Source organism: Hyla sarda, chromosome 3 (genome assembly GCF_029499605.1).
Source record: "Hyla sarda isolate aHylSar1 chromosome 3, aHylSar1.hap1, whole genome shotgun sequence".
Taxonomy (NCBI): domain Eukaryota; kingdom Metazoa; phylum Chordata; class Amphibia; order Anura; family Hylidae; genus Hyla; species Hyla sarda.
Genome location: NC_079191.1, coordinates 351860458 through 352148815, shown reverse-complemented (window position 1 = coordinate 352148815; position 288358 = coordinate 351860458). Strand labels below are relative to the sequence as shown.

General features: G+C 45.1%; 4 protein-coding genes and 2 long non-coding RNA genes across 14 annotated transcripts in view; 3 read left to right on the top strand and 3 right to left on the bottom strand.

Moving 5' to 3' along the window:
• Window positions 1–32892: 32892 nt before the first annotated feature.
• On the bottom strand, window positions 32893–36125 carry LOC130360813 (uncharacterized). Its single transcript, XR_008890806.1, has 2 exons — window positions 35919–36125; window positions 32893–33014 (listed from the first exon to the last, which is right to left on the bottom strand). It is a non-coding gene; the product is annotated as an uncharacterized LOC130360813 (long non-coding RNA).
• Window positions 36126–67738: 31613 nt separating this feature from the next.
• Window positions 67739–72422, bottom strand: LOC130362682 (uncharacterized). Its single transcript, XR_008891521.1, has 3 exons — window positions 72286–72422; window positions 68768–68927; window positions 67739–67876 (listed from the first exon to the last, which is right to left on the bottom strand). It is a non-coding gene; the product is annotated as an uncharacterized LOC130362682 (long non-coding RNA).
• On the top strand, window positions 72291–159171 carry LOC130362681 (two pore calcium channel protein 1-like). Of its 3 annotated transcripts, none has more exons than XM_056567575.1 (19): window positions 72291–72509; window positions 106408–106490; window positions 128240–128354; window positions 128647–128775; window positions 129431–129547; window positions 130961–131079; window positions 132259–132360; window positions 132876–133002; window positions 134410–134611; window positions 137135–137279; window positions 137361–137546; window positions 138567–138631; window positions 147599–147686; window positions 148681–148750; window positions 148956–149175; window positions 151012–151102; window positions 156827–156940; window positions 157847–157959; window positions 158701–159171. In XM_056567575.1, the coding sequence occupies exons 1-19, from the start codon at window positions 72411–72413 to the stop codon at window positions 158844–158846; spliced, it is 2331 nt and encodes a 776-aa protein (XP_056423550.1). In that variant the 5' UTR covers window positions 72291–72410; the 3' UTR covers window positions 158847–159171. The 3 variants fall into 3 exon arrangements, 2 of the variants coding, with proteins under 2 accessions (XP_056423550.1, XP_056423547.1); XM_056567572.1 differs by lacking the exon at window positions 72291–72509 and adding an exon at window positions 93590–93865; XR_008891520.1 differs by lacking the exons at window positions 72291–72509; window positions 157847–157959; window positions 158701–159171 and adding an exon at window positions 93590–93865 and having other exon boundaries at window positions 151022–151102.
• A 3697-nt stretch (window positions 159172–162868) lies between these two features.
• On the bottom strand, window positions 162869–191612 carry NANP (N-acetylneuraminic acid phosphatase). Of its 5 annotated transcripts, XM_056567570.1 has the most exons (6): window positions 191312–191612; window positions 190280–190313; window positions 179171–179278; window positions 178422–178505; window positions 165714–165812; window positions 162869–164552 (listed from the first exon to the last, which is right to left on the bottom strand). In XM_056567570.1, the coding sequence occupies exons 5-6, from the start codon at window positions 165801–165803 to the stop codon at window positions 163917–163919; spliced, it is 726 nt and encodes a 241-aa protein (XP_056423545.1). In that variant the 5' UTR covers window positions 165804–165812; window positions 178422–178505; window positions 179171–179278; window positions 190280–190313; window positions 191312–191612; the 3' UTR covers window positions 162869–163916. The 5 variants fall into 5 exon arrangements, with proteins under 5 accessions (XP_056423545.1, XP_056423544.1, XP_056423546.1 ...); XM_056567569.1 differs by lacking the exon at window positions 190280–190313; XM_056567571.1 differs by lacking the exons at window positions 178422–178505; window positions 179171–179278; window positions 190280–190313; window positions 191312–191612 and adding an exon at window positions 167969–168106.
• POLR1B (RNA polymerase I subunit B) lies at window positions 168079–205106 on the top strand. Its single transcript, XM_056567562.1, has 15 exons — window positions 168079–168398; window positions 169213–169380; window positions 171872–172018; window positions 175816–175948; window positions 178363–178499; window positions 180142–180365; window positions 183999–184170; window positions 190242–190413; window positions 190539–190820; window positions 192127–192260; window positions 194299–194469; window positions 194733–194889; window positions 197180–197376; window positions 203228–203481; window positions 203817–205106. The coding sequence occupies exons 1-15, from the start codon at window positions 168222–168224 to the stop codon at window positions 204697–204699; spliced, it is 3408 nt and encodes a 1135-aa protein (XP_056423537.1). The 5' UTR covers window positions 168079–168221; the 3' UTR covers window positions 204700–205106.
• Window positions 205107–286294: 81188 nt separating this feature from the next.
• Window positions 286295–288358, top strand: part of ATL2 (atlastin GTPase 2) — a 64806-nt gene continuing 62742 nt past the window's right edge. For 2 of the 3 annotated variants that reach the window (XM_056567565.1, XM_056567563.1), the window contains exon 1: window positions 286296–286556. In XM_056567565.1, the coding sequence (XP_056423540.1) occupies window positions 286475–286556 (82 nt within the window). In that variant the 5' untranslated portion in view covers window positions 286296–286474. Of the gene's footprint in view, window positions 286557–288358 lie in introns of all 3 variants that reach the window. The other variant, XM_056567564.1, reaches the window with a different exon arrangement.

Below are 288358 nucleotides of genomic sequence, written 5' to 3'. Positions count from 1 at the left end.
GTTATTTTCAGGGGTACAGTAGACAGTGGTGGTATTTTTAATGGGTACAGTATGCGGCTGTATTTTTAGCGAGTCTGACAGTATTACTTTCAGGGGTACAGTATGCAACAGTGTTATTTTTAGGGGTACACTAAGCAGCTGTATTTTTAGGGTTACAGTATGCGGCAGTGTTATTTTCAGGGGTACAGTAGGCAGCAGTATTATTTTTAGGGGTACAGTATGTAGCAGTATTCAGAAAATACAGGAAACAGTACATTTACATCCTCCAGAGTTCAGTCATTTTACCTATATCCTTCATGGCCCTGCGGCCACTAGGTGTAAACCAGGCTTCAGCGCTTAGCTTGGACCTTTACCAGTGACAGACCTGGATGAGCGGACCCTCACTAAAAATAGTTGAGTACCCCTGTGCTATTGTATGCTCTATGGGGGAGATTTATCAAAACCTGTCTAAAGGAAAAGTTGCTGAGTTGCCCATAGCAACCAATCAGATCACTTCTTTCATTCTTCAGAGGCCTTTTTAAAAATGAAAGAAGCCATCTGATTGGTTGCTATGGGCAACTCAGCAACTTTTCCTCTGGACAGGTTTTGATAAATCTCCCCCTATATGTTTACGCAAACAAATATAAACCATCCTACAGAAAAAAGTTCCATGGAGTTAAAAATGCAAACAAATTGAAAACTTTTATTGTTAAAATAAAAAAAATTTGGTGCCAACCTAATCATACCGACCCAGAGAATAAAGTCATGTTATTTAAATTGCCAATTGAGACTCCAAAATTTTCAAAATTTTAAGACCAAAAAGAAGAAAATGCTAAATTGCTGTCTTTTTTTTCTTCCAAAAAATGTAATAAAAGTGAATTAATAAATGATAATTACCTAAAATAACAACCTAATATATATATATATATATATATATATATATATATATATATATATATATATATAACCTTGTATGGAGAAAGGGGAATATGTGACACTGCCACTTGGTGATGTCTCAGGCCGGTGACACAGTGTCTATTATGACATCACTGAGTTTCATACAAGGAATCATTGGTCAGGAGCTGTAGATCTCTTTGAGAGAGAAGTGATAGGAGAGAGAGCATTGCTCAATTATTTATCGTGTGTTTTGTGCATTTTGGAAATGATTTTCCAATTCTTTTTCATTGTGTGTTGGATGTGTGCTGTCAGTAGCCGTCCTCTGCCTCCAGTTGAGGAAAATACCATCATCCCTCATTCTGGACATGATGTGCCCACAGACAGTGCCAAGGACCAGGGATTCGTGAGTAAGTATCCTCCTCTATGTGTATAGTAGGAAATAAGAGAAATACCTGTTTTAATAACATGATTTTGTGTTTTTTAGGAATCCGGAGATCATTATCTTCACAAATTCAAGACCTAAGTGATCGCTTCCAGTATATACCACGAAGCGTTATTATCGGCACTCCGTTCTTGATGCTGTTCCTGGCCCTGCTTTGCTGCTATAGGTATGTAATATTTCACATGAAATAAATACAGTTCACTCCCTCTCTCTATATCTAGTATAATAATAACATTGTGTTTTTTACAGCATCTGCCTGGATCCTCCAGAGACCTGAGGAACCATCCACCTCCTGAATGATCCCCCAGATATGACCTCGGCTAAGTTTTATTGACTATGATTCCCACCCGACTATGATTTGGCTTCATTCTGACTGATCTCCCGGTGACGACCCCTGGCTATGTTCCTGAATTCTTTTAATAAAGAATTTTTGAGACCAATCAAATGTTTGTATTGATGTTTCTGGCTATTATGGCCGTCCTCAGAAAGTTCTATAACATATGTAGTAAAAATAAAGATGAACGCACCTCTTCCATCCACACTGAATAATGTCACACACAGATTTGCGTATGGTCTCAACCTATTAGGCCTCTCCCTATGAGCCAGAAAGAAAGAAAGAAGAGTCCTTCACAAAGTCCTTATTCTGGTAGACTCAGGCTATCCACGTGTTTAGAGATGAAGGAATAAATATTCGTAATTACGAATATATAGTGCTATATTGCATATTCGCGAATAAAATTCGTATTGCGAATATTCGCGAGCAACACTAGTTGCCACCCCTCCTATCCCTGCTATTGGTGGTCTAGACGCGACCAACAATAGCAGATCGGGGGCGGGGGGGTTTACTTTCGTTTTCCCCGTCCTGCCCTCCCACAATAGGCGGGGCAAGACGGGGAAACGACGGGGACCGGCGCCGAAGATCCACTTACCGATCCGGGCGGACGACGGAGGCTGCGGGTGACGGAGATCGGCGGGCGGCGATGACGTGCGGCTGGATCCGACGGAAGCCGGTGAGTTGCTGAAGGTTTTCCAACTGAAGGTTTTCCAACCAGTGTGTCTCCAGCTGTTGCAAAAGTACAACTCCCAGCATGCACGGTCTGACAGTACATGCTGGGAGTTGTAGTTTTGAAACAGCTGGAGGTTTGCCCCCCCAGGTGAACGTACAGGGTACATTCACACGGGCAGGCTTACAGTAAGTTTCCTGCTTCAAGTTTGGGCTGCGGCAAATTTTTCGCCGCAGCTCAAACTCATAGCGAGAAGCTCACCGTAACACGTCAGTGCGAATGTACCCTAAAAACACTACACTACACTAACACATAATAAAGAGTAAAACACTACATATACACCCCTTACACTGCCCCCCCCCCAATAAAAATGAAAAACGTATTGTATGGCAGTGTTTCCAAAACGGAGCCTCCAGCTGTTGCAAAACAACAACTCCCAGCATTTCCGGACAGCCACTGACTGTCCAGGCATGCTGGGAATTTAGCATCAGCTGGAGGCACCCTGTTTGGGAATCACTGGTGTAGAATACCCCTATGTCCACCCCTATGCGATCCCTAATTTAGTCCTCAAATGCGCATGGCGCTCTCTCACTTCGGAGCCCTGTCGTATTTCAAGGAAACGGTTTAGGGCCACATATGGGGTATCTCCGTACTCGGGAGAAATTGCACTACAAATTTTGGGGGGCTTTTTCTCCTTTTACCCCTTATGAAAAGGAAAAGTTGGGGCTACACCAGCTTGTTAGTGTAAAAAAATAAAAAAATTTACACTAACATGCTGGTGTTGCCCTTTACTTTTTATTTTCACAAGCATTAAAAGGAAAAAAAGACCCCCAAAATTTGTAACGCAATTTCTCCTGAGTACAGAAATACCCCATATGTGGGCGGAAAATGCTCTGCGGGCGCACAACAAGGCTCAGGAGTGAGAGCGCACCATGTACATTTGAGGCCTAAATTGGTGATTTGCACAGGGGTGGCTGATTTTACAGCGGTTCTGACATAAATGCAAAAAAATAAATACCCACATGTGATCCCATTTTGGAAACTACACCCCTCACGTAATGTAATAAGGGGTACAGTGAGCATTTACGCCCCACAGGTGTCTGACAGATTTTTAGAACAGTGGTCCGTGAAAATGAAAAATTTTATTTTTCATTTGCACAGCCCACTGTTCCAAAGATCTGTCAAACGCCAGTGGGGTGTAAATACTCACTGCACCCCTTATTAAATTCTGTGAGGGGTGTAGTTTCCAAAATAGGGTCACATGTGGGGGGTTCCACTGTTCTGGCACCACGTGGGGCTTTGTAAACGCACATGGCCCCTGACTTCCATTCCAAACAATTTTTTTCCCAAAAGCTCAATAGCGCTCCTTCTCTTCTGAGCATTGTAGTGCGCCAGCAGAGCACTTGACGTCCACACATGGGGTATTTCCATACTCAGAAGAGATGGGGTTACAAATTTTGGGGGGTCTTTTCTGCTATTAACACTTGCAAAAATGTGAAATTTGGGGGGAAACACACATTTTAGTGAAAATAAATTATTTTTTTTTACATATGCAAAAGTCGTGAAACCCCTGTGGGGTATTAAGGCTCGCTTTATTCCTTGTTACGTTCCTCAAGGGGTCTAGTTTCCAAAATGGTATGCCATGTGTTTGTTTTTTTTGCTGTTCTGGCACCATAGGGGCTTCCTAAATGCGACATGCCCCCCGAGCAAAATTTGCTCTCAAAAAGCCAAATATGACTCCTTCTCTTCTGAGCATTGTAGATCGCCCGTAGTGCACTTCAGGTCAACTTATGGGGTACCTCCATACTCAGAAGAGATGGGGTTACAAATTTTGGGGGGTCTTTTCTGCTATTAACCCTTGCAAAAATGTAAAATGTTGGGGGAAACACATTTTAGTGAAAAAAAATTTTTTTTTTACATATGCAAAAGTTGTGAAACACCTGTGGGGTATTAAGGCTCACTTAATTCCTTGTTACGTTCCTCAAGGGGTCTAGTTCCCAAAACGGTATGGCATGTGGTTTTTTTGCTGCTGTTCTGGCACCATAGGGGCTTCCTAAATGCAACATGCCCCCCAAAAACCATTTCAGAAAAACGTACTCTCCAAAATCCCCTTGTCGCTCCTTCGCTTCTGAGCCCTCTACTGCGCCCGCCGAACACTTTACATAGACATATGAGGTATGTGCTTACTCGAGAGAAATTGGGCTACAAATATAAGTATACATTTTCTCCTTTTACTCCTTGTAAAAATTCAAAAATTGGGTTTACAAGAACATGCGAGTGTAAAAAATGAAGATTGTGAATTTTCTCCTTCACTTTGCTGCTGTTCCTGTGAAACACCTAAAGGGTTAAAATGCTGACTGAATGTAATTTTGAATACTTTGGGGGTGCAGTTTTTATAATGAGGTCATTTGAGGGGTATTTCTAATATTAAGACCCTTCAAATCTACTTCAAACCTGAACTGGTCCCTGAAAAATTGTGAGTTTGAAAATTTTGTGAAAAATTGGAAAACTGCTGCTGAACTTTGAAGCTCTCTGGTGTCTTCCAAAAGTAAAAACTCATCAATTTTATGATGCAAACATAAAGTAGACATATTGTATATGTGAATCAAAAATTTTTTTATTTGGAATATCCATTTTCCTTACAAGCAGAGAGCTTCAAAGTTAGAAAAATGCAAAATTTTCAAATTTTTCATCAAATTTTGGGATTTTTCACCAAGAAAAGATGCAAGTTACCACAAAAATTTACGACTATGTTAAAGTAGAATATGTCACGAAAAAAGAATCCCGAAATCAGAATGATAACTAAAAGCATTCCAGAGTTATTAATGTTTAAAGTGACAGTGGTCAGATGTGCAAAAAACGCTCTGGTCCTAAGGTGTAAAATGGCCTGGTCCTTAAGGGGTTAAGGACCCGGCCATTTTTTGAACATCTGACCACTGTCACTTTAAGCATTAATAACTCTGGGATGCTTTTACCTTTCATTCTGATTCCGAGATTGTTTTTTTTGTGTGACATATTCTCCTTTATGGTAGTGGTAAATTTTCACCGGTACTTGAATAATTTCTTTGTGAAAAATTCCAAAATTTGATGAAAAAAATTGAACATTTTGCATTTTTCTAACTTTGAAGCTCTCTGCTTGTAAGGAAAACACACATTCCACATAAATTATATTTTGATTCACATATGCAATACGTATACTTTATATTTTCATCATAAAGTTGACATGTTTTTACTTTTGGACGACATCAGAGGGCTTAAAAGTTCAGCAGCAATTTTCCAATTTTTCACAAAATTTTCAAAATCAGAGTTTTTCAGGGACCAGTTCAGTTTTGAAGTGGATTTGACGGGCTTTCTTATAAAAAAAAAAATACCCCATAAATGACCCAATTATAAAAACTGCACCCCTCAAAGTATTCAAAATGACATTTAGAAAGTTTGTTAACCCCTTAGGTGTTTCACAGGAATAGCAGCAAAGTGAAGGAGAAAATTCAAAATCTTCATTTTTTACACTCGCATGTTCTTGTAGACCCAGTTTTTGAATTTTTACAAGGGAAGAAAAAGCCCCCCAAAATTTGTAACCCAATTTCTCTCAAGTAAGGAAATACCTCATATGTGGATGTCAAGTGTTCGGCGGGCGCAGTAGAGGACTCAGAAGGGAAGGAGCGACAATGGGATTTTGGAGAGTGAATTTTGCTGAAATGGTTTTTGGGGGGCATGTCACATTTAGGAAGCCCCTATGTGCCAGAACAGCAGAAAACCCCCACATGGCATACCATTTTGGAAAGGGGTCCAGTGAGCCTTAACACCCCACCGGTGTTTCACGACTTTTCATTAAAGTCGTATGTGTAAATGAAATTTTAAAAAAATTTCACTAAATTGCAGTTTTTGCCCAAAATTTATCATTTTTACAAAGGGTAATGGGAGAAAATGCCCCCAAAAATAATTGTAACCCCATCTTTTCTGAGTATATAAATACCGCATGTTAGGACGTAAAATGCTGTGCGGGCGAACTACAATGCTCAGAAGAGAAGGAGTCACATTTAGCTTTTGGAAAGAAAATTTAGCTGAAATGGTTTTTGGGGGGCATGTCCCCAATGGTGCCATAATTGCGGATGAACTACAATGCTCAGAAGAGAAGGAGCTCCATTGGGATTTTGAAGAGAAAATTTGTTCCGAATTGAAGGCCACTTGTGTTTACAAAGCCCCCATAGCGCCAGAACAATGCCCTCCCCCCCCCACATGTGACCCCATTTTGGAAACTACACCCCTCACAGAATGTAATAAGGGGTACAGTGAGTATTTACACCCCACTGGCATTTGACAGATCTTTGGAACAGTGGGCTGTGCAAATTAAAAATGAAATTTTTCATTTTCACGGATCACTGTTCCAAAAATCTGTCAGACACCTGTGGGGCGTAAATACTCATTGTACCCCTTATTACATTCTGTGAGGGGTGTAGTTTCCAAAATGGGGTCACATGTGGGGGGTTCTGGCGCTATGGGGGCTTTGTAAACACACGTGGCCTTCAATTCCGGACAAATTTTCTCTTCAAAATCCCAATGGCGCTCCTTCCCTTCTGAGCATTGTAGTTCATCCGCAGAGCACTTTACATCCACATATGGGGTATTTTCTTACTCAGGAGAAATGGGGTTACAAATTTTGGGGGGGATTTTTTCCTATTTTCCCTTGTGAAAATGAAAAACTTAGGGTAACACCAGCATTTTATTGAAAAACATTTTTTTTCCATTTTCCCATCCAACTTTAATGAAAATTTGTCAAATACCTGTGGGGTGTTAAAGCTCACTATACCCCTTGTTACGTTCCGTGAGGGGTGTAGTTTCCAAAATGGGATCACATGTGGGTATTTATTTGTTTGCGTTTATGTCAGAACCCAGGGGCGTAGCTAGAAATCACAGGGCCCTGATGCGAAAAGTTGTCCTGGGCCCCCCTTCCCTTCGACGACACGCTTCCCCAATCCCTGACGAACTCCTTACCTAGCCTCGACAACACAAATATAATAATGAATGACAGGCAGGGCCATACTGGGGCCAAAAATAAGCCCAGGCATTTTAAAATAAGCAGCCCATTTTTCTGGTGGGGGTCCGACTGCTTAGACCCCCACCAATCACCTTGGTTCAAGTGTCTCTCCAGCTGTTATAAAGCTACAACTCCCATCGTGTCTGGAGATCCTCAAGCATTATGGAAGTTGTTGTTTTGCAACAGCTGGAGAGCCACAGATTGGATCAGACAGAACACACAGTGATATCAGTGACCTGAGTGACATCTTCTCTGTTGTCTTCTCTTTCTCCTCTTGTCCGGGCACCAGGTCTTCATCATTGATTCCTCAGCTTGTAAGCAGATCCTCATTCTCTATATAAAGACATTAATCATTATAACCCTGCCAAATACTGGGTCCCCTGAATATAATACTGCCACCCCCTGTACCCCCTGAATATAATACTGCCACCACTGTACCCTCTAAATATATTATTGCTACACACTGTACCCCCTGAATATAATACTGCCACCACTGTACCCTCTAAATATATTATTGCTACACACTGTACCCCCTGAATATAATATTGACACCCGCTGTACCCTCTAAATATATTATTGCTACACACTGTACCCCCTGAATATAATACTGCCACCACTGTACCATCTAAATATATTATTGCTACACACTGTACCCCTGAATATAATACTGCCACCACTGTACCCTCTAAATATATTATTGCTACCCCCTGTACCCCCTGAATAAAATACTGCCACCACTGTACCCTCTAAATATATTATTGCTACCCCCTGTACCCCCTGAATATAATATTGACACCCACTATACCCTCTAAATATATTATTGCTACACACTGTACCCCCTGAATATAATACTGCCACCACTGTACCCTCTAAATATATTATTGCTACACACTGTACCCCTGAATATAATATTGACACCCACTGTACCCTCTAAATATATTATTGCTACACACTGTACCCCCTGAATATACTGCCACCCACTGTACTCTCTAAATATATTATTGCTACACACTGTACCCCCTGAATATAATACTGCACCCACTGTTCCCATAATAATACTGTCACACAGTGTTTCTTCTTAGTACGGCTGAATCCCACCCCTGCACTGTCCTCCTCCAGGCTTCTCAGCTCCCTAAGTCTTTACCTAAGTCATTACCGCATACACCGCCACCCAGCCCCCCCCCCGTTCCCCATCCTCAGTCTCCTCATCACCACCACTCAGCCCCCCCCCCCGTTCCCCATCCTCAGTCTCCTCATCACCTCATACATCACCACCCAGCCCACCCCATACCCCATCCTCAGTCTCCTCATCACCTCATACACCACCACCCAGGCCCCTCCTGCACCCCATCCTCAGTCTCCTCATCACCTCATACACCACCACCCAGCCCCCCCGTACCCCATCCTCAGTCTCCTCATACACCACCACCCAGCCCCCCCGGACCCCATCCTCAGTCTCCTCTTCACCTCATACACCACCACCCAGCCCCCCCGGACCCCATCCTCAGTCTCCTCATCACCTCATACACCACCACCCAGCCCCCCCTACCCCATCCTAAGTCTCTTCATACACCACCACCCAGCCTCCCCCCGTACCCCATCCTCAGTCTCCTCATCACCTCATACATCACCACCCAGCCCACCCCATACCCCATCCTCAGTCTCCTCATCACCTCATACACCACCACCCAGGCCCCTCCTGCACCCCATCCTCAGTCTCCTCATCACCTCATACACCACCACCCAGTCCCCCCGTACCCCATCCTCAGTCTCCTCATACACCACCGCCCAGCCCCCCGGACCCCATCCTCAGTCTCCTCATCACCTCATACACCACCACCCAGCCCCCCCGGACCCCATCCTCAGTCTCCTCATCACCTCATACACCACCACCCAGCCCCCCCTACCCCATCCTAAGTCTCCTCATACACCACCACCCAGCCTCCCCCCGTACCCCATCCTCAGTCTCCTCATCACCTCATACACCACCACCCAGGCCCCTCCTGCACCCCATCCTCAGTCTCCTCATACACCACCACCGAGCCCCCCCCCCCCGTAACCCATCCTCAGTCTCCTCATACACCACCATCCAGCCCCCCCTGGACCCCATCCTCAGTCTCCTCATACACCACCACCCAGCCCCCCCGGACCCCATCCTCAGTCTCCTCATCACCTCATACATCACCACCCAGCCCCCCCGGACCCCATCCTCAGTCTCCTCATCACCTCATACACCACCACCCAGGCCCCTCCTGCACCCCATCCCCAGTCTCCTCATCACCACCACCCAGCCCCCCCTCATACCCCATCCTCAGTCTCCTCATCACCTCATACATCACCACCCAGCCCCCCCAGTACCCCATCCTCAGTCTCCTCATCACCTCATACACCACCACCCAGCCCCCCCCCATACCTCATCCTCAGTCTCCTCATCACCTCATACACTGCCACCCAGCCCCCCCCCCCCCATACCCCTTCCTCAGTCTCCTCATCACCTCATACACCACCACCCAGCCCCCCCCCCCCGTACCCCATCCTCAGACTCCTCATCACCACCACCCAGGCCACCCCCCCATACCCCATCCTCAGTTTCCTCATCACCTCATACATCACCACCCAGCCCCCCCCCATACCCCATCCTCAGTCTCCCCATCACCTCATATACCACCACCCAGCCCCCCCAGTACCCCATCCTCAGTCTCCTCATCACCTCATACACCACCACCCAGCCCCCCCCCATACCCCATCCTCAGTCTCCTCATCACCTCATACACCACCACCCAGGCCCCCCCCCCGTACCCCATCCTCAGTCTCCTCATCACCTCATACACCACCACCCAGCCCCCCACCCCCGTACCCCATCCTCAGTCTCCTCATCACCTCATACACCACCACCCAGGCCCCTCCTGCACCCCATCCCCAGTCTCCTCATCACCACCACCCAGGCCCCCCGTACCCCATCCTCAGTCTCCTCATCACCTCATACACCACCACCCAGCCCCCCCATACCCCCTCCTCAGTCTCCTCATCACCTCATACACCACCACCCAGCCCCCCACCCCCGTACCCCATCCTCAGTCTCCTCATCACCTCATACACCACCACCCAGCCCCCACCCATACCCCATCCTCAGTCTCCTCATCACCTCAACCCCAACATCATCAATGAATAACCCCCACACCCTCAGTCTCCTCATCAGTCAGTCAATCAATAAGCCCCCCCCCCCGCCCTCCCTCTTTTCATCACTCACCCCATCCTCAGACTCCTCATCAATGAATAAAACACACACACAATGTCCTCATGAATTTATCACCCCCAGCACCCCCCTCCGGCTGCCCATCCCATGTCTCCTCACCTTCTCACTGCAGCGATGTGGGGCAGGCGTGCGGGCGAGCAGCTGCACCTGCCTCTGCCTGGTATCGATAACACAGGGTCAGAGGCAGGGATGCGTCAGGGGCTTTGAGCTGATGAGCTGACGTGCGTGCGTGCCTGCGCGGAGCACGTCTTCTCCCATAAGCCCCTGAACCTGCGCTGAGTTTTAAAGGGCCGGCGCTCAGGTAATTGAAAAAAAATAAATAAATAAAGATTGCTGGCAGCGACGGGCCCGGGCGGCGGACCCCTGCGACCTCTATAGCTACGCCACTGTCAGAACCACTGTAAAATCAGCCACCCCTTTGCAAATCACCAATTTAGGCGTCAAATGTACATAGTGCTCTCTCACTCCTGAACATTTTTGTGCGTCAGCAGAACCATTTACGCCCACATATGGGGTATTTACGTACTCAGGAGAAATTGCGTTACAAATTTTGGGGTCTTTTTTTTTGTTGTTACCGCTTGTCGCTTGTGAAAATAAAAAGTATGGGGCAACACCAGCATGTTAGTGTAAATTTTTTACGTTTTTTTACACTAACAAGCTGGTGTAACCCCCAATTTTTCCTTTTCATAAGGTGTAGAAGGAAAAAAAGCCCCCCAAAATTTGAAGTGCAATTTCTCCCGAGTATGGAAATACCCGTATGTGACTCTAAACTGTTTACTTGAAATACGGCAGGGCTCCGAAGTGAGAGAGCGCCATGCTCATTTGAGGACTACATAGGGATTGCATAGGGCTGGGCATAGGGGTATTCTATGCCAGTGATTCCCAAACAGGGTGCCTCCAGCTGTTGCTAAACTCCCAGCATGCCCAGATAGTCAGTGGCTGTCCGTAAATGCTGGGAGTTGTTGTTTTGCAACATCTGGAGGCTCTGTTTTGGAAACACTACCGTGCGATAAATTTTTCATTTTTATTGGGGGGGGAGACAGTGTAAGGGGGTGTATATGTAGTGTTTTACCCTTTATTATGTGTTAGTGTAGTGTAGTGTAGTGTTTTTAGGGTACATTCACACTGGCGGGCATTTAAGTTGAGTTTCCAGCTCGGAGTTTGCGAAAAATTTACCGCAGCCCAAACTTGAAGCAGAAAACTTACTGTAAACCTGCCTGTGTGAATGTACCCTGTACATTCACATGGGGGGGGGGGGGGCAAACCTCCAGCTGTTTCAAAACTACAACTCCCAGCATTACTGACAGACCGTGCATGCTGGGAGTTGTACTTTCGCAACAGCTGAGGCACACTGGTTGGAAAACCTTCAGTTATCTAACTCAGTATTTTCCAACCAGTGTGCCTCCAGCTGTTGCAAAACTTCAACTCCCAACATGTACTGATCGCCGAAGGGCATGTTGGGAGATGTAGTTATGCAACAGCTGGAGGAACGCAACTACAACTCCCAGCATGCCGAGACAGCTGTTTGCTGTTTGGGCATGCTGGGATTTGCAGTTTTGTAACATCTGGAGGGCTACAGTTAGAGACCTTTGCCCAGTGATCTCCAAACTGCAGCCCTCCAGCTGTTGCAAAACTGAAAATCCCAGCATGCCCACACAGCAAATAGCTGTCTGGACATGCTGGGAGTTGTAGTTTTGCAACATCTGGAGGGCTACAGTATAGAGACCACTGTATAGTGGTCTCAGACTGTAGCCCTCCAGATGTTGCTAGGCAACTCACCGTCTTCCGTAGGATCCAGGGAGTCACATCGCCATCCTCTTCTCCCACCGATCCCCGTCCCGATTGCAGCCTGCAGCCGTCGCCGATGGGTAAGTGGACTTCGGCGCCTGGTCCTTATCGGTTTCCCCATTATGCCTCGCCTATTGTGGGTGGGTAGAACAGGGAAAACTAAAGTAAACCCCCCACCCCCGATCTGCTATTGGTCGTCGCGTCTTGACGACCAATAGCAAGGATAGGAGGGGTGGCACCCCTGCCCCCTCACTCCTATCCCTTCCGGGGGATCGTAGGTGTCTTGGACAACCGCGATCCCCCTTATATTCCGGGTCTACGGGGCACCATAGACCCGTATGACCCGGAATAGGCGCAAATCGCAAGTGTAAATTGGCTTGCAAATCGTGACCGGTGTGCACCCGCAGAGCTGTTTTCATCCAAATATGAGGTATGTCCTTACTTAGAAATGTATTTACAAATTGTGGGGGGCATTTTGTCCTGTTACAACTTGTGAAAATTAAAAATGTGGGGTAACCCCAACATTTTAGTGTAAAAAATCTAATTTTTCCTTTTCACATCCCACTTTAATGAACATTTATCAAACACCTGTGGGGTGTTAAGGCTCACTGTACGCCTTGTTACGTTCCTTGAGGGGTGTAGTTTCCAAAGTAGTATGCCATGTGTTTTATTTATTTTTTGCTGTTCTGGCACCATAGGGACTTCCTAAATGTGACATGAACCCCCCCCCCCATTTCAGCAAAATTTGCAAATATGACTCCTTCTCTTCTGAGCATTGTAATGCGCCGGCAGTGCACTTGACGTCCACACATGGGGTATTTCCATACTGAGAAGAGGTGGGGTTACAAATTTTGGTGGGCATTTTCTCCTATTACCCCTTAAATGTCACGCACTTAATAGTGGGCTGTCACGGAGCTGATAGTGGATCCTCTACCTGTGTGGCTGATGACATGGACCGTATCGGGGAGTGGAGTCTAAGGTGCTGCTGGTCTTGACCAAAGCAAGATGGATTTGCTGTGGCAGGCAACAGCCAGGTCGCTACCCCCAACACGGCTCGACCACACAGGTAACTGGGCAAGGCAAGGTACAGGAGGATGAGACAGAGGCATAGTCAACGTAGCAGAAGGTCAAGGCAGGCAGCAAAGGTTCAGAGTCAATAAACGTAGCAGGAGGGTCTGGAAACACGGGTAGGCAAAATTTGCAAATATGACTCCTTCTCTTCTGAGCATTGTAATGCGCCGGCAGTGCACTTGACGTCCACACATGGGGTATTTCCATACTGAGAAGAGGTGGGGTTACAAATTTTGGTGGGCATTTTCTCCTATTACCCCTTAAATGTCACGCACTTAATAGTGGGCTGTCACGGAGCTGATAGTGGATCCTCTACCTGTGTGGCTGATGACATGGACCGTATCGGGGAGTGGAGTCTAAGGTGCTGCTGGTCTTGACCAAAGCAAGATGGATTTGCTGTGGCAGGCAACAGCCAGGTCGCTACCCCCGACACGGCTCGACCACACAGGTAACTGGGCAAGGCAAGGTACAGGAGGATGAGACAGAGGCATAGTCAACGTAGCAGAAGGTCAAGGCAGGCAGCAAAGGTTCAGAGTCAATAAACGTAGCAGGAGGGTCTGGAAACATGGGTAGGCAAAACAGGCTATGAGAAGGCCTTCTCTTAGGCAATGAGTACTGAAGATCCGGCAGGGGGGTGTGGGAGGTGCAACAACTTTATAATGTGCTGTTCAGGTGCATTACTAATTATGGGCGTACTGGCCCTTTAAATCTCAGAGCACCTAGGAGACGGGGACACGCGCGCTGGAGCTGAGACACAGTGGAGGATGCAGCAGAGGAACGAGGTAAGTGACGGTCTGGGACTCGCATGCGGTCAAGAATCCTGGCCCCGCCGGCAGCAGGGACAGTGCGCTCGCGGCCGACATGTGCAGCCGGAGCACAGGTTGTAACAGTACCCTCCCCCCCTTTTGGTCTCCCCCTCCTTAAGCGGCTAAGGAATTTCTTGAGCAGGTATTTGTCCAGAATATTGTCCTGCGGCTCCCAAGACCTCTCCTTCGGACCAAAACCTTCCCAATCAACCCGAAAAAAGCATTTTCCTCTGACGAACTTAGAGTCCAAGATTTCCTTTACAACATACACATCTGAGGTACAAGAGATGGGAGCAGGAGAGATGTTCGTTTGGAGAAAAACGGTTGAAGATGGCTGGTTTCAGGAGAGAAACATGGAAGGAGTTCGAGATCTGGAGAGAGGAGGGAAGATGAAGGGAATAAGCCACAGGATTGAGCCGTTTCTTGACTTTATAGGGACCCAAATAACGAGGACCAAGTTTATAACTGGGTATCTTGAAACGGATATATTTAGTGGATAGCCAGACTTTGTCACCAGGAGAATATTCAGGAGAAGGACGTCTCTTCTTTTCTGCCTGAACTTTCATGCAAGAAGTAGCCTGTAGAAGTGAAAGACGTGTCTTTTGCCAGATGGAAGAAAAATTCAGTACTTGTTCATCAACGGCAGGAACTCCAGAGGAAGATGACAAAGGATGAGGAGGACAAGGGTGAAGTCCATAGACCACAAAGAAGGGAGAAGCACCTGAGGAATCGGAATCTCTGTGGTTGTAGGAAAATTCAGCCCATGGTAGCAGATCGACCCAATCATCTTGACGCACAGAAATAAAATGGCGTAGATAGTTTCCCAACACCTGATTCACCCTCTCGACCTGTCCATTGGATTGAGGGTGGTAAGCAGATGAGAAATTCAACTTGATTTGTAGACGTGAACACAGTGCCCGCCAGAATTTAGAGACAAACTGAACCCCTCGGTCGGAGACAATATGGGAAGGAAGTCCATGCAAATGAAAGATATGATGGAGAAAAAGCTTGGCAAGTTGTGGTGCTGATGGGAGACCAGGTAGCGGTACAAAATGAGCCATTTTAGAAAAACGATCTACTACCACCCATATAACAGTATTACCTTGGGAAGAAGGAAGATCTGTAATGAAATCCATGGCAATGTCAGACCAAGGTAGATCAGGAACTGGCAAGGGTTGGTGCAGACCTGCTGGCTTGGAACGGGGAGTCTTGTCCCGGGCACAGACTGGGCAGGACCGAACAAAATCAACGACAACCTTTTTCAAAGTTGACCACCAGTAATGTCTTGAAATGAGCTGTAGGCTCTTACAAATACCAGGATGGCCAGCCAGAAGAGACGAATGTCCCCATTTCAAGACTCAGAGTTTCATACGAGGTGATATGTAAGTTTTTCCAGGAGGCAGGTGTTGGAGACTTGCTGGTGCTGTAGAAATGAGACGCTCCGGCGGGATAATATGCTGTGGAAGAGATTCATTGTCGTGCACATCTGAAGACCTAGAGAGAGCGTCAGCACGGACATTCTTTTCTGCAGGGCGGAAGTGGAATCTGGAGAAAAATAAAGACCATCGGGCCTGTTGTGGGTTGAGACGTTGGGCTGACTGAAGATAAAGCAGATTCTTGTGGTCTGAATAAATTGTGTCAGGAAGTACCGAACCTTCCAAGAGGTGATGCCACTCTTCTATGGCCAGTTTGATGGCTAGTGTTACGCCGAGCGCTCCGGGTCCCCGCTCCTCCCCGGAGCGCTCGCTACACTTCCCTCACTGCAGCGCCCCGGTCGGTTCCACGGACCCGGGGCGCTGCGTTACCACCTCCGGCCGGGATGCGATTCGCGATGCGGGTAGCGCCCGCTCGCGATGCGCACCCCGGCTCCCGTACCTGACTCGCTCCCCGTCAGTTCTGTCCCGGCGCGCGCGGCCCCGCTCCCTAGGGCGCGCGCGCGCCGGGTCTTTGCGATTTAAAGGGCCACTGCACCGCTGATTGGTGCAGTGGTTCCAATTAGTGTTTACACCTGTGCACTTCCCTATATCACCTCACTTCCCCTTCACTCCCTCGCCGGATCTTGTTGCCCTAGTGCCAGTGAAAGCGTTCCTTGTGTGTTCCTTGCCTGTGATTCCAGACCTTCTGCCGTTGCCCCTGACTACGATCCTTGCTGCCTGCCCCGACCTTCTGCTACGTCCGACCTTGCTTCTGTCTACTCCCTTGTACCGCGCCTATCTTCAGCAGCCAGAGAGGTTGAGCCGTTGCTAGGGGATACGACCTGGTCACTACCGCCGCAGCAAGACCATCCCGCTTTGCGGCGGGCTCTGGTGAAAACCAGTAGTGACTTAGAACCGATCCTCTAGCACGGTCCACGCCAATCCCTCTCTGGCACAGAGGATCCACTACCTGCCAGCCGGCATCGTGACAGTAGATCCGGCCATGGATCCCGCTGAAGTTCCTCTGCCAGTTGTCGCTGACCTCACCACGGTGGTCGCCCAGCAGTCACAACAGATTGCGCAACAAGGCCAACAGCTGTCTCAACTGACTGTTATGCTACAACAGTTACTACCACAGCTCCAGCAATCATCTCCTCCGCCAGCTCCTGTACCTCCTCCGCAGCGAGTGGCCGCTTCTGGAATACGACTATCCTTGCCGGATAAATTTGATGGGGACTCTAAGTTTTGCCGTGGCTTTCTTTCCCAATGTTCATTACACTTGGAGATGATGTCGGACCAGTTCCCCACTGAAAGGTCTAAGGTGGCTTTCGTAGTCAGCCTGCTGTCTGGAAAAGCCCTGGCTTGGGCCACACCGCTCTGGGACCGCAATGACCCCGTCACTGCCTCTGTACACTCCTTCTTCTCGGAAATTCGAAGTGTCTTTGAGGAACCTGCCCGAGCCTCTTCTGCTGAGACTGCCCTGTTGAACCTGGTCCAGGGTAATTCTTCCGTTGGCGAGTATGCCGTACAGTTCCGTACCCTTGCTTCAGAATTATCCTGGAATAATGAGGCACTCTGCGCGACCTTTAAAAAAGGCCTATCCAGCAACATTAAAGATGTTCTGGCCGCACGAGAAATCCCTGCTAACCTACATGAACTCATCCATCTTGCCACTCGCATTGACATGCGTTTTTCCGAACGGCGTCAGGAGCTCCGCCAGGATATGGACTCTGTTCGCACGAGGCGTTTCTTCTCCCCGGCTCCTCTCTCCTCTGGTCCCCTGCAATCTGTTCCTGTGCCTCCCGCCGTGGAGGCTGTGCAGGTCGACCGGTCTCGCCTGACACCCCAAGAGAGGACACGACGCCGCATGGAGAATCTCTGCCTGTACTGTGCTAGTACCGAACACTTCCTGAAGGATTGTCCTATCCGTCCTCCCCGCCTGGAAAGACGTCCGCTGACTCCGCACAAAGGTGAGACAGTCCTTGATGTCTACTCTGCTTCTCCACGTCTTACTGTGCCTGTGCGGATGTCTGCCTCTGCCTTCTCCTTCTCTGCTGTGGCCTTCTTGGACTCTGGATCTGCAGGAAATTTCATCTTAGCCTCTCTCGTCAACAAGTTCAACATCCCGGTGACCAGTCTCGCCAGACCCCTCTACATCAATTGTGTAAACAATGAAAGATTGGACTGTACTATACGTTTCCGCACGGAGCCCCTTCTAATGTGCATCGGATCTCATCACGAGAGGATTGAACTGTTGGTCCTCCCCAATTGCACTTCTGAAATCCTTCTTGGACTTCCCTGGCTTCAACTCCATTCCCCAATCCTGGATTGGTCCACTGGGGAGATCAAGAGTTGGGGGCCCTCTTGTTCCAAGGACTGCTTAAAACCGGTTCCCAGTAAACCTTGCCGTGTCCCTGTGCTTCCTCATGTAACCGGTCTCCCTAAGGCCTATATGGACTTTGCGGACGTTTTTTGCAAAAAACAAGCTGAGACTCTACCTCCTCACAGGCCTTATGATTGTCCCATTGACCTCCTCCCGGGCACTACTCCACCCCGGGGCAGAATCTATCCTCTGTCCGTCCCAGAGACTCTTGCCATGTCTGAATACGTCCAAGAAAATTTAAAAAAGGGCTTTATCCGTAAATCCTCCTCTCCTGCCGGAGCCGGATTTTTCTTTGTGTCCAAAAAAGATGGCTCTCTACGTCCTTGCATTGACTACCGCGGTCTTAATAAAATCACGGTTAAGAACCGCTACCCCCTACCCCTCATCTCTGAACTCTTTGATCGTCTCCAAGGTGCCCATATTTTTACCAAACTGGACTTAAGAGGTGCTTATAATCTCATCCGCATCAGAGAGGGGGATGAATGGAAAACGGCATTTAACACCAGAGATGGACACTTTGAGTATCTGGTCATGCCCTTTGGTCTATGCAACGCCCCTGCCGTCTTCCAAGACTTTGTTAATGAAATTTTTCGTGATCTACTATACTCCTGTGTTGTTGTATATCTGGACGATATCCTGATTTTTTCTGCCAATCTAGAAGAACACCGCCAGCATGTCCGTATGGTTCTTCAGAGACTTCGTGATAATCAACTCTATGCCAAAATAGAGAAATGTCTGTTTGAATGCCAATCTCTTCCTTTTCTAGGATACTTGGTCTCTGGCCAGGGACTACAAATGGACCCAGATAAACTCTCTGCCGTCTTAGATTGGCCACGCCCCTCCGGACTCCGTGCCATCCAACGTTTTTTGGGGTTCGCCAATTATTACAGGCAATTTATTCCACATTTTTCTACCATTGTGGCTCCTATTGTGGCTTTAACAAAAAAAAATGCCGATCCCAAGTCCTGGCCTCCTCAAGCGGAAGACGCCTTTAAACGACTCAAGTCTGCCTTTTCTTCGGCTCCCGTGCTCTCCAGACCTGACCCATCTAAACCCTTCCTATTGGAGGTTGATGCCTCCTCAGTGGGAGCTGGAGCTGTCCTTCTACAAAAAAACTCTTCCGGGCATGCTGTTACTTGTGGTTTTTTTTCCAGGACCTTCTCTCCGGCGGAGAGGAACTACTCCATCGGGGATCGAGAGCTTCTAGCCATTAAATTAGCACTTGAGGAATGGAGGCATCTGCTGGAGGGATCAAGATTTCCAGTTATTATTTACACCGATCACAAGAACCTCTCCTACCTCCAGTCTGCCCAACGGCTGAATCCTCGTCAGGCCAGGTGGTCTCTGTTCTTTGCCCGATTTAATTTTGAAATTCACTTTCGGCCTGCTGATAAAAACATTAGGGCCGATGCTCTCTCTCGTTCCTCAGATGCCTCTGAAATTGAACTCTCTCCTCAACACATCATTCCTCCTGACTGCCTGATTTCCACTTCTCCAGCCTCCATCAGGCAAACTCCTCCAGGAAAGACCTTTGTTTCTCCACGCCAACGCCTTGGGATCCTCAAATGGGGTCACTCCTCCCATCTCGCAGGTCATGCGGGCATCAAGAAATCTGTGCAACTCATCTCTCGCTTCTATTGGTGGCCGACTCTAGAGACTGATGTGGTGGACTTTGTGCGAGCCTGCACTATCTGTGCCCGGGATAAGACTCCTCGCCAGAAGCCCGCTGGTTTTCTTCATCCTCTACCTGTCCCCGAACAACCTTGGTCTCTGATTGGTATGGATTTTATTACTGACTTACCCCCATCCCATGGCAACACTGTTATTTGGGTGGTCGTTGATCGATTCTCCAAAATGGCACATTTCATCCCTCTTCCTGGCCTTCCTTCAGCGCCTCAGTTGGCTAAACAATTTTTTGTACACATTTTTCGTCTTCACGGGTTGCCTACACAGATCGTCTCGGATAGAGGCGTCCAATTTGTGTCTAAATTCTGGAGGGCTCTCTGTAAACAACTCAAGATTAAATTAAATTTTTCTTCTGCATACCATCCTCAATCCAATGGACAAGTAGAGAGAATTAACCAGATCTTGGGTGACTATTTACGACATTTTGTTTCCTCCCGCCAGGATGACTGGGCAGATCTTCTACCTTGGGCCGAATTCTCGTATAATTTCAGAATCTCTGAATCTTCCTCCAAATCTCCGTTTTTCGTGGTGTACGGCCGTCACCCTCTTCCCCCCCTCCCTACCCCCTTGCCCTCTGGTCTGCCCGCTGTGGATGAAATTTCTCGTGATCTTTCCACCATATGGAAAGAGACCCAAAATTCTCTCTTACAGGCTTCTTCTCGCATGAAGAGATTCGCAGATAAGAAAAGAAGAGCTCCTCCCATTTTTTCCCCTGGAGACAAGGTATGGCTCTCCGCTAAATATGTCCGTTTCCGTGTCCCGAGCTATAAGTTGGGACCACGCTATCTTGGTCCTTTTAAAGTTTTGTGTCAAATTAATCCTGTCTCTTACAAACTTCTTCTTCCTCCTTCTCTTCGTATCCCTAATGCCTTTCACGTCTCTCTTCTTAAACCTCTCATCCTCAACCGTTTTTCTCCTAAATCTGTTCCTCCCACTCCTGTTTCCGGCTCCTCGGACATCTTCTCTGTCAAAGAGATTTTGGCCTCTAAAAAGGTCAGGGGAAGAACTTTTTTTTTAGTGGATTGGGAGGGTTGTGGTCCAGAAGAGAGGTCCTGGGAACCTGAGGACAATATCCTGGACAAAAGTCTGATCCTCAGGTTCTCAGGCCCCAAGAAGAGGGGGAGACCCAAGGGGGGGGGTACTGTTACGCCGAGCGCTCCGGGTCCCCGCTCCTCCCCGGAGCGCTCGCTACACTTCCCTCACTGCAGCGCCCCGGTCGGTTCCACGGACCCGGGGCGCTGCGTTACCACCTCCGGCCGGGATGCGATTCGCGATGCGGGTAGCGCCCGCTCGCGATGCGCACCCCGGCTCCCGTACCTGACTCGCTCCCCGTCAGTTCTGTCCCGGCGCGCGCGGCCCCGCTCCCTAGGGCGCGCGCGCGCCGGGTCTTTGCGATTTAAAGGGCCACTGCACCGCTGATTGGTGCAGTGGTTCCAATTAGTGTTTACACCTGTGCACTTCCCTATATCACCTCACTTCCCCTTCACTCCCTCGCCGGATCTTGTTGCCCTAGTGCCAGTGAAAGCGTTCCTTGTGTGTTCCTTGCCTGTGATTCCAGACCTTCTGCCGTTGCCCCTGACTACGATCCTTGCTGCCTGCCCCGACCTTCTGCTACGTCCGACCTTGCTTCTGTCTACTCCCTTGTACCGCGCCTATCTTCAGCAGCCAGAGAGGTTGAGCCGTTGCTAGGGGATACGACCTGGTCACTACCGCCGCAGCAAGACCATCCCGCTTTGCGGCGGGCTCTGGTGAAAACCAGTAGTGACTTAGAACCGATCCTCTAGCACGGTCCACGCCAATCCCTCTCTGGCACAGAGGATCCACTACCTGCCAGCCGGCATCGTGACAGCTAGGAGCTCGCGATCTCCGATAGTATAGTTTCTCTCTGCAGGGGTGAAGGTTTTAGAGAAAAAGCCGCAGGGTAAAGTTCTCCCTTTAGCAGACTTTTGTGTTAAAACTGGCCCTGCTCCTACTGAGGAAGCATCCACTTCCAAGAAGAATGACTTGTTAGGATCAGATCTGAATAAAACAGGAGCAGAAGCAAAGGCGGACTTCAACTGTTTGAAAGCTTCTTCAGCCTCTGGTGTCCACACCCTTGGATTAGCTGTCTTTTTGGTTAGGGAGACGATGGAAGCTACCAGAGTAGAGTAATGTGGTATAAATTGTCGATACTAGTTGGCAAAATCAAGGAAGAGCTGGGTCGCTTTAAAACCAGAAGGTTGAGGCCAGTCTAGAACAGCGGACAACTTGTTGGGATCCATCTGGAGACCTTCACTTGTAACAATATAGCCCAAGAACGGGAGACTGTTTTTTTCAAAAGTGCATTTCTCCAGTTTGGCATAGAGACGATTTTCCTGGAGACGCTGTAAGACTTGGCGGGGATGAGAGCGATGAGATTGAGGATTGGACGAATAGATGAGTATGTCGTCCAAATAGACTACGACACAGGTGTATAGAAGATCTCAAAAAATATCGTTGACGAACTCCTGAAGACTGCTGGAGCATTACAGAGTCCAAATGGCATGACAAGATACTCGAAATGTCCATCACGGGTATTAAACGCGGTCTTCCATTCGTCCCCTTTACGAATGCAAATCAAATTATATGCCCCACGCAGATCAAGTTTTGAGAAGATTTTGGCACCTCTCAGGCGATCAAATAATTCTGAGATTAGAGCTAGTGGATAGCGGTTCTTTACAGTAATTTTATTTATCCCACGGTAGTCAATACAAAAGTCGCAAAGAACCGTCTTTTTTCTCAACGAAGAAGAACCCTGCCCCAGCAGGAGAAGAGGACTTCCTGATAAACCCCTTCCGAAGATTTTCTTGGATGTGGTCTGCCATGGCCTGGGTTTCTGGAACAGACAAGGGGTAAATTCTGCCTCTGGGAGGAGTGGTGCCGGGCAGTAAATCTATAGGGCAATCGTAGCGACGGTGTGGAGGCAATACTTCAGCTTGCTTTTTGCTGAAAATTTTCGCAAAGTCCTGGAGGAAAGTAAGCAGACCAGGCAGAGGTCTAGAAGTTGGTTTCAATTTAGTAACACGTACATGGATACAGTGACTGTTACAATGTGGACCCCAGCGTAGGACTTCTCCAGTTTTCCAATCAAGCTGTGGGGCATGAAGCTGTAACCAAGGTAGACCAAGCTGGAGAGGAGAAGTACAGTGTGGGAGTATGTAGAAGGACAAGTTCTCCTTATGAGAGACTCCAACCGTAGAGATGTACAGGGTTTCAGAAGGCGGGACACAGGCAGACGATACTTATGCACAAGGGAGGCATCAATAAAGTTTCCCACAGAGCCTGAGTCCAGGAAGGCCAGAACGGGGATGATCTCTTTGGAGGGAAGAAAGAGCTAGACTGTCAAATTGAAATGTGGAGAGGAGGAATTCACACTTAGGGAGGCTTCTCCTACAAACCCTAGGTGCGAGCGTTTCCCTGTGGCTGAGGGGGCGCAGAGGACACTCTTTAAGGAAGTAGTCTGCACTGGCGCAGTAGTCTGTCGGCGAGTCTTTTCCTGCAGGGTCAAGCGAGACCGATCCACCTGCATGGCCTCCACTGTGGGAGGTAACGTAGAAAGTTGCGGTGGTTGCTGGAAGGCTGGCACCAGACGAGGAAAGCGTCGAGGTTGTGCAGATTCTCTTTCTAGATGTTCTTCCTCATGTCTCTCAGAGAAACGGATATCAATCCGGGATGCCAATTGTATCAGTTCGTTCAAGGTAGATGGCAATTCCCGGGCTGCGAGGACATCCTTAATTTGGCTAGATAATCCTCTCTTGAAAGTTGCACAGAGAGCTTCATTATTCCAGGACAATTCCGACGCCAGGGTTCGGAACTGGATGGCATACTCGCCAACAGTGGAGTTGCCCTGAGAAAGATTCAGCAGAGCTGTCTCAGCGGAGGAAGCATGAGCAGGTTCCTCGAAGACAGAGGGAAATTCCGTCAGGAATGCCTGGAGATTGGTAGTGACGACATCACTGCGATCCCACAGTGGGGTTGCCCAGGCCAAAGCCATTCCGGACAGGAGACTAATGACGAAGGCCACCTTTGCACGTTCAGAGGAGAACTTTTCTGCCATGAGCTCAATGTGCATGGAGCACTGGGTCACAAAACCACGACAGGACTTGGGATCCCCCTCATACTTTTCTGGAAGCGACAAACGGAGTTTGGTTCCGGAGGAGACTGCAGCAGCGGAAGGCTGTACTGGAGCTGGAGGAGGAGGCTGAGGCTGTGGCTGTTGCTGCTGAACAGAAAGCAATTGCTGCATCATGGCGGTTGGCTGGTTAAGCTGCTGTGCCTGCTGGGCCAACTGCTGGGACTGAAGCGCCACGATAGGTGCAAGATCTGAGTTGTCAGGCAGAGGAACCCCAGTTGGATCCATGGCCGGATCTTGCTGTCACGCACCTGATAGCGGGCTGTCACAGAGCTGGTAGTGGATCCTCTACCTATGTGGCTGATGACTCGGACCGTATCGAGTAGCGGAGTCTAAGGTGCCGCTGGTCTTCACCAGAGCCCGCCACAAAGCAGGATGGATTTGCTGTGGCAGGCGACAACCAAGTCGCTACCCCCGACACGGCTCGACCACACAGGTAACTGGGCAAGGCGAGGTACAGGAGTATGAGACAGAGGCATAGTCAACGTAGCAGAAGGTCAAGGCAGGCGGCAAAGGTTCAGAGTCAATAAACGTAGCAGGAGGGTCTGAAAACACGGGTAGGCAAAACAGGCTATGGGAATGCCTTCTCTTAGGCAATGAGCACTGAAGCTCCGGCAGGGGTTGTGGGAGGTGCAACAACTTTATAATGTGCTGTTCAGGTGCATTACTAATTATGGGTGTACTGGCCCTTTAAATCTCAGAGCACCCGCGCGCACCCTACGAGACGGGGACACGCGCAATGGAGCTGAGACACAGTGTAGGAGGCAGCAGAGGAACGAGGTAAGTGACGGGCCGGGACTCGCATTCGGGTGCGTCCCGCAATGCGAATCCCGGCCCGCCGGGACAATGTGCTGGCAGCCGATATGTGCGGCCGGAGCCCAGGTTGTAACAGTAAAAATGTTAAATTTGGGGAAAAAACTGCGTTTTAGTGAAAAAAAAATTCATTTACACATCTAAAGTCGTCAAACACCTGTGGGGTGTTAAGGCTCACTGTACCCCTTGTTACGTTCCTTGAGGGGTGTAGTTTCCAAAAAAGTATGCCATGTGTTTTGTTTTTTTTGTTTTTTGCTGTTCTGGCACCATAGGGGCTTCCTAAATGCAACACGCCCCTCAAAAACCATTTCAGCAAAATTTGCTTTCCAAAAGCCAAATGTGACTTCTTCTCTTCTGAGCATTGTAGTGCACCCGCAGTGCACTCAACATCCACACATGGGGTATTTCACATGGGGGTTACAAATTTTGGTGGGCATTTTCTCATATTATCCCTTATAAAAATTAAAAATTTGGGGAAAAACCAGCATTTTAGTGAAAAAAATATATATAATTTTAACGGAAAGTCATCAAACACTTGTGGGGTGTTAAGGCTCACTGTATGCCTTGTTACGTTCCTTGAGGGGTGTAGTTTCCAAAATAGTATGCCATGTGTTTTTTTTGTTTTTTTTTGCTGTTCTTGCACCATAGGGGCTTCCTAAATGTGACATGCCCCCCAAAAACCATTTCAGAAAAACTCACTCTCCAAAATCCCATTGTTTCTTCTTCCCTTCTGAGCCCTCTAGTGCACCCACAGAGCACTTTACATACATATATGAAGTATTTCCTTACTTGAGAGAAATTGGGTTACAAATTTTGGGGGGGATTTCTCTCCTTTTACCCCTTGTAAAAATTCTAAAACTTGGTCTACAAGAACATGCGAGTGTAAAAAATAAAAATTTTGAATTTTCTCCTTCAATTTGCTGCTATTCCTGTGAAACACCTAAAGGGTTAACAAACTTTCTGAATGTCATTTTGAATATTTTGAGGGGTGCAGTTTTTATAATAGGATAATTTATGGGGTATTTCTAATTTCTAATATGAAGGCCCTTCAAATCCACTTCAAAACTGAACTGGTCCCTAAAAAATTCAGATTTTGAAAATTTTCTGGAAAATTGCTGCTGAACTTTGAAGCCCTCTGATATCTTCCAAAAGTAAAAACATGTCAACTTTATGATGCAAACATAAAGTAGACATATTGTATATGTGAATCAATAAATAATTTATTTGGTATGTCTATTTTCATTACAGGCAGAGAGCTTCAAAGTTAGAAAAATGCAAAATTTTCAAATTTTTCATGAAATTATGGAATTTTTCACCAAGAAATTATGCAAATATCGTCGAAAATTTACCACTATGTTAAAGTAGAATATGTAGTAGAAAATGCTCTGGTCCTTAAGGTGAAAATGAGCTTGGTCCTAAAGGGGTTAAGGACCAGGCTAATTTTAATTTGCATTTGCGTTTTTTCCTCCTCGCCTTCTAAAAAATCAGAACACCTTGATATTTTCATTCACATTGCTATATGAGGGCTTTTTTTTTTGCGTGACCAATTTTAATTTGACATCACTCATTTTACCATAAAATGTACAGCGCAACCCAAAAAAATATTACGGTATTTATGTCTGCAAATTTTAATGAAAACAGCAATTTAGCACATTTTGGAAGGTTTTGTTTTCTCGCTGCCCAATTTACATAAAAATTACATGTTTTCTTTATATTGTGGGTCAGTTTAAATAAAATAATACCCATGTGTTGATGTAAACACCCTCCACAGCCGGCAGCCCCCTGCTGATTTCAGTAGCTATGGGCCGCTGACATGCAGAACAGTATTATCCTTTTAGACCCTATTGTCAAAGCGGCCATTTTACCTTTCATTGTTTTTGCACTGGTATGGATCACCTTCCTGTAGCTCGATTGTCCCAGCAGCTAAATGCCTTTGCTAGGCTCAACTATACTAAACATGGTATAGTATTTGTTGGGGGGGAAAAACCCTGTGCTTTGATTTATAGATGTGACTTTTTGATCACTTTTTATTCCATTTTTCTTTAGGATGTGATGTGAGAAAAATAAGCAATTTGTGAGCTTGGAATCTTTTTTGCATGTACGGTAGATACAAAGGCCCAATAATCAGCACCCAGCCATTAAACTTCCCACTATACCACCAATTATATAAATGCTCTTTAGATCTTAAAGGGGTACTCCGGTGAAAAACTTTTTTTTTTTTTAAATCAACTGGTTCCAGAAAGTTAAACAGATTTGTAAATTACTTCTATTAAAAAATCTTAATCCTGTACTTATTAGCTGCTGAAAACTACAGAGGAAATTCTTTTCTTTTTGAAACACAGAACTGTCTGCTGACATCACGAGCACAGTGCTCTCTGCTGACATCTCTGTCCATTTTAGGAACTGTTCAGAACAGCATATGTTTGCTATGGAGATTTCCTTTTACCCTGCACAGTTCCTAAAAATGGACAGAGATGTCAGCAGAGAGCACTGTGCTCATGATTCAGCAGAGAGCTCCGTGTTTCAAATGGAAAAGAGTTTCCACTGTAGTATTCAGCAGCTAATAAGGACAGGAAGGATTAAGATTTTTTACTAGAAATAATTTACAAATCTGTTTCTTTCTGGCACCAGTTGATTTAAAAAAAAAAAGTTTTTCACCGGAGTACCCCTTTAAGATCACTATGTATGTATTGCAGCAGTTACACAGTTGTATAACTGGCACTGGAGTGATCTCCAATGTCAGTCATTACTGGTGGGTGTCAGCTGCAGATAGCGCAGGCCCAGCTCACAAGCCCTCACCATGCTCCCTTACCAGTGCCATACCATAACTGTACATCATGGGTTGGAGTTAATATTAAAAAATTTTAGTATTGATAGAAAAAAAATTTTTTTTGTCCATAGCTAGATGAGGGCTTGCGTTGTGAGATAGGTGCTTATTTTGTAGTAACATTGTAGGTTAGCCCATGTTTACATGGTGAAAATTTTGCTTAATATCGGCCGGAAAATAGGGGATGCTGGCACCAGGAACACTCGGAAATGCGTGTCTCCATAGACATATGCTAACCTGTTCCTTGGGGCTTGGGAAAGGGACCTCTTCTTGTCAGATCATGCGGACGTCGCCTTGGACTGGGCCATTTTTTGGGCATTAACATCTACAACACCATGCATTTTCTGAATCAAAACTCAATATCAAGGTGACATATAACTTTGATTATCACTGTGTTGATTTTCTGGATATATCCCTTTACAGGGATCTGAATGGATGGTTTTAAACGGATGTCTTCCATAAAAAAACAGCAGTAAACTCTTATCTTCACGCATCCTCATCACATCCTCCATCAAGCATTAACGCCATTCCCACCAGACAATTTCTTCGGATGAAACGCAAGTTATTTTGAAAAGCAAGCTGAGATACTTACCACTTGTTTCCAGGACAGGGGATATAGCAATTGCTTCATCAAAAAGACATATAGATGTGCAAAAGGTACTGATCGATCTACACTACTTCAACCAAGTATGAGGAAAGCAGATGATTCCAAGGTAAGAATGATCACCAATTATCATTCCAGATGGAATAAAATGAAGCAGGTTATCAATAAATATTGGTTAATACTCACTGTTGAGCCCGTACTTGATAGGTACCTGATTCCTACAGCATGTATTACAGCAAGGAGATCAGAGAATTTAAAGGATTTTCTAGTCCAGAGCGAATGCTAAGGTGAACCGCCAGGTTAGGTTTTTGGATCTCGTGCCCCCAAGTGGGGTTGTTTCCCTTGTGGGAAGTGTATAGCCTGCCCTTTTGTGGAAAAAACTGACTCGTTTCAGGACAGTTCTGGCCAAAAAAAACCCATACAAAATTACACAGCATATTACCTGTTCGACCCGGGCCGTCATATTATGCTGTTTGCCCTTGTAATAAAATCTACGTTGGATTGACCTCCTGGGAATTTAAAGTATGGATTCGGGAGCATCTTAGAGATATTTGCCTGGCCAAAGAAGACACTCAGGTATCTTACTCAAACCGATTGCTCGACATTTTTATTACATCATGATGGCAATCCCAGTCTATTGAAAATCCGTGGCATTGATCGGATCCATGTTGAATTAAGGGGTGGTAACATAAACAAAAAATTTGCACAGTGTGAGACAAAGTGGATATATAAAATGTGCACCATGACTTCTCATGGCCTTAAAGGACAACTGCAGTGCAATATACACTTATTCCCTATCTACAAGATAGGGGATAAGTGTTTGAACACGGGGGGTCCGACCACTGGGACCCCGCCATCTCCCTAACGGGGTGCCGCCATTAGCGCTCATAGTGAGTGCTAAGGCATGTAGCGTCGACCTAGAGGTTGCCGGTGATACCCCGTCTCTTCCCCGTCCCAATGCAGTTCTACTGGGGGAGGCGGGGAAGCACGAACGCTGCCTCCCCACCTCTCCCATAGAGATGTATGGAGGAGGCGTGCCGGCTGCAACGTCATGCTGCGGCTTGCACGCCCCCTGCACGGGACAGCCGCGGCCCCGTACAGGAGATCACAGGGGGTCCTAGCAGTATCCTGTGGATAAGGGAAAAAGTTTTAATCATGCTGCAGATGTCCTTTAATTAAACACTTAGTTTTGCGGCATTTCTTTGATATGTCTATTTTCACATCTCAATTGTTCTTTGCTAATGGGTCATTCCTATCTTAGCTCAAGGATTCCATAGTTGGGCCTTTTAATTTGTTGTTATGCACAATTTTATTAATTTGTTCGTTGTTTCATGTTTTTTTAGACACCTGCCTGCGTTGATGACCCTTTTGGATGTATTCTAAATCTTCGTTACTTGCTTTTCTGTAGTTAGCATGTGATTAATTCACCACTGTTTTCTGCACATTTTATGTGCACACACATATATATATTTTTTTTTATATGTTCATATATAATTCACATTCACCTATTACACAGCACTTTTTATTAGTATTGTTTTCACATTTGCTATATACATTATATACAATAATTTTGTTCTTATTTTCTTCATTTATATTCTCATGTACACTGCTCAAAAAAATTGTGCATAATTAAACAACAAAATGTAACTCCAAGTCAATCACACTTCTGTGAAATCACACTGTCCACTCAGGAAGCAACACTGATTGACAATCAATTTCACTTGCTGTTGTGCAAATGGAACAGAGAACACCTAGATTGGCAAATTCGCCGCTGGTGCCCTGTGCTCTTCACAGATGAAAGCAGGTTCCCACTGAGCATGTGTCAGACGTGACAGTCTGGAGACGCAGTGGAGAACGTTCTGCTGCCTGCAACATCCTCCAGCATAACCGGTTTGGTGGTGGGTCAGTAATGGTGAGGGGTGGAATTTCTTTGGGGGGGCCGCACAGGCCTCCATGTGCTTGCCAGAGGTAGCCTGACTGCCATTAGGTACTGAGATGAGATCCTCAGACCCCTTGTGAGACCATATGCTGGTGCGGTTGCCCCTGGGTTCCTCCTAATGCAAGACAATGCTAGACCTCATGTGGCTGGAGTGTCAGCAGTTCCTGCAAGAGGAAGGCATTGATGCTATGGACTGGCCCGTCTGTTCCCCAGACCTGAATTCGATTGAGCACATCTGGGACATCATGTCTCGCTCCATCCACCAACGCCACGTTGCACCACAGACTATCCAGGAGTTGGCGGATGCTTTAGTCCAGGTCTGGGAGGACATCTCTCAGGAGACCATCCGCCTCCTCATCAGGAGCATGCCCAGGCGTTGTAGGGAGGTCATACGGGCACGTGGAGGCCACACACACACACTACTGAGCCTCATTTTGACTTGTTTTAAGGACATTACATCAAAGGTGGATCAGCTTGTAGTGTGGTTTTCCACTTTGATTTTGAGTGTGACTCCATATCCAGACCTCCATGGGTTGATAAATTTGATTTCCATTGATAATTTTTGTGTGATTTTGTTGTCAGCACATTCAACTATGTAAAGACGAAAGTATTTCATACGATTAGTTCATTCATTCACATCTAAGATGTGTTATCTTAGTGTTACCTTTATCTTTTTGAGTGTATTTTTTCCATCACATTTTTGAGCAACATTGCTTTCTTGCACATTATAGATGTATATTTTTTATTTACATGAAGCTGCAATGAGTTGCAGACACTAATACATATTTATCATCTTTATCTTATTATTGTGCATTGTTCATCTCATATTGTCCCATTTTTGTCTCTTATTCTTGCTCTCATCACACACATCTTTCACATTGCACGATGTTTCTTCTCTCTTTTCCTTCCCTCACATGCTTCTATTTCTTATTTTTTCTTTGCCGGCAGTTTAATTCACCATCACTAGATGGTGTTAGTATGGTATTCTCCAATATGAAGTGCGCAGGTCCTGGGCGCCGGCCTGGAACCACCTTCTTTGTGATATCTCTGTGTTTCAGCGTCGCCGCTCCAGAGGGCGACACAGGAACACACATAGACACCACCATCCTCCCCCCCCCCAGAAGAAGGAAGTGACCCAGAAACGGCTGTAGGGGTGGGTGGTAACTGTGCCTGGCATTGTTTGCTGCTACATGTGGGTATCTTGCCCTCCATCTGCTGCTATTTCCATTGCTTATGTTTGCACATGTTAGTTATAGTTGTATTACTTGCTGCTGATGGGCTTTTACCCTACATTATATATTTAGACCATTTATGGTCAATAATTGCACTTTATACATGACCTTTTTAGCACAATTTCTTCGCCATGCCTGTGCCACCCCATGTTTCATGTGTCATTTGTCTGTTTTTTTTTTTTTTACATTATCATGTCAACTGTTTTTTAATTTGATACAATAAAGAATATCATTTTTATATGGTCATCTGCCGCAATGTGTGTGTTATTTATAGGCTTATATGTCTCCATAGACAGCAAAGCATCCCCGAGTAGATTCCGCCAAAAGAATTGACATGTCATATCAGAGGACCCATTGTGCACCAACATTCTCTTTACTAAGATCACCTCCTCCACCCTGAGCCATGAAACTTGATAGGGAGCACTTATCAATTCATACTGCTTGCTCCAAAATTCTGATCCCCCATTCGCATGTTGCACCAGAAATCTGGATTCATCTGACCACAAAATGTTATTTTACTGCTCAGATAATCCTTCACATTCTCCTCCAAACTCTTATCGACAAATTGTTTAAAGGGGTTATCTAGGAAAGAACTTTTTTTTTTTTTTTTTTTATCTCGCGCTCTCTCTCTCGCGCTCTCTGGCTCTCTGGCTCTCGAAAGTTAAACAGATTTGTAAATTTCTTTTATTAAAAAATCTTAATCCTTTCAGTACTTATGAGCTTCTGAAGTTAAGGTTGTTCTTTTCTGTCTAAGTGCTCTCTGATGACATGTCTCTGGAACCGCCCAGTTTAGAAGCAAATCCCCATAGCAAACCTCTTCTAAACTGGGCGGTTATCGAGACACGTGTCATCAGAGAGCACTTACACAGAAAACAACCTTAACTTCAGAAGCTCATAAGTACTGAAAGGATTAAGATTTTTTAATAGAAGTAATTTACACATCTGTTTAACTTTCTGGAGCCAGTGGAGATATATAAAAAAAAAGTTTTTTCCTGGATAACCCCTTTAAGTGCACCAGATCCCCTTTAAGGTATGTTCACGCGGCAGTATTTCAGCAAATCCTCAAATTCTGTTCAGTAAAAATTGCTGAATGATGGAGTACTCCTTTCGATCTCATCACTAATTTTCCTACTTCCCTAATGTTATTTTACACCAAAAATTGATCCACAGAAAACTTGATTTTATGTAGCGTTCTGGGAGTTTATACACAGGAAAACTCATAAAAGGACAGGGGTCTCTAATAAAGTGGCCATTTAGTTGGGGAATTTACCAATACTATCAGATTTGCTGTTGGTGGTGTTTCAGAGACAGAATATGTACTTTTTGACACATGCATTACGTTGGTCCATGCGCCTGTCAGGTCGTGCACCAGAATTTGTCCTCTCATGTGCCAAGCTTTGTCCACAATTTTCTCACTACAAACCTGCCTATTTTTACACCATTTCACTTTTAGGCTGAACTTTTCACATAGGTTACACCTATACGTAAACCATACAATGACCTTCTAATCTAGTAAACAGAAGCATTTCAGCAGCCTGCACAAAAACGAAAAGGAAAAATGACACAGGAGGCGAATTTACTTATAAAGATCACATTCTTGTTATTTACAAAAGTCCAATGATAAACAGGGGTTTTGTCACAATAAAAGAAAATCCAAGCCGTTTTTCCATTATCTCTTCAAGATCTAAAAAAAACAAAAAAAAATTAAAAAAAATAAAAAAAAAAAGTAGCAATAAGTTATTCCATGTGTTACATAGCATTTTATAATTGTACACTAAAGGGACAGTATAACATCAACCCATTACAAGCCCCACTTGATAGTACAGTCATGGCCATAAATGTTGGCACCCCTGAAATTTTTCAAGAAAATTAAGTATTTCTCACAGAAAAGGATTGCAGTAACACATGTTTTGCTATACACTTGTTTATTCCCTTCGTGTGTATTGGAACAAAATCAAAAAAAGGAGGAAAAAAAGTAAATTGGACATAATGTCACCAAACTCCAAAAATGGTCTGGACAAAATTATTGGCACCCTTTCAAAATTGTAGAAAAATAAGATTGTTTAAAGCATGTGATGCTCCTTTAAACTCACCTGGGGCAAGTAACAGGTGTGGGCAATATAAAAATAAATCACACCTGAAAGCAGATAAAAAGGAGAGAGGTTCACTTAGTCTTTGCATTGTGTGTCTGTGAGTGCCACACCAAGCATGGACAACAGAAAGAGGAGAAGAGAACTGTCTGAGGACTTGGGAACCAAAATTGTGGAAAAATATCAACAATCTCAAGGTTACAAGTCCATCCAGAGATCTAGATTTGCCTTTGTCCACAGTGTTCAACATTATCAAGAAGTTTTCAACCCATGGCACTGTAGCTAATCTCCCTGGGCGCGGACGGAAGAGAAAAATTGTTAAAAGGTGTCAACACAGGATAGTTCGGATGGTGGATAAGCAGCCCCAGACAAATTCCAAAGATATTCAAGCTGTCCTGCAGGCTCAGGGAGCATCAGTGTCAGCGCAAACTATCCGTCGACATTTAGGACCCCACTGCTGACACAGAGACATAAAAAAGCAAGACTACATTTTGTCAAAATGAACTTGAGTAAGCCAAAATCCTTCTGGGAAAACATCTTGTGGACAGATGAGACCAAGATGGAGCTTTTTGGTAAAGCACATCATTCTACTGTTTACCGAAAACAGAATGAGGCCTACAAAGGAAAGAACACAGTACCTACAGTGAAATATGGTGGAGGTTCAATGATGTTTTGGGGTTGTTTTGCTGCCTCTGGCACTGGGGGCCTTGAATGTGTACAAGGCATCATGAAATCTGAGGATTACCAACGGATTTTGAGTCGCGCTGTACAGCCCAGTGTCCGTAACCTGTGTTTGCGTCCAAGATCTTGGGTCTTCCAGCAGGACAATGACCCCAAACATACATCAAGAAGCACTTGGAAATGGATGGCAACAAAGTGCTGGAGAGTTCTGAAGTGGCCAACAATGAGTCCAGATCTAAATTCCATTGAACACCTGTGGAGAGATCTTAAAATTGCTGTTGGGAAAAGGCGCCTTCCAATAAGAGAGACCTGGAGCAGTTTGCAAAGGAAGAGGGGTCCAACATTCCGGCTGAGAGGTGTAAGAAGCTTATTGATGGTTATAGGAAGCGACTTTTCCAAAGGGTGTGCAACCAAATATTAAGTTAAGGGTGCCAATAATTTTGTCAAGACCATATTTGCTGTGACATTATGTCCAATTTGCTTTTTTCCCTTCCTTTTTTGGTTTAGTTCCAATACACACAAAGGGAGTAAACATGAGTATAGCAAAACATGTGTTACTGCAATCCTTTTCTGTGAGAAATACTATTTCCTAGAAAGATTTCAGGGGCTCCAACATTTTCGGCCATGACTGTATGTGTCATATAAAGGCAACCCATTTTCATATGAACGATTATGGCTTATGGACATCATAGACAATCTGTCCAACCCCCTAAGACCCACGTGATATTACATTTCCCATGCGCAGCCCTCATAGCTGGCTGAATCTTCCCTCCAGTAATATCTGCTATTTGTTGTGTGAAGCTGTGGACACCAGAGTGTGGCCCCTATTTACTAAGAGTGGAGTGTAGGTTTCTTTGTGGGTTTTAATTCCTCAGTTCAAATCCACACACATTTTCTGTGGAAACCTTAGTAAATATGTTGGGTTTCTGTGAAAATGGCAGGAACACGCCCCCTTTTCTGTGATCACGCCGCCAACAGCTATGCTTTTTTGGGTTTTCTCAGTAAAATGGAGGGTCGGTCGGGTTTTTCATTTCTGGCGCAGACAGAATTCTGCCGCCATGAGACAGAATCTGTCGCACAACCCGACAATACATGTCAGGTTTACAATAGTAAGTCAGGGCCTGTGTGTCAAAGTAAGGGAGTTCAGAGTATTCCCTCTCTATTAGGCCCCATTCACAAAAGGTAGATTGACATATAGCAGGGTTCACCCACTGACTTTAGTAGACCATGCATAGTCTAATAGTGACTTCCTTCAGTCTGTTTACTACAGATTTTAAAGTCTAGAGGCTCAGTCAGACGAGCGGTTCCACATCGTATTTTACGCTGCGTATGCGCCACTGAAAGACATGGTGCCTTTAGGATGTGCCTGCTTAGAGGGGCAATACACCGGTACAAGCAGACACACTGCTGTTAAGTGCGAGTCGCCACACATGCGTAGTATACTCGCACATTGCGGCTGCTTTCCGCCTATCCCAGGGAGCAGGGGGAGGGGCCGCGATGTGTGCGAGTACACACCTCACATGTGCGGTGATCCGCACTTCACTGAAGCGCGTCTACTAGTAGCGGCATATTGCCCCTCCAAGCAGGCACATCTAAAGGCACCATGTAGCAGTCCTTTACTGGCGCATCCGCAGCGTAAAATATGCTGTGGATCCGCTCGTCTGAACGAGCCCTTATACACGCGCTGTGGAAAAATCTGCATTAAAATCAGAGCAGAAATTGACCTGCGGTGCAGATTTTAAATACTGCAGAAACACTGGATTTAAAGGGAATCTGTCAAATGAAATATGCATATAAAAATAAAGACACTAACATACTCTTGTGAGGACATGAATGATATCTAAGAATCCTGTGGGCCTTATTCCCCCCCAATAAATGCATATTTAGGTCTTTTTAGTCTTGTGCGCCCAGGGCTGCAGCGCCTCTGCTGTAAATCTCCACCCTTCCGCCCCAAAACAGAGCCTTGCTGTACTTTTACACTGTGGCACAGACATAGGGGGAGATTTATCAAAACCTGTGTAGAGGAAAAGCTGCCCAGTTGCCCATAGCAACCAATCAGATTACTTTCATTTTCATGAAGGCCTGTGAAAAATGAAAGTAGTAATCTAATTGGTTGCTATGGGCAACTGGGCAGCTTTTCCTCTACACAGGTTTTGATAAATCTCCCCCATAGTGAGGGTTATTGAAGGTGATCCAGGAATCTAAAAAACAGGCCTTTTTTCTTTCAAAGACAGCGCCCTCCTTGTCTCCAGGTTGGGTGTGGTCCTGCAGCTCAGTTCCATTGAAGTAAATGGAGCCAAGTTGTAATACCACATCCAAAGTGGAGACAAGGAGGGCGCTGTGTTTGAAAGAAAAAAAAAAGCCTGTTTTTTGATTCCTGGATAACCCCTTTAATTTGTCACATACACTGCGACGCCAGAGATACTGGCTCCGATCTCTTTCCCCGCTGTCATTCTGTCAGCGCAGGTGCAGAACTTCAGCAAGGCTCTGCGGTGTAGGCCAAGCATGGCCTGGAGGGCAGGGGTATACAGCACAGAGCAGTGTTTCCCAACCAGGGTGCCTCCAGCTGTTGCAAAACTACAACTACCAGCATGCCCAGACAGCTGTCTGGGTATGGTGGGAGTTGTAGTTTTGCAACAGCTGGAGGCACCCTGGTTGGGAAGCACTAGCAAAGAGCCTCTCTGACTGTGCAATAGGCCATAAAAATGTTCTCACAATATTCACAGTTATCATTTGTATCCTTCATAATGTGCGGTGCGGGCATGCTGGGAGCTGTAGTTTTACAACTGAGCGCACACTGTTTGGGAAGCACTGCCTCAGGATACATTCACACGTAAATGTTTTGCTGTAGATTTTCTACAGCAGATTTTTTTGATACCTATTTGTCTAGCATAATCAGCTGCAGAAAATCTGCTGCAAAATAGTAGTAAACTATGTTAAAGGGGTATTCCTCCTCGTGACATCACACCACACCCCCTCCATTCATGTCTATGGCAGGGGGGCGCGACAGCTGTCACACTCACTCCCATAGACATGAATGGAGGGGGAATGGTGCTACCTGTGGCCCCCTGTGTATGTAGCGTGGGCACTTCTACCTGTGACCCGTGTATGTAGTACGGGCACCTCTACCTGTGCCCCCTGTGTATGTAGTACGGGCACCTCTACCTGTGCCCCCTGTGTATGTAGTACGGGCACCTCTACCTGTGCCCCCTGTGTATGTAGTACGGGCACCTCTACTTGTGCCCCCTGTGTATGTAGTATAGTCTGCTCTCCCTGTGCCCCCTGTGTATGTAGTATAGTCTGCTCTCCCTGTGCCCCCTGTGTATGTAGTATAGTCTGCTCTCCCTGTGCCCCCTGTGTATGTAGTATAGTCTGCTCTCCCTGTGCCCCCTGTGTATGTAGTATAGTCTGCTCTCCCTGTGCCCCCTGTGTGTGTAGTATAGTCTGCTCTCCCTGTGCCCCCTGTGTATGTAGTATAGTCTGCTCTCCCTGTGCCCCCTGTGTATGTAGTATAGTCTGCTCTCCCTGTGCCCCCTGTGTATGTAGTATAGTCTGCTCTCCCTGTGCCCCCTGTGTATGTAATATAGGCTGCTCTCCCTGTGCCCCCTGTGTATGTAGTATAGGCTGCTCTACCTGTGCCCCCTGTGTATGTAGTATAGGCTGCTCTCCCTGTGCCCCCTGTGTATGTAGTATAGTCTGCTCTCCCTGTGCCCCCTGTGTGTGTAGTATAGGCTGCTCTCCCTGTGCCCCCTGTGTGTGTAGTATAGTCTGCTCTCCCTGTGCCCCCTGTGTGTGTAGTATAGTCTGCTCTCCCTGTGCCCCCTGTGTGTGTAGTATAGTCTGCTCTCCCTGTGCCCCCTGTGTATGTAGTATAGTCTGCTCTCCCTGTGCCCCCTGTGTATGTAGTACAGTCTGCTCTCCCTGTGCCCCCTGTGTATGTAGTACAGGCTGCTCTCCCTGTGCCCCCTGTGTATGTAGTATAGACTGCTCTCCCTGTGCCACTTGTGTATGTAGTATAGTCTGCTCTCCCTGTGCCCCCTGTGTATGTAGTATAGTCTGCTCTCCCTGTGCCCCCTGTGTGTGTAGTATAGTCTGCTCTCCCTGTGCCCCCTGTGTATGTAGTATAGTCTGCTCTCCCTGTGCCCCCTGTGTATGTAGTATAGTCTGCTCTCCCTGTGCCCCCTGTGTGTGTGGTATAGTCTGCTCTCCCTGTGCACCCTGTGTATGTAGTATAGTCTGCTCTCCCTGTGCACCCTGTGTATGTAGTATAGTCTGCTCTCCCTGTGCACCCTGTGTATGTAGTATAGTCTGCTCTCCCTGTGCCCCCTGTGTATGTAGTATAGTCTGCTCTCCCTGTGCCCCCTGTGTGTGTAGTATAGTCTGCTCTCCCTGTGCACCCTGTGTATGTAGTATAGTCTGCTCTCCCTGTGCCCCCTGTGTATGTAGTATAGTCTGCTCTACCTGTGCACCCTGTGTATGTAGTATAGTCTGCTCTCCCTGTGCCCCCTGTGTATGTAGTTTAGTCTGCTCTCCCTGTGCCCCCTGTGTGTGTAGTATAGTCTGCTCTCCCTGTGCACCCTGTGTATGTAGTATAGTCTGCTCTCCCTGTGCCCCCTGTGTATGTAGTATAGTCTGCTCTCCCTGTGCCCCCTGTGTGTGTAGTATAGTCTGCTCTCCCTGTGCACCCTGTGTATGTAGTATAGTCTGCTCTCCCTGTGCCCCCTGTGTATGTAGTATAGTCTGCTCTCCCTGTGCCCCCTGTGTATGTAGTATAGTCTGCTCTCCCTGTGCCCCCTGTGTATGTAGTATAGTCTGCTCTCCCTGTGCCCCTGTGTATGTAGTATAGTCTGCCCTCCCTGTGCCCCCTGTGTATGTAGTATAGTCTGCTCTCCCTGTGCCCCCTGTGTATGTAGTTTAGTCTGCTCTCCCTGTGCCCCCTGTGTATGTAGTATAGTCTGCTCTCCCTGTGCCCCCTGTGTGTGTAGTATAGTCTGCTCTCCCTGTGCCCCCTGTGTATGTAGTATAGTCTGCTCTCTCTGTGCCCCCTGTGTGTGCAGACTTTACCTGTAGGTCAGTGTAGTATAGACATGTAGCAGGGGCAGCAGCGATTGCACAGTACAGGCTCCAGCACTAGGCCAGGTCCAGCTTCTTCTGGGTCTCCACCAGCTTGTCCTGTAGCCGCTTCTTCTTCCAGTCCAGGTACTTCCTGCGCTGCCGGCTTGCCTGCCAACCTACCAGGACTCCGGCTGCAAAGCTGATCAGCGCCGCCACGTACAGACTGCGCTCAGACACCTCCGCCATGTCGTGCCCGCTCGTTCAGGTCCCTGGTGCCCCCGGACTCACATGTACTCATCCAAGGTCGCGGACGCAACTCTCAGATGTCTGCGATGTCTCTTCCTAGAGGGCGCGCTGTCACCTGCCTCTGCTAAGGCCGCCATTTTGTTGTAGACTTTCTATTCGTTCTATGGTATTATAATCAAAGTTGACGCTGCCGCTCTCCACCTGTTCTAAATTACCACTATTTCCATCATGGCCGGACAGACGAAAGCAAAGCACGATAGAAATAGGCCGGGCCGTCTGTTATACGGCCGGGAGGCGTGCAGAGGAGCCTAGAGAGGGCTTAGTTATGGGTTTAGTCTTTAAGAGTAGGGAAAAGAAGGGTCTGGAGGAGGACAGAGGGGTTTGGTGAAGAAGGGGTATGATGGCTCTGTATTAGGAGGACAGAGGGGTCTGGAGCAGGAAAATGGAGTAGGAAAGAGGGGTCTAGAGGAGAATTATAGGGGAGGACATAGGGGTCTGCAGAAGGGGGATGGAGGAGGACAGAGGGGCTGGAGAAGGGGGATAAAGGAGGACAGGGGTCTGGAGAAGGGGGATAAAGGAGGACAGAGGGGCTGGGGAAGGGGGATAAAGGAGGACAGGGGTCTGGAGAAGGGGGATAAAGGAGGACAGAGGGGCTGGGGAAGGGGGATAAAGGAGGACAGAGGGGCTGGGGAAGGGGGATAAAGGAGGACAGAGGGGCTGGGGAAGGGGGATAGAGGAGGACAGAGGGGCTGGGGAAGGGGGATAGAGGAGGACAGAGGGGTTGGAGAAGGAATATAAAGGAGGACAGAGAGTCTGGAGAAGGGGGATAAAGGAGTTCAGGGGTCTGGAGAAGGGGGATAAAGGAGGACAGAGGGGCTGGAGAAGGGGGATAAAGGAGGACAGAGGGGCTGGAGAAGGGGGATAAAGGAGGACAGAGGTGCTGGGGAAGGGGGATAAAGGAGGACAGAGGGGTCTGGAGAAGGGGGATAAAGGAGGACAGAGGGGCTGGAGAAGGGATATAAAGGAGGACAGAGGGTCTGGAGAAGGGGGATAAAGGAGGACAGAGGGGCTGGAGAAGGGATATGAAGGAGGACAGAGGTGCTGGGGAAGGGGGATAAAGGAGGACAGAGGGGTCTGGAGAAGGGGGATAAAGGAGGACAGAGGGGCTGGAGAAGGGATATAAAGGAGGACAGAGGGTCTGGAGAAGGGGGATAAAGGATGACAGGGGTCTGGAGAAGGGGGATAAAGGAGGACAGAGGGGTTGGAGAATGGGCATAAAGGAGGACAGAGGGGCTGGGGAAGGGGGATAAAGGAGGACAGAGGGGCTGGAGAAGGGATATAAAGGAGGACAGAGGGTCTGGAGAAGGGGGATAAAGGAGGACAGGGGTCTGGAGAAGGGGGATAAAGGAGGACCGAGGGGCTGGGGAAGGGGGATAAAGGAGGACAGAGGGGTCTGGAGAAGGGGGATAAAGGAGGAAAGAGGGGCTGGAGAAGGGATATAAAGAGGACAGAGGGTCTGGAGAAGGGGGGATAAAGGAGGACGGAGGGTCTGGAGAAGGGGGATAAAGGAGGACAGGGGTCTGGAGAAGGGGGATAATTGAGGACAGAGGGTCTGGAGAAGGGGGATAAAGGAGGACAGAGGGTCTGGAGAAGGGGGATAAAGGAGGACAGAGGGGTCTGGAGAAGGGGGATAAAGGAGGACAGAGGGGTCTGGAGAAGGGGGATAATTGAGGACAGAGGGTCTGGAGAAGGGGGATAGAGGAGGACAGAGGGGTATGGAGGAGGTGGATGGAGGAGTACAGATGATTCTAGAGAAGGGGGATGGAGGAGGACAGAGGGGTCTGCAGATGGGGGAGGACAGAGGAGTCTGGAGAATGGGGATAAAGGAGGACAGAGGGGCTGAAGAAGGGGGATAAAGGAGGACAGAGGGGCTGGAGAATGGGGATAAAGGAGGACAGAGGGGCTGGAGAAGGAGGATAAAGGAGGACAGAGGGGCTGGAGAAGGGGGATAAAGGAGGACAGAGGGGCTGGAGAAGGAGGATAAAGGAGGACAGAGGGGCTGGAGAAGGGGGATAAAGGAGGACAGAGGGGCTGGAGAAGGAGGATAAAGGAGGACAGAGGAGCTGGAGAAGGGGGATAAAGGAGGACAGAAGGGCTGGAGAAGGAGGATAAAGGAGGACAGAGGGGCTGGAGAAGGAGGATAAAGGAGGACAGAGGGGCTGGAGAAGGAGGATAAAGGAGGACAGAGGGGCTGGAGAAGGGGGATAAAGGATGGGGGAGGAAAAGGATGGAGGAGGACAGAGGGGTCTGAAGGAGGAGGAGGACAGAGGGGCTGGAAAAGGAGGATGGAAGAGGACAGTGCAGTGGTGGAATTCAGAGAAGAAACATTGAGTCGCAGTGTTCATATTAGGGGAACAGTGTTTGGCAGTATTGATATTACATGTACAGTGTGTGGCCATATTATAATGGGTACAATGTGTGTCAGGGTTATAATCAGGGGGCACCATGTTTGTCAGTGTTTTATGAACCATTTTCACTAGAGATGAGGGAATCGAAGCTGACTAACCCGAATTCGTTACGAATTTCATGACATGTTTGATTCGCAACGAATGCGAATATCGCCATGATTCTATCACGCGAATCGCTTCATTAAACTGCATTTTACACATGTGAGTACATTGGGCAGGGGATTATGGGAGGGTGGGAGAATACGGCGGGGAGGGAGGTAGGCGGGATGACCCTAAATCACATGCGAGATGCAGCCTATCAGCATTCATTGACAGCCCTATATAATCGGCAGCCATGTTGTGGCTGCTCATTTTATGCCATATATGCTGCATACATAGGACATACTCTGTGTCTGTGCGCTGAAGCCACAGCGTTCCACTGCCAACTGCTATTTCCATCAGCCTTGTGGACAGAGAGAAGTGAATTGCATTGCTTGTTCTGACTGAGAGGGATTTTTACGCCATACCTCACGGTCACGTTCTTAAGCATTTTATCAGGTGCAGATAGCCAGATAGCTTTTCGTTGCCTCTTACATATCAACAAGCTTCCTCAACTTCATGAACGTTATATCACAGGAGGCAGGAAAGATTTTTCAGCGCAATTCTATTTTTTCCACAAAAAATCATCTGCTGCTTATACTAATCTGTAGACGGTATAAAAACCAGTTCACACCATTCTTAATAGTCTGTGACAGAGTGCATTCTAGGGTTTAATCCCTGTTTTTGTATTTTTATTTTTTATTTTTTTGTGGTGCTGCACTGTTGTGTCCTGCTGCTGTGCAAAAATAAGTTTTTTCAGCGGACTGTACTGCATTTGTCAGCCTTCATACGTGCGTACCACATACCTACATCAAAGCAGTCTACTATTTTGTATCTGTAACAAGTCTAGATACAGGGAAATTCCTGGCAAAAGTTTTCTGGTGTATTGTTGCACATTTTTTTGCCCTCATACGTGCATACCGCATACGTACATCTAATAAGTGTACCATTTTGGACCTGTTAATCTGTCAAGGGCCTACATACTGTGAAAGTCCAAACAATAGTACTCACCGGCTGGTGTTTTACAAAAATTACAGAGTTTTTAGGCTCATTGTTGTGCATTTTTCTGCTCTCATCAGTGCATACAGCATACGTACATCTAATTAGTGTACCATTTTGTACCTGTTAATCTGTGAAAGGCCTACATACTGTGAAAGTCCAAGCAACAGTACTCACAGGCTGGTGTTTTACAAAAATACTTTTGGAGTATTGTTGCACATTTTTCTGCCCTCATCAGTGCATACCACATACCTACATCTAAGTAGTGTACTATTTGTTATCTGTTAATCTGTCAAGAGCCTACATACTGTGAAAGTCCAAGCAAAATTACTCATGGGCTGGGTTTAGGCTCATTGTAGTGCATTTTTCTGCCCTCATAAGTGCATACCACATACCTACATCAAAGCAGTCTACTATTTTGTATCTGTAAATCTGTAACAAGGCAAAAGTATTCACCGGCTGGTGTTTTACAAAAATACATTATCCAAGTGTACTGTAGCACATTTTTTTCCCCTCATACGTGCATACGACATACATACATCTAAGTAGTGTGCCATTTTGTACCTGTTAATCTGTCAAGGGCCTATATACTGTGAAAGGACAGCCAAAAGTAATCACCTGCTGCTGTTCTAGACAAATACTGTTTAAAGAGTAGTGAAGTGTATTGTAATACCCTCATATACGCACTAAGTATGTCAGGCAGAGAAGTGCCAGGACGTGCACAGAGGAGTAGCAGAGGCCTTAATACTTCAGGCAGAGGTCGCAGCAGACTAGGGGCGAGTGGCTGCAGGAGTTGCAGCGAGAGGCCTGAGCTCACGTTATCAGCTAGCGGTCGTGTCTCCACCAGAAGTACCTTATGCTGTGGGTTCAGCTTCACTATTCACTGAGGACGATCTAATAGAGGACAGTCAGCAGCTACTGCCCAGCCAAGAAGGGGAAGAGACATGCGCCGCATGCTCCGCTAGGCAGCCAAGTAGTGATGAGGAGAGTGACGTGGGAGGCGGTGTTGCCAGAGTTCAGGGTCCTGAAGCAGACACTGTTGGGGAACCTGAGGAGGACATCAGTGACAAGCAGACACTTGATGATGATGAAGCTGATCACAATTGAGAGCCGGGTGCAGAAGGGGCTTCATCATCATCAGGAGAAGAGAGTTGCAGGTTGCCCTTGAGGCAGCAGCTAAGCCAGCAAGGCGGTAGCATGGTTGGCAGTGAGCATGGTGGCAGAAGTGGAAATTCTATAGCCAAACGTGCCCGGGGAGACCATCTGCTTCGCGGCAGACTACCTTTCCGGGAGGTAGTGGAACAGGGGTTCCTGGAGACGGAGCCAGTAGCAGTCAATTAGTGCGGACTGTAGGTGGGAAAATCAGCTACTCGGTGGTGTGGTAGTTTTTCATCAGGCATCCGGAGGAGGTTCACGTAGCCACATGCAAGATATGTCGGCAGAAGGTGAAGCGTGGTCAGGGTCCCAATGTCGGCACCACGGTCCTGTATCAACACATGCTTCGCCACCATAAAGCGGCCTGGGAGAACCGTGGCTCCATTGTAGTGGTCCAGCCTGCTGCATCACCCATAGAAACATAGAATGTGTCGGCAGATAAGAACCATTTGGCCCATCTAGTCTGCCCAATAATCTGAATACTATGAATAGTCCCTGGCTATTTTATATGAAGGATAGCCTTATGCTTATCCCATGTATATTTAAACTCCTTCACTGTATTTGCAGCGACCACTTCTGCAGGAAGGCTATTCCATGCATCCACTAATCTCTCAGTAAAGTAATACTTCTTGATATTACTTTTAAACCTTTGCCCCTCTAATTTAAAACTATGTCCTCTTGTGGTAGTTTTTCTTCTTTTAAATATGCTCTCCTCCTTTACCGTGTTGATTCCCTTTATGTATTTAAAAGTCTCTATCATATCCCCTCTGTCTCTTCTTTCTTCCAAGCTATACATGTTAAGGTCCTTTAACCTTTACTGGTAAGTTTTATCCTGCAATCCATGTACTAGTTTAATAGCTCTTCTTTGAGCTCTCTCTAGAGTATCTATATCCTTCTGGAGATACGGCCTCCAGTACTGCGCACAATACTCCAAATGAGGTCTCACCAGTGTTCTGTACAGCGGCATGAGCACTTCTCTCTACTGCTTATACCTCTCCCTATACATCCAAGCATTCTGCTAGCGTTTCCTTCTGCTCTAATACATTGTCTTCCTACCTTTAAGTCTTCTGAAATAATTACTCCTAAATCCCTCTCCTCAGATACTGAGGTCAGGACTGTGTCAAATATTCTATATTCTGCCTGAGGGTTTTTACGCCCCAGGTGCATTATCTTGCACTTAACTACATTACATTTCAGTTGCCAGAGTTCTGACCATTCTTCTAGTTTGCCTAAATCCTTTTCCATTTGGCGTATCCCTCCAGGAACATCAACCCTGTTACATATCTTTGTGTCATCAACAAAAAGACATACCTTACCATTGAGACCTTCTGTAATATCACTAATGAAGATATTAAACAATATTGGTCCCAGTACAGATCCCTGAGGTATCCGACTGGTGACAAGACCGTGCTCTGAATATTCTCCATTGACTACAACCCTCTGTTGTCTGTTACTCAGCCACTGCCTAATCCTCTCAACAATATTGGAGTCCAAGCTCAATGACTGTAGTTTATTGATAAGTCTCCTCCTTCAGCCGCTCCCTCCTTCAGCCAGCCAAGGCTCCAGCACCTCAGCCGAAGGGAGCTGTGTGTCAAACCCTCCTTCTGTCGCTCCAGATGTTCCTGCTTCTCCCACTTTTAGTCAGCCATTCCGCCAACAATCCATCGGCGAAGCCATTTCCAAGAGATAACAGTATGCGCCCACTCATCCAACAGCGCAGAAGTTGAATGTGCTCCTGTCTAAGTTGCTGGTGCTGCAGTCACTCCCTTTTTAAATGGTGGACTCTGCACCTTTTAGAGAATTGCTGGCTTCTGCCGAGCCGAGGTGGAGAGTCCCAAGCCGTCATTTCTTTGCGAAGAAGGCAGTACCAGTCCTGCATAATTTTGTACAAGAAAAGGTGTGCCAGTCCTTGAGCCTGCAGGTGCAGACAAAATCCAAACTAAAGAGGCAAACAGTGGCACCGATACCTAAGACCCTCAACCACGAGATGGATATACTCACACCAGGCAGAAGACCAGACAAACCTTACTCGGCGGTACTAGGACAATGCAAACGGTAGTCAACAAAATGAACAATACAAGAGGAAACAGGCATCCTGCACTCACCGTGTAAGAACTGGTCAAACGACCATCTCGGGTGATTCCTCCGGAGGGATCCTTAAGACTGCGGGGGGCTGCTCAGAGGCGACTGCCGGCGGTTTCACACAATGAATGTGCTTTGTCCGGCCTACGAAGCACATTCATTGTGTGAAACCACCAGCAGTCGCCTCTGAGCGCCCCGCACAGTCTTTAGGATCCCTCCAGAGGAATCACCCGAGATGGGAGTCGTTCGACCAGTTCTTACACGGTGAGGGCAGGACGCCTGTTTCCTCTTGTATTGTTCAGTCCTTGAGCCTGTGGGTGTGTTCAAAAGTGCATGGCAGCGCCGACGTGTGGAGCTGTAGCTACAGGCAGGGACAATACATGTCTTTTACGGCCCAATGGGTAAATGTGGTTCCTGCCCAGCCACAACAGCAACTTGGACAGGTCACACCGCTTCCTCCTCCAGGCAGTTGGTCCTGTGACAGTGTGAGACTCCGCCTCCTCATCCTCCACCGTGTCCTCGGCCTCCACTGCACGTACAAATCTCAGTGGCCCTTCATCGTACGATGTGTGTAGGGCACGGTGATGTCACACTGTTCTTCACATGGTTTGCCTTGGTGAACGGAGTCACACAGGAGAGGAACTGCTAAAATTCAATTGTCAAGAAATCGGAGTATGGCTTACTCCGCGAAATCTGGAAATGGGAACCATGGTGACCGACAACGGGAAGAACATCGTGTCCGCACTGCGACAAGGAAGTGTGAAACATGCGCCCTGCATGGCACACGTGTTCAATCTGGTTGTCAAGCACTTCCTGAAGTCTTCACCCCATTTGCAAGACATCCTAACAACGGGAAGGAAACTGTGCATGCACTTCAGCCACTCATACACCGCAAAGCACACCCTCCTTTAACTGCAGCGTCAGAATGGTATCCCACAACATAGTCTTATTTGTGACGTTGACACGCGTTGGAATTCCACCCTCCATATGTTGGACAGACTATACGAACAAAGAAAAGCCATCACCGATTTCTTGATCCAAGCAGATAGGAGTACTCCCCTGTGTAACTTCAATGTGAACCAGTGGCAGCTCATATGTGACACCTGCCGTTTGCCTAGGCCCTTTGAGGAAGCCACATTATTTGTAAGTCGCCTGGATTACGGGATGAACGACGTAATTCCACTCCTACATTGCCTACAACAAATGATTGAAACGATGGCTGGTCACAGCAATGGAGACATTGTGCCTTCATCTCACGGCTACATGAGTCCTGTGGGGGCTGAACTGGAGGAGGAGGATGAGGGGCAGAGTGGAGCACAGTTTAGGTTGGATGAGATGGGCTGCGTTTCTAGTCATCGGACAGGAGAGGAGGAGCATGATCAGCTAGAGGAGCTAGAGGGTTCTTATGAGGAAGGCGAGACAGAGGATCCAGACACACCGTGGCAGTATGCAGTGGAGATGGAGGCAAGGAGTCCCTCCGAATCACTGGCACAAATGGCACGATGCATGCTCAGTTGCTTGCGTAGTGACCCCCGAATTGTCAAAATTCATCAGTGGGATGACTTCTGGCTTTCCACCTTATTGGACCTTCGCTAGCATCACAGAATGGGGGCCTTTTTTACACCCACTGAGAGGGAGGACAAACTGAACTACTACAGAGAGATCCTACATAGTTAGTTGGCCGATGCCCATCGGCGACATGGTCCATCCACTCGCAGGTCTGACTCGGGGGTCCCTCTGCGCTCACCTTCCACTGCCATGGCTGCTGGGGAGGGGAGGGGTGGCAGGAGCAGTAGCAGCTCCATTATCAACAGCCTAAGTCTACAGTCGGTGTTGAGTAGCTTTCTTCACCCGCATAGTGAAGCAACTCATCAGCAGCAGGTAGACAGGGAGCAAGACCTGAACCAACAGGTGATGCCATACCTTGATATGGCCATGCCAACAAACCTTGAAGATCCGCTGGACTTTTGGGCAGCCAAACTTGATTTATGGCCACAACTAGTAGAGTTTGCCCTGGAAAAGCTCTTCTGCCTGGCCAGTAGTGTGCCATCAGAGCTGGTGTTTAGTGCGGCCGGGGCCATAGTCACCCCAAGGCGAACTCGTCTGTCCACGAAGTGGAGAGACTGACCTTTGTGAAGATGAATCAGGCATGGATCACCCAGGATTTCCACCCACCAATGCCAGATGCCTCAGAGTAGATTGACCATGCTGCTACACCAATACTTCACAATTATGGTTATGAAACCCTCTGGGGTTATCAATTAGGGTTGTGAAACCCTCTTGGGTACTGCGAATGCCTGTTCCTGACTGATCCTGTGTCTTTCAGGAACCACTTGCCTCACTGATGCTTCTGGCCTTGGGCCTTTCATTTTTGGATGTTTAGCAGTAGCTAAATGCATGCTTAATGCAAATTTCAACATTGATCTTTAAATGTAAGGGGTTATGAAACCCTCTTGGGTACTGCGAATGCCTGTTCCTAACTGATCCTGTGTCTTTCAGCAACTACTTGCCTCACTGATGCTTCTGGCCTTGGGCCTTTAATTTTTGGATGTTTGCACTAGCTACATACATACATAATTGAAATTTCAAAATTGATCGTGCAATGTAAGGGGTTATGAAAGCCTCTTGGGTACTGCTGATGCCTGCTCCTGACTGTGTGTTTCAGGAACTACTTGGCTTATTGATGCTTGGATGTTTAGCACGAGCTAAAAACATGCTTGATAGAAATTTCAACATTGATATTTCAATGTAAGGGGTTATGAAACCCTCTTGGGTACTTCTGATGCCTGCTCCTGACTGCTCCTGTGTCTTTCAGGAACTACTTGGCTTACTGATGCTTTAGGGCTTGGGCCTTAAATTTATGGATGTTTTGCACTAGCTTACATACATGCTTAATTGAGATTTCAACATTGATCTTTCAAGCTTAGGGATTATGAAATCCTCTTGTGTTCTGCTGATGCCTTTTCCTGACTGTGTTTTTCTGGAACTACTTGGCTTACTGATGCTTCTGGGCTTGGGCCTTACATTTTTGGATGGTAGCACTACCTAACATGCATCTTCAATAGAGATTTCAACATTCACCTTTTACTTTTAGGGGTTGTGAACCCCTCTTGTGTACTCATGCTGCTTCCTGCTCCACTCTGTCAGCCCATTGGTCCTGTGACAGTGTTCGACTCCACCTCCTCATCCTCCACCATGTCCTCAGCCTCCACTGCCAGGACAAGTCTCAGGATCTCATTGGCCCTTCAGCATACCATGTGTACAGGGCATGGAGGTGTCATGCTGTTCTTCACATGGTTTGCCTTGGCAAAAAGTGTTGGAAACAATGGCTGGTCAGGGCAATGGAGACATTGGGGGAGATTTATCAAAGGATTTAGACTGGTTTTTCCTGTCTAAATTTGTCGCACAGAAAGTTGCAGTCTAAATATGTGCGACTTTTCTGCGACTTTTGCTGTAGATGATTTTTAGAACATGATGCATGCAAGTCTATTTTAGATGGAAATGCATTAGAAAATGCATTGGTGCTGAATTTATCAAGTGCGACTTTTGTGCGACAAGTCGCATCTGCCCAAAATACGCTGAAATGTCAGACCATGTTGGAGCAGGTCTAAATGCAGTTTAAGCTGTAGACCCTGAAGTCTGAGCACAGAATTTATCAAGGGCTGTGAGACCTTTCATAAATTAGGAGCATAATAGACAGGAGACTACCACATACGCTGGTCTATAAGCATACCCAGAATAGACTAGATTAGTAAATGTCCCCCATTGTGCCTACATCTCACGGCCTGTGGGGTCTTGTTAGATTTGGCCCTTTGTACCTACACACCGGGGTCTGGGACACTAAAATTTGAAAGTTAAAAGCTAAATTTCAAAATCATTAAATTACATTTCAAATTCTTAAATTTAAATAAAGAATCATAGATTTCAATGGTCTCCTCATGCTTCAGCCAAATTCTTCATTTTAAATTTCAACAAATCTTGTGTTTTTTCTTGGGGATTGTGAAATCCTGGGGTCTCCTCATGCTTCAGCTAACTCCAGCCTGTGTCATTCAGGCAATATATGGTTTACTGATACCGCTGCTGGGCCTGGGTCTGGGAATAAAAATGTTGTTTTGGTAGGTAGCACTAGCTATCCAAAATCTTCGGTTTAAATTTCTGAATTCATATTTTAATCTTAATGATTGTGAAGGCCTAGTGTCTACTCATGCTGATGCCAACTCCTGGCTATGCCGTTCTGCCACAATGTGGTCTCCTCATGCTGCCAACACCTCCACGCTGTGTCATTTAGCCACTATATGGTCTCCTCATGCTGCCAACACCTCCATGCTGTGTCATTCAGCCACTATATGGTCTCCTCATGCTGCCAACATCTCCACGCTGTGCCATTCAGCCACTATATGGTCTCCTCATGCTGCCCACACCTCCACGCTGTGTCATTCAGCCACTATATGGTCTCCTCATGCTTCAGCCTCATCCATGCTGTGTCATTCAGCCACTATATGGTCTCCTCATGCTGCCAATAACACATCTTTTCTCTTTGAATTTTCTTTCTGTCTGACCACAGTGCTCTCTGCTGACACCTCTTTACATGTCAGGAACTGTCCAGAGCAGGATAGGTTTTCTATGGGGACTTCCTCCTGCTCTGGACATTTCCTGACATGGACAGAGGTGTCAGCAGAAAGCACAGTGGTCAGGCAGAAAATAAATTAAAATGAAAAGAACTTCCTCTGTAGCAAACCGCAGCTGATAAGTACTGGAAGGATTAATTTTTTTAAATGGAAGTTATTTACAAATCTGTTTAATTTTCTGGCACCAGATAATTAAAAAAACATTTTTTTCCACCAGAGTACTCCTTTAAGGACAAAGGGGGAGCTTTACCCCCTGAGGTTTTCCGATCACTATCGCACTATTGGCAGTGATTGGAACAGGATGACTGCTGTAATCACACAAACGAACAAGGGGTCAATTCTGACCAGAGAATCACGGCTTTTCCAAGAATTGATGAGCTAGAAATAGTGTGCATGGTGCTGTCAGCAGCGGGAGTTAGGTAGGTGTTGCATAAATACAAATCCCAGCATGCACAGAAAGCCAAAGGACATGCTGGGAGTTGTAGTTGTGTGCCTCCAACTGTTGCATAACTAAAAATATCACCATGCCCTTAGGCTGTTTGTGCATGCTAGAAGTTGTAGTTATGCAACAGCTAAAGGAACACTTATTTATAGAAAAAAAGTGCCTCCAGCTGTTTTATAACTACAACTCAGCATGCACAGACAGTCAAAAGGCATGCAGGGCACTGTAGTTATGCAGCAGCTAAAGACACATAACTACAACTCCCAGCATGCCTTTGGCTGTCTTTGCATGTTGGGAGTTGTAGTTATGTAACAGCTAGTGGCACTTTTTTTCTATCAAAAATTGTGCCTCTAGCTGTTGAATAAATACAACTCCTAGCATGCACAAACAGCTAAAGGGCATGCTAGGAGTTGTAAGTATGTAACAGCTGGAGGCACACTTTTTCATAGAAAAAAGTGCCTCTAGGTGTTGCATAACTACAACTCCCAGCATGCAAGGACAATCAAAAGGCATTATGGACTTTGTAGTCATGCAACAGTTGGAGGCACAAAACTAAAACACCCAGCATGCCCTTTTGCTGTCCATGCATGATGAGAGTTGTAGTAATGTAACAGCTAGTGGCACTTTTTTTTTGTTCAAAAATTTTTGCCTCTAGCTGTTGAACTTTAGTATTTTCATACTCTGGAGGAATAGGGTTACAATTTTTGTAAGGCCTTTTCTCCTTTTACCCTTTGTAAAAATGAAAAATTTGTGGCTACACCAGCATTGTAGTGTAAAAATGTAAACTTTTTATTTTCACGGCCCACTATTCCAAAATTGTGTCAAACACCTGTGGGGTATAAATGCTCACTACACCTCTTACCAAAATTGTGTCACATGACCAGGTTTTCTGCTGTCCAGGCACTATAGGGGTAACATCGCCCCCTAAAACTATTCCAGCCAAATTATCTCTCCCAATGTCAAATGTTGCCCCTTCTCTTCTGAGCCCTGTTGTGCACCTTTGTCAGCATATGGAGTATGTTGGTATTCAGGATAAATAGGATTACACATTTTGAGGGGGTGTTTCCCCTTTTACCCCTTGTAAAAAAAAATATAAAATGTGGGGCTAGAACAACATGTAAAAACTGGAGATTTTGATGTCAGGATCGGCAGGCTGGAGGTGGATCCTCTGTGTCAAAGAGGGATTGGCATGGACCGTGTCGGTGGACCGGTTCTAAGTTGCTACTGGTTTTCACCAGACCCCGCCGCAAAGCGGGATGGTCTTGCAGCGGCGGTAGCAACCAGGTCGTATCCACCGGCAACGGCTCAACCTCTCTGACTGCTGAGATAGGCGCGGTACAAGGGATTAGACAAGAGCAAGGTCGGACGTAGCAGAAGGTCAGGGCAGGCAGCAAGGATTGTAGTCAGGGGCAACGACAAGAGGTCTGGAACATTGGCTTGGGATACACAAGGAACGCTTTCACTGGCACAATGGCAACAAGATCCGGCAAGGAAGTGAAGGGGAAGTGAGGTAATATAGGGAAGTGCACAGGTGAACACACTAATTAAAACCCATGCGCCAATCAGTGGCGCACCGGCCCTTTAAATCGCAAAGAACCGGCGCGCGCGCACCCTAGGGAGCGGGGCCGCGCGCGCCGGGACAGCACAGACGGGGAGCGAGTCTGGTAAGCGGGTCGGGATGCGCACCGCGAGCGGGCGCGTCCCGCATCGCGAATCGCATCCCGGCTAGGGACATTATCGCAGCGCACCCGGTCAGCGGGTCTGTCGGGGGCGCTGCGAACAGGAGAACACTGCGAGCGCTCCGGGGAGGAGCGGGGACCCGGAGCGCTCGGCGTAACATTTGACTTATCACCTCCACTTTGCTGGTATTCCTGTGAAACACCCAAAGGGTTAAACTTTCTGAATGTACTTTTCAATAATTTGAGAGTTTTTTTTATTTTTATAATGGGGTCATTTATTAGGGATTTCTAAAAGAAAGTCCCCTCAAATCCACTTTAAAATGAACTGGTCCCTGAAAAACTCAGATTTTTTTTTCCAGAACAATTCTGAATTTTTTGTGAAAAATTGGAAAATTTATGCTAAACTTTAAAGCCCTCTAATGTCTTGAAAAAGTTAAAACATGTCTAATTTATGATACAAAGTGAAAGTACGAATATAGAATAGAGTTAGTGCAGCTCAATCAATATTCTAACCCGAGGTTAACTGGTATGGTCTAAGAACCCCAAAAGACCAAATGGTAGGCAGAGAAAAATTATATAATAATAAAATATTATATAACCAGTCCTCAAGGGGTAGTGGGAAAAAGGGAAGAGGAATGGGAGAAAAGGGGGTGACAATAAACAATATACAGTAGTAGTGATAATGAAAATAAAAATGGTAATAAAAAGCCTGAAAGGGTAAAATAAATTCTAAAAAATTATGCAAAAAATTGCCAGCCATCTCAAAAAAGAAAAAATTGTCTATAGTAGCAAAGAATTGACAGCAAAAACTTGACAGATTCCACAAGTTTAAATGTGTGAATTGAGGTAATCTTAAATGTCATTCATCAATGTGTTGAGAGGAGAAGTTTGTAAGATGCCGGTAATTGTATTCAAAATGTAACAAGATTGTGATAGAATGCTGATACAGTTAATGATAGGAATTGAAGCGATACTTTACCGCTGAGTAGGCAGAGCTTGAAGGCAGCCGAGTGTCCCTGAAAACGGCAGATTCCCAGACAAGCATGTGAAGGCAGATGCACTCTCCCGTTCCTTTGATCCAGAGAACAATATCGAGGAACCACAACACATCGTGGATCCTTCTCGTCTGGTCTCTGTGGCTCCTGTCCAGCTAAAGGATATTCCTCCAGAAGAGATCTTTGTTCCGCTTGCCAAGAGGAAAGTACTTTCTTGGAGACATTGTTCCAAATTTGCTGGTCATCCTGGGGTGTGTACTAGTATGGTGGCACTCCAGGCAAGTCCACTGGTACCCTCTACCGGGGAACCTTTCTGGACTACCCCAGAGAATTTGAGCCCGTGATTCCTGGGTTTGTTGGCAACCCAGGAATCCAAATTGACATTGCCGGTTTCACTGAACTAGACTTTTTTAGTCATTATTTCAGTGACGACTTTGTCAACATGATGGTGACACAGACAAACCTGTACACCCAACAGTTTGTCACTGCTCACCGGGCTCGATTTTGGCTAGGCCCAACGGCTGGTCCCCAGTCGATGCAGCCAAAATGAGGTCCTTTTGGGGCCATGTGCTGCATACGGGCCTGGTCAAAAAGCCCAGTGTCAGGCAGTACTGGAGCGGGGATGTCCTCTACCAGACCCCGCTCTACAGTATGGCCATGGCAGGGGAACGTTTTGAGGCCATAAGGAAATGTTTGCATTTCAATGACAATGCAGCATGTCCCCCCCCCAAGGTGATTGTGCCTATCTTTGCCTATGACTGCAATTTTCATTTTTCAAAAAACTACCCTTCATCCATTCCTGGAAAATAAATTACAGCAGAATTCTCTCTCCTACAGCCAAACAGAGCTCCTTCTCTTCTGAGACCTGTAGTGCACTCGCTGAGCAATTTACATCCACATATGAGGTATTTACTTATTCATGAGAAATTGGGCTACAAATTTTGGGCGGATTTTTGTTCAATTACACCTTGTTAAAATGAAAAATTTGGGTTAACACAAGAATTTTAGTGTTAAAAATCTAATTTTTCACTTTTACAACCCACTGTTCAATAAACCTGTGAGGTATAAGTTCTTACTGTAATGCTTATTATGTTCCTTGAGGGGTGTATTTTCCAAAATAGTATGCAAAGTGTTTTTTTTTTTGCTGTTCTGGCACCATGGGGGCTTCCAAAATGCAACATGCCCCACAAAAACCATTTCAGCAAAATTCTCTTTCAAAAAGCCAAATTTTGCTCCTTGTCTTCTGAGCATTGTAGTGCGCCAGTAGAGAACTTAACGTCCACATATGGGGTGTTTTCTTAATCGGGAGAAATTGGGCTTTAAATTTTGGGGTCCATTTTCTCCTATTACTCCTTGTGAAAAAGAAAAATATAGGGTAACACTATCATTTTAGTGTTAAAAATCAAATTTTCCATTTTCACATCCAACTTCAACGCAAAGTCATCAAACACCCGTGAGGTGTTAAGGCCCACTATACCCCTTGTTATGTTCCTTGAGGGGTGTAGTTTTCAAAATAGTATGCCATGTGTTTTTTTTTCTTTTTTTTTTGCTTTTCTGTCACCATGGGGGCTTCCTAAATGCAACATGCCCCCCAAAAACCATTTCAACCCCCCAAAAACCATTTCAGCATTCCAGCAAAAAGCCAAAATTTGCTCCTTGTCTTCTGAGCATTGTAGTGCGCCAGCAGGGCACTTAATGTCCACATATGGGGTATTTTCTGAATCAGGAGAAATTGGGCTTTACATTTTGGGGTCCATTTTCTATTATTACCCCTTGAGAAAAACAAAAATTTGAGGTAACACCATCATTTTAGTGTTAAAAAATCAAATTTTCCATTTCACATCCAACTTCAACGCAAAGTCGTCAAACACCTGTGAAGTGTTAAGGCTCGCTATACCCCTTGTTACGTTCCATGAGGGGTGTAGTTTCCCAAATAGTATGCCATGTGTTTTTTTTTTTTTTTTTGCTGTTCTAGCACCATGGGGCTACCTTAACCCCTTAACAACGAAGGACGTATATTTATGTCCTCCGCCGGCTCCCGCGATATGCCGCTGGGTCACGCAGTGACCCCGCGTCATATCAGGTCGGTCCCGGCGGCTATCAACGGCCGGGACCCGCAGCTAATACAGGACATCACCGATCGCGGTGATGCCCTGTATTAACCCTTCAGACGCCGTGATCAAAGCTGACCGCCGCGTCTGAAGTGAAAGTATCCCGGCTGCTCAGTCAGGCTTTTCGGGACAGCCGCTGTGAAATCGCGGTGTACTGAACAGCTTACAGGACACCAGGAGGGCCCTTACCCGCCTCCTCGGTGTCCGATCGGTGAATGACTGCTCCTTTCCTGAGATCCAGGCAGGAGCAGTCAAGCGCCGATAACACTGATCACAGGCGTGTTAATACACGCCAGTGATCTGTGTAAAAGATCAGTGTGTGCAGTGTTATAGGTCCCTATGGGAGCTATAACACTGCAAAAAAAAATGTAAAAAGTAAATAAAAGTTTAAATCACCCCCCTTTTCCCATAAAAAAAATAAAACAGTGTAAATAAAAATAAACATATGTGGTATCGCCGCATGCGTAAATGTCCGAACTATAAAAATATATCATTAATTAAACCGCACGTAAAAAAAAGCGTATTTTTGGTCTCTTTTTATACGATTAAAAAATGAATAAAAAGTGATCAAAAAGTCAGATCAAAACAAAAATGGTACCGATAAAAACTTCAGATCACGGCGCAAAAAAATAGCCCTCAAAACACCCTGTACGTGGAAAAAATAAAAAAGTTATAGGGGTTAGAAGAGGACATTTTTAAACGTATAAATTTTCCTGCATGTAGTTATGATTTTTTCCAGAAGTACGAAAAAATGAAACCTATATAAGTAGGGTACCATTTTAACCGTATGGACCTACAGAATAATGATAAGGTGTCATTTTTACCGAAATATGCACTGCGTAGAAACAGAAGCCCCCAAAAGTTACAAAATGGCGTTTTTTTCTTTGACAATTATTTTTTTTCTGTTTTGCCGTGAATTTTTGGATAAATTAATAATGTCACTGCAAAGTAGAATTGGTGATGCAAACAATAAGCCATAATATGGATTTTTAGGTGGAAAATTGAAAGGGTTATGATTTTTAAAAGGTAAGGAGGAAAAAACGAAAGTGCAAAAACTGAAAAACCCTGCGTCCTTAAGGGGTTAATGCGACATGCCCCCTCAAAACCATTCCAACAAAATTCTCTCTCCAAAATTACAAAGCTGCTCCTTCCCTTCTGAGCCATGTTGTGTGTACTTAACATCCACATATGAGGTATTTCCATACTCGAGAGAAATTGGGCTACACATTTTAGGAGTCTTTTTATACTTTTACTCCTTGTAAAAAGTCTAAAAATGGGGCTACAAGAACATGTTAGTGTAAAAAAAATTTTTTCCTCCACTTTGCTGCTATTCCTGTGAAACTCCTAAAGTGTTAACAAAGTTTCTGAATGTCATTTTGAATACTTTGAGGGGTGCACTTTTCATAATGGGGGGTTTCTTACAGAAAGGCCCCTCAAATCAACTTGAAACCTAACTGGACCCTGAAAAAATCATAATTTGAATTTTTCATGAAAATTTGGAAAATTGCTGCTTTACTTTGAAGCCCTCTAATGTCTTCAAAAAGTAAAAACATATCAAGTTTCTGTTTCCAACAAGACATATTTTATATGTGAATAAAGATACTATTTATTTGGAATGTCTATTTTCAAAATTTTCATGAAATTTTTACATTTTTCACCAAGAAATGATGCAAGTAATGCTGAAAATTTACTCCTAACATAAAGTAGAATATGTCATGAAAAAACTATCTCGGAATCAGAATGAAAAGTAAAAGCATCCCAAAGTTATTAATGCTTAAAGTGACAGTGGTCAGATTTGCAAAAAGTGCTCCCGTCCTTAGGGTCAAAATGGGCTCCATCCCCAAGGGGTTAAAAGGTGAAAAAGAAAAAAACCTCAAAAACCAAGGCATATATGTATACTCTGGAGCTAGAAGCAAGAGCAGTGCACATTCATAAAATTTGAGTGACATCTACTATCAGCAGCCATGCACTCACAGTCATTGGCTGACATCAGCGATCAAGTGGATCATATGGGAACTTAAAAAGCGATAAGATAAGTTATTAAAATATATGTTCGAAATATTTTCCAAAACATTTTTCAAATAAAAAAACAACATATTTTGTATTGCCATCTGCAGAATAGTCTGAACTAATAAAATGTTTATGATCCCGCGCAGTAAGTGGCGTAAACGTAAAAATATACCAGTTGCCAAAATTGATGATTTTTGGTCACATCATATATCAGAAAAAAAATCAATAAAATGGTGATCAAAAAGTCTCGTAGACTAAACAGCCCCATAGACTAAATTTTTTTTTTTTAAGTAATAGTGGTTGGAATAGAGGTGATTATAAGCATACTTATTAGTAAAAAAAAAGTTTTACAATTACACAAAAAACTATGTAAATGTGGGTATCATATTATTAGTATTGGCCAACAGAATAAAGAAAGTGGGTTTTTGTTTCTGAAGGGTATCTTTCCATGGTACTTACTATCTTGTATTTGGGGATTTTCCCTAAGTTTTGTAGGTGTAGTTTTTTTTGGAGACTCTCCCTTTTCCACGCCCTTCTGTATTTTTTTTTTAGTAAAGTGGACAGTTAGTAGGGTCAGGGACGGCTATGTTTACAGGCAAAATAGGCAGCCGCAGCCGTCTAGAGTGGCCTCTCGAGGGGGACGCAGCTCTGCCCGCCGCAAAACAAACTTGATCAGCCAGCGCAGCCTTGATAGTGCCCCCCATCCTCATTATGCTAGCTGGTTGCTGCAGCAAACAATAATTCGCCCGCCACACCCTTTCCCCCCTCCCGGTCATACTTGTGCAAGCTATCTATAAAAGAAACCTACTTCCAGGTGGCACCTACCTACTCATGGCACCGCCATAATGGGGGAAACCATGTGAGGGGACCTGTCACCTATTGGAGTGACCTACCTACTCTTCCCCAGCCAATTATCTACCCAAAAAGAGGTTATTATTACTGTATGGAGCGCTATAGGTGCTAAAAAAGTGCGGAGCGTTAAATGTTTGTCTGGCAGGTTCCTTGGAGATGAGTTGTGGCTGGAAGAAATCATCATGACGGTCTGGGCCGGAAAATACATCACATGCAAGTCAGCTGTGACTGTATGTAATCACTTATATGGTCTTCAGAGCCTGTGTAGAGATGGTACCTACTACTATATGGTGACTATATGAGGGGAATATTTCCTCCTTGTATACTGGTATTATGGGTAATATTGGTCTCAGTATACAGGATTTGGTCAGTAACAGTATGGTGGTAATATTTCTGGTGATAATATTCCTCCCTGTATACTGGTTTTATTGGTAATATATGTCTCAGTATACAGGATTTGGTCAGTAACGGTATAATGTTAATATGTATGGTGATATTTCCTCCTGTATACTGGTATTATGGGTAATATCGGTCTCAGTATTTTGGATTTGGTCAGTAACAGTATGATGGTAATATCTATGGTGATAATATTCCTTCCTGTATACTGGTTTTATTGGTAACATTGGTCTCAGTATACAGGATTTGGTTAGTCACAGTATAATGGTAATATGTATGGTGACAATATTCAGTGACGGCGCTCCTGAGCGATCATGTCTGCCTTGGAGGAGTACTGCTTTCAGAGGCAGCGCCGTGCTCCTCCGAGGCAGACCGACATGATTGCTCAGGTCCTGAGGCTCCTGTCTCATGACATCACAACTCCGTCACCGCCCCTCAACCACCAGTGTGTTACCCCAGTAGTATGCTAATTACATGAGGAGGGGGCTTGTTACAGTGTGTCACCCCAGTAGTAAGGTGGGATGTGTCAAAGGTCAGGCCAATGGGCGGAGTCAAGGGGGCGGCAAAATTACTTTTTGCCTAGGGTGGCAAAAATTCTTGCACCAGCCCTTCGTAGTTTTTTAAAAATCTTTTCTCGGAAATTCTGGTGCACGACACATGCGACAAAAAAAACCTACAAAATCTACTCTGAAAAGCCTTAGTAAATGAGGCCCACTCTGTCAGTTGACTGCATAAAAATTAACCACCCCAAATTTTTCTTTTCAGTTTCTCAAGTAAATATTTTTTGGGTTGCAACATATATTTTATGATAAAATAAAAATTGTCATTACAAAGAAAAGAGTTACGTCTCTTAACCCTTTAACCCCTTAAGGACCAGGCCATTTTACACCTTAAGGACCAGAGCATTTTATGCAATTCTGACCACTGTCACTTTAACTCTGAAATGCTTTTACTTATCATTCTGATTCTGAAATTGTTTTTTCGTGACATATTCTACTTTAACATAGTGGTAAATTTTTGTGATACCTTGCATCCTTTCTTGGTGAAAAATCCCCAAATTTGATGAAATAAATGAAAATTTTGCATTTTTCTAACTTTGAAGCTCTCTGCTTGTAAGGAAAATGGATATTCCAAATAATTTTTTTTGGTTCACATATACAATATGTCTACTTTATGTTTGCATCATAAAGTTGACATGTTTTTACTTTTGGAAGACACCAGAGGGCTTCAAAGTTCAGCAGCAATTTTTACATTTTTCACAAAATTTTCAAACTCACTATTTTTCAGTGACCAGTTCAGTTTTGAAGTGGATTTGAAGGGTCTTCATATTAGAAATACCCCACAAATTACCCCATTATAAAAACTGCACCCCCCAAAGTATTCAAAATGACATTCAGTAAGTGTTTTAACCCTTTAGGTGTTTCACAGGAATAGCAGTGAAGGAGAAAATTCTAAATCTTCATTTTTTACACTCGCATGTTTTTGTAGACCCAATTTTTGAATTTTTACAAGGGGTAAAAAGGAGAAAATTTTTACTTGTATTTGAAACCCAATTTCTCTCGAGTAAGGACATACCTCATATGTCTATGTAAGGTGTTCGGCAGGCGCAGTAGAGGGCTCAGAAGGGAAGGAGCGACAAATGGTTTTTGGGGGGCATGTCACCTTTAGGAAGCCCCTATTGTGCCAGAACAGCAAAAAAAAAAAAAAAAACACGTCATACCATTTTGGAAACTAGATCCCTCGGGGAACATAACAAGGGGTAAAGTGAACCTTAATACCCCACAGGTGATTCACGACTTTTGCATATGTAAAAAAAAAAAAAAAAATCTTTGCTTGGTTTCCCAAAAATTTTACATTTTTAAAAAGGGTAATAGCAGAAAATACCCCCCAAAATTTGAATCCCAATTTCTCCCGATTCAGAAAACACCCAATATGGGGGTGAAAAGTGCTCTTCTGGCACACTACAGGTCTCAGAAGAGAAGGAGTCACATTTGGCTTTTTGAAAGCAAATTTTGCTCTGGGGGCATGCCGCATTTAGGAAGCCCCTATGGTGCCAGAACCGCAAAAAAAAAAACCACATGGCACACTATTTTGGAAACTAGACCCCTTGGGGAACGTAACAAGGGGTAATGTGAACATTTATACCCCACAGGTGTTTCACGACTTTTACATATGTAAAAAAAAAACATTTTACATTTTTAAAAAGGGTAATAGCAGAAAATACCCCCCAAAATTTGTAACACAATTTCTCCCGAGTACGGCGATACCCCATATGTGACCCTAAACTGTTGCCTTGAAATACGACAGGGCTCCAAAGCGAAAGAGCGCCATGCGCATTTGAGGCCTAAATTAGGGACTTGCATAGGGGTGGACATAGGGGTATTCTACGCCAGTGATTCCCAAACAGGGTGCCTCCAGCTGTTGTAAAACTCCCAGCATGCCTGGACAGTCAGTGGCTATCTGGCAATACTGGGAGTAGTTGTTTTGCAACAGCTGGAGGCTCCATTTTGGAAACAGTGGCGTACCAGACGTTTGTCATTTTTATTGGGGAGGGGAGGGGGCTGTGTAGGGGGTATGTGTATATGTAGTGTTTTTTACTTTTTATTTTATTGTGTGTTAGTGTAGTGTTTTTAGGGTACAGTCACACGGGCGGGGGTTCACAGTAGTTTCTCGCTGGAAGTTTGAGCTGCGGCAGAAACTTTGCCGCAGCTCAAACTTGCAGCCGGATACTTACTGTAAACCTCTGCCCATGTGAGTGTACCCTGTACATTCACATTGGGGGGGGGGACATCCAGCTGTTGCAAAACTACAACTCCCAGCATGTACGGTCTATCAGTGGATGCTGGGAGTTGTAGTTTTGCAACAGCTGGAGGCACACTGGTTGTGAAACACCGAGTTTGGTAACAAACTCAGTGTTTTGCAACCAGTGTGCCTTCAGCTGTTGCAAAAGCTACAACCACCAGCATGTACAGACAGTGGATGGGCATGCTGGGACTTGTAGTTATGCAACAGCTAGAGGCATACTACTTTGGCTGGGGATTGTAGTTATGCAACAGCTGGAAACACACTGGTTTGCTACTTAACTCAGTGTTTCACAACCAGTGTGCCTACAGCTGTTGCAAAACTACAACTCTCAGCAGTCACCGACAGCCAACGGGCCTGCTGGGAGTTGTAGTTATGCAACCAGCAGATGCACCACTACAATTCCCAGCAGGCCCTTTAGCTGATTGTGCAAGCTGGGAGTTGTAGTTATACAACAGCTGAAGGTACACTTTTCCATAGAAAAAAATGTGCCTCCAGCTGTTGCAAAACTATAAGTCCCAGCATGCCCATAAGGGAATGCTGGGAGTTGTGGTGGTCTGGCTCCTGCTGTTGCATAACTACAGCTCCCAGCATACCCTTTTTGCATGCTGGGAGCTGTTGCTAAGCAACAGCAGGAGGCTGTCACTCACCCAACTGCTGATCCACGTTGCAGGTCAGTCCCTCGCCGCCGCTCCTGGGGCCCCGATCCCAACAGGGATGCCGGGGATCGGGGTCCCCAGCTGCCGGGGTCCTCTTCCCGCACCCGATCACGTCCTCCGGAAGAGGGGCGGATCGGGTTGCGGGAGTGACACCCGCAGCAGGTGCCCTGATTGGTCGGCCGGTAAACCGGCCAACAAATCAGGGCGATCGTGAGGTGGCAGCAGTGCCACCTCACCCCTGCTGGCTATGGCTGTTCGGGGCCGTCAGAGATCTGCTGCCATCGCCGACATGGGGGGTCATCATGACCCCCCTGGGCGATATGCCGCTATGCCTGCTGATCGATATCAGCAGGCATCGGGCACCGGCTCCCCTCCGGCTAGCGGCGGGGGGCCGGGAATGGACAGGACGTACTCCTACGTCATCGGTCCTTAAGGACTCGGAAATGGGGGCGAAGGAGGACGTCCATTGTCCTTAAGGGGTTAAGGACATCTAACATTGTTGGTAAAATTATATTTTGATATCTATGTTCCTTGTATTATATATCAATATATTGTCTAACTAAAGATGGCGTTGGCTGAATTTTATTCCTAGCTTCAGTTAACTTTCATCTTAGTTCTGGCCAGCGCCCAGTGATGTTTGAAGAATAGAATTGTAGAATAATGGGATGTACCTACTTTTATTCGTTTTAAGTTTCTATTTTCTCACTGCGTAGTTATAAATCACAATATGGAGCTTGCTTCTTGTGACACGCCCTATTAAAATCGAAACTAACTAGTGGCCTTGAAGGTACTGAAGCCTGAATGTACTGGTTTGCTGAGCAGACAATAAAGTTCTTGACCAATGATCTGACAGCATTACCCACTTATCGGTTATGATGTAACTGCTTACGTGCTAAAAGCTGTTGAATGTCTTAGCTCGGGGGATTCTTTACCTGACTTTCTCTATGTAAGGATCACCTATACATCGATGTATGTAATAAACCTATTACCTTGACGATATCGGGAGTTGACTGATCCCTGGAGAAGAGTTTTCCTGACAGACATAAATGTATATCCTGATGCCCTGATATTTAAGGATGTACATGTATGTTCTGAGCGTTTCTCTGAAGTAAGTGCCAGGACCTCACCACTAATGGCATATATCACTGACCACGCTGATGCTTGCCATAAACCCTTGTGTGAAGAATTGGTTCTGGTGTGTCCTCGGCCGGACTGGAGAAAATAGCATGTAAAAATGCTCTTGATTATTAGATTGCGAAAGAGGTCAACAAATACATGATCTGTACCGACTGTCATGTGGCTGTCCGGAAAATGCTACGTGAGGTGCTGGCACTTACTTCAGAGAAACGCTCAGAACATACATGTACATCCTAGTGTGTTAAATATCAGGGCATCAGGATATACATTTATGTCTGTCAGGAAAACTCTTCTCCAGGGATCAGTCAACTCCCGATATCGTCAAGGGACTGGATGGAGGGTGCGTCCAGCAGCGCACCCTCCATCCAGGGACTAGGACCCGTCTGACGACCAGCGCTATCTACATAAGGTACTCACTCTGACTATAGATACAAGCTTTCTACATCATAATATCGGCGCATATAGGAGACGGAATTGTCTCAAGCGGTGAGCCCTCTACATAGAGGATCGGAACTTATTGTAACTAACGCTGTTTTTCATTCATTTGTCGTATTGCCGCTGCACAATTAGGAGACAGCAGTGTCTCCAGCTGTGGGCCCTCTGCCTAGAGGATTGAAATCTGCTACAAAAGTATACAATAAATGATACAATTGCCATTCATCTTTGCTGTATTCTATTCAAGACTTTAACCACTTTCCTTTTCTAACTGGATACAAATATTTGTGAAAATAGCAACTCAAACTGTTATCACTGCTATTCACAAATCACCAATTTCAATTATTTCTATAGATATGTGGACACTTATTTATTGTTTTTAATATATTATTGTTTTTAATATTGTAACATTATATATATATATATTATTAAATTGCCAAGGGTTATAAATATTAAATATTTATACATTTTACTGTGGGATCACAAGGGCCCTGTGATCCGCAGTACATTATACCTATATGTAAAATTTTATATAATATATTTAATAAAAGTTTTAATTGAAATCCTATACTCAAGACTATGAGCCCCAATTTCTATATTTTGTAACATGGAGAAATCGATTGGAAAGAAACTCCTAGCAGCCAGTAAGCGAAAAAAATTTAATGACTTGGCAGAATGGATTGCACCAGTAAAAAATCATATATGGTGGAGCTCAAACACTTGTAATAAAAATCCTGAAGAACTCCTGGTAAGATTGAATTCAGTCCTGTACCATGTGAGGGACATCCATTCATGGGAGGATGAGAATTCACAATATACAACTTGCCAGCATGCTGATCTTGATGCAGAGGTTGAGGTAAAATAAAAAGTGCGAGTTTTGAGGCACTAAAAAAAATTATAATGGACTATCGCCTACAAAAGGACTTATGGCAAATAAACCATTTTTGTCACACTGGTGACTTGGAAGTATTCCACAGCACACTTACCAAGTACAGACCCAAAAGACTGCATTTTAGTGCTAAAGGAATGAATGTAAGTGTCAGGATCCGGACTGGTATACGGGGAGGACACTGGTAGTGGATCCTCTGTGCCAGACAGGCGATGGCCGTACCAGGGGAACGGAATCTAAGGGATTACTGGTATTCACCAGAGCCCGCCGCAAAGTGGGATGGACTTGCTGCGGTAGGTACACCCCAGGTCATTCCACCCGGTAGCGACTCAACCCCTCTGGCAGCTGAGACTGGCGTGGGACACAAGGACAAGGCAAAGGCAAGGTCAGACATAGCAGAAAGACAGGGCAGGTGGCAACGGTTCGTAGTCAGGGGCAACAGCAAGGGTCTGGATACACAGGCAGTTGCTCACAAAAACGCTTTCACTGGCACAAGGGCAACAAGATCCGGCGAGGACAGGAAGCGGAAGTGGGTTTATATGTGTTGGGGATGATTGGCAACTGATTAGAACTGATTAAGCCAGCCACCAATTAATGGTGCCCTGGCCCTTTAAATCTGAGCGACCCAGCGCGCGTGCGCCCTAGAGAGCGGGACCGCGCGTGCCGGGCCTGAGCAGATGGAGGACGGGGCAGGTGAGAAGAACGGGATGCGACCCGCGGACGGGCACGTCCCGCCATGCGGATCGCATCCCCGTCGGGGGAATCAGAGCAGCGCTCCCGGTCAGAGAGTCTGACCGGGGAGCTGCGGACAGGAGAAGAACGCCGCAAGCGCTCTGGGGGAGGAGAGGGACCCGGGGCGCTCTGCGTTACAGCAAGGACACAGCATGCAGCTCTAGACCACAATTTTAATGTTGAAAGGGCCCAACCTGTGGTCAAAAAACAAAGTGAGAGTAGTGGACCTATTGGCATTTCTCGATATAACCTTGCCAACTAAAAAGCAAGAAAGGAATGGTTCATCCGTTCAATTAACAAGCTGTCAACACAAGATTTCATTTTCGGCATAATGAAAAATGTTGTGGACTTTGCAGCTGGGAACTTTTCTTTAGAATGGAGTGACATAAGATCCTCCTTGCCCTCTAATCCAGCACAAGTCCCAAAACCTGACAAGAAAGAGATGATTGCCAAGCACCGTTCTAGATTTTAGAACAGTTACATTTTTTAATATAAAAAGTAACGTTGAAGTTGTATTATCTTTGTTCCATATATTATATCTTTTAATTTACTGAAAAAAGATACCTAAACATTTTTGGGAAAATTCTTATGTTTGTTTTTCTTATTTTTATAGTTTAGTAATTCGTGCTGTTGCAAAACTACAACTCTCAGCATTACCACACAAACAAAGGCTGTCCGAGCCTACTCAGAGTGGTAAAACAGCTGGAGATCCCCTGCTTGTGATACACTGCTGGAGGTCAGTGTTTACCAACCAGCTTTCCTCCACATTTTGTCAAATGCTGTCCTAGTATGCTGGGAGTTATAGTTAGCCCTTTGGCTGTCCTGGAATACAGGGAGTTGTAATTTTTCAACAGCTGGAGGCACCATGTTTGTGAAAGAAAAAAGTCTAGTAGTCTTTGCCATCCATAATACCTTTAACTGTTGAAAAATTAGAAATGTCAGCATGCCTTGACAGCCGAAGGTTACCCACCTACAAAAAGAATTATCTCCCTACCTTTCTAGTGAACACACTACCTGTCTACCTACCTATTTACCTATAAAACTTACTGTCTCCCTGCCTTAAAAAAATAGAAAAATTACTAGCTGTCTACTCAGAAAACCAACATACTTTAGAAAATTAATAACTGCCTAGCAAGCGTAATACCTACATCTGACAAAATTTTGACAAGTGTGCTCTATCTACCAATATTCATACAGGGGCATGGTCCTACCTACAGGGAACAAGCTACCTAACGGAGGGTCCTACATACAGGGAACAAGCTACCTAACAGAGGGTCCTACATACAGGGAACAAGCTACCTAACAGAGGGTCCTACATACAGGGAACAAGCTACCTAACAGAGGGTCCTACATACAGGGAACAAGCTACCTAACAGAGGGTCCAATACAGGGAACAAGCTACCTGACAAAGGGTCCTACATGCAGGGAACAAGCTACCTAACAGAGGGTCCTACATACAGGGAACAAGCTACCTAACAGAGGGTCATACATACAGGGAACAAGCTACCTAACAGAGGGTCCGACATACAGGGAACAAGCTACCTAACAGAGGGTCCTAGATACAGGGAACAAGCTACTAACAGAGGGTCCTACATACATGGTACCAGCTACCTACAGGATGGTCCTACATTCCGGTCCAAAATACATGATAACAAAAGTAGAGCCAATTAGCCTATTAAGATAAATAACTATAAATAATATTGTAACATAAATAACCGGGGAAAACATAAATAAAACATTATAAAAAAACAACATAGATTTTTATTTTAAATAAAAAATGTTAAACATCGGACGCCATGTCAAAGGCTGCATATTCCCCAGCCCCATGAAAACCAATATCATGTCCATCTGGGTCTGGAAACCGGTTTCTAATGTAGTTCACCACTTAAGATGGTATTGGTTTCCTTCTTCGTGGTCCCAGAATACTATGAGCAAAACAAGAAAATGAATGGTATGCTGTTTTTCTTATGACCCTAAAAAAAAATTATACATATTTATAAAAAAAAAAAAAAGGTAATAAATACATAAATTCTACTTTTTGAAAAAAAAATTCAAACTGGAAACATAGTCAAGTGATCTTTTAGGAACTAATAATATAATATAATGGTAATAAAGAACATAAATATTGGTTATCAATAAAGACATTGAAGAGCATCAGCCCTTCTGGAGTCTAAGAAAGTTACCTGCCTGTCATCAGCTTACTCTGACCTCTGAAAGGCAGTGAAGAGCATACACCCTTCAGTAGTCTGAGAAGGTTGGATGTAATACCATACCTGCATGTCATCCAAGTGTGTATTCCAGCTTAATCTGACTTTTGAAAGGCAGTGAAGAGCATACACCCTTCAGGAGTCTGAGAAAGTTGGATGAAACAACATAACTGTATGTCATCCAGCTTACTCTGGCTTCAGAAAGGCAGTGAAGAGCATCCGCCCTTCTGGAGTCTGAGAAAGTTGAATGTAATACCATACCTGCATGTCATCCAAGTGTGTAATCCAGTTTACTCTGACTTCTGAAAGACAGTGAAGAGCTTCCACCCTTCTGGAGTCTGAGAAAGTTTCATTTCTATCAGGCATTATGTAAATTATTAACAGATAATTTTATTATCTGTTGCGATTTGCTAGCATTTCCCTTGGGCTTATTAGTTCCGCAAATTCGGCCATTATTTGAAGAATTTTCTCACTCTGTCGCAGATTGACCAATTCCTCATGATGTAAAATACAGGAGAGGCCTTTATCTAACTGGGGATTGAGCGTCTCCATCCTGACAACATTTGCTTTCATCCCGAGTCTTCATAGGTTTACAATTCTGGCACTTACACCAATTGGTGTTACCGATCCTTGGATGTGGTCTAGAATTACTTTCCTGCGGGATACCTTGCAGGCTGGGCCATTCTGGGTCGTTCTGAAAGCAGTGCTCTTGAAGCTCTCCATGCTGCTCTGCTTTGAGCCATAATCCCTCCATGAGAGCTTTTACTTCCTAATTAGAATAATGAAAACATTAGCACAGAACTCAAATTCCTTGCTGTGATCTTTGAATGGTAACATGTGCAAAACAATGGCAACTCCCCTTTGGTAATTATGAAGGTACAGTGCATAGAAGTGGATATTTCGCAGGGAGACAGCCAGAGAGTGTAGTGAGTGTGGAGTGAAGCGGAATATGACGCACGCTTGTCAAGGTTATAAATGCAGATGACAGCGGGTCGCTAACGTGTCAACAGGTGCCATGTCTCACTCAGTACCTGGACTAAAACTCCTTTCCCTGACAGAATCTGTCTCATGATAGGAGTAGTAATACTAGATAAGAAGCGCTGAAAAAGGGACCTGAACATCCCCAGTGGAGTCCCTGGGGGCTGGTCTGTGAAGTAACAACAACATTACAAAATTGTGCTCAAAACCAAGGTAAGCACAAAATTATTTTAGTAAGTGAAACATATATATACAAATTACAATATATATACAATACAAATTTGTGAGCTAAGTGCCTCACTATTTCATAGTTTCACATTTGCATCTATTACACCATAGCTGTATAGCTCTCCATGTTTTAACTGCATTTTCATGTTTCAACTATATCTTTGTGCTGGCAGTGTGCTGCTGTATTCTTCTGTTGCTGTATATCTAGCCTCGTATTATATGCACCTGTAGGCCAGGTCCATATAATAGTTTGGTATCAACTAAAGTGCTGGCTGACTTATTCTTTCTCTGTATTGAACATACGGGGGAGTGGCTACCTCCATGTTGGCCTTGTACCCCACCCACCTCTATCAGGTGTGTATATAAGGTGTCTTGGATGTTCCAGATCCTGACATGCTTACTGAATTGTTCACACAGAGGCATATTCACAGTGTAGGGTCCGTCCCAATGAGGCCACCTTATCGCGGTGGGACGGTCCAAGCTATTTGACTGCCGGCGGAGACAAATTTGTGAGCTAAGTGCCTCACTATTTCATAGTTTCACATTTGCATCTATTACACCATAGCTGTATAGCTCTCCATGTTTTATCTGCATTTTTATGTTTCACCTATATCTTTGTGCTGGCAGTGTGCTGCTGCGTGCTTCTGTTGCTGTATATATATATATATATATATATCTAAATGAAAAGTAAAAAACTTTCACAATCTTTTACATGTTGTAGTGTACTTTTTTTTGGGGAGGTAAATGTATACATTTTCTATACAGTTATTATTAACGCTCAATATCTGGTATTGAGTCGGCATAAGAACGTTCTAAAACTGATATTGAGCCAGCTTTCTCTGCATGTGATATAATAAGCAAACAGTGTACCTCCACCTGTTGATAAACTACAACTACCAGCATGCCCATAAAACATTTGTCTATCTGGCAATGCTAGGAGTTGTATTTTTTATGCAGTTGGAGGGTCCGTTTGGGAAACAGTGCCGTACCAGACATTTAGAATTTTTATTCGGGGGGGATGAAGGGTGTGTGTGTATATGTAGTGTTTTACTCTATATTTTGTGTAGTATAGTGTTTTTAGGGTACAATCATGCAGGGGGGGTTTACAGCAACTTTCCCGCTGGGAGTTTGAGCTGCATTGTAAAATTTGGCACGGCTCAAACTTGAAATGGGAAACTTGATGTAAACCCGACCGTGTGAATGTACCCTGTACATTTGCATGGGAAGGGGGGGGGGGGGGGGAGGGGTTTGGGACTAACCTAAGGCTATTAGAAAGCTACAACTCAAATCATGCAATAAGATACCGGGCATGTTGGGAGTTGTAGTTTAGCAACAGCTGGAGGTACAATGTTTGAGAAAAACTGAGGTCTTATTATCATTATCAGCATGCCTGGAAAGCCAAAAGTTTTAGGGGCATGCTGGGAGTTGTAGTTTTGCAGCAGCTGGAGACACACTGATAATTTGAACTCAGTGTTTCTCAAACATGCGTCTGCAGCTGTTGCTAAAATACAACTCCAAGTATGCCTGGACAAACACTTTACAGGCACACTGGGATTTGTAGTTTTGCAACAGCTGTAGGCACACTGTTTGAGAAACACTGAGTTCTAATCATCAGTGTGCCTCCAGCTGTTGCTAAAATACAATGGGACATACTGAGGCATAATGGGCCACGCTATTGGGTTTTTCAATATTTGTTGTTTATTTTATTTTTTTTTGGGGGGGGGGGGGGAATAAAATACTAACCAATTTGGTATTCTTTATCGGTCCCAGGTCTCGGCAGTAAACTATTGCATGGCAGGTCGGTGATGCTCCTATACTCCTCCTTTCTGGATAGAACATGCAATGATAAACAGGCAGGAGGAGTCCCCGGAGCAGCCTGCCGTGCTATTGGCCGCTCATCTATGCTCGCTTCCGACGGGGAGCACAGCATAGATGAGGTAAAGGCGGAAGAAGGCCCCCAGCAGGCTTCAGTGACATCATGCCTGCTGGGGAAATCTGTGGAAATTCCACATTCTGCAAAATTTAAAGACTGGTCTTAAAATTTTGCTGAATTGCGGGCAGAATCCCATTGAACTCACCAGAGCTTTCATTTTGGCAGAATTCTGTCATTAAATAACACAGAAATTCTGTTAGAATTCCGCAATCCCGTTTAGCAAGCTTTCCTGAATGAAATTTGTTTGGAATTGCAGAATTCTGCCATGTGAACATAGCCATACAGTGATATTTATACCCAGGCTGCTCGGCCTCTAGCTAACCCAACACTGGAACAAACATACTAGGGCTGATGTGTGTGACCAGGGCGGACATATTAATGAATCACTATGGGGGAGGTTTATCAAAACATATGCAAAACATATGATTTGTTTCCAATAGCAACCAATCAGATCTGTCATTTTTAAAAAGGCCTGTGAAAAATAAAAAAAGCGATCTGATTGGTTGCTATGGGCAACTGGTAAACTTTTCCTCTGCACATGTTTTGATATACACAGGTTGCCCATAGCAACCAATCACAGCTTAAAGAACTCTATAAAAAATGAAAACTGTCCTGTGCTTGGTTGCTATGGGCAACACGGGGAGATTTATCAAAACATGTGCAGAGGAAAAGTTAACTGCGAATAGCAACCAATCAGATCACTTCTTTCATTATTAAAAAGGCCTGTGAAAAATAAAATAAACTATCTGATTGTTGCTATGAGCAACTGGTCATGTTTTCCTGTGCACATGTTTTGATAAATCTTCCCCCATAAGAAATGAAAACTGTGCTGTGATTGGTTGCTATGAGCAACATAGACACAGTTGTAGGAACCTCCTCCAATATGTAGGGCATTTGCTCATAAGCTTGGATCTGATTGGATGACAAGTAACAGTACACACAAATATCAGTGACACAAGAACATTATACAAATTATAGAGCAGTGTACCTGTATGATGGTGAAGATGGTCTAATGTCTTTATGTGAGCAGAGAAGAGCGCTCTGATCATACTCCGCCATTGGGCGCCCAATCCGGGTGAACGAAGGAGAACCCCGGGATGTGTTGGTTCATAGATGAGCTGGTGGGTTCTTCTGGAGGGTGAAGGAAGGACAGGTCTACGGTCTGGGATGAGACATCAGACTTCACCTCATCTAACTTTGGCAGGAAAGGAGGTTTGTTGGATTTATTTTCTATTTCCTGCCAATCAATCTCTCTATAAAATGGGTGTGGGTGCACCTTTCCATGCCAACCCAGACGCCCATGCCAGTCCTTGTCCAGAAACTTCTGTATGATGTCTATAGCCTCCGTTGTAAAGTCCTCAGGGTAGGTGAGCTCAGTGTTAAAGAATAACTGTAAGTTCATCCGGTGTTTCTACTCCATCGAATGGAAATTTATGGGTCATGAGGCGAGAAATTATTATTCCCAATGCCCACCAATCTACGGCCGAGCCATAGGGGTCTTTTTGTAGCATCTCGGATGCCATATAGTAACCTGTCCCACAGAATCCAAAAATGGTTTCGATACCAAAACATTTTCAACAGCAAATCCAAAATCACTAATTCTTATATGTCCCTGGAGGTCAATGATTGATATTACCTGTTTTAGGTCTCTATGGATGACTCCCAGTTGGTGTAAATGTTGAATACCACATAAAATTTCGGCAGTGCAGAGAGCTGTTTTTGGTACATCTATTGGTCCCTGAGCATATAACATTTGTTCCAGGTCACCACCAGGGAGATGTTCCATCACAATAAATCCATGTGTCATTCTGTGTCATTCTGCAAACAGGCAAAGGCCTGGCAGATGTAGGGGTTTCCAGATGTCTTGAGAAGGGCTGTTTTCTACCTCAGTAAAGTCTTTTTTCTTTTGGGAATGGCTTTTACAGCCACCATCTTGTTTTGTCTTTTCAGAGATTCCAAAATAACTGTTCCAAACCCCCCTCGGCCAAGTTCCTAATGGAATTGAAACTGTGATAGTCCAAGGGGGGTGATGGCTGCAGATGATGTGGATGCTTCAGTATCATCACACTTACTTCTCTTTGTATCTACCTTCTCCACCTCCTCTTCATTTTTCTTTTCTGTCCAGTTCTTTCAGGACGCTCAAGGTCTTGCTTTTGTTGACACTTTTTGAAGCTCTTTTGATGTTCATCGCTCCTCTTCCTGCTTATCTTTAATGATGGTTCTTTATCATTCTCCTCACTCTTTCTCTTGTTGTCATCTTTGTCGCTTCCCTTGCTTTCTGCAGGGTTAGATGTTTCTGTGGCCTGGCCAAATGTTCTGCCGCCATCACTCCCTTTCCTCTTTTTCCTCTCTACAGGGTTAGATGCAGGGCTCGAGTCCTGCAGGAACGCACAGGAATGGCTTTCCTTTGCTTTTTCCAGAGGAGGAACTCCATCCCTATTACATAAGTCCTGCAGGACCGACCTCTGAAATATTCTTACCCTCCCCCATCCCCCCCTGCTGCTAAATGTTGGATGTGTAGGACCTTTGATGATGTCACCATCACATGTTGGGGGCGTAGTTCAGCTGTAGAGGAGAGATGGTGGCTGAAGGACCTGTGTGATGCTGTGGAGGAGGTGGGGCTGAGCAAGAGGAGAGGTCACATGTCACTCCAGTAGTGAGGAGATTACATGAAGAGGAGGTTTGTTACAGTGTGTCACCCCAGTTGTAAGGAGATTACATAAGGAGGAGGTTTGTTACAGTGTGTCACCCCAGTAGTAAGGAGATTACATGATGAGGGGGTTTGTTACAGTGTGTCACCCCAGTAGTAAGGAGATTACATGAGGAGGAGGTTTATTACATTTTGTCACCCCAGTAGTAAGGAGATTACATGAGGAGGAGATTTGTTACAGTGTGTCACCTCAGTAGTAAGGAGATTACATGAGGAGGGGGTTTGTTACAGTGTGTCACTCCAGTAGTAAGGAGATTACATGAGGAGGAGGATTGTTACAGTGTGTCATCCCAGTAGTAAGGAGATTACATGAGGAGGGGTTTTGTTACAGTGTGTCACCCCAGTAGTAAGGAGATTACATGAGGAGGAGGTTTATTACATTTTGTCACCCCAGTAGTAAGGAGATTACATGAGGAGGGGGTTTGTTACAGTGTGTCACCCCAGTAGTAAGGAGATTACATGAGGAGGAGGTCTGTTACAGTGTGTCATCCCAGTAGTAAGGAGATTACATGAGGGGTTTTGTTACAGTCTGTCACCCCAGTAGTAATAAGATTACATGAGGAGGGGGTTTGTTACAGTGTGTCACCCCAGTAGTAAGGAGATTACATGAGGAGGAGGTTTGTTACAGTGTGTCACCCCAGTTGTAAGAAGATTACATGAGGAGGGGGTTTGTTACAGTGTGTATCCCCAGTAGTAAGGTGATTACATGAGGAGGAGGTTTGTTACAGTGTGCCACCCCAGTAGTAAGGAGACTACATGACGAGGAGGTTTGTTACAGCGTGTCACCCCAGTAGTAAGGAGATTACATGACGAGGAGGTTTGTTACAGTGTGTCAGCCCAGTAGTAAGGAGATTACATGAGGAGGAGGTTTGTTACAGTGTGTCACCCCAGTAATAAGCAAATTACATCAGGAGGTTTTTTTACATTGTGTTATCATCATAATAGGGACATAAGGAGGTTTTTGTTGTATTATCAGAATGATAACCCCTTAACCCCTTAAGGACTGAGCCCTTTTTCACCTTAAGGACTCAGCCATTTTTTGCAATTCTGACCACTGTCACTTTAAACATTAATAACTCTGGAATGCTTTTAGTTATCATTCTGATTCCGAGACTGTTTTTTCGTGACATATTCTACTTTAACTTAGTGGTAAAATTTGTGGTAACTTGCATCCTTTCTTGGTGAAAAATCCCAAAATTTGATGAAAAATTAGAAAATTTAGCATTTTTCTAACTTTGAAGCTCTCTGCTTGTAAGGAAAATGGATATTCCAAATAATTTTTTTTAAATTCACATATACAATATGTCTACTTCATGTTTGCATCATAAAATTTACGTGTTTTTACTTTTGGAAGACATCAGAGGGCTTCAAAGTTCAGCAGCAATTTTCCAATTTTTCACAAAATTTTGAAACTCGCTTTTTTTCAGGGACCAGTTTAGGTTTGAAGTGGATTTGAAGGGTCTTCATATTAGAAATACCCCATAAATGACCCCATTATAAAAACTGCTCCCCCTAAAGTATTCAAAATGACATTCAGTCAGCGCTTTAACCCTTTAGGTGTTTCACAGGAATAGCAGCAAAGTGAAGGAGAAAATTCACAATCTTCATTTTCTACACTCGCATGTTTTTGTAGACCCAATTTTTGCAAGGGGTAAAATGGAGAAAATTTTTACTTGTATTTGAAACCCAATTTTTCTCGAGTAAGGAAATACCTCATATGTCTATGTTAATTGTTCGGCGGGCGCAGTAGAGGGCTTAGAAGGGAAGGAGCGACAAATGGTTTTTGGGGGGCATGTCACATTTAGGAAGCCCCTATGGTGGCAGAACAGCAAAAAACCCCACATGGCATACCATTTTGGAAACTAGACCCCTCGGGGAACATAACAAGGGGTAAAGTAAACCTTAATACCCCACAGGTGATTAACGACTTTTGCATATGTAAAAAAAATTAAAATAATTTTCCCTAAAATGCTTGGTTTCCCAAAAGTTTTACATTTTTAAAAAGGGTAATAGCAAAAAATACCCCCCAAAATTTGAAGCCCAATTTCTTCCGATTCAGAAAACACCCCATATGGGGGTGAAAAGCGCTCTGCTGGCGCACTACAGGTCTCAGAAGAGAAGGAGTCACATTTGGCTTTTTTGAAGGAAATTTTGCTCTGGGGGCATGCCGCATTTAGGAAGCCCCTATGGTGCCAGGACAGCAAAAAAAAACCCATGGCATACCATTTTGGAAACTAGACCCCTTGGGGAACGTAAAAAGGGGTAAAGTGAACCTTAATACCCCACAGGGGTTTCACAACTTTTGCATATGTAAAAAAAAAAAAAAAATTTACCTAAAATGCTTGGTTTCCCAAAAAATTTACATTTTTACAAAGGGTTAAAGCAGAAAATACCCTGTAAAATTTGAAGCCCAATTTCTCCCGATTCAGAAAACACCCCATATGGGGATGAAAAGTGCTCTGCTGGCGCACTACAGGTCTCAGAAGAGAAGGAGTCACATTTGGCTTTTTTGAAAGAAATTTTGCTCTGGGGGCATGCCGCATTTAGGAAGCCCCTATGGTGCCAGGATAGCAAAAAAAAAAACACATGGCATACCATTTTGGAAACTAGACCCCTTGGGGAACGTAACAAGGGGTAAAGTGAACCTTAATACCCCACAGGGGTTTCACAACTTTTGCATATGTTAAAAAAAAATGAAAACATTTTTTTTCCCTAAAATGCTTTTTCCCAAAAAATTTACATTTATACAAAGGGTTAAAGCAGAAAATACCCCGCAAAATTTGAAGCCCAATTTCTCCCGATTCAGAAAACACCCCATATGGGGATGAAAAGTGCTCTGCTGGCGCACTACAGGTCTCAGAAGAGAAGGAGTCACATTTGGCTTTTTGAAAGCAAATTTTGCTCTGGGGGCATGCCGCATTTAGGAAGCCCCTATGGTGCCAGAACAGCAAAAAAAGAAAAAAAAAACACATGGCATACCATTTTGGAAACTAGACCCCTCGGGGAACGTAACTAGGAATTAAGTGAACCTTAATACCCCACAGGTGTTTCACGACTTTTGCATATGTAAAAAAAAATTTTTTTTTTTACCTAAAATGCCTCTTTTCCCAAAAATTTTACATTTTTAAAAAGGGTAAAAGCAGAAAATACCCCCCAAAATTTGTAACACAATTTCTCCCAAGTACGGCGATACCCCATATGTGGCCCTAAACTGTTGCCTTGAAATACGAAAGGGCTCCAAAGTGAGAGCGCCATGTGCATTTGAGGCATAAATTAGGGACTTGCATAGGGGTATTCTACGCCAGTGATTCCCAAACAGGGTGCCTCCAGCTGTTGTAAAACTCCCAGCATGCCTGGACAGTCAGTGGCTATCTGGCAATACTGGGAGTAGTTGTTTTGCAACAGCTGGAGGCTCCGTTCTGGAAACAGTGGCGTACCAGACATTTTTCATTTTTATTGGGGAGGGGAGGGGGGCTGTGTAGGGGTATGTGTATACGTAGTGTTTTTTACATTTTATTGTGTGTTAGTGTAGTGTAGTGTTTTTAGGGTACAGTCGCACGGGCGGGGGTTCACAGTAGTTTCTCGCTGGCAGTTTGAGCTGCGGCAGAAAATTTGCCGCAGCTCAAACTTGCAGCCGGATACTTACTGTAATCCTCCGCCCATGTGAGTGTACCCTGTACATTCACATTGGGGGGGGGGGGGGGGGGGGTTGAAACATCCAGCTGTTGCAAAACTACAACTCCCAGCATGTACGGTCTATCAGTGCATGCTGGGAGTTGTAGTTTTGCAACAGCTGGAGGCACACTGGTTGTGAAACACCGAGTTTGGTAACAAACTCAGTGTTTTGCAACCAGTGTGCCTTCAGCTGTTGCAAAAGCTACAACCCCCAGCATGTACGGACAGCGGAAGGGCATGCTGGGTCTTGTAGTTATGCAACAGCTGGAGGCATACTACTTTGGCTGGGGATGCTGGGGACTGTAGTTATGCAACAGCTGGAGACACACTGGTTTGCTACATAACTCAGTGTGCCTTCAGCTGTTGCAAAACTACAACTCCCAGCAGTCACCGACAGCCAACGGGCATGCTGGGAGTTGTAGTTATGCAACCAGCAGATGCACTACTACAACTCCCAGCATGCACTTTAGCTGTTTGTGCAAGCTGGCAGTTGTAGTTACACAACAGCTGAAGGTACACTTTTCCATAGAAAAAATGTGCCTCCAGCTGTTGCAAAACTACAAGTCCCAGCATGCCCATAAGGGCATGCTGGGAGTTGTGGTGGTCTGCCTCCTGCTGTTGCATAACTACAGCTCCCAGCATGCCCTTTTTGCATGCTGGGAGCTGTTGCTAAGCAACAGCAGGAGGCCGTCACTCACCTCCAACGATCCAGCCGCATCACATCAGTCCCTCGTCGTCTTCGCCGCTGCTCCTGGGGCCCCGATCCCAACATTGATGCCGGGGATCGGGGTCCCCAGCACCCGGGGTGCACGTCCCGCACCCGCTCACGTCCTCCGGAAGAGAGGCGGAGCGGGAGTGACGTCCTCCGGAAGAGAGGCGAAGCGGGAGTTCCCGGCCGACGAATCAGGGCGATCGTGAGGTGGCACCAGTGCCACCTTACCCCTGCAGGCTCTGGCTGTTCGGGGCCGTCTCCGACGGCCCCGAACAGCCTGTAATTCCGGGTCACTGGAGACCCGATTGACCCGGAATCTGCCGCAGATCGCTGGACTGAATTGTCCAGCGATCTGCGGCCATCGCCGACATGGGGGGGCATAATGACCCCCCTGGGCGATATGCCCCGATGCCTGCTGAACGATTTCAGCAGGCATCGGGCACCGGCTCCCCTCCAGCTAGCGGCGGGGGGCCGGGATTTGACAGGACGTACTCAAACGTCCTGAGTCCTTAAGGACTCGGAAAAGGGGCCGTTTGAGTACGTCCTGCGTTTTTAAGGGGTTAAGGATATTGGGGGAGATATATAAAGACCTATGCAGAGGAAAAGTGGAGCAGTTACCCATAGCAACCAATCAGATCGCTTTTTTCATTTTTCAGAAGTTTTTTTAACCCCTTAAGGACTGTTTTTCTGTTTTTGCACTTTTGCTTATTCCTCCATACATTTTAAAAATCATAACCCTTTTAATTTTACACCTAAAAATCCATATGATGGCTTATTTTTTGTGCCACCAATTCTAATATGTAATTACATCAGTCAGTTTACCAAAAAATCTATGGCAATAACAAAAAAAAAGTTATTGTGCGACAAAATTGAAAAAAAAAAACGCCATTTTGGTATTTTGGGGGCTTCCGTTTCTACACAGTGCATTTTTCGATAAAATGACACCTTATCTTTATTCTGTAGGTCCATACAATTAAAATGATCCCCTACTTATATAGGTTTGATTTTGTCGTACTTCTGGAAAAAATCATAACTACCGTATATACTCGAGTATAGGCCGAGTTTTTCAGCACGATTTTTCGTGCTGAAAACACCCCCCTCGGCTTATACTCGAGTGAACTCCCCCACCCGCAGTGGTCTTCAACCTGCGGACCTCCAGAGGTTTCAAAACTACAACTCCCAGCAAGCCCGGGCAGCCATCGGCTGTCCGGGCTTGCTGGGAGTTGTAGTTTTGAAACCTCCGGAGGTCCGCAGGTTGAAGACCACTGCGGCCTTCAACATCATCCAGCCCCCTCTCACCCCCTTTAGTTCTGAGTACTCACCTCCGCTCGGCGCTGGTCCGGTCCTGCAGGGCTGTCCGGTGAGGAGGTGGTCCGGGCTGCTATCTTCACCGGGGAGGCCTCTTCTAAGCGCTTCGGGCCCGGCCTCAGAATAGTCACGTTGCCTTGACAACGACGCAGATACGTCGCTGTCAAGGCAACGGCTCTATTCCGGGCCGGAAGCGCGGAGAAGAGGCGCCCCCGGTGAAGATAGCAGCCCGGACCACCTCCTCACCGGACCACCTCCTTACCGGACAGCCCTGCAGGACCGGACCAGCGCCGAGCGGAGGTGAGTACTCAGAACTAAAGGGGGTGAGAGGGGGCTGGATGATGTTGAAGGCCGCAGTGGTCTTCAACCTGCGGACCTCCGGAGGTTTCAAAACTACAACTCCCAGCAAGCCCGGACAGCCGATGGCTGCCCGGGCTTGCTGGGAGTTGTAGTTTTGAAACCTCTGGAGGTCCGCATGTTGAAGGCCGCAGTGGTCTTCAACCTGCGGACCTCCGGAGGTTTCAAAACTACAACTCCCAGCAAGCCCGGACAGCCGATGGCTGCCCGGGCTTGCTGGGAGTTGTAGTTTTGAAACCTCTGGAGGTCCGCAGGTTGAAGGCCGCAGTGGTCTTCAACCTGCGGACCTCCGGAGGTTTCAAAACTACAACTCCCAGCAAGCCCGGACAGCCGATGGCTGCCCGGGCTTGCTGGGAGTTGTAGTTTTGAAACCTCTGGAGGTCCGCAGGTTGAAGACCACTGAGGGCGAATGATGAGAAGAGGATAATGAAGGGGGGGGGTGTGGGGATGATGAAGGGGGGTGGGGATGATGAAGGGGGGGGGGTGTGGGATGATTACAAGGGGATGATGAAGGGGGGATGTGTGGGATGATAAGGGGATGTGTGGGATGATGACAAGGGGATGATGAAGGGGGGATGTGTGGGATGATGACAAGGGGATGATGAAGGGGGGATGTGTGGGATAAGGGGATGTGTGGGATGATGACAAGGGGATGATGAAGGGGGGATGTGTGGGATAAGGGGATGTGTGGGATGATGACAAGGGGATGATGAAGGGGGGATGTGTGGGATGATGACAAGGGGATGATGAAGGGGGGATGTGTGGGATGATAAGGGGATGTGTGGGATGATGACAAGGGGATGATGAAGGGGGGATGTGTGGGATGATGACAAGGGGATGATGAGGATGTTAATGACGGGTCTGGATGATGACAGGGGGGGATGAGGTATTTCCCACCCTAGGCTTATACTCGAGTCAATAACTTTTCCTGGGATTTTGGGTTGAAATTAGGGGTCTCGGCTTATACTCGGGTCGGCTTATACTCGAGTATATACGGTACATGGACAAAAATGAATAAGTTTAAAATTGTCATCTTCTGACCCCTATAACTTTTTTATTTTTCTGAGTATGAGGTGGTATGAGGGCTCATTTTTTGCACCGGGATCTGAAGTTTTTATCGGTACCATTTTTGTTTTGATCAGACTTTTTGATCGCTTTTTATCCATTTTTCTAATGTATACAAAGTGACCAAAAATACGCTATTTTGGACTTTGTAATTTTTTTTACGCATATACCATTGACCATGCGGTTTCATTAAAAATGTTTTTTTATAGTTTGGACTTTTTTTATGCACGCGGCAATACCACATATGTTTATTTTTATTTACACAGTTTTTTGTTTTGTTTTTTAAATGGGAAAAGGGGGGGATTCAAACTTTTATTCAGGAAGGGGTTAAATCATATTTGTTTACTTTTAGTTTTTTACTATTTTTACTCTTTCCCCCTCCCCCCCATAGGGGACTATTACATGCAATCATTCGATTGCATACACTGAACAATGCTATGCCATTGTAATCTGTGCTTGATTGTCAAGCCTGGATCTCAGGCTTGGAGCAATCAAACGCTGATCGGACAAGGAGGAGCAGGGTAAGGCGCCTCCTGCTGTCCTCTCAGCTGTTTGGGATGCCACGATTTCACAGGGGCGGTCCCGAACATCTCTGCTGAGCTAGACGACATGGATTTCTCCCGTTTGAGATGCCGCAATCAACTTTGATTGCGGCGTCTAAAGGGTTAATACCGGACATCAGCCTGATCAGCGATGTCCGGCATTCACTGCGGGTCCCGGTTGCTGATAGCAACCGGGACCCAGCAGATACGAAGCGCGTTCAGCTTCTGAGCGCGCTTCACAGATCGGGAGATGGCCACAGATGTAAATATTCGCCTGTGGTCGTTAAGGGGTTAAAAAACTAAAGAAGCAATCTGATTGGTTGCTATGGGAAACTGGTCAACTTATCCTCTGCCCAGGTTTTACTAAATCTCCCCCATTGAACATAAATATACGTTTTGGTGCCCTGGTACCAACAGGAAGTACATTTACACCCTGAGCAGTATACCAAGAATGAAGAGAGTGCAGCTGTCAGCAGCCAAGCACTTACAGTCAGTGACAGAGAACGGCATTCTTGCTGTTCTCCTTCGCTAACCCCTTAAGTGCCATAATCATGACTCTTAAGCTGCGCAATCACTGTCCCCCTAAACTGATTGGCTACCCCACAGCATGTATAATAAAAAAAATGTCGTTTATTCTTTTTTTTTTAAATACACATAAGCCCCTCCCATAATAAAGATTGAAATATTCCCTTTTCCTATTTTTAAATAAAAATAAATAATAAAAAAAACCTGCATATTTGGTATTACTGCGTGTGAAAATGTCTGAACTACAGTCATGGCCGTAAATGTTGGCACCCCTGAAATTTTTCAAGAAAATTAAGTATTTCTCACAGAAAAGGATTGCAGTAACACATGTTTTGCTATACACGTGTTTTTTCCCTTTGTGTGTATTGGAACTAAACCAAAAAAGGGAGTAACAAAGGCAAAATTGGACATAATGTCACACCAAACTCAAAAAATGGGCTGGACAAAATTATTAGCACCCTTTCAAAATTGTGGATAAATAAGATTGTTTCAAGCATGTGATGCTACTTTAAACTCACCTGGGGCAAGTAACAGGTGTGGGCAATATAAAAATCACACCTGAAAGCAGATAAAAAGGAGAGAAGTTCACTTAGTCTTTGCATTGTGTGTCTGTGTGCCACACTAAGCATGGACAACAGAAAGAGAAGAAAAGAACTGTCTAAGGACTTGAGATTAAGAACGGATTTTGGGTCGCACTGTACAGCCCAGTGTCAGAAAGCTGGGTTTGTGTCTGAGATCTTGGGTCTTCCAGCAGGACAACGACCCCAAACATATGTGAAAAAGCACCAGAAATGGATGGCAACAAAGTGCTGGAGAGTTCTGAAGTGGCCAGCAATGAGTCCAGATCTAAATCCCATTGAACACCTGTGGAGAGATCTTAAAATTGCTGTTGGGAAAAGGCGCCTTCCAATAAGAGAGGCCTGGAGCAGTTTGCAAAGGAAGAGTGTTCCAACATTCCGGCTGAGAGGTGTAAGAAGCTTATTGATGGTTATTGGAAGCCATTGATTTCAGTTACTTTTTCCAAAGGGTGTGCAACCAAATATTAAGTTAAGGGTGCCAATATTTTTGTCCAGCCCATTTTGGGAGTTTGGTGTGACATTATGTCCAATTTGCTTTTTTCCTCGTTTTTTGGTTTAGTTCCAATACACACATAAACATGTGTATAGCAAAACATGTGTTACTGCAATCCTTTTCTGTGAGAAATACTTCATTTTCTTAAAACATTTCAGGGGTGCCAACATTTACGGCCATGACTGTATTAAAATATAATGTTGATGATCCCATACAGTGAATGGCCTAAATGTAAAATAATGGTCATAATTGCTCATTTTTGGCCACATCACAACCCAGAATAAATTGAATATACAAGTGATCAAAAAGTATTTTATGTGCAAAAGTGGTGCCGATAAACACTACAGATCATGGTGCAAAAAATTATCCCTCATACAGCCCTGTATAGGAAAATGTATTTTTTTTTTTTTAAAGCAATACAATAAGGTCCCCAGCGGCGGGACTCCTGCGATCAGGCATCTTATCCCCTATCATTTGGATAGGGGATAAGATGTGTAAGCACCGGAGTACCCCTTTAAAGGGTAGCTCCCACCATCCTATTTTTATTTTTTTTGCTAAGTCTGATATCATTGGTTACTTTGTTAGCAGAGAGAGCTATCAAGAGAAAGAGAATAATAGGATTTTTAAAAAAAATGAGAAAAATTAGCCTATCAGATGTATCAAGAAAAAGAGGTACAACAAGGGGAAGAGAAGAGATTATAAATGAAAATATCAAGAAAATAGAGATAACTTATATAAATAAGACCCAATTTAGAGAAATATATAACACCTCATGAGCATATAGAGCAACAGAAAATGGATTGATAAGATGAAGAGTCATCTCTATAAGAACATGGATAATACAGATAAAGACTGCCTTAATACACAATTACAATACTGTAACTAATAGGAAAACTGGGTCAGAGTTATATAATGAAACAGGGACCTATAAACAATGTATAATATGTACCCTTGATGTATAATATGTACCCTTGATGCAATATCAATAAGTTTCCTGCGCATCCTGTGAGATCCACATTCTCCAGAGTCTGGACTCTGGTGGGAACCTAGATGAGAAGGTTGTCCAGGAAAGGGAACATTGAGACTCCTCGACCGCAACAGGGCTATTACTGGCGCAAGGATCTTGTAAAGACTTGAGGAGCCGAGGCCAGATCAAAAGGGAGGGATGTCACGATCAGTTATGACAGTAGAATCCCTGCCATACAGGTATGGCTGTAATTTTTGCAAAGCCCAGAACACAGCTAGACATTCCTTCTCTATGACCGCATAGGCCACTCCCAAATGTCCTGCCAGGGGGGTCTCATGGGCTAACCTTAGCAGCTCTTACCTGTACTGCCTAGGAACCACTAACGGCCTTTCTCCCTCCTGGGCCCCTAGCATGCCTTTGGAAAGAGACTCCCAGTACAAGATATCATTTTCCCAATATACCCGATGCCCATCTGTGTCAACACCTGTATGTTCAGCACGTTGTCTCAGCCCTTCAAGGGAAGGGTCACTGCGCAGAGCTTCCCGGAAATGCCCATTTCCCTCCCCCATCTTGTGGTATCAGGGAGCACATTTCCCCCAGGTGAACTAGCATCTCCACTTTCCTCTCCTTCAGTTCCAGACATAACAATGTTACAGGCATCATACACAGGGCTATCACTCCTTCCCTCCTCCTTAGGCTCACAGGATTGGGACATATCACTCACTGCTGGTCCCTCATCCTTAAATGTCACCAGTGGCACACCAACCCCTCCCCCTAGCCCATCTCCACTAGGTTTTGGCATTGGCAATGCATTGTCACCACATTTTACAATACACCCCATTCCACTTTTGGAAAACATTACTGGTTCAGTCATAGGTAAACAATTATCAATCCCCTGCACCCCCTCCCAGTTACCACATTCCACAGTATCTCCCAAAGTCTTGCACAGTACCTCAGAATAAACAGGGCTCTCTCCTAGCCCTGCCAGTGTGCAGGTAGTGTCCTCTGGAGCATAATGACAGAGCATCCGACCCAAATCATTCCCCAGCAGAACATCAACAGGGATGTCCTCAGAGACCCCCACCTCCCGCAAACCTTTGCCTGTACCCCAATCCAGGTACACACGGGCCATGGGCACAGCAGGCCGCACACCTCCAATTCCTTTTAAAGCCATGGTTCTTCCAGGGATGATGTCCTCTGTATCCACCACTTCAGGCCGCACCAAGGTAAAGAAGGCTCCAGAATCCCGCAAACCCACTGTCACCCGGTCACCCACAGTTACACTCTGCAGGTTATCCGCTCTTTTCTTCACTGCTCCAGTCCAGACACCAGAAGAACAGCTGTGTGTCCTCCAGCTACTGGTGGAGAATTCTTTTTGTTGGGGCAAGTGGCACTCAGGTGCCCAATATTGTTGTATCTGTAACATCGGCGGGTGTCCCCCTGACCCAATGTGGCTCCTGTTGCTTTTGGTAAGGATGGCAAGAATTTCCCGGCTGACCTGGTGGTGCTTTGTGGTTGTGTGGCTCCCCTCCAGGTACTTGCTCCAGCTTGTGCATATCCACGCTTTGCTGCTGGTGCCCGGTTGTTGGCAAAGTCATCTCCTAGTTCTGCTGCTTCCATGGCTGTCTTGGCCTTGCGGTCCAAAATCCACTCTCTGGCTTCAAAGCTCCGTGTTTGGAGAAACTGATCCAGGACCATCAAGTCCTCCAGGGCCTCATAGGTAGTAACTTGTAGGCCCCCAGTCCATAGCCTGAATGCAGTCCTTAGGTGACCTGCATGTTAAGTGCAGCTTTCTGTGGCACTTTGTTGCAAAGTCCAAAAGTTTTTCCGATAAGTCTCTGGAGTCAGATTAAAACTTTTGAGCAGGGCAGATTTTATTGCCTCATAGTCCTGGTCACTCTCAGAGGAAAGAGAAGCAAACACATCCAGAGCTTTTCCTCGCAACCGTGGGGTTAGATATCGTCCCCACTGTTCCTTAGGTAGATGGAACTGCCGGCAAACATCTTCAAATCCCCTCAGGAACACATCCAGATCACCATCTTTCTCCAACATGGGGAAATGTTCCAAGCGGGGTTTGTGGTCTCCTTGATCCTGCACATCACTCCGTGCAGATGAAGCATCCCCTCTAAGCCTCAGATCCTCCATTTTATGCCTTCGCTGGGCCTCTCTTTCTGCGGCTTGTGCCTCTCTCTCTGCCGCTCGTGCCTGGGCCTCTCTTTCTGCGGCTTGTGCCTCTCTCTCTGCCGCTCGTGCCTGAGCCTCTCTCTCTCTGCAGTTTGGTACTGGAGAAGCAGTTGGAGTTTCATATTGGCATCCACATTCCCAAGGTTTTGTAAGGCAGTCCGCATATAAGAGTCCAAGGCCTCATGTGGAGTACTGTCCTGATGGGGAGTAATATTGTATTCCCCAGGAGATATCAGTCCTTGGATGGCAGTTCCAGCTGTAGGACTTTGTCTCATGTCACTCAGCTCTTCTGCACGGGCATCATACTCCACAAGATAAGCAATAAGTTGTTCCTTGTTCTTTCCTGCAGTAGGGATGTCTTGTTCTTGGCACATTAGCTCCAGTGCAGGCTTGGACTGCTTGCGATATGCCTCCATACTTCCGAGATGAGACAGAGGAGGTAAAACAGGAGATGGGGAGGACAGAACTGTCTTGCACTCTTTTTGTATGTTTTTTAAACCAGCACTGAGCTCTGTCTTTGGAATTTACACACAATAATATGTATGCAATTTCTTTTTAGTGCTAAGATTTCCTTACAGGTAAAATCCAGCAAGCACTAAAAATATCTAAATATATCCCGACGCTGCCACCAGTTGTCACGATCACACCCTATCGGTCCAGCCAAGACATTAGAGAGAGTGTGATGGTGCAAGGGTTAAAGCCGCCAGACCTCTGGGTATCGACTACAAGTCCCAGTAAGTCACCAAATTAACCCTTAGATAAACGTGTTTTACCAGAGCTGCCTTCAAAAAGGTGAGCTCATATATTTAGAGATCAAAGACCAGAGCTGATTAATGAAACATCTCATCTGATAAAATGTATCACAGTGCTGACTATATAAAAATATAGAAACAAATGACATACAGTTACAAAAATATATAAAAGAGTTTAGAAAGGCAAGTTCAGAAAACAAAAGATGAAGTTCTTACAGCATGATGATATCAGTCCATGAGTTCCAGCTGTTCTTAGGATGGTCTTGTCAGCTTGTTGCCCAGCATTTAACACCCAACTTTGAGTCTAGCATTGTTTTAAAATAGCATATCTGCTTTCTTGGGAGAGAGACTCCATTCCCCCCTCCCCTCTGGTCCCACCAGGTGGGGCATCTCTCTTCCTGGTCCATTATCTGTTTGATTATATGATGGGACCAGAGTGCATGACTTCAAATAAGCCTTTGACTTCAAAGGAGAAGTAAACAAGCAGTCAGACCCCCCAATAAAATGCAATACACAAAACACAGTCTGAATGAACTCTCACCCCTGGCTTGGATAATACATCACACAGTTATAATTTTAATACACATATAGGATTTTAATAATCAGGCCTTGGGCCTGACAAGGGCTATGAATTGAAAATGCCCCTCCGGAACCGCAAAGCGGAGGTACCGCTGATGGCCGGGAAATATTGGAACATGGAGATAGGCATCCTTAATGACCAACGAAGAAAGAAACTCCCCTTGTTCCATGGATGCCACTACCGAACGGAGAGATTCCATTCAGAAGTGGCGGAGAAGATGACGGTGAGACGCTTGAGGTCCAGAATCGATCGCACAGAACCGCCTTCCTTGGGGACCACAAAAAAATTGGAATAAAAAACCCCGAAAACATTCCCCTGGAGAAACTGGGACAATGATTCCCTGGGCAGGGACTTCCTGAATGTGTGTGGTCCAGCTGTCTCGAAAAAGTAAGAGACGACCTCCCACCCGAGAAAAACCTGCGGGTGGTGGCTTCACTCCATGCGGAAGTGTGATTGCGTTTACCTGATTTGGCCGCAAAACGGCCGGAACGGTTGGTGTCCGACTTCCAAGACGGACGCGCCTGGAAAGAGGGAGACCTCTTGTCCCGCGAAGGCACCTGCCCAGACCCCTTATTGTGGCCAAAGGTCCGAAAGGAAGAGGACCTCCCCTTGGAAGAAAAGCAAGCCTTATTTTGAGGCAACAAGTAACTCTTACCCCCCGTCGCCTCAGAGATAATCTCGTCAAGGCGCCCGTCAAAAGGACGGGTACCAGTAAAAGGAAACTCGGTAAGAGACCTTTTGGAGGCAGCATCCGCATCCCCCGCCCTAAGTCACATGGAGCGGCGGAGGGCCGCTAGGAGACCCACAGCAAGGCAGCACAACGGACTGACTGCATGGTAGCTGAGCACAGAAAGCCCCCAGCTTTAGAGCATTGGAGAACCAAAGCAAAATAGATCCTCTGGGGGGAATCCCGCCTGACTGAGTTTTGAGCACCACATCGAAAGGGCCTTGGAGCCCCATGCAGAGGCGAAGGTGGGAAACAGAGAAGAGCCTGCTGCTTCAGAGGCAAACTTCGCTAAGGACTCCACCTACTTTTCTGTCGAGTCCTTGAAGGCAGCCGCCGCTAGCGACAGTGTAGTAGCCTAGAGAGGCGGGAAATTGGTGGATCCACCGAGAGAGGGGAAACCACCTTAGAGGCAAGGTCCTTGGCGAATGGGTAACGCACTTGAACCCTCTTCCTTCCCGAGAACCTCTTGTCCGGATGTTTCCATGCAGATTCCAGAAGGATGTGAAATTCAGCGTGAGAGCAGAATCCTTGAGGTGCTGGTTGAACACGATGAAAGGATACTTCAGGAGTCACGTCCGAAGATCCTGGGTCCTCTAAGTGAAAGGTGTCTCTTATGGCCGCAACCAATGAGTTCACCGTTTCAACTGTATCCGAGCGGTCCTCTGAGTCAGATGCCGATTCGGAAGCCTCATCCGCCAGTTCACCAGGAGAATGTGAATGAGTGGAGGCAGCCCAGGAGGGGGGCGACCCTGACCGGGTACGCGGCTCTGGCGAGGCAGAGCGGCAATTCCGGGAACGTCCTCTGGAGGAGCGACGTCTGTGATCAGATGACACGGGGGGGCGAGACCCACGGGGGGACGCCCACGTCTACCCGAAGACTCAATGTAAGAGTAAAAAAAAGCACCCCTAGTACGCTTGTGAGAGCGTGAGGCTTGTGGAAAAGAGGAGCGGGACCCACTAGAGGGCCGGCACAGGGCAGACCTCTTCAAGGTAGACACCATGTCACGGGAGGCCTCGGCCACCGAAAGGGAGACTTGAGTCAAGTCAGCCATACACTGGGATAGGAAGAAACCCAGGCTGGAGAGGCGGCCGAATCCACCGGAAACTGTAACATCCGGGGAAGCTAGGGGGTCTCGGGGAGCAGTGGAGCAGGCAGAGCCAGTGGGCTCAGCAGAACCAGGCATTTTTGGAATAATATGTCATATAGACAAAATAGAAGACTAGCAGTCTAGTTGACAGTTTAGAGGGAGGAACAGATTTGTGTCACCTGTGACAGTAATTCAGCGTGAGAGCTGAAAGATTTTAACCCCAACACTGTAACACTCTGTCCCTGCTGAGAGGAGACACCGCTCTATGCAGACAGAGAGGAGCTAGCCAATAGCATGAGAGGGGCATTCCTGGAGCAGGGGCACTGTCTTTGTTCGGCCCCTGCCACCTGAATCGCGCTCACAACGCTGATTGGAGGGCGATTTGCGCCTCCAGTAAGCTCCGGCGGCCCTGTGGGAAGAAACACAGTTATGGTGCCCGCTCCTTGCCCTGAGCGCATATGTTAGCCGTATATGCGCCCGCTGGGAAGTGAGTGGGCGATACACATATCCGCCGGCAGCCGTCTGCTGCCGAAAGTGAAAGCAAGTTGGCGCTACATGCGCCCGAAAGTACAAGCGCCGCGGCTGTCAGCCGCATAATAAGCGCTGCGGCTGTAAGCCGCATACTAGAACACACTCACATACACATGTGCATAATAAAGTAATCCATACATTCTGCCATTGCTCCCCCTATTTTTTTAATAAAAAATAGAGCCCCTAACTCAGGCCAGCCCTTTCGACCCTGAAAAGTGGGCCACAAAATGAGGGTCTCCAGATGTTGCAAGTCCATGCCCCCTAAGATGCCACTGCTCCCCCAGAATAAAAGTCCAGCCCCTGTATACCTGAAACGGTGGTCCAAAAACAGGGGGTCTCCAGAGGTTGCAAGTCCGCACCTAAGCAGAAAGGGGAAAGTACTTACCTCAGTCAGAAGAACTTACCTTATGGAGTCTTCAGAGAAGTCTTCAGTCAGCTTATGGTCCCTGCATCACGCATAGCTGCTATGCGCGAGCGAGGCGAGCAGAGAAATAGGGGGACCCGGACCCATGAGGTACCAACCCAGGCGCTGACCGTTGGCGAGGGGGGGGGGGGGGTGAACAGCGCATATACGCAATGTCTGTGCCCCCTTACTCGCAATGGGGAAACAGGGAACCGGAGTCCCTGAGTCCCCACCTGAAAACATGAAAGAAAAAGGAATAAAAAGTTAACACGTCCCTATACTAGGATAACAAAAAATCTGAAGACCTGGTCTGGAATATTCTAGACCATGTCCACCTCCTTCAGACACTAAGCTTAAACTGATTACCTCAGGGCCTGGAGGCGGGTATATCCTGCTGGGAGGAGACGACTTTCTTGTTGCCATAGTGTCACACCTCCTAGAGACAACAGCATACACCCACGGTCTGTGTCCCCCAATGGAGCCGATAGAGAAAAACTTTTTTTTTTTTTTAATTGATAGTTTATAGTTCCCCCACCTTAGATTGGCAGCACAGTTAGGCTGGCAGTAAAAGTTCCCCCACATTAGGTTGTAGTCCCCCCCCCTCATTAGGTGCAGTATAGTTTCCCCACATTAGGTTGGCAGTATAGTTTTCCACATTAGGTACAGTATAGTTCCCCCCACATTAGGTTGTAGTTCCCCCACATTAGGCTGGCAGTATAAATCCCCCCACATTAGGTTGGCAGTATAGTTCCCCCACATTGGGTGCACTATAGTTCCCCCACATTAGGTTGTAGTTCCCCCACATTAGGCTGGCAGTATATATCCCCCACATTAGGTTGTAGTTCCCCCACATTAGGCTGGCAGTATAAATCCCCCACATTAGGTGCAGTATAGTTCCCCACATTAGGTTCAGTATAGTTCCCCACATTAGGTGCAGTATAGTTCCCCACATTAGGTTCAGTATAGTTCCCCACATTAGGTGCAGTATAGTTCCTCACATTAGGTTGTAGTTCCCCCACATTAGGCTGGCAGTATAAATCACCCCACATTCGGTGCAGTATAGTTCCCCACATTAGGTTCAGTATAGTTCCCCCACATTAGGTGCAGTATAGTTCCCCCACATTAGGTGCAGTATAGTTCCCCCACATTAGGTTGTAGTTCCCCCACATTAGGCTGTCAGTATAAATCCTCCCACATTAGGTTGGCAGTATAGATCCCCCCACATTAGGTTGTAGTTCCCCCACATTAGGCTGGCAGTATAAATCCCCCCACATTCGGTGCAGTATAGTTCCCCACATTAGGTTCAGTATAGTTCCTCACATTAAGTGCAGTATAGTTCCCCCACATTAGGTGCAGTATAGTTCCCCCACATTAGGTGCAGTATAGTTCCCCCACATTAGGTGCAGTATAGTTCCCCCACATTAGGTGCAGTATAGTTCCCCCACATTAGGCTGGCAGTATAAATCCCCCCACATTAGGTTGGCAGTATAGATCCCCCCACATTAGGTTGTAGTTCCCCCACATTAGGCTGGCAGTATAAATCCCCCCACATTCGGTGCAGTATAGTTCCCCACATTAGGTTCAGTATAGTTCCTCACATTAAGTGCAGTATAGTTCCCCCACATTAGGTGCAGTATAGTTCCCCCACATTAGGTGCAGTATAGTTCCCCCACATTAGGTGCAGTATAGTTCCCCCACATTAGGTGCAGTATAGTTCCCCCACATTAGGTGCAGTATAGTTCCCCCACATTAGGTGCAGTATAGTTCCTCCACATTAGGTGCAGTATATTTCCCCACATAAGGTGCAGTATACTTTCCCACATTAGGTGCAGTGTAGTTCCCCACAATAGGTGCAGTATAGTTCCCCACATTAGGTGCAGTATAGTTCCCCACATTAGGTGAAGTATAGTTCCCCCACATTAGGTGAAGTATAGTTCCCCCACATTAGGTGCACTATAGTTCCCCCACATTAGGTGCACTATAGTTCCCCCACATTAGGTGCAGTATAGTTCCCCACATTAGGTGCAGTGTAGTTCCCCCACATTAGGTGCAGTATAGTTCCCCACATTAGGCGCAGTATAGTTCCCCCACATTAGGTTGTAGTTCCCCCACATTAGGTTGTAGTTCCCCCACATTAGGCTGGCAGTATAAATCCCCCAACATTAGGTGCATGTCTGTCATGTGGGGGGCAATGTGTCTGTCATGTGGGGGGCAATGTGTCTGTCATGTGGGGGGCAATGTGTCTGTCATGTGGGGGGCAATGTGTCTGTCATGTGGGGGGCAATGTGTCTGTCATGTGGGGGGCAATGTGTCTGTCATGTGGGGGGCAATGTGTCTGTCATGTGGGGGGGGGGGCAATGTGCCTGTCATGTGGGGGGGGGGGCAATGTGTCTGTCATGTGGAGGGGCTGTGTGTCTGTCATGTGGGGGGCTATGTGTCTGTCATGTGGGGGGCAATGTGTCTGTCACGTGGGGGGTGGGCTATGTGTCTGTCATGTGGGGGGGCAATGTGTCTGTCATGTGGGGGGCAATGTGTCTGTCATGTGGGGGGCTATGTGTCTGTCATGTGGGGGGCTATGTGTCTGTCATGTGGGGGGGGGGGCAATGTGTCTGTCATGTGGGGGGGCAATGTGTCTGTCATGTGGGGGGCAATGTGTCTGTCATGTGGGGGGCTATGTGTCTGTCATGGGGGGGGGCTATGTGTCTGTCATGTGGGGGGGGGGGGCAATGTATCTGTCATGTGGGGGGGCAATGTGTCTGTCATGTGGAGGGGCTGTGTGTCTGTCATGTGGGGGGCTATGTGTCTGTCATGTGGGGGGGCAATGTGTCTGTCATGTGGTGGGCTATGTGTCTGTCATGGGGGGGGGGGCTATGTGTCTGTCATGTGGGGGGCAATGTGTCTGTCACGTGGGGGGTGGGCTATGTGTCTGTCATGTGGGGGGCTATGTGTCTGTCATGTGGGGGGCAATGTGTCTGTCATGTGGGGGGCTATGTGTCTGTCATGGGGGGGGGCTATGTGTCTGTCATGTGGGGGGGGGCAATGTGTCTGTCATGGGGGGCTGCTCATCTCTGCGGAAGGTGAAACCCGAGCTGTTCCCTCAATCCTGCTGAGTGGTTTCCGTTCGGTCATGTGACCAGGCTCGGGCTGTGGACGGGAGCTCAGGGCTGGTTATCTAGTAACTTGTATGGAGGAGACTGCACGGACCGCGGGGCGAACAGTGCACCGAGTCACCGTCCACTTCTCCTCCAGGAATATTACTTTACAGCATGTCACAAAGTCCGGAGAAAACCGCTCTCTCAGAGGTCCACAGCGGCGGGAGAAATAGCGGAACGCGGGGAGGATGCGGTGTCCCAGGGCAGGATGCCGAGGAGGTAGGGATAGCGCTGCAGAGTATGGGACAGCAGGGTCTGGTAGTGTCTCTATTCTGAGACAACTCAGAAGGGGTTTTCAAAAAGTGTGTCTCCAGCTGTTGCCATACTAAAACTCCCAGCATGCCCGGACAGCCTTCGGCTTTCCGGGCATGCTGGGAGTTGTAGTCTTGCAACAGCTGGAGACGCACGGTTTGGAAAACATCGCTCCAGTTGTAGTGAAACTATAACTCCCAGCATGCCTGCAAGATGAAAGATGTAGTTTTGCAACAGCTGGAAAGCCACAGGTTGGGACCATTCTTGCATCTGAAGCAGTGTCTTTTAACCAGGGGGCCTCCTGCTGTTGCAAAACTACAACTCCCAGCATGACCGGACAGCCCTGGTTTGGAAACACTGATCTGGAGGATGCCATGGTCTCCAGAGGTGATCCTAGGATTATACCTATAGATCATTGTGTGTATGTGCATATAGAGCATTGTATGTAGATATAGAGCATTGCATGCATGTGCGTATAGCTATAGTCTATGGGCATTTAGATTAGTGTATGTATGGGCATATAGGTCAGTGTATGTATTGGCATATAGATCAGTGTATGTATGGGCATATAGGTCAGTGTATGTATGGGCATATAGGTCAGTGTATGTATGGGCATATAGGTCAGTGTATGTATGGGCATATAGGTCAGTGTATGTATGGGCATATAGGTCAGTGTATGTATGGGCATATAGGTCAGTGTATGTATGGGCATATAGGTCAGTGTATGTATGGGCATATAGGTCAGTGTATGTATGGGCATATAGGTCAGTGTATGTATGGGCATATAGATCAGTGTATGTATGGGCATATAGATCAGTGTATGTATGGGCATATAGGTCAGTGTATGTATTGGCATATAGGTCAGTGTATGTATTGGCATATAGATCAGTGTATGTATGGGCATATAGGTCAGTGTATGTATGGGCATATAGGTCAGTGTATGTATGGGCATATAGGTCAGTGTATGTATGGGCATATAGATCAGTGTATGTATGGGCATATAGGTCAGTGTATGTATGGGCATATAGGTCAGTGTATGTATGGGCATATAGGTCAGTGTATGTATGGGCATATAGGTCAGTGTATGTATGGGCATATAGGTCAGTGTATGTATGGGCATATAGGTCAGTGTATGTATGGGCATATAGGTCAGTGTATGTATGGGCATATAGGTCAGTGTATGTATGGGCATATAGGTCAGTGTATGTATGGGCATATAGGTCAGTGTATGTATGGGCATATAGGTCAGTGTATGTATGGGCATATAGATCAGTGTATGTATGGGCATATAGATCAATGTATGTATGGGCATATAGATCAGTGTATGTATGGGCATATAGATCAGTGTATGTATGGGCATATAGATCAGTGTATGTATGGGCATATAGATCAGTGTAGGTATGGGCATATAGATCAGTGTAGGTATGGGCATATAGATCAGTGTAGGTATGGGCATATAGATCAGTGTAGGTATGGGCATATAGATCAGCGTAGGTATGGGCATATAGATCAGCGTAGGTATGGGCATATAGATCAGCGTATGTATGGGCATATAGATCAGCGTATGTATGGGCATATAGATCAGCGTATGTATGGGCATATAGGTCAGCGTATGTATGGGCATATAGGTCAGCGTATGTATGGGCATATAGGTCAGCGTATGTATGGGCATATAGGTCAGTGTATGTATGGGCATATAGGTCAGTGTATGTATGGGCATATAGGTCAGTGTATGTATGGGCATATAGGTCAGTGTATGTATGGGCATATAGGTCAGTGTATGTATGGGCATATAGGTCAGTGTATGTATGGGCATATAGGTCAGTGTATGTATGGGCATATAGGTCAGTGTATGTATGGGCATATAGGTCAGTGTATGTATGGGCATATAGGTCAGTGTATGTATGGACGTTTAGGTCAGTGTATGTATGGGCGTATAGGTCAGTGTATGTATGGGCGTATAGGTCAGTGTATGTATGGGCGTATAGGTCAGTGTATGTATGGGCGTATAGGTCAGTGTATGTATGGGCGTATAGGTCAGTGTATGTATGGGCGTATAGGTCAGTGTATGTATGGGCGTATAGGTCAGTGTATGTATGGGCGTTTAGGTCAGTGTATGTATGGGCGTTTAGGTCAGTGTATGTATTGGCGTTTAGGTCAGTGTATGTATTGGCGTTTAGGTCAGTGTATGTATTGCAATACAGAAATTTAGGTGCACTACTGTGGTAGATGTATACAGTGACATTGGCTAATCCCTCAACACTGATGTTAAAATTGAGACATTCGCCAGTATCCTTATATAAAGGACACACCAGAGCCCGCACACCAACGCCAAGGTTTCTCAGATGGCACGGGACCTAACGCTAACCTACCTGTGCGTAATAAGCAAAAACCAGGGGCCAGTGGGCAATTACAGCAGCACTAGGTCGACATGCAGCCTGCTCCCAGTTCCCTCCAGCGTGTAGATCAGTGTATGTATGGGCATATAGATCAGTGTATGTATGGGCATATAGGTCAGTGTATGTATGGGCATATAGGTCAGTGTATGTATTGGCATTTAGGTCAGTGTATGTATGGGCATATAGATTATTCTATGTAGGTGCATATAGAATATTGTATGTGTGTGCATGAAGATCAGTGCATGTACATCAGATAGTTCAGAAGATACATTGTTTATTTTGTCTATGCAGGAAAACATCAGACTCTTGTTTACTTCTGTTTTCAAAACAATAAACTTCCTTAAAAGAAATGATGAAGTGTATTTGTAGCCCTTCTAGTGATCTAGGGTATGAAGATCCATATAGCTAAAGTTCATGAACTAGATATCAGTCCAAGATCTATTAGCCATTTCATTGAATCTGGTGGTCACCGCTCAGAATGTGTTGTTCTGAACTTGTAATTCATCCTTGTAGACAGTGAACATGTGAAGGATCAAAATTGCTGACTTTCTGTTACAATGTAATGAACTGGGTAAAATATTAGCAGATAGGAAAGTGATCCTCTCTCCTTCTCAGGACCTTGTCTTTTCTGCTGCTTAGTTTTTCTTAAAATCTTAAAAATCCAGTGATAAGTGCGGTTTATGCTACTTTTTTCCCCTTTTATATAGTGCTAGTACAGTACATGACATAAGTAAGGCAGTGGTTGCAGTAAAACTTTTATTACTGGTGACACTTCAACTCTGATCAACAAACCAGCATATGACACCCTAAGGCTATGTTCAAACAAGTCATTTTCAGCTGTTTTGTAATTTAAAATGGCTCAAAAGGTCACAAAAATGTAATTTTATTGTTCCCTGTTATATGACAGCGGTTAGTTTGGAATATGGATGCCCCATGCCACTTTGCTGGTAAGTGACTACCCCAGTTGCTGGTGTGATGATCTTAGAAGCCTTCACATAGACCAGTCCTTTCCAAACTGAGTGCCGTGACACACTAGTCTGTCGGCTGTAATCCCCAGGCGTGTCCAGTCCCACAGCAGCAGCTACCACTGCTCACTGATTTAACCCCTTAAGGACCACGGGTTTTTTCGTTTTTGCTCTTTCATTTTTTCCTCCTCACCTTTTAAAAATCATAACCCTTTCAATTTTGCACCTAAAAATCCATATTATGGCTTATTTTTTGCGCCACCAATTCTACTTTGCAGTGACATCAGTCATTTCACCCAAAAATCTACGGCGAAATGGAAAAAAAAATCATTGTGCGGCGAAATTGAAGAAAAAACGCCATTTTGTAACTTTTGGGGGCTTCCGTTTCTACGCAGTACATTTTTTGCTAAAAATGACACCTTATCTTTATTCTGTTTGTCCATATGAATAAAATGATACCCTACTTATATAGGTTTGAATTTGTTGTACTTCTATAAAAAATCATAACTACATGCAGAAAAATGTATACGTTTAAAATTGTCATCTTTTGACCCCTATAACTTAATTTTTCCGCATATGGGGCGGTATGAGGGTAAATATACGTCCTTGGTCGTTAAGGGGTTAAAGTGGCCACGGTGCTGATTGCCTGTTCAAGTCCAGCATGGGCCACGGACACTTTAATGGTCTATTCACACTAGGGATCGACCGATATTGATTTTTTAGGGCCGATACTGATAATCTGTAAACTTTCAGGCTGATAGCCGATAACTTATACCGATAATTCTGGTATAAGTTATCGGCTATTTCTAACCAAACCACCCCCACCCCCGGCCCTGCAGAAGTAGCTGCAGATCAATGATTTAAAGCGGGCGCTTTAAATCAATGAACTGCAGCGTCTTTTGCTGGGCCAGAGACCGCCGCCGCCACCCTCTTCTCTCCGCCTGCCTGTCCTGGGGTCCTCCTGAGTCCAACCACCACCGCCGCTGACCCACCCCCCTGCCTATCCTCTGGTCAGAGACCGCCACTGATCCCCCTGCCTATCCTCTACCCAGAGACCGCCGCCGTCCGCTTCTCTCCCCCTGCCGGTCCTGAGTCCAACCACCGCTGCTGCCCCATTGCCTCCCCCATCCCCGGTTTTATAATTACTTGTTCCCAGGGTCCGCGCTACTTCTGGCTCTGGCGGCGTCCTGAGCTGTCACTGTGCACACTGACCGTGACGTCACGTTGAGGACGTCACTCGTCATTGCGCAGCGCACAGCAATAGTGCAGGGCGCCGCAGGAGCCAGAAGTAGCGCGGACCCTGGGAACAGGTGATTGCAGATACCGATAATGTCCAAAATCGTGAATATCGGCCGATAATATCGGCCAAACCGATAATCGGTTGATCCCTAATTCACACGTACAGTATTCTCTGCAGATTTGATGTGCAGGATTTTCTGCTGAAGATTTCAACCAGTGACATTCCTGACATCACACAGAGGACGCTGCTTGTCCTTAACGCCAGGTCCCTTCACCTAAGCCTGCTGGAGCGCATCGAGGGACACCGGCTAGGTGAGAAATGCAACGGAACAGCAGAAGGATCATAGAGAGGAGTTGGGGGGGAGGAGTTTTTTGATGATATGGCACAGAGGGTGATAAAGGGGGGAATTGAAATGGCAGTGGGGGAAAGAGGGGGGAATGAAATGGCACAGGAGGGGATCACAGGGGTGGGATGAAATGGGACAGGGAGGAATGGCATAGGGGGTGGGGGATGTGCCATAATGGGGTGGGTTAAATCACACGGGATGATGAAGGGTGGGATTAAATGACACAGGGGGTAATGAATGGGGGGGGGAGATGAAATGACACGGGGGGGTGAAGGGAGGGGATGAAATAGCATCGGTGGTGATGAAGGTGGGAGTTGATAAAATGGCATTTGGGGAAAGCAGCTGAAACTGGCATTACGTTGTGTGCCGTAGAATGTGCAACACAATGCGTGGAATTGGTGGTATAGCGAGGAGTGTGTCAGAAAACTATGCATGTCTAAAAATGATGTCACCAAAATGAAAAGTTTGGAAAGCTCTGACATAGACAGTCTGTCACCTGTAGTAGTGATATGACAGACACGTGCCGTGTTGTCTCTCATGGCAGGGCTTCCAATTGGCATTTTTAACAGGATAATGATCACAGACTGCCCAAAATAGCTTCCGCCAGATTGCACCATTTTTTTGGCCTGGCCTGCCAATAGGACATTTATAGAGAGCCAGCTTCAGAACCTTACCAGAGTGCAGAATCTAGAGGCCCAACTGCAACATCTTTGGGCAAGTATGTCAAAGGATGCCATACAGAATCTGTATGCCTCCATGCCCAACCTCATCTCATTCTGTATCCAGGCTGGAGGTGGCCCAATAGGGGTACTAGAGCCTCCTTTCTATTGTACAGTTTACCCCAATAAACATGTTTGTTCTCTCTAATATTGTAATTGCAATATTGTAATTCACACATATAAAGTTTTATTCATTTGTAACAACTCCTTTGGTGCATAATGTATTTTTTTGTCAAGGAATACCACAAGTGGGTGCAAAACATACAAAAAGGTGCAAATCTTTCAAGTGTGGTTTTTCTCTGAGTTGGTTCCACTTCTGGTGTAGGCTTAAAATGCTTGGCAAAATAATTCATGTAAACCAAGGACCCCTTTGGAGTTGTCCAGTGAAATCGATCTTATCGTTTCCATGGGATATGGGATAAGTGTCTGAGAGCACAAGAGATGCCAAAGTCCAGCTTTCATGCATCTCTGGCACTCCCAAACAAATTAAGGGAGCACGTGTGGTCTACAGCACACTCTCTCACTGAGAGTCTGGGCCCTGTTCTGGAGATTGAGGGGGTCCCAATGGTCGGACCCCTGCGATCAGATATTTTTTCCCTATCCTGTGGGTAGGGGATAACTGTGTACCCCAATGTAGATAACATATATACATTCAGTCAAGCATTAAAGTGGTAGAGCAGCAGAATACCTTTTATTCTAATTTATATTCTTTCCTCACTACCAATGGCTGTGTCTTGACCCAGAATTTTCAGCTGCAGTCCTGACAAACAAGGATGGCAAAGTGGGCGGCAGGATTATGAACTTTTATGAAAAATTGGGGAAAGATTTCCATCCAACAACTGGATTCTAACATTTGTGCAGGAGGGGTTAAAATTAAGTTCTTCACTTATTCCCCCTTCAAGTTTGTGATTACAGAACTTCCTGCCTCTGCAGAAGGATGGTTCAGGAAGCAGGATACAGCACAGCATTAACAAATTCCGCACATCATACATGCCACTTAGCTATTCTCCTTTTTTTAGTCTCCTCAAAACTGTCTTATGAGGTATCTAAAACACATAATAAAGTTGGACCATAATATGTATCAGGGCCGGCCCTACCTTGGGATCCGCCCCCTTTTTTTTTCCGTGTCAGTCGGGTCTGACGAGTGATGTCGTGTAAGTGATGTTCCTCCGCAGACCTGTGCAGGAGATGTCAGTGACGTTACTCGTCAGGCCGCCGCCGGAGAGAATCGCGGCACAGGCCAGGTGAGTGTGTCTGGTTGGGGGGGGGGGGGGGGGGGCAGAGAATCTATGCTACCTAATGTGGGGAAACTATGCTACCTAATGTGGGGAAACTATGCTACCTAATGTGGGGAAACTATGCTACCTAATGTGGGGAAACTATGCTGCCTGCCTAATATGGGGGAACTGCTACCTACCTAATACCTTTTTTTTTTTTCTTTTTGGCGGGGGCGGGGGGGGGGGGGGGAGGAGCATTTCACTCTTGGACCCAGGCAGCACAATGCCTTGGGCCAGCACTGGTATTATGCAATGTTGTTATTTTTTTTTTTATGCATAATTCGGGTGTATTTTGATTAGTATTTCCCCCAACAAGGTATTCATTATTGGATTTTGGTCAAGGCTGAACATTTGTATGTATATTTGTAAGCTGCCTTAATTTGGCATGTGTCTGAAATGCAAAATCAGTAACATTACAAGTCAGGGGTCATGCTGGTAAAAAAAATGCCACAATTGGGCAACCTGGATGATACTATGCTATGCTGATATTTGTAGCAGTCCTGGCATTGTATTTATTATTAGGTCAGAGTTTCCTTGTTATCTGGTCAGCGGTTCCCTAGTTTTGCAGATAATCGCAGCAACGGTATTTTATTGCTTCTCTGTCAAAATCTTTAACAAGGCCTCCACCTACCATGGCATGCTCTGTCTGAGTGTGCTTTGGAAGAGAGGCTGTCGAAAGAGAGTTATAAAACAGAGTTTGAAAGCAGCAGTTTGAGATCACTGTGAGTGTTACTTTCCTTACACTGTAGAGACTTTAACTCACAATGTCTACTTAGAATTTAATTCTAATAGTTACTGTCTGTTTTTGGCTGTTAATCTGTGAACTCCTCATAGCTAGATGGCCTCCATGTTGGAAAACGCAGTCCGGTGTACATCTTGTGCAATGTATGCAATCCTTGAACAGCAGTTTGAGGGTGCATATTGTTGTGCGAGATGTGTGCGAGTTGTTCATTTGGAAGCTCAGATCCTGGATCTAGAGGAGCAACTGGCAACATTGAGACGCATTGACAACTTGGAGAGGAGTCTCCTGCTCACTGAGCAGGTATGCTCTAGGGTAGAGGTGGAGGAGGATAGTGAGACGGAAGGGCAGGACAGTCAGGCAGTTAGCTGGGTTACAGTCAGAAAACAGGGTAGAGGTAAAAGTGTCAGGGAGGCTAGTCCTGAACTGGCACACCCCAACAAGTTTGCCGGGTTGGCAGATGAGGGGGATGCCATTTCAGAGCTAGCAGAACTGCAGCAGGATACCGCCTCTGACTGCCAGGTGGGTGTCTGCTCCAGTAAGGAGGGAGGGAGGAATTCAGGGAAGGCCAGACAGGTACTGGTAGTGGGAGACTTAATTATTAGGGGGACAGACAGGGCGATCTGTCACAAAGACCGGGATCGCCGAACAGTGTGTTGTCTTCCTGGCGCTCGAGTTCGGCACATCGCGGATCGGGTTGACAGGTTGCTGGGTGGGGTTGGAGAGGACCCAGCAGTCATGGTACATATTGGCACCAATGACAAAGTAAGAGGTAGGTGGAGTGTCCTTAAAAATGATTTCAGGGACGTAGGCCGCAAGCTTAAGGCAAGGACCTCCAATGTAATATTTTCAGAAATATTACCTGTACCACGAGCCACACCAGAGAGGCAGCGGGACATTAAGGAGGTAAACAAGTGGCTCAGAAGCTGGTGTAAGAAGGAAGCATTTGGGTTTATGGAGAACTGGGCCGACTTCGCTGGTGAATAATCGCTCTACCGTAGGGACGGACTGGACCTCAATGGGGAAGGTTCAGCTGTGCTTGGGGAAAAGATGGCTAGAAGGGTGGAGGAGTGTTTAAACTAGGGACTGGGGGGGAGGGTACCTTCAACATAGAGGGGGAAGATAGTGTAGCTAGAGAGGGGGGACTTATTAATATACCTGGGGGTGGAGCAGAGGGAGGGGTTAGAATAGTTAATAGGGATAGGCGTTATAGGAAGAAGAAAAAATTCACCATTGAATTGCATGTTGACTAATGTCAGAAGTCTGTCCAAAAAAACTGACTAACTGGAGTGGTTGATGTCTGAGGAGAATTATGACATAATGGGTACAACAGAGACTTGGTTGGACGATAGCTGTGACTGGGCGGTCAACATACAGAGATATAGTCTATTCAGGAAGGATCGGACAAAACGGAAAGGGGAGGAGTTTGTCTTTATGTAAAGTCCAGTCTGAGGGCCGCAATGCGGGAGGATATACGGGAGGGAAACGATAATGTGGAGTCATTATGGGTAGAATATATGGAGATTAAAAAAAAGTTCTGGTAAGGGTTTGCTATAAGCCACCAAACATAATGGAAGAGGCAGAAGATCAATTACTGAAGAAAATAAACAAGGCAGCAAATCACAATGAGTGATAATAACTTTAACTATCCTGATATAAATTGGGAGACTGAGTCCTATGAATCTCATAAAGGAAACAGGTTTCTGACTATAGCTAAAGACAATTATCTGTCCCAAATAGTGCAGGGCCCGACCAGAGGGGGCGCCCTGCTAGACTTAATATTAAAGGGGTTGTGCGCTGCCCTGCCTTTCGGAGCTCCGCTCGCAGCGTCCGGAAGTTCATTACTCCGAACGCTGTGTGCGGGCTTCCGTGTTCGCGGCCGCCCCCTCGTGACGTCACGAGGGGCCGGGCGTGATGTCACGAGGGTGCGGCCACGAACACGAAAGCCCGCACACAGCGTTCGGAGTAATGCACTTCCGGACGCTGCGAGCGGAGCTCAGAAAGGCAGGGCAGCGCACAACCCCTTTAAAGGAGTACTCCGGTGCACACTTTTTTCATGTTATCCCGTCCGGGCTGCAAAATAAAAGAAAACGCACTTTATCTTACCTGCCAACGAGCCCCCAGAGCTCCGGTACAGGTGTTCGGTCCCCGGGCTGTATTCTTCTTACTTCCGGTTAGCCCGGCATGTCACACGGAGCTTCAGCCTATCACTGGCCGAGGCGGGACATCGCTGCGGCCAGTGATAGGCTGAAGCTCCGTGTGACGTGCCGGGCTAACCGGAAGTAAGAAGAATACAGCCCGGGGACCGAACACCTGTACCGGAGCTCTGGGGGCTCGTTGGCAGGTAAGATAAAGTGCGTTTTCTTTTATTTTGCAGCCCGGATGGGATAACATGAAAAAAGTGTGCACAGGAGTACTCCTTTAACCAACAGACCTGACAGAGTAACTAAGGTGCAGGACATATAGGAAATAGTGATCATAATATAATACATTATAACTTGTTCTTCAATAAGGGAATCTCTAGAGGGGCCACAAAAACAATGAACTTTAGGAAGGCAAAGTTTGATTAACAATATAAAATGGGATAATGTCCTCAAAAACAAGAATACTGACACTAAATGGGAGACTTTTAAAAATATCTTAAATTCTCACTGTATATACTTTATGGGAATAAAAGAATCAGGAATAAAAGAAAACCAATATGGATGAATAAAAATGTTCAGGGGGCAATAGATGACAAAAATAAAGCATTTAAACTACTAAAACAGGGTGGCAGTGAAGAAGCATTAAAAAGCTATAGACAAAAAATTAAAAATATGTACGAAACAGATAAAAGCAGCAAAAATAGACACAGACTTATTGCCAAAGAGAGTAAAACTAACCCCAAAATGTTCTTTAAAGGGGTATTCCGTCACTAGACATCTTACCCCCTATCCAAAGGATAGGGGATAAGATGTCAGATCGCCGGGGTCCCGCTGCTGGGGACCCCGGGTATCGCTGCTGCGGCACCCCGCTATCATTACTGCGCAGAGCGAGATCGCTCTGCACGTAATGACGGGCAATACAGGGGCCGGAGCATCGTTACATCATGGCTCCGCCCCTCGGGACGTCAAGGCCCGCCCTCGTCAATACAAGTCTATGGGAAGGGGGCGTGGCGTGACGCCCCCTGCCATAGACTTGCATTAAGGGGACGGGCCGTGATGTCATGAGGGGCGGAGCCATGACGTCACACTGCTCCGGCCCCTGTATCGCCCATCATTACGCACAGAGTGAACTCGCTCTGTGCAGTAATGATGGCGGGGTGCCGCAGCGGCGATCCCCGGGGTCCCCAGCAGTGGGACCACGGCGATCTAACATCTTGTCCCCTATCCTTTGGATAGGGGATAAGATGCCAGGGGCGGAGTACCCCTTTAACTATATAAATAGCAAAAAGGTTAAACATGAAAGTGTTCACCCTTTAAAAAACAAGAAAGAAGAAATTATAAACGGGGAAAAAGCAAAAATATATTAAACAAATTCTTCTCCACTGTATTCACCGAGGAAAATGAAATGGCAGGTAAAATACAGCGAGATAGGGTAAACTCACCTGTCTAACCCAGGAAGAAGTACAGTGCCGCCTACAAAAAATCTAAATAGACAAATCACCAGGTCCAGATGGCATTCTAAAGGAATTAAGTAATGTAATAGACAGACCCCTATTGGTGGTGCCAATATTTAAAAAGGGGTTAAAAGGTGACCCCGGCAATTTTAGGCCTGTTTGTTTAACCTCCATTTTATGTAAATTGTTTGAGGGTTTTCTAAGGGATGCTATTTTGGAATATCTTGCTAAAAATAAATGTATGACTCCATATCAGCATGGCTTTATGAGGGATCAGTCCTGTCAAACTAACCTGATCAGCTTTTATGAGGAGGTGAGCTCCAGACTGGACCAGCGACAATCGCTGGATGTCGTATATCTGGATTTTTTCAAAGCATTTGATATGGTGCCACATAAAAGATTGGTGCATAAAATGAGAAGGATGGGGCTGGGGGAGAATGTGTGCAAGTGGGTAAGTAACTGACTCAGTGATAGGAAACAGAGGGTGGTTATTAATGGTACTTATTCTGATTGGGTGACTGTTACTAGTGGGGACCACAGGGGGTCAGTCTTGGGGCCTGTTCTATTAAAAATATTCATTAATGACCTGGTAGAGGGGTTGAGTAGTAAAGTAGTAATCTTTGCAGATGATACTAAACTCTGTAAAGCGATAAACACTATAGAGGACAGTGCACTGTTACAAATGGATTTGGATAGGTTGGAGGTTTGGGCTGGGAAGTGGCAGATGAGGTTCAACACTGATAAATGTAAGGTAATTTACATGGGGAGGAAAAATACGGGGAATGGGAGGACTACAGTACCCAGAAAGAATTAGGGTTATTTAGTGTAGAAAAAAGAAGACTTAGGGGCGACCTAATAACTATGTATAAATATATCAGGGGCCGTACAGAGACCTTTTTATTGGCCTATTTATACCCAGGACTGTATCTATAACAAGGGGGCATCCTCTACGTCTTGAGGAAAGAAGGTTTCTACAACAGCACAGACATGTGCATGCAAGTCACACCCTACTACTACACACAACAGTTTTAGGAAATTTGTAGGGAAGAAGATGGCCCTGCATAATTGTAATAGGGAGCTTGTGGACTTCATAGGCTTTGGAGCCCTATAACAATTGCAACCACTGCAACCCCTATATCTATGCCATTCAGCATGTTTGATATTTTTTAGTTTCCTTCCACTGTTTTTAGACTGATTTACATTGTGAATTTTTTCTTTTTGATCAGAAATTGTTACTGGCTGCTGCATACGTTTACGATGCTCAATACAACAGAAACATTCCTTTCGAAACATCTCCTAAAGCAGTAAGGTGAGTAGAAATGTAATTAATTTGAGATTTAGCCTTTAACAGGCGATATTTACAAATTGCTAATTTGAAAGGGGTTATCCAGCAAAATGTTATATTTGCCCATTATGTCTAGGCTAAAATAACAAACTTTGACTTCTGCCATTCTTTCAGTGCCAATGATATCATTTTCCCATCTTCCGGTGCAGTCTTTTCTGCTTTTGGGGTCCGGCATGTCACACTTTGGCTCAACTAATCGTCGACTGAAGCAGTGTACCACTGTGGCCAGTGTTAGGCGGAGCGGAATTGTGATGTATGTGAGCTCGGGCCCAGCCTTCTTTCTTCTGCCTATGCCCAGTACATCATACTGGCCCTGAGCCTATCACCTGCTGAGGTAGGACATCACCACGGCCAGAGATTAGCTAAGCTGCATTGTGACGTGTCGGGCCCCAAAAACAGGAAGAAGACCACACCAGAGGATGAGAGAGTGATACCAGTATACTGAAGGAGCAGCAGGAGGTAAGTCAAAGTTTATTATTTTAATTGTGTCAACCTGGGCAGAATAGGTGAATAACATTTTTCCCCAAACTCTTTTATGGGTAGGTTTACACAGGCAAAGGCTTTTTCTGAACCCCAGGAAACATGCAGGCTTTGGGGGGGAACAGCAGACCTGAAGTTCCCATTGACTTCAATGGAAGCTTCAGAGCATAGCTGAGTGGGAAAAAAGTGATAGATCACTTTTTTTCTGTGTGCATCCTTCTCATGTTGAAACCAATGGGTGGTTATTGACAATGACACTGCTTGGGTAATGTGGAAATCTTTGTTTCTGTAGCAGATATCTGAGGCTGAATTCTAGATTTCTGCCATGGATTTGCTGTTTGCAATAGACCAGATCTGCATGTGGATTAGCGCTGGTGTCATTCAGTAGAGCTAATTTCCAGCTTTTCCCTGTGGAAAAAGCTGTATTTGAAAATAACCTAGTCAGCATAATGTATTTACCTTTGTTAACATTTTGGCATTGCAGTTGTTATTCTGTAACAAAAATGCATAAAAAATTCAAGTTCTGAGTCCTCACTGGAACAACATTTATAGTGAAATTTTTGGAAATGTTTCACATTTTCATTAGGAGAGGTACATACCTCATGGGAATAAAAAAGTCAGGGATAGGTGAAAGCCAATGTAGATAAGTAAATGGAAAAGGGGCAAAAAATTACAGAAAAAAGCATGTTAACTAAATCAGGAAGGCACTAAAGAAGCATTAAAAAGCAATAAGGGAAAAAACTCTTTAAAAAAAACTGAGCCAAGCTAGATACAGAGAGACTCATTGCCAAAGAAAGTAAAACATGGGCCTTAAAGGGGTATTCAAGGATAAAACTTTTTATATATATATATGTCCCCCAATGGAGCCGATAGAGAAAACTTTTTTATATATATCAACTGGCTCCAGAAAGTTAAACAGATTTTTAAATTACTTCCATTAAAAAATCTTAATCCTTTCAGTACTTATGAGCTTCTGAAGTTAAGATTGTTCTTTTCTGTCTAAATCCTCTTTGATGACACGTGTCTCAGGAAACGCCCAGTTTAGAAGCAAACCCCCATAGCAAACCTCTTCTAAACTGGGCGTTTCCCGAGACAGGTGTCATCAGAGAGGATTTAGACAGAAAAGAACAACCTTAACTTCAGAAGCTCATAAGTACTGAAAGGATATAGATTTTTTAATAGAAGTAATTTACAAATCTGTTTAACTTTCTGGAGCCAGTTGATATATATAAAAAAGTTTTCTCTATCCGCTCCATTGGGGGACACAGACAGTGGGTGTATCTTGCTGTCTCTAGGAGGTGTGACACTATGGGGATAAAAAAAAGTCAGCTCCTCCCAGCAGGATATAGCCGCCTTCAGGCTCTGAGCTAGTCAGTTTAAGCTTAGTGTCTGAAGGAGGTGGACGTGGTCTGGGTTGCTCCAGACCAGGTCTTCTAATTTTTTTGTTTTCCTAGTTAGGGACGTGTTAGTTTTTTATTCCTTTTCTTTTCTGTTTTCAGGTGGGGACTCAGGGACTGCGGTTCCCCGTTTCCCCATTGCGAGTGAGGGGGCACAGACATTGCGTATATGCGCTGTTCACCCCCCCTCGCCAATGGTCAGCGCTTGGGTGGTACCTCACGGGTCCGGGTCCCCCTATTTCCCTGCTCGCCTCGCTCGCGCATAGCAGCCAGGCGTGATGCAGGTAACTAATGCTGACTGAAGACTCCAGTAGGTGAGTTCTTCTGACTGAGGTAAGTACTTCTCCCTTTTTTTCCTCCACAGGTACGGACTCGCAGCAGCTGGAGACCCCCTGTTTTGGCCCACCTTTAGTTTTTGGGGCTAGCTTACAGGGGCTGCAGTTTATTTTTGGGGGAGCAGTGGCTCCTGAAGGGACATCATATAGGGGGCACTTCACTTGTGTGTGTGTGTGTGCTTGGGTGACTACTTCCACAGCGCCTTATTCCGGCGCTTCACTTTGTGTGCGTGTGTGTGATTGATATTACTTCTAAACAGCGCCTTATACGCGGCTGTCAGCCGCGGCACTGTCCTGGGCCGGGCGCCCTCAGCGCCGGCTTACTTTCACTTTGTCGGCAGCGCCTTATAAGCGGCTGACAGCCGCGGCGCTGTTATGAGCCGGGCGCTTTAGCGCCGGCTTACTTCTTTTCACCGGCAGTCTCTGCCGGCGCTGGCCGCCCGCCCTATTCCCCCGAGCGCACAAACGTCCGACAGGTGCGCTCGAGACAAGGAGCGGGCGCCATGATAGTTCTCTTCGGCCAGTCTGTAGCTCCGCTCAGAGGCGCGAAGCAGCCTCCAATCAGCGCCGTGGGCGCGATTTTCAGTAGGAAGGGGTCAGTTACTTAGTGCCTTGCTTCAGGAACACCCCTCTCTTCCTATTGGCTGGCCTGTTTCTCTCTCTAGCTGCACAGAGCGAGTCTCCTCACTGCAGCTGACAGGGGACACAGACTAGGGTGAGAAAGTTCCTATCTCCATTCTTTTCCCTCATTATGTCCGTACCCAGAGCTGTTCCTCCCTCTAAACAGACACCTGGAACTTCAGTGACTTACTATCTCTGTAAGCACTGTAATACCAAAATGTCTGGCTCTGCTGAGCCCACATGTCCTGCCTTCTCCACTGCTCCCCCAGACCCCCTGGTACCCCATGATGCCCCTTCGGTCCCGGTGGATCCAGCCGCTCCCCCAACCTGGGTTTCTTCCCTGACCCAGTATATGGCTGACTTGACCAAAGTCTCCCACTCGGTGGCTGAGGCCTCCTGGGAAGTGGTGTCCGCCTTGAAGGGGTCTTCTCGGCGCAGGACCTCTGGAAGGGCTCGCTTCTTGTCTCCACATACTTCACGCTCTCACAAGCATCCTAGGGGTGCCTCGTCTGACTCTTCCAATGAGTCTTCAGGTAGACGTGAGCGTTCCCCTTGTTGGTCGCCCCCCCCCTGTCATCTGGGCACAAACGTCGCTCCTCCAGAGGACGTTCTCGGAGTCGCCGCTCTGCCACGCCAGAGCCGCGTTCTCGGTCAGAGTCGCCCCCCTCCAGGACTGCCTCTACTCATTCTCATTCCCCTGGTGAACTGGTGGACGAGGCTTCCGAGCCGGCATCTGACTCAGAGGACCGCCCGGACTCTGTTGCAATGGTTAACTCTTTATATACAGCCCTAAGAGACACCTTTCACTTAGAGGACCCAGGATCTTCGGATGTCAATCCAGGAGTATCCTTTCATCGTGCTAAGCCAGCACCTCAGAAGTTCAGCTCTCACGCTGACTTTGACGACATTCTGGAAACCGCATGGAAACATCCAGACAAGAGGTTCCTGGGAATCAAGACAATTCAAGATCGTTATCCATTTGACAAGGTCTTTGTCACTAAGGTGGTTTCTCCTCCCTCAGTGGATCCACCAGTTTACCGTCTCAATAAGGCGACTACACTGCCTCTGGCAGATGCCGCTGCCTTCAAGGATTTCACAGACAAGAAGGTAGAATCCTAAGCAAAGTTTGCCACTGAAGCTGCTGGCTCTTCTCTTCTTCCCATCTTCGCCTCCACATGGGTGTCCAAGGGCCTGTCGGAGTGGTGCCAAAAGCTCCGTCAGGATATCTTAGCGGGATCCCCCCCGGAGGATCTATCTGCTTTGGCTCTCCAATGCTCCAAAGCCGGGGATTTTCTGTGCGCAGCTTCCATGCAGGCAGCCCGTTGTTCTGCCTATGCTGTGGGTCCTCTGGCTTAAGGCTTGGAATGCGGAAGCCGCTTCCAAAAGATCTCTCACTGAGCTTCCCTTTACGGGTGGCCGTCTTTTTGGCAAATGCCTTGATGAGATTATCTCCGAGGCAACGGAAGGTAAGAGTTCCTTGTTACCTCAAAATAAGGCTCGCCCTACTTCCCAAAAGAAGTCCTTTTCCTTTCGGTCCTTTCGGAACTCCAGCTCCAACAAGGGGTCCGGGCAGGTGCCCTCGAGGGACAAGAAGGCTCCCTCGTTCCGGGCTCGCCCGTCTTGGAAGTCGAACTCCAACCGGTCTGGCTGTTTTGCACCCAAATCAGGCAACCGCAAGCCCACTTCTGCATGAAGTGAGGCCTTCACCCGCGGTTTCTTCTCGGGTGGGAGGTCATCTCTTACTTTTTCGAGACATTTGGACCTCTCACATTCAAGACTCTTGGGTCACCGGATCGAATTTGCATCCCTTCCGAGGGATCGCTTTTTTCGATCCCGGGCCCCCCCAGTCTCCTCCTCTGGCAAAGCATTTTCGAGCGGCTCACCAGTCTCTGCTTCTCCAGGGGGTTATCGTTCCTGTTCCTCCAGGGGAACGGTTTCGGGGTTTCTATTCAAATCTTTTTGTGGTCCCCAAGAAGGACGGTTCTGTGTGTCCAATTTTGGACCTCAAGCGTCTCAACCATCATCTTCTCATCCGCCACTTCTGAATGTAATCTCTCCGTTCAGTAGTGGCGTCCCTGGAACAAGGGGAGTTCCTTTCATCGGTGGACATCAAGGATGCCTACCTCCATGTGCCAATATTTCTGGGCCATCGTCGGTACCTCCGCTTTGCGGTCCCGGAGGGGCACTTTCAATTTGTAGCCCTCCCCTTTGGTCTAGCCACGGCTCCTCGGGACTTTACAAAGGTCCTTGCGCCGGTGATGGGCCTGTTACGGTCGAGGGGAATCTCGGTGATACCCTATCTGGATGACCTTCTCATCAAGGCTCCAACCAGGGCCCAGACTCTGGAGAATCTGGACATCACTCTCCACACTCTGACTCACTTTGGGTGGATGGTCAACCAGGACAAGTCAGTCCTCCGTCCTACCCAGTCTCTAACCTTTCTGGGACTTCAATTCGACACGGCCTCTGCCGAAATTCATCTTCCGCCGGACAAACGTCTGGCGCTCCGGTCGGGGGTCCGCTCCCTTCGGACCCAGGTATCAGTCTCCATCCGCACTTGTATGGAAGTCCTGGGTTGGATGGTTGCAACTATGGAGGCCGTACCTTTGCCCAGTTTCATTACCGCCCCCTTCAACTGGCGATTCTCTCTCGGTGGAACAGGTCTCCTCTGTCCCTCGATCGTCAGATTGTTCTCCCTCTCAGGGTCCGTCAGTCTCTGCTCTGGTGGCTCCGCTCCCCCCTTCTTCTCCAAGGGTGGTCGTTTCTTCCCCTTCACTGGCAGGTTGTTGCAACGGATGCCAGCCTGTCGGGCTGGGGCGGCGTGTTCAGGGATTGGACGGTTCAGGGACTCTGGTCTCCCCAGGAGACCCTTCTTCCGATAAACATATTGGAATTACGGGCGATTCTTCTTTGTCTTCTTCATTGGCAGTTCCATCTTCAATCCCGTCCTGTCCACGTTCAGTCGGACAATGCCACGGCCGTGGCGTACATAAATCGTCAGGGCGGCACTCGCAGCTCGGCAGCCATGGCCGAGGTGACCAAGATTCTCTCTTGGGCGGAGAGCAAGGTTCCGGCCATTTCGGCGATTCACATCCTGGGGGTGCTCAACTGGGAAGCAGACTTTCTCAGTCGGTCCTCACCCGACCCCGGCGAGTGGTCTCTACATCCAGAGGTCTTCGCGCAACTCTGTGACCTCTGGGGCATTCCGGACGTGGACCTCTTCACGTCCCGGCACAATCGGAAGATCCTTCCTTTTGTGTCCAAGTCCCGGGACCCTCAGGCTCTTGCCGTGGATGCCCTAGTGATTCCTTGGGCGAGGTTTGCCCTACCCTATCTGTTCCCTCCTCTTCCGCTTCTTCCCAGGGTGCTGAGGAAGCTCAAGGCAGAGGACATCCCCGCCATTCTGGTAGCTCCAGATTGGCCTCGAAGGTCATGATACGCCGACATAGTCAGGCTCCTGGACGACGCTCCACTGCGCCTTACGCCCCGTCCGGACCTGCTCTCTCAGGGTCCCCTTTGCCACCCCAATTTGCAGTCACTGCATTTGACGGCGTTGCGGTTGAGACCGCGGTTTTGAGGGCCCGCGGGTTCTCTTCCCAAGTCATTCGCAACATGCTCAAGGCTCGTAAGCCCTCCTCTGCAAGGATTTACTACCGTACTTGGAGGTCTTATTTTCGTTGGTGTGAAGCACAGGACTTCTCCCTGGTGACCTTCTCTGTTCCCCGTCTTCTCTCCTTTTTGCAGTCGGGGTTGGAACTGGGGTTGTCTCTCAGTTCCCTTAAGGGTCAGGTTTCGGCCCTTACTGTTCTTTTCCAGCGGCCTGTGGCTTCTAATCCTCATGTCCGAACCTTCCTGCAAGGAGTGGCGCACGCTGTTCCTCCTTATCGGTCTCCCTCTCCTCCCTGGGACTTGAATTTGGTTCTGAGTGCCCTCCAGGGTGCACCCTTTGAGCCCCTTAGAGAGGTGTCTCTCCGCCTCCTTTCTTGGAAAGTGGCGTTTCTGGTGGCTATCACCTCCATCCGGAGGGTGTCTGAATTGGCAGCTCTTTGGGTTTTTCCTTGACCTATTGGTCTCCTATTGCTCTGGAACTTAAACTGACTAGCTCAGAGCCTGGAGGCGGGTGTATCCTGCTGCGAGGAGCTGACTTTTTTTTTATCACCATAGTGTCACACCTCCTAGAGACAGCAAGATACACCCACTGTCTGTGTCCCCCAATGGATCCTTCGAGAAAGAGATTTTACGGTAAGTGATAAAAAAATCGCCTTTTTTCCTGGAATACCCCTTTAATATCCCATAGAAGAAAGGCAGAGAGCCTTCAAATGTATAAGGAAAGTTTTTCAATGCTCATTCCATATTGAATCAGCTTATAAAATCTCATACCAGATAAAATATCACAACTAGCGCTAAAATAGACAGGGAGCCACGGTGGAAAGCTCTTCTGCCTGGGTTAAATGAGGAGGGGTGGGAGGAGGCTCTCTTCTCTCATTTACATGTTTGACCTGCCGTAAATAACAAACACAATTATACATGTTTCACCAATATTACCTCACACCATCATGTTTGGTTAAAATGGGTAGGCTTACATCCATGAACTGTCACCGATGTGGAGCAAGCAGGGCAGATTTTCTACACTTAATGTTGTCCTGCCCGACTGTGCAGGGCTTCTGGGATCAGATACTTGGATTTTTAGGCACACTTATGCAATGCCCCGTACTTTCTGACATTAAGGTCTGTTTATTGTGTCTCCTTGAGGAGGACCAGTGGACCCCTTATGAAATTGTATTCCTTAGGGAGGTGCTGTTTTTAGCACGCAAGTCTATAGCCTTGCGTTAGATGGATCCTAGGTCCCCCACCTTGGCCGTTTGGAAGGCTCTGGTGAATGTTCCTGTGAATTATGAGTATCTGGTATATAAACACTGCAAGAACCCCTCAGGCCTATGTACTATCTTTTATTACTGTCTTATATTGTAATGCCACAGTTTTTTTGCATATACCGTATTTTTCGCTGTGTAAGACGCACTTTTTCTTCCCCAAAACTGGGGGGGAAAAGTTGGTGCGTCTTATAAGGCGAAAACACACCTATCGCAGCGGTCCCTGCGGCCATCAACGGCCGGGACCCGCAGCTAACACAGGACATCACCGATCGCGGTGATGCCCTTTATTAACCCTTCAGATGCGGCGATCAAAGCTGACTGCCGTGTCTGAAGCGAAAATTACACTAACCCAGCTGTTCAGTCGGGCTGTTCGGGACCGCCACGTTGAAATCGCAGCGTCCCGAACAGCTTACAGGACACCGGGAGGGACCTTACCTGCCTCCTCGGTGTCTGCTCCGTGCCGGGATCCCCTGCATGGCCGGCGCTCTCCTTCGTCGTCATCACGTTGTCTCGCACGCTGTCCCGTCATCCAATAGGAGCGGTGTGCGCAGCAGCGTGCGTAGCGACATCATGGCGGCAATGGAGAGAGAGTATACCGGGCAACGGAGACGTTCCGGAGCGACGGGGACACCCCGGGGACAGCGATGGAGGGCGACATCCAGGGCAGCGGTGACGGGTCCGGAGCGGCGGGGACACGTGAGTACTACCTCCTATACCAGTGGTCTTCAACCTGCGGACCTCCAGATGTTGCAAAACTACAACTCCCAGCATGCCCGGGCATGCTGGGAGTTGTAGTTTTGCAACATCTGAAGGTCCGCAGGTTGAAGATCACTGTCCTATACTTTACATTGTATTTGGTTCAGAATCTTTATTTTCTAGATTTTTATGCTATAAAATTAGGTGCGTCTTATATGTCGGAGTGTCTTATATGACGAAAAATACGGTACTTTGTAATAAAGTCAGTTTAAATAGCACAAGTATATCCAGAGGCAGTAGATACACGTTGGACAAGAAACCTTGGAAAAGCAGACTTCCCTTTTCATTGCCCCAATAAAGAGCTGTACAAGGATGCAGACAATATAGTGTTCAGGGGAATAATCTAAAAGTATGCCTTGCTAGATAGAGGATTCTTGGTTCAAATAGTTTATCTATTTTAGTTATAATTTGTTAACAATAAGTCCAATATAGGTAGGGGTATATATCTCCTGTGGAAGTTACACCCCTATAAGTATTTCCATGTTTATAAATGGAGTATCCTGTTCTTTGTTCCTTGACTTATTTGTTATTTGATTGATTTATTGATGTAAACTTTTGAATGAAAATAATAATATAAATTATAATATAAATATAAATGTTTCAAAATGTGGTTAGAGAGGAATTGTAAAAGGGACCTGGGAAGAAACCAGAGGAGAAAGCTGTAGCTTCTGGGCCCCAATGTAAAATCTGCAACAGCGCCAGTTATAATACTGATCTTTTATGTGGCTGATCTGCTTAGGGGCCTGGTGCGACTGCTACCGCTACACCCCTGGAAGAAACAGAGTATAATAAATGGGCACTGACATCAACTTTTTTTCTCTCGATATGTTGTAGTACTTATATACTACAAAATATCTCTAATATACTTCTATAATTTTTTTTGTGGTTAAATTATTTTATTTTGCTCTTGAAATCTGGCCACTAGGGGTCTCTCTCCTTGCGGCCGGCTGCAGCCTGCTGTGACGTCACAGCTGAATTCGGACCGATCCCGGCTGGGCATTCGATCTGAATTCAATCGGCCTGCGCTCGCTCCCTGCCTATCAATCAGACAGGCGGGAGTGAGTGCTGTTAACACCTGAGCTGCGCGCATTGGCTCACTGGCCTCGCGAGACGGCCATCCCCGCCCCCCCCCCCCCTAGCATGTACTGAATCTCAGTGCCGCGCTGATTATCCAGGACTGTACATGTCCTGTACGGGTAAGTTTGATCTGAGGTCTTATTTAACATATTATATTTCATTTCAGTCCCAGGTGTCGGCGGTGTAGAATAGCATGGCAGGGGGGTGATGCTCCTATACTCTTCCTCCCTGGATAACACTACACTGCTAAACAGGGAGGAGGAGACCCCGGAGCAGCCTGCCATGCTATTGGCCGCTCATCTATGTGTGCTCCCGACGGTAACACAGCATAGATGAGCTAAGGGTGGAAGTCTGCCCCCAGCAGGCATCAGTGACGTTGCGCCTGAGTCTGCCTGGTAAGTGAGCACACTACCAGGTAGGCAAAAAGACATTTCTAAGGTAGTAAAAAACATTTTAAAGGAAGGAAGGGAGGGGGTTATGAATAGATGGGCTATAGGCAGGTACCCAAAAAAATTTTTTTTTACGTGGTGGGAGCTACTCTTTAAAGGAGATATCCAGTGGTAAAAAACGTATTCCCTATCCTAAGGATAGGGGATGAGTTTCAGACCGCTGGGGCCCCCGCGATCTCCTGTACTGGACCCCGGCAGCCCACGCACGAAGCGGCGGCTGACATGCCCTCTCAATACAACTCTATGGCAGAGCCAGAGCGCTGCCTTCGGCAATCTCCGGCTCTGCTATAGCACAGTATTGAGGGGGCATGTCGGCCGCCGCTTCGTGCGGTGGTCAACACGCGCTATCTGCCCCCGTAAGAGAGATCGTGGGGGGCCCCAGCGGTCGGACCCCCCACGATCTGAAACTCATCTTCTATTCTTAGGATAGGGGATACGTTTTTCACCACTGGACTACCCCTTTAAAGGGTACCTCTCATGAAACAAACTTTTTATATATTAAAGATAAAGCACTACTGAACAACTTTTTAATTGCTTTTATTTAAAAAAAAATCCTCCTTTCATGTTTTTTTTTTTACTTTAAAAACTTCTCCACTAGGGGTCTCCCTAGCAATCCTGTCAAGCAAGCATTTCAGACTCAGTGAGTGCGTCTGAAATCAGCTCAATGCAGCTCCCCACCTGTTAGACAGGCAGGGAGCACTGAGCTGTACACATGCAGGGAGCGAACAGAGAGGATACATTCCCTCTTCTCTTTTTCATGTTCCTCTCCCCTCTATATATACACTGCTTATCTCGCTCTCTCCATGGACTTGCCGTTGCTATGACAACCTCCCCTGCTAAGTGCCTACAACTGCACTACTGAAGAGCATAGAAAAAAGGTATTTTTAGGGTGTTTTAAAGCAAAATAAATGCAGGGGTAGACTTTGTCAGAGTCAGGGACAGATGGGGAGAGGGATTAGGGAAAGTTTAGATGGGGATAGGTACTCTTTAAGTTTGTTTTGTGTTTGGAATAAAAAAAAAAACTGCCTGCCTAAGGTATTTTTCTACAAAACCAGTGGTACTAACATAGAAAAATGTGCAGTGTCACCTTAAAGTGGTTATCTGGGCATATATTTTTTGTTTTATTTTGATATGGGTACTATAAAAAAAAGCATATTCTCCTATCTCGATCCCCTGCAGCTTTTAGTATGAAGGCATCCTGTCCCACACTCGTCAGTCTTCTTCCTGCTTCCGAGATTGACTTGTCTTAGCAGTGATGGACCACTCAGCCAATCCCTTACTATGGCAGGACAATTGTATACTTCCAACTTCATGAGAAGAGTCTGGGTTCGGTCCCTTTCTGTCCTAGCATGACTGTGCCCCAGTGCACAAAGAAAGGTCCAGGAATGCATGATTGGGAGTATTTGGTGTGGGAAAAACTTGACAGGCCTGTAAAGAGCCCTGACCTCAACCCCATACAACACCTTTGGAATAAACTAGAATGAAAATAACTTCCCTTGTAGCTGTGATGTGTAGGTGTCCCAATACTTTAGTCCATATAGTGTAACTGGCTCAGTGATAGGAAACAAAAGGTGGTTACTAACAGTACATACTTTGATTGGGTCACCGTTCCTTTAATATATTTGTTATTGCCCTTGTATATGTGTTATTGCCCTTGGTTACTAACAGTGCATACTTTCTGGTTTAAAAAATATTTAGTATAATTGATAGGGGACAGGGATTGGTGGTGGAAATAAATAACAATTCACTTGTACTCATACCTCTTGTTCCTTCTGGTCCAGTGTCCTGGAAGCGCCCTTGTGTTGTCACCATACACTGTTCATGGGGCACTGCAGCCAGTCATTGGCCTCAGTGGTCATGTACAAGAGGAATTCACTAAAGGGTTCAAAAAGAGGCCCAGATGCCTTTCTGGAGTAAAATACTATTACAGGTTATACTTACTAGATTCTTTAGAAGGGTTGTTGAGCCAGGATTTTTTTCTGTTTGCCTGATTTAAAATGTGGAAGGCGTATGCCGCAGGGTGGTTTTTGCTTTCTTCTTGTGGTTTTTACTTTCCTCTTGATCAGTATTGAAGCAAAATCAGATGATGTGGATGGACTTCTGTATTTTTTTAGCCATGCAAACTATGTTCCTGTTTTGCTAAAAGTTATAAAATCAAATATCCTTTATTGTTCTTACATTAACTGGTTCTCAGTTGACAAGCAATAAGGTTTATAATGTACTCAAAATAAATGTATCCACAATTTGGAAGCTTATGTGTTTATCAGTGTCCTCAAAATGCTGTAGAAGTTTAGTAAACTCAAGAAGAAACCTTTGTTCCCTGCCTGAAAGTATAAATCATCTTTTGAAAAATGCTTAAAGATTGCCTAAATAATGTGATTTTATTTATTGTCCCAAAAACTTTTTTTTGTTATGTTTCCCTATTGCAAAACAATGCATACTATTATCTGTTTATCATATGGCATTTATTATTCGATACAAAGATGGGAACAAAAAAAACTTTATTATAATCTTTAATATTATTATTTTCTAATTTGAGTAGTGGTTCTCGTAAACATAGTATTTAGGGATGAGCAAATCAAATGTGACGAATCCGAATTCGTTACAAATTCAGGAAAAATTCTATTTGCAACTAATGTGAATATCGGTGTGATTCTATTGCCCGAATCGCTTCATTAAACTCCATTTAGTGCGGTTCATGTTCCAGGGCATTTAAAATGGCAGATCCACATGTGAGGACATGGGGCAAGGAATCCTGGGAAGGCGGGAACAAGGGTAGGGGGGATGACCCTGAATCACATGCAGGATGCAGCCTATCAGCACCCAGTCACCCCTGTGATGTCACAGTCCTGCATAATCGGCAGCCATATTTTGGCCAGTCACTTCAGCCTTTCACTGCTGATAGATAGATAGGGACAGACAGTGCTGTGTTGCACAGAAAAGCTTTTTCCAGCTGCGATTCACCTTCTAGTCAGCGTTCTGTTGCACAGAGAGAGGGACAGAGAGCAGTGTGTGTTTCACAAAGCATTCTTACTGCAGTGATTTACCTCCCAGTCACTGTCTACAGCGTTCTATTACAGAGAGCAGTGTGTTGCACAGAAGAACAGCAGCGATTCAGCTGAAGCACAAATCCTGTCTAGAAGCACTTATTGGGAAGGGAGTGAGATTGAGAGAGAGAGAGTGCAATTTTTGGTGTAGTACACAGCGACTGTGTGCTGCAGCACTGGTGTGTACTGCTGGTATTGTGCACAAATACTTTAAGTGTACTGTAGCACATTTTTCTACCCTCATAAGTGCATAGCACATACGTACATCTAAGTGGTGTACTATTTTGTTCCTGTTTAAGTCTCAAAGGCCTAGATACTGTGAAAGGACAGCCAAAAGTACACACCTGCTGCTGTTCAAGACAAATACTGTAAAGCGTAGTGGAGCACATTCTACTGCCCTCATAAGTGCATACCACATACGTACATCTAAGTGTTGTACCCTTTTGTTCCTGATAAAATCTTAAGGGCCTAGTTACTGTAAAAGGCCATCTAAAAGTACACACCTGCTGCTGTTCTAGACAAATTCTGTTTTAAATGTAGTGAAGCGTATTGTCCTCCCCTCATATACGCACTAAGTATGTCAGGCAGAGAAGTGCCAGGATGTGCACAGAGGAGTGGCAGAGGCCTAAATTCATCAGGCGCAGGCAGAGGTCACAGCAGACTAGGAGCGAGTGGCAGCAGGAGTCGCAGTGAGAGGCCTGATCTCCAGGTGTCAACTAGCAGTTGTGTCTCGACCAGCAACCCATCTGCCGTCATCGATTGGTTAACATGGTCATCCACTTCATCACAAGGGACATCTGATACCCCCAGTCAACAGTAGGTGGGTTCCTCAGACACAACCCTCAGTTGGCATGGCCTGGGAGCAGTTCCTGTCCTCCCATTGCCTCTGTCCTATGCTGTTCCCTCCCCTTCTAATAGAGGACAGTCAGCAGCTACTGCCCAGCCAAGAAGTGGAGGAGACATCAGCCGCTTTCTCCGCTAGGTGGGCAAGTAATGATGAGGAGAGTGATGTGGGAGGGTGTGTTGCCAGCGTTCAGGGTCCTGAAGCAGACACTGTTGGGAACCTGAGGAGGACATCAGTGACGTGCAGACATAATGATGAAGCCGATCGCAATTGGGAGCCGGATGCAGAAGAGGCTTCATCATCATCAGGAGAAGAGGGTTGCAGGTTGCCTGTGAGGCAGCAGCTGAGCCAGCAAGGTGTTAGAATGGTTGGCAGTAAGCATGGTGGCAGAAGTGGAAATTCTGGAGCCAAACGTGCCCGGGGGAGACCACCTGCTTCGCGGCAGCCTACGTTCCCGGGAAGTAGTTGAACAAGGGTCCCTGGAGACGGCGGCAGTAGCAGTCAATTAGTGCGGACTGTTGGTGGGAAAATCAGCTACTCGGCGGTGTGACAGTTTTTCATCAAGCATCCGTAGGAGGTTAACACAGCCACATGCAAGATGTGTCGGCAGAAGGTGAAGCGTGGCCAGGGTCCCAATGTTAGAACCACGGCCCTGCGCGAACATATCCTGTGTCCCCATAAAGAGGCCTGTAAGAACCATGGCGCCGATGTGGTGGTCCAGCCTGCTGCATTACCCAGTGGCACGCCACTCCATGTTTCAGCCAGCCAAGGCTCCACCACCTCAGCCGAAGGGCTCTGTTTGTCATACCCTCCTTCTGTCGCTCCAGATGCTCCTGCTCCTCCTACTTTGAGTCAGTCATTCCGCCAGCAATCCATCGACGAAGCCATGTCCAAGAGACAACAGTATGCACCCACTCATCCAACGGCGCAGAAGCTGAATGTGCTCCTGTCCAAGTTGCTGGTGCTGCATTCCCTATCTTTTCAAGTGGTGGACTCTGCACCTTTCAGAGAACTGGTGGCTTATGCTGAGCCAAGGTTGAGAGTCCCAAGCTGTAATTTCTTTGCGAAGAAGGCAGTACCCGCCCTGCACAATTTTGTGGAAGAGAAGGTAGGCCAGTTCTCTAGCCTGTCGGCGTGTACCAGAATACACGGCAGCGCCGACGTCTGGAGCTGTAACTATGGTCAGGGACAATACATGTCCTTTACGGCCCACTGGGTGAATGTGGTTCCTGCACAGCCACAGCAGCAACATGGACAGGTCATGCTGCTTCCTCCTCCACGCTCTCAGGCCGTTGGTCCTGTGACAGTGTGAGACTCCGCCTCCTCATCCTCCACCGTGTCCTCAGCCTACACTGCACGGACAAGTCTCAGGGCCCCTTCAGCATACCATATGTGCAGGACACGGCAGTGTCACGCTGTTCTTCACATGGTTTGCCTTGGTGAATAGATTCACACAGTGGAGGAACTGCTAAAAGTCATCATAAAGAAATCGGAGCATGGCTTACTCCACGAAAACTGGCAATGGGAAACATGGTGACTGACAATGGGAAGAACATCTTGTCTGCGCTGCGACAAGGAAGGCTGAGCCATGCACCCTGCAGGGCACACATGTTCAATCTGGTTGTCAAGTGGTTCCTGAAGTGTTCCCCCCGATTTGCAAGACATCCTAACAATGGGAAGGAAACTTTGCATGCACTTCAGCCACTGGTACACCGCAAAGCATACCTGCAGCGTCAGAATGGTATCCCCCAGCATAGTCTGATTTGCGACATTGCCAGATGTTGGAATTCCACCCTCCATATGTGGGACCGACTATACAAACAGAGAAAAGCCATCACCATTTTCTTGGATGATCCAAGACCCTGTGTAACTTCAATGTCAACCAGTGGCAGCTCATACGTGACAAGTGCCGTTTGCTCAGGCCCTTTGAGGAAGCTACATTATTAGTCAGTCGCCAGGATTATGGGATGAACAACATCATTTCACTGCTTCATTTCCTGCAACACATGTTGGAAACGATGGCAGGTCAGGGCACTGGAGACGTGGTGCCTACATCTCACGCCCACATGAGCCCTGTGGGGGCTGGACTGGAGGGGGAGGGGCACAGTGGAGCACAGTTTAGGTTTTGCGAAATGGGCGGTTTTTCTAGTCATCTGACAGGAGAGGAGGAGCAGCCAGAGGAGCTAGAGGGCTATGAGGAAGGCGAGAGGATCCAGACACACTGGAAGTATTCAGTGGAGATGGAGGCAGGGAGTCCCTCCGAGTCACTTGCACAAATGGCACGATGCTTGCTCAGTTGCTTGCGTAGTGACCGCCGAATTGTCACCATTCTGCAACGGGATGACTTCTGGCTCTCCACCTTATTGGACCCTCGCTTCCGGCACAAAATGGGGAGAGGGACAAACTGACCTACTACAGAGACATCCTACGTAGTCAGTTGGCCGATGCCTATCGGCGCCATCATCCATCCTCCCGCAGGTCCCGCTGGGCCCTCTGCTATCACCTTCCACTGCCATGGCTGCTGGGTAGGGGTGGGGTGGCAGGAGCATTACCAGCTCCATCAGCAGCAGCCTGAGTCTACAGTCGCTGTTTCTTCACCCGCATAGTGAAGCAACTCATCAGCAGCAGGTAGACCTGGAGCAGGACCTGAACCAGCAGGTGGTGGCATACCTTGACATGCCCATGCCTACACACCTTGAAGATCCGCTGGACTTCTGGGCAGCCAAACTTGATTTGTGGCTGAAACTAGCAGAGTTTGCCCTGGAAAAGCTGTCCTGCCCGGCCAGTAGTGTGCCATCAGAGCGGGTGTTTAGTGCAGCAGGGGCCATAGTCACCCCAAGGAGAACTCGTCTGTCCACAGACAAAAATGTGGAGAGACTGACCTTTGTGAAGACGAATCAGGCATGGATCAGCCAGGATTTCCACCCACCAAACCTTGATGCATCAGAGTAGATTGACCATGTTGCCACACCAACACTTCACAAATATGGCTAGTGCAAAGCAGATTTAATGCTCTGCTCCCCAGTTACAAACATTCCTCTACATCAGACTTTTTTTTCACCCACCTTTGTCACCAGGTACTGGTATTGCCACCCACCGCACCACTCTGTCACCGGGTCACTTTCAGGACTCCTGATGCTGCTGCTGCGCCCAATATGTTCTCCTCATGCTGCCGCCACCTCCAGGCTGTGTCACTCAGCCACCATATGTTCTCCTCATGCTGCCGCAAACTCCAGGCTGTGTCATTCAGTCACTATATGGTCTCCTCGTGCTGCTTGTACATGTACATTACTTAAAAAATTTAAAGGTAGCACTAGCTACCATAAATCTTCAATTTAAATTTGAAAATTCATCTTTTAACCCCCTTAAGGACTAATCCCATTTTGGCCTTAAAGACCAGAGCGTTTTTTGCACATCTGACCACTGTCACTTTAAACATTAATAACTCTGGAATGCTTTTAGTTATCATTCTGATTCTGAGATTGTTTTTTCGTGACATATTCTACTTTAACATAGTAGTACATTTTTGTGGTAACTTGCATCCTTTCTTGGTGAAAAATCCGTAAATTTGATGAAAAATTTGAAACTTTTGCATTTTTCTAACTTTGAAGCTTTCTGTTTGTAAGGAAAATGGATATTACGAATACATTTTTTTTTATTCACATATACAATATGTCTACTTTATGTTTGCATCATAAAATTTATATGTTTTTACTTTTGGAAGACACCAGAGGGCTTCAAAGTTCAGCAGAAATTTTCCAATTTTTCACTAAATTTTCAAACTCGATATTTTTCAGGGACCAGTTCAGTTTTGAAGTGGATTTGAAGGGTCTTCATATTAGAAATACCCCATAAATGACCCCATTATAAAAACTACACCCCCCAAAGTATTCAAAATGACATTCAGTCAGTGTTTTAACCCTTTAGGTGTTTCACAGGAATAGCAGCAAAGTGAAGGAGAAAATTCAAAATCTTCATTTTTTTACACTCACATATTCTTGTAGACCCAATTTTTGAATTTTTGCAAGTGGTAAAAGGAGAAATTTTTTGCTAGTATTTGTAGCCCAATTTCTCTCGAGTAAGCACATACCTCATATGTCTATGTAAAGTGTTCGGCGGGCACAGTAGAGGGCTCAGAAGGGAAGGAGCGACAAGGGGATTTTGGAGAGAACATTTTTCTGAAACTGTTTTTGGGGGGCATGTTGCATTTAGGAAGCCCCTATGGTGCCAGAACAGCAAAAAAAAAAAAAAAAACACGTGGCATACCATTTTGGAAACTAGACCCCTTGGAGAACGTAACAAGGAATTAAGTGAGCCTTAATACCCCACAGGTGTTTCATGACTTTTGCAAATGTAAAAAATAATAATAATTTTTACCTAAAATGCTTGTTTTCCGAAAAAATTAAATTTTTTTAAAAGGGTAATAGCAGAAAATACCCCCCAAAATTTGAAGCCCAATTTCTCCCGATTCAGAAAACACCCCATATGGGGATGAAAAATGCTCTGCTGGCGCACTACAGGTCTCAGAAGAGGAGTAGTCACATTTGGCTTTTTGGAAGCACATTTTGCTCTGGGGGCATGCCGCATTTAGGAAGCCCCTGTGGTGCCAGGACAGCAAAAAAAAAACACATGGCATACTATTTTGGAAACTAGACCCCTCGGGGAACGTAACAAAGGGTTAAGTGAACCTTTATACCCCACAGGTGTTTCACGACTTTTGCATATGTAAAAAAAATTTTTTTACCTAAAATGCTTGTTTTCCCAAAAATTTAACATTTTTAAAAAGGGTAATAGCAGAAAATACCCCCAAAAATTTGTAACACAATTTCTCCTGAGAACGGCGATACCCCATATGTGACCCTAAACTGTTGCCTCAAAATACGACAGGGCTCCAAAGTGAGAGCGCCATGCGCATTTGAGGCCTAAATTAGGGACTTGCATAGGGGTGGACATAGGGGAATTCTACGCCAGTGATTCCCAAACAGGGTGCCTCCAGCTGTTGTAAAACTCCCAGCATGCCTGGACAGTCAGTGGCTGTCTGGCAATACTGGGAGTAGTTGTTTTGCAACAGCTGAAGGCTCCATTTTGGAAACAGTGGCGTACCAGACGTTTTTCATTTTTATTGGGGAGGGGAGGGGGGCTGGGTAGGGGTATGTGTATATGTAGTGTTTTTTACTTTTTATTTTGTGTTAGTGTAGTGTTTTTAGGGTACAGTCACATGGGCGGGGTTCACAGTAGTTTCTCGCTGGCAGTTTGAGCTGCGGCAGAAAATTTGCCGCAGCTCAAACTTGCAGCCGGATACTTACTGTAAACCTCTGCCCATGTGAGTGTACCCTGTACGTTCACATTGGGGGGGGACATCCAGCTGTTGCAAAACTACAACTCCCAGCATGTGCTGACAGACTGTACATGCTGAGAGTTTTAGTTTTGCAACAGCTGTAGGCACACTGGTTATGTATCACTGAGTTTGTGACCTAACTCAGTGTTTCACAACCAGTGTGCCTCCAGCTGTTGCAAAACTACAACTCCCAGCATGTACGGTGCATGGTGTACGGTGACTGCTGAGAGTTGTAGTTTGCAACAACTGGAGGCACACCGGTCGTGAAACACTGAGTTAGGTAAAAAAAAAAACTCAGTGTTTCACAACCAGTGTGCCTTCAGCTGTTGCAAAACTACAACTCAGCAGTCACCGACAGCCAACGGGCATGCTGGGAGTTGTAGTTATGCAACCAGCAGATGCACCACTACAACTCCCAGCATGCACTTTAGCTGTTTGTGCAAGCTGGGAGTTGTAGTTATACAACAGCTGAAGGTACACTTTTCCATAGAAAAAATGTGCCTCCAGCTGTTGCAAAACTTCCATAAGGGAATGCTGGGAGTTGTGGTTGTCTGCCTCCTGCTGTTGCATAACTACAGCTCCCAGCATGCCTCTTTTGCATGCTGGAAGCTGTTGCTAAGCAACAGCAGGAGGCTGTCACTCAGCTCCAAGCTGCCGCTTCAGGTCAGTCCCGCTGCCGCCGCTCCTGGGGCCCCGATCCCAACAGGGACACCAGGGATCGGGGTCCCCAGCTCCCGGGGTCTTCTTCACGCACCCGCTCACGTCCTCCGGAAGAGGGGCGGAGCGGGTTGCGGGAGTGACACCCGCAGCAGGTGCCCTGATTGGTCGGCCGGTAAACCGGCCGACGAATCAGGGCGATCGTGAGGTGGCACCAGTGCCACCTCACCCCTGTTGGCTATGGCTGTTCGGGGCCATCAGAGACGGCCCCGATCAGCCAGTAATTACGGGTCACTGGAGACCCAATTGACCTGGAATCGCCACAGATCGCTGGGTTGAATTGTCCAGCGATCTGCGGCCATCGCCGACATGGGGGGACATAATAACCCCCCTGGGCGATATGCCGCGATGCCTGCTGAGCGATTTCAGCAGGCATCCGGCTCCGGTCCCCAACCGGCTAGCGGTGGGGACCGGATTTCCCACGGGCGTATGGATACTCCCTCGGTCCTTAAGGACTCTGAATGCAGGGCGTATCCATACGCCCTGTGTCCTGAAGAGGTTAATCTTAGGGATTGTGGGGCCCTATGGTCTCCTCATGCTGCCGCCAACTCCAGGCTGTGTCATTCAGCCACTCAATGGTCTCCTCATGCTGCTTGTACATTACTTAAAAAAATTTAAGGTAGCACTAGCTACCATGAATCTTCAATTGAAAATTCATCTTTTGATCTTAGGGATTGTGGGGCCTTATGGTCTCCTCATGCTGCACTCCAGGCTTTGTCATTCAGACACTATATGGTCTTTTCATGCTGTTTGTACATTACTTAACAATTTTTAAGGTGGCACTAGCTACCATAAATCTTCAATTTAAATGAATGTGAAAATTCATCTTTTTTTTCTTAGGGATTGTGAGGCCCTATGGTCTCCTCATGCTGCCGCCAACCCAAGGCTGTGTAATTCTGCCAGATTATGGTCTCCTCATGTTGCTGCCACCTCTAGGCTCTGTCATTGTGCCGACATGTGACTCCTTGTTGGATTTGGTCTTTTGTAACCACATATTTTATTATTAAATCTTAAATTTCAATTTCAGTAATCGATAGAGCAATAACAATGAGCCATAACTGATTAAATGAAACATTTGCACTTTCACAGTCAAGGGGTTGCTGAGAGGCAAGGGCTGGAACAGGTTGTAGCTTGCCTGGCGGAGGACCACCAGCTCTATGCTCACCTGAATTAAATTGTAATTTAAATAAAATAAAAATTCTCTTTATTCTCTTCAATTTCTCTGCGGCAGTGGATCTAATAGCAGCGTCTGTAATCTGCATGTCCTACTGAATAACAGTATTATGTCACTATCACAGCACACTCCCTATGTGTGTTTGGACAAGGCAAAGTGTTCTACACCCCTATTGAGGCTATATGGTCACCTCATGCTTCTGCCACCTCCACACTGTGTCATTCAGCCACTATATGGTCTCCTCATGCTGCTGCCACCTCCATGTTGTGTCATTCAGCAACTATATGGTCTCCTCATACTGATGCCACCTCCAGGCTCTGTCATTGTGCCGCTCTGCGACAGTGATTCTAATAGCGACGCCTCTGATCTGTCATACTGAATATCAGTATTATTTCACTAACCCAGCACACACCCTATGCGTGTTACAGCAAGGCAAACTGTTCTACACCTCCATTGAGCCTCTCTGTAGCCGTTTTTAATCGTCATTCGCCGAGAACAAATTCGGACTGAACCAAATATTTCCGGAAAATTCGGCAAAACTGTGTTATTATCATATCATAGTATTATTATCATTATTATAATAATTTTTTTGTTTGTTTTATAGACTTTACTATTTTTACAATCACTGGGTTATGCAATTTGCCACTTATATCTGTATCACAGTTGACTTGGCTTTGGCCATTTTCGAGGAACCTGCAGTTTACCAGCTCCCATTTCTGGTAAGTAACTAAAAATTCACAAATTTTTCCTCTTTGACAGGAACATATGAATATGCAATTTTCTAGATATTTAATATTTAAAACTTTCAAAGTTGCTAACGAGTCACTATATCCATCCATGGTTTATTAAATGATATACACACTTTTGTTTTTATTTATTTTAAAAATTGGTCAGCATTAACAAAACCTTTTACTTCCATATATACATGATGTTCTTTGAGCGCTATGTACAAAGGCATTTATATTTGTGTTGCTTCTACAGCATTTACATTTATGTCCTGTTGTATTTTAGGTTACCTCCATAGTTGAGGTCCTCTGCTTATTGGCTTTCTTTGGCAGACTTGTACATTTTAGTAAAGTTACTCCTCGTAGTGTTTTTTGGAAGGACACGAAGAACATATGTGTAATGGTAACAATATTTGTAAGTATTACAGTATACTAGATTCTATCATAATGGCACAGGTAAATACTCAGCTAAATGTGTTAAACTAGAGAGTCCTCTATTGGAAACATTTCTGTATTTTTGTTGTGTCATTTTACCTTTTTTTTTTTTTCATCCCCATATGTTTTTTTTTGTTATGAACCATTTGCTATTTAGACCTACCCACTTCATATTCTAATATGAAAAAGGGAGTTACCATAATGGTTACCAAAATTGGGATTAATACCTGTCGTTTATGGGTTTTTATGAGGATTAGTTTATTATTGCCCTGAGTGTTATATGTTATTTATCACACTGCCTCTGTGTTTTTCCTATAGGTGGGGAGGGTTCCCTGCTTGTGTTTTTTTTTTTTTTTTTTTTTTAAACAAGCCTCAGTACCATCCTAGTTTTTATACAAGTGCTGAAATACCCCTTTAAAGGGAGAAGCTGTGTGACCATAACTTTTTAAGTTACTAATATACATAATATTGGTAAAAAAAAAAAAAATTATTCACGTATTTACTTAAAACATAATGTTTAACTACTTAGAATACAAAAGATAAAAATATCAAGTGAATTAAAAATATTTCTCTTTAACATGTGTATAAGATATAGAACACTAACTCAAATATCTGGCTATTATTATTTATTACAGCTCAACTTAGTAGATTTGATTATCTATGGATCTTTGCTTATTGCTCACATACCTAGCGTTCGATGGTCTAGAGTACTACGTACAATTTACCTGGTTAATTTCGCCGAAAGTCGTCAGGTGAGAGGTGCTTTTTTTTTTTCTTTAAATCTTTTTTAAATCCCTATGCACTGCAGATGTATAGACATTTTATTTCTTTAACCCTTTCCCTTTCTCTGTGGAAAGAAATGATTAAGCTGTTAAATATAGATTTTCTAAAGTGGGAATTATTTAGTATCTGTCTATTTCTCATATCCAAAAATATGGCTGTTTATTGCTTCCTTAAAGGGGGGTACTCCGCCCCAGAACATCTTATCCCCTATCCAAAGGATAGGGGATAAGATGTCAGATTGCGGGGGTCCCGCCACTGGGGACCCCCGGGATCTCAGCTGCCGCACCCTGCATTCATTACTGCACAGAGCAAACTCGCTCTGTGCGTAATGACGGGTGATACAGGGGCCAGAGCATCGTGACGTCACGGCTCCGCCCCCTCATGACGTCACAGCCCGTCCTCTTAATGCAAGTCTATGGGAAGGGGCGCGACGACGACTGCCACGCCCCCTTCCATAGATTTTTATTGAGGGGGCGGGTCGAGACGTCATGAGGGGGCAGAGCCGTGACGTCACGATGCTCCGGCCCCTGTATCACCCGTCCTTATGCACAGAGCGAGTTTGCTCTGTGCAGTAATAGCAGGGTGCTGCAGCTGAGATCCTGGGGGTCCCCAGCGGCAGAACCCCTGCGGTCTGACATCTTATCCCCTATCCTTTGGATAGAGGATAATATGTCCTGGGGTGGAGTACCCCTTTAAAATGATTTTAGACCATCTTTCAGTTGATTTTTTTTTTTTGTTTGTTTTTTATAAACAGTCCAAAATCAGTTTTTTTCTAATAAAGAGCTTCAAGTCCCCAGAATAGGCCTAGTAAATAAAATAAAAAATTCTGACCACTTTATCCACCACTAAGGGGAGATTACTACATACTGTTAAAACATTAAAGGGGTTGTCCAGCAACATTTTTTATGGGGTACGCGATCCCCAGAACCAGACCTCAGCCACAGCACACGCTCTCTCTTGAGAGCAGCGATCGCATTCCCTTTACTCTTGTCCTTGTTCTTTGTAACTTCTGTGTCTCTGCTTGTGACCTAACCATCCCTTAGTCTGCATACCTTGTATTTCACTACTCTTCTGATTTGACCCGTGCTTGTCCTGACATTGCTATAGATTCTGCTTTTGTACTGTGCTTCCCCCTTGGTTTCTGACTCTTGGCTTGTTCTGGTTAACCCTTTGTTTTCTGCCTTTGTGCGGTTTGTTACCGACTCAACCTGATTATTCTGATGCCCCTGCACTTTGTCCAGCTTAGCGGCCGTCACCCAGTTGGGGGGCACCATTTAAGGCAGATAGTCAAAGTAGGTAGGGACAGTTGTAAGGGCAAGTATTAGTCTGCACTAATCCCTACCTTGGATGTGACAGTAATTTTTTTCCTGTATCATTTGCAGATCCGCCGAGCATTCCGTAGCATCAGAAACACATTACCTGAAATTCTCTATGTCTTCCTTCTTTTTATGTTCAGTGTCCTCATTTTTTCACTTATGGCTCAGAAGCTTTTTGGAAGCAGGTAAAATTACATTTCATTATTTATTCCCTGGCTACATCTGACCATATGCTCCACCCTGCACATGTTTATAATGTTATAATAACATAATTCTATCACAATTAACAGAACATCATAACACTTTTTTTAAGTACCCCTTTTAAAAGAGTACCATGTTGTTGTAAACCAAGCAGAGAAGTGCAATATAGTCCAGCAATTCTGCTGCTTTATTGAAGAATGAACATACGAACATACATCGTCATGGTGGATGAGAAAAACAGTTGATGTGTTTTGGAAAACAGACTTGCTTACATCATAAGGGGGTGTTCAATTAATTTGCGTTATGGAAATACAAAAAAATAATATTATACGAGCATAGGTTCATTTCTTCAAAAAACAATACCCAGAATTTATGAAAACACCCCTTATATATGTTGTGAGCAGTCTTGCAGAAATATGTGTCCGTTCTTCAATATAGCAGCTAGATTTGATGTTTTTGGAAGTGCTGGACTGTACTGTTCTTCTCTGCTTGGTTTGCAGTTTAGCTGTAGCTTCCAAAGGTTTCTGCAGGAGACCATTATGTTAGTTCTAGTTACCATCTTGTTGTAGCATCTTCTGTACATGTAATTTATAAGTTTTTTTCCCCCTTTTTAATGCAAATAAGGATTAATTGTATAATTAATTGATTATTCAAGTTCTTAATACACTTTGGGAGAAATGTATTAGCCCTGCCTTTCCATGTGAGTTGTGCATGCAGTGTGTGCTAAATTCATCACCAGGGCTCACATACTGGAAATATGGCCCTTTAGACCAGAAAATGTAATAAATATACCACTTTTTGTTTCAATTCATTGCAATTTTTAAAGCCTCTGTTTGCTGTTATTACATTTAAGTGTTTTGGTGGCATTGAAAACAACATGAACTAAACAAGATAGATTGTGATCTGATACAATTTTATCTGATATATTGACCTTGATTTACTTAGAGTAATTCAGGCCCATTGTATCAAGTTATCAGGACAGGACAGTGGTAAGATTGGTGTCACAAATGTAGTTGGTTTACTGAGGACTGTCTAGTGTGGATACTAGCTTAATAAAGAGGGCGCCATACAGTTCCTGTCAGTTCACTCAGCCTCATCCACGTTGTTGTAATCTTTTGGTTTTTCGTGACTAAGTTCATAGTATATAATTGTGTTATTTTCAGGAAACTATTAACAGCTGAAAGAGAACCTTACTTTGAAAACTACCTTGATGGTGCATTTAATCTTTATGTGTTAGTGACGACTGCCAACAGCCCCGATATCATGTAAGTACTGTATTATATTTTAATAAACTAAAACAAGGTTAGTTTCACAGTTCATTTAAGCGTTACTGTCAATAAAAACAACATTGTAAAAGGTTGTTAATTGCATTGGGTCTTACTCCTAGGACTCACTGTGATTATGAGTTATTAGTCGGAGAAGCAGGCGGCATTGCGTTCAGCTCTCTTCTGGCCAAACAAGAGATCCGTCCATTTTTCTGCATAGTAGTCTATGCAAAGAAATGTATGGATCTCTTGCCAGTCGGGGAGTGCAGTGCAATACCGCTCCCTTACCCGGCTAAACACTTAGAATCCGTAATACATAGAGCCCTTTATAGGAATAAAGCGTGTTGAGAAGACCCCCAATGTAAACCTCCAAAGGACATTGCTTGGTCTAATGTGAAACCAGCCTTGAAAAGTTCTTAAGCGCATTGATACAAATTTTATTAAAGAAAAGTAAAAAAAAAAAGGTAAAGAAAAACTTTCTTTGACTGTAGTCAAATATACATTTTCCTCCCTAGGATGCCAGCTTATGACTACAATTGGTGGTATTCCATCTTCTTCGTAGCCTACATTATTCTGAATACTTATATTTTTATGTCCGTCTTCTTAGCTGTTGTGTACAATAATTACAGAAAACATTTAAAGGTAAGTTAAAAAATGTTTTTGGTTTCATTTTGTTGGTTATTGTTCTAAAGTTATTGTAATATTACATACCGTATTTATCGGGGTATACCACGCACCGGCCTATAACACGCACCCTCATTTTACCAAGGATATTTGGGTAAAAAAAAAGTGTTTTTTACCCAAATATCCATGGTAAAATGAGGGTGTGTGTGTGCGCGTGTATACCCCGATACACCCCCAGGAAAGGCAGGGGGAGAGAGGCCGTCGCTGCCCGCTTCTCTCCCCCTGCCTTTCCTGGGGTCTAGAGTGCTGCTGCCGGCCCTTCTCTCCCCCTGGCTATCGGCGCCACTGCCCGTTCTGTCCCCCTGACTATCGGTGCCGGCGCCGATAGCCAGGGGGAGAGAAGCGGCGCCGACAGCCAGGGGGAGAGAAGGGGCACGTCATGCGCCGTGCAGCGCATATCAACGACGCCGGGGACGCACGCCGGAGGCCTGCAGCAGCGAGGACCCGACCCAGGTAATTATGCCACCGGGGATGGGGGGAGGCAACAGGGCAGCGGCGCCGGCAATGGGTGCCGCTGCCCCTTCTCTCCCCCTGGCTGTCGGCGCCGCTTCTCTCCCCCTGGCTATCGGCGCTGGCAATGGGGCGCCGGCACCAATAGTCAGGGGGACAGAACGGGCAGCGGCGCCAATAGCCAGGGGGAGAGAATGGCCGGCAGCAGCGCTTTAGACCCCAGGAAAGGCAGGGGGAGAGAAGCGGGCAGCGACGGCCTCTCTCCCCCTGCCTTTCCTGGGGTTGTATCGGCGTATAACACGCACATAGACTTTAGGCTAAAAATTTAAGCCTAAAAAGTGCGTGTTATACGCCGATAAATACGGTAAGTCAAAAGTCGGGATTCAAATATCTGTAGACCACACTTCTCATTCAATATGAGATGCCAAGGAATGGTATTGAGTGTTGAGTGTCATAAACCAGTGTCTTAGTGTTTGCAGAACAAATATAGTATATCAGCCATGATCATACAGGGAACTGCACCTATTTAATGCACAGCTTCAGCATGTACTTCATGTTTAAAACCTAGGTCAGAAAGTCAGCATTGCATTTCTAGTGGGTCATTTGGCAGGAACATACAAAAGACTGGATTCACTATTGATAAAGTTAATATAGACAATGACTAGATAGATAGGGAGCATAAACGTTTCATATTAGAGAGTATACAAAGAAAAGAGATAAACCATTGATCAAAATTTCCTAAATGTTTGAACTAGTCATAAAAAGTGGATGTAGATCGTTTTTGTATTGAGCTTTGGTACATCTGCCCAAACATGAAAGTAATTTGATCCAAACTTATTTTTAGCAACTGCAGACAAATGATTTATTTATAGCTTTTATGAATTTATGGCATGCTACCCTTGATGTGTCCTTCAGAATGAGATCCGTAAATTGGCTTATATGAAACGGCGCAAGATGGCAGAAGCATTTAATGCCCTGAAGGTACAGGAAGGACCAGAATTTGTCATTTCAGAAACCACATGGCTAAAACTGGTAAAGATGGTGGCTCCAGACATCAGTAACTCACACAGAGAACTTCTCTTACGAGTGTCTAAAGAAGATGGACAAACTTATGTGGGTGAGGAAGATCAAGGGGTGATTTGGTTCATATGATATAATGTTACAGGTGGCTTTATATTCTCTCTTCTCTCACCATTAACCCCTTAAGGACGCAGGACGTAAATGTACGTCCTGGTGCGGTGGTACTTAACGCACCAGGACGTACATTTACGTCCTAAGCATAACCGCGGGCATCGGAGCGATGCCCGTGTCATGCGCGGCTGATCCCGGCTGCTGATCGCAGCCAGGGACCCGCCGGCAATGGCCGACGCCCGCGATCTCGCGGGCGTCCGCCATTAACCCCTCAGGTGCCGGGATCAATACAGATCCCGGCATCTGCGGCAGTGCGCGATTTGAATGAATGATCGGATCGCCTGCAGCGCTGCTGCGGGGATCCGATCATTCATAACGCCGCACGGAGGTCCCCTCTCCTTCCTCCGTGCGGCTCCCGGCGTCTCCTGCTCTGGTCTGAGATAGAGCAGACCAGAGCAGGAGATGACCGATAATACTGATCTGTTCTATGTCCTATACATAGAACAGATCAGTATTAGCAATCATGGTATTGCTATGAATAGTCCCCTATGGGGACTATTCAAGTGTAAAAAAAATGTAAAAGTAAAAGAAAAAAAAAGTGAAAAATCCCCTCCCCCAATAAAAAAGTAAAACGTCCGTTTTTTCCTATTTTACCCCCAAAAAGCGTAAATTTTTTTTTATAGACATATTTGGTATCGCCGCGTGCGTAAATGTCCGAACTATTAAAATAAAATGTTAATGATCCCGTACGGTTAACGGAAAAAAAAAAAAAGTCCAAAATTCCTACTTTTTTTTATACATTTTATTAAAAAAAAAATTATAAAAAATTTATTAAAAGTTTTTTATATGCAAATGTGGTATCAAAAAAAAGTACAGATCATGGCGCAAAAAATGAGCCCCCATACCGCCGCTTATACGGAAAAATAAAAAAGTTATAGGTCATCAAAATAAAGGGATTATAAACGTACTAATTTGGTTAAAAAGTTTGTGATTTTTTTTAAGCGCAACAATAATATAAAAGTATGTAATAATGGGTATCATTTTAATCGTATTGACCCTCAGAATAAAGAACACATGTCATTTTTACCATAAATTGTACAGCGTGAAAACGAAACCTTCCAAAATTAGCAAAATTGCGTTTTTCGTTTTAATTTCCCCACAAAAATAGTGTTTTTTGGTTGCGCCATACATTTTATGATATAATGAGTTATGTCATTACCAAGGACAACTGGTCGCGCAAAAATCAAGCCCTCATACTAGTCTGTGGATGAAAATATAAAAGAGTTATGATTTTTAGAAGGCGAGGAGGAAAAAATGAAAACGTAAAAATTCAATTGTCTGAGTCCTTAAGGCCAAAATGGGCTTTATTTTTATTTTTTTAAATCAACTGGTGCCAGAAAGTTAAACAGATTTGTAAATTACTTCTATTAAAAAATCTTAATCCTTCCAGTACTTATTAGCTGCTGAATACTACAGAGGAAATTATTTTCTTTTTGGAACACAATGCTCTCTGCTGACATCTCTGTCCATTTTAGGAACTGTCCAGAGTAGCATGTGTTTGCTATGGGTATTTTCTCTTACTCTGGACAGTTCTTAAAATGGACAGAGATGTCAGCAGAGAGCACTGTGCTTGTGATTAAGCAGAGAGCTCTGTGTTCCAAAAAGAAATAATTTCCTCTGTAGTATTCAGCAGCTTGTAAGTACTGGAAAGATTAAGATTTTTTTAATAGAAGTAATTTACAAATCTGTTTAACTTTCTGGCACCAGTTGATAAACAAAAAAAAAAAAGTTTTTCACTGGAATACCCCTTTAAAAATACACACCCGAGTGAGCCAAGCAATTATGTCTATAGAGGAATCGAAACAGCAGTCATCTGAATGAGCATTTGGTCATCAGTAGAGATGAGCAAACTTACAGTAAATTCGATTCGTCACGAACTTCTCGGCTCGGCAGTTGATGACTTTTCCTGCATAAATTAGTTCAGCTTTCAGGTGCTCCGGTGGGCTGGAAAAGGTGGATACAGTCCTAGGAAAGAGTCTCCTAGGACTGTATCCACCTTTTCCAGCCCACGGGAGCACCTGAAAGCTGAACTAATTAATGCAGGATAAGTCATCAACTGCCGAGCCGAGAAGTTCGTGAAGAATCAAATTTACTGTAAGTTCGCTCATCTCTAGTCATCAGCTATTAAAGGTGTCTGGGCGCCTTAGGTTACATTTTTAGTAACTTGAAGAAAACAGAAGTCCATCGTGTTCATGTTGTCTTAAACCAGAGTAAGGCAAAAATAAGATCCTTGTAATGTCTATGCATATTATTGTTATGACTCCATATTCCAACAGCCATATTAATCAGTCTAATAAGGAAGATTAAGTTTGAAGTTTTTGGAACAAGCTAATTATTAAGACTCAATCTGGCAAAGTCCTACTTTTCCTTCTATATGTAATGGATGCCTCTTGTTGCACTTAGGGCTTATGTACATAAATACAATTGCGTAACAATTCAATCTTTTCAGGAAAGGAAGCTTTTATACGTTTGGCTGACTTGCTGAACATTCAGGTGATCACTATGAAGGCTCGCATGCATCCAGTTGAATGCTGGATGCCTCACCTGTATAGATGCGCAGCGAGTCGCTTTATCCGCAGGGTCGTCCTTCATAAGTAAGTGGAATACATAGCTTTTACAGTTTTCACACTGGATTCTTTTTCACATTGTTAAGCTCATTTTACTTTTTCTTTCAGAGGTTTTGTATACGCTTATGATGTCGTAATTCTAGTAAATGCCATTTTCATTGGCCTGGATGACAAAAACCCATTAATATCCAATGCTGAGTGGGTGTTCCTCTCCCTCTATGTCTTAGAGATTCTTCTCAAACTCTACACCTATGATCCCAGATCGTTCTTTGCAAGGAGCCAGTTTTGGAATTGGTAGGTTTTCTTCATTTTAAAGTGTTACTGTTATAAGTAAAAACTTTTGGCAAGTTGCCCACTCATCAGAAGTTTTTATTTCTGAGACCTGCTGCAATGACTAGTTATCAGCCGGGGAAGCGAGCGGCAGTGCACGGCTCACTCACCAGACAGCTGACAGTTCCAACCGTCTGTATAGAGACATAGGGGAAGGTTCATCAAGATCTGTGCTGAGTTGCCCATAGCAACCAATTAGATTGCTTATTTTAGTTTTCAGGAGCCTTTTCAAAAATGAACAAAGTGATCTGATTGGTTGCTATGGGTTACTGGTCGCCTTTTCTTCTACACAGATTTTGATGAATCTCCCCCAAATTCCATACTAGAATTAATCTGTAGAGCAACTCTTTGGTTTGTACAGGCTTAAATGGGCACTATCATTAAAAAATTTTTGCTATTGCACTCCTTATGATAAATAAAAAATCTTTCTCATGTACTTTGATTAAAGAGTACGTCCATCACGCCCCCTCCCATAGGTTTGCATTGAGGAGGCGGGGCGTGACATCACTCTACACACTCGGAGCCTCCAGCGCTGCGGAGAGCTCACAAAGGTGGGTGCACAATGACAGATTGCGGGGGTCCCCAGCGATCATACATCTTGTCCCCTATACTTTTGATAGGGGATAAGATGTATTAGGGCCGGAGTGCCCCTTTAATCAGAGTCTTTCCAGCCTTTTTTGTGTATATTAGGAACTAGTTGCAGCATCTAGACCAGTGGGCTGTCAGGCATTATGTTACTGTTAGTAAAATGTTTCCAGGGCTAGGATTACAAGGAATGATGTGCAACTACAGTATAAAAGTAATAATTTTCTCTATATGTTGATTCTTTGATCTAGTGAGTACGTTCCGAATCTAGTAAATGATTCAGAGGCTGTGCAAAATTGTTGTTTTATGTGACAAAGACAAAAAAAAATAAGACACTAATAAAGTTCCTTCTATAGTCCTAGCAATAGTCCTGACTATGTATCTTTTGTCATTTGTAAGGTTTGACACCTTTATCATCATCGCTGCTCTTATCGCTACAACATTGAACACTGCGCTGAAATCAGGTCTGTGTGCATTTATCTATGGTTTTTCTCTTCTACCATGCTTAGAGACTCTAGCAACATTTAGCATGAGACTATTTAGTCTATTCAGTAAGTAGGTAGTATTCTCCTTTGAGAAGTTTATCCTTTGTTGCTTAATGTTGTTATATCCTTTATTTCTATCTTTCTTGTGGATGAGCACTGGTTTGCTTTAATGTCTCAAAATGTTATTCGTAGTATGTAGCACAGAGCGGAGCGTTCCTTGTAAAATTGTTCAAAGGCCCCTTTCACACTGCTGTTGTACCCCGTCGGCAAACGTTTGTGTTGTGCCCCATCAGCAAACAGGCGCATTTTTTTTTTTTTTTTTCTGTGCCTTAACCCGTTTACGCAAAATCAGGTACATGTACCTGATGATTAGCGGTGACTTCCCGCAACATCAGGTACATGTACCTGATGACTTTAAACTGCCACAGCGCCGCCGGGCGCTGCGGTAGTTTTGCGATCCCGGCTGACATACTATGCCTGGTAACGGGAGTCACGATCCAGGGACCAATCGCAATGGTCCCTGGTCCAGGATCGCTGCTATTGGTCAGCCTGTGTGACAGCTGGCCAATAGGCAGCGTTTTAAGCCCCGGGAAACATCGCTCCTCCTGCTGGCTGTCTCCGACGCTTCAGTGTGCTGAGACAAGCGATCGGAGCAGCTGCGCATATAGGAGAGCCAGAGAAATACCACAGATTGCCCCCAAATATAAAGAAAAAGCCCCTATTAACCCCTTAAGTGACAGTGGCAGTGAGGCAGGGAGGTGTAGGAGTGTAGTGAAGCTGCCAGCTGTCAGTGTGTCACAGATCGTCATAATCACTGCTCATCCTGTCAGTCACAGTTAACCCCTTCACTGCCAGATCACCCTCAGTGACTCTCAGTTAACCCCTTCACTGCCAGTGGCAGTGGCAGTAACTGTCAGCCCTCATCCTGTCAGCTGTCATCCTGTCAGCTGTCATCCTGTCAGCTGTCATCCTGTCCATCCAGTGATCATCCTGTCAGTCCGTGATTGATCATCCTGTCATCCTTTAACCCCTCCACTGCCAGATCGCTGCCAGATCACACTGTCCATTAACGCTTTCACTGCCAGTGGTCATCCTGTCAGTTGTCATCCCTTTTTGTTCCGTTGGTTCATAAAAAAAATAAAAAAATAAAAAAAATTAAAAAAAACAACAAAAAAAAATAAAAAAAATACACTTTTAGTTAGCATATAGGGAAAGTCTGAGGTTGGATTCGCCCTTATTAGGGCGAGTGCTCTGTTAGGCAGGGTCAGTCTGTAGAAAGTAGTCATCCTAAAGTTGTCCGTGATCATCCTAAAGTTGTCATCCTAAAGTTGTCAGTGATCATCTGGTCTGTCCGTGATCATCCTGTCAGTGATCCTGTAACCCCTCCACTGCCAGATCGCTGCCAGATCACACTCAGTGACCTATCCATTAACGCCTTCATTGCCAGTGGTCATCTTGTCAGTTGACATCCTGTTTTGTTCTGTTGGTTTAAAAAAAAAAAAAAAAATACAAAAAAAAACTAAAAACAAAAAAAACTAAAAAAAAATACACTTTTAGTTAGTGTCTAGGGAAAGTTTAAAGTTGGATTAGCCTTTATTAGGGCGAGTGCTCTGTTAGGCAGGGTCAGTCTGTAGAAAGTAGTCATCCTAAAGTTGTCCGTTGTCATCCTAAAGTTGTCAGTGATCATCTGGTCTGTACGTGATCATCCTGTCAGTGATCCTGTAACCCCTCCACTGCCAGATCGCTGCCAGATCACACTCAGTGACCTATCCATTAACGCTTTCACTGCCAGTGTGTGTCCTAAACAAAAACCAAAAATCTACAAAAATGACAAAGCGTTTCTACAGCGCAGAAGAGGCCTTTGAGATACTGTTTGCCGATTCTGGCTCTGACAGCGGAGAGGATCTTGAATTTTTAGCATCCTCATCATCCTCATCTGATGAATCCCCTGAAAGGCGCCCTGGGCCTAGTGCACAAGAGCAGCCAAGTGTCCAAACATGGATCCCCACTAGTAATTTTATACCCCAGATCCCCAATTTTACAGCCACCCCAGGCATCCATGTCGACACAACAGGGTTTCGGGAAATACATTTTTTTAAATTGTTTTTCTCGGATGACCTTATCAACCTCATTGTGGCAGAAACAAATTTGTATGCAGAGCAATTTATTGCACGCAATCCCAGCAAATATTATGCTAAGCCCCACAAATGGACCCCTACTGATGCCACCGAAATGTACAAGTTTTGGGGACTGTTACTCAATATGGGCCTTTGCAAAAAACCCACCATCAGGTCCTATTGGGTGACAGACATCCTATACCATACCCCTCTTTACCCCCTTGTTATGTCTAGGACTCGATTTGAAATTCTATTTAGATTCCTCCACTATAACAATAATGATGAATGCCTACCCCAAAGTGACCCCGCCTTTGATAGGCTATTTAAAATTCGGCCCTTAATTACTCATTTTAATTCTAAATTTTGTCAAGTGTATACCCCCCAAAAACAGATTTCAGTGGACGAATCTCTGGTCCATTTCAAGGGCAGGCTACGTTTCAGGCAGTACCTTCCCAACAAAAGGGCTAGGTACGGAATAAAGCTGTACAAATTGTGCGAAAGCGCCACAGGATATACTTTTAGGTTTAGGGTTTATGAAGGAAAAGATATATCCATTCAGCCCCCAGAGTGTCCCCCTGTCTTGAAAACAAGTGGGAGGATAGTATGGGATTTAATCCATCCCTTACTGGACCGCGGTTACCACGTATATATTGACAATTTTTACAACAGTGTCCCCCTTCTGAAGTCCCTTGCTGCCAGAAGTACAGCTGCGTGTGGCACCATCAGAAAAAATCAAAAAGACCTACCGAAAACTTTTATTTCGACACCAGTGCCCAGAGGACAAAGTAGGGCTGTTTGTACGGACACTCTGATGTTGCTGAAATACAAGGACAAACGAGATGTCCTTGTGTTGACAACACTCCATGGTGACCAATCAACCCCAGTCCCAATCCGAGGAGCCACAGAGCAGACCATCAAGCCTGTGTGTATCCAGGATTATAATAAATATATGGGAGGGGTGGACCTTTCCGATCAGGTCCTGCAGCCCTACAGCGCCTTAAGAAAATCTAAGGCATGGTACAAAAAGGTGTCCGTGTACCTGACCCAAGTTGGGCTGTATAATTCCTTTGTACTCTATAGGAATGCTGGTCACAGAGGGACCTTCCTAGAATTCCAGGAAGCAGTCATTAGATCTCTCGTATTTGGGGAGCAGGAAGAAGAGGCCACCACTTCTTCCCAAATGGAGGTCTCAAGAATTGTCCGTGGGCAACATTTCCCTGGCAAATTGCCTCCCACAGAAAAGAAAAGGAGACCCCAAAAACTTTGTCGCGTCTGTTATGCAAAAGGGGTTAAAAAATATACAACCCATATTTGTGAAACGTGCCCCTCTAACCCAGGCCTCTGTATTGGTGAATGCTTCCAAGCTTACCATACAGCCCCTGATTTGAAAAAACTGTAAAAACAAAATAAATTTCTCATACTCCCTGTTTTTTTGTTTTATTTTATATCCACTTTTTCCCCATTTTACCATCTGAAATTCCCTTAAAAACAAAAAAAATTCCCATTATATCCCTAGATGAATACTTTCATGAGTAACATAAAACAAGGAAAAATTCCCACTATATCCCTAGATGAATACTTTGATGAGTGAAATCAAACAAGCAACAATTTCCATTATATCCCTAGATGAATACTTTGATGGGTGGAATTTTCCTCAAGGAGGCACTCATGTTCTTGGATCTTTTGTGAAGGGCTTTCTAAAAAAAAACATTTAGCACTTATTTCCCTTCATATATTATGTCAAAAAGTGTACAATAGCAAAATTGATGCTCTGAAATCCTCTGGGGACTGCTATCGTTTTGGGACCTGCTATGTGTCCAGACTTCAAATTAGGACCACAACGGGGATATTTCTGATCACAGAAGAAATGGGGTTATAAGTTTTGTGGTGCATTTTGTTATTTTCATGTGCACAGTAAAAAATAAATGACTTAAAAGTGACACAATGGGGAAAAAAATGAATTTTCCCTTTTTTCCTCCTGCTTTGCATAAGTTTGCTCCAAAAACTGTGAGGTCAAAATACTCATGACACCCATGGGTGAACTCCTTAGGGGGTCTAGTTTTCAAAATGGGGTACATTATGGGGAATTTAATTGTTCTGCAAAGTGTGCAATGGGGCCTGAGACATTCCCAAGCAAAATTCATGCTCTGAAATCCTCTGGGGGCTCCTATCGTTTTGGACCCTGCCGTGTGTCCATACTTTGAGTAAGGACCACAACGGGGATATTTCTGATCACAGAAGAAATGGGGTTATAAGTTTTGTGGTGCATTTTGTTATTTTCATGTGCACAGTACAAAATAAATGACTTTAAAGTGACACAATTGGGAAAAAAAATGAATTTTCCCTTTTTTCCTCCTGCTTTGCATAAGTTTGCTCCAAAAACTGTGAGGTCAAAATACTCATGGCACCCATGGGTGAACTCCTTAGGGGGTCTAGTTTTCAAAATGGGGTCATTTTTGGGGGGTTTCTATTGTTACGGCAGATTATTCCTTTGGCAAATGTGCAATGGGGCCTGAGACATTAACAAGCAAAATTCATGCTCTCATAATCCTCTGGGGGCTCCTATCGTTTTGGACCCTGCCGTGTGTCCATACTTTGAGTAAGGACCACAACGGGGATATTTCTGATCACAGAAGAAATGGGGTTATAAGTTTTGTGGTGCATTTTGTTATTTTCATGTGCACAGTACAAAATAAATGACTTTAAAGTGACACAATTGGGAAAAAAATGAATTTTCCCTTTTTTCCTCCTGCTTTGCATAATTTTGCTCCAAAAACTGTGAGGTCAAAATACTCATGGCACCCATGGGTGAACTCCTTAGGGGGTCTAGTTTTCAAAATGGGGTCATTTTTGGGGGGTTTCTATTGTTACGCCAGATTATTCCTTTGGCAAATGTGCAATGGGGCCTGAGACATTAACCAGCAAAATTCATGCTCTGAAATCCTCTGGGGGCTCCTATCGTTTTGGACCCTGCCGTATGTCCATACTTTGAGTAAGGACCACAACGGGGATATTTCTGATCACAGAAGAAATGGGGTTATAAGTTTTGTGGTGTATTTTGTTATTTTCATGTGCATAGTACAAAATAAATGACTTTAAAATGACACAATGGGGAAAAAAAAAGAATTTTCCCTTTTTTCCTCCTGCTTTGCATAAGTTTGCTCCAAAAACTATGAGGTCAAAATACTCATGACACCCATGGGTGAACTCCTTAGGGAGTCTAGTTTTCAAAATGGGGTCATTTTTGGGGGGTTTCTATTGTTACGGCAGATTATTCCTTTGGCAAATGTGCAATGGGGCCTGAGACATTCCCAAGCAGAATTAAATCTCTGAAATCCTCTGGGGGCTCCTTTTGGTTTGGACCCTGCCATATGTCCAGACTTCGAGTAAGGACCACAACGGGGATATTTCTGATCACAGAACACATGGGGTTATAGGTTTTGTGGTGCATTTTGTTATTTTCATATGCTCAGTGCAAAATAAATGACTTTAAAGTGACACATTTGTGCAAAAAAATAAATTTTTCATTTTTTTCCTCCTTATTTGCATAAGTTTGCTCCAAAAACTGTTGGGTCAAAATACTCATGACACCCATGGATGAATTCCTTAGGGGGTCTAGTTTTCAAAATGGGGTCATTTTTGGGGGGTTTCATCATTTTTATCATAATGAGCTTTTACAAACGTGGGTTACTGCATGAAAGAAAAAGGCAGTTCAAAATTAAAAAAAATGCTAATAAAGTTTGAAGTCTTATAAAGTATTAAAAAAAAATTTTTTTTTTTTTAAACTGATGTCAAAATAAAGTAAACAAATGGAAATATGTATCTGATTAAAAAAATGTATAGTTTATAGATACCTACGTAATATATAACAGTTGAAAGTAGCAAAAACGTAATTTTTTTCAAATTTTTCGCGAATATTGATGATTTTCGCTAATTTATAAAAATGTTATCACTTTTTTTTTTACACTTAAATGAAGTACAATAGGTCACAAAAAAACAATCTCGGAATTGGGTTGATAAGTAAAAGCATTCCAAAGTTATTACCACATAAAGAGAGACATGTCAGATTTGAAAAAAAGGCCTTGGTCATTAAGGTCAAAACAGCATGTTGAGTAAAGGGGTTAACGGACGTTATTTTTGACAGGAAACAATGGGTCCTGACAGATCCCATTTACTATTATAGGGTCTGTCAGGCCCATTGTTTTCTGACGGAAGTAGCGGGAGGAAAAAACATTGCACCTGCTGTTTGCTTTAAACGTCAACTTGATACAGGTAAGGGATCGTTCACATGGCCGTCTGCCCACGTTAATAAATGCCCGTTAGCAATCTGTTTGATAATTTTTCATGATTTGATGTCAATAGGTTTTTTTTACAATCTTTTTATGACCTGTTTGCACCCGTTTGCTTCCTGTTCCATTTTTATTTGACGGGGTCAAGACATTGCATGCAGTATTTTTTCTCCCCTAAAAAATAACAGAATAGAAACTGATATTATAAATTTAACATTGAAGTCTATGGGTAACGGATTGAGAACGGATGAGCCTTTAATGTCTCATTTTGCAGAAGTGGTGTGAGGAACCAGGAAGTAGCCAGACAAAAAATAAAAATGGAACATAGACGGATTAAAAACTGATGCAACAGGATGCCACTTAAAGGCATCCTTTTGCATTCGTTTGTTAGTATAGTCTGTTTAGCCATGGAGCTGTCCACATGCCACTTGTTTCCCACCACTGGTCCTGCATTTCGGAAGTGTTTTAATTGATTTTTGGTACTAAATACCTGTCAGAATTGGTACCAAAATCAGTACTTGGAGATTATGTTACTCTGCAGGATATTTCACTTGCTAAAGCATAGTTTTGTGCCCCAGAGTTGGTTTTCCTTCGGTAATTGAAGTTGTGAAGTATCTACCATTGTCAGACATTCTAAAGGCTATGTAAAACTGTCCTAGCGTAGCACTTTTGCCCCTTCATCTTGGCACCCAGACCGCAATAATCCAAATTTCTGACATGTTATTATGACACAAGACTTTGTTTCCACAATTTTTGAAGGTATAGAAACCCTGTGCATCAATTACAAACATCACAGCAAAAACAGTGACACAAGAGACACATAGTTGAAATTTATGCCAGCTCTCAGGTCAGCCAAAGAAGTGGCAAATTTATTAAAAGTGAATTAAATTAGAGAAAAAAAAACAGACATGGTCGCACATCCACAACATGCACAATGATCTAATGCTTCTCAGCAACATTTATTAAACTAACAGGTTGTTAGTGTACTTTATGATCATGAAGTGCAAGCCCACTAGCTACATCACAGCCACCTGTAAGTAGCGGGTCCCCAACATCCCTAGCATAAAATGGCGTAGCACTGAGTGGTGACCACCAATGCCGCAACCCCAGGGCCTACATGGGGAACGGCCCACTGGCAAAGCAGCCCTAATGTTGCCCGAACCAGACCCTGGGCCGTGCCACCCCACAGACACAGCGCTGCGGCAGCAATGGACGCCATAAGCGCAGCACCAGGGTGAAAAGGTCACAAAGCTCACTTACCTTGTGCTCCCAGTTAAAGAATTTTTGCTGAGAAGCCTTAGATCAAGGTGCATGTTATGGATGTGCGACCATGTCCGTTTTTTTTTTGTTTTCTCTACTCGAATTCTCAAAATGTATTAAAAGGCACGCTTCCTAGTTTATTATATCATTATATTGTTGGATAAAAAAAATGTTGAATGTATTTACAAAACTGTAAAAGTGGGAACTCCGGTACGGGTCTGATTCGTGTCTGATCTCCTGCCCGGCATCCAGCCTCTCTCCGTGCACAAAGTGATCTCCGCTCTGTGCACGGATTACTGTCGCCCACCGCACAAAGCTGTGGCCGACACTCCCCCTCCATGTATCTCTATGGGAGAGGTGGAGATACACGGACGCCTCTTCCATAGTGATATATGGAGGGGTGTGTTGGCCACCGGTTCTTACGGTGGTTGACAGTAGTCTGTGCACAGAGAGAGAGAGGTCGCTGGGCAGGGGATCATTGGGGGGTCCCAGTGGTCAGACCCCCTGCGATCAGACACTTATCTCCGATTCATGGGATTCTGTGGATAGGAAATAAGTAAATAGGTTCTGGAGTTCCCCTTTAAATACAAAAAAAAGGCATGCACATCATAATACATTTGGTGCATCTAAGGTCCCTATTACATGGAGTGATTACAAGGGCTCAGCGATCTGCCAACAAACAAGCTATGGTGGGATTTTAATATTATGTTCTTCCCCCAAATGTATCAAAGAGGCACACATTCTACATAAATCGCTAAATAGCTTAGATCTCAGCAAGTTTCAAAGTGTGGTCTGGGCTGGAGGGAGATTGCGTGAAAATTTGCAACAATTTTAAATTGACTCCATTGATAAATCAGCTACCACTGCAGAATGAGAGCTCTTTGGACTGCGCAACTTATTAAAAATGAAGGTAAAAGTTGCAAAATGTTTGCGCACATAAACCAGTGCTTAAATATTTGCACCAGTTCAACACCAAAAAAAACTGAGTAAAACCAGTAATAAATCCCCCCTTTTTTTTTGGGCCACACAATAATGGGAGTAAAGGGTCGCACAAATGATCCAGCAGTCATTCATGTGGCCCTGCCAACCCACTAACCCTCAGGCAGCAGTCTGCCCATCTAATACCACCTTTACCATTTTATGACCGGCATAGGAAACACTAGTAAATTCCACCTTTGTGTTGCATTTCTGTGACAACTGTTTGGCAGTGGGGTGTATTGGCTGGGGGACACCCCACATAGTTGAAATGACAGCTGATTGTAGAATATTCTTCTTCACAGTGAGTTTATACAACAGTCAAGACATTCTAGACATTGTCTTCATTCTTCGTGTTCTCCGACTCATAAGGATTATTGACAGCATTCAAAGGTATCACTAATTCTTATCTATGGTCAGTTACATAATACTAACGCATTTCACTGGTAACCAAATTACATGGCCTGGTAGCATATGACAAAGTCCTGAAGGGAAGGCCCACCTTTAAACATCTACTGAAATTCTACTAGTCTGAACATGTCTATGGTGAGGATCTGTGCCCTAGGGTCTCCACCAGTTGGTAAAGAGGGACATGGCATTCAGAGGAGCACTGTGCCCTTCATGATATGAAGATTTGAGTCTGTAGTCAGAATATTCCTATATATTTAATATGCATGCCATCACATTTTACTTAAGGGGGTTATCCATTAAAAAAAAAAAAATATATATATATATATATATATATATATATATATCTCAACTGGCTCTAGAAAGTTAAACAGATTTGTAAATAACTTCTATTAAAAAAATCTTAATCCATTCAGTACTTATGAGCTGCTGAAGTTGAGTTGTTCTTTTCTGTCTAAGTGCTCTCTGATGACACCTGTCTCGGGAACCACCTAGTTTAGAAGCAAATCCCCATAGCAAACCTCTTTTACTCTGTGCAGTTCCCGAGACAAGCAGAGATGTCAGCAGAGAGCACTGTTGCCAGACAGAAAACAACAACTCAACTTCAGCAGCTGATAATTATTGAAAGGATTGAGATTTTTTTTAATAGAAGTAATTTACAAATCCGTTTAACTTTCTGGAGACAGTTGATATAAAAAATTTTTTTTCCTGGAATTCCCATTTAAGATCTGAAGACCTCCTAGTCAGATGATGAAGGAGCATGGTGTAGTGTTTGCTATAGTGTAGTGTTTCCCAACCAGGGTTCCTCCGGCTACATGCTGGAAGTTGTAGTCTTGCAAGAGCTGGAGGAACCCTGGTTTGGAAACACCGCTCTAGTGGTCCCAAGACACAGATCCCATCTATGACACTATCTCCTTGACCTATCAGAAGATATTCTAAGGTGAACCTTTCCTTTTAAAGCTTACTTCTTTCATTGCAGGTTTCGGGTCATCATGAACACATTGATAAACATCCTTCCAACCATGTTAACATTTTGTGGCATTATTCTAGTATGTATCTTTTTCACTTTTTAGTTCTATCTATAGAGTATACTTTAAAATAAAATAAAATAAAAAATATATATATTTTTTTTATGTTTATACTTTGGAGTAGAATTTACATGTTGCATGAAATATGCAATATTATTGCTACGTTGGTATAACTGAGGAGTCCGCTGCATGGTTAATATAGTAAAATTATGTTTTTTCTTATTAGACTATATACTATGTTTTTGCCATTATCGGAATGGAGGTTTTCCAGAACAAAATCCGTTTCTTCCCTGAAAATTCTACCGAACCTTACGCACAGGAGTGTGGAGCGAAAGCTTTGAGAGACTCTGCCTTTGCCAAAAGCAAATACTGCAAAAATAACTTCAATGACTTGGGTTCTGCCTTTATTGTTCTTGTGGAGCTGACTGTGGTTAACCAGTGGCATGATATCCTTTTGTATTGCTATTTTTTTCTCTCACTATAATAACCATTAACATCATTGTATGACCATCTGCTGTGTATAGAATACCCTCTAGTTTTCACTTACATATTAAGTGGGTTGTTGCCAGGTTCTTCAATTCCAAAAATAGATTTCTGCAGCATCATCTTTACTCCAGCCTAAGCACAGGCTGGGACAAAGTCCAAAAACTGAGGGCAGGATTAGCGCTCCTCTGTGCTCACCCCTGTCCTGTCTATCAGACTCCTGTCTGAAAACAGAGAGGAGGGGTTACAGAGAAGCCTTCAGTGATTGGATGAAGAGACCCAGCAGACTCATGGAGGGAGTGAATGCATAGTGAGTGAGGGCAGGCTCAGTGCTTGCCTTGGACATGCTCCTTTCTGAGCAGTAGATGCCAGAATGAGCGAGCAGCAGAACAGAGGGATTTGTAAGCCAATTACAGAAGCTAGACACGTAAGAACAAACTAGTGAGTAATATATATTAGCATTATTTCATTCTGTGATATAACAGGTACGCTTCAATGTGTACCTGTCATCAAACCATATTTTCTAAACTAAGGCTGCATTCACACCACGTTTTTGCAATACAGTTCCCACATACATTTTCAATGTGAAAACCGGACGGAACCGTATCAAAAACCATATGCATTGACTCTCCGTATGCCAAAAGATGCATCAGGTTGTATCCGTTTTGCATCCTGTACGGTTTTATCTGTTTTTTTCCCCTACCCAAAACCGTAGTCTACCACGTTTTTTGGTCCGGGTGAAAAACTGTATTAAACCGTATACGTTTTTTATAAAGCATGGGAGTCAATGGGAACCGTACAGAACCGTATGTGCGTATGGTTCCATCCGGTTTTCACCATACGGTTTTTGACTTTGCAGTTTTTTTTCTTGGAATTTCAATCAAACAAGTGAAACTTTAGTCAAAATGGAGTGAAAAGTAAAAAACGTATGTGTTTTTTTCTTACAAAACGGATGCAACTGGACATCATTTATCAAACTTATACGGTTTTTAACTGTATACGGGTTGAAATTTGTACACACGTTTTGATACAGTTTAGTCACGTTTTGAGGAATCCATTTTTCATCAAAAACCTGATTCGGGAACTGTATTGCAAAAACGTGGTGTGAATGCACCCTAACTCAGATTATGTTCCCTAACTACTCCTAACACCCCTCTTGCCCTTTAAAAAACTCTGTATAATACCTTTCCCCTTGCTCACATTGGCCCAAATTTATCAAACTGGGTGAAAATAAAAATGGAGTGATTTTCCCACAGCAGCGAATCACAGCTCAGCTTTCACTTTACCAGAGCTCGTTACCTGAGCTGTGATTGGTTGCTGTGGGAAAATCTCTCCACTTTTTCTCTCACACAGTTTGATAAATCTGGGCCATTGTGTGAGCTCCCAGCAGGACAAAGTGGGTGTTCCCCAGCAGGTGGGAGGTCACTGAAGCCTATGAGAGCTGTGCCTCGCCATGTCCCGCACGCACTTCCTGAGTTTGGTCTCCTGCCAGGCCACAAGGAAACTAAACTAATTTAGGGAACAGAACAGAGCCACCTAGTGGACGTTTTTTCAGTCACATTAAAAAACATATAAAGTTTGAGAATTTTAACAGCAAGTAAATAGCAAAGTGTGACTGTTTGGTGACAGGTACTCTTTAACAATTTTGTCATTCCTCCCTAATATAACAGAAGGTAGTGGGGAGAAGTATATTTTGCATGAAATAAATGCATACCTTTATTTGTAATAACCCTCTGCAGATAAAAGCTTATGATGTTGTAAAACAATTTATTTGATTTTCACTTTTCTTAACATCCTACTTCTCGCTACTGGGTTTGCTCTTGTGACCCATCCAGCAGCTAAACTGTATTTTATTGCTTTCCATGTGGTGGTTGTTATCATGATCATCAAGTAAGTATTTACATCCTGCAGTGTTTGTACACTGATCTAATGCCAAGATAAATGCCAACATTTCGGAGTAAATGTTATGGGAAGGGGAGAGATTCTTGCACAGCGGAGGGGTTTTGCATCCTGTTGAAATGTGCAGGTTTTTTTGTCAGGTTTATCTTTTAAAAAAGTTGCAAGATGTTTCTTTTTTTTACTGCATTGTTGCAAGTTTTTAAGCGGCCCTAACAGTAACCAAAAAAAGAAAAAAACACAAACCAGTATCTTTCATAGAATGAAAATGTAATGAATAGAAGACACGGGACAGCACTCACCATCCAAGTGATCTTGGATGGTGCACCGGCTTGAGGAAGCGCTAATTGCGTGAAACAGTCTGTCCCGGCTGTGCTCCCCGCCTCCACCTGGGTCTACTTCAGATCCTTCCGAACGCTTGGAAATAAAGATCACTTGGATGGTGAGTGCTGTCCCGTGTCTTCTATTCGTTACATTGCCATTTATCTTTTACGGACATTGCACCACCATATATACATAGTCACCAAGCCCACGCTGCTGCTTCACCCCATAGCGGACTCACCCTAGTCGCGTCAATGCCGGACCCTACTGTTCTCTCCATAGTGCTATTTCATAGAATGAAAATACATAGTATAAACCTAGCCCAAGGAACAAGGTGGAACTGTTAGGCTAGGTTTATACCACATTTTTCCATTTCATTGAAAGGTACTACAGTGATCCCTCAAGTTACCATGTTAATTGGTTCCAGGACAACCATTGTATGTTGAAACCATAACTGTATGGAAACCTGGTAATTTGTGCTGAAGTCCTGTACAGTACACAAAATGTCCCAAAAAAGTAAAATGGAGCTGCCCTCACCTGGTGTCCATAGGAGCAGCTAACCCAGGCACAGGTTCAGAGTAGTACAGAACATGTAGTACCTTCCTGTATTGTAAGAGGCACTACCAGACAGCCAGTCAGTGCATACACTTCAGTAATACAGGGGTTTTGCCAGTGAATACCCATTCTGATTGATCAGATCTTTCAGTCATTGACACGTTTTGCAGATCTTGACTGTCCGTAGCATTGTAAGTAGAGTCTGGTTGCAAGTTACAATGGACCAGAAAAGTCAAGTGTATGTACAAAATATTGTAACCAAAAGCTATAGTAAGTGTAGGGAAGGATCACTGTAGTGTTATCTTTCCACAGATTTTTGTAAATTTCGTCATACAGTAGGACAGCATCCTGAAGTGCATCCTCTAAACTGTGCAAAAAATAAATGGTGATGAAATGTGAAGCCACTGTCTGTACTATACTGGCTGTGCAATTGTCACATGTGAACTAGTTTTATCCATAATTCTTCATTTTACAAGGTTGCAACACAGTTTAAAGATAAGGAAGGTGCCCTAAAAGCTGGTCCCACCTCAGAAGGTGTAGGCTGAAGCCTCCAGATGAAGTATAAAAAAGCAGCAGCTGTACATAGGGAGATACAGATGTAGCACACTTTAAATTTGACATTTTAACACATTACATATCATGGTGCTTAAAAGGGTACTCCACAGGCCAGAGTACGAAACATTTAGTTCCGAACGCTGTGTGCACACTACGGGGGTCGCCCCCTCTTGACGTCACGCCCCTCAATGCAAGTCTATGGTAGGGGTCGTGATGGCCTCCCATAGACATGCATTGAGGGTGTGTGGTGTGATGTCAAGAGGGGGTGTGGCCAACCCCCTCGCGCTCAGAACTAGATGTTCTGAACGCTGGCCAGTGGAGTACCCCTTTAACATCTCACATGCTATTGAAAAATGTCAATTTAAAGTTTGCTGTAAAGTATCAGGTTAAATGTTGCTATCTGCAGGAATATGGTCATTTTCATGGTACACTAATATAATAAGTGTCAGTTCTTGAAATTTCTTATTGGTTCTAAACTTTTGAACACTAATGTCTACATGTCATTAAAATGTTTTCCTATCAAAGGCAAAAGATTTTTCCTTTTATAGTGCAGAGTAGGTCTCTTGTACCATCTGCAGGATATAGGAACATTTCTCTGACTGCCCAGTTGTGCTCAAAAATTTGCATAGCCTGGCAGAAATTTTGAGATTTTGGCATTGAGTTAGAAAATATGACTGATCATGCAAAAAAAAAAAAAAGTATTTTATTGAAGGATAGTGATCATTTCAAGCCATTATTTATAACATAGTTGTTTGACACCTTTTTTAAACCATAATGATAAAACAGAAAAATGGCCCAAATCAAAAGTTTATATACCCATGAATAGTTAAAGCGTACCTGTTATAGCACAAAAAAAAAGTGATATGTTACTCAGTACCTAATCCTGATCATGTACATATAGTGGGAGATTTATCAAAACCTGTGCAAAGGAAAAGTTACCCAGTTGCCCATAGCAACCAATCAGCTCGCTGATTTTTAACAAGGCCTCTGCTAAAGGAAAGAAGCAATCGGATTGGTTGCTGTGGGCAACTGGGCAACTTTTCCTCTGCACAGGTTTTGATAAATCTCCCCCATAATTTTTATGTGTATTGGACCTATATATTCCTAACAAATAGCATTTATATGTTGTTCACTTGCTTTGTGTTCTTGCCTTCTGGAGGGGGCGTGTCCATCTCTCTCCCTGTGAATGACTAATCTGCTCTGAGTCTAGGAGCAGCCTGGTAGCCTGCAAATCACTGCACTCTGTAACCCTTTCCTCTCTGGTTTTATGCTGTACATGTTAGGCTTGTTTCACACTACAAAAATTCTCCGTTTTTTTAAACATCCGTATGAAGTTCCGTCTGAAAACCAGCTGAAAACGGCAGTAACAAAATCCTATAGGTCCTTTAGAAAATCCCATTATAGTCTGGGATTTTTCTAATAGCCATTTTAACCCGTTATAATCCGTTATTGATAACAGACGTTATTTTGTGACGGAAAATAGAACGGAAGAAAATAGTTCATGTTTTCAGCTGGTTTTCAGACGGAACTTCGTCTAAAAACGGAGGATTTTTGAAGTGTGAAAGGGGCCTTACACAGAGAGGAAGATTATTGGAGTTTGCCTGCAGTATTCCTAAGAATTTATGGTGACTTTGATGGGGGCCAGCATTAATAATCGACATGCAGCGATCGCCGCGGCCAGCTATTAAACCTTTAGATCGCCACTGCCAAAGTCGGCAGCGGCATCTAAAGGGACATTTAAACCATCCCTGGTGGTCAATGGCGTACGCGCAAAAAAATTCCAAAGTCCAAAATTGCGTATTTTTGGTCACTTTGTATACCCTAAAAAATTTATAAAAACCGATCAAAAAGTCCCATCAAAACACAAATGGTACAACTTCAGATATAGGTGCAAAAAATGAGCCCTCATATCGCCCCGTATATGGAAAAATAAAAAAGTTATAGGGGTCAAAAGATGACAATTTTACACATACTAATTTTGGTAATTATAATTTTTTAAAGTAGTAAAATAAAACCTACCGTATATGCCGGCGTATAAGACGACCCCCAACTTTTACAGTTAAAATATGGAGTTTGGTATATACTCGCCGTATAAGACTACCCCTCCTACCGCGATGTACGGTACCTTGTAGTTCCCCCCACATTAGGTAGGCATCACGTTCCCCCACATTAGGTAGGCAGTATAGTTCCCCCACAATAGTAGGAAGCTCCCCCACAATAGGTAGCAGTTCCCCCACATTAGTAGGCAGCTCCCCCACATTAGTAGCAGTTCCCCCACATTAGTAGGCAGCTCCCCCCACATTTGTAGGCAGCTCCCCCCACATTTGTAGGCAGCTCCCCCCACATTAGATTGGCAGCTCCCCCCAACAGACATACAGCTTCCAGCCATATACAGTGTATGGCTGCAGGCTGTATATTTGTACTGGTCTGCCCCCACAGTGTTCCGATCACCGCTCCTCTGGCCCGGGTCACCATCTACTGCTTTGGCCTATGGACCATAGCAGTAGGTGCCGGGACCGGGGAGCGGTGACCGGATCACTTAAGATAGCACGGCCGGTCATTTACCAGGCCCCGGTCGGCGCGCGTCCTCCTGCGGTCCTCCTGGTCCTGCGCTCCTCTGCCTCTATGGTTGTAGGCACGTGACATCACTGACGTCCCGTGCGTACAACCATAGAGATGGAGGACCAGACTGCAGGAGGACAGAAGGAGGATCGCAGGAGGACGCCGGGGAATGGTAAGTGACCGGCGGACATCCTTATGTCCCGAAAAGATTTTTCGGGACACAGGGATGTCCGGCATAGAAATACCTATGATTATCTACCCGGGCCGGCTCCCGTGTGTGGCTGCAGGCGGGGGCCGGCCAGAGCAAGTAAAAACTAATACTGTATACTAAAAACCAGGGGGCCTCCAGCTGTTGTAAAACTACAACTCCCAGCATGCCCGGACAGCCTTTGCCGTGCTGGGAGTTGTAGTTTCACAACAGCTGGAGGCACCCTGGTTTTTAGTATACAGTATTAGTTTTTACTTGCTCTGGCCGGCCCCCGCCTGCCGACCCCGGCACATTATCAGAAGTTTTCCTATCCCGGACCTCAATACCCGGCGTATAAGACGACCCCCGACTTTTCAGAAGAAAATTTGGGGTTAAAAAGTCGTCTTATACGCCAGGATATACGGTATATCAAATAACTATCCTTGTAACCATATGGACCTAAAGATATGGTGTCATTTTTACCAAAAAGTGCACTGCATAGAATCGGAAGCCCCCAAAAGTTACAAAATTTTCCAATTTTGCCCCACAAATATTTTTTTTCGGGTTTCGCTGTAAATTTTGTAGTGAAATTATTGATGTCATTAAAAAGTACAGTTGGTGGCGCAAAAAAAAAGCCCTCTTATGGGTCTGTATGTACTAAATTGAAATGTGTTATGATTTTTAGAGGGTAATGAGGAAAAAAGCTGAAAGTGCAAAAACTGAAAAACCCTGCATCCTTAAAGAGGCACAGTCATTATGAAAAACTTTTTATATGCTATAGTACTACTGATAAGATGACTTTTCTAAATATACATTTATTTAGAAAAATGCCAATTTTACAAAAAAATAAAAAATGAAAATAGCCGCCATTAGCGGTCATCTGTCTTTATGCAGACAGACTGCTCTGTATTTTGCAGCATACTGAATACCGGCCGTAAAGTGTGCTGGTATCCAGTATAGGAGATCACCATTGCACCACTACAGCCTTCAGCTGTAAACTACAACTAAAAAATTAAAAGTAAAAAATTTACTAAAAGTGCAATAACCCCTTCCCTAATTAAAGTTTGAATCACCACTTTCCTTTTCCCATTTTTTAAAATAAAATGATGTAATAAAACATAAACTTATGTGGTACCGCTGCATCCGTAAATGTCCAAGCTATTAAAATATAATGTTAATTAAACTGCACAGAGAGACAAGAGTCAATACACAGTATTAAGAACTAAGGGCATACAGACTTTTGAACTGGTGGTCATTTCTTGTTTTTATTTGTTTCCATGTTTTGTTTGATGATTGTGTCGTTCTGGTATAACCTACAGTTGAATTTGAATCCTTAAAGAAATAAAAGAAATATTTTTTGCCTGTTTTTTATTTTATTTTTTTATTTCCTTCAATATGGTCCATTTATTACCAATTCTCCAAGGGTAGGCAACTTGTGAACTCAACTGTAAGGTAGATTATCCCTTTAATAAATGAACGCAAACCCTTTTAGGAAATGTTATGTATTTTTGCACCAACCTGTGTATTTTGATTTGCAGCATATTTGTAGCCTTTATTTTGGAAGCATTTTTTGTGGAATACTCCCTGGAGAAAAGTGAAGTTGAAACCGCCATTGAAAAGAAGATCCAGGAGTTAGGAATGGCAGTACAGGAGTGAGTGATGCATGCATCTTTTGTTTTTAAATATTTTTCTAGTTTTTTAGTGTATGCGGAGGACATGATAGCACAAGGTATGTTTGCCTATTACGGCTGAGAATTTTTTTCCATGTGGTTGTGAGCACGTTCAGGGGTGCCAACTCTCCAAGCGATACCAATAGACAGAGATTCCCTTGCACTTTGCCTCCCTGAGCAGAGCGGATGTGCAGACCTTCCCTCTTGGGCTGTACAGTGGGTATTCTAAGCATCTACTTAGTGACCAGACATGGTGGTTTAAATAACCCTATATTTTTATATATGTTTTGTCTGACACTGTCTAAATATATAAGTTTTTTTACCGTTTTTTATTTTATTTTATTTTTATTATGAGTACCTTGTACCAAAAGATTTACTTTTTATTTTAAATCAACTGGTTCCAGAAAGTTAAATAGATTTGTAAATTACTTTTATTTCAAAATCTTAACCCTTCCAGTACTTATCAGCTGCTGTATGCTCCACAGGAAGTTCTTTTCTTTTTAAATGTATTTTCTGTCTGACCACAGTGCTCTCAGCTTACACCTCTCTCCATGTCAGGAACTTGAGTAGAGAGTAGAAGCATATCCCCGTAGCAAACCTATCCTGCTCTGGACAGTTCCTGACATGGACAGAGGTGTCAGCAGAGAGCACTGTGGTAAGACAGAAAAGAAATTTAAAAAGAAAAGAACTTCCTGTGGAGCATACGGCAGCTGATAAGTACTGGAAGTGTCAAGATTTTTAAATAGAAGTAATTTGCACCAGTTGATTGAAAAAAATAGTTTTTCACTGGAGAACCCCTTCAATTTTATTCTGAATGTATTCTGTATGGATGCAGCATTATGTACAGCAGGTGATATCTCATATCATTCTGTTTATCCTTGAATACAGGGGAGATATTTCTACTGGGAACTTAGTGGACAACATGGACAGTTGTGAAAATGATCTTGGAGGGTTTGGCGAGGGCAACCAGAAAGGACTGATGTTTCAAATTGCCTCCAAACGTAAGTCTTTACATTTTGGTAACATACACCAAACAATTGACTTCTGCTGCCCCAAGCTGGCATGGATTGTGACACATGGACATGCCAAATTTAAGAGGCCTTCGCCTTTTAATAAATGTAAGGCTTCCTACCCCAGTCTTTTCATTCATTTCCCCTTATTGTTTACATCTATGTTAGATGCTCCCTTCCAGGCCTCCATTACAAATTCTCGTATATGTGACAGGAAGAACAGCACAATATGCAACATTATTCTTCCTGTGAAAACCAAGGACACCACAACAGAACCAAAAAGTCCATCACAATCAAGGGACAAAGACCAAATTGTCCAGCATATAACTACTTATTTACTCTAGCTGACGAATGTCAGAAACTATGACCTAGAATAGTTGCACTCCTCATACGCACCTACGTGCAGCAGATTCTTTGCTGTTATCTATTGATATTAAGAGAAATGAAGGCCTTTAAGTTGTTTCTACATACAAATGTTTGAGTAGTTGAGAGTCTGGTGATCTTATATTTTACTTTTTCTAGTAATGAATGGTTAACAGCTGATCAACAGGGGTGCGGGGTATCAGACATCAATTGATCAGAGATGGATAGCCGATCCTAAGGATAAGCTATCAGTGAAAAAGTCTTGGAACTGTAACAGACGATAGATTTTACAATATTTAACATCTTGACAAGACTTAGTATAATTATTCTTAATAATGTACTTGACTGGATCCCACTGTCTTTCCATAGGCTATAGAACAGTAGATGCCTTGTTACAGCGCATGTTTGAGGCAGAAATACCTCCTGAAGATGAAGGCCCACAAATGGAGGACATTTTGAATTTGTCACCCAATGACCTTTATATTGAAAATCCAACATTCAACTCGGCAGCCTAGTACCCAGAAGATAACTGGTCAAACTGGAACAGAGTGAAACAGAATAGTCTGCACAGAAAATTCCAGCAATGCAGCTGATGGATGAATATACATATATTTATTTTTATAGACAATAGCTCTTTTAGTATATCAAACAGATCCAGTAATGAAAGGGTTTATGTCTGGGTTGGGATAAGGGCATATCACCACTTTAGGCACCTCTACACAGTGCACTTCCTTAGGACTCAATGAATGGCCATATTTGTGAATATTTTTTTTTTTTGGTTATGGGATCAAGTCTTATTATCCTATAAATTTAACATGTTACCGAAGACTGGCATGTGAACTCACAAATACTGGCACATTCTTTACACATGAATATTGGTTCAAAATATGAAATGGTATATGCAGTGCTTGTTTAAGGGGAACCTGTCTCCATGAAAATGCTAACGTGCCACTCTCCCCTGATAGATGATTTAGAGGGGTACTCCGGCGCTTAGACATCTTATACCCTATCCAAAGGATAGGGGATAAGATGCCTGATCGTGGGGGTCCCGCCGCTGGGGACCCCCGTGATCTTGCACCCCAGTTAAAATCAGTCCCCGGAGCATGTTCGCTCCGGGTCTGATTACCGGCGACCACAGGGTCGGCGGTGTGTGACGTGGGCGTGACAGCTGTGGTCCTGTGGTTGCCGGTAATCAGACTGATTTTAACTGGGGTGCAAGATCACAGGGGTCCCCAGCAGCGGGACCCCCGCGATCAGGCATCTTATCCCCTATCCTTTGGATAGGGGATAAGATGTCTAAGCGCCGGAGTACCCCTTTAAGTGGAGAAATGTTTGTGGGACAAATAAGTCACTTCCCATAGAGTCATACGGGGTACAAGAATCAGCCCCTAATACAAAAAGGGAAAAGACAGTACACTTAAAAAAGAACAACAACTTAAAGATAGATAGAGTGTGTGTGTGTGTGTGTATGGCAGTGCTCTCCTTTAAAAGCCAAAAAATGACTATGAATGGCGAAATGGATAGATGCTTACAAAGTTCTGACACTTTACAATTGCCTGAATGTTAGACCACAGTAATACAGTATGTGCTACATGTTGTTCTCCCCGAAACATAAAAAGGTGCAAGTGCATATGCAATACCATAGGATCATAAGTCCAGAACTCAAAACTGTGCCAATTGCTCACGTGTACAGGGAGTTCAGTGTCACTCAATGTGTGTATGTATGTGTGTATATATATATATATATAATCTGCTTAGTTCCTTCTGCTCTGTAACATGCTGCCTATAGATAGCATTTTCTAGGTGACGGGAATCAAGGTTCTGGCACCAGTTGACTTATAAAGACCTAAAAAAAATGTTTTCCACCAGAGTACCCCTTTAAGGGTGGATTCACACATGCAGTTTTGTTCTAGACAGAAGACTTTAAAGTGTTTCTTTTCTTTATATTTTGGATCCACATCAATGACCCCAAAAACACATTGTATCTTGTATTTATGCACTTTTTATTTTCAAATAGACTGACCTTTGTATTGATGGTTAAAGCTACTCCACTATTGAATTATGTACTTATGTCTATTTAGTGATTTTTATTAATCAAGAATACTGTATTTATTATGTCTTTTGTTACTAGCAAAACATTCCAGTAAGTGTTCTTACCTATGACTTTTACACTTAAAATAACCAAATTATATGAATGTATCAATTGTACAACAATAATTGTGATAAGTAGTTATGTATCTGAATAAATGTCTTATTGCTCAGAATGTTTGAAATGATACATGTCAGTACCAGAATATAGCTGTGACACTTACTACTTACCAAATGTGTACGAGTGTAAGTAGAGACACATAATAAAGCTGTGTAAGTTGTAATAAGTTGTGTAATTTATAGCCGTAAACAGATATTACATTATGGGAAATGGCAAAGAAAAATATCCTGTTTATGCAATGCCTTATGTTTACAGGACATGTTGTTGTATTTCTTACAGTCACAGCATGCATGTCAATAGAGGAAAACTGTGACATCTAAAAATGGTTCTTATCTGAAGAAACCCTTTCCATGTCATTGGAGGGCATATGGGCATTAAATGGGTTTTCCAGCATTAGAAAAACAGAGCAGATTTAAAAAAACAAATTTAGAACAAATTAGCACTGTTTTTCTATTGCTGGTAGAGGTACAAGGGGTACTCCACCGCTGGCATCTTATCCCCTATCCAAAGGATAGGGGATAAGATGTCAGATCGCCGGGGAACCGCTGATGGGGACCCCGGGGATTGATGCTGCAGCACCCCGCTATTATTACTGCGCAGAGCGAGTTCGCTCTGTGCGTAATGACGGGCGATACAGGGGCCGGAGCATCGTTACGTCATGGCTCCGCCCCTCATGACATCACAGCCAGTCCCCTTAATGCAAGTCTATGGCAGGGGGCGTGACGACCGCCACGCCCCCTTCCCATAGTCTTGTATTGACGGGGGCGGGCAGTGACATCACGAGGGGCGGAGCCATGACGTAATGATGCTCCGGCCCCTGTATTGCCCGTCATTACGCACAGAGCGAACTCTCTCTGCGCAGTAATGATAGCGGGGTGCTGCAGCAGCGATCCCCGGGGTCCCCAGCAGCGGGACCCCGGCGATCTGACATCTTATCCCCTATCCTTTGGATAGGGGATAAGATGTCTAGGGGCGGAGTACCCCTTTAAGATGACCCTATTCTTCTGCTGCAGTACAACACACCACTTTTTCTTCTCTACATCTCGTACTAATTAAAGGGGTATTCCAGGAAAAATATTTATATCCACTGGCTCCAGAAAGGTAAACAGATTTGTAAATTACTTCTATTAAAAAATCTTAATCCTTTCAGTACTTATGAGCTTCTGAAGTTAAGGTTGTTCTTTTCTGTCTAAATCCTCTCTGATGACACGTGTCTCGGGAAACGCCCAGTTTAGAAGCAAATCCCCATAGCAAACCTCTTCTAAACTGGGCATTTCCCGAGACACGTGTCAGAGAGGATTTAGACAGAAAAGAACAACCTTAACTTCAGAAGCTCATAAGTACTGAAAGGATTGAGATTTTTTAATAGAAGTAATTTACAAATCTGTTTAACTTTCTGGAGCCCAGTTGATATATATATAAAAAAGTTTTTTTTCCTGGAATACCCCTTTAATGTGTCTTACAATGTTAGTTATAATTATATATAGTATCAATATAATGAAAAAACAATGAGGAAGAAAAGAAAAAAAGAGGAGAATGAAAAAGCGCCTTGCGTAATTCTGTGAGGTATCAGTCCCCAGGTACATATAACCCCTCCATATGGGGTACAGACGTGGGATCTCGAGCTTCAGCCTTCATATTTTCGGACCGGTTTCCTCGTGGCAGCGAGAAGTCCAGTAAAGAAGAGAACTTGAAGATCAGGAAAAAATCCTTTTCTCTGGCGCTGCTCTCAGGCGATCACTTTCAGGCATCAGTCCAGTATTATGTATCAAATATTTTTTTATTGACACTTTAAAATCAATAAAATATAACAGTGAGGCAAAACGCGTTTTGGGAGTAAGTTCTCCCTTTTTCAATTGCAAGAAATACATAATACTTGACTGATGCCTGAAAGTGATCGCCTGAGAGCAGCGCCAGTGCAAAGGATTTTTTTCCTGATCTTCAAATATAATGAAAAGGTATACAAAACTCGAGAACATTATAGATTAATAGATCAGATCATATTTCACATTATAGCATTATATTAGTCACAATCAGTCTCAATATCTGTTACATATTAAAATGCATTTTTATAGCAAAATCTCATTGTTCACGTATACATGACTATACTAGCAAGTAGAGATGAGCGAACTTACAGTAAATTCGATTCGTCACAAACTTCTCGGCTCGGCAGTTGATGACCTATCCTGCGTAAATTAGTTCAGCTTTCCGGTGCTCCGGTGGGCTGGAAAAGGTGGATACATTCCTAGGAAAGAGTCTCCTAGGACTGTATCCATCTTTTCCAGCCCACCGGAGCACCTGAAAGCTGAACTAATTTATGCAGGAAAAGTCATCAACTGCCGAGCCGAGAAGTTCGTGATGAATCAAATTTACTGTAAATTCGCTCATCTCTACTAGCAAGTACTTATGTAAAAGTCCCAGTTCTGATCTGATAAAACAACACTCACCCCATTCACGTATTCACACGTACAGTATCCTGGCCATATTTGATGCACAGGATTTGAAGCTGCAGATTTGATACTCTGTACAGTTATTTAGTTTGCACTGAAATCTGAAGCATAAAATCAAATATGCGCAGGATACTGTACGTGTGAATAGACCCTAAAGATTTATTCTAACTGGCAAAGTTATCCCCTATTGACAAGATAACTATCTGATCACAGTGATCGCTGGGGCCCCCCTGCAATCTCCATAACAGGGACTGGAGTCTCTTGTTATAATGGAGTGGTCATGCCATATTCATTCTCTATGGAAGCTGCCGGAAATAGTATCTACTAGTACTGGTTCTTTTCAAGAGTGGAGACAGGTCCTTTTTGTTTTTCAATAATCTGGGATCTACCATTCCGTATAAAACTGTCTTTTATTGCTAAACTTTGACTTTTCAACAGTTTTGTTCCCTTCAGTAGGACATAGAACAGAGAGAAGCGGGCTCTGCACTCTCAGTCCCAGGTCGTTAAAAGCTTTTTACATGTCCCTAGGATATGTCAACATTTCCTGGATAACTTAAAGGGGTATTCCAGGCAAAAACATTTAATCCCCTATCCAAAGGGTCCCCAGTCCTGGAAACCCGAAACTAGAGACACAGTCCCCGCATAGAATGCGGGTGCTGCAGGGAGATTGTGGGGGGTCTCAGCAGAGGGTTCCCCGCGATCAGACATCTTATGATGTTTTTGCCCGGAATACCCCTTTAAAGGGGGTTATTTCTTGTAGAAACAGCACCACGTGTCCTTAGGTTGTGTGTGTTCTTACCCCACACAACCTGAAAACGAGTGTGGTGCTGTTTTTTGGAAGAAATTGGCTCTGACTATCTAATCTTAGATCACCCCTTTAAGGATGTTCAAGTGTACACCTACTTGCCCCCATTTTAGTATGTAAGCTACTGTAAATTCTGTAGAACCTCCGGAAGGCGAGTAATACAGTTAATTACATAGTGAGGTGCGGGCTTGGGGTCGCTGTTTAGATGTGGATTTTTATTTAACCAAATGGTTGCCTTGAGTCCAGCATTCAGTCCTCCGAGAATATCTGTATCCAGATTGTCGCCTACCATTACGCAGTCCTCCGGTTTTACCTGCACCAGCTCACAGCAATGAAGAAAAATGGACGGTGCCGGCTTCTCTTCAGCATGTTCCCCTCCCACCACAACTGCATCAAAGTAGGGGCTGACACCACAGGCCTCGATTTTCTCTCTCTGCACCTGTCTGTTCCCATTGGTGAGCAGCACCAAGCTGGCTGACTTTCGGAGTTCACGCAGCATGTTTTTGGTACTTTCTGGCAGTGTCATGAGTTGTAGACGGATTGTTTTCCACAGATTATAACATTCTTTGGCTAAATCCCTATGGTCTCCAGATCTTATGTCCTGCATGGATGTTTCAAAGTGTGAAACCCGGAGGTCATCGATGGTCATTTTGGAGGAGTCAAAATCTTCATGGAGAAGTTTTGTTTGGAAATTGTTACATATAGTGCCGGCCTCCTCTTCACTAAAGTGACTTTTATCTATCAACAATTTAAATACCTGTAAAAATATAACAGACACATGAGATTATTTTTTATAGCAATGTTATGTTGACATGGTAGGAAAATGTGCGAAATGGAAAGCACGCACGGACATTCACGCATTTGACATGTCTATTTTTTTCTGCCGAGGATTTTTGCGGCAGAAACATCCACACAATGCAGCATAATCCCATTACAAAAATGGGACTCTGCTGAAGCGGAAAGTCTGTGCGGAATATTTCAGCGGAATTCCACACGGGCATTCTGCCGTGTGAACATACCCTTACAAAGATTCATATAAAAATGCCTATTCAGACCTAAAAATAAGATGCAGAAAATGTTCCTTGCACTGATATTTAAAGAGATAATCTAGCCAAATGTAACTAAAATAATTTGTTATAATAGGGTCACACATGCTGTATTTAGCTGCATATTTTCTGCAGGTGATTTTGCTACCCAATGACTTCAATGGGTAGGAAAATACGCAGCAGCAAAATACAGCACGTGTGACTCTATCCTGAGGGTATGTTCACACATGCAGTATCTGTTGCATATTTTCTGCAGCTGGTTTTGCCACCCATTAAAATCAATGGGTAGCAAAATCAGCTGCAGAAAATATGCAGCAAAACATGCAGCAGATATTGTACATATGAACGTAGCCTTAAAGGGGTATTCCAGGTCAAAACTTTTTTTTATATATCAACTGGCTCCGGAAAGTTAAACAGATTTGTAAATTACTTCTATTAAAAAATCTTAATCCTTCCAATAGTTATGAGCTTCTGTAGTCGAGTTGTTGTTTTCTGTCTAACTGCTCTCTGATGACTCACATCCCGGGAGCTGTTCCTATGGGGATATTCTCCCATCATGCACAGCTCCCGGGACGTGACATCATCATCGAGCAGTTAGACAGAAAACTTCAGAAGCTAATAACTATTGGAAGGATTAAGATTTTTTAATAGAAGTAATTTACAAATCTGTTTAACTTTCCGGAGCCAGTTGATATATATAAAAAAAGGTTTTGCCTGGAATACCCCTTTAAATTTTGCAACAGTTGGAGGTCCCCTAGTTGGGAAACACTGACATCCTATGGATAGGGCATAACAAGCTGAGATGGGAATACCCCTTTTAGGCAGTGTCACCCATCCCTACCCCCGTGAATAGAAATATACAAGGTATTCACCTTCTCCATTGCTTTTTTGCTGGCTCCAGATGTGTCAATCAATGTGTTGTCCAAGTCAAAAAACACTGCTTTAATACCGTTCAGCACCATGTCTGTGAACTACACGTGTGAAAAGAAGAAGATATAGAAGTGACAAAGAATTCTTATTGTTCCAGATAAATACAGATCACATATATGAATAGGGATACAATGTGGCATCTGAAAGTCTTGGCCATGTAAAAACAGAGAATACACAATGCTAGGCGAGTCACAAGCTGCAGTTTATATTATGGTCCGACAACAAGCCTCCTTACCAATAGAACCAATTCTCTGTCAGTCTGTAAGCAATAAACACTCATTTCTATGGGAGCGCCGATGATCTCGCGAGCTGTACTCGGGTCTTTTTGGTGCTCCCATAGGAATTAATGGAGTGCGTGCAGGCTGTAGCATGAACTCCTCACTGAGCATCGTGTCCTATCCCGGTGATCACGGGGGGCCCCAGGGGTCGGATCCCCCACGATCAGCTCCTGTGGATAGGGGATAAGTTATTTTTTGCCGGAGATCTCCTTTAAAGGAAAACGGTCCCCTGTTCACGCACACTAAATCCAATACACCGGGTTGTAGTGCAGGTAAACAGAAGACCGATGCAGGGTTTCTGACTAATATACCTACCTACAGTCCGGCTCCCGGTCCCTCTATAGATCGGCTTCTTTCTTCTGTGAATTGTACGCTGGAGGAGGCCCGCCGGCTTGATTTTAAAATTCATGGTCGCTGGTCATGTGATGCCTGCACCTACTGAGGGATCATGTGACCAGTGACCATGAATCATCAAATCCAGCCGGCGGGCCGCCTCCAGTGAAGAAATAATCCGATCTATAGAGGGATCGGGAGCCGGACTGAAGGTAGGTATATTAGTAAGAAACCCTGCATTGGTCTCCTGTTCACCCGCACTATAATCCGGTGTATTGGGTTTAGTGTGGGTGAGCGGGGGACTGTTTTCCTTGTATAAGTGAGAGTTCACATCACTATTTTCTCTACTTCATACAATTTTATACCTAAAATACAGTATTATGTATCTAGACGTGTCCATTGACTTCTATGGACAAAATATATCCAACACATTCACCTGTTTTACTATGTTTATGTTTTCGTCTGCTTTTTTGCCAGATGGAAATGTGTTTTTTTGTTGTTGTTTTTTTTAACATTACTGTCTATGTAAATCGTACTGAATTGTATCACTCTACATTTTGATCTTGACACAATATATTTTTAATTAAATGGACAAAAATGTGTGAAAACATACTACCCTACGTCTGACATATATGATTTTTAGACACTTCAGATTTGATTTTTTAGCATATGATTTTAAAGGGGTACTCCCGTGGAAAACTTTTTTTTTTTTTTTTAATCAACTGGTGCCAGAAAATTAAACAGATTTGTAAATTACTTCTATTAAAAAATCTTAATCCTTCCAGTACTTTTTAGGGGCTAAATACTACAGAAGAAATGCTTAACTTTTTAGATTTCTCTGATGTCATGACCACAGGGCTCTCTGCTGACCTCTGCTGTCCATTTTAGGAACTGTCCAGAGAAGGAGAAAATCCCCATAGCAAACATATGCTACTCTGGACAGTTCCAAAAATGGACAGAGATGTCAGCAGAGAGCACTGTGCTCGTGACATCAGAGAAATCTAAAAAGAAAAGCATTTCTTCTGTAGTATAGAGGCCCTAAACAGTACTGGAAGGATTAAGATTTTTTTATAGAAGTAATTTACAAATCTGTTTAACTTTCTGGCACCAGTTGATTTAAAAAAAAAAAGGTTTTCCACAGGAGAAGCCCCTTTAAGCCCTCATTTTTATCAATATCGTGATGTGAATGCGCCCTTAAACGTTTAGTCCATTTTCATACAAGAATGTGTTAACCATTGATTACAACAGTATCTTATAACCATGGTGCCTCCAGCTGTTGCAAACTACAACTTCCAGCATGCCCAAACAGCCTATGACTGGAAGTTGTAGATTTGCAACAGCTGGGGGCACCCTGGTTGGGAAACACTGGATTACACATTAGTAGCAGCAGATGTATTCCCGTAGTATTGTCTCCAGTTAACAGAGCAAAGTATACACAACAATCTCCCGATACTTACTATACTTCCACGTCCCCTCTGTACAAACTATCAAACTCACTGTCACCCTACAGGAAGCCTGGAGGAACGTGGAAGCAGAGGGAAATAAATTGTCTTTAATACAGGTCTCCAAAACAATGGCTGTCTTACTGCCTCATAATCCGAGTCAGCGGTCTACAGAAAAATGGCCGCCGTGCCAAGATTCAGCTCAGACCTCTAGGTGAGGAGGAGGTAATCACGTGGGGCGCTTGACAGCTACACGCATTGGCGGAAGTGCTTCCTACAGCATGTGTGTGTGCAGCTGCCCGCCCCTTCTGGTTGCACGTGTGCTGCTCGTCTCCCCGGGAAAAGGGTTCCGGACGGGATTACCGTACACTGCGCCGCTCCTGGCCAACAAAGCGCAATGCATGCGACCCAGAAGTGGCAGAACCTGCCCAGCCAACCTAGTCTGAAGAAACTGACTGACCCCAACTATGGAAGACCTGGGGATAAGCAGCACCCTCCGCTGCAGGACATCACTAGAGCCCACGTAGAGTCCTTCAATGAGGCCATGACAGAGGGGCTGTACCTGGCAGTTCAGGTGAGGCTTAAACCCAATATGACAATTGTGGGGCGTCAGATGTCCCTGCAGTATTTCCCATCCCAGTGTTTCTCAACCAGGGTGCCTCCAGCTGTTGCAAAACTACAACTCCCAGCATGCCCGGACAGCCGAAGGCTGTCCGGGCATGCTGGGAGTTGTAGTTTTGCAACAGCTGGAGGCACCCTGGTTGAGAAACATTGCCCTAACTCAGATGTTTAAAAACTACAACTCCCATCATGCTCATGCAGCAGTCCAGATTATGTCAGTCATAATGACATTGTAGTTTTGCTACAGTAGGACAGCTGTATGTCGAGAACACACTACATCAGCCGGACATGTCTACCGCTGGGAGTAAAGACAGATAAAGTGTTTAGAGATGAGCGAACTTACAGTAAATTCAATTCGTCACAAACTTCTCGGCTCGGCAGTTGATGACTTTTCCTGCATAAATTAGCTCAGCTTTCAGGTGCTTCCGTGGGCTGGAAAAGGTGGATACAGTCCTAGGAGACTCTTTCCTAGGACTGTGTCCATCTTTTCCAGCCCACCGGAAAGCTGAACTAATTTATGCAGGATAAGTCATCAACTGCCGAGCCGAAAAGTTTGTGACGAACCAATTTACTGTAATTTCGCTCATCTCTAAGTGTTATTGGAGCTCCCCTTGAAATCCTGTAATAAAGTGTGCTGTATAGCCCCCTCGCTGCCATCACCTGTAAATACTTATATTGCTATCACAATAACGTATGTGTCACATCTGAACAGGTGATACTGCCCACAGGTAACAGAATGTCCAATGTTATGTTCCCTTTATTTATAGGCGATGAAGCCGCTAGAATTTAACTTCAAGAACGACCATGTAGCATTTGACATAGTAGATGCAGTCATCAGCCCGCCCATGATTCCAAAAGGAAGCCTCTGCAAGGAGCCCAAGATCTACCCCGCAGAGTGCCGCGGACGGCGCTGCACATATCGGGGAAGGCTGACTGTGAGTATGGTTTTTCCATCACTGTCTACTTATGTGCCGGACCAAAAACCATTGAGACGTCATTGAGTCATCGCCCTGCCGAGTGGTCATACAAGCTGTATGTTATACTGTCAGGTCCATAAATATTGGGACATTGATACAATTCTAACACTTTTGGCTCTGTACACCACCACAATGGATTTGAAATGAAATAAACAAGATGTGCTTTAACTGCAGACTGTCAGCTTTAATTTAAATGGGCACTGTCATCAACATTTTTTTTTGATATGTTGTAGTACATATGTACTACAACATATCTCTAATATATTTTCATGATATTTTTTTTTTCTTTTTTAATTAAAACCATTTAATTTACGTTTGAAAACCGGCCACTAGGGGGTCTCCCTCCTAGTGACCGGCTGCAGGCCTGAATTCAGACAAATGCCTGCTGGACAATCGGTCCGAATTCATTCAGCCTGTGCTCGCTCCCTGCTTGTCAATCAGACAGGCAGGATCGAGCGCATTGGCTCCCTGGCCACTGGCCTGGAGGCCACTCCTCCTGCACATGTCGCCGCTGCTGCTGGCCCAGCAGCACGCCGGTGCTGCTGCAGGACTCTGCGGCATGTAAGTATGTTTAGGGGAGATATGTTTAGGAGGATTAGGGTTTTAACACGGGTTGGGGGAGAGCGGGGTTCAAGGTTTTAATACGGAGGGGGGGGGGGTGCGGGGTAGCGCGGCGCCGCGCCCATGGCCCTGATTTATTGTTTTCAACACTGGGTGCTTCCAGCTGTTTCACTACTAAAACTCCCAGCATGCCCTGACAGCCAATAGATGTCAGGGCAAGCTGGGAGTTGTAGTGGTGAAACACCTGGAGGCACCCTGTGTAGATGAACTAAGGGCGGAAGTCGGGACCTCCAGCAGGCATCAGTGACGTCATGCCTGGTAGTGAGCACATTACCAATCAGACAAAAAAGCATTTTTAATATAGTAAAAAAAATAAAATTAAAGCAGGGAGGGGGTTAGGGATAGATGGGCAATAGGCAAGGACAGAAAAAAAAAGGATGGTGGGAGCTACACTTTAAGGGTATTTACATACAAATCAGGTGAACGCTGGAGGAATTACATCAGTTTGCATATGTGCCTCCCACGTGTTAAGGGACCAAAAGTAATGGGATATAATAATCATAAATAAAACTTTCACTTTTTAATACTTGGTTGTAAATCCTTTGCAGTCAATTGCAGCCTGAAGTCTGGAACGCATAGACATCAGCAGACATTGCTGGGTTTCCTCCCTGGTGATGCTCTGCCAGGCCTCTACTGCAACTGTATTCAGTTCCGGCTTGTTCTTTCAATTTTGTCTTTAGCAAGTGAAATGCATGCTCAATCGGATTCAGGTCAGGTGATTGACTTGGCCATTGAATAACATTCCACTTCTTTGCCTTAAAAAAATTTTGGTTGCCTTTCCAGTATGCTTTGGATCTGATCTAGAGAGTTACAGCAACAGATTCCAAATGCAAATAGCACTCTTGAAATGAACTCTGGACCTTTTATCTGCTCATTGTAATTGGGATATTGAGGGAACAACACACACCTGGCCATGGAACAGCTGAGAAGCCAATTGTCCCATTACTTTTGGTCCCTTAACAAGTGGGAGGCACATATGCAAACTGTTGTAATTCCTACACCGTTCACCTGATTTGGATGTAAATACCCTCAAATTAAAGCTGACAGTCTGCAGTTAAAGCACATCTTGTTAGTTTCATTTCAAATCCATTGTGGTGGTGTATAGAGCCAAAAAATACGCAGTTGATGACTTTTCCTGCGTAAATTGGTTCAGCCTTCAGGTGCTCCGGTGGGCTGGAAAAGATGGATACAGTCCTAGGAAAGAGTCTCCTAGGACTGTATCCACCTTTTCCAGCCCACCGGAGCACCGGAAAGCTGAACTAATTCTAAAGTCATCAGCTAAAGTCATCAGCTGCCGAGCTGAGAAGTTCGTGACGAATTGAATTTACTGTAAGTTCGCTCATCTCTACCAAAAATGTTAGAATTGTGTCGATGTCCCAAAATTTATAGACCTGACTAGATTTTCTGGATGACCACCAATGTAAATGACACCTGCCGATTACTACAACAAGGGGGGAAGGCTTGTGGCTGTTACACCCCCCATTCCCCCCCCCCCCCCCCCCCCCCAGTTCTGTGAATGTGACAGGATAAAGTACCATAGAATATAAAAGTCAATTTTTTGGGGACAGAGCTGTACGAGAAAGCGCTTAGTGTGCACTTCTCCACTCTATATCTAGCGATTGAGACCCTGACAAATCAAAATTTTTGAAGTGACTGCCCATTTAATAAAGCACTTAAATTGGTCACACCGGGAGCTGTGCCTCTTGAAGTGGAAATTGATGGTAAGCTGTGTCTGCTGTCAGATCTCTGCAGGTTATTGGTCTGAACTTTAGATATGTGTTTGATATGGAAGTTTTCTATTTCCTGTATGTAATCACATTTTTTGTAGGTGGATATAAGCTGGTCTGTCAATGGAGTTCAGAAAGGGGTTGTCAAACAATTCCTGGGACACATCCCGATCATGGTGCGATCTAAACTCTGTAACTTGTACGGCCTGTCACCCAAGCAACTCGTTCAGCATCATGAAGAGGAGCAGGTAAGAAGAGTATCTTACTTTATAGACCTAATATGCCTGAATGTGCTTATTACTATAAGCACCGGGTTTTACATCCTTTTATTATCCGTTTGTGAATGAGTACCTAATAAATTCTGACATCTGTACAAAGAGTATGCTCGACACTCATGCATCAATCACTTAAAGGGGTACTCCAGTGGAAAACCTTTCTTTTTATTTATTTAATATATATATTTTTTTAAATCAACTGGTGCCAGTAAGTTAAACAGATTTGTAAATCACTTCTATTAAAAAATCTTTACCCTTCCAGTAAGTTTTAGAAGCTGTATGCTACAGAGGAAATTATTTTCTTTTTGAATTTCTTTTTTGTCTTTTCCACCGTGTTCTCTGCTGACACCTCTGTCCATGTCAGGAACTGTCCAGAGCAGCATAGGTTTGCTATGGGGATTTTCTCCTGCTCTGGACAGTTCCTGATACGGGCATCAGGTGTCAGCAGAGAGCACTGTGAACAAGACAAAAAAGAAATTAAAAAAGAAAAGCATTTCCTTTGTAGTATACAGCTGCTAAAAAGTACTGGAAGGGTAAAGTTTTTTTTTAATAGTAGTAATTTACAAATCTGTTAACTTTCTGGCACCAGTTGATTAAAAAAATAAAAATAAAAAATGTTTTCCACATGAGAACCTCTTCAACCCTTCTGGACATTGCTGACTCCCACTCTTGACAGATTCTATCTCAATAGTGGTGCTCACTGGATATTTCAAAACAGATCATAAAGTATTCCACCATAAACCAGGGCACTCACCATTATCATTGGTTCATTCTTCTGTGTTAAATTAAACAACGAACATAAGTGCAATACAGGATGAACACAGACAGACAATAATGGGGAATGCTTCTCTGGGCGACAGTGCCGTTTCGCACTATAGTGCAAATGGCATCGTCACCCAGAGAAGCATTCCCCATTACTGTCTGTCCCTGTTCATCCTGCATTGCACTGATGTTCGTTGTTTAAAGGGGTACTCCACTGGAAAACGTCTTCTTTTAAATCAATTGGTACCAGAAAGTTAAAGAAATTTGTAAATTACTTCTATTTAATCATCTTAATCCTTCCAGTACTTATCAGCTGCTGCATGTTCGTAAGGAAGTTCTTTTCTTTTTGAATTTCTGTCTGACCACAGTGCTCTCTGCCGACACCTCTGTCCATTTTAGTAGTAGGAGCATTGAGTAGGAGCAAATCCCCATAGAAAACGTATCCTGCTATGGACAGAGGTGTCAGCAGAAAGCACTGTGGTCAGACTGAAAGGAAATTCAAAAAGAAAATAACTTCCTATGGAGCATATAGCAGCTGATCAGTACTGGAAGGATTAAGATTTTTAAATGGAAGAAATTTACAAATCTGTTTAACTTTTTGGCACCAGTTGATAAAAAAATTAAATAAAAATGTTTTCCAGGGGAGTACCCCTTTAATTTAACATAGAAGACCAAACCATCGATAATGGTGAGTGCCCTGGTTTTATACTTATGGTGGAAGTAATAGATTCTGACGTTTCATAAATTCAAGTCATAAGTCTGTAGTGATCCATGTGCTGAGTCTTCTAGCTAAAATATGGAGCAATAAGCTATTGACAATCTTTGTAATCTAGTGTTACAATTGCTGATCCTTTACAGTGGTAAATTTCTGACATGAGGTTCTCCGTATATACAGTACAATTTACAAAACAGAAGTTGATCTATGGCACCCGTTCTTTGGGTAGCTCCGTCTAAATATTGCCTTTGGTTATTGTACCCAAATCCAATGTCCACCCACTGCAACAGACCTATAATAAGATCTTTATATGATTTTATCTGGGTTCATATGTAATTTGGTCCTCATTTTGATCCATATTTTTAGTCAAAACCAGGAGTGAAACCGACACAGAAGAACTGTAATGGAAAGATTGCAGAGTTCCTTGTGATTTGGACCCTCTCCTGGTTTTGGCTAAAAGTACTGACTGCTGGGGACCCTGAATTGAAATCCCAGGTTTGCCATCCACCTATGTAGGTGCTGTTGGGGGGATCTGGGAGGTCTGCAGACTAATGCACTCTAATGTCTTGACCGCACTCTTTCTGTTTCTTGTGTCTTGTCGCTCTGTCTGTGTTGGTGTGCTATGTTGTTTTGTAGTTGATCTCTTCTATGTGGGTTATCTACACAATAAGTCATTGCCTGTATTGCCCCAGTACTTTTCATTGTTATGTTAGCCTTTATGTATCATGATTCTAGGGTATAGTACTTATTTCCAACGTGGTTATTTTTCTGCCATAACTATATTCCATGTACACTGGTTGAGGTCCCGTGCTGCACTGCCTTATTATCCGTAATATTGTATCAGATTCGTTGTGAAGGAAAGACGCGGGAATTGGGGGGGGGTGTCTCCAGTCTCGGAAAGCTCTGTTTGTCCTCCATTCAGGTCTATGGGAGGGGGGGTGACGGCCGGATAACCTCTTTAAGGGTGAATAACTGGTGGCAGCCATTTCATTTGGCCTCTTAAAGGGGGTTATCCACCTTAAGGTGACTTTACTTATTGCCTGTCAGCCTCTAATGGACATGCTTTCTAAAGAGCCGTGCTTCTGTAGGTGGTAAATGGCCGTGTCCCCATCAAACTACTGGCTTGTTTATATAAACTGGCTACTTCCTGTTTCTGTAACCTCCCTCAGACTACAATCCCCAAGATCCTTTGTTTCTTGGTGGAAGGTAACTTATCTCCACCCCACCCATTGTAGCACAGCTGGGCTCGTACAATTTCCTGTAGCCCTGTGGAGAATGATATCCCACCCAGCGGTTGTGCCATCAATTGAAGCACTACCATACTCTCCTTCAACACCTGACTAGTGATGTAATGTCTCGGGCCCCACTGCAACCTGGGAAAGGCCCGAGACAACACTAATTTTGTATGCTGCAAAAAATTTACATCGGAGCAAAGATCACATGAGAAGAGACATTTAAGGGGGGATATGATAAACGTATATAAGTATATTAATGGCCCATACAAAAAATATGGAGAAAAACTGTTCCAGGTTAAACCCCCCCCCCCTCCCCCAAAGGACGAGGGGACACTCCCTCCGTCTGGAGAAGAAAAAGTTTAGTCTCAAGGGGCGACACGCCTTCTTTACCGTGAGGACTGTGAATTTATGAAACGGTCTACCTCAGGAACTGGTCACAGCAGGAACAATTAACAGCTTTAAAACAGGATTAGATACATTCCTGGAACAAAATAAGATTAATGCTTATGAAGAAATATAAAATCTCATCCCTTCCCCAATATAGCACCACACCCCTACCCCTTAATTCCCTGGTTGAACTTGATGGACGTATGTCTTTTTTTCGACCGTACTAACTATGTAACTGTGTAACATAAGAATTGCGAGACCATCCACCAAACACAGATACAAACACTATATTATGAACTACACTAACTTGACAGCCCCTGTAGCATAGTCAAATAAAAAAAAACCTTTAACACCACTTTGAATCGAGCTGGTGTAGATTTCAGATATAATATATGCTAGTTGTCTAGCGTTTATTGTAATAAGATGTGTGGTAAGGACACGCCTGTTTTAAACATAGGTAGCATCTATTTGCTCAAAAAATTGGAACTATTCTTTGGCTAAAAAGTATCCGTACGGGTTAAATAAATCACTCAATTGGAATTACCAACTTTCCCTTTTAAAAGCATCATTTCCCATTGCTCATGGGATTTTGTTTCCTTTTACAAAGCAATATGTGTTTTTAATTCATGTAGACTTTACAGTGCTTTATTGTTGATTTTATATTTACCAAGGAAATGGGTGGCTACTTCATCATAAACGGAATAGAGAAAGTTATCAGAATGCTCATCATGCAGAGGAGGAACTTTCCTGTTGCTATAACTCGTCCCCGGTGGAAATCCCGAGGCCCAGGCTATACTCAATATGGTGAGGACTTTTTATGTATTTCTTTCTGCACAGGGTATCTTAAAGCGGTATTCCCATCTCAAAGATTGTGTTTAACATTGTCCATGTAAAAAGAAACCATTTTTGCTAAATTACCTTTCTTGACAGAAAGAGGAAAGTGTTTAAACCTGGTGCATGTCAATAGCAGACATAAAGGAAGTAAATTGATCCAGCAAGTAGATAAAAGTTCCAACTTTATTAATCCAAGTTTTAACTTTATCTACTTGCTGAATCGCTCTATTTCCTTCATGTCTTTAACCCCTTGGGGACGGAGGGTTTTTCCGTTTTTGCACTCTCATTTTTTCCCTCCTTACCTTTTTAAAAATCATAACCCTTTCAATTATGCACCAAAAAATCCATATGATGGCTTTTTTTTTTTGTGCCGCCAATTCTACTTTGTAATGACATCAGTCATTTTACCCAAAAATCTAAAATGAAATTAAATGGAAAAAAAAAAAAAACTTTGTACCACAAAATTGAAGAAAAAACATCATTTTGTAACTTGGGGGCTTTCGTTTTTCGATAAAAATGACACCTTCTCTTTATTCTCTAGGTCCATACAATTAAAATGATACCCTACTTATATAGGTTTGATTTTGTCGTACTTCTGGAAAAATCATAACTACATGCAGGAAAATTTATACGTTTGAAATTGTCATCTTCTGACCCCTATAACTTTTTTATTTTTCCACGTACGGGCCGGTATGAGGGCTCATTTTTTGTGCCGTGATCTGCAGTTTTTATCAATATAATTTTTGTATTGATCAGACTTTTTGATTGCTTTTTATTCATTTTTTCATGATATAAGAAGTGACCAAAAATACGCCATTTTGGACTTTGGAATTTTTTTCCACATCCACCAATGACCGTGCGGTTTAATTAACATTATATTTTTATAATTCTGATATTTCCACACGCGGTGATATCGCATGTTTATTTTTATTTACACTTTTTTTTTTTGAATGGGAAAAGGGGTGTGATTCAAACTTTTATTAGGGAAGGGGTTAAATGATCTTAATTTATTTTTTTTTTGCAATGTTATAGCTCCCATAGGTGGCTATAACACTGCACACACTGATCTTTTACATTTACATTTCTCATAGGAAACCATTGATCAATGATTCTGCCGCTTGACTGCTTATGCCTGGATCTCAGGCACTAAGTAGTCATTCGGCGATCGGACACCAGGAGGCAAGGTAAGGGGACACTCCTGCTGTCCTACAGATGTTCGGGATGCCGCAATTTAGCCGCGGTGATCCCTAACAGCCCCCTGAGCTAACCGGCAACATTTTACTTTCACTTTAGACGTGGCGTTCAACTTTGAATGCCGCGTCTAAAGGGTTAATAGCGCGCGGCACCGCAATCAGTGCCGCACGCTATTAGCCATGGGTCTCGGCCATTGTTAGAGGCAAGGCCCGAACCGCTATGACGGCGTGGCCCCACGTTATAGAAAGGGAGCGGGCGAAGGGAGTACAGGTATGCCCTCCGTCCCCAACAGGTTAAAGGGAATCTATCTTCAGTGTCACCTGTACTAACCTGTTGGTACAGACTTGAAGTGCGGGTGATACTGATGAATATAATACTTAAGACGGGCCGATCTATTGCCTGTTTGCCCGTTATCCTCCCTAATCAGTGGTTGATCAGCAGGTTTGGTGCATGAGCGGCACTCCAGGAGTACATTGACCTCACAACTTCTGCTTCCTCTAGCCTGCTTGCAGCCAAAACGGAGTGAGGAAGCAGCCGGCACGTCAGCATGCTCCTAGAGCGCTGCCACATGCACCAAACCTGCCGTTTGAAAAAGGAGAATAACCAGCAAACGGGGCCAAGGATCAGTGATAGGTAAGTATCATTATCATCAGGGTCACCCGTACTACCAGCCTGTACTAACAGGTTAGTGCTGGTGACACTGATGACAGATTCTCTTTAATCTACAGAGGATGAGATGATCACATGACCACTGGATCCTCCTATTCATTGTATAATAAAATGTTCTGAACTATGAACTATGTAGCCACACATCACAAATAAGTCCAAATAGTCACAACACTGGTAAAACCATCCGTTTATTAGAATTCCATTAAAATCGGCAGAATACAAAAAAGGTACACACCGGCATGTTCGAGGTTTCACCTCAAACATGCCGGTGTGCACCTTTTTTGTATTCTGCCGATTTTAATGGAATTCTATCTATTTTTCTTTTCTCACACATTACAAATACTGGTGTAACGCTGTAGGATTACAGGTTGGACATGTAATTTGGGGGCCTGGATACTAAAGGAGTAATTTGCCTTACACAAAAGTCATAGTTGTACTATTATCAGTCAGACTAGAAAGAACCATGAAATGAACCTGTTTATGATATCATTTTTTTTTGTTTCCCCCCCCCCCCCCCCCAGGTGTCACAATTCGTTGTGTCAGAGATGAGCACACTGCCATAAACATGAATCTACATTACCTGGAAAATGGCTCCGTGATGGTTAATTTCATTTATCAGAAAGAGCTCTTCTTCATCCCCCTGGGCTTTGTATTGAAGGTCAGTCTAGGTCAAGTGTAAAGAACTCATCTCATACATAAGACAAACAATTGGTACATATTTCCCACAGTAGGTGCTGCTCTCTGTTAAGAAACATGGTGATTGCACACATTTGGTCCACTTCTATATTTTGTGGTTCCCCCTATTCCCTTCCCTATCTTATTTTGGTTCACTATTAAATTGTCACTTTCATTAGAAAGAAAACTTTTGACATAAAACAGACATAATATCTATTTAATGGGTTTGTTCTTAGCAGAGGTAAGATGCTCTGCATCTACAATAGCATGAATATACCAAAAAGACATTGCACCGAGCCGCCAAAAATATTTAAAATACTTAAAAATCTTTTTATTATCTGTAATAAGAAATAAAACATACATTAAAGAAACAATAAGTTGCAGTTCAAAACAAAACGCCCCACCCCTCTGAAAAAATTACCTAATATAGTATGTCCCCAGTTTCAACAAATACATGTATATGAATAAAGTGCATTTGTGTGTGTGTGTGTGTGTGTATGTATGTGTATATATATATATATATATATATATATATATATATATATAATATTTATTATAGGAAAGGTGAACTGTATATAATGGGGGCAGTGGAAAACTGATATCTAAATGAAAATAATAAACCCAAACCTATATAAGATATAGTTCTTTACTAACCCACAAACTGATGGACCCAGTACCAGAGATGAGACGCCATATAGAAATGATACCTTCATACAACCTCTAGATGGTGCTGCCTGCATTGTGATCATGCATGTTTGAAAGCTAAAGGAAACAAGGAAATAGAGAACACATTGTCAGAAAAGATTAAACAAATCCATGCATTTCACACAACATTCCTTTTTCCGAGAATATCTGACTTTTGGCTTAGACAAAAAATTGTGGTCTGTCACGTTTTCAGTCCGAGCCAAAAGTCTGCTATGCCCAGAAAATGACCCACCTAGCGACTACGTTCAGGCCATTGGTTTGAATGAGGCTTGTGCCCATCCAGGCACATATGTGCTATATCTGCAGCCGATTTTAATCCTCTGCCGACATACCTGTACATTGAAAGTGCAAATCGTAATGTGAATGCAGCCTAAGAAAGTCTGTTATGCATTCTCTTCCTGTTATACACTGGCCCTATGCATTATAAGGGGAGGTCGTGTTCTTTTCCCACTACAGATGTGGCCTTAGCAAATCTGCAGGAAAACCCCTATGTGTTGCATCCAGACTTCCCCATGTGCATTATATCTGCAGCAAGTCTGTGGCAAATCTGCATCAAAATCTGCATATAGCACATGTGGATTTTACAGCAGGATGGCTGCAGCCAAATCCCCAGCAGAAACAAATGATGACTTGTCTTCAGTATTTCAGTATATGCAATCAATGTCAGATCAGTGGGGTGCCAACACCCAGCCCCCTACCAGTTAGTTGTTCGGCAGAGCCACAGCTTTGACATAAACACAGTGAATGGTGCCCGAATCAGATGGCTCTATTGAGTATTGGTTGCGTCTGGTTGCTTCAATTGGAGCTGCGCTGCAGTAAGTCTGCACTGCCACTACACAGTGAACAAAACCATCTGCTTCCGTGTTTATGTCCTTGTGAACCAGCGTCCAATATAAATTGGTTTCATTTCCCTCTTACAGGCATTGGTTGGTTTTTCAGACTTTCAGATTTTCACAGAGCTGATCAAGGGAAAAGAGGACAATTCCTTCTATAGAGACTGCATCACAAACATACTGCGAGCCGTGATAGCAGAGGGGTGTCTGACCCAAAAGCAAGTTCTCAAATATCTGGGAGAACGCTTCCGAGTCAAGTTCAACCTCCCGGAGTGGTATTCAGATGACCGAGTGGCAGAGGTTCTTCTAGAGTAAGATATGATGAATCTTTTTTGCACATGAAATGTCTTTAGTAGATTTAATATTTGCTGTACGAGCCCAGGCTGTTTGGCCATACCACCAATATATTGGGCATTTCTGCCAATCTTCTTTTCATAAAATAACTAAATGATCCATCCAATGGTGACCTGTAAATATAAAATATATATATATTGCATTCCAAAGTATTTGTAGCTTAAATGGGCACTGTCAGATACAAAAACTTTTGATATGTTGTAAAGCATGCCATACCAATAGGTTTTGCAATTGCTTTCATTAGAAAATTTTCTGTATTTCATACTGAAAAAGCCAGTCAAATAACTGCCCCCCTGCCTGCTTGGACACATACTAGTCCTGCTGTGTCCATGCATCATCACCTATGTCATGGACACACTTCCTTGATTGACAGCTGTGAGTACAGGGCTCAGAGCTGGAGGAAAAATCCTCCCACTGTCAGCTTGTGTCCTGCTACTGTCAGTGAGGACAAGCTGGGAGTTGTAGTTTTGCTAATGCTAGGGGAGATGTGAGCAGACAGCATACTGAGGGAGGGGGCGGAGACCTGCACAGTGAGGCCACGCCCCTTCCCTTGAGAGGAATACAGACTAGTGAGCTAAATTAAGTGTAACAAAAAATAAATAAATGTGCTAGACACATAAAAATTAGATGTACATGGTCAGGATTAGGTACGGAGTGATATATTAAAAAATATGTTTTTGTTGGATCGGACGGTTACGCTTTAAGGGTTTTTCCCATAAAGTAATGGTTTATCACTAGGAAATGCCTTCACTTTGTGATAGGGGAGAGTCTGAGCTCTAGGAGCCCATCTGATCTGAGAATGAAGAGGTCAGCACTGGTTTATGTGAATGGGATTGTGCTGCAGTTCCTTGCACTATAGGTGGCCAGCACAGTGGCCCCTGCATTCTCAGAATCACTCACTGGTCACAAAGTGGTGGCTTATCCTAACTTCTTCTCTAGTGATAGATTTTATTTTTATGAGCTGTAAACTAAAATTAATAGTTCTATTTACTGGTAATTACTTTGATCCATGTGCTTGCTAGTTGGTGCTAGCGGTGTATAAATCTCACTGTTCGCATCAATCCCTGTCAGCAATAGAGCTCACACTCAGAGTTCCCTATCTCAGACATGTACATTGGAGTCCAGTTCATAGGAAGCCTGTTGGAGTTTTTTGGGGTGTAAGAAGAAACTGGAACATACAGTGTAACTCCACCAAACACGGGGAGAACATACAGACACCATGTATATGTTATTTCTGGTCAGATTTGAGCTTGAGACCAGGGCTACAAAGTTACCACTGAGTCACTGTGCCCCTTTATTTCTTGTTCCCCTAAACATGAGTAGTTAGGGCTATATGTATTGAGAGAAACAGTGGCCCGGCACTAGCAGGACTAGGGTAAACAGAATCCAGACAGGGGAGAGGACTGGGGTCTCCTGAACTGTAAAGTTGGTCCCGGAGGTGCAAAGTCTATAACAAGACTGTAACTACTTGAGAACGAGAAAGAAATGAGACTGCACTCACCATCCAACGCCATTTATTTGGTCATCTGAAAGTGCAGGCAGGTGCGGGGGCAAGGGCTTCTTCAAGCCGATATACCAGCTTGAAGAAGCGCAGTTAAATATGAAACAGCCTGTTCCGGGTTGCCTCTGCCTCAGCCGTGACCGAATAAACAGCGTTGGATGGTGAGTGCAGTCTCATTTCTTTCTCGTTCTCAAGTTGAGTAGTTAGGGCCATGCTAAATAAAAAACAGGTAGTTGTTGAACCTTGAAGAGTAATTTTCTAGTGATGGAGGATATAAAAGTTGTCTTCATGGCCCACTGAAAAATCAGATTTGCTCACTCTTCCTAGTCTTCCTAGTCTATTGTATTTCTATTTCTCACACTAGTACTCTGTCTATAGTGACTCTATGCTACCTGAAAGTTGGATAGGCTTAATGAAAAAAAAATATTGCAGCTCTGCTCCGTTGAAGTGAATGGAACTCAGCTGCAATACTTCACACAACCTGTGGACCGGAGTGGTGCTGCATATTCTAATACTGGGCAACCCCTATATAGCTGGCTATACGTTTCAGATAGTTGTTGGCCCACAGCTAGCTTATATGATCCCACAACTTGTATTCTGGATGGGGATAGATTGTTCTAGCAGTGGCTTATCCAAAAGGATTAACTAAGCACTAACCCTTCTCTCCGACCAACATCTGGAGAGACCCATTTACAAATTTGACAATCCAGCCAGGATCATATAGTCCGGCCAACACTAATATAATGCATATGGCCAGCTTTTAGGTGTCGCAGGTAGTCGCAGGTCAAGATTCACCCTTAGCCGACTGCTATCTCTCCCAGACATCCTATACAAGTGAACATTTGGTGTAGCCGAGCATTTATGTGGTCTTAATAGAAAGAGGGGATGTAAGCACTGGCAGCGGTTTATCTCTCTGAAAACAAAAGGATCAGGCAATTGAAATTTAACATTCCTGATCCTTCTCTCACCTGACATCATCTGTAGTGGAAAGTCTGAAAGCTTCCATATAGGGCTGGGCGGTATGACCAAATGTGTGTATCACGGTATTTTTTAAACTTTTGCCGGTTCCACGGTATATAACGGTATTTCCTAGCCCCCACCCCCCCCCATATTATCAGCCCACAAGCCGCCGGCGCTGACACTCTATACTGTGCGGTATCCCTATGCCCAGGCTGCAGAAGGTAAACAAAATAAACTTTTACGCACCTACGTCGGCCTTACACTGGGGACGGGAACGTTGGACAGCCGTCAGCCTATCACCAGTCGCCGTGATGTTCTGCCTCGGCCTGTGATGGGCTGAGCCCGCTGTCATGTAAGGAGCTCTGGCCGGCTTCTTACATGACAGTGGGCTCAGCCTATCACCGCCCGAGGCGGAACATCGCTGCGGCCGGTGATAGGCTGACGGCTGTCCAACGTTCCCATCCCCAGGAATCAAGTGAGGCCGGTACCGGACCAACGGGAGGTGAGTTAAAGTTTATTTTGTTTGTTTTTTGCAGCCCGGGCATAGGGATATACCGCACAGTATAGAGCAGTGGTCTCAACCTGCGGACCTCCAGATGTTGCAACACTACAACTCCCAGCATGCCTGGACAGCCAACGGCTGTCCGGGCATGCTGGGAGTTGTAGTGTTGCAACATCTGGAGGTTCGCAGGTTGGAGACCACTGATATAGAGTGTCAGCACCGGCAGCCACAACGAACAGGACGAGGAGGGCAGCGCATGCGGGTGATATGTGAGTAATACCCCGATGGGGACAGCGCAGCGCTGGGCTGATAATTCATTCCTGAGGGGGAGGGGCCAAACCGGTATTGCGGTATGGGTTCAAATTCATATCGTGCAGCACAAAAATTTCGGTATTCGGTATGAACTGGTATACCGCCCAGCCCTACTTCCATACATGTTAGACAGTCTGCAGGTGCCTCGGCAAGGCCAGTCAATTTGTTTACAAATCTTTTGGGGATGGGCTTAATTCCCAGTTACAGCAGGCGTCCAACAACAACTTTGAAAATTGTTTACGTTGAAACTTTAGTAACCTTGTGCATAGAATACCCGATTGTTACCCATAATTTCATATTGTCATCCATTTACAGACAGTGTATTTGTATACATCTCAAGACCAATGTTGAGAAATTCTATGCACTCTGCTATATGACAAGGAAGCTTTTTGCTTTTGCCAAAGATGAGTGCATGGAGGAGAGTCCCGACAGCTTGATGACTCAGGAAGTTCTAACTCCAGGACAGCTGCTCCTCATGTTTTTGAAGGTACATTTTGTCAAATTCAGTTTTCAGTCATCAGACATAACTTAAAGGGGTACTCCACTGGGCAGCATTCGGTAGTAAATATTCCGAACGCTGTTTTCGCGTTGCGGGGGTCGACATCACGGCAACGCCCTCTCAATGCAAGTCTATGGGAGGGGGCTTGACGCCATTTCACGCCCCCTCCCATAGCCTTGCTTTGAGGGGGAGTGTCCGTGCTGTCACTAGGGGCATGGCCGACCCCCGCAGCGCAAAAACAGTGTTTGTAACATTTACTTCCAAATGCTGCCCAGTGGAGTACCCCTTTAAAGGCCCATTCCCCAGTGCAAAATCTGTATTGGGTTTGGGTCTGCTTAAAGCAGGGGTCTCAAGCTGCCGGCCCACGGTACAAAAGTTTGCGGTCCGGGCGCCAGGCAGGTGATTTTTTTTCAGGCATTTAGCCCTGCTTTGGGCAGGCAGCGCAAAATGCCTTCAGCAGCGCCAACGAGCCTTCCTGGCGGGATGCACACAATTGTTGGCATCATCGCATCCGCAGCTGCCGGGGGTAATATCTATCTGGGGGCCTTTACACCTATTGGGAACCCCTACCTGTTCATCAGGTAGGACTCCCCAGTAGGTAGACAGGCCCCCAGATAGATATTACCCCCATCAGTGATGGAGATCATATCTATCTGGGGCCTCTATACTTGGGAGCTCTACCTGATGTCATATCTATCTGTGGGCATGATGGGGGCATTATATGTGAGGGGCGCATGATGGGGGGCATTATATGTGAGGGACGCATGATGGGGGGCATTGTTTGTGAGGGGCGCATGATGGGGGCATTATATGTGAGGGGCACATACGGCCCAGCCTCACCCTGCCTCTACCTCCAGTGGCCTCCAGATAATTTGAGTTTGAGACCCCTGCCTTAATGTGTTACTGTCATAGACATGTCCAAAGTTTTGATGTTGCTAGAACATGGGAGAAGTACACAGCTGAAAATTTTTATTTCTCGGTCGGTGCCATTGGGGGGGGTGGACAAAGAAACCGTGGGTATATGCTCTTGCCACTAGGAAGCGCTGACACTAGGCATCCAAAGAAAAGTCGGCCCCTCCTGGGAGGATATATAATCAGTTTTAGCTTAGTGTCAGTAGGAGGCAGACACAGGTCTAGAGCTCTCCAGACTTGGTCGTCTTTTTTATTTTTATAGCTAGGGCCTGTTTTAGATTCTTTTATCCTTTTTATTTTCTTGTTTTCAGGTGAGGGTTCAGGAGCATGGCGCTACCTGTTCCCCCCCCCCCCCCCCCATATGCGGCTAAGGGGCACGGGACATCTAATCTCTGGGGTTTCCTGTGGGGGGGGGGGCGATTTCATATATTTCTCTATTAGAGATTATTTGAGTTCGGGTGAGGGGTGTTTCTAGCAGTGCTGGGGCTCCGGGGATTGCGGGGCAGTTTCCCTCCGCCGCCTCTTCTCCCTCCCTGGCACTGCTTACTTGCGCAGCGCTTCTCTATTAGGGATGCTGGCCTGCAGCTCCTGCAACTGTGCTGCGGTCGCGCAGCTAGTGTCTTTTTACTTTCACTGTTGTCTCGTTCAGTATCTCCTGACCCTCTATTCCAGCACGCTCGCAAGCGCTCTAAGGTGATTGCTACATAAATAAGTTCAGCTTTCAGGTGCTCCGGTGGGCTGGAAAAGGTGGATACAGTCCTAGGAGACTCTCTCCTAGGACTGTATCCACCTTTTCCAGCCCACCGGAACACCTGAAAGCTGAACTCATTTATGCAGGCTTAAGTCCGCAATCGCCAAGCCGAGAAGTTCATGACTAATCGAATTACTGTAAGGTCTCTCATCTCTAGTGATTGCCTTTGGCTCTTCTCCAGAGTCGCGTACTCGGGATAGACGCTCTTCCCCAGCTCAACGGCAGCGTCCCCTCTCCAGGGGCCGTTCTCCGGGTGATCATCCCAGGTCTCCAACTCCTCGTTCAGACTCCTCGTTCGCAGGTTCCCACTCTCCAGGGGAAGTAGCGGATGACTAGTCAGAATCCACCTCGGATCATGACCACTCCGCAGTGTCTGAAATGGTGAACGGATTGGTGTCAGCCATCAGGGACACATTTTTAATCTGGAGGACCCAAGAACTTCGGATCCTGATCCGGAAGTTTCTTTTCGCCACTCTCTGCGTTCTTCCAAGGCTTTCAGTTCTAATGCGGAATTTGACGCCTTGTTGGACGCAGCTTGGAAGCATCCGGACAAATGATTTCAGGGAACCAAGCAGATTCAAGCTCAGTTTCCCTTTCCTCCTTATCTGGTTTCCAAGTGGACAGTGCCACCTATGGTTGATCCTCCAGTCTCTCGCCTGTCCAAATCTACTACTCTAGCGGATGCAGCATCACTTTAGGATCCTGCAGACAAAAAGATGGAGAACTTGGAGAAGTTTGCCTTTGAAGTGGCAGGTTTTTCCCTGCTTCCCACCTTTGTATCCGCTTGGGTGGCGGATATTGCTCGCCAGCTCTCTCAGGCGGGTGACTCTGCTAAGCGGTCTTGGAGTCCGCTTGTTGCACAGCTTTTGCTTCAGGTAATTTTGGTTGCCATTCGCCACTCCATGTGGCTGAAGGCGTGGGATGCAGATGCTGCTTTGAAGAAATCTCTACCAGTTCCCTTTCTCCGGTTCCCGGCTCATTGGGAAGCGGCTAGATGAAATTATTTCCGAAGCGACGGGGGGTAAGAGTTCTGCTACCACAGAACTAGCCTCGCCACTCCGATCCCCTTCGGAAGGTGACTTCCTTCCGCCCCTTTTGCATCGAGTCACCATCCCAAGCAGGCGCACTCCCAATCTAGGAGAGCCCCTTCGTTCACGGCACATCCTTCCTGGAAGAAACAACCACTCCGGCAGTTTCACAGCCAAGTCTGGTACCCGTAAGCCTTCCTCTTCCTGAAGGGGTGCCCCCACCTGGGTCTTCTTATTGGGTGGGAGGTTATCTGTCTCTTTTCCTGGACGTTTGGTTGGCTCAGGTTCAGGACTCCTGGGTACGGGACGTCATTTCAGATAGTTATCGGATAGAATTCGCTTCCATCCCCAGGGTAATTTTTTCCGATCCAGTCCTCCTCGATCCCCTTCTTTGGCAGCGGCTTTTCAGGTTGCTTGAACTACACTCCTCTCTCAGGGAGTGAAAGTACCATTCCCGCCAAGGGAGCGTTTTTCAGGGTTCTACATCGAACCTCTTTGTCGTTCCCAAGAAGGAAGGCTCTGTTTATCCCATTCTAGACCTCAAGTTACTCAACCGCCATTTGTGGCTCTGTCACTTTCGCATGGAGTCCCTCCGCTCCGTAGTGGCTTCCATGGACCATGGGGAGTTTCTTTCGTCGGTGGACATCTGGGACGCCTATCTCAACATCCCTATTTTCCCTGCCCATCAGCGTTTCCTCCGCCTAGCTGTCCCTGTGGGTCACTTCCAATTTGTGGCTCTTCCTTTTGGCTTAGCTACGGCACCCAGAGTTTTTGCCAAGGTCATGGCAGCGGTGATTGCCATTCTTCAGAGTCGGGATCTCGGTTCTACCCTACATGGACGACCTTTTGATCAAAGCCCCGTCCCGATCCCAAAACCTGGAGAGCTTTCATCTCACGTTACAGACTCTGTCCGCCTTCGGTTGGGTGATCAACCGAGAAAAGTCTCACCTGTTCCCCTCCCAGTCTTTAATATTTCTGGGTCTCCTTTTCGACATGGCAGCCGCTCCCTGCAAACGGAGCTCCCTGCAACAGGGCGTCCATCGTCTGTTGATTCCAATTTGTTTCTGTATGGAGGTACTGGGCCGGATGTTGGCTGCAATGGAAGCAGTTCCTTTTGCCCAGTTTCGTTGTCGTACCCTCCAGCTGGCCATATTTGCCAGGTGGGACAAATCAGTTATCTCTGGATCGGCGGATTCTTTTGCCCCCTGCTGTTCGGCGGTCTCTTCTGTGGTGGCGTCATTCCTTCCCCTCCACTGGCAGGTCGTCGCAACCGATGCGAGTCTCCAGGGCTTGGGGGGGGGGGGGTTTCGGGATCTGATGGTCCAGGGTCGCTGGTCTCTTGCCTTCCCATCAATCTTCTAGAGCTCCGGGCCATCTTTCTTTTCCTCTTCCACTGGGAGATCCTCCTACAGGATCGGCCGGTCTGTGTTCCCTCAGACAATGCCACGGCATACATCAATCGCCAGGGCAGCACGCGCAGTCGCTCGGTGATGGAAGAGGTCTCCAAGATTCTAATCTGGGCCGAGACTCGAGTTTCTGCTCTCTCTGCGATCCACATCCTGGGTGTGAAAAATTGGGAAAGGGACTTTCTCAGCCTCTCTTGGGCGGATCCGGGGGAGTGGTCTCTCCATCCGGAGGTATTTGCACAGATCTTCAATCTCTGGGGGACCCCGGACATGGATCTCTTTGCGTCTCGCCACAAGAGGCGGGTTCCCCACTTTGTCGCAAGACCCTCTGGCGGTGGACACTCTGGTCATTCCGTGGCCGTCCTTCCTTCTCCCTTACCTCTTTCCGCCTCCCCCTTTCCTGCCCAGGGTTCTGCGGAAACTCAAGGCGGAGGGCTCCAGACTGGCCCAGGCGCGTCTTGGTACACCGACTTACCACTGCGTCTTCCACTTTGCCCCAATCTGCTCTCCCAGGGTCCTCTCTGCAACCCCAGTTTACTGTTGCTGCATTTGACGGCGTGGCGGTTGAAACCGCAGTTTTGAGAGCTCGAGGGTTTTCGTCCGGGGTGATTCCCACCATGTGTCGAGCAGGGAAGCTTTCCTCCGCTAGGATTTACCACCGCACTTGGAAGGCTTATTTCCTGTAGTGCGAGGCTCAGTCCGTTTCCCCGGTTGTGTTTTCCTTTCAACGCCTTCTTGCTTTTCTACAATTCGACTTAGATCAATATTTGACCCTCAGCTCTCTTAAGGGTCAAGTGTCGGCTCTTTCTATTCTGTTTCAACGGAAGTTAGTTTCCAATTCTCATGTCCGCACCTTTCTGCAGGGCGTGGCCCATAAGGCGCCGCCTTTCAGGTCTCCAACTCCTCCTTGTGACCTTAACCTGGTGCTTGGTCTTTTGAGGGAGGCACAATTCGAACCTCTTTGGGATGCCTCTCTTCGCATCTTTTCGTGGAAGGTCGCCTTTCTCATCGCAATCACTTCCATTAGGAGAGTCTCTGAGTTAGCGGCTCTTTCCTGTCTCCTCCCCTCTTTTGGTCCTTCATCAGGACAAGGTGGTTTTATGGCCACTTTCCTCCTTCTTGCCCAAGGTGGTTTCCCTCTTTCAAATGAACGAAGAGATTGTTCGTCCTTCTTCTTTTTGTCCATTTTTTTCCAGTACTAAGGAGCGTTCCCTACATAGTCTGGACGTTGTTCCAGCTGTACGGATATATCTTTCGGTCACCTCCTCTTTTCAGCAGGGTGACTCCATCTTCGTTATTCCAGAGGGTAGGCGCAAGGGTGTTCCGACTTCCAAGGCGACCATTTCATGGTGGATCAGTTCTGCCATAACGGAATCGTACAGTTGCAAAGGAAAGGTCCCACCTTTTCGGGTGACTGTGAATTCCACGCATTCCGTTGGAGCCTCTTGAGCTGTCCGCAATAGGGCTTCGGCCCTGCAAGTCTGTAAGGCAGCCATTTGGTCGTCCTTGCACACTTTCACTAAATTTTACCAAGAGCACACTTTTGTGTCAGCTGACACCGGTTTGGGTTGTGAGGTGGTGAGGTGTTGCAGGTGGCAGTGGCTCAGTCCTCTGCCTGATTCTGTGTTGGGTAGTTTTTCCCACCCTGGGGACTGCTTTGATGTGTCCCACGGTTTCTGTGTCCCCCAATGGTACCGACCGAGAAAAGTAGATTTTTTTTATTTTTATGCTTACCGTAAAATCTTGCTTTGGAACTAAACTGATTAGCTCAGTCAGTAGGCGGGGTATATCCTGCCAGGAGGGGCTGACTTTTCTTTGAATGCCTAGTGTTAGCGCCTCCTAGTGGCAAGAGCATATACCCACGGTTTCTGTGTCCCCCAATGGATCCTCTGAGAGATAGATTTTACGGTAAACATAAAAAATCTACTCATAGCTTTATTTACACCTGTTTTTCTGTTAAAGGAAAAAATGGAGAGTTGGTTGGTGTATGCCAGACTTACCTTAGAGAAGAGAGCACAGAAGACTGTCTTCATCCTGAACGAAGAAAACATCATGAAAATCTTTGGTCACACTGGAGATATCACTAGTGCATGTGAATACTTGCTAGCCACTGGAAATCTGCGCTCCAGATCTGGTGAGTCCAGAACTTGGTCGGGGCAGTATGTGTACATGACTTTTTAGTCAGCCTTCTCCCTGTATGCGGTTCTTATGTTGAAGACAGTTTATTTATATTTCTTTTATATTTTTCTCCCCATTTAGGTCATGGTATGCTTCAGGAAACTGGTCTGTCTGTAGTTGCTGATAAGTTGAATTTCATCCGCTACCTTTCTCACTTCCGCTGTGTACACAGAGGTGCTTCCTTTGCCAAGATGAGGACTACATCTGTCCGTCGTCTTCTGCCGGAGTCATGGGGTTTTCTATGCCCGGTTCATACTCCAGACGGCGAACCCTGTGGTCTTATGAATCACATGACGGTGGTGTGTGAGATTGTGACACAGACTACCATCAATTCTCATCTGTTGGTTTTACTTTGCTCGCTAGGTAATGTGCACACATCTCTTCAATGATGTACAGTCAGAATTAATATAGTATGGGGGAAGATTTATCAAATCCTGTGTAGAGGAAAAGTTGACCAGTTGCCCATAGCAACCAATCATATCACATCTTTCATTTTTTCACAGGCCTTTTAAAAAATGAATAAGCATCCGAAAAATAGGACTCTGCCAGGCGCTTCTCCTCAAAGGAATGACAGTCCAGACCACGCAGGATGGATACAGGAACAGTCACTTTATTTGGTGCTGTATCCATCCTGCGTGGGCTGGACTGTCATTCCTTTGAGGAGAAGCGCCTGGCAGAGTCCTATTTTTCGGATGCTTATCCAATTGATGTTTATTCAACACTGAAGTGACCCAGAGCCACTTGAGAAGGACACCCCGGCCAGCTGACCTCAGTCTTCATTGTGACACTACGTGCAATTCACGGTGTTGCGCCCGCAGCGCAAAATTTTAACCCAATTGGGGGCACCCGCTTACCTAATACTTCGACACTAGGAGCGCACATTTGTTTTCTTTCTCTAATTTAAAAAAATGAAAGCAGCGATCTGATTGGTTGCTATGGGCAACTGGACTTTTCCTCTGCACAAGTTTTGATAAATCTCCCCCTATATGGCAATCCTCAGGGTTTTCTTCTGATGAAAGGGAAGCCGTCACAAAGATGGAGATCTTAATATTCATCACATGTGTTGCAGTCTCCTGCTAAGCAATTTTCCCAACAGTTGGTCATGGGACTGGATAAAAGAGCTCCCCACCCCCATCATGTCTGTGACTCCTAGATTTACAGTTGCATCTACTAGTACTCACCTACCAGACCCTATTAAATTGATGTACAGGGCTTTGTATGTCCGTCAAGAAGGGGCTGGGAAATTAGGGCGGTTTTATCAATTTGGCAACCACCATCAGCTCCAGGAAAGGTGCAGTTTGCTTTTATACCGAACAGCTATACAACAGCTTCCCTTTAAGACATGTAATGAGTAGACATATTTTTCCCTTCATTTTTTACCTATTCTCCAATATGAAACCTATATTGCAATGTCTATAAACATGTGAAAAAATCAAATTTTTCTAATTGGGTAAACAGCTTTCTATTAGAAGGAGCATGTCCATGTCATGAAATATTTGGTGATATACCGTAATTGGTTTACAAGTTTGTCTGACAATTATTTGATGACGATGAGGGATGATGGAGGGATGAGGATGATGGAGGGTTGAGGATAGGGAGGGAGGGAGGAGGGGGAGGGAGGGAGGGATAGTCTGACAATCTGAATTACCAAGTGTTTTCTTTTTTGTAGGCGTCACTCCAGTTGATGGGACTCCTGGAAAACCCTTTTCAGAATGTTACCAGGTCACGTTGGATAGTGCATTGGTGGGCTGGGTGGAGAAAGATGTGGCGCCAAACCTCGTCAATACACTTCGGAACTTTAAGGTAACTATTTTTGTGGTGAACATCCAGCCTCGGAGGCCCAGATGTATTAATCTGTTGGATACAAAATTTGGAGTAATATGCCCACAGCAACCAATCACTGCACCTCGTTCATTTTACCCACGCTTGTCAAGATAGTAAAGCTGAGCTGTGACTGGTCACTCAGGGCAAATTACTCCAATTTTTTATCTCCAACAGATTCACAGATCTTGGCCTTAGGGCTTTTTTACACTGTGGACATTCAGCCGGTGCTGCAAAAACTATAGGAGGCAGGACCGCGCAGACATGCACTGTCTCATAGATGGCATTGCAGTCGGGCAGAATTCCGTTCAATGAATGGAAAAATTCATTTATTTGACGGACATCCATTCTGCCAGCACAATGTCCACAGTGTGAACAAGCCCTTAGTGTTGCTTCCTTGTTGATTCCTTGTTAGGAATCCAGACATTCATGTGCATAGGATTCAGCAGGTCTATAAGGATACCTTTCTCTACAAATTCTAAATGGATGATAGCAGAGAAATAAAGTTTATTTTAAAATAAACATTTAAAAGTAAAATATTGTTTTTATAATTCTTTTTATTTTTTGACATGTCCCTTAATTTAAAGTTTTTGTCAAATTTAGAGGGGCCCATAGTTCATTTAAAGGAAAACGGTGATCACTTTCATTCTGCCCAAATCACAAGTCTTGGGGCAGTTCCTGGTGACCTCTCCCCATCCAACCAGACTAGATTGATATATACAGAATTTGGAATAATATGCCCACAGCAACCAATCATTGCAGCCTTCGGCTGTCCAGACATGCTGGGAGTTGTAGTTTTGCTACAGCTGGAGGCACCCTGATTGGAAAACACTGGTTTAAGCATTGGAAAAGAACTGAGCTGGAGCCGAGCGGATACTTCTTTATTCTCTTTATCTTCTCTACTTATCCGTCCCTTTATCTTTACCTTCCATACTTACCTGCCTTTTTCTCTCTTAACTTTCTACCTCTTACAAACTTTTTACCTCCTGTTTTTTTTTGTTTTTTTTACATCATCTTCATTGCATATTGCCTCGATTATTCACCATAAGCTGAGGTGTAATGGATCTGGAGTCAAGCGATATTATTAGTATCCTCTAATACCACTTCATATTATCCTCGCTTCATTCTTTATTATCTGTTAGATAACGGCTTTTATCTAAGCTTCATGTCTCTGATGTGGGGTCTTCCCCGGATACTCACAGAGCCGACCTGAAATAATCTGGACTTTACAACATCTTTACAGCCGGATCTATGTTATCATATTGTAACCTGGTCTTATTAATATATAATGACTCTGTTTATTATTCTTTGTACTTTTATTTTCTTATTCTCAAATATCTGTTTTAAAGAAAAGTTCTTTAATAAAAAAAAGTTATAAAAAAAAAAAAAAAAGAGGAATAGATCTGTGAATCAAGGCCTGTAGGGTAGGGAGAAGCATTCAGGGACTAGACCGAGGACTTTTGTTTGAGCATGAAAGTGATGACAGGTTCAATTTAAACGCATAACCTGTGTTATACTCCCAGCACTGCTCTGCCCCTGACCCTGCACCGTGGATACAAAGTAGGATAAAAGGATATTGTACAATTGTTGTATTGATGATTTGTTATACAATTTCTGTGCCAGGTAATTATCTAGGTTCAGTTGTGTGATATAATCCATGCACAAAGGCAACATGCTCATGAATTGGCTCGGTGACTGTCATCAGTGGAGATGAGCGACCTTCCAGTAATTCAATTCGTCACAAACTTCTCGGCTCGGCAGTTGATGGCTTTTCCTGCATAAATTAGTTCAGATTTCAGGTGCTCCGGTGGGCTGGAAAAGGTGGATACAGTCCTAGGAAAGAGTCTCCAGCCCACCGGAGCACCTGAAATCTGAAGTCATTTATGCAGGATAAAGTCAGCAACCGCCGAGCCGAGAAGTTAATGACGAATCAAATTACTGGAAGTTCGCTCATCTCTAGTCATCAGTATAAAAGTTCTCTTGCAAATTGTGTATGGCTTTATGTCTTTCTGTTTTTTAGGTAACACAGGAGAAGAAGATGCCACCCTGGACAGAGATAGTGCTCATCCCAATGACTGGAAAAGCAAGTCTTTATCCTGGGCTTCACATTTTTACTACCCCCTGCAGGATGGTTCGTCCTGTCAGGAACTTGGCTGTAGGGAAAGAAGAGCTGATCGGTCCATTAGAACAGGTGCGCGATTCTATATCTTCTTACCTAAGTGTGACCTTGATAAAGAAAGCACATAGGCAAGCATATTACAGTGTCATTAGCTTATTTGTTTTTCCTTTACAATTCATACCAATCTATGCTTATATGTGGATATATTTCTGTGTACAGCATTCAGGGTTACACTACAACAAATACTTGTTATAGGATATTTTGAACTGATTTGCATTAATCTTTATTTTAAGCCCATTCATTTATTGAGATCTTTATCTTTACCTCTATTCCAGGTTTTCTTAAACGTGGCAATATTTGAGGGTGACATTGTGCCTGGCGTCACCACACATCAGGAACTCTTTCCTCACAGCCTGATGAGTATTGTGGCGAACTTCATTCCCTATTCTGATCATAATCAGAGTCCAAGGAATATGTACCAGTGCCAGATGGGTAGGTACATGCCTCATTTTCCACTTTTTGCCAATAGCATAAAATACAGTAGTCCCTCAAATTACAGTATTACTTGGTTCCAGGATGACCATTGTATGTCGAACATATTGTATTTTGAGACCAGAACTAGTAATTGGTTCTGAAGCCTCAAAATGTCAACCTCAATGGGAAAAAGTAAGGATAACTAATACAGATAAAGCAAGTCAGAAAGAGGAGTTGGAAGCTGTAAATCATGGTCTATGTCAGTGGTCTTCAACCTGCGGACCTCCAGATGGGGCAAAACTACAACTCCCAGCATGCCCGGACAGCCGTTGGCTGTCCGGGCATGCTGGGAGTTGTAGTTTTGCCACATCTGGAGGTCCGCAGGTTGGAGACCACTGGTCTATGTAGAGGACAGGAGCTTTTTCAGTGTCCCATAAAAATAAAATGGAGCATCAATCACCTGCTTATCCCGGTGCATTGCCATAGAATGAGATTTGCCATAGAATGAGATGCTCCGCCTCCACCACATCCTATTGGCTCACACTTGTCACGTGACATATTTAACCGTCACGCAGTCTGTTTGGCTATCACAGGGAGAGGATCTCCTCTCCCTGTGATTGCTGAAGCTGCACGGAGCCATCCGAAGGCAATCTCATTCTATTGCAATGCATACAGACTGCGCATGGCCAGCTGGCCTCCCTACGTAAATTGCGTAGGGAAGTACAACTGAGCACGCGCAATACTAACTTTAGCACTACGCTATTTGCGTAGTGCTGCGCCTGCACAGTACTACTTTACCTGCGCCCGATGCTCTACTGTATGTTCCCCGCTCTCTGAGAGTTAACGGGGGAAGGGGAGTAGAGCTGCGGGTGCGGGGTGTAGTAAGCACTCGCGGGGAGGCACGCTGATGACAGCGCTATCGGGCATAGGGGTCCTGATAGCGCTGTAGATCTATAAAACAGTAAATGTAATAAAAGAGTAAATGTATGAGCCGTATGAGCTTCTGTGGCCCGCTTGAATCGGGCTACAGGGCCCATGTGAGCTCCGTGCAGCTTCAGCTGAATCGGGCCACAGAGGCCATGAGAGCTCCGTGCAGCTTCAGCTATCACAGGGAAAGGAGATCCTCTCCCTGTGATAGCCAAACTGAGAATGCTGTGCGCGTCAGTGCGTGACGGTTAAATGTCACGTGACAAGTGTGAGCCAATAGGATGTGATGGAGGCGGAGCATCTCATTCTATGGCAAATCTCATTCTATAGCAATGCACCGGCACTGGTAAGAGGCAGTAAAGTACTTGTAGTGTCAAGGATGGATCGAGTGGGGGCTTTTAAATGTGATTGACCGGGCTGCTATACACTTTGCCAAATGTCGACACAAAAAGATATACACCACACAGGATATATTGGTATACACTCTTTCTTGGTAGGAAGCTCTGCTGCTCCCAAAAGAGTTCTCTTTAATTCAGGAAGAAACAGCTGGTTTTAACATTGTGCAAAGTAGGAGGGTAAATTATGACATCACAATTAGCATATTACATTCTGATTGGTTGTTCAAATATTGTGTCCGTATATTTTAGCAAATCTAGTGTCCATTAATTTCTTGGAAAAAGTTCTCTGCTCATCAGATGTTTAGTCTTTATACTCCTGAATGGCACCAGGACAAGGTCTCGGTCCAGAGTCACAAACAGATAATATTCTGAGTATAGGGTTGAAGGATAAAACTATGCGTCATCCTATATTCTGATAAGTCATTTGTTGCGTAGCATAAGTCTTTATCTTGCAAGGCTTCTAGCTTGAGATTTCTTCATCTTTCCACGAAGTCCAATGTTTAGACATCCTGTATTCAGAGTCTCCATCTCAAGGCTCTAGTCTTAGTGAAAGGGCAAAGCAATAAGATGAAATGTTTTGTATTAAGCATTCTGATATATCTGGGTTAAAGGGTAAGGGAACAGATATTTTTCCAGCAGCAATGGCATTTTAATATTAATATATTGATCAGTCATTAGAAAAATAAGGGTCATCCCTATCAGTAGTACCATACCGTACTGTAGGGAGGCGGAACTACACAGATATGTCCATGTACTTCAGTAATACAGGTGTTTTACCAGTGAAATACCCACCCTATTTGGTTAGACCTGGACTGTCTGTAGCATTGTATGTTGAGTCTGATTTCAAGGTATAATGGTCCAAAGAAAGGCCACTAAATGTTGAAAATATTGTAACCCGAGGCAATTGTAACTTGAACTTGTTGCAGAAAGAATCATTACTGTTCATATATTGGCTACATATAATGCTCTGTTCCTATTTTCAGGTAAACAGACTATGGGATTTCCCCTTCTAACCTATCATGATCGCTCCGATAACAAACTGTATCGCCTCCAAACCCCCCAGAGTCCTCTTGTGCGACCTACTATGTATGATCACTATCAAATGGATAACTATCCGGTTGGGACTAATGCTATTGTAGCTGTCATTTCATACACAGGATACGATATGGAGGATGCTATGGTAAGTTATCAATGCAGAAAATCATGTTGCATTTTTTAAATTTGGATTTTTTTATGCTTTGGATATCAAGATAGACATTCCTTATCAATCATAATTGGGGAATTTTTAAAGGCAATGCAAACGTTCATATATTCTGTGCAGTCAGTAGTAAATGGCCAAAAATTCCCTGTATGTGTTTCCTAAAGCAGGACTGTGGTGTCAGAACCTGACTATAGTACAGAGAGGTGCATCACTACATAGGCACTACTTACCTCTTCTTGGTGAAGCAGTCTTATAGATCACTTTTAGAGGGTTTTCCCTTCTCCTAAGCCAACCAATGATTGACAAGTAAGAAAAAAGGTTTTCAGCATGTGCTGTATATATTATACAGTCTTGTGGCCTTGTTGCTATAGAAAAAAATGCACCCGAAATGCTGCGGACCTTCTTTTTGAGAAGAAAGGGAGTGTCTCATATTAATCAGTTGTAGACCTTAAAGGGGTACTCTGGCGCTAAGAAATCTTATCCCCTATCCAAAGGATAGGGGATAAGATGCTTGATCGCGAGGGTCCCGCCGCTGATTACTGGCGATCACGGGGATGGAGCATAGTGATGTCACGGCTCCTCCCCCGTGTGATGTCACGCTCCGCCCCCTCAATGCAAGCCTATGGGACGGAGCCATGACGTCACTGTGATCGCCAGTAAATAGACCCGGAGCGAGCACGCTCCGGGAGCTGATTCTAATGGGGTGCGGCGTGCAAGATCACGGGGGTCCCCAGTGGCGGGACCCCCGCGATCAGGCATCTTATCCCCGATCCTTTGGATGAGGGGATAAGATGTCTTATCGCCGGAGTACCCCTTTAATCTCTCCCTAAGGCTATTTTTACACATGGTATTTTACACATCATTTAGACATGTATAAGGTATTAAAACATCTCCTTTAAAGGAGATATCCAATAGTGAATAATCTGAAAATAAGTACCTGCCACAGGTTAGACCTTGACTCCATGATGCCACCGCACTTTTCATTATATGTCTGCCCCATCCCGTTTGTATGCTATGTCACTGTGAATATAGCAGCACTTCCTGGTTATGGAGCCTGAGCTCCCATCATCCTCTTCACTCTGAAAAAAATGACTTCCTCTCAAGTCTGTAACATAATGTACACCCCCAAAGCCTGCCCATATCACCCCTACTGTGCTAAATCTCTGCCCTTCTTATTGCTCACCAATCACAGCACTCACATATTGAACCAATCACAGCACTCACACATTGAACCAATCACAGCACTCACACATTGAACCAATCACAGCACTCACACATTGAACCAATCACAGCACTCACACATTGAACCAATCACAGCACTCACACATTGAACCAATCACAGCACTCACACATTGAACCAATCACAGCACTCACACATTGAACCAATCACAGCACTCACACATTGAACCAATCACAGCACTCACACATTGAACCAATCACAGCACTCACACATTGAACCAATCACAGCACTCACACATTGAACCAATCACAGCACTCACACATTGAACCAATCACAGCACTCACACATTGAACCAATCACAGCACTGACGTATTGAACCAATCACAGCACTGACGTATTGAACCAATCACAGCACTCCTTCTTGAGCCTGAATGAGGACGTACACAGCTCCTCCCCCTCCCCTGTTTACACAGGACCTAATTTATCATGGGGAGGTTTCAAGTTTGTACGGGGAAAGAACCGAGAGGGGGGGGGATCTCCTGAATGACACATGCTGGGAGTTGTAGTCCCTGTTATGTGTGTTAATGCTAGTGTTTCCCAACCAGTGTGCCTCCAGCTGTTGCAAATATACAACTCCCAGCATGCCCAAAGTCTTTCAGGGCATGCTGGGAGTTGTAGTTTTGCAACAGCTGGAGGCACACTGATTTGGAAACACTAGCATAAACACACATAACAGGGACTACAACTCCCAGCATGTCATTCAGGAGATCCCCCCCTCACACATATAAATCATCCCCAGTATGATATTTATTCCCCTGCAGTCTATACATCCCCAGCCTGTGTATTATGTCTCCTCACACACGTCCTCCCTCCCCTCCCCCCATGCAAACGTGAAACCTCCCCATAATAAGTGAGGTCCTGTGTAAACAGAGCTGGGGGGGGGGGAAGGGCTGTGTACGTCCTCATTCTCCCCCTCACACTTCTCCTGGCTTACAGCACGGTACCCACGTGACCAGGCTCAAGCAGGACTGCTGTGATTGGTTCAGTATGTGAGTGCTGTGATTGGTTCAATGTGTGAGTGCTGTGATTGGTTCAATGTGTGAGTGCTGTGATTGGTTCAGTATGTGAGTGCTGTGATTGGTTCAATGTGTGAGTGCTGTGATTGGTTCAGTATGTGAGTGCTGTGATTGGTTCAGTGTGTGAGTGCTGTGATTGGTTCAGTGTGTGAGTGCTGTGATTGGTTCAATGTGTGAGTGCTGTGATTGGTTCAATGTGTGAGTGCTGTGATTGGTTCAATGTGTGAGTGCTGTGATTGGTTCAATGTGTGAGTGCTGTGATTGGTTCAGTATGTGAGTGCTGTGATTGGTTCAGTGTGTGAGTGCTGTGATTGGTTCAGTGTGTGAGTGCTGTGATTGGTTCAATGTGTGAGTGCTGTGATTGGTTCAATGTGTGAGTGCTGTGATTGGTTCAATGTGTGAGTGCTGTGATTGGTTCAATGTGTGAGTGCTGTGATTGGTTCAGTGTGTGAGTGCTGTGATTGGTTCAGTGTGTGAGTGCTGTGATTGGTTCAGTGTGTGAGTGCTGTGATTGGTTCAGTGTGTGAGTGCTGTGATTGGTGAGCACTCACATATTGAGAACTATGAGGAAAGGAATGAGGAGCTGACCACAGGCTGTAGAAGAAGTGTAGGTGGAGATGCTGGATTATGCGGCGCTTCCTGTCTAGAGAGAAATCACTGATAAAGGTTCTTTCCATTCCAGATGGGTTATGTGAGTATATTACAAAGTTATATCACTTTCTAAACTGTTGCTAACTGTATAGAATTTTTCACCATTGGGCTACTCCTTTAAAGGGGTACTCCGGCCCTAAGACATCTTATCCCCTATTCAAAGGATAGGGGATAAGATGTCTGACCGCGGGGGTCCCGCCACTGGGGACCCCTGCAATCTTGCATTGGGCACCCGCCTCTTTGAGCTGCACGCTGCGCTGCCAACTCGTAAACTGCCGTGTGCCGACCATGGGGCTGGAGTATCGTGATGTCACAACTCCGCCCCGTGTGATATCACATCTCGCCCCCGTGGGGGCGAGATGTGACATCACACGGGGGAGGAGTCATGACGTCACGATACTCCAGGCCCGTGGTCGGCACACGGCAGTTTACGAGTTGGCAGCGCAGCGTGCAGCTCAGAGGCAGGTGCCCAATGCAAGATTGCAGGGGTCCCCAGCGGCGGGACCCCCGCGGTCAGACATCTTATCCCCTATCCTTTGGATAGGGGATAAGATGTCTTAGGGCTGGAGTACCCCTTTAAAGCAGTTATCTAGCTTAGAAAAATGTATTTGTATCTTTTACCCTCTGGGGGGGTCCATCTCAGCCCAGAACCCCGACTCTCCTCCTGCACAGAGTTGGGGGTCTGTACTCGGGTATCTCAATCTCTCCCATAGAGATGCATGGAGCATTGGCCACAGCTTTGTGTAGTGGTCAACACAGCTCTGTGCAGGAGGAGAACCATAGACCCATAAAGGAGATTGCAGGGGGGTCTCAACAGTCGAAACCCCCTCCACCCCCAATTCCCCCCCCCCCCCCCCCCCCCGTGATCTGACACTTATTCTCTAACCTTTGGATAGGGGGATACATATTTTTTTTAAGCTGTGCTAAGATCAAAAACAAGCCACTTTTTTTTCCAGTTGATTCAATGGGGAAAAAAAGCTTCAGACCTGTCAGAGACATCAAAGGTTTTGTGCATTTGGGGTCTGGGGGTTCAGGCCACCAATGATCGCCAGATAGAGCTGGGAGAAGCATGTGGCTGAGCACTTTCCTCTGTGTCTTGCTGCAGAAGACCGGTCTTATGCAGTGGGGAGCGCAACCAACCAGAAAGGGAAGCACTCAGCCAAGTGTTTTTCTGGCTTGTTCTAACAATCGCTGCGCCACACCTATCCACAGGTTGTGTGTGATATTGCAGCTCTGACTGATTCTCTACAATAGAGCCGAGCTGCAATGCCAAGCACAACAGGTATGGCGCTGTTTCTGGAAGAAAGTAGCCATGTTTTTCTAGTCTCTAACTATTTCATTAATACCACGTGCTGTTACTCCTCTAGTATGATTTGTATTTTTAGTATTCATTTGCAATATATTTGAACGCCCCTAAAGTGTAGGAGATGATACCCTTGGGATTCAGATGTCTCCAGAATTTTAGCTTTAGGTAAGAATCATTGATACTGTATGAAGTAGAACATTCCTACTGTTAGAAGTTGGCAGTACCTTTTAGATAGGGATCGACCGATATCAAAAAAATTTTTTAGGGCCGATACCGATAATCAGTCACGTATCAGGCCGATAGCCGATAACTTATACTGATATTCCGGTATAAGTTATCGGCTATTTCAACAACCCCCCTGGCGGGGCAGAAGCCGTTGAAGATCAATGATTTAAAGCGGGCGCTTTAAATCAATGAACTGCAGCAGCTTTTGCCGGGCCAGAGATCGCCGCCGCCCGCTTCTCTCCCCCTGCCTGCCCTGAGTCTATCCACCACAGTTGCCCCATCGCCTCGCCCCCCCTCATCCTCTGTCCACATACTGCCGCCGCCCCCATCCTCTGCCCACATACCGCCGCCGCCCCCATCCTCTGCCCACATACCGCCGCCGCCCCCATCCTCTGCCCACATACCGCCGCCGCCCCCATCCTCTGCCCACATACCGCCGCCCCCATCCTCTGCCCACATGCCGCCCCCATCCTCTGCCCACATACCGCCGCCGCCCCCATCCTCTGTCCACATACTGCCGCCGCCCCCATCCTCTGCCCACATACCGCCGCCGCCCCCATCCTCTGCCCACATACTGCCGCCGCCCCCATCCCCGGTGTTATAATTTCCTGTTCCTGGGGTCCGCGATACTTCTGGCTCCGTCGGCGTCCTGCGCTGTCACTGTGGGCACTGACGGTGATGTCGCATTGGGGACGTCACTTATCATTACGCAGCGCACAGCACCAGCGCAGGAGCCAGAAGTATCTCGCACCCCGGGAACAGGTAATTATAACACCGGGGATGGGGGGAGGCGATGGGGCAGCGGCGGCGGTATGTGGGCAGAGGATGGGGGAGGCAATGGGGCAGCGGCGGCAGTATTTGGCCAGAGGATGGGGAAGCAATGGGGCGGCGACGGTAGTCTCTGGACGGGGGCGGGGCATTACCGGTATATCGACAAGGTAATTGCCGATACCGATAATGTCCAAAATATTGGCCAAACCGATAATCTGTCGATCCCTACCTTTAGACAATTCTATTTTTCAACCTTACTTTTCAGAATTGCTTAATACAATTCTTTTGAACCAAAATAGCTTGGTTAAGAGAGGTTACCAGGGGCAGACTAATATATCTAAAATATAGAAGATAATAATGCAATGGTCGCCAAACTGTGGACCTCCTTATGATGAAAAACTTTAACTCCCAGCAAAGGCTGTCTGGGCATGCTGGGAGTTGTAGTTTTGTGACATCTTGAGGGCCACAGTTTGGAGACAACTGCTGTATGGGGATCAGTACTTTTATCTTGGCTGGATACCCGATCAGATTATTAATTGAATGATCTGTGGTGAGGGATAGAGGTTGCCGGTTACTACCTGTTTAGAAGTTTTACTACCCCCTATGTTTGTTTTTTTGCAGATTTTAAACAAGTCATCCTGGGAAAGAGGATTTGCTCATGGGAGCGTGTACAAATCGGAATTTATAGACCTAGCTGAGAAAGTAAAAAGCGGAGAAGATAATTTTGTGTTTGGAATAAAACCTGACGATGAACGGGTACGGGGGAAACTTGATGACGATGGCCTGCCACCAGTGGGCGCTGTCCTGCGTTTTGGAGACCCGTTTTATTCCTATATGAATCAAAACACCTCGGAGACCTTTGTTGTGTTTTACAAGTGAGTAGTTGTCAAGTCTTAGATTTCAAGGGCACAGCTTCCCTTCGTCTCTGAATTACATAGGTTCTATTCACGCCGCAGAATTTCTGCTTGTGGAATTCTGCCTCAAATGAAAGCCCATAGACTTCTATGGGATTCCGCACTCCCATTCACACTTCTGAAATTCTGCAAGCGGAATTTCAGAAGTGTGAATGGGAGTGCGGAATCCCATAGAAGTCTATGGGCTTTCATTTGAGGCAGAATTCCGCTGTGTGAATAGACCCTTATTGTACCGGGATGAACTGTGTAATCTTAAATTTTTCTTGACTTTCGTGCTTTTTTTTTTTTTTTTTCAGGACTAAAGAGGATTGTGTTGTTGACAACGTCAGAGTTTGCAGCAATGACCTGGGTATTGGTAAATTTAAAGCGGTGTGCATTACTATGAGGATCCCACGTAACCCTACCATAGGTGATAAGTTTGCTAGTCGACATGGGCAGAAAGGTATTCTTAGCAGACTTTGGCCATCAGAGGATATGCCATTTACGGAAAGCGGGATGGTTCCTGACATTTTATTTAACCCTCATGGCTTTCCATCCAGAATGACAATCGGGATGTTGATTGAGAGCATGGCTGGTAAGTCTGCAGCCCTGCATGGTTTGTGCCATGATGCCACGCCGTTCACCTTCTCAGAAGAGAACTCTGCTCTGGAATACTTTGGTGAAATGTTGAAGGCAGCTGGATATAACTACTATGGCACTGAGAGATTGTACAGTGGCATTAGTGGGCTTGAGCTTGAGGCGGACATTTTCATTGGTGTGGTCTACTACCAACGTCTGCGTCACATGGTTTCTGACAAGTTCCAAGTCAGGACAACAGGCGCGCGTGACAGAGTGACCAACCAGCCTGTAGGTGGCAGGAACATACAAGGAGGTATTCGATTTGGAGAGATGGAACGTGATGCCCTGCTTGCACATGGGACCTCCTTTCTTCTTCATGACAGACTTTTTAACTGTTCTGATAGATCGGAGGCCTTTGTGTGTATAACTTGTGGCAGCCTGCTGTCTCCTTTCCTGGAGAAACCTCCACCTTCCTGGTCGACAATGCGAAACAGGAAAAACTATTGCGCCATCTGTGGACGTTCAGATACAATTGATGTCATTTCTGTGCCTTTTGTGTTTCGGTACTTTGTGGCAGAGATGGCAGCAATGAACATCAATGTTAAGCTGTCTGTGCTCTAAAGAACGGACTGCAGAAGAGAGACATACCTTCTATAAAAGAGGGTATCTATGTACTCCTTTTGGTGCAGGAAGAGACTGTTTCCCTATTTCCATTTACCACTAAAAGAGTATCTGTGAAAATAAGGGGCTCCTGCACCCATATCCAACCAAGATGACAGAAATGCCATCGTGGGAAATCTCTGTGTATAATGAGCTCTCAGACTGTCATAAATTTCATTTCATAATCTAGACCAGCCTTGTCTATTGCATATCCAATATGAAGGCTATTGAGAATCAGAGTGAACAAGCTTTATACATGCAGGTATATAGCTGATGTGTTTTCTGTAATATGTGCATTTCTGTATTTGATGCACCATGGAAACTTGGAAATCCCTGGATAAACTTTTATTCTTATTTTCTGTTGTTGAGGTTCCTTGTGTCAATACTTATTTACAAAAACATGAGTTAAAGGATACCTCTGGGGATGTACAACTTATCCCCTATCATAAGGAAAGGGGAGAAGTATTAGATCGTGAGGGGTACAACCGCTGGGGCCCCGGTGATCTCCCAAAAGGACCCCCGGCTCCCTGCATGGAAGGGGCATTTTTGACCACTGCCAGAATCGTCGGCCAACACGCCCCCTCTGTGCAGTTCTATGGGAGAGCTGTAGCGCTGCTTACAGCAATCTCCATGGAAGGGGGCGTGTTGGCCGCAGCTTTGTGCTGTGGTTAATCGCTCATTTCATGCAGGGAGACTGGGCTCCATTCGGGAGATCGTGGGGGGCCCCAGCGGTTGGATCCCCTGCAATCTAACACTAATCCCCTATCCTTGGGATAAGGGATAAGTTGTACATCCTGGAGATATCCTTTAAGATATGCCACCAACTCCATTTTATAAAAATTTTTTTTATATTTATTTAACAATTCCTGCATTTACATAGAATGGAGTGCAGTCAATTGTGGGACCTCTGGTGATGGTAGGCTGTCTGTTCACATCTGTTAGCTGTCTGTTTAGCTGATGGTTTCCCTTTTTTTATTTTTTTTATTTTTTGCCTGACTCCAAAGCTCGGCTTAGTTAATCATTAGAGATGAGCGAACTTACAATAAATTTGATTTGTCACGAACTTCTCGGCTCGGCAGTTGATCACTTTTCCTGCATAAATTAGTTCAGCTTTCAGGTGCTCCCGCGGGCTGGAAAAGGTGGATACATTCCTAGAAAAAACTCTCCTAAGACTGTATCCCCCTTTTCCAGCCCACGGGAGCACCTGAAAGCTGAACTCATTTATGCAGGATAAGTCATCAACTGCCGAGCCGAGAAGTTCATGGCGAATTGAGTTTACTGTAAGTTCGCTCATCTCTATTAATCATGCGTGGGTTCTAAATGGGAAAAGACAAGTATGCTGATGCCAGAGTCCTCTGGCAATGGTTTTTCTCTCTTCACTGGCATCTGCTGTTGGGAGGCCCCATTTACATGGTATGGTTGTCTTGTCCTGCTGAAATCCACAGGTTCGGCCTTCATTAATGTGTACTGTCAGCTAAACTGTTAGGTAATGTAGCTGGGCGGCAATAAACTGCTGTTCCCAAGATCGAGAAGTAGATTTTTGGAAGTAACTTTGTGTATGAGTACAGTGGTCCCTCAACATATGATATTAATTGGTTCCAGGAGAACCATCATATGTTGAAACCATCATATGTCGAGCACATATGTCTATGTAAAAATGGTAATTGGTTCTGGGGCCTCGGAACCATTGTATGTTGAATACATATCTCTATGGGAAACTGCTAATTGGTTCTGGGATGACCATTGTATGTGGAGTGTATGGGGAGTGTTTAACAAACCAGGGTGCCTCCAGCTGTTGCACAACTACAACTCCCAGCATGCATGTACAGCCATTGACTGTCTGGGCATGCTGAGAGTTATAGTTTTGCAACAGCTGGAGGCACACTGATAGGGAAACATTGATGTATGGGGTGTATAGTGTGTATATGTATTGTATGTGATGTGTGACATCGCATACAGTACTGTACAGTTCTTTAAATACCTTCAGGGGAGACAGAATGTCCTCCATTACCATCCTGCCGACTACAGCTCTATAGGAAAGGAAGGGGAGGGCAGCCAGCAGCTCATTGGATGCCTGCAGCAAGATGCACAAGGCTATTGGCTATGGCTGCACTGGGGGGCGGGGCTTACACAGAAGTCACAATGGAAGCCTGTATGAGTTAGCAGGACAGCATGTGAGTAACAGGAGGCAGAACGGGGCACACGGGGACATTATACAACTATCTGTCAGTTGCTGAAGTTGTCAGCGCTGTCAGATAGCTGTTTGTACGATGGCCCCGACACACAGCAGCATCATATGTCGAGGCTGCCTTCAACATACGATGGGTTCTGAGAGGCCATCATATGTTGAAATGATCATATGTCGAGGCCATCATAAGTCGAGGGGTCACTGTAAATAAAACAAATTGAAATAACTCATTGGTACAAATACACCAGAGTATTATGGCTAACTTATGAGCCTAACCTGAACAGTAAATCAACTTATTTGTCTCAAAGTGCCAAGCATTTGCGCTCTCTCCTTCCCGCTATATAGTGTTTTCCTTGCTGCAGTACAGTATGGTTGCCTTTTAGTTTCCATATCACAGACCTAACACTCAGGCTTAGTTTCCTAACACAGTTCTACTGAACTAACAGTTTGGGCCATGTTACAATTCTCTAAAACATTTTAAAAAAAGTAGCAACATGCTGTCCAAAGTAACCAGCATGTCTACTGTGTGAGAGCTGAAACTCCTCACAGCAAATAATGTATTCAACTTACCTCTAGTTTACATGCATAGCAAGTTGACATGCCATATCTCAAATGTTATCTGAAGTAATAAGGGTGCGTTCACACTACGGAATTCCCGCGGGACTCCGCGAGCGGAATTCTGCGGTGTGAACTTAACATTAGTGTGAATGGGTCTCCGCGAGACCCGCTCACACTGCGGAATTTCCTCGGCTGAAATTGTTCCACACAAAGAAAGAACATGTTCATTCTTTTCACGGATTCTGCAAGCACTGCATAGCCGCATCACCTGTGGTGGCCGCCAGGCGGAATCTCCGCTCGCGGAATTCAGCGAGCGGAGATTCTGCAGTGTTAACGCACCCTAAACCTACAAAACTTTCCCAATTATAAATAAAGAAATTCCACAAAAATAATATGCAATCAAAATTACATACTTTATTGGAAATACATGATAAATAACAAAATTATGTCCCACCCTCCCTATTTAAAAACATATACACAATGGACAGGTTAAAATAAATTGGGGGAACATCCTGAATGACATTCAATATCTACAAAGATAGTTTTTTTATAGGTTAAATAATTTTCACTTTTTTTTTATATATTTTTGAAAATATTTAAAACAAATTTGTCACAAAATGACAAATTAAATAACTTGTCATATCTCCCACTGTTGACCAGCAGAGAGCGAACATGAGGAATCTGGTGAATGCAAGCAATTTGCATGGATGCTGCAAATTAGACCTCGCCTGTCTACCTTCCTCCTCTGTGTATGTGTAGAAGGAGAGGGGGAGGGGTCTTGTATTTTTTTTTATTTCACTGTCACCATTTTGTTGGTGTCTGAAGAGTGATAAAGAACAGACAAGATGTCTCTTGATAGGTCACTGCTCCTTAGGGACTTCAAGAAAATGGTGCTGGCTCCCCCTTTCATTTCACCTAGCCTGTGCTATGTACATGTGCTGTAAGCTGTCTATGCTTTTCTAATGAGGCACTCTGTCTTAACTTTTTTATTCCCTGTGCCTGCCATAAAGCAACTGTGTAGGTGTTGTGAATGACACACCACAAAGAGGCTACAGTAATGGCAGCCCCCAGTACACACTTTATTCATAAATAACATTAAAACTACATTGTCCTAAAACTAAATACATACCGTATATACTCGAGTATAAGCCGAGTTTTTCAGCACGATTTTTCGTGCTGAAAACACCCCCCTCGGCTTATACTCGAGTGAACTCCCCCACCCGCAGTGGTCTTCAACCTGCGGACTTCCAGAGGTTTCAAAACTACAACTCCCAGCAAGCCAGGGCAGCCATCGGCTGTCCGGGCTTGCTGGGAGTTGTAGTTTTGAAACCTCCGGAGGTCCGCAGGTTGAAGACCACTGCGACCTTCAACATCATCCAGCCCCCTCTCACCCCCTTTAGTTCTGAGTACTCACCTCCGCTCGGCGTTGTCAAGGCAACGGCTCTATTCCGGGCCAGAAGCGCGGAGAAGAGGCGCCCCCGGTGAAGATAGCAGCCCGGACCACCTTCTTACCGGACAGCCCTGCAGGACCGGACCAGCGCCGAGCGGAGGTGAGTACTCAGAACTAAAGGGGGTGAGAGGGGGCTGGATGATGTTGAAGGCCGCAGTGGTCTTCAACCTGCGGACCTCCGGAGGTTTCAAAACTACAACTCCCAGCAAGCCCGGACAGCCGATGGCTGCCCGGGCTTGCTGGGAGTTGTAGTTTTGAAACCTCTGGAGGTCCGCATGTTGAAGGCCGCAGTGGTCTTCAACCTGCGGACCTCCGGAGGTTTCAAAACTACAACTCCCAGCAAGCCCGGACAGCCGATGGCTGCCCGGGCTTGCTGGGAGTTGTAGTTTTGAAACCTCTGGAGGTCCGCATGTTGAAGGCCGCAGTGGTCTTCAACCTGCGGACCTCCGGAGGTTTCAAAACTACAACTCCCAGCAAGCCCGGACAGCCGATGGCTGCCCGGGCTTGCTGGGAGTTGTAGTTTTGAAACCTCTGGAGGTCCGCATGTTGAAGGCCGCAGTGGTCTTCAACCTGCGGACCTCCGGAGGTTTCAAAACTACAACTCCCAGCAAGCCCGGACAGCCGATGGCTGCCCGGGCTTGCTGGGAGTTGTAGTTTTGAAACCTCTGGAGGTCCGCAGGTTGAAGACCACTGAGGGCGAATGATGAGGATGATGAAGGGGGGGGGGGGGGTGTGGGGATGATGAAGGGGGGTGGGGATGATGAAGGGGGGGGGGGGTGTGGGATGATTACAAGGGGATGATGAAGGGGGGATGTGTGGGATGATAAGGGGATGTGTGGGATGATGACAAGGGGATGATGAAGGGGGGATGTGTGGGATGATAAGGGGATGTGTGGGATGATGACAAGGGGATGATGAAGGGGGGATGTGTGGGATGATGACAAGGGGATGATGAAGGGGGGATGTGTGGGATGATAAGGGGATGTGTGGGATGATGACAAGGGGATGATGAAGGGGGGGATGTGTGGGATGATAAGGGGATGTGTGGGATGATGACAAGGGGATGATGAAGGGGGGATGTGTGGGATGATAAGGGGATGTGTGGGATGATGACAAGGGGATGATGAAGGGGGGATGTGTGGTATGATGACAAGGGGATGATGAGGATGTTAATGACGGGTCTGGATGATGACAGGGGGGGATGAGGTATTTCCCACCCTAGGCTTATACTCGAGTCAATAACTTTTCCTGGGATTTTGGGTTGAAATTAGGGGTCTCGGCTTATACTCGGGTCGGCTTATACTCGAGTATATACGGTACATGAAATGCTTTATCTTGATAGAATAATTTTATTTATTAAAAAAAATGGTGACACATTCCCTTTAAAAGTTCGTTAAAAATGGACTGTGTAAATTGCGTTTTACTTTTGCTTGATGGCTTACCAAACAAGGCTGACATTGTGTTTCTAAAAACCTTAAGTCTACAGCTTAACGAATTCCTACAAGATTTAGGAAAAAAAAAAAATTGTTGGAATGATCCATGAGGCTAAAATGACTAATTAATTGCCGTTAGTATTTAATTTTTATTTTCAACAGCCCTGTGGACAAGGCAATTATATTCTACATCTGCTGCCGAAATTCTGATTATGGTGTCCCCAGAAACAATGCCGCTCGGAAATGCATTATTCTATTGAGATCAACCATTTCCAAGCAGTCCTAGTGCTGCCGAATAAAGTAAATGTGAGGAATGTCTGCTCTTATCTTACAGCGGACATTCAGCACATTTTCGGCCGTGTGAACATGGCCTAAGGAGGTCAGTTTTGCCATAGTTTTACCTGAGGCGTTGTCCTCTTTGGTTGGGTTTTGTTAGCACCAACTCTCTCATGTGATGTTCCCAGATATGTAGCAATACTTTGGCTGATATGTTTTTAGCATATATTTTATCATGGATCTGATTCACACCTTTCCTTTTAAGAAACAGGAACTTTATTATGGTCCGATGTTCTTTCACATTTTCTGAAGGTGCTGCCATGTACACTTTGGACTAGAAAAAAAAGTTAAAATTGGGAGTTTATTTTTGCACCATTGACGATAGACAAATGGACCAGTACACCCTGTAATTTACAGCTTCCTATCTATTTTTTCTGGCTAAGGCTCAATACTTATCAGCACCTTAGTGCTGGATTTTCTCTTTATCCATCTCCTATCACCGGGACACTGACAGCTCAGAGTAAGGTTAAATAAGCTGTAGTGTTGGAAAATAGACCATTTTAGCGGTCTCTAAAAAAGGTCTCTCCACTTTACCCAGAAAGAGCCATGCAGTTATATATTCTGCATCAGACATACTGGACTACAACTGAAGTGTTGCTCTGGATGGCAGTACATTTGTCTTAATTGTACCTTGGTATCGGGCACATTTATGGACCTAATCTGGCATCGTGTGGGAAATTGCCCCCCCCAAATTACTTCATTGGTTCTGTGTTCTTCTGACCCAGAAAGTGTCTGCTGTTTGCCCTTGGCTCTGATAGATACTCTACATGAATGTTTCTCTTTCAAATGTATATCTCACAATTGGATAAATACTGTTATGCCGTAATTATGCTAATGGATTGCTGCTGCAGGACATAAAGGAAAGGATCATTTATGTAGCCAAAACACAATTGAGGCATACAGTCCATATATTTAAGTGATGAAAGGATCACACTGTTTGTGGTTTTAAAACTGGGCTGATAATTGAGGGAATTATCATTTATTGTAGATTTGTAGTGTGCCTTATACACACAGCAAAACTACTGTATGTGCATAGAGCCTGTATGGTAGCCACATGGCCTCTGTGTGACTACATATCATATGCAGGCAGTTGTCATACATAAAGAGCTATTCTTCACTAGAATGTATGTTTGTTGTGGAGAATGCCTGGATACAGTATATACAGTATCTAGAAGAGCTTGCCAGGTATGTGTTTGTATGAAATGAGACAGATCTTCCTCCTGTTCCTGGGATGCACACTATTAAAACTTTTTAATAATCTTTCCTGCTTTTAATGGCAGATTACAAAATGTCAATAATGCAGTTGGTTAATACACTTATGGACAAAATAACGTTTAAACAGCAGCAAAAGTATAGACACTAGGGATCGTCCGGTAGCCATAACGTATACCGATATTCCGGTATAAGTTATCGGCTATTTATCCCGTTAAACCCCCCCCGCCGCGACACCGCTGCAGATCATTGATTTAAAGCGGCTTTTGCGGTGCCAGAGACCAGCCTGTCCTGGGCTCCTCCTGAGTCCTATCGCTGCCACCGCACTGTACCCACCCACCCACCGCAACGCCCCGGCCAGAGACCGCCGCTGCCCCATTGCCTCCCCCATGCCCGGTTTTATAATTACCTGTTCCCGAGGTCCGCGCTACTTCTGGCTGCGGTGGTGTCCTCCTGAGCTGTCACTGTGCGCACTGATGGTGACGTCGCATTGAGGACGTCACTCGTCATTGCGCAGCGCACAGCGTAAGGACGCCGCAGGAGCCAGAAGTAGCCCGGGAACAGGTAATTATAAAACCAGGGGTGGTGGAGGCAATGGGGCGGCAGTGGTCTCTGGCCGGGGCGAGGCAGTGCGGGGGTGGTGGGAGGTGCGGTGGTGGGGGGACAGGGAATTATCGGATTATCAGCAAGGTGATTGCTGATACTGATAATGTCCAAAATCGTGAATATCTGCCAAAACCTAATAGACACTACTAACAATGAGAAATTTGGGTGCAACTTCCTTGCAGATACAGTAAAATCACAAAAGAAAAAGACAGTAAGGAAAAAATGTGCACAACTGCCAAAATACATAAAGATAAGTAGACAAATTTTATTATACAAGTATAAGGCAGAAAAGACTAGACATATATAAAAGCAATAAAAAGAAAAACCACAGCTACACCCGAATATAGAAGTGAATACGCAATATTATACCCTCCTGAATGCAGCAATAAGCATAGCATTATATACTATGCAACCAAATGAGAGAGTATTACTCAATAACTACTACTAATAAATACAATAATAGTATACAATCAGTAGATGAAAATGGGGGGGGGAAAAAAATCTTCAGAAAAAACAAGGCAGAGCCGAGTGACTGTGACTACACAGTGCTAAATGGGCACAATACTGAACAATATGTGAACAATAGCTACATCAAGGCACAAGATAAGTCGCAAAGTGAAAGTTCAGTCATCCAGTCTGCACTAGAGTTTAGCTCATAGTTTGCGAGGAAAGCGACCCCACCTGTTTCCCCTCACATAGTGATTTCCTCAGGGTGAAGGTCAAATATAAATGTGTAGAAAAGTCGTTCCCCTACATCACCTTTGATACATTCTCCTTTAGGTCTCGATCTGCCTTTGTTTCTCTCATACTCCTTTGAGCCCATCTTTTCCCTAGACGTATATGGGCAACATGTCCCCTAATACTTCAGTGAGCTGATCTGCCTCAAGACAGACATGAACTGTTTTTCAATGAGGATGAGGAGTTTAGAATAGAAAGGGGAAGGAGAAAAGATGCATTTTTCTCTAAGATACAATACAAAGTTTCTTCTCTTTGCTTGTATTCTTGATTCATGCAAAGTTTGTTGGAATAATAGAGACCATTTAAATACATGTTAAAGGGGTATTTTTATATATATATATCAACCGGCTCCAGAAAGTTAAACAGATTTGTAAATTACTTCTATTAAAAAATCTTAATCCTTCCAATAATTATCAGCTGCTGAAGTTGAGTTGTTGTTTTCTGTCTGACAACAGTGCTCTCTGCTGACATCTCTGCTTGTCTTGGGAACTGCACAGAGTAGAAGAGGTTTGCTATGGGGATTTGCTTCTAAACTGGGTGGTTCCCGAGACGTGTCATCAGGGAGCACTTAGACTGAAAAGAACAACTCAACTTCAGCAGCTCATAAGTTCTGAAAGGATTAAGATTTTTTAATAGAAGTAATTTACAAATCTGTTTAACTTTCTGGAGCCAGTTGATATATAAAAAAATTTTTTTTTTTACTGGATAACCCCTTTTAAGGTCTGGTTCAAATATGTAAAAAATCTAAAATATGGGAGCTCTACATGGACCAAAAAGATCCAAAACTGAGGATACTGCATTACACACTGCCCTATGTGCCTAATTGGACTAAATATTGGACTATAAAATTCTATAGAAACTGTTCTACTAAGTAATGGGGCAATAGAGATAGAAGTAAGAGTAGAAAATTGAGTGAGAATCAAATGTATTGCATAACAATTTATTGCTTAATTATAATATCCTCTGCAGGGCCCTTGCATCAGATGCGACACAAAATACAGTGAAAATAAAATAATGGATGGTTGAATCCAAGGTTATAAAATGTATATTATAAACGTATAAAACCTATGAGATGATCCCCAACAAGCAAGGTGGATAGAAGTATAATGTTTTGCTCCTGTCTACAACTAACGATTTGTACAGTCGGGCAAAAAAAGTATTTAGTCAGCCTCCAATTGTGCAAGTTCTCCCACTTAAAAAGATGAGGCCTGTAATTTTCTTCATACGTATACCTCAACTATGAGAGACAGAATGAGAAAAATAAATCCATAAAATCACATTATGATTTTTAAAGACATTTTTAGAAAATTGGTGGAAAATAAGTATTTGGTCACCTACAAACGCAAGATTTCCGGCTCTCACAGACCTGTAACTTCTTCTTTAAAACTTTTTTTTTTTTTAAATCAACTGGTGCCAGAAAGTTAAACAGATTTGTAAATTACTTATATTAAAACATCTTAATCCTTCCAGTACTTATTAGCTGCTTAATACTACAGAGGAAATGGTTTTCTTTTTGGAATGCAGAGCTCTCTGCTGCCATGACCACAGTGCTCTCTGGACAGTTCTTAAAATGGACAGAGATGTCAGCAGAGTAGGAAAAATCCCCATAGCAAACATATGCTGCTCTGGACAGTTCCTAAAATGGACAGAGATGTCAGCAGAGAGCACTGTGTTCCAAAAAGAAAACCATTTCTTGTGTAGTATACAGACCCTAAAAAGTACTGGAAAGATTAAGATTTTTTAATAGAAATAATTTACAAATCTGTTTCAACTTTCTGGCACCAGTTGATTTAAAAAGAAAGAAAAAAAAGTTTTCCACGGGAGTACCCCTTTAAGATTCTCCTCTGCCCTCCACTCATTACCTGTATTAATGGCACCTGTTTGAACTTATCAGTATAAAAGACACCTGTCCACAACCTCAAACAGTCACACTCCAAACTCCACTATGGCCAAGACCAAAGAGCGGTCGAAGGACACCAGAAACAAAATTGTAGACCTACACCAGGCTGGGAAGACTGAATCTGTAATAGGCAAGCAGCTTGGTGTGAAGAAATCAACTGTGGGCGCAATTATTAGAAAATGGAAGACATACAAGTCCACTGATAATCTCTCTTGATCTGGGGCTCCAACCAAGATCACAAGAACGGTGAGGAAAGATCCAAAAACCGCAAGGGGGGACCTAGTGAGTGAACTGCAGAGAGCTGGGACCAAAGTAACAAAGGCTACTATCAGTAACACACTAAGCCGCCAGGGACTCAAATCATACAACTTTCTGATCATAGGGGGAGGGTCTGACTGCTTCAGCCCCAGTCATCTCGAGAACGCGGACCCGAGTCTTCTGTTAGAATGGAACGGAGGGTAGTGCCGTTCATTCCCAATGGGAGCTGTGGCATGGTCCCTGTTTTTAAGATCACGGGAAGCACAAGCATTTAGACCTAGAGCTAGCCCCACCCCCACAATGATCAGATAGTTAATCCTTACATCTTGTCTGATTGAAATATACAGTACAGATCAAAAGTTTGGACACACCTTCTCATTCAGAGTTTTCCTTATTTTCATGACTATGAAAATTGTAGATTCACACTGAAGGCATCAAAACTATGAATTAACACATGTGGAATTATATACATAACAAAAAAGTGTGAAAACATGTCATATTCTAGGTTCTAGCCACATTTTGCTTTGATTACTGCTTTGCACACTCTTGGCATTCTCTTGATGAGCTTCAAGAGGTAGTCACCTGAAATGGTCTTCCAACAGTCTTGAAGGAGTTCCCAGAGATGCTTAGCACTTGTTGGCCCTTTTTGCCTTCACTCTGCGGTCCAGCTCTCCCCAAACCATCTCGATTGGGTTCAGGTCTGGTGACTGTGGAGGTCAGGTCATCTGGCGCAGCACCCCATCACTCTCCTTCTTGGTCAAATAGCCCTTACACAGCCTGGAGGTGTGTTTGGGGTCATTGTCCTGTTGAAAAATGAATGATGGTCCAACTAAGAGCAAACCGGATGGAATAGCATGCCGCTGCAAGATGCTGTGGTAGCCATGCTGGGTCAGTATGCCTTCAATTCTGAATAAATCCCCAACAGTGTCACCAGCAAAGCACCCCCACACCATCACACCCCCTCCTCCACACCAGCACACCTGTGAAGGGAAAACCATTTCAGGTGACTACCTCTTGAATCTCAACAAGAGAATGCCAAGAGTGTGCAAAGCAACAATCAAAGCAAAAGGTGGCTACTTTGAAGAACCTAGAATATGACATATTTTCAGTTGTTTCACACTTTTTTGTTATGTATATAATTCCACATGTGTTAATTCATAGTTTTGATGCCTTCAATGTGAATCTACAATTTTTGTAGCCATGAAAATAAAGAAAACACTGAATGAGGAGGTGTGTCCAAACTTTTGGTCTGTACTGTATATATAATATATATATATATATATATATATGTGTGTGTGTGTGTCTCAACAACTTCTAAGTGAAGCTATAAGAATAGAGCCTTAGTCCACACAGTCACGTTTCCTCTTACTTTTACTACGCACCATACACAAAGCATGGAATGTAAAATCACATAGTAGAGAGTTTTTAGGAGGATGCCATTCTGTAATATAGTCACTGGCTGGAATCTCCTGAAGACTGCTGCCACATCACAGCAGCTCCTGAAACAGCAAATACCTTGCGTTCACTGGTAAATATAGAATATGTGGAGAATTGCTATCTGTGTGAAGATGTGTTGCTTGCAGTATTGGGGGTGAGCAGGGCGCTGGCATGGAACATTCCTTACAGGACTTCCCTTAGCTGCAATGAGTTATTTCTATTCCAAGGACAAGCCGCACTGTGCCAAGGAGTTCTGTTTGTCAGTCACTTTAGTCACACAAATTATACGGCCATTCTAATCTTATCTAATGAAATGTTGGCCTTTTTTATCAAGATTTATACAATGAGGTGTTGAATGGATAGATGTTTGTTTAGCCGTCCTTTATTCAGATACGCTCTGTTCAGGGGCCAATAAATCCACCCATAAAAGTCTACTCAGTAGGACTGTTCTCACTGCCTATGGGAGATCCGCTAATGCTGAGGGCTGTCTCTCTTATAGTAGAATCCATTAAAATTTCTGATAAAGACTAATGCTCGGAGGAGCAGATCTAAATGCAATGTGAAGAGAATCTGGTATTTATTGGTAGATACATACAGCATTATGTAAATAAATGGTATGTAGCATGTTTTGGGATGAGGGTAACAAGTATTAGTCCCATTAAAGGGGTACTCTCACCCTAAGGATAGTCTGGAGAGTCTGAGTCACGACTACGGGAACGGAAGTCCGTGACGTCAGGACTCCGCCCCGTGTGATGTCACGCCCGTCCCCTCAATGCAAGTCAATGCAAGTCTATGACGCCCCCTCCCATAGACTTGCATTGAGGGGACGGGCGTGATATCACACGGGTGCGGAGTCCTGACGTCACGGACTTCCGTTCCCGTAAGGGGAACCTGTCAGCAGCTTTTTCAAAGTGATGGCAGTATGATATAAACCAGACTCTGATTGGCCCACAGAGGAATTCTACGGTGGGCCCCTGAGCTGGAGTGGACAGTCTCACTGTCTCTGGCTGACTGGCCATGCAAGTAACAATATGTGAAGTTTTCTGCCCCCTTGTGTCAGTGAAGCGGTGCCCCCATAATGCCAGACGCACACTCCTTACTCTATTAGCTGAAGCTTCAGTGGTTCCACAGTACATTATATGGTAAGATGAAAAATGCCATTCAAAAGTATACCTGATCCTGCAAAAAACAAGCCCTCATATGGCTCTGTTAACAGAGAAATAAGAGTACTGGCTCTTAAAAAGAACTAAAATTGGCAACAGCATTAAGGGGTAAACCCTTACCACACCATGACATAATACTATTACAAGGTCCTTAGATAAGGGCACCCTGACGTCATGGTGATCACGTGGTCAATGCCACTGTGTCCATTCAATTAACAATGGTAAAAGCATGGGTTAATGTGCTTGAGACCGAAAAGTGATCAGCTAATGTTTTCATGTACAGTAATGTCAATGGCACTGGTGGGTCCTCAACGCCCCAGTCCAACTCTGTACACAAGCAAAGTGCTATCTTCATTTTAGTTTGAGTTACCAACGATCGCCTATTTCTTTATACCGTATATACTCGAGTATAAGCCGAAAACACCCCCCTCGGCTTATACTCGAGTGAACTCTCCGCCCTCAGTGGTCTTCAACCTGCGGACCTCCAGAGGTTTCAAAACTACAACTCCCAGCAAGCCCGGGCAGCCATCGGCTGTCCGGGCTAGCTGGGAGTTGTAGTTTTGAAACCTCTGGAGGTCCGCAGGTTGAAGACCACTGCGGCCTTCGACATCATCCAGCCCCTCTCACCCCCTTTAGTTCTGTACTCATCTCCGCTCGGCGCTGGTCCGGTGCTGCAGGACTGTCCGGTGGGGAGGTCGTCCGGTGGGACAGTGGTTCCGGGCTGCCATCTTCATCGGGGGGGGGGGGCTCTTCTCCGCGCTTCGGGCCCGGAATAGTCACGTTGCCTTGACGACGACGCCGAGGTACGTTCATTACCAACGTCCCTCTGCGTCATCGTCAAGGCAACGCCTCTATTCCGGGCCCGAAGCGCGGTGAAGATGGCAGCCCGGAACCACTATCCCACTGGACGACCTCCCCACCGGACAGTCCTGCAGCACCGGACCAGCGCCGAGCGGAGATGAGTACAGAACTAAAGGGGGTGAGAGGGGCTGGATGATGTCGAAGGCCGCAGTGGTCTTCAACCTGCGGACCTCCAGAGGTTTCAAAACTACAACTCCCAGCAAGCCCGGACAGCCGATGGCTGCCCGGGCTTGCTGGGAGTTGTAGTTTTGAAACATCTGGAGGTCCGCAGGTTGAAGACCACTGTATCAGACATTGACAAGCGGTGATGATGATGACAAGGGGATGATGAAGGGGGGGGGTGTGGGATTATGACAGTGGGATGATGAAGGGGGGGTGTGGGATGATGACAAGGGGATGATGAAGGGGGGTGGGGATGATGACAAGGGGATGATGAAGGGGTGTGGGGATGATGACAAGGGGATGATGAAGGGGGGGTGTGAGATGATGAAGGGGGGATGATGACAGGGTGCTGATGATGAGGGTGTTAATGACGGGGGTCTGGATGATGACGGGGGGGATGATGTATTTCCCACCCTAGGCTTATACTCGAGTCAATAACTTTTCCTGGGATTTTGGGGTGAAATTAGGGGCCTCGGCTTATATTCGGGTCAGCTTATACTCGAGTATATACGGTATATATCTTCTAAAAATTGGCACCACTTGTCAAAAATTTGTGAAATGGACTGTTGCTATGCTCTAAATGTCTAATTGGAAGAAAATCTCTTTAATGGGATATTAGGAAATGTTTTTTCTTCTGACATTATGCCTGGGCTGCCACAATTAAAGGGGTACTACCGTGGAAAACTTTTTTTTTTTTTTTAATCAACTGGTGCCAGAAAGTTAAACAGATTTGTAAATCACTTCTACTAAAAAATCTTAATCCTTCCAGTACTTTTTAGGTGCTGTATACTAAAGAGAAATCCAAAAAAGAAATGCATTTCCTGTGATGTCCTGACCACAGTGCTCTCTGCTGACCTCTGCTGTCCATTTTAGGAACTGTCCAGAGTAGGAGAAAATACCCATAGCAAACATATGCTGCTCTGGACAGTTCCTAAAATGGACAGCAGAGGTCAGCAGAGAGCATTGTGGTCAGGACATCACAGGAAATCCATTTCTTTTTGGATTTCTCTTTAGTATACAGCCCCTAAAAAGTACTGGAAGGATTAGGACTTTTTAATAGAAGGGATTTACAAATCTGTTTAACTTTCTGGCACCAGTTGATTTAAAAAAAAAAAAAAAGTTTTCCACGGGAGTACCCCTTTAAAGTAATACACCTTGACTTACCTTCTGCTGCTCCCATAGTGCTATTGGTATTGCTATCCCGTCCTTTGGCCCCAGTTATCTTCCGGCTTTTGGGGTCCTTCCCTTTGGCTAAACACTGGCTGCAGTAATGTCCCATCTAGGCTAGTGATAGGCTGAGTGATGTATCTGCCCTTGGCTCAATACATCACATTGCCATTTATCACCAGCCGAGGCGGAACTTTGCTGTGGCCGGCAATTAGCTGAGTGTGACGCGTTGGGCCCCAAAAGCAGGAAGAAGAGCTCATCAGAGGACGGGAGAGAGATACCAGTGTCACCAGGGAAGCAGGAGAAGGTAAGTTAACATCTATTACTTACATTGCGGCAGCCCAGGCATAATGGCAGAATAAAGGGGTATTTCACCCCTAGACATATTATCCCCTATCCAAAGGTAAGATGTCTGATCATGGGGGCCCCACCACTGGACACCCGTGATCTCCCTGCTGCACCCAGCGTTCATTTAGAGAATCAGGTGCAGGGCCAGAGGCTCATGATGTCACGGCCGTGCCCTGCTTGTGATGTCACGGCCACGCCCCCTCAATGCAAGTCTACGGGAGGGGGTGTGATGGCCGTCACACCCCTCCCATAGACTTGCATTGAGGGGGCATGGCCATGACGTCAAGAGCCTCCGTCCCACATCGCCAGTCATTTGGCACGGATGTACAATTCATGTACAGTAATGTCAATGGCTTATATTCGGGTCGGCTTATACTCGAGTATATACGGTAACACCTCCTTCTTTCATTGTGTTATTATTCTGTGGTACTGATACATGCTTCTGTATATAGACTGGTAATATTCAATGGTGGTTCTATAAGTTATTATACCATCTGCATTTACCAAAAAAATCAAGAACCCAGAGGGTCTGCTATTTAAATATATCTCTAAGACTTATTTATCCATCTATGTAATCAAGTCATGCATTGTTTCTTGATTGTGGACATGTTGGTACTGAGTGAATATCATGGTTAATCATTGCCTCAGCTCTGCATAGGTTACTATCTAGTTTTGTATATGTGGCATACTCCGTGCACTTATTGTGCATCCCATATTAGGGGTGTAAGTAGGAGTAATTTGCCACTATTTAGTTTTGACATGCTGCAATTTAAGGGACACTTAGCTATCATAAGTGCCCTGTTTTAATTAGTGCTATCACCACCACTAGTATCTGTGTTTGTGCCACTGTTTTCCCTGATGATCCTGTTTTGATATGACAGGTGAAATGCGTTGTAGTTGGGTTTTTGTTTGATTGTTATGCACTATTGCGGTCATCACACACACATTTTTTCGTTCTTTTGGAACCTCGGGTTGTGCAGCCCTATCCCCTTTCTAATACTCTATCTATGTTATTGTTCCCCCCCCCCACCTCACTTAGTGAGCGCAGGGAACGTCACTGTGGTTGAGGCCACCCTGATAAGGAGGTGGGTCCCTCAAAAGGCAGGGAAAGAGGGATGGGCATTTTCATCACAGTGGGCACATACCCCTCCATCTCTCTTATTAAACGCCTCATTGCTGGATAACTGCTTATATACCCTGTAATTTAAGTTTAGTTTCACCGGAATTCTCTTTTAAGTGGAATAGGTTTAAAAAGGAATCAAACTATATCACAAATACACATCTGAGGCTTCTGCCCAATGACAATACTTAAGTCATGACAACCTAATAGATGCAAACAATGTCAAATACCATAACATTTCTCCAGAGAAGAGATATTTCCATAGATTTGTAAATTCTCCATGGTTCATTTTCATACTGAATAGTGTTTAGTGTCTGTGTACAATCCAGCTAAAGAGTACATGTCCCGTCAGTAATCTACACACAATAGGAATTTACCACCATACCAATCTCTCTAGATGTGTTTAGTAGAGATTTACTGCAGTCGTGACATTAATACTTGAGTACTAGATTGATTTGATGCTGTTTTTATAGTCTTTAAAGGGGTACTCCCCTTGAAAACATTTTTTTTTTTAAATCACCTGGTACCAGAAAGTTAAACAGATTTGTAAATTACTTCTATTTAAAAATCTTAATCCTTCCAGTACTTATCAGCTGCTTTATGTTCCACAGGAAGTTCTTTTCCTTTCAGTCTGACCACAGTGCTCTCTGCTGGCACCTCTTTCCATTTTAGGAACTGTCTGGAGCAGGATAGGTTTGCTATGGGGATTTGGACAGTTCCTAAAATGGACAGAGGTGTCAGCAGAAAGCACTGTGGTCAGACAGAAAAGAAATTCAAAAACAAAAGAACTTCCTGTGAAACATACAGCAGCTGATAAGTACTGGAAGAATTACGATTTTTAAATATAAGTAATTTGCAATGCTGTTTAACTTTCTGGCACTAGTTGATAAAAAAAAAAAAATGTTTTCCAGTAGAGTACCCCTTTAAGAAATGATTCCCATGTTGACATCATGATACATCTACAATGTGCCTCAGGGACCCACATCAGTCTCAAAATTGGGGCCCCCTGACCAGCCTGCTTGCGAACAGAGATGGTTGGGTGGTGGTCAAGAAGCCAAAAACAGCCGAACGGGCTCACACAGTTTACGTAATTGCTATAGAGGTTAATAAGTGTGGGGTAAACAGTGGAGCACCACCCGCTATGTTGTTTCTGTAACTAAGTCACAAAACAGCATAGCTAGCATGGCATAGTACAGTGTTTCCCTACCAGGGTGCCTACAGAAGTTTTAAAACTACAACTCCCAGCATATAGAAATAGAGAGATCATCCAGCTCTCCACCGCCGCCTCAGTGCGCGGACTCGTGCGGACACCACGTAGACGAACAATTGAAAAAGTAGAACAATGTCCAGCACAAAGCACGATGCAAGATGGAATTTATTGTAGATACACACAGCAAACAGCAACACGGATCATGGAGTAGAGTGACGCGTTTCAGCAACCTTAGTCGCCTTAGTCATACATCGTGCTTTGTGCTGGACATTGTTCTACTTTTACAACTCCCAGCATGTCCAGACAGCCAAAGGCTGTCCGAGCATGCTGTGTTTTGTAGTTTTGCAACAGCTGGAGGCATGCTGGTTGGGAAACCCTGGCATAGAATAAAGCACCATGTGTCACTGTAAAAAGCTCACAATGATTATTTTGATAACCATAGAAAGGAATCGTTATACCTGTTAATCCTGCCTGAACAATAAATGGAGAAATATCCACATAAAAATATGACATTACTGTGAATTTTGTTACATAGTTTCATAATATTAACATCAGACCGTTAAAGGGGTACTCCACCCTTAGACATCTTATTCCCTATCCAAAGGATAGGGGATAAGATGTCTGATCGCAGGGTTCCTGCCGCTGGGGACCCCCGCAATATAGCATGTGGCACCCACCTGTTTCTTGTCTGGAAGCGCTGAAGGGTCTGGGCCGGGACTGGAAGTCCGTGACGTCATGACTCCGCCCCCTGTGTGACATCACGCCCCGTCCCCTCAATGCAAGTCTATGGGAGGGGGCGTGACAGCTGTCTTAAGGGCCAAAGTAAATGTGACTTTTGAGACTTTATGAACACAATGCCATATTTGCCTCCGTTCAGAGAATCTTAGTCCTTTTGACATCAAGTTGCGCCCCTGAGGAAGTCACTAGTTAGTGACGGAACGCGTGGGGACCTTTCTGGGGGGACAACCGCTCTCATGACAATGTGATGTATCTTGCTTTTATTAAAGGGGTACTCCGGTGGAAAACTTTTTTTGTAAATCAACTGGTGCCAGAAAGTTAAACAGATTTGTAAATTACTTCTATTAAAAAATCTTAATTCTTCGAGCATTTATTAGCTGCTCAATACTGCAGAGGAAATTCTTTTCTTTTTGGAACACAGTGCTCTCTGCTAACATCACGAGCACAGTGCTCTCTGCTGACATCTCTGTCCATTTTAGGAACTGTCCAGTGCAGCATATGTTTTCTATGGGGATTTTCTGCTACTCTGGACAGTTCTTAAAATGGACAGTGATGTCAGCAGAGAGCACTGTGGTCATGATGTCAGCAGAGAGCTGTGTTCCAAAAAGAAAATAATTTCTTCTGTAGTATTCAGCAGCTAGTAAGTACTGGAAGGATTAAAATTTTTAATAGAAGTAATTTACAAATTTGTTTAACTTTCTGGCACCAGTTGATAAAAAAAAAAAAGTTTTCCACCGGCGTACCCCTAGGGGTACTCTGGCCCTGAGACATCTTATCCCCTATCCAAAGGATAGGGGATAAAATGTCTCACCGCAGGGGTCCCGCTGCTGAGGACCACCACAATCTTGTGTTCGCCACCCACCTGTTTGAGCTGCACGCCGCGGTGCCAGCTCACAAACAGCAGGGTGGCCACCACGGGGCCGGAGTATGGTGACGTCATCCCCTGCCCCTGCTATGCAAGTCTATGGGAGGGGGCGGGGGGTGACGTCACCATACTCCGGCCCCGTGGTCGCCACCCGGCTGTCACCATACTCCGGCCCCGTGGTCGCCACCCGGCTGTCACCATACTCCGGCCCCGTGGTCGCCACCCGGCTGTCACCATACTCCGGCCCCGTGGTCGCCACCCGGCTGTCACCATACTCCGGCCCCGTGGTCGCCACCCGGCTGTCACCATACTCCGGCCCCGTGGTCGCCACCCGGCTGTCACCATACTCCGGCCCCGTGGTCGCCACCCGGCTGTCACCATACTCCGGCCCCGTGGTCGCCACCCGGCTGTCACCATACTCCGGCCCCGTGGTCGCCACCCGGCTGTCACCATACTCCGGCCCCGTGGTCGCCACCCGGCTGTCACCATACTCCGGCCCCGTGGTCGCCACCCGGCTGTCACCATACTCCGGCCCCGTGGTCGCCACCCGGCTGTCACCATACTCCGGCCCCGTGGTCGCCACCCGGCTGTCACCATACTCCGGCCCCGTGGTCGCCACCCGGCTGTCACCATACTCCGGCCCCGTGTTTGCCACCCGGCTGTCACCATACTCCGGCCCCGTGGTCGCCACCCGGCTGTCACCATACTCCGGCCCCGTGGTCGCCACCCGGCTGTCACCATACTCCGGCCCCGTGGTCGCCACCCGGCTGTCACCATACTCCGGCCCCGTGGTCGCCACCCGGCTGTCACCATACTCCGGCCCCGTGGTCGCCACCCGGCTGTCACCATACTCCGGCCCCGTGGTCGCCACCCGGCTGTCACCATACTCCGGCCCCGTGGTCGCCACCCGGCTGTCACCATACTCCGGCCCCGTGGTCGCCACCCGGCTGTCACCATACTCCGGCCCCGTGGTCGCCACCCGGCTGTCACCATACTCCGGCCCCGTGGTCGCCACCCGGCAAGTCTTGTTCAATACTTTTGACATCAATGTCCTTCAGAGGTTTCATAAGAATCTATATTTTGACAGGAATAGCTTCTGGAGTTGTTCCAGGCCATTAACACAAACATTTTCATACAGTTCCGAAAGCAGTTTTACATCTTACCCAACATTATTGTAAAGGACACGACTGTACAGAGCGAGAACACCGGTGCTGGATATGGTCCTATCTGCCTGCAACAATGAATTCTACCCCACAGTATTTATATAAGGCGGCTGCACTGAAGAGAAGGTTAAAGAGAACTTTAAGCACCAATGATTGTCTAAAATAATGATCTTTAGGGTAAGCGTTTCAAAGTAAATCTCCAGTATGTTTTCTTAAGAAGATTCACTTACCTCAGTATATGTGTCGCGGCTACATAACTATCTTTATTACTGTACATTTTTTATATCATGCAACTTATATTAATTCAAAACAGGAAGAACTGTAGTTTAAAGCATAAGGGATGGACATTGTAGTGGTCCATGATAATGTGGTGGGCCACGGGGTGTGATGAGGTGAGGTATGGGGCAGATGATGTAGCCCAGGGGCAAGGTGTTATTAACCCCTAAATGTTTGTGATGCCAGGGCGTGGTTTTCCTGGTAACCACCCGATCGGTAGTACAGCTATCCCAAGGTTAGGCAGGGCAATAATAGTCCAAGACCTGGTAAGGGTTAATGGTAGCTTTACTGAGGTAGACAGATGGAAATAGTCTTTACAGCTAGGCCAGGATCCCAGAGAGGTGGCCAGTAACACAGAAGGACCTCGCAGTTGCTGGGACTTGTAGTGACTTTGATAGACTTTAGTTCAGCCATGCAGACTACAATAGACTTGACTTTAGACTTGACTTGACTGTAGGTAGTGACAGCAGACATAGACTTGACTTAGACTGGGTTCACACCACGTTTTTGCAATACAGGTTTTTGATTAAAAAAAAAACGGATTCCTCAAAACCTGACTAATCTGTATCAAAACGTGTACAAAGTTTTATCTGTATACGGTTTGAAAAATGATGTCCGGTTGCATCCGTTTTTTAAGATAAAACCGTATACGTTTTTAACTTTTCACTCCATTATGGATAAAGTTTTACTTGTTTGATTGAAATTCCGAGAAAAAAAACTGAGCAAAGCCAAAAACCTGATGGAACAGTATGCACTTATGGTTCTGTACGGTTCCCATTGACTCCCATGTTAAAAAAACGTATACAGTTTAATACAGTTTTTCACCCGGACCAAAAACCGTGGTAGGCCATGGTTTTCTGTCTGGAAAAAAAAAAGTAAAAAAAAACGTACTGTTTTAAAAACGGTGACAACCGTATATATTATGGTGCATACGGTTTTTAATGGGAAGTCTATGGGTACGGTTGCATACGTTTATTTATTTTTTTATGAAACCACATGCCGAAGCCGTATAGTAAAATCGTGGTGTGAACCCACCCTTACTGGCACGTGGCTGTAGGTTCGGCTTGAGGCCTCCAGATGTGCTGGACACGTATCTCTGAGACGTCTGGTCTTAACTATTCCTCAGTAGATAGAGAGAGATTGTAATGGCTGCCCCTCTTATAAAGGGGGGCTGAGCCAGAAGCCCATAGGTCAAGCTGCAGGTCACCTGGTTAGCATCGGTTACTTGGACAATAGTGGAGGATAAAATAAAGAAAAATGTATTTATAGATATGTTTGGATTATGGATACATAAATTATGGTGTAAAAGAGAAATATTAGACATATTAGTGTTTATTTCTACAGGATGTTATATGTCCTGGTCATGTGATGATCACACTGGGGCGTGAAGAATCTTAAAATACAGACCAATTTCTAAATAGGTTCATATATGACAGGGGGGGAAAAATCCGCTGTGGATTTTGATGTAAATCAGCTGAAAATCTACTGAGAATTTGTATCAAAATTCACATAAGTTACATTCTAGATAAATAATGTGAAATTTAACCCCTTAAGGACTCAGCCCATTTTGGCCTTAAGGACTCAGACAATTTCATTTTTACGTTTTCATTTTTTCCTCCTCGCCTTCTAAAAATCATAACTCTTTTATATTTTCATCCACAGACTAGTATGAGGGCTTGTTTTTTGCGCGACCAGTTGTCCTTTGTAATGACATCACTCATTATATCATAAAATGTATGGCGCGACCAAAAAACACTATTTTTGTGGGGAAATTAAAACGAAAAACGCAATTTTGCTAATTTTGGAAGGTTTTGTTTTCACGCCGTACAATTTATGGTAAAAATGACGTGTGTTCTTTATTCTGAGGGTCAATACGATTAAAATGATACTCATTATTATATACTTTTATATTATTGTTGCGCTTAAAAAAAATCACAAACTTTTTAACCAAATTAGTACGTTTATAATCCCTTTATTTTGATGACCTATAACTTTTTTATTTTTCCGTATAAGCGGCGGTATGGGGGCTCATTTTTTGCGCCATGATCTGTACTTTTTTTTGATACCACATTTGCATATAAAAAACTTTTAATAAATTTTTTATAATTTTTTTTTAATAAAATGTATTAAAAAAGTAGGAATTTTGGACTTTTTTTTATTTTTTTTCGTTCACGCCGTTAACCGTACGGGATCATTAACATTTTATTTTAATAGTTCGGAACTTTACGCATGCGGCGATACCAAATATGTCTATAAAAAAAAAATTTACGCTTTTTGGGGATAAAATAGGAAAAAACGGACGTTTTACTTTTTTATTGGGGAGGGGATTTTTCACTTTTTTTTTTACTTTTACTTTTACATTTTTTTACATTTTTTTTTACACTTGAATAGTCCCCATAGGGGACTATTCATAGCAATACCATGATTGCTAATACTGATCTGTTCTATGTATAGGACATAGAACAGATCAGTGTTATCGGTGATCTTCTGCTCTGGTCTGCTCGATCACAGACCAGAGCAGGAGATGCCGTGAGCCGCACGGAGGAAGGAGAGGGGACCTCCGTACGGCGTTATGAATGATCGGATCCCAGCAGCAGCGCTGCGGGCGATCCGATCGTTCATTTAAATCGCGAACTGCCGCAGATGCCGGGATCTGTATTGATCCCGGCACCTGAGGGGTTAATGGCGGACGCCCGCGAGATCGCGGGCGTCGGCCATTGCCGGCGGGTCCCTGGCTGCGATCAGCAGCCGGGATCAGCCGCGCATGACACGGGCATCGCTCCGATGCCCGCGGTTATGCTTAGGACGCACCAGGACGTACATTTACGTCCTGCGTCCTTAAGGGGTTAAAGGAGTACTCCGGTGAAAACCTTTTTTCTTTTAAATCAACTGGTGGCAGAAAGTTAAACATATTTGTAAATTACTTCTATTAAAAAATCTTAATCCTTCCAGTACTTATTAGCTGCTGAATGCTACAGAGGAAATTCCTTTCTTTTTGGAACACTGATGACATCACGAGCACAGTGCTCTCTGCTGACATCTCTGTCCATTTTAGCAACTGTGCATAGCAGATGTATGCTAAGGGCAGCATGGTGGCTCAGTTGTTAGCACTGCTGCCTTGCAGTGCTGGGGACTTGGGTTCAAATCCCACTAAGGACAACAATAAATAAAGCGTTATTATTATTATAATAACATCAGCAGAGAGAACTGTGCTCAGAGAGCATTCCAAAAAGAAAAGAATTTCCTCTGTAGTATTCAGCAGCTAATAAGTACAGGAAGAATTAAGATTTTTAAATAGAAGTAATTTACAAATATGTTTAACTTTCTGCCACCAGTTGATTTAAAAGAAAAAAGGTTTTCACCGGAGTACCCCTTTAACATTCTCTTTAAAGACTGTGACTGTGCGGTTTGTTTTATCATATACTTTCCACCACTGCTACCTTATCCCCCTGATATTAGCCCAGCATTAAGTGTCCCAGCTTAGGCAGCGTCTCGTCTCTGTTTCCTTAGTGCAATATTTCCATTACACACACACAAGGCTTTATTCCTGATAAGAAGCAAATGACATATGTAGTCCACACTGCATGTCTGCCAAAAACTTATGAATAAACCATTTTACAATTAAAGGAGTATAATGGGGATTTAACATTGTTTTCCTATACTATATGAGATTCATCTGTTCTCATTTCCTTGCACCCACACCAATCAGTTGATTGAAGGAGCCGTGGCACTTGGCAAGTGCCATCTTTTGAATGGTGGATTAAGCGTACCATGGGTCCCTAGGCTGTTAACAAACCTTATGCTCAAACAGTGCCCCACACAGTAGATAACTCCCTAATTTTGCCCCCATACAGTATTTTCCCCAACCCAATAGTGCCCCACTAGTAGTTGCCTCCTTCTAATATTGCACCCTCACAGTACTTTGTCCACAACAGGGCCGCCCTGTAGAGTAGGTAGCTTCCACAATATAGTTAATTCCCCCCTTAATAGTGCCCCACGCAATAGTTAGCTCCTATTAGTGCCCCCACATAATAGTTATCCCCCATTAGTTCCCCACACAGTAGTTAGTCCCTCACACCTGACCCTGCATAGTAGATAGCCCCTTATTATGCCCCTCTCCGTATCCCCCCACCTAAAAGTGCCACCTTTGTACCAATTGAATTAATGGGGGGGAAAAAACAACATAAAACTTACCTTTCCTGGTTATCACACTATTGTCCTCTTCTTGTTGGACTCTCTTGGTGCAGGTAGCATGCATGATGATGTCACCATGTACAGGGATGATGCATGGTTCTCAGCAGCAGGTCTTCCCTGCATTCTAGAAGAGAGAGTGAGGTGCGGCACTCACCCGGGAATATGGGGCAAGTAACCCTAAATTTCCTGTGTAAGGGCCACAGGGAATAGGAGAGGTTCAGGTGGCCATGGGCACCCTATGAGCTGTCCTATAGGAGTCCTAAGGAGATATCCTAAATCCAGCTATATACATAAGATAACTATGAGCCGAACGCTTGTTCTGCCAACAGCTGCAGTACCTCAATCCCTCCATACACATGCACACTCAGCTTGATCCAATGTACATTTGTTCTCAATGTGGAGCAGGACGAAATCTGTGGCCGTACTCCTAAAAACAAAAGGAATAGAGCCCATCCGCGCCGTGGACATTTCGCTTGCAGCAGAGTCCCATTGTTTTCAATGGGATTTTGCTTCTCTACTCACTACAGAATCGCCACAGCAGCATTCCACTGGCAGAATATACGCCCGCCCAAAGACTGACCATGTTTGCAGGACTGGATTGCCGTCTATGAGACTGCGCACGTCTGCACGGTCCTACTGCCCATGATTTTGGCCATGTCTGCTCAAAGCTGATATTCAGCCAGTGGAATTCTCCCGGCTCAATGTCTGCAGTGTGAACGAGACCTTAACTAGTTCAAATCCAACAAGCCCTATCCTTCTCTTCCCTAATATCGTCTGTCAGGGGAGAGTCGGGAGGCCAGCAAAAAACAAATGTTGTTTACCCCATATGAACCATTACCAGATAAATTGCAGGTCTGGAGAAAAATATAATAATAGTAGTTATTGTATTTGCAGTTGGTTAAACATTTGGGATCCCCGCTCTGACGGACTTGGCATGACTATTTATTATTTGGTTAACCATTCACATGGGTGCCTAAATACTGTGGGAAGTGACAATACTGTTGCTACCTACTCACAGCCCTGCCAGTAAAAGTCCACATTTAGGCTGGATTCACACTTCGGAATTTCCAGGCCGGACAGAATGCGTCCGGAGATTCCGAGTGTGGCCAGCACCGATTAAATCAGTTGGCGATAGGACTGCATGGACATTGCCGTCTACATAAACGGCAATGTCTGCGGAGCTGAAATCCACCAGAATATTGAACAAGTGCTATGATTTGGCAGAATTTTTCGAGCGCATTTTCTGGGCAGAAAGTCCATCTCGAAAACAGCAGAATCCCATTGCCAACAAAGTGGAATTTCCAAGCATAATTTTTTAAGTGGATTTTCCGGTTAGAAAGTCCGCCTCGAAAACTCTGCAGTGTGCACTGTGAAGCAGAATCCCATTGCTAACAAATCGGAATTTCCAAGCGAAATTTTAAAACTGAATTCGGCTCTGAAATTCCGTAGTGTGAATCCGGCCTAAGAGTAGGCTCATGACTTGACTGATTGATTTATTATTGTACAGATACTCATAAAAGAAGGTTAAAGGGGTACTCCCGTGGAAAACTTTTTTTTTTTTTTTAAATCAACTGGTGCCAGAAAGTTAAACAGATTTGTAAATGACTTCTATTAAAAAATCTTAATCCTTTCAATACATTTTTTGGGCTGTATACTAAAGAGGAAATGCTTTTCTTTTTGGATTTCTCTGATGTTTGCTATGGGGATTTTCTCCTGCTCTGGACAGTTCCAAAAATGGACAGCAGAGGTCAGCAGAGAGCACTGTGGTCATGACATAAGAGAAATCCAAAAAAGAAAAACATTTCCTCTGTAGTATATAGCCCCTAAAAAGTACTGGAAGGATTAAGATTTTTTAATGGAAGTCATTTTGGCTGTCCGGGCATGCTGGAAGTTGTAGTTTTGCAACAGCTGGAAGCACACTGGTTGGGAAACAATGAGGTATGTCTTTCTGTTAACTGAGGAATTATACAATTTTATGCGGTCTACACTATGCTCTGTGAACTTAAAGGGATATTCCAGGAATTTTTTTATTTGACTGTGCTACAGGGGCTGTAAAGTTAGTGTAGTTCATAATATAGTGTCTGTACCTGTGTGTGACTGTCACGATTCGGCTGGCTGGAGGTGGATCCTCTGTGCCAGAGAGGGATTGGTGTGGACCGTGTTGGTGGACCGGTTCTAAGTTGCTACTGGTATTCACCAGAGCCGGTGTAGCGGCGGTAGCAACCAGGTCGTATCCACCAGCAACGGCTCAACCTCTCTGACTGCTGAAGATAGGCGCGGTACAAGGGAGTAGACAAGAGCAAGGTCGGACGTAGCAGAAGGTCAGGGCAGGCAGCAAGGATCGTAGTCAGGGGCAACGGCAGGAGGTCTGGAACACAGGCTAGGAACACACAAGGAAATGCTTTCACTGGCACAATGGCAACAAGATCCGGCGAGGGAGTGCAGGGGAAATGAGGTATAAGTAGGGAGTGCACAGGTGAACACACTGATTAAGCCTGCTGCGCCAATCAGTGGCGCAGTGGCCCTTTAAATTGCAGAGACCCGGCGCGCGCGCGCCCTAAGGAGCGGGGCCGCGCGCCGGGACAAGACAGACGGGGAACGAGTCAGGTACGGGAGCCGGGATGCGCATCGCGAGCGGGCGCCTCCCGCATCGCGAATCGCATCCCGGCTGAGAGGGATATTGCAGCGCACCCGGTCAGCAGGTCTGACCGGGGCGCTGCAAATGCGAGGATGCTGCGAGCGCTCCGGGGAGGAGCGGGGACCCGGAGCGCTCGGCGTAACAGTACCCCCCCCCCTTGGGTCTCCCCCTCTTCTTGGAGCCTGAGAACCTGAGGATAAGACTTTTGTGTAGAATGTTGTCCTCAGGTTCCCAGGATCTCTCTTCTGGGCCACAGCCCTCCCAATCCACCAAAAAAAATGTTTTCTTTCTGACAGTCTTGGAGGCCAGAATCTCCTTCACGGAGAAGACGTCAGAAGAACCGGAAACAGGAGTGGGGGAAACAAGTTTGGGAGAGAAGCGGTTAATGACGAGTGGTTTAAGGAGAGAGACATGGAAGGCATTGGGAATACGAAGAGAAGGAGGAAGAAGGAGTTTGTAAGAGACAGGGTTAATCTGGCACAAGACTTTGAAAGGGCCAAGATAGCGTGGTCCCAGTTTGTAACTGGGGACACGAAAGCGGACATATTTAGCGGAGAGCCATACCTTGTCTCCGGGAGCAAAAATGGGGGGAGTTCTTCTTTTCTTATCGGCAAATCTTTTCATCCGGGATGAAGCCTGTAAAAGAGAATTTTGGGTCTCTTTCCATATGGTGGAAAGATCACGAGTCACTTCATCCACAGCGGGCAAACCAGAGGGCAAGGGAGTAGGGAGGGGGGGAAGAGGGTGACGGCCGTACACCACGAAAAATGGGGATTTAGCAGAAGATTCGGAGACTCTGAAGTTGTATGAGAATTCGGCCCATGGTAGAAGATCTGCCCAGTCATCCTGGCGGGAGGAAACAAAATGCCGTAAATAGTCACCCAGGACCTGATTAATTCTTTCTACTTGCCCATTGGATTGGGGATGATAAGAAGAAGAGAAGTTTAATTTGATCTTGAGCTGTTTACAGAGGGCCCTCCAGAATTTAGACACGAATTGGACGCCTCTATCCGAGACGATATGCGTGGGCAAACCGTGAAGGCGAAAAATGTGTACAAAAAATTGCTTTGCCAACTGAGGCGCTGAAGGAAGACTAGGAAGAGGAATAAAATGTGCCATCTTGGAAAATCGATCAACGACCACCCAAACAACTGTGTTGCCACGGGATGAGGGTAAGTCCGTAATAAAGTCCATACCAATCTGTGACCAAGGCTGTTCGGGGACAGGCAGAGGATGAAGGAGGCCAGCAGGCTTCTGGCGAGGAGTCTTATCCCGGGCACAGACAGTACAGGCCCGCACAAAATCAACAACATCAGTCTCCAGAGTCGGCCACCAATAAAAACGAGAGATGAGTTGCAAGGATTTTTTGATGCCCGCATGGCCTGCGAGGTGGGAGGAGTGTCCCCATTTGAGAATCCCGAGACGCTGGCGTGGAGAAACGAAGGTCTTCCCTGGAGGAGTTTGCCTGATGGAGGCTGGAGAAGTGGAGATCAGACAGTCAGGAGGAATGATGTGTTGCGGAGAGACCTCTACTTCAGAGGCATCAGAAGAACGAGAGAGGGCATCGGCCCTAATGTTCTTGTCAGCAGAGCAAAAATGAATTTCAAAGTCAAAACGGGCAAAGAATAACAACCACCTGGCCTGGCGAGGGTTCAGTCGTTGGGCAGACTGGAGATAGGAGAGATTCTTGTGATCAGTGTATATGATAACTGGAAATTTTGATCCCTCCAGCAGATGCCTCCATTCCTCAAGCGCCAATTTAATGGCCAGTAGTTCTCGATCCCCGATGGAGTAATTTCTCTCCACCGGGGAGAAGGTCCTAGAAAAAAACCACAAGTCACAGCATGCCCGGAAGAATTTTTTTGTAGAAGGACAGCTCCAGCTCCCACTGAGGAGGCATCTACCTCCAATAGGAAGGGTTTAGCTGGGTCAGGTCTGGAGAGCACGGGAGCAGAAGAAAAGGCAGACTTGAGATGTTTAAATGCGTCTTCCGCTTGTGGAGACCAGGACTTGGGATTGGCATTTTTCTTGGTTAAAGCCACGATAGGAGCCACAATAGTGGAAAAGTGTGGAATAAACTGTCTGTAATAATTGGCGAACCCCAAAAAACGTTGGATAGCATGGAGTCCGGAGGGGCGTGGCCAATCTAAGACGGCAGAGAGTTTATCTGGGTCCATTTGTAGTCCCTGGCCAGAGACCAAGTATCCTAGGAAAGGAAGAGATTGACATTCAAAGAGACATTTCTCCATTTTGGCATAAAGTTGATTGTCCCGAAGTCTCTGAAGAACCATGCGGACATGCTGGCGGTGTTCTTCTAAGTTGGCAGAAAAAATCAGAATATCGTCCAGATAAACCACAACACAGGAATATAGGAGATCACGAAAAATTTCATTAACAAAGTCTTGGAAGACGGCAGGGGCGTTGCAAAGGCCAAAGGGCATGACCAGATACTCAAAGTGTCCATCTCTGGTGTTAAATGCAGTCTTCCATTCGTCCCCCTCCCTGATGCAGATGAGATTATAAGCACCTCTTAAGTCCAGTTTGGTAAAGATGTGGGCACCTTGTAAGCGATCAAAGAGTTCCGAGATAAGAGGTAAGGGGTAGCGGTTTTTTACCGTGATTTTATTAAGTCCGCGGTAATCAATGCAAGGACGTAGGGAGCCATCTTTTTTGGACACAAAAAAAAATCCAGCTCCGGCAGGGGAGGAGGACTTGCGGATAAACCCCTTTTTTAAATTCTCCTGGATGTACTCCGACATGGCAAGAGTCTCTGGAGCAGACAGAGGATAGATTCTGCCCCGGGGTGGAGTAGTACCCGGGAGGAGGTCAATAGGACAGTCATAAGGCCTGTGAGGAGGTAAAGTCTCAGCTTGCTTTTTGCAAAAAACGTCAGCATAGTCCATATAAGCCTTAGGAAGACCGGATACAGGGGGAACCACAGGGTCACGGCAAGGAGTACTGGGAACCGGTTTAAGACAGTCCTTGTGACAAGAAGTACCCCAGTTCTTGATTTCTCCTGTGGACCAATCAAGGGTTGGGGAATGGCGTTGAAGCCACGGTAATCCAAGAAGAATTTCAGAAGTGAAGTTGGAGAGGACCAAAAATTCAATTTTTTCGTGATGAGGTCCGATGCACATTAGGAGAGGTTCCGTGCGGTAATGCACGGTACAGTCCAATCTTTCGTTGTTAACAGAATTGATGTAGAGGGGTCTGGCGAGACTGGTCACCGGAATGTTGAACCTGTTGATGAGAGAGGCCAAAATAAAATTTCCTGCAGATTCGGAATCCAAGAAGGCCATAGCAGAGAAGGAGAAGGTAGAGGAAGATATCCGCACAGGCACAGTAAGGCGTGGAGAAGCAGAGTTGACATCAAGAACTGTCTCACCTTTGTGCGGAGTCAGCATACGTCTTTCCAGGCGGGGAGGACGGATAGGACAATCTTTCAAGAAGTGTTCGGTACCGGCACAGTACAGGCATAGATTCTCCATGCGGCGTCGTGTCCTCTCTTGAGGTGTCAAGCGAGACCGGTCAACTTGCATAGCCTCCACGGCGGGAGGCACAGGAACGGATTGCAGAGGACCAGAGGAGAGAGGAGCCGAGGAGAGAAACCGCCTCGTGCGAACAAAGTCCATATCCTGGCGGAGCTCCTGACGCCTTTCGGAAAAACGCATGTCAATGCGGGTGGCAAGATGAATAAGTTCATGCAGGTTAGCAGGAATTTCTCGTGCGGCCAGCACATCTTTAATGTTGCTGGATAGGCCTTTTTTAAAGGTCGCGCAGAGGGCCTCATTATTCCAGGATAATTCGGAGGCAAGAGTACGGAATTGGATGGCGTACTCGCCAACAGAAGAATTACCCTGGACCAGGTTCAGCAGGGTAGTCTCAGCAGAAGAGGCTCGGGCAGGTTCCTCAAAGACACTTCGGATCTCCGTGAAGAAGGAGTGTACAGAGGCAGTGACAGGGTCATTGCGGTCCCAGAGCGGTGTGGCCCATGACAGAGCTTTCCCAGACAGAAGGCTGACTACGAAAGCCACCTTAGACCTTTCAGTAGGAAACTGGTCCGACATCCTCTCCAAGTGCAGGGAACATTGCGAAAGAAAGCCACGGCAAAACTTAGAGTCCCCATCAAATTTATCCGGCAAGGATAATCGTAGGCCGGAAGCGGCCACTCGCTGCGGAGGAGGTGCAGGAGCTGGCGGAGGAGATGGTTGCTGGAGCTGAGGTAATAGCTGCTGTAGCATCACGGTCAGTTGAGACAGCTGGTGGCCTTGTTGCGCTATCTGTTGCGACTGCTGGGCGACCACCGTGGTGAGGTCGGCGACAACTGGCAGTGGGACTTCAGCGGGATCCATGGCCGGATCTACTGTCACGATTCGGCTGGCTGGAGGTGGATCCTCTGTGCCAGAGAGGGATTGGCGTGGACCGTGTTGGTGGACCGGTTCTAAGTTGCTACTGGTATTCACCAGAGCCCGCCGCAAAGTGGGATGGACTTGCAGCAGCGGTAGCAACCATGTCGTATCCACCAGCAACGGCTCAACCTCTCTGACTGCTGAAGATAGGCGCGGTACAAGGGAGTAGACAAGAGCAAGGTCGGACGTAGCAGAAGGTCAGGGCAGGCAGCAAGGATCGTAGTCAGGGGCAACGGCAGGAGGTCTGGAACACAGGCTAGGAACACACAAGGAAACGCTTTCACTGGCACAATGGCAACAAGATCCGACGAGGGAGTGCAGGTATAAGTGAGGTATAAGTAGGGAGTGCACAGGTGAACACACTGATTAAGCCTGCTGCGCCAATCAGTGGCGCAGTGGCCCTTTAAATTGCAGAGACCCGGCGCGCGCGCGCGCCCTAAGGAGCGGGGCCGCGCGCGCTGGGACAAGACAGACGGGGAACGAGTCAGGTACGGGAGCCGGGATGCGCATTGCGAGCGGGCGCCTCCCGCATCGCGAATCGCATCCCGGCTGAGAGGGATATTGCAGCGCACCCGGTCAGCAGGTCTGACCGGGGCGCTGCAAATGCGAGGATGCTGCGAGCGCTCCGGGGAGGAGCGGGGACCCGGAGCGCTCGGCGTAACAGTGACAGTTTTCTTACAATTTTTCTGTGATTTTCACCCCAATATTTATTTTTACCAGCATACAAAATGACTGTTGTCTCAGATTTTTCCCAGCTTGCAATGCGGCCAAGACCTGACTCACTAGTCAGCTGATGACAGGGAGCCTGTCTGCTTCAATGGGTGGAGGGATCGCTTGGTGGGAGAGGGATCAATCTGCAACTAATGCAACAGCTGTAGGCACCCTGATTGAAAACCACAGGTCTTTTGAATGGATGCAGCTCATTTATGTTTCAATGGGTGGGGTGGCTGATGTGTGGCAGGAAGGAAATTGGAATTGCAGGATTTGTAGTAAAAAAAAAAAGAAAAGTCAAACAGGAAATACCAGTTCACAAAAAGCTAGCCACAGTATTATGGTAATCTGACAACATAGTCATTTAGCCCCAAGACAAGCGCAGCTCCTTCCTAAGCATGTCCATTACTTTTCATTTGTTGTACATCTTGGCAAAACATTAACCTTTCTAATATACTTCATTAAAAAAAAAAAAGAGTTTTTTTTTAAAGAAATCATGGCTTATAAAAAAATAAAATAAACACACCACTAGGTGTCCCTATACCATCCAGAACATAATTCAACCCCGCTGCAGCATCGTCTTTGTCCTAGCGCACAAGCAGGGACAAAGTCCAGTAAGGGAAGGCAGGACTAGGACTCCTCTGTGCTCACTCCTGTCCTACCAGACTGCAGCACAGAGGAGGGGGTTACAGAGCAGCCTGCAGTGATTGGATAAAGAGACCCAGGACTGCACAGCAGACTCATGGAGGAAGATAAGTCATACAGGGTGAGGACACTCCCCCTACAGACTATAGAATGACAAACCAAGTGAGCAACAGAAACAAGGTATTTGTGAGAGAAGTATAGGTGCTAAACATATAAAAACTATATGTACATGATCAGGATTAGGTACTGAGTATTAATTTTTTTGTTGGATATGACAGGTACTCTTTAACAGTCTGGATTGCAAACTGATACATTGTAGCAAACTAGTAAAAAGATTTGTGCAGCTGCTACAGATGTATTAAAGGGGTATTCCAGGAAATTTTTTTATTTTATTTGACTATGCTACAGGGGCTGTAAAGTTAGTGTAGTTCATAATATAGTGTCTGTACCTGGGTGTGATGGTGGTCTTGCAATTCTGTGATTTTTGCCCCAATATTTATTTTTCACAGAAAAATTGTATCATTTTAATCATATGCACCTACAGAATAAAGATAAGGTGTCATTTTTACCGAAAAGTGCACTGCGTAGAATTGGAAGCCCCCAAAAGTTTTTTTTTGTTTTGTCATAGATTTTGTAGTGAAATGATTCAAGTCATTACAAAGTACAATTGATGGTGCAAAAAACAAGCCCTCCTATGGGTCTGTAGGTGGAAAATTAAAAGCAGTTATGACTTTTAGAAGGAACAAAAAAAAAAACTGTGTCCTTAAAGGGTTATCCGGGAATCGACAAACAGACCTATTTTCTTTCAAAGACCGCTCCCTGTCTGTCTCTACTTTGGTGTGATATCACAACTTGGCTCCATTCACTTCAAAGGAACTGAGCTGCAGAACCACACCCAAACTGGAGACAGACAGGGAGTGGTCTTTGAAAGAAATAATCTCTGTTTTTCAATTCCTGGATAACCCCTTTAATGGTCTATTCACACGTACAGTATTCTGGGCAGATTTGATGCGCAGGATTTTCTGCTGCAGATTTCAATGTAAACGGAATGACTGAACACAGCTTGAAATCCTTCGCATCAAATCTGCACAGAATACTGTACATGTGAATAGACCCTTAGGGTACGTTGACATGTACGCAGAATCCTGCGCATCAAATCGGAGCAGGATCTTGTATGTGTGAACGTACCCTTAGGGTCTATTCACACGAATAGTATCCTGTGCAGATTTGATGCGCAGATTTAATGCACAGAATTTCAAGTCATTCAGTTTACATTGAAATCTGCAGCAGAAAATCCTGCGCATCAAATCGACGCAGAATACTGTACGTGTGAATAGACCATTAAGGGGTAAATGAGCCTTCAGATTTAGAGATATATTCAGAGATAAAACACAGCACTCATTTCTACTAAAAACAGCACCACCTCTGTCCTTAGGTTGTGTGTGGTATTGCAGCTCAGTTCCATTGAGGTGAATGAAGCCAAGTTGTAACACCTTTAGCCCCATAGCCCTTGACAAAGCTGACTTGCTCAGCGAAACGTCGGGCGGGCTAGTTAATGGTTTTAGACAGCGGTTAGGCAGTAGCTAAGCATTACTAACGTCGCAACTACATAAGTGTACATATTAAGAGTACACAAACAAGGTTTAGTCACTGGAGAAATATTGAGTACAGGTTTGTCTTCTCCTACACCGTCCTAGTTATACCGCCGATAATTTTAAATGTATGTCTATAGGGTATATATGTAATTCAATTGGTAATTAATAAAGTTCAATTTTTACGGGGGGTTTCTAGTAAGGGTGGTCCCCGCAAGGGGTTTACCCCTTAAAGGTTGTTTATAAGTTGTAATACCACACACAACCTGAGGACAGGGATGGTGTTGTTTTTGGAAGACATTAGCTTGCTGTTTCTGTCCCTGGATAACCCCCTTGAATTCTCATCTGGGCCACACAAATATTCGCCCTCATCACTTTCAGACGCACTCCTCCTGTATACATAGGGCATTGAGTGTCCGATATGAAGGATTTTATTGCCTGCATGAAAGATGCGATCCGCCGACTAACTTTTTTCTTTGTTGACTGGCTGCTGGCCCTGATGTAGGCCGATTGTTGGGAATGAATTTTTTCCTCTATGGCTGTGTGAAGTATGAGCTCAGAAATTCTGAACAGTGACACCAAAAATCCCTATTTTCTGAAATGAATTGTAAGTAAAGAATGAAGCCATTTCTAAACTGTATGTGCAGATTCATCATGACATATATGTTAATAGTAACTTCCACCGGCCCTGCTCTTAGAAAGACGCCTCAGTGGGTGGTGGGAAACCCCGCATCTTTCCAGATAATTTGTTATAGTAGTATTTCTAAAATACTGTCTGGAGAGTTGAAGTCTCCATTGAAGATCAGCATGGTTGTATATACACGTTGTGTTGTTGTGCTGAGCAGCGCATGCTTACTGCTTAAAAACCTCAAAAGATCACATCAGCAGATGAACCCGATGTTCTACCTCATACTGTCCCTTGATGGATCCTTCAACCACATCTTGCACGTACAACCATTAGATGTCTAACTGTGCCGAGAACTTTCCGGAGCACAGCGCTGGTTTATGTCCTGCCAGAGTCAATAATCAGGAAAAATAATTAGCTGCAATGCTGGGAAATGGTCGCCCGCTGTTAGGATATACCGTATATACTCGAGTATAAGCCGACCCGTATATAAGCCGAGGCCCCTAATTTCACCCCAAAAACCCAGGAAAAGTTATTGATTCGACTATAAGCCTAGGGTGGGAAATACATCATCCCCCCATGTCATCATCCCCCCTGTCATCATCCAGACCCCCGTCATTAACACCCCCATCATCACCCTGTCATCATCACCGCCTGTCATCATCACCTTGTCATCATCCCCCCCCTTGATCATCACCCTGTCATCATCCCCCCCTTCATCATCACCCTGTCATCATCCCCCTTCATCATCACCCTGTCATCATCCCCCCCTTCATCATCACCCTGTCATCATCCCCCCCCTTCATCATCACCGCCTGTCATCATCACCCTGTCATCATCCCCCCCTTCATCATCACCCTGTCATCATCCAGACCCATCCCCGTCATCATCACCGCCTGTCACTGTGGTCTTCAACCTGCGGATCTCCAGATGTTGCAAAACTACAACTCCCAGCATGCCCGGACAGCCATCGGCTGTCCGGGCATGCTGGGAGTTGTAGTTTTGAAACATCTGGAGGTCCACAGGTTGAAGACCACTGTGGCCTTCGTCATCATCCAGACCCCCTTTAGTTTTCTACTCCCCTCAGTGGGAAGGAAGGGTGAGCTGGTCCGGACCATCTATGCTGCAGGGACCGTCCGGTGGGGAGGGTTAGTCGTTCCGGGCTGTCCATTTTCACCGGGAGGCCCTCTTCTCCGCTCCGGGCCGGCCCCGGCCTAGTGACGTTGCCTTGACGACGACGCACAGGGATGTTCATGCGCAGGGACGGATGTCCCTGTGCGTTGTTGTCAAGGCAACGTCACTAGTCCAGGGCCGGGCCCGGAGCGGAGAAGAGGGCCTCCCGGTGAAGATGGACGGGCCGGAACGACTATCCCTCCCCACCGGACGGTCCTTGCAGCATAGATGGCCCGGACCAGCTCACCCTTCCTTCCCACTGTGGGGAGGTGAGTAGAAAACTAAAGGGGGATCTGGATGATGACGAAGGCCGCAGTGGTCTTCAACCTGCGGACCTCCAGATGGCTGTCCAGGCATGCTGGGAGTTGTAGTCTTGCAACATCTGGAGGTCCGCAGGTTGAAGACGACTGAAAAGGGATTGACAAGCGGAGAGTTCACTCGAGTATAAGCCGAGGGGGGCGTTTTCAGCACAAAAAATCGTGCTGAAAAACTTGGCTTATACTCGAGTATATACGGTAATGAAGATGTATATGAAAGGAGAGCTAGTTTATATCTATCCTACCAACTTGGGAAGCCGACACTTTACACATTCGTTAGGGAAATCGGTGGACAATATACCTTTCTGTCCATTAGTGGTGAGTAGGAAACAACAGGGCTATTTACTCAGGGCAACATATATGAATAATTTACTACAACCTATTAGGATCTATGAGTTTCATGCAGTTCTGACCTTCTGGAAAAGGACAAAGGTAGACGGAAACCTGTATTTTTTTTTTATTACCTGAAAAAAAGCAAATGAGCAAGAAAACAAACAAACAAACAAACATACACTGATATACATAGAATACATATACACACAGTATATACACTGATCAGCCATAAAACCACAAGCACTGAAGTGAATAACATTGATTTCTATGCTATTTGACATCAAATGAATAGTCATTTCGTAAAGTTAGGCCATGTTCACACAATGTTTACGGCTGGTATTTTCATGTTATTAATGTGTGTGCACTAACGACTGTTTAAAGGGGTACTCCACTGCCCCAGCATCCGGAACATTTAGTTCCGAATGCTGGGTGCGGGCTGCGGGGGTCGTGACGTCACAGCCACGCCCCTCGTGATGTCACGTCACGCCCCCTCAATGCACGTCTATGGGAGGGGGCGTGACGGCCGTCACGCCCCCTCCCATAGACGTGCATTGAGGGGGTGTGACGTGACATCACGAGGGGCGTGGCTGTGACGTCACGACCCCCGCAGCCCGCACCCAGAATTCATAACTAAATGTTTCGGGCGCTCAGGCAGTGGAGTACCCCTTTAACTATTCATTTCAATAGAACTCAATGGTAAAAAAAAAGTATAATATAAACACTGTTTTATGGACCAAAAAGCATGGTCTTAATGTGCTGGAAGCAAGAAAAACAGCAAGCTAAGGATCTAAGCAAAAGCCAGATTGTGATAACAAGATGACTGGGTATGAGAATTCCCCCATTGATGGGTCTTGTGGGATGTTCCCAGGATGTAGTTATTGGTACCTACTAAAGTGGTCCATGGAAGGATTAGCTAATATAAGAAACGTTGACAAGAGCCAAATTGTGGGTGACTAGATAACTAGGTCAACATGTGGTGAGCACGAGGTGACAATGATGGGAGTCAGGATAAGGGTATTAGTCCCTGAACTGGATGTCATGTAGCTGAGTGGTGTTAACTCCCCAATGTCCCTTCTGTGTTCCATATACCTTTTCAATGTAGCTGTGTGCCCAAAGCCCATGAAAAAGGCTTCTGATATCCAGGGTTTCGGTGAACAACTGTAAACTTTATTTAACTCCTGATACAGATCAGTACAATGCATATACAGTGGTCCCTCAACATACGATGGTAATCCGTTCCAAATGAACCATCGTTTGTTGAAACCATCGTATGTTGAGGGACCCGTGCAATGTTAAATATAGGACGTTGTACTCACCTGTACCCACCGTCACTGCTGCCCTGGATGTCGCCGTCCATCGCTGCCATCGCGTCCCCGCCACTCCGGAACATCTCTGTTGCCTGGGATCGTTGTTCTGGAGCGCCGCAGACCGGTAAGTGACCATCACCGGACCTTATGGGGCACCATAAACGGCTATCTGGCAGCAGCTGAAGCAGTCTGCGCTGCCGGATAGCCGTTTATGCGATGGCCCCGACATACAAAAGCATCGTATGTTGATGCTGCCTTCAACATGCGATGGCCTCTGAGAGTGATCGTATGCTGAAATGATCGTATGTCGGGGCCATCGTAGGTTGGGGGGGTCACTGTACTTTTAATGTATGTTGAATTGGTACAACATTGTTATAGTACAGCTTGAGACTCTGGAGGAGAATTCTAGTCACTGTCCCTTTAAGATGGTGCATTGTTTTCAGACTATATAGCAGATATTTAACTTTAATGTCTTTAGGCACTTATACTTTAATATGTGTAATGCAGATGTAGGTGACTCTTAGATGCACTAGCTTGGGTGTTCTAATTTCTTTAGCTAAATGAACAATGATTCTCACCCCAGGGTTACCTTTGGCTAAAGAAATTGCAGAACTTTACTCCCCTCACTTTAACCCCTTAAGGACTCAGCCCATTTTGGCCTTAAGGACTCAGACAATTAAATTTTTACGTTTTCATTTTTTCCTCCTCGCCTTCTAAAAATCATAACTCTTTTATATTTTCATCCACAGACTAGTATGAGGGCTTGTTTTTTGCGCGACCAGTTGTCCTTTGTAATAACATCACTCATTATATCATAAAATGTATGGCGCAACCAAAAAACACTATTTTTGTGGGGAAATTAAAACGAAAAACGCAATTTTGCTAATTTTGGAAGGTTTTGTTTTCACGCCGTACAATTTATGGTAAAAATTACATGTGTTCTTTATTCTGAGGGTCAATACGATTAAAATGATACCTATTATTATATACTTTTATATTATTGTTGCGCTTAAAAAAATTCACAAACTTTTTAACCAAATTAGTACGTTTATAATCCCTTTAATTTGATGACCTCTAACTTTTTTATTTTTCCGTATAAGCGGCGGTATGGGGGCTCATTTTTTGCGTCATGATCTGTACTTTTTTTTGATACCACATTTGCATATAAAAAACTTTTAATACATTTTTTATAATTTTTTTTAATAAAATGTATTAAAAAAAAGTAGGAATTTTGGACTTTTTTTTTTTTTTTTTCGTTCACGCCGTTCACCGTACGGGATCATTAGCATTTTATTTTAATAGTTCGGACATTTACGCACGCGGCGATACCAAATATGTCTATAAAAAATGTTTTTTACGCTTTTTGGGGGTAAAATAGGAAAAAACGGACGTTTTACTTTTTTATTGGGGGAGGGGATTTTTCTTTTTTTTTTACTTTTTTTACATTTTTTTTTTACACTTGAATAGTCCCCATAGGGGACTATTCATAGCAATACCATGATTGCTAATACTGATCTGTTCTATGTATAGGACATAGAACAGATCAGTATTATCGGTCATCTCCTGCTCTGGTCTGCTCGATCACAGACCAGAGCAGGAGACGCCGGGAGCCGCACGGAGGAAGGAGAGGGGACCTCCGTGCGGCGTTATGAATGATCGGATTCCCGCAGCAGCGCTGCGGGCGATCCGATCGTTCATTTAAATCGCGAACTGCCGCAGATGCCGGGATCTGTATTGATCCCGGCACCTGAGGGGTTAATGGCGGACGCCCGCGAGATCGCGGGCGTCGGCCATTGCCGGCGGGTCCCTGGCTGCGATCAGCAGCCGGGATCAGCCGCGCATGACACGGGCATCGCTCCGATGCCCGCGGTTATGCTTAGGACGTAAATGTACGTCCTGGTGCGTTAAGTACCACCTCACCAGGACGTACATTTACGTCCTGCGTCCTTAAGGGGTTAAAGGGGTACTCTGGTGGGAATTATTATTTTTTTTTTTTAAATCAACTGGTGCCAGAAAGTTAAACAGATATGTAAATTATTTCTATTTAAAAATCTTAATCCTTCCAGTACTTATCAGCTTCTGTATACTCCACAGGAAGTTCTTTTTGAGTTTCTTTCCTGTCTGACCACAGTGCTCTATGCTGACACCTCTGTCGGTGTCAGAAACTGTCCAGAGCAGCATATGTTTGCAATGGGGATTTTCTCCTGCTCTGGGCAGTTCCTGATACGGGCATCAGGTCAGCAGAGAGTGCTGTGGACAACACAAAAAAGAAATTCAAAAAGAATTTCCTCTGTAGCATACATCTGCTAAAAAGTACTGGAAGGGTAAAGATTTTTTAATCAAAGTCATTTACAAATTTGTTTAACTTTCTGGCACCAGTTGATTTAAAAAAAATAAATTAATGTTTTCCTCCCGAGTACCACTTTTTTTCTGGCAGTTTTTGGATATCGGCCACTGCAGTTTTTGAGCCAAAGCCAGAAGTGTATTCAAAAGGAATAGGACATATAAAGGAAAGACTTACACTTCTCCTCCTTTATGGATCCACTTCTGACTTTGGCTCAAAAACTGTAGTGGTAGTATTCCAAAAACTGCCAGAAAAAAAAACAAGTGGAAACTTAGCCTAATGGAAAACATGACAGTATGAAAGGCCAGGTGAAGTTCCTCTGACTTAAAGGGGTACTCCGGCTCCAAGACATCTTATCCCCTATGCAAAGGATAGGGGATAAGATGTCTGATAACGGAGGTCCCGCCGCTGGGGACCCCGCAATCTAGCATGCAGCACCCACCTGTTAGCACTGTAGGAAGCACTGGAGGCTCTCAGTGATATGCCTCCCGACCACGGAGACGGAGTATCGTGACGTCACGACTCTGCCCCCGTGTGACGTCACGCCCCGCCCCCTCAATGCAAGTCTTGCATTGAGGGGGCGGGATGTGACGTCACACGGGGGCTGAGTCGTGACGTCACGAGGACTGTGTGGTATAAGAGGAGCTGAATGTGCTCTCTGGCTAAAAGCCAAGCTCTATCTAACTAGAGGAAAAACTGTACTAACTTCTTTTCAGGATAGGGGGTAGAGCTGTAATTCTACTGCTAGAGGATACCAGGTTACTGCCAAAAAGTAGTTCTGGTACAGGTAAAAGCTGGCCAACATAGGCACGAGAATAGATGAGGCAGGTGCAACTGCTTTGCAGCTTAGTGATAGTAGCAGGAAACGCGGCACAGTCTAGAGTGAGCTAAACAGTAAGTAGCAGAAAGCAACCTCAGTAGATGAAGCTGGTCATCAGTAGAAGATTCAACCCTGCAAGGATTAAATTGCCAAAAGATGTAGACGTAGCACTACTCAAGATGTTCTGGTAGCAGCAGAAGGAATAGCTGAATAAATACAGGCACAGGTTCGGTGTCAACAGTCCAGGTCATGCACAGGAGAGTCAGTGAGGCACAGAAGGGTCAGGCAGAGGCAATATCCGGTAAACAAGCCAGATACAGGAAAAACACACCTTCGCTTTGACAAAACCACAATATTGCTCAGACAAGATATGCCCTTAAGCTCTTTAAGTTACAGACAGTGTATGGAGGGTGGTCCCTATGGGGCAGGCCAGGAACGGCAGTCATGGAGGAGGAAGCAGAGTAGGAAGCCCTTAGCCAGGGAGTGGAGGGCAGAATAGCCATACAGTGGCACACCTTGGCCAAAATTCAAAAAAATGCCAAAGGGACACTCTTTAGGCCTTATCAGGACCATCAGGGACTATGGAAACATTTAGTATAAGAGCTGTGAGCTTTCACAACATCTTCACATAAACACAGTATGAACAGAGCCATAGACATTCTGATATAATCAGTGCTATTTTTTGGACGCTGTATGGAGGCACCCTATGGACTAGGCGTATGGAAACATTTCCAGGTAAAATAATAGAGAAACGGCACAATGCCCAGGGTTGTTATTTCAATTACTGCCACATTCTAATCCTCAATTACACTAATAAATGTAAGCTAAATAGTAATATGCAAGGTTCTTCAGGTTTATAAAATATCATTTAGCCTTTATTTTAATTGATTCTGAAATAATAATAAAAATAAAAAAATTGCAGAAAACAAATGTAACAATCCTTTTCAATACAATGGAGCCTTTTTTGCATTACTTCTTTCTGTAACCACAATGCATTTTTACCTATTACCTAGTCGAAAAGCGTTTGAAGTATCTGACAAATATTGTTTTAAAACATTTTCTTGTACACAATGTGACCCTGACAGGTCTGTCATAAGTGCTGTTTCTTTTCAGCAAAGCACAGGAACACTAACAGTGTGTGGCAGTGAGTGAGTGCAGTGTTTGAGCCTTTTAGAACGTGGCATGAGCTGTGCTTTGTATTGTAGAACAGCGTGTTATAGACTGCACCATAAGCCTTTGCGCGCGCCTCATAAGTACTACCATATGACAAAAAAAAGCATTTTCTTTTTTTTTAAAGGTTCTGCTGCTGATGAAGTCACACTTGAATAGAAACCCGCAGAGCTGCAAACTGAGTAATTTCCATTTCTTTTTGTTGGAAAAAAAAAATCACAAAAGAGACAAATACTGGCACACAGCATATAACATTAATCTAGATTTGCAGAAATAAGACCCCTTCACCTAGACTGTTTTACAGTAATCTGTACTCTAAAAGCTACATATCTCCGAACTTTTCAAACCATGGAGAATCTGATGGCCATTTTGATTTAAATCAGTGGTCTTAAACTGTGGCCCTCCAGATGTTGCAAAACTTCAACTTCCAGCATGCCCGGGCAGCCAACGGCTGCCCGAGCATGCTGGGAGTTGAAGTCTTGCAACATCTGGAGGGCCACAGTTTGATACCACTGATCTAAACAATCCCAAAGTCTATGCTAAAAGAAATAAAACTTCCCACCGAGCAAGAAGCATCACTGTTGCCAAGCAATAGCTCCTGCAAAAAGCTTTCACTAAGCAGCAATGACTTGTGTGAATTCAAATGTCACTATGAGCAATATGTTCATTAACCTTGTTGCAGGTTACAAGATTTTCATGGCAACATGGTTGATTAAAGGGGTACTCCGGAGGAAAACAAATTTTTTTTTCTTCAAATGAAATTTTTTTTCTTGTAAATTACTTCTATTAAAAAAATCTTAATCCTTCCAGTACTTATCAGCTGCTGTATGCTCCAGAGGAAGTTCTTTTCTTTTTGAATTTCTTTTCTGTCTGACCACAGTGCTCTCTGCTGACACCTCTGTTCATGTCAGGAACTGTCCACAGCAGGATAGGTTTGCTATGTGGATTTGCTCCTGCTCTGAACAGTTCCTGACATGGACAGAGGTGTCAGCAGAGAGCACTGTGGTCAGACAGAAAAGAACAACTGAACTTCCTGTGTAGTATACAGCAGCTGATGAGTACTGGAAGGATTAAGATTTTCAAATAGAAGTAATTTACAAATCTGTTGAACTTTCTGGAGCCAGTTGATATAGAAAAAATCGTTTTTCACCGGAGTACTCCATTTAAATGAGTTCTTTGGCAAAAATGTACTTATCCCCTTTCCACAGGATAGGGGATAAATAGTTGATCGATCGGTGGTGGTGATACCCCGGTGCTCTGAGTGAGGAGCGCATGTCGGTATCCTGTGGATGGGGTTAAGTTATTTTTCGCCAGATCTCTTTTTAGCCTCTTAGGCTATGGCTGCAAAAGATCGCAATGTCACACTGCCTAATGAAAGTAAATGTCCTGACCATGACCTGACAGCCGAAAAAAGTTCAGCAGGGATGGGTTTCAAACAACTAGTAGGTCACGGTTGTGGCAACCTAGATATCACAATGGGGCCATATTCATTTTCAATAGCTGCAAGCAATTACTGTGATCTTTTGCTATGCAAGTTGTCACAAACAAAGTAGTCTTATCTTGTATCTCCTTCATTTACTCTGGTCAATTATCATTATAATTACTGATAAGATACTGCAGTGTCCCACTATGTGGTGCTGTAAATTGAGAGTGTTGGTCGCAGGATATCTGCCTTATTGTTGTTGTGCTTTACTGATGTTATATGGATTTTTACCTTCCAAGTGTAAATTCTCTGTATTATGTTGTCTCCACATATTGCATTGTTAATTCGCTATGAGAGAAAAAGGCCATACACATTCACAGTACATTACCGTATATACTCGAGTATAAGCCGAGTTTTTCAGCACGATTTTTCGTGCTGAAAACACCCCCCTCGGCTTATACTCGAGTGAACTCTCCATCCGCAGTGGTCTTCAACCTGCGGACCTCCAGAGGTTTCAAAACTACAACTCCCAGCAAGCCCGGGCAGCCATCCACCTCTGGAGGTCCGCAGGTAGAAGACCACTGCGGCCTTCGACATCATCCAGTCCCCTCTCACCCCCTTTAGTTCTGTACAGTACTCGCCTTCGCTCTGCGCTGGTCCGGTGCTGCAGGACTGTCCGGTGAGGAGGTCGTCCGGTGGGATAGTGGTTCCGGGCTGCTATCTTCACCGGGGAGGCCTCTTCTCCGCGCTTCGGGCCCGGCCCCAGAATAGTCACGTTGCCTTGACGACGACGCAGAGGTACGTTCATTACCAACGTCCTTCTGCGTCATCGTCAAGGCAACGCCTCTATTCTGGGCCCGAAGCGCGGAGAAGAGGCACCCCCGGTGAAGATAGCAGCCCGGAACCACTATCCCACCGGACGACCTCCCCACCGGACAGTCCTGCAGCACCGAACCAGCGCCGAGCGGAGGCGAGTACTGTACAGAACTAAAGGGGGTGAGAGGGGGCTGGATGATGTCGAAGGCCGCAGTGGTCTTCAACCTGCGGACCTCCAGAGGTTTCAAAACTACAACTCCCAGCAAGCCCGGACAGCCGATGGCTGCCCGGGCTTGCTGGGAGTTGTAGTTTTGAAACCTCTGGAGGTCCGCAGGTTGAAGACCACTGAGGGCGGATAGTTCACAAGAGGATGATGACAAGAGGATGATGACAAGGGGATGATGAAGGGGGGTGGGGATGATGACAAGGGGATGATGAAGGGGGTGGGGATGATGACAAGGGGATGATGAAGGGGGGTGGGGATGATGACAAGGGGATGATGAAGGGGGGTGGGGATGATGACAAGGGGATGATGAAGGGGGGTGGGGATGATGACAAGGGGATGATGAAGGAGGGTGGGGATGATGACAAGGGGATGATGAAGGGGGGTGGGGATGATGACAAGGGGATGATGAAGGGGGGTGGGGATGATGACAAGGGGATGATGAAGGGGGGTGGGGATGATGACAAGGGGATGATGAAGGGGGTGGGGATGATGACAAGGGGATGATGAAGGGGTTGGGGATGATGACAAGGGGATGATGAAGGAGGGTGGGGATGATGACAAGGGGATGATGAAGGGGGGTGGGGATGATGACAAGGGGATGATGAAGGGGGGTGGGGATGATGACAAGGGGATGATGAAGGGGGGTGGGGATGATGACAAGGGGATGATGAAGGGGGGTGGGGATGATGACAAGGGGATGATGAAGGGGGGTGGGGATGATGACAAGGGGATGATGAAGGGGGGGTGTGGGATGATGACAAGGGGATGATGACAAGGGGATGATGAAGGGGGGGTGTGGGATGATGACAAGGGGATGATGACAAGGGGATGATGAAGGGGGGGTGTGGGATGATGACAAGGGGATGATGACAGGGTGATGATGATGAGGGTCTGGATGATTACAGGGGGGGGATGATGTATTTCCCACCCTAGGCTTATACTCGAGTCAATAACTTTTCCTGGGATTTTGGGGTGAAATTAGGGGCCTCGGCTTATATTCTGGTCGGCTTATACTCGAGTATATACGGTACATTGCATTGGGTTCCCCAAATACATGTTAATTCTTACATCGGAATCTGTGCGGCAATGCATTGCCATCTATTTCCAAGTTGTCCTAGCGTGGGCTTGTTGTGCAGCCTGTGGAAGGTCCAGGCATTCTGCCATGAGAACATAAGGGTATATAGAGATCCTCTTTCCACACCATCCATGAGTTGTGTAATGTAATTCTTTTAAAGCTGCATGGAAAAAAGTATGCAAACAAAAAGGTTGTGTAAAAATACACAATGCACTCGAGCATTGGACTCCTTCCTCTCCCAGTGCCACCTGCCATCCCTATTTATAACAGTACTAGACAGGGATGTTTGATGTCCCCCCTGATTTTTGCTCTGTGTATTGAACCGCTTGCTGCTATGATCCGGGGGGCCCAGACATTTCTGGGGTTGCCTTGCATGATAGGGAGTTTAAGATTTGCCTCTTTGCAGATGACGTTCTTCTCACTCTCACCCGTCCAGTACTCTCCCTAATTTATATAGGGTTCTCCACCCCTATGACAAGGTGTCTGTCACGATGCCGGCTGGCAGGAGGCGGATCCTCTGTGCCAGAGAGGGATTGGCGTGGACCGTGCTAGTGGACCGGTTCTAAGTTACTACTGGTGTTCACCAGAGCCCGCCGCAAAGCGGGATGGTCTTGCTGCGGCGGTAGTAACCAGGTCGTATCCACTAGCAACGGCTCAACCTCTCTGACTGCTGAAGATAGGCGCGGTACAAGGGAGTAGACAAAAGCAAGGTCGGACGTAGCAGAAGGTCGGGGCAGGCAGCAAGGATCGTAGTCAGGGGCAACGGCAGGAGGTCTGGAACACAGGCTAGGAACACACTGGGAAACGCTTTCACTGGCACGATGGCAACAAGATCCGGCCAGGGAGTGCAAGGGAGGAGATCAGATATAGCCAGGGAGCAGGTGGAAGCCAATTAAGCTAATTGGGCCAGGCACCAATCATTGGTGCACTGGCCCTTTAAGTCTCAGAGAGCTGGCGCGCGCGCGCGCCCTAGAGAGCGGAGCCGCGCGCGCCAGCACATGACAGCAGGGGACCGGGACGGGTAAGTGACCTGGGATGCGATTCGCGAGCGGGCGCGTCCCGCTGTGCGAATCGCATCCCCGACGGCCATGACAGTGCAGCGCTCCCGGTCAGCGGGACTGACCGGGGCGCTGCAGGGAGAGAGACGCCGTGAGCGCTCCGGGGAGGAGCGGGGACCCGGAGCGCTAGGCGTAACAGTGTCTGGGTATAAGGTCAACCTCTAAGACCGAGGTGAGGCCTCTGAATCTCCCTTCCTCCCTTTCTTCTCTACTTTGCTCTTGTTAGGATTCGGCAGGCTGAATGTGGATCCTCTGTGTCAGCGAGGGATTGGCGTGGACCGTGTCGGTGGACCAGTTCTAGGTTGCTACTGGTATTCACCAGAGCCCGCCGCAAAGCGAGATGGTCTTGCTGCGGCGGTAGCAACCAGGTCGTATCCACCGGCAACGGCTCAACCTCGCTGACTGCTGAGAAGACGTGGGACAGAAGGACTAGACAGAGGCAAGGTCAGACGTAGCAGAAGGTCGGGGCAGGAGGCAAGGTTCTTAGTCAATGGTGATAGCAAGAGGTCAGGAACACTGTTAAGGCAAACACTATAACGCTTTCTCTGGCACAAGGCAACAAGATCCGGCAAGGCAGTGAGGGGGAAGTGAGGTATATATGAGCAGGGAGCAGGTGGAGGCTAATTAGACTGATTGGGCCAGGCACCAATCATTGGTGCACTGGCCCTTTAAATCTTAGAGAGCTGGCGCGCGCGCCCTAAGGAGCGGAGCCGCGCGCGCCAGGACGTGACAGCCGGGGACCGGGACAGGTGAGTGACTTGGGATGCGATTCGCGAGCGGGCGCGTCACGCTATGCGACTCGCATCCCCGCCGGCAGTGTCAGTGCAGCGCTCCCGGTCAGCGGGTCTGACCGGGGCGCTGCAGATAGAGGAACGCCGCGAGTGCTCCGGGGAGGAGCAGGGACCCGGAGCGCTCAGCGTAACAGTACCCCCCTTTAGGTCTGCCCCTCTTTTTGTCCGGTTGTCGCTCCACATTGGACGATGACATTGGGAGCGATGATACTGGATAGGCCTTTTTTAAAGGTCGCGTAGAGGGCCTCGTTGTTCCAAGATAATTCAGAGGCGAGGGTACGAAATTGGATGGCGTATTCTCCTACAGAAGAATTTCCCTGGACCAGGTTCAGCAAGGCAGTTTCGGCAGAAGAAGCTCGGGCTGGTTCCTCGAAGACACTACGAACCTCAGCGAAGGACTGTACAGTGGCAGTGACAGGATCATTGCGGTCCCAGAGCGGTGTGGCCCATGACAGAGCCTTCCCAGACAGGAGACTAACCACGAAAGCCACCTTCGACCGTTCTGTAGGAAATTGGTCCGACAACATCTCCAAATGTAGGGAACATTGTGACAGGAAACCACGGCAAAGTCTAGAGTCCCCATGAAATTTGTCCGGCAGGGACAAGCGGAGGACAGGAGCGGGCACTTGCTGCGGAGGAGGTGCAGGAGCTGGCGGAGGAGATGGTTGCTGCTGTAGCTGTGGCAGAAGTTGCTGTAGCATGGCGGTCAACTGCGACAGCTGCTGTCCTTGTTGGGCGAACTGTTGTCCAAGTTGCTGTATCTGTTGAGACTGCTGGGCGACCACCGTGGTAAGGTCAGCGACAACTGGCAGAGGGACCTCAGCGGGATCCATGGCCGGATCTACTGTTAGGATTCGGCAGGCTGAATGTGGATCCTCTGTGTCAGCGAGGGATTGGCGTGGACCGTGTCGGTGGACCGGTTCTAGGTTGCTACTGGTATTCACCAGAGCCCGCCGCAAAGCGGGATGGTCTTGCTGCGGTGGTAGCAACCAGGTCATATCCACCGGCAACGGCTCAACCTCGCTGACTGCTGAGAATGCGTGGGACAGAAGGACTAGACAGAGGCAAGGTCAGACGTAGCAGAAGGTTGGGGCAGGCGGCAAGGTTCTTAGTCAATGGCGATAGCAAGAGGTCAGGAACACTGGTAAGGCAAACACTATAACGCTTTCTCTGGCACAAGGCAACAAGATCCGGCAAGGCAGTGAGGGGGAAGTGAGGTATATATGAGCAGGGAGCAGGTGGAGGCTAATTAGACTATTAGACACCAATCATTGGTGCACTGGCCCTTTAAATCTTAGAGAGCTGGCGCGCGCGCCCTAAGAAGCGGAGCCGCGCGCCAGGACGTGACAGCCGGGGACCGGGACAGGTGAGTGACTTGGGATGCGATTCGCGAGCGGGCGCGTCCCGCTATGCGAATCGCATCCCCGCCGGCAGTGTCAGTGCAACACTTCCGGTCAGCGGGTCTGACCAGACCGCTGCAGATAGAGGAACGCTGCGAGCGCTCCGGGTCCCTGCTCCTCCCCGGAGCGCTCGCGGCGTTCCTCTATCTGCAGGAGCCCGGGACAGACCTGCTGACCGGGAGCGTTGCACTGACACTGCCGGCGGGGATGCGATTCGCCTAGCGTAACAGCTCTACCTATTCTTTTAAATGGTCTTCTACAGCTATTAAATACTTAGGGGGTTTTCTTACTCCCCGCTATACCTCACTATACTCTACCAATTTTCTTCCTCTCTTTCGATACTTGTGGGCCTTGATGGAGAAATGGAGGTCTCAATACATCACTTTTTTGGGCACATAGCAGCAGTGAAAATGACTATTCTTCCCAAATTGCTCAATTTTTTTTGAGACCCTTCCTTTTCGTGTTCCTCTTACTGCTCTTCATTCTTTCCAATCGGCCATTTTCCACTTTATCTCCGGATGCCAAACGTCATCATCTTCAGATGACTGTTATGATGGCTAGTCGATCTATAGGGGGCCTGGCAGTCCCTGATGTGTCTAACTACTATTGGCCACCACTGCCCACCTGCGTCATCTAGCTGTGTGGTCTACCGATCATGCTTACAGTAGAATTGGAGAAATTGTGGTTGGCCCTATCCATCCTAACTCCCTTCAGTATCTCTGGGCCCCCTCTTAGCTCCTATGTCTTTCTCTTGCTATGTGTTGAGGTACTGTTCTAGGAAATTTGGGCTCTTCTCCTTTATGGTCTTTTCTCTAACACCCTGATTTTCCATCGGGTATGGCTTCTGGCATGGTGAGGTATCTTTTGATCAACTTGTATCCCGTAATAGCCTTCCCTCCTCCGAAATGTCTCCATTCATCTACAGCTTAGTCACTTCATGTCCAAGTATATACTGCAGTATATTTTACAGTTAAAATTACACATTATCTTTATTCTCTAGGTCTATTAAAATGCATAAAATTGTCCTCTTCTGACTTAGGCTGGGTTCACACTACGTTTTCTCCCATACGGGAGCGCATACGGCAGGGGGGAGCTAAAACCTTGCGCTCCCGTATGCCTTCGTATGCGCTCCCGTATGTCATTCATTTCAATGAGCTGGCCGGAGTGAAACGTTCGGTCAGGTCGGCTCATTTTTGCGCCGTATGCGCTTTTACAACTGGACCTAAAACTGTGGTCAACCACAGTTTTAGGTCCGGTTGTAAAAGCGCATACGGCGCAAAAATGAGCCAACCGGACCGAACGTTTCACTCCGGCCGGCTCATTGAAATGAATGACATACGGGAGCGCATACGAAGGCATACGGGAGCGCAAGGTTTTAGCTCCCTCCTGCCGTATGCGCTCCCGTATGGGAGAAAACGTAGTGTGAACCCAGCCTTACACTTATTTTTCAGTATACAGGATCACTTTTTGCACAGTGATCTGTAATTTTTATTGGTAAAATTTTTCTTTAAATGGGATTTTTTTAAATCTCTTTTTATATATTTTTCATGGTATATGACATGACCAAAAATCAGCAATTCTGGATTTTTTTTTTTTTTACATTTACACCATTCACTTTCATCTCCTAATATTATCACTGACATCACCCCCTGATATCGCCTCTGACAACCTCTCTGACATTGCCCCTAACATTGCCCCCTGACATTCCCCTGACATCACCGCTGACAACACTCCCTGATATCACCAATGAATACTCATTGACTTCACCTATTGATATCACCATTAAGTATTCACTGACATCACCCCATGACATCATGCCATGACATTGCCCCCCTGACATCACCCCCGAACATTTCACCCTGACATTGCCTTCCCCTCCTGACATCACCCCTCAACAAGTAATGTAATGTATGTATACAGTGACCCCACCAGCAGAATAGTGAATGCAGCTCTGGAGTATAATACTGAATATAACTCTGGAACAGTACAGGATAAGTAATGTAATGTATGTACACAGTGACCCCACCAGCAGAATAGTGAATGCAGCTCTGGAGTATAATACTGAATATAACTCAGGATCAGTACAGGATAAGTAATGTAATGTATGTACACAGTGACCCCACCAGAAGAATAGTGAGTACAGCTCTGGAGTATAATACTGAATATAACTCAGGATCAGTACAGGATAAGTAATGTAATGTATGTACACAGTGACCTCACCAGCAGAATAGTGAGTACATCTCTGGAGTATAATACATGATATAACTCAGGATCAGTACAGGATAAGTAATGTAATTTATGTACACAGTGACCCCACCAGCAGAATAGTGAGTACAGCTCTGGAGTATAATACAGGATATAACTCAGGATCAGTACAGGATAAGTAATGTAATGTATGTATACAGTGACCCCACCAGCAGAATAAATAATGCAGCTCTGGAGTACAATACAGGATATAACTCAGTATCAGTACAGGATAAGTAATGTATGTACACAGTGACCTCACCAGCAGAATAGTGAGTACAGCTCTGGAGTATAATACAGGATATAACTCAGGATCAGTACAGGATAAGTAATGTAATGTATGTACACAGTGACCTCACCAGCAGAATAGTGAGTACAGCTCTGGAGTATAATACAGGATATAACTCAGGATCAGTACAGGATAAGTAATGTAATGTATGTACACAGTGACCTCACAGCAGAATAGTGAGTACAGCTCTGGAGTATAATACAGGATATAACTCAGGATCAGTACAGGATAAGTAATGTAATGTATGTATACAGTGACCCCACCAGCAGAATAAATAATGCAGCTCTGGAGTACAATACAGGATATAACTCAGTATCAGTACAGGATAAGTAATGTATGTACACAGTGACCTCACCAGCAGAATAGTGAGTACAGCTCTGGAGTATAATACAGGATATAACTCAGGATCAGTACAGGATAAGTAATGTAATGTATGTACACAGTGACCTCACAGCAGAATAGTGAGTACAGCTCTGGAGTATAATACAGGATATAACTCAGGATCAGTGCAGGATAAGTAATGTAATTTATGTACACAGTGTCCCCACCAGCAGAATAAATAATGCAGCTCTGGAGTATAATACTGAATATAACTCTGGAACAGTACAGTATAAGTAATGTATGTACACAGTATACCAGCAGAATAGTGAGTACAGCTCTGGAGTATAATACAGGATATAACTCTGGAACAGTACAGGATAAGTAATGTATGTACACAGTGACCTCACCAGCAGAATAGTGAATGCAGCTCTGGAGTATAATACTGAATATAACTCTGGAACAGTACAGTATAAGTAATGTATGTACACAGTACACCAGCAGAATAGTGAGTACAGCTCTGGAGTATAATACAGGATATAACTCTGGAACAGTACAGGATAAGTAATGTATGTACACAGTGACCTCACCAGCAGAATAGTGAATGCAGCTCTGGAGTATAATACTGAATATAACTCTGGAACAGTACAGTATAAGTAATGTATGTACACAGTACACCAGCAGAATAGTGAGTACAGCTCTGGAGTATAATACAGGATATAACTCTGGAACAGTACAGGATAAGTAATGTATGTACACAGTGACCTCACCAGCAGAATAATGAATGCAGCTCTGGAGTATAATACTGAATATAACTCTGGAACAGTACAGGATAAGTAATGTATGTACACAGTACACCAGCAGAATAGTGAGTACAGCTCTGAAGTATAACAGATATATATACTGTATATCAGTGTCTTCCAATGAGGGTGCCTCCAGCTTTTGTAAAACTACAACTCCCAGCATGTTGGGAGTTGTAGTTTAGTAACAGCTGGAGGCCCCCTGGTTGAGAAACACTGCTCTATATAGTGACTTCACACCAGCAGACTGCAGGAAGAACTCACCAGGCACACTCTTGTCTTCTGGCTGCTACAGTCAACAGGACCTTTAGCTCCGCCCCACAGGTCAAATGATTGTGACATCACCACAGGTCCTTTACCTCCATCATTCAGAAGGTACAGAGCTGGTTCTGGTCGGGCAGTCACTGCTGTTATGTTGTGTGTGGAGATCTCTGCTTTTTAGTGACTGCCCAACCGGGACCTGCATGATTCAGGGGGGAGATTTAGGATTTAAAAGACTATTAAAATAAAAAAAAGTACTGGCAGCTGCGAGCCCCCGCTCAGGAACAGGCCCTCGGGCGGTGCCTGAGTGCCCGACCAGCCACTGCTTCAGATAGGATTTCATGTGTTTTTTAATAAGAAGAGGTTTATTTCTGGTAACTCTGTTATAAACCCAGATAGGTGGAGTGCTGCAGTTATGGTTGACCTTCTTGAAGTTTCTCCCATCTGTATACAGGATCTTTGGAGCTCAGCCAGAGTGACCATTGGGTTCTCGGTCATCTTACTTAGCTAGGCCTTTCCCTGGTGACTTAGTTTGGTAGAGCACCTAGCTCTAAGAAGAGTCCTGGTTGTTTCAAACTTCTTATTTTTTAGAATGTTCTAAACCATTGTGCTCTCTATGACTTGCCTTGTTGTATGTTATTTATTATGTTCAAAAAATAATAAAAATATTGTTAAACTTAGGAACTTTCAGTGCAGCAGAAATGTTTGTACCATTCTCTAGATCTGTGTCTTTCACACACAATCCTGTCTCTGAGCTCTACATGCAGTTCTTTCCCCCTCATGGCTTGTTTTTTTTGCACTGACATGCATTGTCAGCTGTTAGATAAGGTGACTTCAATCAAGGTGTAGAAACATCTCAACGATGAATAAGAGAAATGGGGGCCTCCATAGTTTAAAGTGTCATAGCAAAAAGTCTGAGTACTTTTGTCCATCTGATATTTAAGTTTTTCCCTTTTTAATAATTTTGCAATTCCGTTTTCACATTCTCATTATAGGGTACAAATTGATGAAGGAAAACTTGAATTTTATTTTAATTTAGAACAAGACCGCAACATAACAAAATGTTCAAAAAGTAAAGGGGTCCGAAAAATTCCCAAATGCATTGTACCTCTCTTGTGTTTTCATTATACTGTAGATTTTACAGTAGCTTAACCCTGAACTTATCTGACTTTACTCTGTTCACTCTTCAAGCAGCCATTGCCCCTAAGATATTCAAGTTAGAAGTCATACAGTGAGTATTTGATACCTTCAACTATTGTGCACAGATTTGCTCTTATTAGGAAATAAATGTGTGTAACAAGGCAGGGAGGATAAGCCAGGCATTCCATTGCGTTCTTAGGATTACAGTAGTAAGATTAAAACCGGAGAATTAAACAGTGCTTCTTTCTCTGACTGCCGGGTGAATAATGAACAGCTGGAACGTCTGCAAGTGTTGAAGCTATTTTCAGCTAATAGCTTATGAAACGTGAGCTTGGAGAATTGTGTTAATGCACTTTTTATCTTAGTGACATACACAGTAGTGATGAGCGGCATAGGCCATATTCAAATTCGCCATATTTTGCGAATATATGTACGAATATTCATAATTTATTCGCGAAATGCAAATATTCGTTATATTCGCTTTTTTATGCGCATATGCGAAAATATATGCGCATATGAGAAAATAGCTGCGCATATGCGCATATTTGCGAATATCGAGCCCTCCCTTCTTCATGGGGAACTTATGGGCTAGTGCATTAACTCTGTGATTTTTTGCCCGTTGAAACCAATAGGCCCATTGTGGTCTATGGGGATCTCACGGTATGTAAAACTGTAAGATAAGCAGGAGGGTCTCGGCAGTATAGTGTATGGGAGACCCTGTTGGAGTGTTACAGTGTTGTGGTTTAACTTTACTTTCCAGGAAAATCTGCTGAGTTGGTCATAGCAACCAATCAGATTGCTTCATTCATTTAGCAGAGGACTTGTGAAAAATGAAAGAAGCGATCTGATTGGTTGCTATGGGCAACTCACCACAATGGGCCTATTGGTTTCAACGGGCAAAAAATCCCAGTTAATGCACTAGTGCAGTGGTCCCCAACCTGAGGACCTCCAGATGCAAAACTACAACTCCCAGCATGCACGGACAGCCAAAAAAAAAGCAAATAATCGGAATTGCGAATATATAGTGCTATATTCGCAATGTCCGCGAATTCGTGAATATGCGATATTCGCGATTAAAATTCGAATTGCGAATATTCACGAGCAACACTAATACACAGCACTGGGTTGTGAGGTCATACGCAACCATTTTACAGTATTTACTACAGGAATAAAAAGAATTCTTGCTTTGCTCGGCTACAAACTCAAATCAGAAATTAGACATTTCTCCGTAAGATACCTATAAAAGTTAAAATAAAACAAGGATCTTGTGTTGCTCTGCCAGACAGTTTTACAGAGAGTCTTGGAAATATACAGTTTAGGATTATTTCTCAATGCTAATTCAGAGAACTCAGACAAGTCATGTGTAACATCAGCAGTACTTTCTCAAGTATCCATTCCATCTTGAAGATCAGTAGCTATAAATTTCTACAGATAAAATACTAAAGCTGTTAGTCACTTAGAATAACATGTCAGCAGTGAAGGTTATGTAGCCTGTATAAAAATAGTGTTAAAGTGTTTCTATAATTTAAAGAGGACCTGTGGTCAACATAAAATTTTTTGATTTTAATGTAATTAACTAGTATAGGGTGCCCTGATCACACACCTTTTTACAGTTTCTTGATATGCCCTCCTGTTCCCGAGATATGAGAATTTATAGTTTTTCGGACAATTTAGGGAATCAGTCAGATGGGCGTAAACCTAATTTTAATAATGGGAGTGAATATCAGGTGGTGGGTGGGGTTATACAGTCATTGGGTGTGAATTTTGTACATTGAGGGGCGTATATGCCTAATGCACACGCCCCAGACTGTATAACCCCGCCATCACCTGATATTCACTCCCATTATCAAAATAAAAGGAGTAGTCCCATTAAGGAAAATCTACCCTCTATCCAAAGGAAAGGAGATAAGCGTCTGATCACAGGAGGTCTGACTGCTGGGACCCCCCTGCGATCTCCTGTATGGCACTTCGGCTCTCCTTGTTCGACACGTCCACCTCAATGTATTCCTATGGGAGAGCCGGCAATACACAAGTACATCACTCATGTATTTGATCAAGTACGGATCTCGCTGATCGGCGCTTGTTTGCTAAATCATAACGAGGCTCAATCAATCACGTGGTCCATTAAATTCATCACTGTCAGCCACACATCTGTTCACACAAGGAAACGTGCGGCCAATATAAATAATTCATATGGCTGCATTTTACACAGTTTATCACAAACATACATTTCTAGGTCCACTTATTTGTCCAATAATTGGCCTGTGTAAAAGAGCCTTTAGTCTATGGAGCATGTCTCCTGCAGCAAGGGGAAAGATGGGGAGAGAAGCACTCAGCTAAGCGCTTCTTGCTGCACTTTCAAGCAATTGGTATGGGTCTCAGCACCTAGACCCAGACTGATCAAAACTTTTTACAGGTCTCTAGGATATGTCAAGTTTTTTTTTTTTTTTTTTTAGTAACAAAATTCTCATTCTAACATTTGTTAATCTGAAGTGAATGTCTATGAACCTGTAGAAACTGTATATACTTCTATGTTCTTTCTTACAGAGCTGTAGGAGAGGTGGAGTTGAGCCCTGATAGAAAGAAACTTTTTGTTATTGCTAATGTTAAATGATGTAGTTATGTATGCGGTTCATCTTGTTTTTCCAATAAAAGGTTGTAGCTGTTTCCTATGGTGGTGGGAAAATGTTCCCGTATATGCAATGTGATATGTTGAAAGGGCTTACTTTTCGTGCCATCATATGGGGAGACTGTAGGTAATACGAAAAAACAGACAAGTGTCCTGCCTTAGGTTGTGGATAGGAATATAGCAACAATGGCTTATACCAGGAGAAATGTAAATAGTTAATGAACTTTCACAAACTGTTGAGAACCCAAAGGGATTGGTGCTAATCTTCCTTGGATCTGTGGTGTCACAGATTTAGTAAAGTTGGGTAATGCTCACATCTGTAATCATTTACCAAGTAAATAGTATTGTATGACATGTGTACTTTAGTTCATTTAACAAAAAGTTTCTCAATCTCTCACGTAACTCTCATAACTCAGTCCCTATGTAAAATTGTTCATCTAAAACGTAAAGCTCCTGATCCTCAGTGCAAAGTCAATAACAGGGCCATACTTCTACTACATTCCAATTATAATGCTGGTGTCTTTTTTTGTGGCAGCATTTTGGGCTCCCTTAGTCACTGAGGCCTGGTTGCGACTGCTATTTCATTAGCCCCTATAGCTACTGCCTTCGGCTGACATACCAAAAATCTGGCAAACTTCCTGACAAAAGAGCCAACCACAGTACATTGGGACACAAGGAGGACAGCACTACTACGTTGGGCAACCATGATATTAGCTATAGTGTCAGCTGGAAGTAGACAATATCCAAGAAGAGACAAGAGATTAAAGACCCCATAAACTTTAGTCACAAGTCGTCCAAACCTGCAGACTTCAGTGGGACCGGATGGCTGTCAAAAGTGAAAGCTGCAATAAAAATTTTATAATTAATAGAAAATAAACTTATTTTGAAATCCCAAGATGCTAAAGGCCTGCTTCCGGCACCTTATAACCAATTATGGCAAGCCAAAGTTAACTCCACTATGTTGCCTTTCCAGAACAAATGGCTATACTGTTTTCCATTGTTAACATCAGAGAATTGGTCTATATTAGATTCCCACCTAACAGTCTCTTTGGTGAATAATAATAACTATATACAGTGGTCCCTCAACATATGATGGTAATTGGTTCAGAGAGGACCATCATATGTTGAAACCATCATATCTTGAGTACATATGTCTATGGAAAACTGGTAATTGGTTCCTGAGTCCATGAAATTTCAACCCAAAGTAAGTAAAAATAACCACACAAAGTACAGATGGGGTGGGGGGCTTTGTGCCCAGGCCTGGGGTGGGGGGATTTGTGCCCAGGCCTGGGGTGGGGGAGATTTGTGCCCAGGCCTGGGGTGGGGGGCTTTGTGCCCAGGCCTGGAGTGGGGGGATTTGTGGCCAGGCCTGGGGTGGGGGAGATTTGTGTCCAGGCCTGGGGTGCTTTGTGCCCAGGCCTGGGGTGGGGGGCTTTGTGCCCAGGCCTGGGGTGGGGGGAGATTTGTGCCCAGGCCTGGGGTGGGGGAGATTTGTGCCCAGGCCTGGGGTGCTTTGTGCCCAGGCAGGCCTGGGGGGCTTTGTGCCCAGGCAGGCCTGGGGGGCTTTGTGCCCAGGCCTGGGGTGGGGGGCTTTGTGCCCAGGCCTGGGATGGGGGGAATTTGTGCCCAGGCCTGGGATGGGGGGAATTTGTGCCCAGGCCTGGGGTGGAGGGAATTTGTGCCCAGGCCTGGGGTGAGGGGAATTTGTGCCCAGGCCTGGGGTGAGGGGAATTTGTGCCCAGGCCTGGGGTGAGGGGAATTTGTGCCAAGGCCTGGGGTGGGGGGGATTTGTGCCCAGGCCTGGGGGTCCTTTGCCCAGGCCTGGGGGTCCTTTGCCCAGGACTGGGGTGGGGGACTTTGTGCCCAGGCCCAGGGGTCTTTTGCCCAGGCCTGGGGGTCCTTGCTGTTATGTCCTGGGGAGAGGGGGTTATCACTGCCGCTGCCATTGGGTGAGGGGTTAAGTTAACCTCTCACCCCATGGCAGCGGTAGCGTTAACCCCTCACCCCGCGGCAGCATTAACGCTGCCGCGGAGTGGGGGGGTTAACGACTCACGTGAGTGAGCTACTAAGCCAGTGGTCTTCAACCTGCGGACCTCCAGATGTTGCAAAAACACAACTCCCAGCATGCCCGGACAGCCGTTGGCTGTCCGGGCATTCTGGGAGTTGTAGTTTTGCAATATCTGGAGGTCCGCAGGTTGAAGACCACTGTTAGAGAAAGTTGTACCTGTCCCCGCCGCTCCGGACCGTCACCGCTGCCCTCCCAGGGGCTCCCGATGCTGTCCCGCTGCTCCGGGTCCACTTTGCGATCCTCCGGCGTCTTCTGCATGTTCTCCGGTGTCCGGGTCTCGCTTTCTGGTGACGTTATTACGTGCGCAGGACGTAATAACGACGCTGGAAAAGCGAGGCCCGGACGCCGGAGAAGATACAGAAGATGCCGGAGGATCGTGAAGTGGACCCGGAGCAGCGGGGATAGGTAAGTGAACCTGTCCGGGATGCTTAAACTGCTATCCGGCAGCAGCTTAAGCATTTTGCGCTGTCGGATAGCAGTTAATGCGATGGCCCCGACATATAAAAGCATCGTATGTCGATGCTGACATCCACATGCGATGGCCTCTGAGAGGCCATCGTATGTCGATTTGATCATATGTCGGGGCCATCGCATGTCGGGGGGTTACTGTACATTGTTTATTACTTCTATTTATACACAAAATCACTAACAGGGCCATACATCTACAATGTTACAATTACAGTGGGGGGGGGAGTATTTAGTCAGCCACCAATTGTGCAAGTTTTTCCACTTAAAAAGATGAGAGTGGCCTGTAATTTTTATCATAGGTATACCTCAACTATGAGAGACGTAATAGGGGGAAAGAATATAGGAAATCACATTGTAGGATTTCTAATGAATTAATTGGTAAATTCTTCTGTAAAATAAGTATTTCGTCACCTACAAACCAGCAAGATTTCTGGCTCTCACAGACCTGTAACTTCTTCTTTAAGAGTCTCCTCTGTCCTCCACTCATTACCTGTATTAATGGCTCCTGTTTGAACTTGTTATCAGTATAAAAGACACCTGTCCACAACCCCAAACAGTCACACTCCAAACTCCACTATGGCCAAGACCAAAGAGCTGTCGAAGGACACCAGAAACAAAATTGTAGACCTGCACCAGGCTGGGAAGACTGAATCTGTAATAGGCAAGCAGCTTGGTGTGAAGAAATCAACTGTGGAAGCAATTATTAGAAAATGGAAGACCTACAAGACCACTGATAATCTCCCTCGATTTGGGGCTCTATGCAAGATCTCACCCCGTGGTGTCAAAATGATCACAAGAACGGTGAGCAAAAATCCCAGAACCACAAGGGGGGACCTAGTGAATGACCTGCAGAGAGCTGGGACCAAAGTAACAAAGGCTACTATCAGTAACACACTACACCGCCAGGGACTCAAACCATGCAGTGCCAGACGTGTCCCCCTGCTTAACCCCTTAAGGACCGGGGGGTTTTCCGTTTTTGCATTTTCGTTTTTTGCTCCTTGCCTTTAAAAAATCATAACTCTTTCAATTTTGCACCTAAAAATCCATATGATTGCTTATTTTTTGCGCCACCAATTCTACTTTGTAATGACGTCAGTCATTTTGCCCAAAAGTCTACGATGAAACGGAAAAAAAAATCATTGTGAGACAAAATTGAAAAAAAAAACGCTGTTTTGTAACTTTTGGGGGCTTCCATTTCTAAATTTATCGGTAAATTTTTCGGTAAGAATGACACCTTATCTTTATTCTGTAGGTCTATACGATTAAAATGATACCCTACTTATATAGGTTTGATTTTGTCGCACTTCTGTAAAAAATCATAACTTCATGCAGGAAAATTAATATGTTTAAAATTGTCATCTTCTGACCCATATAACTTTTTTATTTTTCCGATTATGGGGCGGTTTGGGGCTCATTTTTTGCACCGTGATCTGAACTTTTTAACGGTACCATTTTTGCATTGATAGGACTTATTGATCTATTATTATTGATCTATTATTATTGATCTATAGTGCAAAAAGGCACTATTTTGGATTTTGGAATTTTTTTCCGCGTACGCCATTGACCGTGCGGTTTAATTAACGATATATCTTTATAATTTGGACATTTCCGCACGCGGCAATACCATATATGTTTATTTTAATTTTTATTTACACTGTGTTTTTTTTTTATGGGAGAAGGGGGGTGATTCAAACTTTTAATAGGGGAGGAGTTAAATGATCTTTATTCACTTTTTTTCCCCACTTTTTTTTGCAGTGTTATAGCTCCCATAGGGACCTATAACACTGCACACACTGATCTTTTACATTGATCACTGGTTTCTCATAGGAAACCAGTGATCGATGATTCTGCTGCTTGACTGCTCATGCCTGGATCTCAGGCACTGAGCAGTCATTCGGCGATCGGACAGCGAGGAGGCAGGTAGGGGCCCTCCTGCTGTCCTGTAAGCTGTTCGGGATGCCGCGGCTATCCCGAACAGCACACTGAGCTAACCGGCATGGTTTCACTTTCACTTTAGATGCGGCGTTCTACATTGATTGCGGTGCCGCCCTATATTAGCCACGGGTCCCGGCCGTTGTTAGACGCCGTGGCCCCGCGTTATAGATCAGGAGCGGACACATGACGTTCCAGTACGTCATGTGTCCTTAAGGGGTTAAGCCAGTACATTTTTCTTTTGGAAAGCAAATTTTGCTGAAATGGTTTTAGGGGGGCATGTCGCATTTAGGAAGCCCCTATGGTGCCAGAACAGCAACAAAAAAATAAAAACACATGGCATACTATTTTGGAAACTAGACCCCTCAAGGAACGTAACAAGGGGTACAGTGAGCGTTAACACCCCACAGGTGTTTGACGACTTTTCGTTAAAGTCGGATGTGTAGATGGAAATTTTTTTCCACTAAAATGCATTCCCCCCCCCCCCCCCCAAATTTTACATTTTTACAAGGGGTAATAGGAGAAAATTTGTAATCCCATCTATTCTGAGTATGGAAATACCCCATGTGTGGATGCCAAGTGATCTGCAGGCGAATTACAATGCTCAAAAGAGAAGTAGCGCCATTGAGCTTTTGGATAGAGAATTTGTTTGGAAGGGACGTCAGGGGCCATGTGCGTTTACAAAGCCCCCCATGGTGCCAGAACAGTGGACACCTCCCCATGTGACCCCATTTTGGAAACTACACCCCAGACAGAATTTAATAAGGGGTGCAGTGAGCATTTACACCCCACTGGCGTTTGACAGATCTTTGGAACAGTAGGCAATGCAAATGAAAAATTCAATTTTTCATTTTCATGGAACACTGTTCCAAAAATCTGTCAGACATCTGTGGGGTTTGAATGCCCACTGCACCCCTTATTACGTTCCGTGAGGGGAGTAGTTTCCAAAATGGGGTCCATTGTTCTGGCACCATGGGGGCTTTGTAAACACACATGGCCTTCAATTCTGGACAAATTTTCTCTCCAAAACCCCAATGGCGCTCCTTCTCTTCTGAGCATTGTAGTTCACCATCAGAGCACTTTACATCCACATATGGGGTATGTTCTTACTCAGAAGAAATGGGGTTATACATTTTGGGGGCTTTTTTCCCTATTTTCCTTTGTGAAAATGAAAAATTTAGGGTAACACCACCATTTTAATGAAATTTTTTATTTTTTTTCCCATCCAACTTTAACGAAAACTGTCAAACACCTGTGGGGTGTAAAGGCTCACTATACCCTTTGTTACGTTCCGTGAGGGGTGTAGTTTCCAAAATGGGGTCACATGTGGGTATACATTTTTTTTGCGTTTATGTCAGAACCGCTGTAAAATCAACCACCCCTGTGCAAATCACCAATTTAGGCCTCAAATGTACATGGTGTGCTCTCACTCCTGAGCCCTGTTGTGCACCCGCAGAGCATTTTACGTCCACATATGGGGTATTTTCATACTCAGGAGAAATTGTGTTACAAATTTTGGGGGTCTTTTTTTCCCTTTTACCTCTTGTGAAAATGTAAAGTATGGGGCAACACCAGCATGCTAGTGTAAAAAATGTATGTTTTTTTACAATAACGTGCAAGTGTAGACCCCAACTTTACCTTTTCATAAGGGGTAAAAGGAGAAAAAGCCTCACAAAATTTGTTAGGCAATTTCTCCCGAGTACGGAAATTCCCCATATGTGGCACTAAATTGTTGCATTGAAATACGACAGGGCTCCGAAGTGAGAGAGCGCCATGCACATTTGAGGCCTAAATTAGGGATTTGCTTAGGGACGGACCCGGATGCAAGAATTACACTTGCCTCCGATACCAAAATTACCCTACGGCAGTGTTTCCAAAACAGGGTCCCTCCAGCTGTTGCAAAACTCCCAGGATGCCTGGACAGTCAATGGCTGTCCGGCAATACTGGGAGTTGTTATTTTGCAACAGCTGGAGGCTCCGTTTTGGAAACAGTGCCGTACCAAAGTTTTTCATTTTTATTTGGGGGGGGGGGGGGAGCTGTGTAGGGGTATGTGTATATGTAGTGTTTTACTTTTTATTTTGTGTAGGTGTAGTGTAATGTTTATAGGGTACATTCACACTGGCGGAGGTTTACAGCCAGTTTCCCGCTGGGAGTTTGAGCTGCAGCAGAAGATTTGCTGCATCTCAAACTTGCAGCGAGAAACTCACTGTAAACCTGCCCATGTGAATGTACCCTGTACATTCACATGGGGGGGGGGGGGGGGGGAAACCTCCAGCTGTTGCTAAACTACAACACTCAGCATGCCCTTTGGTTGTCGTGCATGCTGGGGGTTGTAGTTATTCAACAGCTGGAGGCACACTGGTTGAAAAACACAGAGTTTGTTACTTAACTCAGTGTTTTGCAACCAGTGTGCCTCCAGCTGTTGCTAAACTACAACTCCCAGCATGTACGGTCTATCAGTAGACAGCTGGAGGCACACTGGTGGTGAAACACTAAGTTAGGTAACAAATTCAGTATTTTGTAACCAGTATGCCTTCAGCTGTTGCAAAACTACAACTCTCAGCATGCGCTTACAGCTGAAGGGCATGCAAGGACTTGTAGTTCTGCAACAGCTGGAGGCAAACTTAACTCCCAGCATGCCCTTTGGCTGTCTGTGCATGTTGGGCGTTGTAGTTATGCAACAGCTGGAGGCACAACAATGTGCCTCCAGCTATTGCATAACTACAACCCCCAGCATGCACAAACTACCAAAGGGCATGCTGGGAGTTGTAGCTATGCCTTCTGCTTTTGCATAACAACAACTCCCAGCATGCCCTTGTGTGTGCTGCGCAGTGAAAATCCGCCTGCCGTCGCTGCCGCCTTCACTGCTGGGGCCCCGATCCCACCCCCGATGTCGGGGATCAGGGGCTCTAGCCTCAGGTGAGGGCTCCTGGCACCCGCTCTCGCCCTCCAGAACAGGGGCGGAGCGGGTGCTCTAAGGGACACCCCCACAGCATGCGTCCTGATTCATCGGCCGGTAACGGCCGACGAATCAGGACGATCCTGAGATGGCACCAGTGCCACCTCACTCCTGCTGCTAAAGGATGATAGGTGCCATCTCGAACGGCACCTATCATCCTTTTTTTCCGGGCCAACAGCGATTTGTGGTGGTCGCGGATGCCTCCCGGTCTGGTCCCCACCCAGTGAGCGTCAGGGGTCGGAAATACTCAGGGCGTACAGGTACGTCCTGAGTCCTTAAGGATCGGGGATGCAGGGCGTATGCATACGCCCTGCGTCCCCAAGAGGTTAAAAGTTAATGACAATTTGTCATTTCACCCGCACTTATATTGGGTTATAGTGTGGGTAAAAATAAGCGTAACTTATATGTTAGAAGCCCCTTGCTATGTCACTCCAGTGTTCACTGGAGGCGGGGAGCTGGTTGCCTCATCAATAATCTGTCTGCCCCCTTCTGTGACAATAAAGCCAGGTGTAGCGAGGAGCAGAGCACTCACCCCCCCCCCCCCCCCCAAATATACTGGGTTTAGTGCAGGTGTAATAGCTGTCAGATTCTCTATAAAGCAGCAATTTGAGTGGTTGCTATGGATGACAGGTCAACCTATGCTCTGCACAGCTTTTGATACATCTCCCCCATTCCCCCGTTATTTTCACACACTCTAAGCCCTAGATCTGTAGGATAGATAATGTTTTGCTTATTTATTTATATAAATAGGCACATTTGATCGCCAATTCATGGGGGGGAGGGGGGGGGGATTCATCTAGACCTGTCCAGAGGAAAAGTTGACCAGTTGCCCATAGCAACCAATCAGATTGCTTCTTTTATTTTTCAGATGCCTTTTCAGAAATGAAAGAAGCAAGCTGATTGGTTGCTATGGGCAACTTCTTGATCTCTTGATCTCCCCCACAATGCCAATGCACTCCTGTTACTTATAGACCTTTTTTTTTTCCAACCAGTGTGCCCCAAGCTGTTGCAAAACTACAACTCTCAGCATGTTAGGAAGGCTGTCCAAGCATGCTGGGAGTTGTAGTTTTGCAACAGCTGGAGACACACTCAACAACATAAAAAAAAATTGTAATTACACAGGTACACCACATGAACAGGGTTGTTATATGGATGACAACCCTGTTCATGACATAACAAATGCATTGGTCTGAACACACAGAAACCTCAGCGAGCACAGTGAGTGTGAGGTCGGCATCGAGGGAGAGAGGAGGAGCCAAACACTTTTCTCAGAGCGAGCAGTTACCCGTGAGCGTTTACTCATTTTCTGTTAAATTTTTTTCTTTTTTCTCTATACATACAACTTCTATAGTGTGTGTTGGAGGCTAGGCAGCCTAAAGGCTGCAATGGGGCCTGGAGGAAAACTCCAGCCCCGGAGACACCACTAACATCTCAGGGGGCACCCATACCACCGGAGCCCTCAAAAAAATGGTTTCATTGGACAGGTCATCACTGGAGTAATAGGTATTGTGTCATATGTGACATCTCTCTTCGAAAAAACTAGAGAAAGATTGAGCCAATACCTTGGGCTGGAAAAACCATCTCCACAACCGCAAAGAACATGCTGGCTATGCTGAAGAGACCTCTGATTCATGACCACCAGACCTATGTGAAAGATGAAGGTGTCTACACCAGATACAGCTTCACTAAAGACCTTGTCTTTCACACTAGAGAATACCACTGGAAGATATCATTTCGCCGAAAAAAAACATCCGTTTTGACCTTGGCTTGATTTATGGACTATGCTTGTTTGCCGTCTGCAATGACCTCGGACTGATTAACGACAACGCTAGTTTGCCACCTGCCCTGACCTCGGGCTGTTCAACAACAATGCTAGTTTGCCACCTGCCCTGACCTCGGGCTGTTCAACGACAAAGCTTGTTTGCCGCCTGCCCTGACCTCGGACTGTTCAACGACAAAGCTTGTTTGCCGCCTGCCCTGACCTCGGACTGTTCAACGACAAAGCTTGTTTGCCGCCTGCCCTGACCTCGGAGCGTTCATTGACAAAGCTTGTTTGCTGCCTGCCCTGACTTCGGACTGTTCAACGACAAAGCTTGGACAAGTCATCACTGCAGTAATAGGTATTGTGTCATATGTGACATCTCTCTTCGAAAAAACTAGAGAAAGATTGAGCCAATATCTTGGGCTGGAAAAACCATCTCCACAACCGCCCACTGCAGCCAGTGAAACCTCTCTGAAATCACCATCACCACCTGCAAGAGAGCAAGACAAGGAACATCAGACAGCAAAGCCTACCATACCCCCGGGTGAGGTGCCAACTACTGCCCCATTGCCCAAGAGACCATCACCCTGGAAGGTGTTTTCAGCAAAAGAGTCACCCATCATGCCATCTCAGAGTAGGCCAGCAAAGGCAGTAACATCTAAGGTTTGCAGTGCAACTAATGCCTTACCACCACACATTATGGTGACTGCGAACCAGCTGCCTAAACCTCGACCTCACATCCCGATGACAAGTGCAGCTCGTAAGAACATGCTGGCTATGCTGAGGAGACCTTTGATTCATGACCACCAGACCTATGTGAAAGAAGAAGGTGTCTACACCAGATACAGCTTCACTAAAGACCTTGTCTTTCACACTAGAGAATACCACTGGGAAATATAATTTTGCCCAAAAAATCATCATTTTGACCTTGGCTTGATTTATGGACTATGCTTGTTTGCCGCCTGACATGACCTCGGACTGATTAACGACAATGCTAGTTTGCCACCTGCCCCGACCTCGGACTGTTCAACGACAAAGCTTGTTTGCCGCCTGCCCTGACCTCGGACTGTTCAACGACAAAGCTTGTTTGCCGCCTGCCCTGACCTCGGACTGTTCAACGACAAAGCTTGTTTGCCGCCTGCCCTAACCTCGGATTGTTTGATGAAAATACAAGTTTGCCTCCTGCCTCGACCTCAGCCTGTTTCATAACCAAATCTACCATAGGAATGCATAGCGCTGGAAAACACACACCAAGCCTGACAAAATGTAAACTGTCATTGAGAAACCTGAATCTCGGGATATTCACTAGGATGGTGAGTCAAAACATTTTTATTAGTGGGTTGTCTTATTACCTAGCTCTCCATCCTGCAGCCCTTCAGCTGTTGCAAAACTAAATTTATGCTTCGGGGCTGTTGTAGTCTTGCAACAGCTGGAGGCCCGTCGGTTGGTAAACCCTAATTTTATTGCATTTGACCTAATTGTCGCTTTTGAAAAATTATTTTATATTCTGTCTAGGGGAATTCTATTGATATTTGCATTAAAAATTACATTTTAATGTTTCTGCTATTAGTCTTGAAATAAATAAAGTATACCTGTAATTGAGAAAAACTTTTCACATGTCCAAGGGACATTGGGGAAGATTTATCAAAACCTAATAAGAGCAAAAGTGGTGCAGTTGCCCATACCAACCAATCAGATTGCTTCTGATACTTTTCAGAGGCCTTTTTAAAAATTTAAGAAGCAATCTGGTTGTTATGGGCAACTGGAGAACTTATCCTCTGTACAGGTTTTAATAAATATCTCCTATGATTATTACATTACACTCTGTTTCAGTAGAACCTTATTTATGTAAATATTATAAATCCTTAAAACTGAACATAGCTGGTTATGAGGATATGAAACCAGTGCCATCGGTCCACCTAGTGGACAAGTAATTATGTCATTTTTACTTTTATTGTTGGGTTTACGTTTGTAAAAAAAATCTGTCATATATTTCTGTAGAAAAGCGGTGCAACAACTCAACTTCAAATGTCCTCAGAATAGGAGGCATCACAGGAAGAGAAACATCTCTGCAGCAAACTCTGAGAGTAGCCGAACCTGACACCTAAGAATGGACCTGCGGACCTACCTCTCTACCACTCCAGTCTAAAGATTGCTAATTACCCCTATGTGCATATAAATTAATATAAAAAAATATTAATAAAAATATAAACAAAATTAAACCTGAACATATTTGGTATTGTAATCTGTGGAAATGCCTGAGCTATTAAAGGGGTATTCCGGGAAAAAACATTTTATCCCCTATCCAAAGGATAGGGGATAAGATGTCTAATCGCGGGGGGCCCGCTGCTGAGACCCCCCTGCGGGTGCTGAATCTCAAGTTTCTGAAACCTCGGGTGCTGCAGGGAGATCGCGGGGGGTCTCAGCAGCGGGCCCCCCGCGATCAGACATCTTATCCCCTATCCTTTGGATAGGGGATAAAATGTTTTTGCCCGGAATACCCCTTTAAATATTATGTTAAAAAAAAATGCACAATGAATGGCAGAAATGTGAAAAAAACAAATGAAAGTGAAGTGACACAGATAAAAACTACAAATCATGGTGCAAAAAATGGGACCTTATATAGTCCTTTATACTAAAAATAAAACCTGCCAGACAGTAATGGACATGCTTAGGAAGGATTTGTGCTTGTCTTGGGGCTAAATGGCTATGTTGTGAGTCTACCATAACACTGCTGCTTTCTTTTTTATGAAATGGCTTATTTCCTGTTGGAGTTCCTCCCTCCTACTACCAGTACCAGGATCCCTTGTTTGTGTGAGGTGACTTTTTACCCTCCCTAGCATCAGCCACTCCACCCATGGCAACACAGCTAGACCCCTTTCCATGAGTGCTGTGCTACAATTCCCTGAAGCTGTGGAGAATGATCTCCCTCCCACCCATCAGTCACTCCACCCATTGAAGCACAGACAAGCTCCCTTTAAACACCTGCCTAGTGATGTAATGTCTCGGGCCGCAGTGCAACCTGGAAAAGCCAGGAACAAAACAAATTTTGTATGCTGCTAAAAATGAACATCGGGGGGAAAGATCACATTGAAGAATTGCGAGACCAGCCATCAAACAAAGGTACAGACACTATAAAGCATAAAAAACTGAAGGTCCTTCAACAAAAATAGCCATCATTCAAAATTACACACAACATTTACATGGTTTCACATATGATAAAGTTTCTTCATTTACTAATCGGGCATAATGTTCATGTATAAAAGTAACCACAAAGGGATTCTCTTTTACTACAAACCCTGTCAGGGATTATGGAACTGTCACCCAGGAAGGTCACCTATTTTTTTTTTTTTCTTTGTTTTTTTTACTTTATATACAATACACAAATATGAGAATAAAGAATATTTATTTAAAGGGATACTGTTATTAGTAAAAATAAATGTTGACAAGTTGCCCACACAAAACTTTTGATAGCATCGGGTCTTGCTTCTGAGACCCACTGCGATCTCTAGTTCTCAGGCAGGAGGTGTCTGTCTAGAGCAGTGTTTCCCAACCAGGATGCCTCCAGCTGTTGTAAAACTACAACTACCAACATTCCCAAACAGCCAAAAGCTGTCTGGGTATGTTGGGAGTTGTAGTTCTTCAACAGCTGAAGGCACCTTGGTCAGTAAGCCATGGCCTAGAGATTTGTACAGAAAAAGGTCTCTAGGCCGTCTGCAGGTAAAAAGGAAAAGTGCTTACAGACCTTACCGAGCTGTGGGACTTGGCTACGCAAGTAACATGGGAAGGTTATACATGAAAAGCATACAGATAGACCAAGGAAGGTTTCTAAGACAGTATTTTGCGAAAAAATTGTAGACCACACACATTTTCAGTACAGCATAAGCATTTCATTGCATTCTGTAGAACTGGCAAGAAAAGTTACGACAAACGTCCAGGCAGTCGTCAATTAATTCTGCAGGACTGTTCTAAAAGCTGTGCTAAATATGTCACTACTGGAGAGGAGAAGTGGCTGTCAGTGACTGTCAGTGTATAAGGCCGGGTTCACACTGTGGAATTTCCGCCATAGATCCAGTGGGCAGCGAGAGGACCGCACAGACTGCATTGCCGTCCCCATAGACAGTAATGCATTTCTGAGTGGATCTTTCGGTACTAGCGCCGCCCGTGGGATCTCCGGCGGAAATTCTGTCCGGAGATTTAGCAGTGTGAACACGGCCTTACTATCTATGTCTTTCAGATTGCTGTATACACATAGGCCAGGTGCAAGAATTGTTGCCACCCTAGGCGAAAGCTAATTTTGCTGCCCCTTGACCCCGCCCATTGTATGGAGGCGCACGCAATGTCAGGATGGACCTGACCTTAGTGATTGGCTGTGTCTGCCTCAGAGGTGGTGCTGCACTCCTCTAGCAGGCTGAAAAATGCTGATTATTATAGTACGGGTGGGGTGGGGGTAGTGTTGCGGGGTTTTGCTTGATGGGCAGATGCTTTGGATGGGTGGGTGCTTGAGATGCTGGCTAACTTTATTGCAGTAGGCAGAGCGTTGCTTCCATCAAGAGGGCGCTCTAGGCGGCTGCCTATTTTGCCTACAGGCAGAGCCGACCCTGCATACACAGCACACAATGGCCCTGACTTACTCTTGTAAACCTGACCTGTTTTGTCAGGTTGTGTGCCAGAATTTGCAACAAAAATATATAAAAACCCGTCTAACTCTCCATTTTACTCAGAAAACCTGAAAAAGGGGCACGGCCGCCAGGAAAAGGGGGCGTGTCCCTGACATTTTTCATTTATCCCAACATATTTACTATGGTCCCCACAGAAAATGTGGTGGATTTGGGCTCTGGAAAACTCCACAGATCAGAGCATGGGTGAAAAACAAACAAAAGCAAAACAAAATATAGGAAAAAATGCAAAACGGAGGGAAACCTTAGTAAATACCATGAAACTACACTCTGCTATTATTAAAGGGGAACTCTGGTGGGAATTTTTTTTTTCAAATCAACTGGCTCCAGAAAGTTAGAGTTTTGTAAATTAGTTCTATTTAAAATATCAACCCTTACAGCGCTTATCAGCTGCGTAAACTACAGATATACTACAGAGTCTGACCACAGTGCTCTCTGCTGACACCTCTGTCCGTGTCAGGAACTGTCCAGCGAGGATTAGGAGAAAAAGACCTTTAAACCGGCGCTGCTGATTCACCACATCAGAGACAGGGATAGGGGTTCAGGAACCACTTAGGATCCACTTTTATTGAGATTACGCGTTTCGAGGGGAGCCCTCTCTTCTTCAGATCAGGATCCCTGATCTGAAGAAGAGGGGGCTCCCCTCGAAACGTGTAATCTCAATAAAAGTGGATCATAAGTGGTTCCTGAACCCCTATCCCTGTCTCTGATGTGGTGAATCAGCAGCGCCGGTGTAAAGGTCTTTTTCTCCTAATCCCCGCATCTCTACCAGGACCCTCTCTGAGTCCAGCGACCTGCGGCACAGTAGCTGACCTCCCATCCTGTACCCCCCTTGCTGGGTGTTGTGTGATACGCCTTTATTCTTTTATATCAAGGTGAGCAGCCATCTGAAGGGGGCATTATATTGCCCCAGCTGCTATATCTCATACCTACTTTTGTTTCCACTGGGGTAATACACGAGGCGCCGTATAGGTTGTCCCCTTTTTCTTTTTTATTACAGGAACTATCCAGAGCAGGAGAGGTGTTCAATGGGGATTTGCTTCTAATCTGGACAGTTCCTGACACGGACAGAGGTGTCAGCAGAGACCACTGTTGTCAGACTGGAAAGAACTTCACTAATTTCTCTGTAGTATACAGCAGCTGATAAGTACTGGAAGGCTTCAGATATTTTAATAGAAGTAATTTACAAATCTGTTTAACTTTCTGGCACCAGTTGATTTGAAAACATTTATTTTCCACTTGTTTCCACCGGAGTTCCCCTTTAAATCCGGGCCAATGAGCTTTGTGTATACAGATCAGCTGGAAGTAATACTGCTTCTTGGATAGGCCATCATGTGATCACGATGCCAGGTATCTGCCAGAACTGCTGGGTCTTAGAAGCCCCATATCAGCTCTGTGGACAATGTCAGGGGCTGTATTTCCTCTGTAACTGGAATCACTATGTTAGCCCCTGTTACAGGGAAAATCAGCTATATTAAAAATGCATTTTAGTGGGGAAAAAACACACACACACACATATATATATATATATATATATATATATATATATATATATATATATGAACATATATAGAATGGAAAAATATATATAACAAAATAGAAAAACCAATGTCCAATGGGATTCTGCTGCAAGTGTGCATGGGCCCTTACTCTTTGCTCCCCAGATTTCCTATTTTCTCTTTTGCACTATTGTCAGGCCATTCACTGTATTCATTGCTTCGTTCTTTATCAGTTGTTTTTCACTGCTTATCATTGTTAGCTCAGCATAATGTGAATACTTTAGACAGAAGGCACCTGTTTACATGTAGCAACAGTCATTACAACAAAATGTACTAAAATACATATACAACAAATACAGTGGCCCCTCAAGTTACAATATTAATTGGTTCCAGGACGGCCATTGTATGCTGAAACCATTGTACATTGCTAAAAAAAAATAAAGGGAACACTTAAACAACGCAATGTAACTCCAAGTAAATCACACTTCTGTGAAATCACACTGTCCACTCAGGAAGCAACACTGATTGACAATCTATTTCACATGCTGTTGTGCAAATGGAACAGACAACAGGTGGAAATTATAGGCAATTAGCAAGACACCCCCAATAAAGGAGCGGTTCTGCAGGTGGTGACCACAGACCATTTCTCAGTTCCTATGCTTCCTGGCTGATGTTTTGGTCACTTTTGAATGCTGTTGGTGCTTTCACTCTAGTGGTAGCATGAAACAGAGTGGCTTAAGTAGTGCAGCTCATCCAGGATGGCACATCAATGCGAGCTGTGGCAAGAAGGTTTGCTGTGTCTGTCAGCGTAGTGTCCAGAGCATTGAGGCACCACCAGGAGACAGGCCACCAGGAGACAGGCCAGTACATCAGGGGACGTGGAGGAGGCCATAGGATGACAACAACCCAGCAGCAGGACCGCTACCTTTGCCTGTGTGCAAGGAGGAGCACTGCCACAGCCCTTCAAAATTACCTCCAGCAGGCAACAAATGTCCATGTGTCCACTCAAACAGTCAGAAACAGACTACATGAGGGTGGTATGAGGGCCCGAGATGGGGGTTGTGCTTACAGCCCAGCACAGTGCAGGACATTTGGCATTTGCCAGAGAACACCAAGATTGGCAAATACGCCACTGGCGTCCTGTGCTCTTCACAGATGAAAGCAGGTTCACACTGAGCACATGTGACAGACGTGACAGAGTCTGGAGACGCTGTGGAGAATGTTCTGCTGCCTGCAACATCCTCCAGCATGACCGGTTTGGCTGTGGGGTGGCATTTCTTTGGGAGGCCGCACAGCCATCCATGTGCTTGCCAGAGGTAGCCTGACTGCCATTAGGTACCGAGATGAGATCCTCAGACCCCTTGTGTGACCATATGCTGGTGCCATTGGCCATGGGTTCCTCCTAATGCAAGACAATGCTAGACCTCATGTGGCTGGAGTGTGTCAGCAGTTCCTGCAAGAGGAAGGCATTGATGCTATGGACTGGCCCGCCCGTTCCCCAGACTTGAATCCGATTGAGCACATCTGGGACATTATGTCTCGCTCCATCCACCAACGCCACGTTGCACCACAGACTGTCCAGGAGTTGGCGGGTGCTTTAGTCCCGGTCTGGGAGGACTTCCCTCAGGAGACCATCCGCCACCTCATCAGGAACATGCCCAGGCGTTGTAGGGAGGTCATACGGGCACGTGGAGGCCACACACACTACTGAGCCTCATTTTGACTTGTTTTAAGGACATTATCTCTAAGTTGGATCAGCCTGTAGTGGGGTTTTCCACTGTGATTTTGAGTGTGACTCCATATCCAGACCTCCATGGGTCGATAAATTTGATTTTCATTGATAATTTTTGTGTGATGTTGTTATCGGCACATTCAACTATGTAAAGACAAAAGTATTTCATACAATTAGTTCATTCATTCAGATCTAGGATGTGTTATCTTAGTGTTCCCTTTATTTTTTTGTGCAGTATATTTTGAAACCTTAACTCTATGGAAACCTGGTAATTGGTTCTGAAGCCTCAAAATGTCACCCAGCAATAGGAAAAAAATTAGGATTAAAGGGGTACTCCGCCTCTAGCATCTTATCCCCTACCAGACAGCCAGTCAGTGCATGCACTTTAGTAATACAGGTGTTTTACCAGTGAAATGCCCATTCAGATTGGTCAGTTCTTCCATAGAATCAGTGAGAAAGATTATTGGGGGACATTTAGCAATGTTGGTGTATGTAGATGTTTTTTGTAGATCGTTTTGGTTGGTCTAAATTTGGTGCAATTGCACCAAATTTACCACACTTGTGCAAGCCACATGATACATTTTGTGCAAAGTTCTAAATCTTCACACAGTTCTACTTATACACCAGAGCAGCACCTCACAGGAAAAGTGAACACAGGGATTTTGTTCTATTGCTTTGAGGCTCGGATTCCATTGAGGTTTTTTGTCCACCAGCAAAAACGCTAGAAAAACTGTCACAGCTTTTTCCTGCATTTTCACAGTTTTTCTTGCAGTTTTTTTGCTGCTGTGTGGAAACAGTCATGTTTGTACCCTGTGGCCATTTTTTTTTACTGCCTTCAGGTACCACGCCATGGGTCGGATGCAAAGCGCCCGGCCCACGGAGTGTAAGGAGGTAAGGAGTGATGTTTAGCATATACAAATACAGGGTGCATAGCATCACTACTTACCTCCGCTGGCTGTATAGTATACAGTGGTGTATAGTGTACCCATGTATACTATACAGGAGCCCAGCAAGTAATGAGTTAACCTACATTGCTACTGAGCAGTTCTGGGTTAAGTCTTTGTGCGCTATCCTGTATATACAACATCTATAGATGACTGTATATACAAGATACAGTAGGCAGATGTCAACAATTGGAGGCTCCCTGTTTAGGGGCACACTGCAGAATGAGCACACTCCCCAGGGGAGAGCAACAAAAACGTAATAAACTTTTTTTTTCATGTGATTTTTTCTTTTCTTCTCAGTTCAGATATGTGATTGCGGAGGACTAGGTCAGATTTGGTGGATTGCGACGATGACCAGCATTTTGCTAATTTCAATAAAAGGGTTAACGAGGTTGTCAATGAGTCGTGTTTTTTATAATTGAATTATTAGGCTTAGTAGTGGAAGCTGTCTAGCGTTAGCCCCAAAAACAGCTAGCGCTAACCTTCAATTATTACCCCGGTACCCACCGCCACAGGGGTGCATGGAAGAGCCTCTATCAACAGGCCCGGAGCATCAAATATGGTGCTCTTGGGCCTAGGCACTAACAGGCTGGCGTTATTTAGGCTGGGGAGGGCCAGTAACAATGGTCCTCGCCCACTCTGGTAACATCAGGCTGTTGCTGCTTGGTTGGTATCTGGCTGATACTGAAAATAGGGGGACCACAAATGTTTTTTATTTATTTATATTTAAAAAAAACGCAAAGGGTTCCCCTTATTTACAGTATCAGCCAGATACCAACCAAGCAGCAACAGCCTGATGTTACCAGGGTGGGCAAGGATAATTGTTACTGGCCCTCCCCAGCCTAAATAACAACAGCCTGTTACCGCCTAGGCCTGGGAGCACCACATTTAACGCTTGGGCCTGTTGATACCGGCTCTTCCATGCACCCCTGGGGAAGTGGGTACCAGGGTAATAATTTGAGGTTAGCGCTAGCTGTTTTTGGGGCTAACGCTAAGTTCCAGCTTAGTTATGGATTCCGTCTATTAGACAGCTTCCAATACTAAGCCTAATAATTAAATTATAAAAAACACGACACATTGAAAAAAAAATTTTTTTTTTTAAATAACCATCCCCCACAGCCCTCATTAACCCTTTTATTGAAAAAAAAAAAAAAAAAACGCTGGTCATCGTTGCAATCCACTGAATCTGATGTAGTCCTCTGCATTCACATATCTAAAATGAGGAGAAAAGAAATTAAAGGTTAGTACATTTTTGGCGCTCTCCCTTGCGGAGAGCGCACATAATGCTGTGTGTTCCTAAACAGGGAGCCTCCAATTATTGCTAAACTACAACTCCCATCATGAGGGGTTGTAGTTAAACAACAGCTGGAGTCTCCCTGTTTGGGAACACACTGCCAGAAAGGCTCTGTTCCCATTATACAAAACGCATAATGGGAACATAGTCAGGTCTGGACTGTATAGCTCCTCCCCCTAATGATGTCATCACTAGGGGCGGAGCAGTAAAGGTCACAGGAGTGATTCCCCCTTTCTATCTGCCCCTCAAGCTATCTGCCCCTCATAGCTCTGAACCTCATCATCCCCCCAACTTTGATTCCCCCTGCTCCTCAGTTTGCCCCCCTCCCTCTTTCTTGTGCCACATTATCCCCCCCTTCTATTAGCCCCTGTGCCACATTTACCCCCCCCCCCCCGACTGCCTGTGTGCCTCCCTTCCCCTGTGATTCCCCATGCTCATCATCCCCCCCAGCACATCATTCCCCCCCTGCTCATCATTACCCCCCTCTGTCTCATCATCCTCCCTCTGCTCATTATTTCCACCCAAGCTCATCCCTCCCACCCCCCCTTCCCCTACATTTTCTATTTTTCATATTTCCATACCTGGCCGCACTCCGGCAGGCTCAGGTACTGTGGCGGGTCTTGTGGCTGGCTCCTCTGCACAGCTTCAGGGACGTCACTCCTCATTCTCTGCAGCCACCGCTGGTAAGAGTAGCCACAGCGCCAGCTGCTTGTTTAAGTTCAGCAGCCCGACCATGGCCACTTTAGAATAGTGACGCGTGGCGGCTGCAGTAAACGAGGAGTGGAGTGACGTCCCTGATGCCGCGCAGAAGAGCCGCCAGGAGATGTCACTCGTCATACTATCCACACAGCCCATAAGACCTGCCGCATTACCTGAGCCTGCCGGAGCGCGGCCAGGCAAGGAAATATAAAAAATATTACAATAAGGAGGAGAAGTGTCCGGGCCAGCAAGAGCCACCACTGGTCACTGTTTTAAAGTGGCCGCGGCCGGGCTGCTGATCTTTAACAAGCAGCCGGCACTGTGGCCACTTTAAATCAGTGACCAGAACATTTATCACCAATTCATAATCCCCGCCGCCAGGAGACAGGAGCTCTGATTGGTGAATAGCGGGTCTCTGCATAATGACCTGCTGTGATCTGCACATCAGCCCCTGGACTAGTAGTAGGAGTAGGAGTCCCAAGTGTCCTAAAATAGACACTTTGGTATGTGTCCTCCGAGGTGGTGTATATTTGCGCAAGAAAAGGGGTTTTGCTAATTTTTTTGGCATAAAAAAAAAAAAATACGCAGTTAATGAATTCGATTCTACAGTAGAAAGTGCTCTATGGTAAACTGAACCGTGGACATGGCTTTGAAGAATTCTATCAGATTTTGTGCAAAAAAATGCGCAAAAAAACTCTTGCGCAAATGTTTGCGTTAAAAAATACACCAAAAAAAGCTAATATATATGCAATGATAAATTTCCCTCATTGAGTCTATGTCCATGGGGCTTGCTGTAAACTATATTTCTAAATGCTGTTAAAAACTGCTCTGGCAAGACGGCTGCCCCTATAATTTTGTATTTACAAATTTATTTTAAAAAAACATACAATTATTATATAGAAACAGATTAGAAAAAAAACATGTTTCTGTATCTGACTATAATCCAGGGTGCCTCCAACTGTTGCAAAACTACAACTCCCAGCATGCCCGGACAGCCAACTGTAGTTTTTGCAACAGCTGGAGGCATACTGGTTGGGAAACACTACTCTAATCAGTAGAAAATAAATAAATTTGCTTCACGCCACTGTGTTATACTGTAGTGTGGGTGAACAGGAGACTGATGAGGGGTTAATGGGTTAAATACATACATCCATCATCATTGAATTTCATGCTGGAGGAGTGGCCGCCGGATTAATTTGAATATTTATTTTCGCGGGTCATGTGAGCGCTTCGCCGACTGAGTGCTCACGTGATCCCTGACAATGAATATTCAAATTAAGCCGGCTGCCACTCCCAGCGCACAATTCAATGATGATGAATGCCGATCTTCAGAGGGACAGATCTCCGGAGTGCAGGTATGTATTCAACCCATTAACCCCTCATTGTTGTCCTGTTCACCCACACTATAACCCAATGTATTCTGTTTAGTGTGGGTGAACAGATGACCGTTTTCCTTTAAAGGGGTACTCTACCCCTAGACATCTTATCCCCTATCCAAAGGATAAGGGATAAGATGTCTGATCACTGGGGGTCCCGCCGCTGGGGACCCCCACAATCTTGGCTGCAGCACCCTGCTGTCATCACTGCACAGAGCAAACTCGCTCTGACAGGCGATACAGGGGCCGGAGCATCGTGAAGTCACGGCTCCGCCCCCTCAATGCAAGTCTATGGGAGGGGGCGTGGCGGCCATCATGCCCCCTCCCATAGATTCGAATTGAGAAGGCAGGCCGTGACGTCACTAGGGGACGGAGCCGTGACATCATGATGCACTGACCCCTGTGTCGCCCGTCATTACGCACAGAGCAAGTTTGCTCTGTGCAGTGATGACAGCAGGGTGCTGCAGCCGAGATCGTGGGGGTCCCTGACAGCGGGACCCAAGAGATCAGACTGTGGTGTGTGGGGTGTTGCAATGGTGTTGCAGGGTCTGGTAGTATTAACCCTGTGGGGCATGGTGTTATTAACCCCACGATTTGTTGTGACGCCAGGGTGCGGTTGTTTTCTGTAGAAGCCCCTGCTGACAATCGGCCCAAAAATGGCAGGAAATAATGCAATGTCCACAGCAGGAATTGTGAAAATAACTGGAACTTTTACTTATGATATGCTTGAGTTGAATAGTAGTCACTAGGAATTGTAGATAGAGCTTGGTAACTCACGTTTTTAGTGGCTGCCGCTTCCTTAGGCTTTGGCCTAGGTAAGATGAATTTAGTATATGCTGAGATTGTGCTCGCTTTAGATCCAGGAATCAAGAGGAAAGAGAGTGAATTTAGAGGCTACAGCCCCTTATATACTAAGGAGGCTGGACTAAAGCCCATTGGTTGAAAAGCCTGGAGGTCCTGTACCAGGGAACACTGGGTACATCACATGACAGTAGATCACATGACCCAGGAAGGTCCTATACATTTTATACATTTGTACAATCTTTATACATACTGAACAATATGTACAATACACTTACAATGAATTTATATGTAGCAAGAATTGATGAGTAAGGGGTGAAGCCCTGCAGGAGAGCCATATGGACTGCAGGGACTCTTCTTGAGGGGACCTAAGCAGGAACAGGAACATGTCCTGTACCGGGACACCACAAGACATCTTATCCCCTATCCTTTGAAAGTGGTACTCCAGAATAGAAAAATGAATCCCTTATCCTAAGGATAGAAGATAAGTGTCAGATCGCTGGGGATTCGACTGCTGGAACCCCCCGCGATTTCTCGCCCGGTGCCCCGGATCTCCTCCTAATCGGGGCGTGTCAATCACCGCACTAAGCTCTGCCCGTCACGCCCCCTCCATGCATCTCTATGGGAGAGCTGGAGCACTGCACTCGGGTATCTCCTGCTTTCCCATATAGCTGCATAGAGGGGGCATTTTGGGCACAGCCTCAGGCGGTGGTCGACATGCTCCATTTAGGAGGAAAGCTGATAGCCAGGCGGGAGATCGCAGGGGGTCTTAGCTGTCGGACCCCCGCAATCTGACACTTATCCCCAATCCGGAATACATTTTTCTATCCCGGAGTACCCCTTTAAGCCATAAAATTGGGGAATTGCTTTTTAAATTTAGGAGATTTAGACACATCTATTTTTTGCTATTCGGGGACACAGGTTATCTCTCACGATACAGCCAATAAGTGTCACAGGATGATCGGAATGTTCCCCAAGTGACAGGCTGTGTCCTTGAAAGGACATCACCCTCCAGCAATCACACAGCCAGTGACACAAGGCTGTCCTCACACTGCTCTCCATCATCTATAACAACGGTCTTCAAACTGTGGCCCCCCAGATGTTGCAAGACTACAACTCCCAGCATGCCCGGACAGCCAACGGCTGTCCGGGCATGCTGGGAATTGTAGTTTAGCAACATCTGGAGGGCCACAGTTTGAAGACCACTGATCTATAACATCAACAGAAGTGGCGCTAAGTGTAGACTGCGCTGGAACCAGCTTACACATCAGTGTTTCCCAACCAGGGTGCCTCCAGCTGTTGCAAAACTACAACTCCCAGCTTGCCCGGACAGCCTTTGGCTGTCCGGGCATGCTGGGAGTTGTAGTTTTGCAGCAGCTGGAGGGAGGCTGGTTGGGAAACACCGATATACATAGATATATGTATCCAACAGCATCATGAGCCCTGTCAGCGCAGACCTACCGCGCATGCGCAAACCCAAAGAGGGGGCGGGTCCTCCAGAGAGCCAGGAGCACCTCTCAGACTGCGGAGACTGGGCGTGACGTAAGCAGGGCGGGCGGGGCTAATTTCAAAACCAAGAGCCAAGATGGCGGAGAGAGGATCGCTGAGGAATCGGAATCGACTCGATTCGAACGGGCGCTGGGAAATGAATCACGTTGACGAGCCAGGTAAAAATGGTCGTTCTGGCGGAGGATGATGATGGTGATGTGGGTGCGGCGGGGGTAGAGCGGCGGCGGCGCTGTGAACGGGGGGCACGGGACGGTGTACGCCGCTCTGACGTTACTCGGCGTCCTTCGCGGGCGTGAAGGGGTTAAGAGAGCTCGTAGGTTCATGTGACGCGCGGCGTATGCTATGTATTATCAATGTGCGGGAGCGCTAAAGGGGCCACCCACGTGACCGGCGCCCTCCACACCTGTCATACTGTCACCTATACCCTACATGGCGGGCGGGCGGGCACCCTGTACTATGCGCTGTGCCCTGTCTGTTATACCATATGGCACAGTCTATTGTATACGTGTTCCTCTATACCAGGGTGCCTCCAGCTGTTGCAAAACTACAACTCCCAGCATGCCCGGACAGCCAGAGGCTGTCCGGGCATGCTGGGAGTTGTAGTTTTGCAACAGCTGGAGGCCCCCTGGTTGGGAAACACTGCTCTATACCCTCCTGTCAGGGCGCCTTGTATGTGTCCTGGGGCCCTGGCACCACACCAGTACTGGGCACCATACTTCAGCTCATGGGTTCTGGGCTCAGAGGATTGGCATGAGCTCAGAACCCTTCTACTTCAAGCTGAGTCATGTCTGACAGGCTGGTTGCTAGGGACACAGTTGCCTAACAACCATACATTTTTAGTGAAGAGAACATGGGGGGGGGGGGTTGTGGTAGCGGATTTATCAAAACCGGTGGCGAGGACAAGTGAAGCAGTCCAAACCATGGACAACTGCTCCACTTTTGCGCTGCACATGAGCCAAGATTTTGTCTCTGGTTTAAAAACCGGACTGCAACCGCATACGTTTTTTTTATTTAATTTTTTTTAAAGATGCACGTCAATGGGAAACGCACATGTATACAGTCCCATACAGGAAACCGTATACGGTTTTTATTTTGCACATGCGCATTTGCATCCTAAAGTCCCCACCCAACACCCCTCCCATTAAAAATGGACAACATTTTCAAAAACATATATTTTATTTTTTTATAAAAACGGACAGAACTGTGTGCAGTATACTGTTTAAAAATGCATACGGTATAGGCCGGGTTCACATCACGTTTTTCAACTACGGTTCCCCCATACGTTTTCATTAGTGAAAAACGTATGAAACGGCATACCTAGGCAAAGCATTGCAGACCGTATTCACCCTGATGCCTACGGTTGCGTACGGTTTGCTTGCAATACGGTTTTTAACAGAACTCCAAACTGTGTTCAATGGTTTTGACTCTGGGTTAAAAACCATATTGCAACCGCAAACTTTTTTTTATTTTGTTGAACATGGACGTCAATGGGAAACGCACATGTATACGGTTCCATACGGCGAAACCGTATGCGTTTTTTTTCTTTGCACAAGCGCATTTGCATCGGAAAATCCCCGCCCAAGACCCCTCCCATTAAAAATGGACAGAATTTTCAAAAACATGTTTTAAAAAATAAAAAACGGACGGAACTGTATGCACTTTTAAAAACAGTATACAGTTTAAAAACACATACGGTTTACTTTTTCCCATACAGTTCCATCCGTTTTTTTTTTTGCCATACGGTTTTCTTTAGAAAAACTGATTGAAAACAGTATGGCAAAAACGTGTGAACCCAGCATTACTCATTGGCTTTCTGATAACCCACTACGTGGATGTTCCACCGATCTGAGTGTGCATGTATGTTTCAATATGTAGAGCGGGATAAGCAGTTGCCAGTCCTGGCTTATCACCGGATGGGGCTCTGTTGTAATCCATTCTATTGTCTGTATAGTGAGGTCCT

Bases quoted from the DNA above. Each gene is read 5' to 3' on its own strand.
- LOC130362681 (XM_056567572.1), top strand. From the start codon at position 93,761: ATGTCACAAAGTCCGGAGAAAACCGCTCTCTCAGAGGTCCACAGCGGC. The intron at 138,632-147,598 runs GTCTGTGTGCAT...TCTTCTTCACAG, and splicing joins GAACACTGCGCTGAAATCAG to TGAGTTTATACAACAGTCAA. The intron at 149,176-151,011 runs ATATCCTTTTGT...TTAACATCCTAC, and splicing joins TGTGGTTAACCAGTGGCATG to TTCTCGCTACTGGGTTTGCT.
- NANP (XM_056567566.1), bottom strand. From the start codon at position 166,051: ATGAGTGTTTATTGCTTACAGACTGACAGAGAATTGGTTCTATTG. The intron at 165,813-166,006 runs GTAAGGAGGCTT...TCACACGTGTAG, and splicing joins ACAGAGAATTGGTTCTATTG to TTCACAGACATGGTGCTGAA. The intron at 164,553-165,713 runs GTGAATACCTTG...ATATTTTTACAG, and splicing joins GCAAAAAAGCAATGGAGAAG to GTATTTAAATTGTTGATAGA.
- POLR1B (XM_056567562.1), top strand. From the start codon at position 168,222: ATGCATGCGACCCAGAAGTGGCAGAACCTGCCCAGCCAACCTAGTCTG. The intron at 192,261-194,298 runs GTAACTATTTTT...TCTGTTTTTTAG, and splicing joins ATACACTTCGGAACTTTAAG to GTAACACAGGAGAAGAAGAT. The intron at 203,482-203,816 runs GTGAGTAGTTGT...TTTTTTTTTCAG, and splicing joins ACCTTTGTTGTGTTTTACAA to GACTAAAGAGGATTGTGTTG.